A 288358-nucleotide genomic window follows, 5' to 3' on the forward strand; every position below is an offset into this window, starting at 1 on the left:
CCATTTCATTACTGACGTCTTTCAGTGCGAACTTGGACAACAAAGGGAAGAATCAGAAAGTATGTGCATACAGATACTTTCCAAATATTTGGATTCCTGCATAGCTTTTCTTATGCGGAGCTCACCATTGGTCAGACCTTCCAGGATAGCTTGTGAATTAGCTCCTTTTTGATCTTCTGAATGTAGTTTTTGACATGAAAATTATTTCCCCTATTTGGGGATGTGGCTAGATTTCTTGTAGTTAATGAGGATCCAGCGCTGAAATCTGGCACATAGTGCAAATCTCCCGAATGTATGGGTAGGACACAAACTTTAATATTCTAATGCACGGGTGTCAAACACAAGGCCCGGGGGCCAAATCCGGCCCGCCAGACCTCGTCATGTGGCCCGCCGAGCGCCCCAGCCAGCGGGACCCAGCCGACAAAGCGCCGACAAACAGCTGGGGCCTGAGGGGGGGTAGAAAGGCGGCCGGAGCAGCGCTGCGTGGAGCGCCCTGAGCCACAGCAGGAGAAGGAGGAGGCAGCTTGCCAGGTCAGCGCCCAGCAGCGCCGCACGGAGAGTCCCGAGCCTCTGCGACGCAGCAGTGCTCTGTAGCACTTTGAATCCTCCTCCTCCTGCCACGGCTCGGTGCTTGGAAACGGCTGCTGCTGCTGCTGCTGAAGCACAGACAAAGCACCCAGCAGCGCCGCGTGGAGGAGGAGGATTCAAAGTGCTACAGAGCACTGCTGCGTCCCAGAGGCTCAGGACTCTCCGTACGGCGCTGCCGGGCACCGACCCGGCAAGCCGCCTCCTCCTCTTGCCTCACCTCCACCTCCTCCTCCTCTTGCCGCGGCTCAGCCTCATGAATGTGAGCTCAGCAGCGGCTCAGCCTCATGAACGTGCAACTCTGAGGCTTTACGCACGTCTCCTAAAGCGGACACCTGCTGCCTCACGCTGCACGGGAAATGCTTTTTGCCCCTGGGTCCCTTCGCGCTCTTTTCTGGCGCTGAATCAAGGTGGCGACCCCCCCTTCCCTTCCTTCCTTCCTTCCTCTCTCTCGTTCTTATTCTTTCTTTCCCTCTCTACTTCCTTCCTTCTTTCTCCCTTTCCGTCTTCTCTCCCTCTTTCTTTTTCTTTCCTTCTTTATTCCCTTCCTTCTTTCCTACTCTTCTTTCTCTCCCCTCTTTCCTTCCTCTCTCCCTCCTGCTCCCTCTTTTCTTTCTTCCTTCCTTTCTTCCTTCCGTCCTTCCCATCTTTCTTCCTCTCCCTCATTCTTATTCTTTCTTTCCCTCTCTACTTCCTTCCTTCTTTCTCCCTTTCCGTCTTCTCTCCCTCTTTCTTTTTCCTTCCTTCTTTATTCCCTTCCTTCTTTCCTACTCTTCTTTCTCTCCCCTCTTTCTTTCCTTCCTCTCTCCCTCCCACTCCCTCTTTTCATTCTTCCTTCCTTCCTTCCGTCCTTCCCATCTTTCATCCTCTCCCTCATTCTTATTATTTCTTTCCCTCTCTACTTCCTTCCTTCTTTCTCCCTTTCTGTCTTCCTCTTTCTTTTTCTTTCCTTCTTTATTCCCTCCCTTCTTTCCTACTCTTCTTTCTCTCCCCTCTTTTCTTCCTTCCTTCCTCCCCTCCCCTCCCCTCCCTCTCCCTCTCCTCAGAAACATAGGATGCTGCTTTATACTTCTGGCCCTTAAACCCTGGAACCAGGAGAGCAGCTCCAGTGAGTCAACCTCAGCCAGTCCCTTTGGTGAAGGGTGGTGGCTCACTGGCAGAACATCTGTCCTGCATGCAGAAGGACCCCAGCATCTCCAGGTACCAGTAGCTCTGCAAAGGTCCTGCATGAAACCCTAGCGAGCCTCCACCACCCAGTGCAGTTACCAAAAATCATTTTCAATAAATTGTACAATAATTGTACATTTGAATATCTACTTGCCATTATTCTGACTATATTTCTGCTTTCAGAGCTAGTTATTACTTACATTAATACAAAAAAACAGTAATAATTGAATGCAGTGACAATAATTTATGATAATAAAGAGTGGACACATAGTCCTACAGATACAACCGGCCCTTTGAGGGTGACCAAACTGCTGATGCGGCCCCCGATGAATTTGAGTTTGACACCCCTGTTCTAATGCATGCCAGACAATCTAGTTGCAATAAGCCAGCTCCAGTCAGCCAACATTGGAAAAGGAGAACGAGGCTGCATACCAGGGTCGGCCCTATCATGAGGCAGAGTGAAGCAGCTGCCTCGGGTGGCAGATGCTGAGTGGCGTGGAAGGGACAGAGCTGTGTGTGCCATATGGCGTGGCCTGCCTTGTACCCGCTATGCTAGCTTGCTTCCCTCAAGTGTAGTGAAAGATCCATTCCTTTCACTTGTATTGGAGTAAGATTCAACTAGCAGTAGAATTGGCTTTTGGTTGTGTCTTGGGGGAGGGTGCCATCTTGCCCTTCGCTTCAGGCATCAAAATGTCTTGAGCTGGCCCTGCTGTAGACACACTGTACATTTAAAACTCATGGCTTCCCCCAAAGAATCCTGGGAACAATAGTTTGCTCCTCGCAGAGCTGCAGTTCCCAGCACCCTTAACAATGTGCTTTAGATGTACAGTGCAGGTGCCACAAGTGGCATCAAGAACATTGGCCCTCAGAAGTGAATGTAAAATGATCTGTGCATTCTCATGGGCATTCAAAGAACCATAGAAATGTAGAGTTGGAATAGACCCCGAGGGTCATCTAGTTCAACCCCCTGAACTGCAGGAATCCCAGCTAAAGCATCCATAACAGAGGCCATCCAACCTTTGCTTAAAAACGTTCAATGAAGGAGAGAGTCCACAACCTCCTGGGGAAGACAGTTCCACTGTCAAACAGCTCTTACTATTAGATTTTTCTTCTTGATGTTTAGTCAGAATCTCCTTTCTTGTAACTTGAAGCCACTGGTTTGAGTCCTACCCTCCAGAGCAGGAGAAAGCTTTCTCAATCTTCCATGTGACAGCCCTTGAGATACCTGAAGATGGCTATGATATCTCCTCTCAGTCTCCTCTTTTCCAGGCTAAGCATACCCAGACCTTTCAACCATTCCTCATAAGGCTGGATTTCCAGACCCTCGATCATCTTGGTTGCCCTCCTCTGCAAACGTTCCACCCTGTCAACATCCTTCTTAATTTGTGGTGCCCAGAACTGGACACAGTATTCCAGGTGTGGTCTGACCAAGGCAGAATATGAGTGGGACTATTACTTCCCTTGATCTGGACACCATACTTCTTGACACTGTGCTTCAATAAAATAATTAATTATACTGTACAGTACTCGTTATACTTGTGTCCGATTCTCCCGTCTCCAAGCTACACACAGAAGAACAGTGCACAGTGGCAGACTTTGGGATTTCAAATTTCAGCAGCGCACCTTTGCTGTGCCAAAATTCGGCGCTTCCCTCCTCTCGCCTTCCATTGTTCGCCATTGTTGCAGTGCCCCCTGTGGCACCCTCTCAGCTCGGTGCCCGGTCATGCTCCCCCAAATCCACCCCAGGACTCCTCTGACATCATCCCATTTGACCTCTTCAGCAACCACCCAGAAAGGTAAGCTAGGCTGCAAAATGGGGAGAGACTGTGTACACCTCATACGTTTGAAGGGCGTAGCCATCAAGTAAATAAATAAAAATAACTAACTGACACATTGTGTTGCAGATAACTTGGTTCTGCCCCCCAATATAAAGCCTGCTCCCCTAAAATAAATCCCGGCTATGCCCATGGAAGCACCCCCATAAAGAATCTCACAAACTGTAGTTTACTCCTCACAGGGCTACAATTCCCAGCTTCCTTAACAAACTACAGTTCTTAGGTGTTTGAGGAGGGAGTTGTAGCCCAATAAGTTACCCATCCCTACCCCTAATATTAAGAAGCCCAACCCCAGAATAAAAATGTAAAACACGTCACCGGTTGTATTTCTGCCTGTCGAGCGGCACACAAGCAGCAACTCCAGGGCGCCAATGTAAGAACCAGATCGAGGGGAGGAGGAGAGGCAAGAGAAAGCCGGAGGCGGAGAGGAGGAGTCCTGGGTGGGTGAACAGTAGCGCGCAGTCCAGCGTGCCGGGGAGCCAGTCTGGGCTGGGAGGCGACGGAGGCAGGAGCCGCAGTCCGGGCGACGAGGAACCGAGGACTCGTGCTGCGAGCTGGAGGCGCGGCGGGAGCGGCCCACGTGCGCGCCCGCGAAGCGACTGCTCGGCGACCTTATGTTTCTGCTGGGGGGTCTCTGCAGCTTCGGAAGCCCGCGGAGCCCGCCGCGACCCCCGGCCCCGGAGAGCTGATCCTGCCCCTCCGGCACTTGGCTGGGATGAACTTGCCGGCCCTTCTCTTCTCGATCGGTTGGTGGACTTTGGGGCTGGTGAGTAACTCTGGGTTTGTTTGCTTTCCTGTGGAGCCCCCCAACCCCGGCACCTGCTGCTTCCCTCACCCGGGTGCTGATATCATAAACCGGGGTTAGCCTCTGAGCATGTGCAAAGTGCCTTTCCCGCAGTTCACCGCTGGGCAACCACAGGACGCGTGGACTCCCACGGCGCCCCTTTATTTAAAAAGGGCACAGTGAATAATTTCTCTTTTCTCTCCCAACCCTGCGTTCGTATGACCCCCCCTCGCTGGGTGACTGCTCTTTTAAAGCTATAGGTGTCCCTCTGTTCTCAAAACGATCCGCTTGGATTTTTATCATCGCCAGTAACATAGAGCAAACTCCATAAAATTGTGGGAGGAAAGTGTGAGCTTGTTCCCAGTGCTGACTTAGCATGCAGGTGGAAATGGGTCAGAACTGCTCAGCGCACATGCAAAATATTCCTGGATTTAGGAGAGAGCAACACAGATTAGCATTGCTTCCCCACTCATTTAGGCAACAAAGTGTGTGGGGCTCACCCTCTTTAACAGCCCTATCTCTTTAACCGCCCTGTTTGATAGGCTGGTGAATAATTTGTTGTAAGGGATCTTTAGCCCAGTCGTGAAAGCAGGTGAATTTGCTTGGTGAACTTGAGCATTGTGGATTGTGAGGGGGCAATGAATCGTAGCAATAAATGCTTCACTGCAGATATGACAGGCAAAGCATGACTGAAAAGCAGATTCACTTTGGGACGGAGAGAGGAAGCTAGTAAGATCACAATATTTCAGCATTATGGAAAGAAGAGCCAGACATCTTCCACCCACACCCGCAGCAGGACCATAAAGGATGAAGTACAGCATCACCCATAATTCCTCTGAGGTGTTCCCCGCCTCTGTAAACTTCTGGATCTTACCGTAATTCATTGAGAAAGATCAGGACAAAGCAGACAGTATGAATTAGTCCTGTCACTGCTGTAAACAGAAGTACTTCTGATGGCAATGCCTCCAGTGCTGTTCACGCAGTCGAACTAGCCTCCAGGCTAAATATTATGGTCTGCAGCCTCAAGATAATTTTATGCAGATTGGTTTCCCCCTGCGACAAATGTCAAGCCTTTTGTCATCAAAATCAAAATTATTAAGGAATGGCAAATATGTGAAGTTTTCCCCTCCAAATTTTTTCAATAGACATTTCTAGCTGGAGTGGAAATTCTAGCCTGTATTATTAGTAATTTTGAACATGAAACTTGTGTGTAATAATGATAATTCTGGATCAAGTGCTCCAAAGTTCCAAAAATAATAATTAAAAAGGCAGTCTTGAATTTGTCATGCTGTCTGGGAACCATATCTATGCCACCTTGTGTTTTGTGACAGAAGAAAAGCATGGGTATAAGTGTAAGAACATATATAATAAATACTTGTGTTTTGACACTGCACATCAGGAAGCAGCTGGAAAGCAGCTGCAGGTGGGTATCTTAATATTAGTGCAAGGAATGTGAGACTCACCTTGCAAAGCTTCTGGGACATACACATCTCGTATACCAACACCCAGTACTGGACTTCAAACATTGTTGCACCTAAAGCAAAAAGATATAACAATGCCTACTGGTTTTGATTATTTATTTTTTTAATGATGCACAGAAATGGAGGAAGAAAAAATATCCCCCTTTCGAACCTCCTGCTTTGTGGTACTTAATGGTAAAGCCACTTCATTAATGCATGGTCTTTCTAATCTTAGAAATGCTTTTGCACATCCTTTTCAAATCACTAGTCAGGAGGAAAAGCCTTGGGGGCTGCTGCAGACATTATGATTTGCATGCAGAAATTAGTCTTATTACTTGAACTGTGTTGCAAGTGTGTGTTTTCCCCCTTGAGCTTATTGACCAGACATTGGCTAGTAAGGACAAAAAAAAATAGTCATACAATTTTCTCTCTATTCTGTTTAGATTCCCTTCTTTCCCCTACCTCTTTCTTCCAAAGAGCTCAAGGTGGTATTCGCCCCCTCTCGCGTTTATCCTCACAACAACTCTATGAAGGATAGAATTGTAGAGTTGGAATATACTGTATGTGAATGTTGTTGAGAAGGAAAGAAAGTGTTTTTTTAATCAGCTTGCGGTCAGTTTAGTTTTTATTGCATGCACTCACCACTTTAATAGAAACAGCCCTTTAAACTTCACCCATGGAGAACGTAAAAGGCAGACTGCCCCACAGCATTCAGTACTCCTTAGAGGTTCTGAGACAATGTTTTCTTTGCAGACCTCAAAGAAAAATTATTCTACACCCTCCTAGCCATGACTGCAGTGCTTTTCCGATTAGGAATTTTACCTCCTCCGCCCCAACGTTTTGGCATGCATGCCTATGCTTGTGTTTATCAATAGGATTCACGTTTTCACAAATCCACACACTTTTCTTTTCACTGTTCAGTAAAATGAACAGTGTGTCAATAGAAAGCTTTGGATTGATAGGGTTTATTGAGTTTATCAATAGGATTCAAAGGTAAAGTGAATTTTTAAAGTGTATTATAGTATGCCCAAAGGAAGCTAATTTTTTTTAAAATGCATGGTTTCTTGCCTTAAGCTTTATATCTCCCTGTTTGCTCTTTTGGCTTCTTCTTGCCTCCTAGACTTCTGCTTTGCTCTTAACTTTCTTTTCAAATCCTTCCGATATCTCCCTCACACTTTCTCTCCCAGGTGATCATTTGTACTCTGGCAAACATAGGGCAAACCCTGAATGAGGAGCTGTTTTGTAAACAGAAGCATGTGTTTGCAATCACAGGCATCATGCAGAAGAAGGGCAGCCTCAGATCAGCCTCACATCAGCTTTGCATCCAGGTTCAGCTCCCTGACATTTCTAGGTAGCACTGGGAATGACTTCTGTCTCAAACCATGCTGCCACTTAGCATGGGCAATACTGAGCAAGATGGACCAGTGGTCTGACTCAGGAGAAAGCAGCCTCCTGTGTACTTGCCAGAAATGAGGAATTGGCTGAAGCAGTTTGCTGAGTGCTCCTACAGAAGCAACCCCATGTATATAACGTATGAAGTGACCCAAAGCCCTTGTCTTAAGTTATGTGTAAAGTAAAGGTAAAGGGACCCCTGACCATTAGGTCCAGTCGTGACCGACTCTGGGGTTGTGCGCTCATCTCGCATTATTGGCCAAGCGAGCCGGCGTATACCGGTAGCTTCCAGGTCATGTGGCCAGCATGACAAAGCCACTTCTGGCAAACCAGAGCAGCACATGGAAACGCCGTTTACCTTCCCGCTATAGTGGTTCCTATTTATCTACTTGCATTTTGATGTGCTTTCGAACTGCTAGGTTGGCAGGAGCTGGGACCGAGCAACGGGAGCTCACCCCGTCACAGGGATTTGAACCGCTGACCTTCTGATCAGCAAGCCCTAGGCTCAGTGGTTTAGCCCTCGGCTCAGTGGTTTAGCCCACAGCGCCACCTGGGTTATGTGTAGCATGGCTTTTTAACTCCTCTATTTTCACATGTTCGCTTTCCCTTCTGTTTTATAATGAACACGTGGAGCTGCTTTCTAGTGAGGTCATTGGTCCATTTAGCCTAGCATTCCTTATTCTGACTGGATCTCGGAATGCCATATGGGTGAATCATCCCTGTGAGTCCTCATCCCTCCACCAGTCCTCTGCAAAGGTTTGTGCCACACATCACCTGTGTGTGTGTGATGCCCAGTGAAACAAATGCAGGCTTTGTTGTTCCTCTGGCACAGCAGTTTTTCCACATTCCTGATTCCTGACTGTTTTATTGCAACATACTATAGAATCAAGTCTTTCAGGACTTGAAAGTAGTTAAGTGTGATTTATCCAACTGCTGTTTTGCCAGGCTAATCTTCTGTATATCGTTCCAATTTTAGTATATGTGCTGCCGAACTGAGCACTATCGAACTGCTGTTTAATTTGCACATCAGGCGGAAATGCATAAAAGGATCTTGCAACAGCAGGGAACCACCTTTTATTAACCAAGCTTGGTAAATGATGCCAGTTAAAAATGTTGGATTGCTTCCAAATTGCTTCTTTTCCCTTTCCCTGGAAGGTGTTTTTTCCGCCCAATAGTAAACTGTTAACGGCTGCAGTTCATCCTATGCGATGGCTTGTAGAGTGCCAATTTGTATTCCCTACTATCCAAAATGATATTTTTTCATAAATGTGCATAAGAAAAATCACTCCAGACTCCAAGATCACTTGGTGCCTAAAGGCCTTTCATGAAGTGCATATGATTCAAACTGGCTTATTTGTTAGAAAATGAATGCTTTTGCACAACGCAGCATGCTTGGAATACAGCGAGAGGGGGCATTGCACATCTTCTGCAATTTCCACAGCTGATGTATATCTTTCAAACAGCACCCTGGGCTTCATTGCTAAATCACTGTTTAGAGAACATTTAAATCATGTGATTTAAAGATTTTAAAAAAGAATATTTTTAGACATTTGTTTAATCAACAAGTGATAAACACTGAGAATTAAAGTTCACTAGTGGCACACAAAGCTGCATCTATGTTTTGTTTTGTGATTCTCATAAGTAATCTTAATAAGAACCTACAGGATCAGGCCAATAATCCACCTACTCCAGCATCCTGTTCTCACAGTGGCCAATCAGATGCCTGTGGGAAACCTGCAAGCAGGATGTGAGCAGGTCGTATCCAGAAGCGCTACTGCCTCTGACTATGAATTTGTCTAATCCTCTTTTAAAGCCATCCACATTGCTGGATATCGCTGCTTTCCGTGGGAACGAGTTCTATAGTTCATCTGCTGCATGAGAAAGAAATGTCTCTTATCTGCCCTGAATCTTCTAATCTTCATTGGATGCACACAAATTCTAGCCCCATGCAAGAGGGAGAAAAACTATTCCCTGTACACTTTCAGTCCTAATAGAAACTGGGCCACACATTAGAAAATTGTGCTCCAAGAAAGATACTTGGAAAAGGAAACTAGCATTAGAAACCACTATTTTTTTCATGGTTGCCATACTTTTCCCCCGGCACTGCACCTGTGCATAAATATAACAAGGCTTATATATTTAATGTTATGCCTGAAGCCCAGATTGTGGTTAATCTCAGTCTACACTTCTTAACTGTGTTTAGAAGCTGGCTTGTTTCAATACATTATAGTTAAGACTAACCACTGTTTGTTGGGTTCGGATGATGATGATGAATTTCATTTCTATACCACTTTATATTCCCAAGAAAAAATCTCAAACATGTCCACAGTCCTTGTGGCAATGCTGATGGAAGGGCAGGGAGGAAGAATATGTAAGCTCAGGTAGAGGCTAGAATTGTTGTTGTCACAATAAACCATGGTTTGGTTGTGTATTGTGACACCTTAACGCAGGGGTCAGCAACCTAAGGCCAATGGGCCAGAAGCGGCCTGCGGAGGTCATTTGACTGGCTCCTGAGCTCGCGCGCTGCACTAAACCGGTGCAGCGCAGCATGGGGACTTCCTTCTGCTGTGCTGAAAATCGCACCTGCGCAGATGCAGATACTAAAAATCACAGGTGCACGCGTGATCCAGCCCACAGAGGGATCTCCATAGGACCAATCCAGCCCAGGCAAGATAAACCTTGCTGACCTTAACGCAACCAATGAGCCATTCCAGTTCAGAAGAGTAATAAATTCAAAGAGTAAGAGAAATGTTTGCACATTACAGTAGGTTTTCCCCACTGCGCAGCATTTAAGAAATAAGATGTACAAAGAAAGGGGAGAAGAATGAAAAGTCGCCACATTAAAATTTGTGATACTTTGTTCTTATCACACTAGATGGGTTCTCTTCCACCCTACTCCATAGTTAGCCAGGTTCTCTTTTGATAACAAAAATGTACATTTCCTTCATTTATAATAATTTTCAAGTTACTCTGAAAAGCTGTGAGTCACTTCAATCAATATTTTCAAATATCCCTGTGGTGACTAGTGATTGCCAACTGCAGTGGCATTGTTCACTGGGGAATGTTCAAGGCAGCAATCAAGGATGTTTCTTTGTACAGAAGAGTGCGGTTTTTCAAAGTTCCCATTGAGATTGCTCGTGAGCAACCAGGCTGCCTACATTTAAAGCCAGTTTTGGGAACCTTAGGTGCTGACAACGTTAGTAAGCGCAGCAGTTACGAGACTGAATGGTGAACCAGAAAGTCAGTGGTTTGAATTTTGAATTTTGTTTCTGCCATGAGCTCACTAGGTGTCTTTAGCCACAATGCCTTGTCCTCAGCCCCCTGGGAGATACCCTGTGGCCACTACTGGTACCTGGTTGTGGAGGCCAGAGCTCAAACAAAGGCATTAATGAGTCTTAAAGGAAGCTGTTAAACCAGAGAAGGTCCTCTGCTGAGTCAATGCTTGCAGCTGGATCTTCCTAGTATTCCAAAGTAAGGTTGTTCCTCCCAAATAGATCTTTCCTTCCAAGTGACAGAGCCTTCTGGCAGCCAACTAAGCTATGCACTGGGTCTAATGACACCTTTGCTGCTGAGGCCCAGAGGATGATGCAAGGGGGGGATTGAGGACTTGGGATAAGGTTGGAGGGGCCTAGACCTAGGCAAGGCATCCCTGTAATGGGTTATTCATGCTACCTTGGACAGCAGCAGGTCCCTCCATATCTTTCTTTGGAGCTGTGCCCTGTGCCTCTTCCACCTCAGAGATTTCTCTATCTGGACTGGAGACGTTAATGACTCCCTGTGGTCAAGCAGTGTTTTGTTTTACCAACCTTTTCAACCTGCAGCATCAGACAGTTCCCCATTAAAATGAAAAACCACAGCCTTCATAGCTGGTTATCACTACCTTCATGGCATTTCGAGGATCCCTCAGTTTCTGCTATAGAACTAAAATATATGTTTTGATACCAGTGGTTGTTTTCAGGCCAAAATGGCATTGGGTTGTACCCAGTGCTAGTCTTACTCAGAGTAGTCCCATTGGAATGAATGAACATCTTGATGTAAACTGCTCTTTCAGTAGATTTAATATATTTTGGTATGCATCGTGATTTGCAATTAAGTTTTTATTTTTCTTTGCTACACGTACCTGCTGAGGAGTAATGATACATTCTATAATGACACTTGGAAGTGAAGGGTCTGTTGTAGTTTTGTTTCGGTCAGTTAGTTTATTTGTTACAGTGGTTCTCTGCATGTTCGTTTGCCGAGTGATGGTAATAGTGTAATGCAATTGTATCAGCATATTTTATTCAGCCTATAACTTCCAGTGCTAATGTATTTACTTATTCTTGAAAAACCTAATAAAAATGATTAGGTGTGCTTAGTGTTATTAATATATTTCAGTCGTGTCCTTTGTTAACTTTCACAGGTAAATGGGATTCACCCAGAATGCAGATTGCAGCTGGAGCTTCATAAAGAGGAAATAAGGTGCATGGAGCTTTTAAAAGATGCCAAAACCGTGGGTTTTAAAGGTAAGAAGACAACTTATGATGTACATGCCCCCAGGTATCAGGCCTATGTCTCAGGTACATATCTGCAAGGCCTGAGCCACATTTGTCCTTTTGCCTAAAAAGCAGAAAGTTCATATTTTGGGTTGCAATGTATGGTCTAAGGTATAAAATGGATTGACGATATATGTTCTGGGCCAGCATTTTGGGAAACCTATGCTGAGTCACTTTCTTGCATGCTTGCAATAAAGTTTTTTTTTTTTTTACTTTCAAACCAATTCCACGTTTCTGGAAGTTTTCTTCACCTTCGCAGCAGCTTCGCAGTTTAGAATCCCGAGTTCTGTTGTTCGGATACAACACTTAGAGAGTGAAAAGAAAAGAGTGATTCATTTGTGTAGCTTTGCAGATAAGTCTACGAAAGCTACTGGCCTGAAATTTAAAGGAGCCTGTTAAGATGCTTGTAGCCTCCATTTCCATGCTGGCTGCAAATGAAAGGAAGGTCCCTTCTCATGGCTAGCATTGAAATGGGACAGTGTTATCTACCACCCCCTCTGCCAGCCTGCTGTATTTCCATGATTACTTACTGTAATTAGTAAATTACTTTTATTTTATTCCATTATACATAAAATAAATGTACGTACAAAAACAAATGTAAAAATACAAAAATATCAGAAATGACAAAGTGGGGACAAAGAAATGACACATCCATCCTCTTGAATTTGTCAACAAAATCAGAAGATGTGAGGGGACATCTGTTGGTAGAAACATTTAGATGTCCTTATTTCCATAGGTGCCAAGTTCCGGATTGAAAAATCCAGGATCAGCAGCGCTGTGGCACCGGAAGTTACTTCTACGCACTTCTACGATGCTGCTCTGCCCATTTCCAAAATGTCTGCAGCGCCAGAAGTCACTTCTACACATGTCCGGAAGTGCGTAGAAACGAATTCTGGTGCTGCGGACATTTTGGAAATGGGCACAGCGGCATCGGAAGTCACTTATACGCATGTCCGGAAGTGCGTAGAAGTGACTTCCTGTGCCGGCACGGCACCAGAAGAACATGGCTGCCGGCAGGAGCTCCGTAATCCGGGGGAATATGGGGTATTTTGTCATTTGGGACACCTGCGGGAACATACGGGGGTTTCCCGGGGAAAACAGGGTACTTGGCAGCTATGCCTTATTTCCTGCATACGGGGCCACAGTGTCCTGGAAGTTAGTTGTGCTGGTATAAATGATAGAATCTGACTACACAGTATAAAAAATGTTATGGGTCTTCTAAGCCTTTGGAAACCTTTTTTTTCCTGCCCTTGCCAGGTTCCATTCACTTTCATACCACAGAGATATCTGAAGGCCCTACAAGTATTCCACTTTTGTGCTGTAGATATCCTAGCTGCGGCCAGAAGCCACATCACTAATTCTTTAGCTTGCAGTTTTTGAATATGACTATCTCATATATTTAGAAGTGAGCGTTGTGGGGTCATTTGTCTGGTAGTCTTTAAGACATTATATACACATTAGACCAGAACTCTTTCATCAGTGGACACTCCCACCATAAATGAAAAGACATTCCTTACACCCCAATGATGACATTCTACCCCTCCAAGGGCAGGGGCAATGGGGAGCAGCAAATAGCACAGTGTGGTGCTAGTAGGTCCCTTTTGGGAATAGTGGAAGCTGCCTTGTATCAAATCAGACCATTGGGCCATCTAGCTAGGGTTGTCCCTACCAGTAGGCAGAATGAGGCAGGAGCTTTAGGTGGCAGATAGCTGAGGGGCAGGCAACAGTGAGGTGTTGGAGAACGACTGTGTGCTAAGCAATTTGTTCTGTGTCTCTGAGGTAGCTTTGGTGGAAGATGTTGTCCCTGTTGGAATATAGGGATGAGAAGCCCTAGATTCTTTCTTCTGCTGGGCAGTGGACAGAATTGAATATGCTAACAGTCCCATCACCAGTGCTGAAATAAGATTAAAAGTTGGTTTTGGTCCATGGGAGAAGAGGGGTGGTGCCATTTTCATCTCACACAGCAAATTGAGCTCGCCCTGCATATAGTTCAGTACTGTCTACACTATAGTTTTTCAACCTTGAGTCCACCAGATGCTGTTGTACTACAACTCCATCACCCCTGACCTGTCTGAGGATCATGGGAGCTGTCGTCCAGGAACTGTGGTTGAAGAACTTAGTTGTAGGGCCATACTTAGACTCTGCAGGATTTCCTTGCAGTACGTGAATATGTTTGGATTTATTTATTTTTTAATGATAAAATGTCTTATGGGGCAATGATTACATTTTTAAGATGAGGAGAAAGTGCTTGGAAGGAAGGCAGCTGATTCCATTCCTTTCCTGTCTCTGCTTTTAAAACAATTTTTCACTATGGCTTTAAGTGCAATGGAACAGAAGATTATCAAAAAGCAAATATAGAAGTGAAACATTTCCCACAAGTCAGTGCCTCAACCAAGGCCATCTGCTCACAGTGTAAATAAATGATCTTTCATTCTTCTCAGTAGGGAGACAATAAATACAGCGAAGGGTTTGAAACAGAAAAGTAAAAACATATCCGCCTGTAAAAGAAAATGGATCAGTAGCAATGAATTGAATTAGACTGGGTGCTGTGAGTCAGAATTTTAAAAGAGTCTGTTATAGGATTGTTTTTAACTGGCAAGAATATCTTTATTGGACAAGGATTATAAGGTTGCCAGCCAATTGGAAGGGTGGGTTGAGAGCCAATACAAGCCTGCGGGTTCCTTGCAATCACAGAGAAAAATGAGAAAGCCTAATTGCTGTGCTGGTTTACTTTATTTATTTTCAGTTTAATTGTTGTGTTTATATTCAGTAGCCCTGTAAGATAGGTTAGGCCAAGAAATATAGCAACTGGCACAAGGTAACCCAGTAAGCTTCTTGACTAAATGAGGATTTGAATTTGGGTCTCCCTAGTCCTAGGTCGGAGGGACGCGGGTGGCGCTGTGGTCTAAACCACTGAGCCTAGGGCTTGCCCGATTGGAAGGTCGGCGGTTCGAATCCCCGCAACGGGGTGAGCTCTTGTTTTTAGGTCCCAGCTCCTGCCCACCTAGCAGTTCGAAAGCACATCAAAGTGCAAGTATATAAATAGGTACCGCTCCGGCGGGAAGGTAAACGGCATTTCCGTGTGCTGCCCTGGTTCGCCAGAAGCGGCTCTGTCATGCTGGCCACATGACCCGGAAGCTCCCTCGGCCTATAGAGAGAGATGAGCATGCAACCCCAGAGTCATCCGCGACTGGACCTAACAGTCAGGGGTACCTTTACCTTTACCTTTTAGTCCTGGGTCACATTCATACCATATGTTTATTTGCTATGATACCACTTTTAACAGTCATGGCTCCTCCCCCCCCCAAATCCTGGGAGTTGTAGTTTAAGGGTGTTGAGAGAACCCTATTCCTCTCAGAAATTGACAATTCCCAGTTCCCTGGGAACAGGGGTTGACTGTCCGAACCAGCACTTGCCCTGCAAACCAGGATCGTAAGCCAGGATTTGATCCTAGGTTTGTTTGGGCTAGCAGAGTATGGATGAAATGATAAACTATGGTTTGTTTCAAAGCAGGATCAGTGTGCAGTGGGATAAGTATGCGAACTGAGACTCCTCACTGCTTATTCATGTAATGCCAAACCATGGTTTGATAGTCTGTTTAAATGGAATGTCTAAACATCTAACTCATTCAATCATGGCATTTGCTGGCTTGAAAGCATATCTGACTGCAGCAAAGCTAAAGAATTGCTTCAGTGAGCATTTTTAAAAGGATATGGAAGTGCTAGGAAACTAAGGGGGGTTGTGACCTCCTGCCCATAACGTGTCCTATTTATAGAGCACACAATAGCTGCTTTAGTTGGGGCCGTGGGGAACTTTGTTTTAAACGGAGATGCAATCGTGTTGCTTTTATGGTCCAAAAACTGTGTGGATTACCTCGTATAGATTTTCAGGATTAGAGCATGCTTAGCAATCACAAAGCCCACAGCAAGCAAACAACTCCAGAGATGAAGCTGAAGGATTTATCTAAGCACTGACTTCTCTACCTTCTGCCCACAAGAGAACTGTTAAAGGCAAAAGCACTGCTGGAACTCCCTAGAACTTCCAAGTACTTTAGAAGATACCTGCTGGATCTGATCAAAGACCCATCTAGTCCATCTTTGGCCAACCACATGCCTTTGGGAAGCTCACAAGCAGGGCATGAACGCAATAGCTCTCTCCTGCTTATCACCTCCCTCAATTGATATTCAGAGGCATACCCCTTCTCAGACTTGAGGTTACATTTTTCTTTTAACAACAACAACAACAACAATTTATTATTTATACCCCGCCCATCTGGCTGGGCTTCCCCTGCCACTCTGGGCGGCTTCCAACAAACATTAAAATACATCAACTGTCACAGATTAAAAACTTCCCTAAACAGGGCTGCCTTTAGGTATTTTCTAAATGTCAGGTAGTTGTTTATCTCTCTGATCTCTGATGGGAGGGTGTTCCACAGGGCGGGTGCCACTACCGAGAAGACCCTCTGCCTGGTTCCCTGTAGCTTTGCTTCTCGGAGTGAGGGAACTGCCAGAAGGCCCTCGGCGCTGGACCTCAGTGTCCGGGCAGAATGATGGGGGTGGAGACACTCCTTCAGGTATACCGTACTGGACTGAGGCCGTTTAGGGCTTTAAAGGTCAGCACCAACACTTTGAATTGTGCTCGGAAACGTACATTTTATTTTTCACATTTTATTTTTCTATAAAACTCTTAGAATTATAAATGTGCGTGCATGCACATTTGCCTAGATAGTGCAGGTTGTAGCTCAGAGCTCACAATGCAAAGAGCGCTGGTGATAGAGGAGAAAGGATGCCAAAGCCTAACTGTTGTGCTTCCAGACTCACACCTTGGAGCCTTACATTAGCCTCTGATGACTCGCTCACTCTCTAGCACCAGCAGGGGAATGTTCATCAGTAGTGTGTGTGTACACGAAGAAAAGCAACCTTCCTATCAACATCTTTCAGATATTTTCCACAAGCGAGGGAAAGATGGACCTTTTCCCTTCATCTTTGGAACAGACCCAAAGACATCGCACTGGAGCAAAAGAAGTAATTTATTCGTCTGTCCTTTGCCACTGGTATGAATTCCGCATCCAGTCGAGCCAGAAAGTTACTCATTTTTCAGTATGTGCATAATCACCAGCGTTGCCAGACTTTTTTAAAAATATAAATTTAAAAAATAATAATTGATTGTCCTTTTTGGGATTCTTGTGTGTCATGTTTCTAATGCTGCCTTTGGCCTAAAATCAACTGGGGGGGGGGGGAGAGAAAGCCTGGTCTGGAGTCCTGTACGTGGACTGAATCCTCTTTGAGGTGCCAGAATAGGTGCCGTAAGTCAAACAAATAGGGGTTCTGCCAAGATAGCTTTGCTAGCAACACCTAAAATGTGAAGTTACCCCAGATGGTAATGGACTGATTGTCCCTGGTTAGGATCAGAAATGGACCAAAAAAAACCCCTGAACTATCTCCCTCACAAACTTGGAAAATACAGTGGTACCTCAAGTTAAGAACTTAATTCGTTCTGGAGGTCCGTTCTTAACCTGAAACTGTTCTTAACCTTAAGGTAAAGGTAAAGGGACCCCTGACCATTAGGTCCAGTCGTGACCGACTCTGGGGTTGCGCACTCATCTCGCATTATTGGCCGAGGGAGCCGGCGTATAGCTTCCAGGTCATGTGGCCAGCATGACAAAGCCGCTTCTGGCAAACCAGAGCAGCACATGGAAACACCGTTTACCTTCCCGCTGTAGCGGTTCCTATTTATCTACTTGCATTTTGACGTGCTTTCGAACTGCTAGGTTGGCAGGAGCTGGGACCAAGCAACGGGAGCTCACCCCGTCACAGGGATTCGAACCGCCGACCTTCTGATCAGCAAGCCCTAGGCTCAGTGGTTTAACCACAGCGCCACCTGGGTCCAGGTACCACCTAAACTAATGGGGCCTCCAGCTGCTGCCACACGATTTCTGTTCTCATCCTGAAGCAAAGTTCTTAACCCGAGGTACTATTTCTGAGTTAGCGGAGTCTGTAACCTGAAGCGTCTGTAACCTGAACTGTCTGTAACACGAGGTACCACTGTAGCTCAGTTTCTTCTGGCCCAATTGGACCCAGTTAGCAGCGTTCAGTTATGAACTGAAAGTACGACAGAAGTCCCATGGATTCTGGCTGCCGTTTGTGTTCTCCAAGCCTGTACATGGTTGAAGACCAGAGCACATCAAATTACAAACACACCACCGCCCCCTGCTCCACAAAGACCCAAGGTAGAGCTCACAATATACCTGCACATCCCCATTCTACTGTTGTGGTGGCAGGGACATTGGCTTCCCCCAGAGATTGAGGGGGCTGGCACCGCACAATGTGCTCACATCACATGTTCACGCCACATGATATGCCAGCGTGAGATGCCCACGCCACACAGGTTGCACACATTGCACGGCAAGCACAAATGACATGTGCATGTCGCCGTGAGATATTGAGGGGCAAAAAGTCTAGCATTACTTTATACGGTCCCGGAAGTCTGTTTCAAGCATTTCCCCCCCAGGCTGGACATCAGTGAGTGGGCTGGAGTCATGTCAAATAGGTTTATTGACAGTTCGGCTAAGGATAAGCCTCCAAGCAGTTTTGCATAGTCAAAAGTGGCTTACAAGCATGTTTTAATAAAATTGTTTACGATCTGAGCAGGAGCATACAGATTGGGGGAAGGGCCATAGCTGGCTGGTAGAGCCAGAGGCAGAGCTAGGTGCTCCAGCACCCAGAGCAGCGCACATGCTCACCTGGGGGTGGGGCTGGCCACACGTCTCAGGGGGGCTAGCCGTGCGCGGGGGCTAGCCGCCCGCCCGCGACTCTCCCCTGACTCCCGATCTGTCAAAATGAAGGGGGAAGGCCCCTGGCAAAGCGGCGCAGCTCCCCCCATCGGGGGGAAGGGGGGAGCAGGCCTTCCCCCTTCGTTTTGACAGCTAAGGAGTATGGGGAGGCTTGGGAGTCGCTGGTGGGCCGCTCCCACCGCCCCAACCTTTCTCCGCTACTGGTAGAGCACTCTGAGAGCCAGTGTGGTGTAGTGGTTAAGAGTTGTAGACTCATAATCTGGTGAACTGGGCTCGCGTCTCCGCTCCTCCACATGCAGCTGCTGGGTGACCTTGGGCTAGTCACACTTCTCTGAATTCTCTCAGCCTCACTCACCTCACAGAGTGTTTGTTGTGGAAGAGGAAGGGAAAGGAGAATGTTAGCCGCTTTGAGACTCCTTTGGGTAGTGATAAAGCGGGATATCAAATCCAAACTTTTCTCTTCTTCTTTTACTTTTTGTTATGAGAACCAGATAATGTTCACTGCAATGCCAACATTAAAAAGTGATCTTAAAACCAGAAGTCAAATGAAAAGTGCAGCCATAAAAGGGGAAGATCTTGCTGGCTGGCAAGTGATCTAGAGAAGTAGAGATTTACCCTTACCATGGGAATATATTTTTTGAACCATCACCAGCTTATGTCACAGGAAATGTTTCAAAACAGGTTATGCAAGATTACATATGCTCAAAGGATCTCATTGCATCTGTGTGAGGGACTCCTTTGAAAAACCAAACAAACATAAGGATAATAGATTACCACTTAGGAAAATTAGATTAAAAGCAGCTATGGAACACGAACACACACACACACACTATAGCATTTTAAAGTATTCAATCAACCCTGTGATTGGGGAGCAGTTTCACAAAATAACCTAATTAAGGTGATTGCATATCATTAACTTGTATTTAACTCAGGTAGTTATAATTAATAGATTGAAACCCAAAAATAATTAACATAAAGTCAGACTGGTTTCCAATCCATAACTGCTGTTTCATTATAATTGCTGTTTCTTTAAGATGCAATCAGCTCCATCAAAATAACGACTTGCGATACTTGATTCAGCCATACTTCCATTGTAGGCCTTACACATTTATTTATTTATTTGCATAAATCATTAATGCACAAGAGGCTTGTGTAATTTCACATGTCCCAAAGTCCTTATGCATTTAAATAAACACAATAGCAAATCTAGTTGTATGGGCTTGTTTGTCTTTTGTTTTTTTAAAAAATCTGTCATTGTTAGTGGTTCCCACCATCCTCTAGTACTTGGGCATTGTCCTGCATGGCCACTACTTATGGTAGAAATATTGAGTTGTTGCTTTTAAATATGACAACGTTGTCAAGAAAATGGTTCCTCTGCATAGATCTCTGGGTAAAATGCTAGCCTTTTGGAAGAAAACAGTATCCCAGTAATTGAGATGATCTCGTTGAATTGAGGCTTCTGTGTTATCTAGGCTGAGGAACTTGTTTCGGCTGTGTGGGAAAAGCCACCCACACCAAAGCACTAGAACGTTCTAGGCTCTAAGCTGTTGCTTTTTGCTGTTTGCTTTTATATCCCTTTGTCTTTCTTACGTGTTGCTTTGCGACACCTAGGAAACCATATCTTCTGTGCTCTGGACTGCAGCTTTGGGGTCAATGCTGTTTGGTACAGGCACAGGGTTAGGAAAAGTTTGCTTTACTGTTTCAGTCTGGTTTATAATTTAGGAGGCCATACCTTCACCTTCTCCCTTCCTGCTCCCACTCACCTTGCAGATCCAGTAACACTTCTCCATTTTGCCAAGTTGCCCCTCCTTTGATCCCATCCACCATTGCTCCAGACCATCCACGACACTGCTCAGCAACAAAGAAAACAGATTTAACTTGCCTGGCTGAGACCATTCAAGAGCCTCTTAATAATTTAGTATCTTGTCGGATAGTACAGTGTCTACAGACTCCACTTTCTGTTTTTAGGAAATGAACATCCACGTAGCCAAGAACATTTTTCAGTAGTTCTATGAAGTGTAGGGTTAGATTCTTGGAAACGCACTCTACACACAAAAAATCTGAGACACCACACTTCATCAAGATAAAATGTATTTGGACCATGCACAAGGAAGAGCAAAGTGCAGATAGACCATCCCTAAATAAATGTCACCCTCATTTCATCCACAGGGGATGTTCAGATAAGAGGAAGGTTCTTCTGCTAGGCTGGACTCTCTGTAAGCACCATACACATTTCCCAGTTTTACCAGGCAGTCCTGAATCCTTGCATGCAAACTACATAGGATGAATGTAGGCTTGTTCCAGCTGCATCTAGTGGAGGAGCTAGGAGTGTGATCTGAAGTGACAAAGTGGTACCTGGTGTTGATGACATTCCTGCAGCCATCACATGTTGGAGGCTGGGTGTTTGCAGCAGGGAGCCCGCTCTGCTTGTATGTAGGTTTCCTGTGGTTCAACTTCATGCAGGGAGATTACTCGAGGGCAGCAGTCCCCCCAGTGCATTCCAGTATTTGGGAAGGAACAGGACGAACGGGCTCGCCCCCATGGTGGCAATTGTGGTGGGTTGGGATAGCTGAGTAGGGTTACTGGGTTGTATCCTGTACTAGCCATACTCAGAATAGGACCACTGAAATTAATGCTTTTGACTAACAAGTGCATTCATTTCAGTGGGTCTACTCTAAGTAGAGGGGACCCAGGTGGCGCTGTGGGTTAAACCACTGAGCCTAGGGCTTGCTGATCAGAAGGTCAGCGGTTCGAATCCCTGTGACGGGGTGAGCTCCCGTTGCTCGGTCCCAGCTCCTGCCAACCTAGCAGTTCGAAAGCACGTCAAAATGCAAGTAGATAAATAGGAACCGCTACAGCGGGAAGGTAAACGGCGTTTCCGTGTGCTGCTCTGGTTCGCCAGAAGTGGCTTTGTCATGCTGGCCACATGACCTGGAAGCTATACGCCGGCTACCTCAGCCAATAATGCGAGATGAGCATGCAACCCCAGAGTCGGTCACGACTGGACCTAATGGTCAGGGGTCCCTTTACCTTACTCTAAGTAGAACAGAGTTGGATACTTAAAACCCATCTTTTTATTCAGTACCTACATTTACTTCACTGTCTTTCGTCTACCAAGAAATTGATGAGGGGAAAAGCCATATCAGTTTCATGGGTGCCATTTTTCTTCATCTTTTCCCTCCTGTGAAAGGGATAAGGGAAAGGGGAGCAGCCCTATGACTAGAATTCTACTTTGCATAATAAAGTTTGTAAATGTGGTAGATAGCTGGAGATCTCTTTGATGTGCATGATTTATTCCTATGACAGAATTAAGTTTTCTCGTCACAATATTTTTTTGGCTCTCTCACTTGGAATTTTAAACGTTTCTGATTATACCCAAGCCATTAGATCCTAATGCATTTTGATGGCAAAGTAAAAAATAATTCAGTCTTGTTAGTATTGCTGCCTTTTAGTAATCCAATGCTTATTTATTGTGGCACTTGGCAGTAAATAATAATATGCCCAAAGCAAAATCAATCATTGGAATAATATGCCAGAAGCAAACTAAAGCAGTTTTTTTAGAAGTGATGAAGAATAAGTGGTGCTTTGGTTTGCCTTATATGCTTAATATATGTAAGAGTGTTGTCACGCTACAGTTTGCTTGGCCACAGACAGGTGGCGCTGTGATGGGAAGCAGTCTTCTTTGTGTCTTCCCAACAATTGCTGGTATGGTTCAGTGTTCTCTTAATCCTTGTTGCTTCTGTTAAATGAATCAAACTAGCAGGTGAAAATACACACAAGGAACACTCATTCAAGGCTAGAGGAAAGTCTGCTCCATAGCAGTGAAGGGGCAAGAAATGATTGTGAGGAAGTAGTGTCAGAATCTAGGAGAGGGTCAGTTGAGTAGAGCAGGGGCAGATAAGGTGGAGAAAACAGAGCAGGCAGGTGTGACCAGGTAGCTGGAAAAATAGCCAAAGGAATCCTGATCTGGAAGCAGCTGGAATTTCCAGGACCATGGTTGACCTGACCAAGAAATAGGAATGGGACAGAAATTTGATTTTGTTTGCATTTTAATGAGAAGCAAGTCAACTCACACTTTTTGAACCAAAAACACAATTATCCTTTGAATTTTGCAGTTCTCCGAATTTTGAAGTGCAGGTCTCCAGCCAAACAATGCATGCAAAAATGCATAGATTAGGAGGAAGTATGCCTTAAAAAGTTAAGTTCTCGACAAACATGCCATACGATTACTTAGGGAAGTGATGGGCAACCTTTTGAGCTTGGTGTGTCAAAATTCGCCAAAAAACCAAGCATAACTCAGGTGGTGTGTCTCTTCGAGAGAAAAAACCATAATTTCGCGATATTGATAGTTTAAATAACAAAAATTTATACTTGTTTCCCCTTTTTAAAAAAGGAAAAAGGGGAGGGGAAAAAGTATTAAAGTTTTTTTAAAAAAAACTATGACGTGTGTCATAGGTTCGCCATCACTGACTTAGAGAGACACAAATCAGCTCTATTTCTGCATGATTCATTGGTAACATTTTCTCCTTAGAAAGCCCATTTTAATAAGCTTCCAGAAGATTTGTTACTATGATGTATGAGTATGTTGAAATTGTTCATTAAGCCTTGCTGCTTTTATTGTATAATTTTTTAAAAAATCAGGAAACAGATGAAGGCAATTGCATTAATTACATCATAATAACATTGCTCGCACAGTAATCTTTGTAAACAAACACATTCTGCGAGGAAAAGAGATTGTTAACACAGTCTCTGCTTAATTAGTGTACACAGGAGTGGATCAAATCCTGCTTGAGTTTCTGATACAGAAAATCCTATGGCAGATGAGTCAACCAATATTTGTTTCTTATTGAGTCTGGAAATCTGTGTTGGATTGCCAGTACCAATTTCAGGTACCCAAGAGGCCAGGGGTGTTATTTTTTCCATTCGAAATGTAAAATAATTGATAGGCAGTTGTAGGCAGAACTGCGTATATTTTGAGAGGGGAAGGTTGGCACCCTCCTGTTCCACATACAGAAACTAACGGGGCTGGCAGCTAACTCTTAGCTCACCCCTGACAGTGTGGCAATGTCCTCCACAGCAGGCTGGCTTGCCACGTGGTACACTCAGACTCTTGAGACCTTGTCGCCACTTCCCACTCCACAACATCCACCACCTCAATGGGAGGCCTGCCCTGTCCAGACATGACTTACTCCTATTACCGTACCTGCAGAGATCCATCAATGTGCCTCATCCTTTGCAAAGTACAGAAAGACAGTTCCTGATGGCAAAGAGCTAACCATATATAACCTCCTACATTTTCAAAGCACTTGTTGCAGATGTGTTTTTGAATATTTCATAATAACCAGAAACACAGGTGCTTCCTGAGAAGTTAATTGTGGAAGATGGAAGAACACAGTGGGAGGAGGGATTTACTCAAGGGGCTCCATATGAAATGCTTTCTGCTTGTTTTTTTTCCAGGGTGTCTTGGGATCTGGGACAACATTACCTGCTGGCACCCTGCGGAAATTGGGGAAACCGTGACAGTACCGTGTCCAAAAATCTTCAGCATTTTTTTCAGCAAACCAGGTAATATATCTTTTATATAATGGAAACCATATTGAGGTGTGTTTTTAAAGGGTTCTCATGTGCAGGTAACAACAGCCAGAAATCAAGAAATCATTTCTGCTATGAAGAGTTCATTTTTAATTTGGTACCTGTATCTCAAGATGTGTACAAATGTCACTTACGAAGGCTTACTGCAGGTCTATAATCTTGAAAACATGCAAGTGATTATATTCCGGTTTGCATCAAGGCCATAGTGCCGAGCAATTTCTATGAATGCATGCCATGGATATCAGGTCTGCAGGATGAGTGACCCACTAAACCAAAACGCAGTCCACCAGCTATTTATGGTGACCTGTGGGACTCTGGGTTTTGCAATCTGTCCAGAACTGTAAACACAGGGCAGAAGGGTGGAGCTTGATTATGCACCCAGGAGGCCTCGCAACAGATGACTTGTGGGGCCGGTCCTATCATTAGACAGAGTGACACAGCTGCCTCAGGGTACAGTTACTGAGAGGTGGAAAGTGGAAAGAACTGTGTGTGCCACCTGATCTGCACTGCACCCCCTATGCTGCCCTGCAGTGAGATCCGGCTGCCAGTCTAGTTAGCTCTTGTACATGGAATGGGAAAAGGCACCATCTTGTCTTAAGCCACAGGCAGGAAAATATCTGTATTTGGCTTGATTAGTCGCCTGTTATAGGAGCCTGCCTTTATGTGGGTTATGGGCCACATTGGACCATACCTGTCCCTGGATCTATCTCATACACCTGGCAAGAAGCAAAGAATGCCCCTAGGAGCACCCTAGGCCAACACTTGCCCCATCTCTGGCATCACTGGATCCCTACGCATGGGGCATAGCATTTGAACAGGACCTGAGGAACAGAAGTGTGTGAAATCCAACACATGCTGACCTATTTTGCACAATATTTTAGATAAGATCTGAAATATTGTGCAGGGCCTTTTTTAGAAGCATCAGCAGAGGGTGGACCACGTTTGTGTCCTTAGCTTAATGGTATAGCATGTGGTTTGCATGTAGAGGGTCCCATGTCCAGTCCCCAGCATCTCTAGATAGGATTGGTTGTGTTCCCCATCTGAAATCCTGGACAGCCTCTGCTAGTGTAGACAATATTTTGCCATGTAGACCAGTAATATAACTCAGTATAAGGCAGCTATCTATGTTTCCTTGTTCCCACCTTGCTTATGGGGTGGCTTCAAGGGCAGGTATTCCCAATCCAACATGCTGATCTGATTATTTCAGGGTTACGGCTCCAGTCTTATTATGGATATGTTGATTTATTTAAGCATAGCCTACTTGGCAGGTACATGTTTATGAATTAGGGTTCAGAAGAGTTTCCTGCAATGTTCTGGGACAATAGGAAAGCCCTCCAGTTTGCTATTCCTTCTAGAACTTTCTCTCATCTCTGCTCCTCTTCCCATAATTGGGACGAGGCTTTTAGAAACACATTATAAGCAAAATTGGGATTTGCTGTGTGTCAGAAGAACATTCATCTCTCCGGCTAGTTATTCATCACTGCAGGATCTGAAGGCTTTAATAACCCTGCCATAGATCATTCAATATCACCTTAAATAATAATGTGGGGTAATGAGAGGCTTTTTTATGAAGACAATTTTATTCAAATTACATCCCCATCTAACACATTTATAGCCGCAAATTAGCTGGACGCTAATAGAATCTCTGCCAAGTGATTTTTAAATGTTGCATGGAGCCTTCCTGATCTGTTGCTGACAAAGAACACACCCATACTTGGTGGAAGTATTTGGTCATTTTTCTAGTCGTGACAGTATCATGGATGGATATAGGGTTTTATTTTGGGGTGGTGAGACACAACCTAGGTTATCTGAAGTAGACGCTCTGAATTTGGCCAAATATAGACACATGGGTTCTCTTGACTTCAGCGTCAAGACACTCAGGGCAATCCTGATCCCTGGCTGAAAGCAACAGGGCAGAACAGAGAGGCAGGCTCAGCACTGAAGTCCTGTCACCTCCACTGGCTTGGGAAGTGGGAAGTGGCCAGTTTAGGGAGCTTGCTGCTGGTTACCACTGGTGGTAGCTTTCTCCTGCCAGGGTGAAACTAGGGCCTCCATTGTGACTGGGCAACAACAGCAACAGCAACAGCAACAGCAACAGCAACAGCAGCAGCAGCAGCAGCAACAACAACAACAACAACAACAACAACAACAACAACAACAACACTCCTCTCTGCTGGTATACGCTAGTGAGGAGAAATCTATGCACCATCTTAACCCCTCATCCTCCATCAGCAGTGGATGGGGTGGCTGCATCAGATTGCCCTCTTTGTTGAGGAAGATTGCTGGACGTTGTGGAATACATTGTTAGTAGGGATGGAATTCAACAGGGACCCAGGTGGCGCTGTGGGTTAAACCACAGAGTCTAGGGCTTGCTGATCAGAAGGTCGGCGGTTCGAATCCCTGCAACGGGGTGAGCTCCCGTTGCTCGGTCCCAGCTCCTGCCAACCTAGCAGTTCGAAAGCACATCAAAGTGCAAGTAGATAAATAGGGACCGCTCCGGCGGGAAGGTAAACGGCGTTTCCGTGCGCTGCTCTGGTTCGCCAGAAGCAGCTTTTGTCATGCTGGCCACATGACCTGTCTGCGGACAAACGCTGGATCCCTCGGCCTATAGAGCGAGATGAGCGCCGCAACCCCAGACTGGACCTGATGGTCAGGGGCCCCTTTACCTTTAGGGATGGAATTCAGGAATGGAATTTGGAACCTGGCCTACCTGGGTATTTTAGAGGGTGGACCCATTCCTACCCAGGTATTTTGGGGTCTCAGTACTTAAACTTTTACTTGTGTTAACTGAAAGCTGTGGGAATTATTAGCATGGCTCTTCCTCATTATAAACCTCCATAAACGTCCATTTTCTGCAAGGGGTTGGCTGGGGGTGCCTGTGGGAAATACATAGGCTTGAAGTCAGCAGCTATCAGCTGATTGGTGCTAACTTCAAGCTCTCCTTTTCTGCTGGGGTTGGCTGACTACTGAGCTCCCTGTGCCCTTCACCGGATGTCACATATAATGGCAGGTGTGCCACCCACCCCCACTCACACACGGAACAAAGACCACCACAGCCAATCACAAATGAGCAATCCTACCCTAGGCCAACTCCAACATCCCTCACCACCAAAGGAACATAAGCGAACAGCAGAGAACCAGTACAAGCGACACTGACAAAAAACCCCACGTACATTAAATAAAATAGAAACATTGTCACCTGACCCCATCCCCACCCATCTTCCCCCATCTACCTCTTTTCCCCTTTTCTTCCCACTGTCTCAACAAATGAAACTGATCTGTAAAAATGTTACGAGAAACATTGCACATACTTTTGTAAATCAAGAAAATCTTTAATTAAAATAAATAAATAATGGCAGGTGTGGGGCAGATAGATGTCATTTTGGGGAAAATAGCTTCAAAGGCCAAATTGGAATCCATGCCAGGCCTAACAAGGCCCATGATGTGCTGGGCCTTCACAATTTGTTGTTTAATTTGCTTGCCAAATGCATGTGGTAAAGTTGACCTGAATCTTGTGGTTCATTGGTTCACCTTTCTTGATCAATCTGCTCTGCATATGTTTTGATTTAGTTCTCTCGTTAATGAGCCACTAGTGTACTTCATCTGTAAAATGGGTCCATTTATTCTAGGCACGCCCAGTTAGGAAAACTTGCCCATTTTACAAATGCCTAAGCCCATGATGATAAAATGCTATGCTATGTTTGGTGACTTGACATGTAGTCTGTGGATGAGATCATGTGGTTGAGTTATTTGCTCTCTACATAAGCCTGTTGTGTGCTAGTGGCGAACTGTGTTTGTGGCACATTGTATGCACTACTATAGGTTATAGTAGATTGGCAGCAGGAGCCTCAAGTCACCTCTGAGGGACCACCTTTTTAGTGAATTAGAATTCCACTCCTGATTGCTACACTTTCCCCCCTTTTGTTTAGGAAATATCAGCAAAAACTGTACAAGTAACGGTTGGACAGATATATTTCCAGATTTCTTCTTTGCTTGTGGTTATAAAGAAGTTGACGAAGACAGCATGGTAAGTCAAACAATTCTATGACTCGGAATCAAATGTACTGGAGAACTATTGAAATTTGAAGCTGCTAATTTGTGTTAATGAAAGAAAAACAAAATCAGACCAAACGTTAGAGATGGAACACCATCCGGATCAGTTTTAGAAAGCGCATCATAAACACTGCTCCTGGAAGACAGCCTTGGTCCATCTTAATTGTAGTGGCCCCAAACCAATTGGCCTTTATGGGTCAAAACCAGCACCTTACGTTGATTTTAGAAGGCAGCATAGACCCAGCGGAGATGCTGGAACATTGGTCAAATGTTCTAGAAATTCTAATTCTGCATATGTACTGAATCAAATATGCTTTATCATCAAATAAATTTTGTGTTTTCTGTATTTCCTGACTTTTGCTCCTGTGACACTGCTGACTAACCAAAGCTTTTAAAAGATCAGAATCTGACCTTATTTTGTGTGGGGTGTAGAATGGTTCCAAGAAAGCTTTAGAAGCCACATCTAGAAATTTATGATAGATGAAGATGTCATATTATGTGTGTGTCCCTATTACTCTTTGCTTAATACATCTCAACAAAGGCATGTTTCCTCCTGTGGTTTTTTGACAACTATTATTAGCTCACTTCTGGTCTTTCTCATTTTGTTCTGTCAGAGCCATGCATGTAGACACAGGGAACATTTGAACACCGTGCATATGTAGATAGCAGCTGCCTGTAGCTTTCCCCCACTTTTGTTCCTTTTTAATTACAAACAGGAAAAGCCTTCTTAAATATATCTGCACCTATATGGATATACATATTGGAATATTTAGGGGATCTGAGGAGATTAAGCAATATAATTTTTCCAAGGAAGCAGAATGCAAACATTCAGAGTTTTCCAGTAAGGGGGAGGGGTGTGTGATATATATTCCCTTGAGTGATGCGTATTGCATGTGTTAATAAAAGCTGTGGCCTTACCAAGCAAGCACCATCCCAGAGACCATAGGAAACATGGAATTTCCCCCTCCAAGGGCAGAAAGGGATTGCTTCTATCTCAGAGAGGGAGCTCCAGTGCCAGATTTCCCCCTCCCTGCTACTGCAGTAACTTTCATAGTCCTTATCACCTCCTGAGTCCCATCACCTCCTGGCAAATAGAAGGGGAAGAAATGGAGGCAGTGAGAGATTTTACTTTCTTGGGCTCCTTGATCACTGCAGATGGTGACAGGAGTCACGAAATTAAAAGACGCCTGCTTCTTGGGAGAAAAGCAATGGCAAAACTAGACAGCATCTTAAAAAGCAGAGGCATCACCTTGCCGACAAAGGTCCGTATAGTTAAAGCTATGGTTTCCCCAGTAGTGATGTATGGAAGTGAGAGCTGGACCATAAAGAAGGCTGATCGTCGAAGAATTGATGCTTTTGAATTATGGTGCTGGAGGAGACTCTTGAGAGTCCCATGGACTGCAAGAAGATCAAACCTATCCATTCTGAAGGAAATCAGCCCTGAGTGCTCACTGGAAGGACAGATCCTGAAGCTGAGGCTCCAATACTTTGGCCACCTCGTGAGAAGAGAAGACTCCCTGGAAAAGACCCTGATGTTGGGAAAGATGGAGGGCAGAAGGAGAAGGGGATGACAGAGGATGAGATGGTTGGACAGTGTTCTCGAAGCTACGAACATGAGTTTGACCAAACTGCGGGAGGCAGTGGAAGACAGGAGTGCCTGGCGTGCTCTGGTCCATGGGGTCACGAAGAGTCGGACACGACTAAACGACTAAACAACAACAACAACATCTCTCTGATGTTCAGCATAACCTTTGAGTCCTCTGTCTCCTGTGCCTCCCATATTCAGTTCACCACCCAGCCATGGTTTGCCATTCTCTCACCGCGGTCCCTTCATATCCATCCCACACCCTGCTGCCCAAACTATCCACGCTTTGATCACATGACACCTTACTTGAACCCTTGCTCTGGCTTCCCGTTTTCTTCAGGGTTCAGCATAAGCTCCTCATCCTGACTTTCAAAGCCTTCCATGGACTTTTGCCCTCCTCTTATCCTACCCCCCATTCGTATCGGTAACCATCCCAGTCCATGACTTTCACTCCTCCAGCTCTATTACCCTCTGCTTTCTAAAGGTCTCCAGCTCCCTTAGATGACTGTGCTCTCAATCCAAATTCCAGCCCCAAGCTCCTACAAAGGGGGGTGATTTTCAGGCTTAAGAGCTTTGTGTTCCCTCCTCTGCGACTAACAGAAGCTCCGAAGAAGGGACTTACAGTAAGCTGGAAAATCAGTGCAGCAACAACAGGGTTTTTTTTTAAATTCCTCCTTACCCCCTAACCTGGCTTCAAATCAAATAACACTTCTCCACCATGAAGCTATTTGTGTGTGGTGTTTTTTGGGGGGGCGGGGGGCTGCCCCATCATGGCTCAAAGCTTGAAGGATGCTGACAGCAGCAGAGGCGCTTGCTCATAAGCAGGCACCCCCAAACTGCAGCCCTCCAGATGTTTTGGCCTACAACTCCCATGATCCCTAGCTAACAGGACCAGTGGTCAGAAATGATGGGAACTGTAGACCAAAACATCTGGAGGGCCGAAGTTTGGGGATGCCTGCTCATAAGGCAGGTTCATGACAGGAAAGGCAGGTGCAAAGAACAGGACCTTGGACAGAGCACCATGAAAGGGGCCAGCGGGTGCTGGAAAACCGGTGCCTCAGGTGAGTGCAGAGGCCCTCAAAAGGCTGGCTGACCTTGCCCTGCTATTGACCTTCCCTTCCCTGACAATCTGCCTTGGCTCCTCAAGTACCATTGTCCAATCTGCAGTCATTGGCTCTTTTCACAGAGATGGGAAACCTGTGACTCTCCAGATGTTCATGGAGGAGAGGGTTATTGATGGCTACTAGCGGGTGGCGCTGTGGGTTAAACCACAGAGCCTAGGGCTTGCCAATCAGAAGGTCGGCGGTTCGAATTCCCGCGACGGGGTGAGCTCCCGTTGCTCGATCCCTGCTCCTGCCAACCTAGCAGTTCAAAAGCACGTCAAAGTGCAAGTAGATAAATAGGTACTGCTCCAGCGGGAAAGTAAATGGCATTTCCGTGCACTGCTCTGGTTGGCCAGAAGCAGCTTAGTCATGCTGGCCACATAACCCGGAAGCTGTACACTGGCTCCCTTGGCCAGTAAAGCGAGATGAGCATCGCAACCCCAGAGTCGTCCGCGACTAGACCTAATGGTCAGGGGTCCCTTTACCTTTACTAGCCTTTATGGCTAAGCCAAGCCACCACAGTTGGAGGCAGCAATGCCCCTGAATATCAGTCACTGGAAAACATAGCAGGGCAAAGTGCTCTTGCACTCAGGTCCTGCTTGCGAGCTTCCCACAGGTTGGCCAGTGTGAGAATTTGATGGCAGAAGGGTCTGGAAACTAAGCCTTGTGAGGAACACTTGAAGGAGCTGGATATGTTTAGCCTGGGAAAGAGGAGACTGAGAAGAGATATGATAGCCACCTTCATATATCTCAAGGGCTGTCTCATGGAAGGTGGGGCAAACTTGTTTTCTCTTGCTCTGGAGGGTAGGACTCGAACCAATGGCTTCAAGTTACAAGAACCAGAGATTCTGACTAAACACCAGGAAGAACTTTCTGATGGTAAGAGTTGTTCGGCAATGGAACAGACTCCCTCGGGGGGTTGTGGAACTCTCCTTACTTGGAGGTTTTTAAGCAGAGGTTGGATGGCCATCTGTCATGGAAGCTTTAGTTGAGATTCCTGCATTGCAAGGGAGTTGGACTAGATGACTCTCAGGGCCCTTCCAACTCTACAATTCTGATTCTGTGTCTCAGAGGGCCATGTTGTCCTTATGATGTTGGGCTCCAAAACCCAGCCTGCATAGGCCATGATCAGGAATGTTGGGAGTTGTTGTCCAACAATATCTGGAGGGTCCCACCCCAGTGTGGTGTACTCATCAGAGTGCTGGGCTAAGACTTGGGAGACCAGGATTCAAATCCCTATTGAGCAGTGAAGTTTACTGGGTAACCTTGGGCCAGTCACCATCTCTCAGCCTCACCTACCCCAGAAGGTTGTTGGGTTACAAGTGTAACAACAGCAGCAGCAGTAGAGCCAAAGAACCAAATATTAGATGTACATAGCACTCAAAGACTAGCTCATTATAGTGCAGGGCTGCCACCATTCTGCACGCTCATGAACAAGCATGAGTACAAAGGTGGCAGCTGCTCCACTTCCAGGACACCCAAATTGTGGTAGGTCCTGGAGGTGGGTCAACACAGAAAGGCCTTACTGAGGGCAGCCTGCCAAAGGCCCCCCAAATATCTGGAACAGTCCTAAGCTCTACAGTGGTACCTTGTTTCCCGAACGGCTTGGCTCCCGAACAAATCGGCTCCCAGACGCCCGGTTTGTGAATGTTTTTCGGAAGCCGAATGTCCAACTCAGCTTCCGTGGTTCCGATTGAGTGCGGGAAGTTCCTGCAGCCAATCGGAAGCCGTGCCTTGGTTTTCGAACCGTTTTGGGAGTCGAGCGGACTCCCAGAATGGATTAAGTTCGAGAACCAAGGTACAACTGTACTATGCTACACATGCCCTGATTAAATTGCTATGGGCGACTCAGGCAACAATTTTGTGGAATTATGTATTTCTTGCCTGATGCTATACTTTTATTATACTTGATATTCTAATTCACTAGGAGGGGGTGAAGCAGAATATTTGATCACACGCTTTTGCCTTCAAAATTGAAGTGCAGAAAAATGAAAATGCTAATGAAGCATATATGCTTGGAACGAATCTTTGCAAGCTTCTTATCTCTAAAACAAAGTATTGGGGGCGGGGAAACGCCCTTCGCATTGCATAATGCAATCAAATCTTCTAAAGCTGTACAGTGCAGAACGGATTGAAGATATGACATTTTATTATGGTGTTTTCTTACATCAGACAGGGAGTGTCTTAAGCAGCAATAACAGTCTGGTTTAAAGAAAAGCTGTTTCCTGGTGTGACAGTATATTTTAAGTAATTAAAATAAAGCTTCTATGTTTTCCACATTATTTGCAACTGGTAGACTGTGCATGTGACTGCTGTGATTTGCAAAATAATGTCAATTTTTTTTATATAAAAAAAAGCCGCCATGGTGGGGGTTGGCTGCAGGCAGTTGAAATGTTGGGCATTCGCTGGGGCTGCAAGACTAGCAGGTGGGGGCCCCTGAACCAAGAGCACCCACCTTTTCAATATGCACAGAAGGCGCAAGAAGGTCAGAAACTGTGTGTCAGGGGCTGCACTGAGGAGGAATGGTGGGGGGCGCCCCCGCTTCTCCTGAACCTTCCCGAGAACAGGAGGACAGTGTAGATTTAGAACAGTGGTTTGCAGAAGGACAAAGTTCAGAGACTGCAGAGTAGAAAAGCTGGAAAATACTGGGAGAGGAACAGCAGGAAGAAGGAACACTGGGGAATTGACAGCAGACGGACTCAGTGTCTTTGGAGCATTTCTGAGCCCCCCCTCTCCCCAGGACTAGACGGGTAGTGGAACAGAAAGCTCAGAGGCAGAAAGCCCAAATCAGGGATGACTTTAGATAAGAGAGACGGAGGGGGTTGGGCTTTACTTCGAGCAATGCCATTATTTAATAGGGACTACATTCCTTTCTCTCTCTGTGTGAATACTGAATAAATTACGTGATAAGGACTCTTCTTGTTTACTAGCTTTTTTTGACTCCCACCGGGGGAGGGATAGGATTCCCTAAACCTTGAGACTGTGAGAAAAATTTCTGTTTGCCCCTTCCCATCTTCTTCCAGGTTAAAGGGGCCCATGGAGAGCCCTTTGACACGATGCTCATATTCCACCTCCACTGTTGGGGGCAGAAACACCAGTTCCTGAGGAGCACAAGTAGGAAGAGTAGTGTTGCCTTCAGGTGCTGCTTGTGTGCTTTCCATAGCCAACTGGTTGGCCACTATGAGAACAGGATGCTGGACCAAATGGGCATCTGGCCTGATCCAGCACAGCTTTTCCTACGTTGTTATTGCCCTTGAGTCCTGCCTGTGGGCTTCCTGGAGGAGGTGTTTAGTTGGTAAGCAGGAGATGGGGCTAGATGAACTTCAGTTAAAATTTTCAAGCAGAACAGTTAGGACCAGAGGCGGCAGCTTGCGAGAGTAATCGGGGTGGGGGTGGGGTGTCAATGTTGTGTGTGCGCGCATTGCGCCTCCCTCACACAGTCGGACAGAAACTTCCCAGGCTTTGTGTCAGCCATGGAGAGTCCTCCCCTCCCTTCGTTAACTTCACAGACAAGAATTAATGAGCGGTTTGTATTTTATAGTATTTTATATACAGTCATCAGCTTGCAAGCAAAATCCACATCTCTCCGCAAGGAGAGCAGTTGGCTACTCTCAATCCTCCTCCTTCCAACAGCATCCTGCATGCATTCTTTGTTCTCTAATATGAACAGACCTCCTGGTTCTTGGGGAGGGAGGGTCCCCCCCCCTCTCTAATGATGTCTCTGCTGGCTGTTCCCTCCCTTCTGTTTCTCTTTCCATTATATCGTAACTCGGTAACTCCTATCTAAGCTGTTCAGTGTCTGTGTCTCTCACTGCTCCTAAAACCGCTGGAAACAGGAGGGGAGGGCGAATCTTCCCCCTCCTCTTTCTCCTCTTCAAAGAGGAGCTGATCTGCCTGAGAATGCATTCCCCAATCCTCTGATTCAGACCATTCCCTGACAGGATGCTGGGCTTTGGGAAGGTGGTGGAAGGGCTCTTGGACCCTGTTGGAGCATCATGCCTCCCTTGCTAAGCCAGACAGAAGGCTCCCAGGCTTTGTGAAAGAGGCACCAGACTTTAATACGCTATCGTTTACCAGGAACCTTTAGGGGACAAGCCTAGTCCCCCTAGTCCTCTGATGGCACACCACTGATAGACCTTTCTTCTGACCTAACAGGCCTCTTCCTGCATTCTTAAGCTGTGATTTCTTGTGATTTCTTAAGCTGTGATTTCTTGTGAAAGAGGCACCAGACTTTAATACTCTATCGTTTACCAGGAACCTTTAGGGGACAAGCCTAGTCCCCCTAGTCCTCTGATGGCACACCACTGATAGACCTTTCTTCTGACCTAACAGGCCTCTTCCTGCATTCTTAAGCTGTGATTTCTTGTCAAACAGTGTCAAATGTGAAACTGCAGCGCGACTCATTCCAGAGAGATGACTGTCGAATTTTGGTAGATTCTAGAAGTCTCTGTAGACCCTGCAGCAACAAAGTTGACCTTTTGGCTAACAACTCTTTTCGCCTTGCTTAGCAAAAGTGAGAAATATGCTCTGAAGTGGAAAGAACGCTCTGCCAAGCCATGCTCAAGAAAGCTAACTTTAGTATATTATAGCCAGCAAGCATATTAATAGAAAGCTGCATAGATTTTTTCTGCATGGCTAGATAGATAGATAAATACATTTTTACAGTTCTTTGGTTGAAAGAAATGTAATTTGGGCCATGTATGCAATGAACTCCCACATAATTGGGAATGGCTTTCAGATCAGTAGGCACCAATTCTATTGAAGCATCCATAGATTTATATTCACTATACTCACTTGGTTATTAAAAATATTTTATTAAACAGAATTTAAAAATAGCCACCCAATACACGATTTCCAAAAACATTACATCCAGGGAATTAAAAAGTAGTAATTTTCATTTGGTGCAAAAGATACAAAACAACTGCATTATCTCTGTCACTACATCCTTTCCGTATTTCTGATGTCCTTGCACATCATCACTATATGCAAATAAAATTTTTGTGCCTTTCAGGGGTCTAATACAATCTTTGATTCCCCCCCCCAAAGCATGCAACAATTTTATGCCAAGCTCTAGCTCTTCCAAGGAATTTCATCTCTGAATTACTGATTGCCATGCTGCCACCAACAAACAAGATCAATATAATAATAATAATTAATAATAATAATAATTTATTATTTATACCCCACTGGCTGGGTTTCCCCTGCCACTCTGGGCGGCTTCCAACGAAATATTAAAAATACAGTTCCTTACATTCAATATTATGGTTTGATCTCTCAAGTATTGATAAGGAAAATGATTCCAGAGTTAAGGCCATGCAGGCAATGGCCACTTCTTTTAACGAGAGGGTTGCCCATGTGTACTATAAAGGTTAAATGCCTAAGGCCCTGGAGAGGAGAGGTATTGCTGGGTCTACATATGGAAGGTGCAAATGTTATTCTGTGCATAATTCCTTGGCACTACTATAAATCATCCAATTTTGGTGAATGTTTTATTTATGCTCTCTTACGGTGACCGATGCATGCAAATTGTTTCTTTGTAGATTTTCTATGTTTTGGTGAAAGCGATTTACACCCTTGGACACAGTGCATCTCTCATTGCCCTGACTACAGGAAGTATAATTCTTTGCCTTTTTAGGTAAGTATACCTAAAATAGGGATGGGATAGTAAGCCGTTTATGCTTTAAGCTACAATCCTCTCTCCACTTACCTAGAGTAAGCCCCGCTGAATATAATGAGACATGGTTACGGTTGCAGGCCTAGTTTATTATGACTAACGTAGTCTGAATACAACCCATAGCAATGCTTGAATAGCTGTCAAAACAAAGCGGCCAATTGTAGATGCTAATGAAATACAGAACCAGCATAAACAACTGCCCTTAAAAACATTTTAATTAATGTATTCTGTCATTGATTCATTATGAAATGATGTTTGTAGGTTTTTCTTTAAGGCTGGGTATTCGTTTTGCTAAGAGAAAAATGATATTCACTTCCCCTTCCGTTTTTGTATCCTTTCCCCCTGTGTAGGAAACTTCACTGCACTAGGAACTATATACATTTGAATTTGTTCCTGTCCTTCATTCTAAAAGCAATCTCTGTCTTGGTCAAAGATGATATCCTCTATTCTGGTACCAACACAGTTCACTGCTCAGAGGATCAACCATCCTGGGTAAGAAAATAAATTGCTATAACTTGAAGCGTTTTTATCTTTCCTGTGCTGTTTTTTTGGGCGTGTAAGATACCTGGGACCCAGGTGGCGCTGTGGTTAAACCACTGAGCCTAGGGCTTGCTGATCAGAAGGTCGGCGGTTCGAATCCCTGTGACGGGGTGAGCTCCCGTTGCTTGGTCCCAGCTCCTGCCAACCTAGCAGTTCGAAAGCATGTCAAAAATGCAAGTAGATAAATAGGAACCGCTACAGCGGGAAGGTAAACGGCGTTTCCATGTGCTGCTCTGGTTCTCCAGAAGCGGCTTTGTCATGCTGGCCACATGACCTGGAAGCTATATGCCGGCTCCCTCAGCCAATAATGCGAGATGAGCACGCAACCCCAGAGTCGGTCACGACTGGACCTTTAAGATAGCATTATATTGGTAGCAGACAGGTTGCATAAAGACTTGTGTGGTGGGGCACCAACTCTATGGGGCCAAGATACCTTTGGCCCCTGCAATGTCTGTTGGGAGGGGGCTGGGCCCCCTTCATGTTGAGGGGGCAGAAGAAGCCAAAAGCCGAGCCAAGCACAGCACGGCTTCAGTAGTCAACTCCTCCTGAGCGAGCAAGAGAGAGGAGGAACCTCCACACTCAGTCTCCTCCGGACAATTCAACGTTGCACATGACGTCATGGGCACATGACATCACACATATGCAACACGTGCATGATGTCACGTGTGTGTGACACACGATGGGCCCCCTCAGTCTTGGGTGCAAGTCAACACCTCTGCTGATGGGGCTTCGCAATGGTTAGGATCTTTGTCAGGGTGGGGGAAATGTGGCCTACCAGATGTTGTTGGATTGCAACTCCCATCAGCCTCAGCCACCATGGCCAATAGTCAAGCTCAAGAGGGCTGGAAGTTGTTGTCCAACAACATCTGCAAAGCCAGAAGTTCCCTATCCTCGGCCTAAGTGAAGAAATGAACGGGCAATAGTAGGTGAGTTGGTGGAGAAAACTAATCAGAATTAAATATCTGGGTCATATATCCACACCATACGTACAGTGAGGCTGACCAGTGAAGGAACAGGGCAGGATTCCAGCAAGCCAGTCAGAGGTAATGTAATGTGAGACCGAAAGGAAAGAGGCATTGATTGCTTAAAGAAGTGTGCTCAAAAGCAGCATGGTTTGGGTCTAGGGGCACTTCCAAACTGTCATTCTTTTTTGATAGGGTTCAGTCACAAACAAGCAAATTCAAGGCTGCGTAATTAAAGTTGACCTGGTGTTCTTGTGCAACAAAACCATTTCCATCCCCCAAAACACCATACTCAGGCTGTTGCCTTGGGAAAATCATTGTCTGAGCTCTCCATCTGAAAAAAAAACACCCTGATATAATAATGACCTATCTCACAGGGTTTGGAAGGTCAAATAATTGCAAAGCACTTTCTGAATTCAACATTTCTAACAAATACACAGTGACAAATGGTGATAGAATTGGAGAGGGTATTCAGCGGGTGGAAGATGAACTGTGACATTTGCTTCAGTGCTATTCATTTAAAAAGTTATTAATAGGATTACATGTTGATGTAACATAATTAAGAGCTAAATCCTAAATACACTTACCTGGGTGTAAATACAGATGGACTTCCAAGTATCCATGCATAGAATTAGACTACAGGTGAAGATAAGGGGCCACAATACAGTGAAAAGGGCACATATTATGTACACTGAGAGCATCATGGTCAATTTGCAGCCCCGTCCTGCAAAAAAAGGCCCCATGTAACATTATGGAAAAAGATTGGTGGATTGCTGCTGACAATCAGTATAGAAAATTGTGATTTAAATGGACTAACAATCTGACCTCCACTGTGCAAAACCGCAATCGAAGATCTCCTTGCTTGGGGGATTTCACCTTTCCTTACATTAATATTTCCACTTTGTTCAACGTAGCCATGAAAACCAGGAAATTTGTAATGGTGGGAAACATGCGCGAACCTTTGCATATCCCTTGAATGAACCTTCCTGAACCATTTTCTTTTGCCTTAATTAAATGCGATTGGCTGATAAACCTTCCACAGAGCTCCCCATATCGCTGACCAAGATGTCAACATCACTTGTCACTTCAGAGGTTCAGGATCATGAATTTACAAAGGGAGACACAGGTTATGTTTTCATTTCATTTTTTAATTTTTTTTCCTGGCTAATTCAAGAAGGAATTTTAAGGCAGCAAGTTTTGTCGCTGTAGTTAAACTGGTATAAATCAATATGCTGCAGTGTTGTTGTCCAGGTGATGTAATATCTGTAGCAAAGAGTTGCTTCTGCTGACCCCAGTTTAGTTACATAAGAGCTAGGAAGAGCTTTCAGTCGCTCCTCCTAGTTATGCATTCCACAGGGCTATTTTTGCTTTTTGGCACAGCTTCTATAGAATAAACTAGCTTTAAAAAGTGACAGGAGCCTCTTCCCTAAACCAAATTACTTCTGGTTAACTGGCGGTCCTGATTATTACCTCCCTGCCCCACATTAACCTCAACGGTGGTGGCATTTTTATTCCTGGAATATTTTGCCCTGAAATGAAAAAGATAAAAAAGGAGATATTTAGGAGGAAGGACTAACACAAGGTATAAATAGATAGAGCAAGAGAGAGAGACGATGGTTTTTAGGAGACAAGACAAATCCCAAATGTTTCACTAGGGAAGCAAGCTTTGAGAAACACTTGGCATTTGTTTCCATTCACGTCTAAAAGTTATAATTTGACGAGAATCCAAACAATAGAAAGAGGCCCTTTCAGGCGACCAACAGGCAAGTTCATGGAAGGGGAAGTCCCTCATGTCAGAGCTTGTATCTATCAAAGAAAGATTTTTAACAAAGGAAGCCATTTACTGTGTTCAAGCAATTTATTTGCCCAAACGTTTCATCCTTGGTTTGTAACTTTCCAGGTCGGCTGCAAGGCTAGCTTGGTATTTTTCCAGTACTGTGTAATGGCCAACTTTTATTGGCTCTTAGTTGAAGGACTTTACCTCCACATCCTCATGGTCATATTCTCTCCTAACAGACACTTCGCCTTATATCTCCTTATTGGATGGGGTAAGAAGATTGACCCAAGCTTCTTTTCTTCTCTCTTTGCCCCTACTGTGTAAAACTGGGTCTTTGTATCTTAGCTCCTACATATATGCTGTGGCTGCTCAGCTGCTTGACTCCCCCCAATCTCTGTTTCTGTGCTTCCAACAGGCAGCAAAAATGGAGATGCACCCAGCCCCTGTTGGGTGGTGGGAGTCACATGTTGTGCAGGCCTGACCATACAATACTTTTCCGTGTATAAGATGCCTTCATGTATAAGACGCCCCCTATTTTGAGGGATTCGAGTTTAAGAAAATGGGGAGAGATGACACAGAGTTGTTGAGGTTATTTTGTGAACGATTTCCCAGAGTTGTTGTCGAAAATTGCTCGCCCACACTCGTATGTCCCATCGCCGGCAGAAGCTGCCAATTGCTCGCCCAACTGCCGCAGCGTCAGCAAATCAACACCACCCATTGACACAGCAACCAACAACACACACACAATAGCCGCTGACAGCCACGCCAGCAGCCAATCAAACGTCCACCCTATGCACTACCCATGTATAAGACGACCACCACTTTTTGGCATGATTTTTAAAGAAAAAAACATAGTCTCATACACAGAAAAGTACGGTATTCAGATTGTTTGGTTGGTGGACCCAGAACTCTTGAAGATGAGTTTAGTGTAAAGCCTAAAACCCCTGGAGGAGAGGTCCAGCCTTCTTGGGAAGGAGGGAATCCTGAGACAAGCTTATCCATTCATTCACTGAATTTGTATAGCCACCCCATAACATGAATTCAATCAATACAACAACTGAAATGCAATATATAACAGGACTTATCCACATTTCCTCTCATCCCGCTGCTCCCCACCCCTTGTTCTTTAGTGCACAGTTGGAGCAAAAGGCAATTCATGTTTTCTCCGGGTTGACCTTTGCTCTGATTTTAAGGATTTAGGGTTCTCCCTGGGAAAGGAGCAGGGCAAGGGGGGAACTGCTTGGACTTGTGCCTAGACAGCACGGGTCAAGTGGGGAACTGCTCAGACCGATGCGTTCTAGAGCCCACAGTAAAGTGTATAAACTAAAAGCACAATTAGACAGGTTGCAACACTATACACAGTGAATAGCTATTCCGGAGCCAGATAGTGTGGGGAAGCTGTAGCTTCTTGTTGGGCTTCCTGCAGACAAAACATTTATTCCAAGCTTAGTCTCTGGCATTTCCGGTTAAATGGGGTTTACGTAGCAAGGCTGACAAGGGCCTCAGCCTAAGACCTTACTTTTGATTGTTTCAACACCACAAATGTGGCGGCGGCAGCAGTCTCTCCCTCTCTCTGCCACATGTTTAGCTACTTTAAACGTTTAACTAAATTTAAGAAAGGATTTCTAACACTACCTAGCAATTAGTTCTTGCACCATGGGATATGTTTTGCATGTAATGCATTCTAATGTTGATGCACTGCGCAAGTGATCTATTTAATTATTCTCCTTTCCCTCCACTTCTTATTCCACTCTCAGGAATCCCCACAGTGTTCATCATTGCATGGATTGTGTCTAGAGTCTATTTGGAGGACACTGGGTAAGTTTAAAAAGGAAAGCAAACTTGATGCTCCCACGTTTTGACAATAGCGTTCTTTGGCGATTGTACTATGTCCAATATTACCAAATCTTGGGATGTCAGAATTCCGTGAGGTGAGGTGTCTATGAAACATTTCATGAGGCTTATTCCTGCTCCAGGGATGAGGGGGAAGGACAGGTGATGAATTCATAATTTTGAAAATATTTTATATTGGCTGCTCTCTGCTACTGTATAGAGCAGACTTCCCCAACCATCCTGGGGACTGCTGGGGACTCCAGTTCAACCCTCATTTAGAGGGGACCAGATTGGACAAGGCGTAAGTGCTTGACATGTAGTTCTGCACTCAACAACAGAACGCGGGATTTGCATGCAGGTTCAGTCCTGTGTGGTTCAGTCAAATGCCTCTTCATATATTTAATTTGGCTTAGAAGGCTTTAAAGGGGGATTCAACAACTTCATGGGAGGCGAAGTCTTTCAGTGACCAAAAGTAACAGCGGCTGTGGGGAATTTTTGCTCTGTTCTTGAGGAGCAACATCAAGAGAGGGGCTGTCATCTCCGTGCCCTGTTTGTTGGCTTCTCAGAAGCACAAAGATAGCCACTGTGTGAACTAACTCAAAGCGTCTCGGGCTCCCAGAGTGGCGCACATGCACCCAGGGGGGGGAGCTTCCCAGGAGGGCAATCAGCATGGTGATTGGCGCCCATTGGGAGTGATCGGTGTGGCGTCAGCACGTCTATTGGAGCCCATTGGGGGCGATCAGCACCCGGGGGTGCGACGGTTGGCACCCAGAGGGTGGTGTGGTGATCCACCCAGGGGGATTTTGTCACACACCCCTAGGATGACACCCAGGACGGACCGCCCCCACCCCCCCTTCCTATGCCCCTGACTCAAAGCACATGGTAAATTCATCTTTTAATAAAAGTTGCTTGCTTTGCTAATAGAGTGGATCACAGGCACCTGTTTTCTCCAAAAATTGAAGGGGCCCGGTGTGCACATGTGACATCACACGTGAGCCTTGTGACATCACATGTGAGCCATGTGATGTCACATGTGTCTCCCAACACTGCACAAGCCAGTGCATCCTTCCCTTAGATTGTGCTAGATGCTGCCCAGGCAGGTGCGACCTCACTGATCTTGCAGGGGCTAAAGAGGGCAGACACTTGGGAACCCCAAACTGCCAGCAAGGAAACCCCACCCCCACCCCCACCCCCAGGCCCTGTTGACTTCTCTGGCTTTCTATAGCTTCTCCTGTTATTGAGGACTCTACTACTGTGGCTGCCTCACTTCTGCCCACCGCTCCATGACTCCAGAACTGACTTTGCAAGAGAAAATAGTGCCTGTTTTTGCCTCGGGAGTCAATTTTAGGTGGTTTTGTCCTTTTCCCATTTGCTTGGCATTTTCAGTGCAGCTTCTCAATTTATTTACCGTATAAGTGGGATTAATAATTTTTATTAATTTTCCCTCCCTTCTTCCCATTAGTTGCTGGGATACGAATGATCACAGCGTTCCTTGGTGGGTTATAAGATTACCCATCCTAATTTCAATTTTAGTAAGTAAATTCGAATGGCATGTTAACGCTTCGGTTTCGCATTGTGCTTTTCAGCTCCGTAATTCCGTCCGCGTGTGTCGAACTGAGCAAAGTGTGCTATCACCCTTTAACGTATTGACTTTATTTATAGCCTACTTTTCAGCTCAAGGATGATAGGATCCATTAAGGCAGTTAATATAACATGTCCGTCGGAAATAACTCTTGCTAGCACATTGAAATATGTTTTATTTTGTTTTTAATTCCCACAAAGTCCTAAAAACAACAGTGAGAAATGCAACAGCAGCAGCACCGCCAGACATAGTCCTCAAATGCCTTGTGGACCAAAACAGCCCCTGCCTGCTTTATAAAAGTTAAAATAGATGTAGCTAAATCAGCCTCCATTTGCAAGATCACTTTTCATAGGGCTAACTATCCAGAACCAAAGCATTTTCTATGCCAGCTGGTGATGCTTGCAACACTTATCCCATTACATCCTGCTGGAGCCATACCTGTTCAAATCCCCATCAATGAATTTCATGTTTCAAAGGAATTTATTTTTTATTTGAAGGCATCTTCGTGGGTGGGTGGGTGTTTGCACGAGTGTGCATGCACAATGCATTGCATCTTAATATAAAGGTAAAGGTAAAGGGACCCCTGACCATTAGGTCCCGTCGTGACCGACTCTGGTGTTGCGCGCTCATCTCGCATTATTGGCCGAGGGATCCAGCGTATAGCTTCCAGGTCATGTGGCCAGCATGACAAAGCTGCTTCTGGCAAACCAGAGCAGCACATGGAAACGCCGTTTACCTTCCCGCTGTAGCGGTTCCTATTTATCTACTTGCATTTTGACGTGCTTTCGAACTGCTAGGTTGGCAGGAGCTGGGACCGAGCAACGGGAGCCCATCCCGTCACAGGGATTCGAACCGCTGACCTTCAGCGCCACCTAAATGCCCTCTAATGGTATGCTAAGCAATTTACAAAAAATTGTAAATAATTCCCCCCTCAAATACACCCACCCACCCACATATGTGTATATATATATATATATATATATATATATATATATATATATATATATATATTAGAAGCACTGTAATTCAAGGCTGTCCAGAAACCATCTGTGCTGACCCTGTAAACCCTGTATCTTAATCACTGATGGGTTTTTGTTTTGTTTTGTTTATTTGCTAATTAGGTCTTGGTGAACCCCGAGCTCTAATTAGCCGTTTTGATAAGTGACAGGCAAAAGGCACATTAATCATGAATTAATTATGGATTCATTATACTCAATATCAGTCGTGGCAGTTCTCTTCTTGTCCCCAATAGCATAATGAGAAGATAGGTATTATTATTATTATTTATTGAATTTATATACCGGAGGTCTCGGAGGCGTTTCACAGAATAGCAAGGCAGAGTAAAATTGCAGTAGGCAGGACAGGAGTGAACAGACGTCAGGCTTGTCAGATATACTTTGTTTTTTACTGGAACTCCCAAGATCTTCCAGCCCTTGAAATTCCCCACCTGCACCCCCAAAATGTACGCAAAAGTGGTAGGACAGTTGTAGCCTCTGAGACACACACACACACACACACACACACACACACACACACACACACACCTGCTTTCAGCTGAAGTTAGGCCTCCATCCATTTGTGAGACAAAAATATCTCACTTCTGGCTTAACGTCTATAGCAGGGGTGGCCAACTTCCAAGAGGCTGCGATCTACTCACAGAGTTAAAAAAATCTACCCCCTTTTTGAGGAAAGTGACACTGAGCTTTTTTTAGGGAGGAAAGCCCCGTTTTTAGGGGTGCAGGGCAAAGATGTTGAGCTTTTTTTAGGGGAGCCAAAGTTTTTTAGCTTCTTTGGGGGGAGCTGGTGATCTACCGGTGATCTGCCACAGATATCCAGTGATCTACTGGTAGATCACGATCTACCTGTTGGACATCCCTGGTCTATAGGATACAATTAAATTATAATTCAGTCTCCCTGTTACTTTTCATTGGGTGGTGACCGACTTTGGCTGTACCTTGCCCTTTGGTAACACTGCCAAACCGAGCTATTCGTTTCTGCAGCCACTAAGGGCTCTCGCCGTTAGCGTGTTAGAAACATCTCCCGGTAATATTTTGGCCATGGAAGAATCCTTCTTGGCAAGCTTTGGGCATTCCGTGCCGTGTTCCTCTTCTCAATCTTTTAAATTTGAGATGTCCTGTACCAACCACACTGTTCAGTACTTGGCACAGTGAAATTCTAACAAGCCAAAGAATTTGAGGCAAAGACTCAAGCAGGTGAGGATTCCAACTCTGCAATTCTATGAGTCTCCGATTCTCTGTCCTTATGCTGCTCTTCCCCCACCCTGGTGCTCTCCAGAAGTTTTTGACTACAGCTCCCATCAGCCCCTGCCTCCATAGCCAATGGTCAGATATGACGGAAGCTAAACATCTGGCAAGCACCAGATTGCAGAAGGCTGCCTTATACTCTCCTTTGGTGAAGGTGCTGTTTTAGACTAGCGAAAATCTGAACTGAGAACTACTTAGGACTTTTTGCAGTCCTGCGGTTACAAATGACCTGCCTATCAAAGTCCTAGAATCATAGAGTCCTAGATTTGTATAGTTGAAAGGGACCCTGAGGGTCATTTAATCCAAAGTCCTGCAATGCAGGGATATGCAGGTAGCCCGTATGGCAATGGGACTCAACTTTGACATTATCAGCACTATGCTCTGTGTCCTATCCTGCCTTTCAGCTACAGCCCCCTCATGTGGCTTATGCTAATCTTAGTGTTGTGTAGGGCTTAGAGCAGGGGTCAGCAAACTTTTTCAGCAGGGGGCCGGTCCACTGTCCCTCAAACCTTGGGGGGGGGGCGGACTATATTTTGAAGGGAAAAAATGAATGAATTCCTATGCCTCACAAATAACCCAGAGATTCATTTTAAATAAAAAGACACATTCTACTCTTGTAAAACCACGCTGATTCCCGGACAGTCTGCGGGCTGGTTTTAGAAGGCGTTTGGGCCGGATCCGGCCCCCGGGCCTTTGTTTGCCTACCCATGGCTTAGAGTGTCAGACTGGAGAGGTTCATATTCAAATTGTTGCTCAGCTGCAAAGTTTACTGCCCATCGGCCAGAATTTTTAATCAGGTCCAGCCCTGCTATTAGAGTGAAGCAGCTTCCTCATGCACCTTTTAAAGTAGGGTATCATGAAAGGACTATAAATTGTGAATTATTCAGTTTACTCTTATTGAACTTTTACTGCCAGGGAGAGGTGTGTGGATTTACTGGTGTGTGTGCATGCTGTCTTCTAGGTGAATTTTATACTTTTCATCAGCATTATAAGAATTCTACTGCAAAAGCTGAGATCGCCAGATGTTGGAGGCAATGACCAGTCCCAGTATAAGTAAGTGAGACTCGCCAGAAGCCCCTGTTGGGGAAACAGAAATATAGGGGATGTCTGTTAAGCTCTGATTCATGCTTACTTTTTCATGTGTTGGTATCTTTTTTAGGAGACTTGCAAAATCGACATTGCTGCTCATACCACTGTTTGGAGTTCACTACATGCTATTTGCTGTCTTTCCAATTCGTATTTCTAATAACTATCAGATCATTTTCGAGTTATGTCTGGGATCTTTTCAGGTAAGATATATCCCAGTGTTGTTGTTTTTAACTGACATTGTTCATTACTGAAATAGTTTATCATTATGTTTAACTTATTAATATTTCCCATTTACAGGGCCTGGTTGTTGCAGTCCTATATTGCTTTCTGAACAGTGAAGTAAGTTTTTATTTAGTCTCTTGTGGTAATAACTACGGAAGGGCTGTAGCTTACAGGTGTAGCACACAGCATTCTCCTTGGGCTTTAGAGCCTTTGTGAGGGACCCAGGGCTGGTGTTAGCACCCAGCACCACTGAACAGTTCATGGCACCCCAGCAGGACCCCACTTCTCTGCTAATATAGGTCCTCTACCCTCCCTCCCAGATCAGGCAGCTGAACCCCCAAGGTAATGTTTCCTACGATAGGGGAGGTGCCATTTTAAGCCACGTTCACGCCACACATTCAAAACATTACGATACCACTTTAAGCAGCCATGTCTTTCCCAAAGAATCCTGGGAAGTGTAGTTTGTTAAGTTGCAGTTTCTTAAGTGCGCTGAGAGTTGTTAGGCTACGATTACCAGCCCATCTTTACAGGAAACTTCAGGAATTGTGAGCGTAATAGGGGGTCTCCTAACAACCCTCACCACCCTTAACAAATGGAAGCTCCTGTAATTCTTGGATGGGTGGGGGGAGCAATGACTATTTAAAATGTTATCATAGTGCTTTTAAAAGATGGTGCAGCCTTCATTTCCCACAGTGCCCTGGAGCAATGCTGCACCAGGGGCATTTGGGGTAATTAATATGGCAACTCCACTGCCACCCACCATGTCTAACAGGTAAGCTTGCCAGGTGTTGCCCAGATAGAGAAGGGACCCTGGAGAACATTTGGATGGGTAGGGGTGGGTGCAAATTTGGATTCACCTCTGACCAGGGATTCTTGGCAGCTCTGCTGTCTCTGGTTCAGAGGTATCCGCTCTCAGTGTTGTATATCTGAAATATCTTCCCGAAAAGGAATTATTATACAACCTTGCTGCGTGTTAAAGCATCGTGTTGAAAAGAAAGAAAGCATTGTTGACATTTTCGAGCCCCCACCTCCACCCCCAAATTGATGTACGCTTCTTATGAATGTGAACACAGGGCTAATACTCTGCATGCTGATGTGCTCTGTTTACATTTAGGTACAAGGCGAACTGAAAAGAAGATGGCGGAGTTGGTGTTTGAACCAAAGAATGGGCCGAGATTACAGACTTCACAGCTCTTCTATTTCTCGGAACGGCTCAGAAAGCATCTCCCAGTTGCATCGTAATTCAGCGACTCAGTTTTCTCTCCAAACGGAAACCACAGTGATATAAGCCACGTGGGTGCCTGCAAAAGACTAAAGACCATAGGGCATATCGCTGACATTGTACAGCTCAGTCAGCGTGATAACATTTTATAGTGTCTGTAGAGTTTTTACCCTGTTTTTGTCTACATGTCAAAATGTGGGAATGGCCCAGTGCAGGTCCATGGTATCCTTTGAGTTTAGCCTTAGAACTTGTTTTCAGCTGTAGGATTTGTGTCCTTGGACCATAGGAAGTGGTGTGTTTTGATGCATTTTTATTAGTTATCACCCTGACCCCTGCCAATTCCAGGCTGAAAATAATTGGGATTTACTGGATTAAGAAAAAGAAAAGTTGTGCTCCCTCAGACCAATGTCCCTCTAGCTTAGCATTCTTTCCCCCAACAGCGTTCAGCCAGATATCTCCAAAATGACATGAAGGCAAGACATGAAGGCAAGAGTCTGCTACCATGGTTGCCCTCTAAAACTTGAAAATTTTGGAGATGCACTTCCCCTAAACTGGGATGCCATATATAGACATCATGAACTGCAGCCATTGATAGCCTAAAATTTCACAAATGTATCTAATCCTCTTTAAGGTCATTTAAGACGCTGGCCATTGCCACACTTGATAATGAGTTTCATAGATAAATTAGGTGAGGTCTGAAGAACTTCCTTTTGTCTGTGCTGAAGCTCCTGCCAGTTACTTTCAATTCATCACCCTGGCCTCTGAATCATTCTCCCAGATGCCCACTAAACATATTGGTTGCTTGTCCACATTCTTTCAGCAAACACTCCCCCATTTACATGATGCCAAACATCGCCAGACTTAGGACCAGCTCTGTTACATAGATTGTGATACCAACCCACATTGGCAGGCTAGACCTCAGCCTGGGTCCATAGTTTCAGAAGAAAATGTTACTAGGCTTTGGTTCAAGGATGGGGAACCTTTGGCTCATGGACCTAATGGGGCCCCCCAGACCAACTCATTTGGCTCACTAGTCCCTTTTCGCCAAGCCACATCGGGTAAAGACATGGGGGCTTGTAGACACCACCCTAGAACTGATGAGCAGCTGCTGCAAAATATAGCCCAGAAGGTAATCTTCAAAGTCTAATGGCACTTTTAAATCTGGTGAACTCTAAGAAGCCTAAGTGGGTGGAGGCTTGGGTAAGATGTCATACACAGACCTTTGCCATGACTAGCAGAAGAAAAGAATTAAGATTTTTGTAGGACGCACACACACAAACTGCAGAATTCAGCTTGCATTAATTTTGATTAATAGAGCATCCTTGCTTTTATCACACACTGGCATATTTTCCCTCTGTTACCTACAGTTTGGCTGTGCCCTGAGTATTGATTGTTATCTTTTGCACTTTGATTTGCACTTTTAATTTGCAAATGGTTTTGCCATCATTATTGCATATGCTCTCTCAACAAACCAGTGATGTCGGTTACTATTATTACCATTATACAAATGGGAACTGTGGTTGGGAGCCAATGATTTGGCTCAAGGTTGTGCAATGAGTCTTGAGACAGAGATTGGAACTTGACAAAGGGGAAACGGTGAACCACACTGAGACAGAAGAAATACTGTATAGAGGTACGTGATAAACCTTATAAACCATGGGCAAGGAACCTTACTAGTTGAAGGAACACATTCCCCTCTAGGCAACCTAGAGCTAGAAGTGGGTAGAGCCTGTTTCTTCACACGTAGCCTCTGTCCTCAATGTGGCTATTTTTTTTAGCTGGGCTATAAAACTCTTTGCCATCTTGGGAATTAGCTACTCTATTGACTAAGAAGGCTCAAAAGGATGCTGCAATTTACAAAGAGGTATATCCAATTCACTTTCAAAGCAGCCTTTGCCAACCTGGAACCCTCCAACTGTTTTTGGAGTACAACTCCCATCGGCGCAAGCTGGCTGGGGCTGATGGGAGTTGTAGTCCAAAAACATCTGGAGGGTTCCAGGTTGGCAAAGAGTGGTGGATTCAAATGCTTCCCCTCTTCAGACCTCCAATTCCCCCATACAGTGCCCTTAATCATGGGAGGAGCCTCTGACCTCTTGTTGGGAAAGTTATTGGACTTGTTTCTTCATCCTCCTTGGAATGAATGAGTGAATGAATGGATTTGCATTTGGAATGGTAGTACACGGGATGAATGGCTGTCTTTTGAACACAGGGATGGGGAACCTGTGGCCCTCCAGATGTTGCAGCACAGCTGCCATCATCCTGACCACTGCCTTTGCTCTTAGGAGCTGGAGTCCAGCTAGAGCACCATGGTTTCCCCATTCCTGTGACAACGTTTCTCATTAAATTGTCCAAATACTCATTTTGTGACTTGCGTGTTTTCACATATGCCGTTTCTGATACTAATTTATTGTATGCATTTTTATGTTACGCCGTCATATATGTATTATATTTTGCCTGTTGTTAAGGCTTCCCTTTTTGTCAGCTTGCTATTCAAATCTTCAGTTTCAGCAGACAGAAAATGATGGCTTGATGTAGTGCTCTAGAGCAGTGTTTCCCAACCTTGTGCCTCCAGCTGTTTTCGGACTACAATTCCCATCATTCCTGACCACTGGTCTTGCTAGCTAGGGATGATGGGAGTTGTAGTCCCAAAACATCTGGAGGCACAAGGTTGGGAAACACTGCTCTAGAGTGTTCACAGCACTTCACCTGAATTATTTCATTAATCTTTGCAACAACCCTGGGCTCTGGGTCAGTATTGGCATTCCCATACTGCAGATGGGAGACTGGGGCTAAGAGATGCCACTAAGGGTGTCCATTGATTCACAGCTCAGTTTCTTAACAGTGCAATCCTGAACATGTTTACTTGGGTGTAAGCCCCACTGACTCTGCATAAAGAGCAGCCTTAGACACTACGCCAGCTCTGGTTGTGCAGAGTGACTTTGTTTTAATGCTTGCTGTGACCCGAACTCCCAAACAACTTGGAATAAAAAACATGGTTTCCAGATCAAATTAGTGTGGGTAGCACAAGTCTTTTTGTGTAGTCAAAACTCACCGTGCTTTTGTGACTTCTTTCATGCAACAACTCTTTTAGCATACTTTGAATATCATTCTCTCTCTCTCTCTCTCTCTCTCTCTCTCTCTCTCTCTCTCTATATATATATATATAAAATTTTATTTTCCAGTATTTATGATATCTGCCAAGCGTTTTTCCATTCATGCTGAAGTGCATTTGTAAAAAGTAAAAGAAGAGGTTGGGGCAGTGGGGGGGACCACAACTTTTAACTGTTGGTTAGGACAGCCAGGACATAATGATGCGGATTGAAAAATAAAGCTTGAAGCAGAAGGCACCAGGCAAGTTACTTGTCCAGAGTCAGAGAACAGCAGCATTTGGAGCAGGGGAAAGAGAAACAGACCAGGCTTGAATTATTCCTAGCATTAGGACACCTGTTTGCTTAAGGCTCACCACAATAAATAGCAATAACTATAAATGCATACACCAGTTAGTCAAAAGAAGAATTTTAAAATATTTACTTAGAGCATCCAGGTAAATCTTTACTGAATCCCATCAGTTAAACAAAATTAATGTTCTTGACCAGCCACCAGTTTATATATGTCATAGGATCATGCACTAAAACTTCTCCTGGACTGTAGGGTGTAGCATTGATGTTCTGCTTATCCTCACTTACTTTTCGCCCTTCTCTTCCCAGGCACGCTCGATGTCTGAGTTTTGTTTCCCTCCGCTTTTTTGTTGCCCCAAGCTTTCCTCACGAAAACCCACTCTTTAAAGCTGAATAGGAGCAAAGGTCAAATTGGGGTTTCCACAGATGGATGTTTGCTCTGATTGAGCTTTAAAGAATGAGTTTTCACAAGGAAAGCTCTGGAGCAAAAAAAAAAAAATGGCGCTGGAAAACAGAACATTAAATTGTGGACCGTGACTGGAAAGGGCAGCGGAAAGGTACGTGTGGCTACACCCACAGTAAAGTACAAGCATAATTGGATTCTGAAGGCCACATGGCTTAGTTCCATGTTCCTTCCATCGATGTTTCTGTGACTCAGAGCTAAGAAGACGAGTTTGGACTTGATATCCCACCTTTCATTCCCCTTAAGGAGTCTCAAAGCAGCTAACAATCTTCTTTTCCCTTCCTCCCCCACAAGAAACACTGAGGTGAGTGCGGCTGAGAGACTTCAGAGAAGTGTGACTAGCCCAAGGTCACCCAGCAGCTGCATGTGGAGGAGCGGGGAAGCAAACCCGGTTCACCAGATTACGAGTCCACCGCTCTTAACCACTACTACACCACACTGGCTCTTTCTTTCTGCTGTCCTTTCTTGGCCAACTCTTCTATGTCCTGGGTGGCTGTTGCAGATGTTCTTCTGAGTCACAGCTATGCAGGCGCATATCTGCAACCTTTTAAATCATAATGCGACTCACAGCATATATCAGAACATACTAAAACATGGAATGTTAAAAACGTCCCAATACGGGGCTGCCTTCAGATGTCTTCTGAAAGTCAGATAGTTGTTTATTTGCTTGACATCTGAAGGGAGGGTGACACTACCAAGTCACCTGACTCCTGGTATGCCTGAGGTTTACTGGGTGGAAGAAGGGGGGGGAATAGGTCACACCAGCACAATGAGGTGCCTTAATATTTCCCATGCCAAACCTGCCATTCTATCGACCAATCTACAGTGTCTCCTTTCCAGAGGAGACTTTCATTTTGCTCCTTTCTTTTCCCATCTCATCAGCTTGGTGCATTTTATAGCGAGCTGACAAAGGATGCATTGATAGGCCATAACATTTTTGCAATGCATCAAGTACAAATGCCTCTTCCTGCATGATTAATTCAGAGGCGGGGAGTGCGATATGTTTTCCTCAAAATGGGCCATCCCAAGCTCGTGTCAAACATTTGTTTTTTTACTGTAGGTTTCCCACCCAAAAGTCTACTTTAATGTTTCCTAATTGCATGGTTGGAACTTGGTGTTTAGTATATCAAATTATAAATATTGCTGGAACTTAATGGGCTATGTAAATACCCTTACTATAGTACCACTTTATATCTGTGTGCTGCTGCTTACAACTTCAGACCTAGCGCGGCCATTTAGAAAGGAGGAGAAAAAAGAGTTCAAGAGGATCCCTTTATAATTACCATAAAAGGCATAAACTGAAAGGGGCTTTTCGTTTTGTTTTGTTTTGTTTTAACCTCCTGTCCTTATGTAGCTGTTGCAAAGGGAAAGATATGAAGCTGACAGGTTCTTATAAATATAAGCATGCCGTGTCTACACTCCTAAAAGAAAGGAGCATGAGTGTGTTTATTTCTGTTGTCGCCTGTGACCACGTCTTTTCTAAATAATAGATGCAAATGCTGCAGTGCTCTCCGCAGCGACTTTTTAAATAAAAAATTACCTCATACAGTGACTTCTTTTTTTTTACCTCATAAACTGAAGGGTTAGCAAAATTACCACAGGCAGCAATCAGCGTGGAGATTTCTAGAAAACTGATTCACAGGGGAAATAGCAAATGGGCAAAACTACACATGTCCCATGTGCATCTTCACCACATGCAAAGCAAATATGGACCTGTTTGTTTGGGCAAGCCCATCTAGACACATAGATGCTGGCGTGTTTTCCAAATAAAATTACTGTACTGTTAATTACCCTTAAATGTTTCAAACTGTTTTTAATTGCTACTTTTCAAAGGTTCCTGTAAACCACTTAAGAAGTTTTATGACGAGAACTATATAGATACCGTTAAATAAATAAAACTGGTGTGGAACTATGGCAAACTTTTCTCCTGACTGGAATCGGGAGAAGCAGAAACCAAATCTGACAGATCCTTCCACCCCTAGCTAGGGCCAGCTCTGAATCAAACGGCCTCCTTAGGCTGCAATAGTTTTCTGTACCCCAAAAAGTCTTTTCTCGACTTTGAATACCTCGTTTTGCACTGTTCATTTGGGGGCCCATTTCATGGGTTCTCAAATTGCTCACATAGTTTATACCCCTCTCATATAAGATGGTAAATTAATTGATAATAAACACCTCAGTCTTAACACAACCACTCACATGACCACCATGGGCAATGATGTTGTATATGCTTCCATTATTATTTTTAATAATAATAAGTAAAAATAACAACAGAGTGCTGCTCACGAACTCAGTTTTAGCTGGTGAGTGGATAGTTTACCCAGGACAGTCTCCCTACAAACTCCATATCCCAGGCAGCCACTTGGATTGCCAGGTCCTGGATCTGGCCCTGCCTATGGCAACAGATGTGGAGCACTTTGGGGGGGGGAGTATGTGTGTGGAATTGAGGTGCCAACAAACCACTATTTCCAGTCCCCTTCTCAGGGTGACCAAAGCAATTGGGGCTTACATATCCCCTTGCTGCCTTAATGAAATAGTTTATATATATATATATCTCTCCACACACACAAACATCACTCTTTCTTACATCCAGACAAGCAAGAGGCATTATCAGAGTTCAGGGTTGCATTACAGAAAGGCAGAAACACTTCGGGTGTGAAGCATGGCTAGCTATCGGAAGAGGAAATATGTCATAGGGGAGAATTCCAGGAATGAGAGATAGAGAGGCTTGGAGGTTCCTCGCCCCTGGTCTAGGGCAATGACAACATATTTTTTCTAGGTTGTATTTTTCGGACCACGATAATTTTTGACAAACTGTTACAACCAGCCTATTATTACCTAATGCTTAACCCATGTGCCAGTCAGTGGCAGATAAGATCACATTATGCAGCTGAGCCTGTGGGCTCTGTCCTTCAGAATTAGGTATTGTGGTAAATGGCTAAAATGCTCTTTTAAAATAGTAATGAAAACAATTGACGTGGAATGGCTTTACCTCTTGTGTGTTTTGTACCGAATTTAATATTCCCTGCTGGGTTTTAATCAACAGAGCCTCAAGAGAAACTGTCAGGATGTTATGTCTGACACTTCTATCAGTTTTACTTTTCTTTTTTTATCCTGTCTTATACAGTGAAAACCCTGATGTAAATGGATGTGACTTATTTTAATTTCACTTACACCTTGTGTATAGGAAAACAGATGTAAATAGACTGGCTTTACATATTTGTAAAACTGCATTTGTATCTTCTGTTCTTTAAAATATTCTACGAAATATATGACGTTCATTGGCGATTTTTCTGGTCACCTTATGTAAATATATATATATGAAACTGTGGAGCTGGAGAAGGTTCAGAAAGGAGGCAACTAAAATGATAATGGGTCTGGAATACAGTGGTGCCTCGCTTAACAAATGCCCTGCTTAACGAAATTTCCGCTTAACGAAAGGTTTTTTCTAGCAGAGGTTGCCTCGCTAGACGAATGCGTTTTACGAAAAATTCATCTAGCGAATCGCGGTTTCCCATAGGAATGCATTGAAATTCAATTAATGTGTTCCTATGGGCAAAAAAAAATCCAATGCATTCCTATGGGATTCGCTATACAAATTTTTCGTTATAAGAAAATACCTGTGGAACGAATTAAATTCGTCTAGCGAGGCACCACTGTAATTCCCTTGTGAAGAATTTGGGGCATTCTGGTTTAGAAAAAAGGTAAGAGGACACATGATAGAAATGTATAAAATTGTGCGTTTTGTGAGAAAGGTGCATTGGGAAAATTTTCTATGGACACCTCAGAAGCAAATCAGGATGATTGCTCATTGTCGTGTAATCTCCCCACAAACAAAGCAGAATGAATGCTCAATAAAGACCAGAAAAAATGCAATACGCATATACAGCATCCTGTTTCCCAGGCTGCCACCCCTCGGGAAAACAGCAATGGGACAAATCACAGGTCAATCATGTGCTGCCATTATAACATCACATGATAGACAGGTAGGATGTCCCACCCACTTTCCATGGAGTTCCCCACAGGCTGCCCCTGCAAATGGTTGAGAGGAGGAGGAAACAGAGGAACCTGTTCATAAATTCATTCCACATACTGGTGCATGAGGAAGAAACATGCCTTTAGATTGGTATTCTATACCCTGAGGGTGCTTCCAGGTGGGGATTTAATATTTTAAACAGGTCGTTGAGATGTTGCATTGGTTCGTTCATTCATTCGCAATAGGTTTTTATAATTTATCAGATTTTCCCTGGAAAGGGTAAATCCAGATTAAATGTGGGGACGGGGACGGGACATGGGCTGGTAATTTGATGGCAGTGATGTGGGGGGCTCATAAGAAACAGCATGAGAAAAGCTTTGCAGTGGTTGTTTTAATCCCATTCTGGTACAGGCTCCCTACACTCCAGGTTACAGGCAATTCTATGACTTGCAATTTTCCAAACACTGTTTACTAAAGCCATCCCCCTCCCACCAGCCAGAGAGAAACAATATGGATCCCTCTCCCTGCCAAATTAAATTACAGTACCAGAGCATGAAAGAGGCATTTAAATATGAATGCCAACCACCAGCCTGGAACTCAAATGCAGGCAAATTGAATTATTGAGATGAAAAGCTGCATCTGAACAAAGCTCTGCAAGTTCTTCACAAACGAAGTTCAGAACAGAAACTGAAGGGCAAGAAAATCTGTGGTCGTTTCACAGTTTGAGTTAAAAATATTTATTAATAAGAGTTACTCTGAGGAGTTTGTCTTCTGTGAGACATATTCAAAAGGTTGCATTTTGGATCTATCCTAATCCGTAGTGCATTGGTTCCTACATAACTAGGAATCTACGTCAGACTTGGGCGTTAATCCAAATCCAAACATTTCAGATTTATTGGAGGCGGAATGGGATTTGTACAAGGTGGCACAAATTGAAACACCTCAGTGAGCCAGACATTTAAAAAATGTCGCAGGCAGGCATCTGCTGAAAGTGAAAGTAATATCTCTAAGCTTACCATAACGTCATAACACGAGGGTGGCAATATGGGGAAAGAGAAACTAACCGCCAAAATGGGAAGAAGGCAGGGGGAAAGACTCTGTTATAATCAAAGGGAATGATTTTTTACTTAGAAATTCCTTTTAGTTCTTCTCATCCCAAAACCAACTACAAATATGCTCCTGGGTCCATTTTCCGCAATTCGGCAGTTTTCCCACCCAGTGGCACCTCTCTCATGTCTTATCACAGTAAGCAGTGGACCAAATCTTCCACTTTTCCACTCTCACAATTGCAAATGCTTCGCAGTTTGTTTATTTTTGCACTTCACCCCAACAAAATCAAAGAGCGGCTCAAGATTGATGTTCAAGATTGTGTTCAAGATTGATTTTCGTAATGGGATAATAACAACCGCATTTGATGAGTGTCCAAAATATCCTTGGGGAAACTCAAGTCCAGACTTTTCCACCGGCTGGGAGAAACATCTCTGCTGATTGTGGGCCTTGCAGCCCACAACTGTTGCTGGATCTGGCTTCCTTCCCAAGCCCTGCCTGCCATTTTGGTGTCTGAGAGTGAAAAGCAGAACATCTACTCAGAGGAGGTATTCTTTAGAAGTCACTGCTACATAGTAAAGCAAGTTGTAGGAGCCTTGATGATGATCTTGCTACCTGTTGGTTTATATAAGACCTTTTCTTTCCTGCCTCTCTCTATTATCAAGACACCCAAGATGGCCAACATTCATAATTAAAAAAGAGAGAGAGAGATTTTAAACAGTAAAACAAAACTGACAGGAGTCACACGATCCAACTTTGAAAAACTGATCTAGTATGCCTTAAACTTATGCCTGAAAAACTGATAGGATGAAGAGTAACATCACACAGCACAACAGAACAACGACCTATTCCCCAGCTCCTCCAACAGCATATGAAACAATATGGCTTACCTGACCTAACAGCACCCCCTCACACATACAAACAAACCACACTGCAACCAACTGAATACAAACAACCAGGTTTCGGACCCTCTGAGCAATCACAATGCCAATAAAAATAAATAAATTTACAAATGATGGGCCTACCCACGTGATGTTGACACAATACCCTACACAAATGCTATGCAATAGAACAAAAGAACATTACCCTCCCATCTTTCTCTCTCTCTCTCTCTCTCTCTCTCTCTCTCTCTCTCTTCTCCTGCTCCAGAGGTTGTGGAGCCTCCTTCATTGGAGTTTTTTAAGCCAAGGTTGGATGACCACCTGTCATGGATGCTTTAGTTGAGATTCCTGCATTGCAGGGGACTCACTAGATGACCCTGCTGGGATACTAGAGAACTGGCAGCTGGGTGCTGGTGGTGGACTTGACTTTGAACGACACAAACATTTAGGGCTTCCTTCCCTCTCTCTTCCCTCCCCCCTCTCAGCCCAGAGGATATACAATAAATATGTCCCAAGGGGAAAACTTGTGGGAAAATAATTGGAAGTTTACAACTTGTTATACCCTAAGAGAGAATTTCTTTAAAATGCAACATAGATGGGTATCTAACACCTTGAAAAGTGTTCCAGGCGATTGCTGGAGATGTGGAGAAAAATCAGGCACTTTTTACCACATGTGGTGGCAATGTAAGAAAACTGAGGTGTTTTGGAATGGCATCCATTTAGAATTGCAAAATTTTTAAAAAATCTCTTTCAATAAAAAACCAGAAGCTTATCTTCTGGGGATTACAGATCTGGACTTTCATTGGATAATAAAGGATATCTTTTATATGCTACAGTTGCAGCAAGAATGTTAATTGCTGCAAATTGGAAATCTGACAAACTTCCATCTATGTAGGGATGGATTCAAAAACTGATTGAATATGCAGAATTAGATACTTTGTCCCCCAAAAAAGAACAAACCAAAACAGGTATTTGCATCAAAATGGGAAGTCCTCAAAATGTATTTAAAAAATAATTATAGCAGCTTAAATTCTGTTGCAGCATTTGATTAATTTCAGTAGTAGTTTTAGGAATAATGTGAGACCTAAGACTAACTAAGAAGCAGTTTAATCATGATAATAGTTTGTATCAGCAACAAGTTTTGTGCATTTGAACTAAGGAGTAGATGGGAAGTCATTTGTGTTTTTCATTTGGTTTTGTAATAATTTTATTTACTTTCTGTATGGTATGGGTGTAAAGGGTGTCTTTTTCCTTTGTTCGTTCTCTCTATTTCTGTAATAATTCAATAAAAATAAATAAACCTTCATCCAGAAGTCACAGCCAGAACTTTTACTGCTGGTTTTGGTTTTTCAAAAGCAGCCCTGTAAAGAGCACATTGTGTATATCAGGCATAATCTAGTCAATGAAATTAGGGGGGGAGGTTTCTGGATCACCAAATAGAACTAGCATAAGAGCATAGCAGAAAGTTTGGGAGCTACTGAATTTCAGGTCTTATCTGTTGCTTCTAGGGGCACCTAATTCAGTTTTAATTGTAAGTAATGTGTCGGTTAAGGGCGTCTCTGTAAATAAACTAGTTCTCCACAATCCTCTTTTGTGAGATTGTCTTTGGTCTTAGGTACCCTTCATTGCTCTCCTCTCATTATCTACTTGAACAATCATGTATATCTCTTTTATGTAAAACAAGACAATGCTCCTCCAGATATTACATTAGTCAGTCACAGATGAATTCATGAATAGTACAGTTGTGTTAATCTGCATAGGTTCCAAATGTTGTCTAGGATGAATCACACCTTTCATCTGGGACTAACAAAGGGCAGAAGCATTTAGCTCACATCAGCCACCTGACCTAGCCACAATTAAGCACTTGTAAATCCCATTAATGTTAATGATTTTAATGGGATAATGAAACATATATATGCAAAGCCTGGTTAACTTGTGGGCCACTTTTGACCTGGATAGTGCTTGTCAAAGACCATTGCTACATTTATTTGATGTTTTCTGGACATAAGAGCAGCATTTGCACCTGTTCATATTTTCTAGAGAAGAGAGAGAGAACATAAATGAATGAATAGATAAGTATTTGGTGCAAATCATGGCTAGGTACCTATAGACTAGCCTCTTCCAAACTGGTGACTTCCAGATGTTTTGGACTACATTTCCCATCTGTGGTTTTTTTTGGGGGGGGGGTGGATAAATAAAGGAGAATTCCTAAGATGCCAAGATCCAAGTTTGGTGAGAGAATTTCAGCCAAGATTTAAAATCACAAAATATGCAGCAAAGTAAAGTGTGGAAATATAGGCTGTTAGACCTTTTAAATATACCTTTTCAAGTGAGTTCTGAAATGTCCCCTTTAAAAGTTTGTTTCCAAAGTTTCCCACTTCGCCCAGCATAGAAAAAAACCCCATGTTTAGTAAGTTAAAGATGCTTTACTTACAACCTCTCCAAAGGTTAGATCCATGTGCTTTTCCATTCAGCTTTCAGAAAAAGTTGCACAGACAGTAAATCATGGCTTACAAAGTGGTAAAAGTTCCTAGATTATTGGTATAGGAACTTAAGAGAGGCTTGTTAGAGCCACATTGCTGGAGCAAGCAGCTCAAGAGCTCCCCAAACACCAATGTTCACATGTAGACTAGAGGAGAACAAAGACTTGATTAACTACCGGTAGTTCTTCCCAAAGTGAGAGGAAGTGAACATAGCTAAGCCTGGCAGGACAGCTTAGTTTATGGTATTAACCCCTTCATGCATTTATTAGACGTAAGCATGTTGCTTATATGAGACTGCTTACCCCACACCATCAGCCCCAAACAACATGGCCATGCTGACTGGGGCAGATGTGATGATCCAGTATCTATCTACCGTGTTTATCTGAAAATAAGACACCGTCTGATATTTATTTTTCCTCAAAAAAACACATGGTGGCTTATTTTCAGGGGATGTCTTATTTTTAAATTACATGGCCAGCCTAGCCTCTTCCTTGGTGCCCTCCAGAACTGCACCTATGTCTTATTTTCGGGTGTGGCTTATATTGCACAAATGCTTAGAAATTCCGCTACAGCTTATTTTATGGGTGTGTCTTATTTTTGGAGAAACAGGGTGTGTGTGTGTGTATATATATACATATATATATATACACACACACACCCTGTTTCTCTGCTTAAAAAGCAGAGACATCACCTTGCCTACAAAGGTCCGTATAGTTAAAGCTATGGTTTTCCCAGTAGTGATGTATGGAAGTGAGAGCTGGACCATAAAGAAGGCTGATCGCCAAAGAATTGATGCTTTTGAATTATGGTGCTGGAGGAGACTCTTGAGAGTCCCATGGACTGCAAGAAGATCAAACCTATCCATTCTTAAGGAAATCAGCCCTGAGTGCTCACTGGAAGGACAGATCGTGAAGCTGAGGCTCCAATACTTTGGCCACCTCATGAGAAGAGAAGAATCCTTGGAAAAGACCCTGATGTTGGGAAAGATTGAGGGCACAAGGAGAAGGGGACGACAGAAGACGAGATGAGTGTTCTTGAAGCTACCAACATGAGTTTGAGCAAACTGCGGGAGGCAGTGGAAGACAGGAGTGCCTGGCGTGCTCTGGTCCATGGGGTCACGAAGAGTCGGACACGACTAAACGACTAAACAACAACATATATAGAGAGAGGGAGGGAGGGAGGGAGGGAGAGGGAGAGAGAGTCCATCATACCGTAGTCATTTTGACCTAGAGGGCTTGGTTACTTTACCAGGAATCCAACCCTTAATTTGTTCTGCCAAATTTAAATTGTATTGAGGGGAAAAACTGCACCTTGAAATAGAGCTATGGGAAGCTGTATTCTGTGGTCCCATTAATCTAAAGTATCGTATGGCTGGCTCTCTTTAATTCCATCCATCAGATCCAGTGAGCTCTTGTGCTAGAACTACCGGTATGTAAGGGAGGGAAACAATTTTCCAGTGTTTTGCATGGATTCAAATGCTTTCTTCTGACTCAGTGTGTTCCAAGGTTTCTCCAGAACTTTGTGTGGCTGGTTCATTTCCATTGCTTCCCACAACTTGGCCGTGGCTCACCCTTCCTGAATTGGGACCATTGTCTCCATATTGAGAATAGGAACTAGTGTTGTGTGGTGAGTTTCTTAATAGTAGTCATTCAGTCACAACATCTGCATGATAACAGCTCTTTATTTAAGGCAACAAGACAAGACTGACTCTGAGGAGAGGAAAGCTACATTTATAGGGACGGGGAACTAGTTAGAAAGGGATACATTTTGGAGGGAACAATATCAGGCAATCACAGTGCTGCCTTTTGGAGGAAACCAATAAGACAGAGGATCCAAATACAGCAGCTTAAATGAACCAATAGTAGCTGTACCCTCTGGAACCAAAAGGCAGTTACTTTATCCTAATGCAAATACAGACAATAGTAATACAGATATAAAATCCTTTGACTCAATACACAACACCTAGACCAGGGGTGGCCAACTCCGAAGAGAATGCGATCTACTCACAGAGTTAAAAACTGGCAGTGATCTACCCCCTTTTGGGGGGTTCAGGTTAAGCTTTTTTTAGGGAGGAGGAAAGCCCCGTTTTTTAGGGGTTCAGGTCAGAGTTGTGGAGCTTTTCTGAGGCGGGAGGAAAGCCCTGTTTGGGGGGGGGGTGAAGGGCTGAAATGTTGAGCATTTTTAGGGGAGCCAAAGTTGTTGAGCTTCTTTAGGGGGGGCCAGTGATCTACCACAGACGTCCAGAGATCTACCAGTAGATCACGATCTACCTGTTGGACATGCCTGACCTAGACTATTGCCTTCCGTTACACCAGACTGTCCCCGTTCCTAAAAGTAGGTACATATCTGAAATCCAACTAAAAAGGAACAGAGTTGAAAAATCCCTGTAAAGTCCTTTGCAGGGCAATTGACTGATATCCTTAAAAGGTAAACACATACTTACATTCTTTGCAAAAAGCAGCGCTTAATTTTATAAACAGCAGCCTAAAGCAACGACATCAGTTTATCTCCGGCTTCTAATTTTACAGGGGCATTTGTATACGTTTGTCCGAACTCTTGATAAACCTTTCCCCAATAGAATTTACTTCATAGCTTAGCTCTTACATTATGCCATGTGCAGTTCATAATGCAGCTGTGTAAAACGCTGCCAGTTTCTGCTCTTAAGTCTTAATATGTCCCTGGTTTTCATGCATTTGCTCACATATATTTCAGGGAGTCTAGTTTAGAAATGTTTTCAAAATCATTAGGTTGAATCCAATTTAAGTTAAATCAGTGGAACCTAAATACAATTAAGCCTCATATTATATACCTTTACCACACTTTTTTTTTCTTGGGATCCTATTCTGCTGCAATGCAGCTCTATCAAAGTGCACCAGTTGTATCCTCCACTTTTGGAGGAACTTGCCTAAGACTCTTGCCTGATTCCTACCTTTGGGAGAGGAGATAAGGTGTTAGTAAATTCTGTTCTGTTTGTGAGTATTTTCTCAAGTTTAGTCAGTATATTTTACAATGTTTTTATTTTGTTTACCTGTAACCTGTAATTGGGAACTATGTAATTCTGATATGATGTGTGGTTTTCTTTAAATAAACCTGAAAAAGATTATTTCTAGTCTGTGGATTTTTGGGGGAACTTCCATGAGGCAAAGCTAAGTCTAAAGTGCTCCAGACTGCTCGCTCCTACTGTTTTGGAATTTAGTTGTGCTCACGGAAAGTGAACACAGGCTGTGCAGCTGGAAAAGCAGAGGGACTTACCCCTTTTCCCCTCTGTTTGGGCTGGCAGCAGTTATTTGTAAAGGGTGGTGGCAGCATTTTGATCAATTGGCTTGTTTGGGGGAGATAGGGTTGGGGGAGAGCCCTCCCCTGGCTAGTGAAACCGTGCTACATGGTGGAATGCCCTCCCACCAGAGGTCAAAGAGAACAACAATTACCAGACCTTTAGACGGCATCTCAAGGCAGCCCTGTTTAGGGAAGCTTTTAATGTTTGATTTCTGTATTTTAATGTTTTGTTGGAAGCCGCCCAGAGTGGCTGGGGGAACCCGGCCAGATGGGCGGGGTATAAATAAATTATTATTATTATTATTATTATTATTATTATTATTATTATTATTATTATTATGGCATATATCTGTTCTCTCTACAGCTATGGCTATTAGCTCAGTGGCAGAGCATCTGCTTAGGTTGCAGAAGGTCCAAGCTGCAATTCATGGCAGGTAGGGCTGGAAGGTAGGGCTGGAAGGTTTCCACGTCTGAAAGCCCTGGAGAGCCACTGCCACTCAGTGGAGACAAAACTGAGCTAGATGGACCAGAGGTCTGGGTGGTAGCGTTCCATTGGGAGGCAATGGAGAGAGCATTATTCCAGGGCATTCCAGGAACAGCTGTGCACCCACATGATCTTAAGCTCCTTCATTCCCCCCAAACACCTTCAAAATGGACCCAAAATTACACCAGTTAGATATCTGGGGATTTGGCTCACAGTAAGAAATATGCGCAACTTGCGGAGCTAACGTACAGAATAAGAGAACCAGAAGAACATACGTTTAAAGAAGACTGAAAAATGTTTATTGAATATATGGGGGGGGGGTTGTGTACACTTGAAAACGTTGGCCGAATTAAGATTAATTCGACAGGGTAAATAAGTTTTGATGGATGTAATAATGGAATACTGAATGCTTAAGTTTATATGAAATATGCAGGGATTTATGCTACGCAAAATGAACCATGGAAAGTGAAGAAGGGAAGTTTTTGATATTTTAAGGTTGTTTAAATGAATATTGTAAATTGTAAAACAGAAAAATTAATAAAAATTATATTGCAAATAAAATTACACCAGCCCAGTAGTTTCCCTCCCACTGGAGTCAACAGGAGGGGAAATGGAGTGTGTGTGGGGGGGAGCCTGTTCATCCATCTTCTCACCTGGCTGCAGAAAGCTGGATGGGCTTTTGACATGGTGGTTGTTCCAACATGGAAGCTCTCCAATTTCACCCACTCACTACACACAATAGGGCTGATCCGCTCAGCTGCAGCACTACAGACACTTACTTGGGAGTAAGCTCCACTGAACTCAGCTCAGTTTCTGAGCAAGCATGTGTGGGATTTTGCCGCACAATTTATTTAATTAGATTAGAGTCCTAGCAATGATGTCAGTATCATTCCACAGTATTCTGTAGGCCCGTCAAAGTGAAAAATGAGAAAACGTGCTTGAGAACAAGCGAAGGCCCAATATTATTAGAGCAGTTAAGTTCTTGAGCTTTCTCCAAATGAGAATGCAATCCCTGGACCTAAACATCAAAAGTTTTATTGGCCAATGGGATTTTTCTCCCATATACTTGAAATCTCTTCTTGCAGTTATTTGTAAAAGAACAGACATCTTGTTCTTGGCAACAATGTAACAACTCGCAGCTAATTATAGACCTGGCACATGTTTTGAAAAGATGAAGTCACCTACTTAATGCAGTGTTTGTCAGAAACTTCACCTACCCTGAGAGATTCTGGGGAAGTCTTCTCATACAGTAGGAAATCACTGCACATCACTGCAGGTCCATCAACATGTCGCTTACATTGCAGGTACTTTTAGAAGTCAAACCCAGCCAAGTCCACAGTGTATTCCAATGTAACCCCCAGCATATTGGGTTGTAGCCCACTGAATTTTACTCAGAGTAGACCCGTTGAAAGTAATGAAACTAACTTTTCCATTTCAGTTTCGTACTCTTAAAGTATGGCTAATATTGAATACAACCTGTTATGTGTAATCCAGAGGGACCAATGACTATAGCTCTTAAATATAAAGAACCTGAGAATGATTTATTTGGTTCATGATTCGGGAATGCCCTCTTTTTAACTCCTTATGTGATGATCCCTTGGTGTCCTCTTTGTGGCTCTGCGCCCCCTCCAATAAACAACTCGTGACCCAGCTCCTGCTGAGCGATGACTCTCCTGCACTTACTAGAGTTATGGTGCAATTCTTGACTACGTGGGGCTCTACGTGGGCTCTACGTGGGGCTACCCTTGAAGGTGACTCGGAAACTACAACTAATCCAGAATGCGGCAGCTAGACTGGTGACTGGGAGCAGCCGCCAAGACCACATAACACTGGTCTTGAAAGATCTACATTGGCTCCCAGTACGTTTCCAAGCACAATTCAAAGTGTTGGTGCTGACCTTTAAAGCCCTAAATGGCCTCGGTCCAGTATACCTGAAGGAGCGTCTCCACCTCCATCATTCTGCCCGGACACTGAGGTCCAGCACCGAGGGCCTTTTGGCGGTTCCCTCGTTGCGAGAAGCCAAGTTGCAGGGAACCAGGCAGAGGGCCTTCTCGGTGGTGGCGCCTGTCCTGTGGAACGCCCTCCCAACAGATGTCAAAGAGGGAAACAACTACCAGACTTTTAGAAGACATCTGAAGGCAGCCCTGTTCAGGGAGGCTTTTAATGTTTAATAGATTATTGTGTTTTATTTTTCTGTTGGAAGCCGCCCAGAGTGGCTGGGGAAACCCAGGGAGATGGGCGGGGTATAAATAATAAATTATTATTATTATTATTATTACTGACTAGAATTTTTGAAGTGATATCTGGGGCAGTTGGGCCTACACAATAGTGACCGCCGAGGACTCATGATCCCTTCCCCCCCTCTCCGCTCCGCGTTTCAGAATTATATTTTGTATAGATGGTTTATATGATTTTATTGCTATATATATGCCAATAAAGGTGTTGAAATCGAATTGAATTGATTTATTTGGTTCAGTAAGATCACGCAACCTCAGGCCCGTTCACAAGTGGCAGAATAACAAAAAGAGAAATGTCCTCCGCTGGTATAAAAAGCATCAAGACGAAGACCTTCAGTCAAGGAAGGCTTAATGGAAACATTCTTCTGCTGCTTCAGTTTGGTAATAGCATAGCAGGGGGGGGGAGACTTTGATTTGAAAAGTATTATTATGAAAATGGGCCTATATGAGATGCCATGGTCTTCCACGGAATTTTACATTAAAAACTCAACAATACATCTGTAAACTACAAAAAGGAGCAAAGCCTCCTAGCTTTGATTTCAGCCCCATGAATCATGAGGCTGCATGATGTTAAACCAGAAAAATGCAAGCCCTTTCATCATAGCAGGCACTTGCCACCAGACAAAGTAAGTTTTAAATTTGAGTTAAAAATATAACAGAAAAACAGGAGTCAGCTTCTAAGCTTGAATGGACACCAGTGGATCAAACAGTCTGGCTGAATTCGTTTCTCATTACTGTATTCTCTCTCTCCCCCCCCCCCCCCCCGAGAGCCAATATTGAGTAGTGGGGCCTTTGGCCTGATCTATCCGGGCTCTTTTTATGTTTTCATGTGTGGTGTTGCAGTCCTTCAGCTCAATCCCACCACGTTCAATGGGATTTACGAAAAAGAAAATATTCATTGGGTTGTGAATTTCAGCTGACCTCATCCTTTCATTTCAAAATGATTTCATAAAACCTACTGGATAAATAATTGCAAATTTCTTGCATGTTTACCTCTGACTCCATTTCCTTCACCTTGTCTCTGGTGTATCTGCCTAGATTTTAAGCTCCTTGGGGTAGGGACCCCTTTTCTCAGAAAACTAAATGGTTTCTCTCTTCCTGTTATTTTCCGGTTTGCGCCTAGTGGCATATTTGCCAACGTGCTTAAAAATATAATCTTTTTTTCTTTCTGGTTTCCTGTATACTAGTGGTAGTCACGACAATGTAGTTAACAACAATCTTGCCTGTTAAAATTGCATGTGCTACTTATGCTGTTTTTATCTGATTGTTTGCTTAGCTTAAAAACCACCTTGTTGGCAGCAAGAATATTATTGGCAAAGAATTGGAAGAATGAAGAATTACCAACTGTGGATGAATGGCAGAAGAAGTTGATAGAATATATGGAACTGTCTGAGTTGACGGGGAGACTCCGGGACCGGAGTGAAGAAGCAGCGGAAGAAGATTGGAATTTAAAATTTATTTGAAAAACAAGCATGTAATAGATTGATTTAATGGTAGTGAGGGAGATACAAGGAGGTTGTAGACAATATAAGGGTTTGAAAATAAGCATTGTTAGAAGATAAGGATATTTAAATTAAGAAGTAAGATATAGATTGAGTGTTTAAAGGATAAGATATAATAGATATAGTAAAATGGTAATATTGAAGTAAATTTAGAGTTTATATAAGATTTAGAATTTACTAAATATGAAATGTAAAGAAGCGCAGCAGGAGGAGGAAGAGGAAGTCAATAGATTAGAAATAAGGGTTATAAGTAAGAATTTTTGTTTTTGTATTTTTGTGTTTTTGTGTTTTGTATTTTTTGTATTTTTTGTGTTTAGTGTGTTTTGTATTTTCGCATGTTTGAAAATCTTCAATAAATTTTTTTTTTAAAAAAAACACCACCTTGTTGATCTATTAACTTTTAATTGCTGATGCATTAAACTCTGGGCCACATTGAGATTCCACCTGTAGAGCTATTCTGGCTTTCTCTTGTAGATAAATGACAACGGCCCATCAGTCATATTATGAACATTTGAGGGAGAATACCAATACTTAGGAAGTCAACATGGCACTACTCACAGACACAAAAGAGGGTCCTCCCTAACAAGAGGGCACGTGTTGCGGTGCAACCTGGCAACCAGACCCTGTGTTGTGGGTGGGAACGTTTGGATGGCCACAACACCCTATTGGAGGTCCCTCGATCCTGGGTGCAATTTGACCAATGGGATCACAGCTAAACCAATCAAGGGACCTCTACTTAAGCCCATGCATGTGTCCCTGAGCTTCCTCTTTTGGGCTCAGTGCATCGGAAGCACCCGGCCACCTCTCCCTATATTTAGGGCTTGCGCTTGACCTTGCTATGCCGTCGTGTGTCATCTGTCATTGGGACAGGGGCACGGCAGGAATTTCCCCCACTTGGCCGATTGGCTGGTGCCATTTGGGTTTCGCCTGCCGCATAGCAAATCGTCGCAACTTGTGAGGTTGCGGATAGACTCTGGTTCAGGTGATAGGGGTGGCAGAACGCTCTGGCCATCCCTATGCAATTGGTATTCTGCTAAAGGAATCCACGGACTCATGGTTGGTCTTCCCTGTGAGGGGTTGTGCCCAGAGCCTGAGTCCAGGGGACATCTGGGTGGAGGACTAGCAGGGCTCCTGCTTTCCACTGTCCCAGGTGCTCACCCCAGGCTGACATTGTGGCCTAAATTCTGCCAAAAACCAAACCAAAAATTTGAGTCTTGTCTGAATTTATTTCGGGGGGTGGTTAAAAGGTCTACACATGCAAAAGAGGGGAATATTTGCAGGCTTAGGGGAAACCCATTGCAATCCCTCCTTTAAAAAAAAAACCTAAGCCAGTACAGGATATAATAATAATAATAATAATAATAATAATAATAATAATAATAATTGCTCAGAGTGAGAAGATTCTTTGTGATAAGCTGTGTACTTAAATGTATGGTATGTATGCAAACCCAATGTAAAAGGAAGAATGGTCTGTCATTTGGATCACAACAGTGTTGTATGAATGCAGCAGCAGCAGCAGCATCAACAACAACAACTTGTGGGCCTGCTCAGCACCAGTTCCACAATAAACTTTCATCCAGATGCAGAATAGCACTGAGGAAATTGTTCTGAACTAGCTAAACAATTCTCAGTAGCGAACCTCTCAGCTCATTTTCACAGCTGCCTCTCAAGAAGAGGGGGCGAGTGTATATTTCATTTGATTGCTGTTACACAACCCCAGATGGCCAGTCTCTCAGAATAAGGGGGCTTACTTAGAGTAATTACACCTGCCTACTTAATAAGCTACAATTACACAGATATGCAAGCAACCAAGCCTTATGATATAAGGATCACACGTTCATGGCGTAATAGGGAGCAATTTGCTGCGTGGAGATGGAAATATTAAAATGGTCAAGTTAATGGAAGTTGTATTACCTGCGATGCATTGCCATAATGACTGAGAAATAGGTTTTTTCCTTTCTATGAAGCTATCAGATAAAAAGAAGAGAGGCCAACTAAATTGGGTAGAGCAGAGCTAGCAAATGAGCGTTAGCATTTGACATGGGTCTTTCTTTCAACCTCTCCTTTTTTTAGCTTTGGAAATGAACAACACAAAGCATTACATGACTTTTATTATTTATTAAATTTCTATACCACTCTTCATCTGAGGATCACAGGGCAGTTTAAAATTTAAGAACTCAAAAAATACATACCACAGTAACAAACAATACCACCTCCACCCCCCAGTTTTAAAAGCCATAGGTAGTTTAATTAGCTGAGGAGAAGAGAAATGTTTTAGCCTGGCACTTAAAGACATGCAACGAAAGTGCAGGTGAGGCAGGTGAATGAAGGCCTCCTGCAGGTTCCCCTATATCAGGCATGTCCAACAGGTAGATCATGATCTACTGGTAGATCACTGGATGTCTGTGGTAGATCACTGGTAGATCTGTGACTTCCCTCAAAGAAGCTCAACAACTTTGACTCCCCTAAAAAAGCTCAACAACTTTGACCTGAACCCCTAAAAATGGGTTTTCCTCCCTAAAGAAAGCTCAACAATCTGAACCCCCAAAATGGGGTAGATCACTGCCTGTTTTTAACTCTTGGATTCTTATCTCATTATGCATGATCAAGCTTTCTTTAGCGCCTCAGCCCTTGCTCCCCCCCCCCCCGCAGGACCAATTGTAGTCATCAGCAGTCGTTAACAGCCATCTACAGGTTTACCACTCCCATCAGCCCATCACCCATTCCCACCCCCACCCCCCACTGTATATACATAAGGGTCTGACTCTTCTGTTTCAAGTGTATCTGAAGAAGTGTGCATGCACACGAAAGCTCATACCAAAATAAAAACTTAGTTGGTCTTTAATGTGCTACTGAAGGAATTTTTTTTACTTTGCTTCAACTCAAACCAACACGGCTACCTACCTGTTTTTAACTCTGTGAGTAGATCGCTGTCTCTTGGGAGTTGGCCACCCCTGTCCTATATAAATTCCCACATCATTGCAGGATGTGTGTGTCTCCCCCACACAGAGAAGGCTCCCTTCTACAAATGTCCCCTTCCTGCAACACAAATACGTTGTGTTGGAATGAGCTAGTTTGGTTTGACAACCTTCACTGAATTAGTTCAAAAATCCCTGAACAGCACCTGAAAGTAGTTCCCATGATTGCAGAATGAACTGAACATGAATGAAGTTTGTTTTAGGGTAGAACTTTGAATGATTTCTACTTCATCTTCACTTTTTTATTATTCTTTAGACTCTGTGATAGTTGTGTGTTTTGTTTTACGTTTTCTTTATCTTCTTCTAGACATTTAGAACTGAGAATTAAAACCAAGAGTTTTCCCCAACAGTTTTCAAAGGCCTGTCTATGCAGGAAGGTCTTAGTCTGCAGAAGGATAACAAAGAAGGAGCCAGTCTAACCTCTCTTGGAAGAGGATTCCATGCCTTGTGAGGAAACACAGGAAAGGCTCTCTCTCTCTCTCTCTCTCTCTCATGTCGCCACCAAGCCAGCCATGCTTCTGAAGTTGATGGGACCAACAGGTAAAGGTGCTCACATGAGGCAAGGTGGGCATAGGGAGATCATATAGCGCTTAAACCATATAGGCAGACCCTCCAAGTGTCCCTATTTTCCAGGGACGTCCCTGATTTAGTGAAGCTATCCTGGTTTCCGATTTGATGCCGGAATGTCCTGCTTTTTCTTAGTACATCCCTATTTTTATTGGAGAAATGTTGAAGGGTGTAGAGTTATCCAACCCCTGAACCATCTGAAGGCAATCCTGTATAGGGAAGGGGTTTTTTTAATGTTTTATTATGTTTTTATATATGTTATAAGCTGCACAGAGTGGCTGGGGCAACCTAGTAGGATGTGTGGGGTATAAATAGTCAAATTATCATTATGGCATGGGGCATCCCTATTTTCATTGGAGAAATGTTGGAGGGAATGTTTAGGGTGTTATAAACAACACTTTGAATTGTGCCCAGAATCAAACTGGTAGCCAGTGAAATAGTTCTAACCATTCCTGGTACCCTTTGCAAACTACAGTTCCCAGGGTTTTTTTCGGGGGGGGGGGTGCTTCTGTTGTCTGCAAGGCTTGAGTTCTTTTGGGGTGTTCCTCCATTTGTCAATTAGCACCAACCCAGACATTTTCTGCTTTTCTTTGCACCTTTCCATTAAGTGCTGCTATCCTGCCACTCACCTTTTCGTCCTTTTGTCATGTAAATCCATGCATAATCCTTGCTGTTAGGCACAGGACCCTTCAAAAACACATTTCTCCTTCTAATTTGTCACAGAAATGTGGCAGGGGGTTGGCGGGAGAAGGTTTCTCTCCTGCCTCAGATCAAAGGCTTTACTTGTTTTGGCACACGGCTGAAAGGGCAGAAAAGTTCGAGATGAATTTATTCCTTTTCATTTGTGACTCCATACACTGTCTTGGCAAATGAGGCGGCGGATTAAGGTTGTTATGTTTGCGAGGAGAATGTTGGGGTACATGTCATATAAATAGGCAGCTTCTCTGAGAAGCCTTGGGCAGTTTCCACCAGAAGAATTTTTTTATATATAATTTTATTGTTATTTTTCCGTCCTCCGTTTTCTCATCCGAAAAAGCTGAGAGAGAACAGCAGCAAGACAGAAAAGCGGTAATCAAGCTGAGAGGGAAAATCGGTGCCTTGAAGAGTTTTGGGTCTCTGGAGGCTGTGGCAACCGAAGCCAGTCACTTTCAGTGTTAGGAATTCCTCCTCGTTTCTCATGGAACATTTACTTTCTTTCTTTGGGAACAAATATCCTAACAAAGCAGAGAAACTGGGACACTCGCCCTGATCCAGAAACAGTGTGCATGTCCACTAAGATCAAGGAGACTTACTCCCAAGTAAATATGGTCATATCAGCAACACACATTTAAAGTGTATTTATAGCAGTTTAACAATCACGGCTTCCCTCAAAGAATCCTGGGAACTGTAATTGACCATCCACAGATCTGCAGTTCCCAACACGGTTTACTACAGTTCCCAAATTGTCCATCTGGTTGTGAGTTCCAGCTGACCTCTCCCTTTCGTTTCCAAATGATTTGTAAAACCTACTGAATGAATAACTACTTATTTCTCTTATATCTTACGTCTGTCTGCCTCCATTTCCTTTTCTTGTCTCTAGTGTTTCTGTCTAGATTGTTAGTTCCTTGGGGCAGGGAACTAGTGTTCACTAGTTTCTTCCTCACTGTTATTTTTTTCCAGTTTGTGCCTAGTGGCATACATGCAAACATGCTTTAAAACATTATCTTGTTTTATTTCTGGGAACTGATGTACATCAGTGATAGCCATCATCATGTAGTTATTTAACCACCAACCCGCCTAATGGAATTGTATTTGCTGCCTGTTTTTATCTGATTGTTTGCTTAGCTTAAAAGCCACCTTGTTGATCAAATAACTTAATTGCTGATGCATTGATCTCTGGGCCACATGGAGATTCCACCTGGAGAGATAGTATGGGCTTAGTTGTACAGTGGAACCTCGGTTTATGAATTTTCGGTTTACGAACGCCGCAGACCCATCTGGAACGGATTAATTCACTTTCCCTTTCTTTCAATAGGAAAGTTCGCTTCAGTTTATGGACGCTTCAGTTTATGAACAGACTTCCGGAACCAATTACACCCATGCTTCGGGTTAAGTACGCTTCAGGTTGAGTACTCCGTGGACCCATCTGGAACAGATTAATCCACTTTCCATTACTTTCAATGGGAAAGTTCGCTTCAGTTTATGAACGCTTCAGTTTAAGTACCCCGTGGACCGTCTGGAACAGATTAATCCACTTTCCATTACTTACAATGGGAAAGTTCGCTTCAGTTTATGAACGCTTCAGTTTATGAACAGACTTCCAGTACCAATTGTGCTCATAAACCGAGGTACCACTGTATTCAGATAAGTTCCTATTCAGAGTTGGCACATAAACATTAATGGATTTAAGTCAGGCATCTCCATTAATTTCAACAGGACTACTCCTGAGTAGAACCAAAACTGGACAGAACCCCATCATTTAAAGAGATGATTAATGAAGTCAGGGTTAAAAATATTAAAAGCTGAAATGAAAGCCAAAGTTCTGTTTTTAGATATTATTCTTCAAATGCAGTTGGAGAATATTTTTTAAAGGTAGTGCTTCTAGTTTTTTTATTATTATTTTGGGTTTGAAAACTTGTTTTTAAAACATCTCTCTCTTCCCTGCAGAACCACTGTAGATAAATGGGCTACGTGTGACATGATTTTGGGTAACTTTCTATGTCCCATGTAACACAGGGAGGGAAACCTTTGGCCCGAAGTTGTTGGGCTCCACCTCGCATAAGCCCGAGGGATTATGGGAGTTGTAGTCCATCAACATCTCTGAAAAACATGTAGGCTAAGCCTATGGCCAGGTTGATCTAGTCTTCTGTGCTACACTTCCCTAGCTCAGGGCCAGTTTGTTTAAGTACTGTAATCTCTTTCCCTGGAACCAAAGTGCAAGGACATCAAGATTTCATGTCTCTCCTCTTTTCTTGGCTGAGATAATGTGAATAAAGTGGTCTGTACTAATCAGGGGGAGGGAGGGAAGAGGCACCAAACATTTGTGCTTGGATAAAGTCCAAATAAGCCGCCCCAGAAATCGTGACACTTTTGTTAACTTCTGGCATTTTACCTTATTTTCAAATTATTACAGATTTGTGAGTGAGCGGTAGCATTGCATTAAGTTACATATATAGATTCATCACATTTGCATTTGGTCGGGTCTTTTATTTTGAACCCGCAGTTGAACACTTTTAAACTGTAGGTGATAACAAGTTGACAATACTGGAATGGGTGCATAACCTCCCAACATTTCTCCGATGAAAATAGGGGTGTTATAAGAATTTTGAGGTCATATATATATATATATATATATATATATATATATATATATATAATTGTTCATAAAACATGTACATGAATGTACAGAAACATGTCTGAAGCAGCACAGGAAGACAGGCCTGACTGACACCATTTTGACTCTCTCTCTCTGACCAGGTGTTCCTCTGCAAGGAAGAAGGGGGGTGGGGGAACCTTCTCATTGTCTCAGGAATTAAAGTAATAATCCCTGGCATCCTGATACCTGAGTGCCAGACAAAAGGGTGTGATTAACTTGGCTGGGAAACAGGGAAATGTAAATATCTCTCTTTTTTGTTGATTAGGTTTTGGGGGCAGGGGGCAGGGTCCAGGATGCTCAGATTACTGCCACCAGACCTCCCCTTTCATGATGTACCTATGATGAATCTAGGGAGGGGGGTCTTGGGCTACACCCCTTCTGTGACATATGGATGATGCTTCTGGGGGGTGGGCTGAAACCAATTTCAAATTTCTTTTTAAGGGCAAGACACCTTTGTTTGGGGTTCCTTCCTTGTTCTCCTGCGTGAGAGGAAGGACCCTGTTGCAACAGCGAAATAAAGGCTTTGCTTCTCAAACTTCTCTGGTTGGCCTCTGTTATATTCTCCAACCGATGGAGAACCCAATAAGGGAATAAGGGCAGATTTTTGCCTATATCAGGGGCGTCCTAAGGAAAAGCGGGACATTCCAGAAACCGGGATAGCTTCTGGAAATCCGGGACTGTCCCTGGAGGGAGGGTCTGGTTGCATTCCCCTGGAACAACCAGGTCCGTAGTTTGCAGAAATTCCTGGATCCAACATTGTTGCTGGCTAGGAGTGCCTTTTTCCAGCTCTGGCTGGTTTGTCAGCTCGGGTCACTTTAAGGCAGAGCTCAGCTGGCTACAATACTCCATGTTCCAGTTTGGGTTATTGCAATGTTTGGGTTATTACCTAGGGCTGCCCTCAAAAGAGACTTGGAAATTCCAACTGGTGCAAAATGCAGCAGCCAGATTACTGGCTGGCTCTCCATTTAGAATTCATACAACCCCCTTTAAAACAACTACACTGGTTGCTATTTTGTTTGTGGGCCCGAAATAAGATGCTCACACTTGTGTTTTCCTTGTCTGCCAAAGACACACCTTTTCACCCTGGTCTTGGACACTTGAGATGTTTAATTTCACGACCCACTCCAATTGTGATTGAAATTTGTTGTAAACCGCTTATAATATTGCATTTTACACTGCTGCAACTTGTCCTGAGACCTCAGGGTGAAGGGCTAGGAATAAATAATAATTAAAAGAATCTACTCAGAAGTAAGCCATGTTGAATTCCAGTAGGACTTACTCCCAGGTAAAGGTACTCCCAGGTAATATGAGGCTTAATTATATTTAGGTTCCACTGATTTAACTTAAATTGGATTCAACCTAATGATTTTGAAAACATTTCTAAACCTGACTCCCTGAAATATATGCGAGGACCCGAGAAGGAGGGTGGGGGATACTCAGGGAACCAGAGAATGTGCATTACAATGACATTCTATGGGCTAATGCTGCCTTATTTAAATATAACAATAATCTCTTCTTTGTCCCGAATGTATTTTGCATAAATACCCACATTTACTAATAATGGTTTGGTGCCCTCTTGTGGACAAAACTGTTTGAATGCTAAATATTTGTATATAATTCACAGGGAGAGCACGTCATTGTGTTAAGTCTGTTACAGCAAAAACAACGAACTGGCTTACACCATAGCTGACAATGAAATATACAAGTTAAAAAGCTACAATTTACACTTCCTCAGACTGGGTGTTATGTAAGGTAAAGGTAAAGGGACCCCTGACCATTAGGTCCAGTCATGACCGACTCTGGGGTTGTGGCGCTCATCTCGCGTTATTGGCCGAGGGAACCGACTTACAGCTTCCAGGTCATGTGGCCAGCATGACTAAGCCGCTTCTGGCGAACTAGAGCAGCACACAGAAATGCTGTTTACCTTCCCACTGTAATAAATAAAATAATAATAATAATAATAATAATAATAATAATAATAATAATAATAATATTTTTAAAATTATTTATACCCCGCCCTCCCCAGTCAAAGCCGGGCTCAGGGCGGCTGACACAGTAAAATTACAATAAGACATAAAAGAAAAACAATTAATTAAAATACAGGTTAAGATTCAACTTAAGTTTAAAATTTTAAAAATGCAGCCTCATTTAAAAATAGCCCAAATCAAACCATAGGGAGGAAAAATAGGGTTCAGACTGAGGCCAACCCAAAGGCCAGGCGGAACAGCTCCGTCTTGCAGGCCCTGCGGAAAGATGTCAAATCCCGCAGGGCCCTGGTCTCAGTTCCACCAAGTCGGGGCCAGTACTGAAAAGGCCCTGGCCCTAGTTGAGGCCAATCTAACCACCTTATGGCTCGGGATCTCCAGAATGTTGTTATTTGTGGACCTTAAGGTCCTCCGCGGGGCATACCAGGAGAGGCGGTCCCATAGGTACGACATAGCTGCCAAGTTTTCCCTTTTCTCGCGAGGAAGCCTATTCAGCAGAAGGGAAAATCCCTTTAAAAAAGGGATAACTTGGCAGCTATGAGGTACGAGGGTCCTAAGCTGTGTAGGGCTTTAAAGGTCAAAACCAGCACCTTAAATCTGATCTGTAGCGGTACCTATTTATCTACTTGCACTCTGATGTGCTTTCAAACTGCTAGGTTGGCAGGAGCAGGAACCGAGCAACGGGAGCTCACCCCGTCGCAGGGATTCGAACTGCCAACCTGATCGGCAAGCCCTAGGCTCAGTGGTTTAACCACTTTCCTTTAAAAAAACAAAACCTGGGAGAGGGTAATGTGCAGCTGTGACTGCAGGTTGTTTTTGTCATGAGAGGGTAATGGTCTCAGGATTTTATTTATTCTCTGCTGCAGTTTTCTTATGTGGCTACTCCTCTGGAAGTTACTATTCATGTACCTGGATTTTTATTCACCCCTATCCCCCCCAAGGCTTCTGAGCAAAATAAATGTGTTACACAGATAAAAAAATGAGGAATCAACAAACAGACAAAAAAACCACAACCATCCTATTATCAGCATACAGTAGAACCTCGGGGACTTCTATTTCACTGTATCTGAAGAAGTGTGCATGCACACGAAAGCTCATACCAAAATAAAAACTTAGTTGGTCTTTAAGGTGCTGCTGAGGGAATTTTTTTATTTTACTTCGACCCAGACCAACACGGCTACCTACCTGTAAGTAGAACCTCGGTTTATGAACACCTCGGTTTACGAATTTTCGGTTTATGAACGCCGCTGACCCATCTGGAACGGATTAATTCACTTTCCATTACTTTCAATGGGAAAGTTCGCTTCAGTTTATGAACGCTTCAGTTTATGAACAGACTTCCGGAACCAATTGTGTTCATAAACCGAGGTATTAAAATCCCTATAGCCTGAGTTCCATCTAAACCCAGCCCATCTATTTTACCCCTGTCCACTCTAAGCCAGTACAAACAGGGTCTAACAAAGCTGAAGTTTGGATGAATTGTCATTCCCCTCAAGTCTTCTTCATTTTGTTGGATGGCCATTTTGAACCATATTTCCCCCAGAGTGACCACTCAAGTTCTATTCACAACCACCTTTTACCAAGTAATGGACATTTTTGGGAATTCACAAAAGCAGCGTGCAGAAGCTGTGTATTCCATTATGGGTTTATCTCGTATAGTGAGTGATTTGGGGCTTTCACAGACTCTAATAAGGATGTCCAGATACATGCATAAGGAAAAACTGAGTTTGCAAGAGACAAAACTAGAGACAAGCAGGATTGCAAGAAGAGTCTCAATAGCCAGAGTTGTCCCTGATTCTATAATTTCCCACAGCCACACCAGATGCAAGGCACTTAATGCGTAACAGGTGTTTGAGGAAACCAAACACTATATTACCAGTAATTCCATGGGCTCTAACCCAACATTATTATATGTTTTGTATCAAATTAATGCTCTTTATTTCACATGAATAATAAATATAACTTTCTAAAAGCTTTCAATTTAAAAGCAGATACCCAAATCTCATAGAACTGCATGTTCATTGTTTTATTCTAAAATATCTATAAACAATTGCAATGCATAGCATATACGAAGTAAATACATTTTTGGAATTAAATATAAATACAATTTATATCATGAATATTTGTTCTGTTTTATGTTTGACAAAAATATTCTCTATCTCAGGTTCAAATACTGTGTCGATACTTTAAAAATATATAAACATTACTTACAAAGATGAATGAAAAAATATGAAATTATGTATTTTACTCAAGCGATGTCAAGCTAAAACCCAAATATTCACAAATACATCTAAAATCAAATGGTCATCATAGGTGTGTATTCACAGAAAGGCATGTGTTTCTTTTTTTTACAAGGCCTGCTGCAGAAGTAAGTTTAATTTCTCAGATTCCTCTGGCTGAGGTAGTGCCCACTTCTTCTTTACGTACTTTATGTCTATTGTTCCGGATTCTTTGGCCAGGGCAATCCCCAGGAGACCGCTGGGTTTTTCAGGCTCGCCCAGTACAGCCATAGTTATAACCCTGAGGGGAAAACAGTGCTTGTTTAACAAAGGGAGAAAGAGATGGAGAGAAAGGTGAAAAGTAAATCCCTCTCCATTAGCCTGGCTGGGATCAACTGTCATTTGGCTCCTCCTGCTTCCTGTCCAAAATGGCCTCCACAAGCTGCCATTCCATGTGGCTTCATCTTAGGGACACAGCAAGGACTCCCTCCCCACATCTGCATCGGCTTCTCCCCACTCCCACCTCCAAGAGCTGTCTCCACCCCCAACCACCCTGCTACTGCTGCTTCATCAGGAGAGGAGAGACTCAAAGCCACGGCCATTTAACTCCTCCGGCTGCATCAAAATCCCTCTGTTCTTCCTGGAAGCCCCATCAACTACCTTAAGCTTGGAAATTATTCACCAGAGGGAACAGAGAAGATTTCTGGGGTGGGGAGGATTTCCTTCCTGACCCCAAATTACCCGGACCATGATCGTAATCTTCACATGGGTTCAGGAAGCGTAAAGCTCATGAAGATCAGAGTTTATAGCACGTGAACAGCGGTCGCTTGTACCAAGTTTCCATGACTATCACTAAAACACTGTGCTATGTATGGACTTACTTATCGGACCAGATAGGCTGCTTGGCTACGGGAGCCAAGTCGTTTTCCAGCAGGTCCCAAATGTAAACGACAGACATGGCATCCAAAACAAAGAAGACGGCTGGTCTGGTCAGAGCCCACTGCAGGGAAATGATGGGCTGCCCGCTTGTGCTGTTGTTCCACTGCATAAGCGGAAGCTCAGAGGTCATTTGGTGCAATCTTATGCTGCCATCTGAACAGCCCACCTGAAAACATAAAGGCAAAAACCTTAGCGGTTTGCTGGCACAAGTAATCCTCTTACTGATTAAAACATACAACCAACTCTAAAGGGAGCCACACACAGTTTGCCACTCACCTGCAGCATGTAATAACTGCCCACAAATAACTGCACATGAGTGGCAAACTCCAAGCACACCTGGAATGCTCTCCCTCCTGTCTGCCTGCTGCTGCCTTATCGCTTGCATTGCCACAAGCATCCCTGGTAATAAAAGGTAAGGCTGACATTAGAAATTGTTCTATGCGGTGGTTCTTGTGGCAATATATATCACACAGTACCAAGCTGTGTGATTAACACTCCAGCACCCTTGTGCCTTAGTACCAAGGAAAGGGAGACTGAACTTTTTGTGCATGATCTCTGACTGAACGGGTTTCAGGCTAACTGGCCAGGTTGGTGAGTGTCATTCCCTGCACCCAAATCTTGCAGAAGCGATGCTGCGTTGTCCACTGTCAATATTCGCAAAAGTTAACTTGTGGGTGCAGGCCAAAACTTCTTTCCCCCACCAAGTAAGTTTTGGTAATTATGTATACAGGCAGCAACTGATTTACGTATGTCCAAGACACATGACTGGCGGCGACCCGGAAGTGGCTGGAAAAGGGGGCATGACGCACCAGAGTGCTCTTATGCGTGCTCCACCGTTGCGCGGAATGCAACCCCTGCACAAATCGGAGGTTGCCTGTATAGGTCATATACACACTGGCCCTGTTGAAGTTATTGTTCCAGGCTTTGTAAAGCACCCTGAGCTTCTTTTCCCAGTTTGTTAACTGACGTTAAGCCAGATTTCCCCAGTTTGGGACATAATGGGTGGCTCTGGCTTAATCCAAGCCAGGATCGTTTTACTGAAGCCAGCATGTGGTAAGAGGAAGGTGAGCGAGGAGCACTCGACCCCACTGCTCTTTCCCAGATTCAAAACAATACTAGAATGATAGTCTGAATCAGGCCAATATTGCTATAACATATAATCTGAACCCAGAAGCCCGCACAACCTTCTTCTGTGTGCCCAAAGGGGCTTGGGAGTCATAGCAGGCCCAGCCTGGCCCTTGGACCCCATGGACCAGAGCACGCCAGGCACTCCTGTCTTCTACTGCCTCCCGCAGTTTGGTCAGACTCATGTTGGTAGCTTCGAGAACACTGTCCAACCATCTCGTCCTCTGTCGTCCCCTTCTCCTTGTGCCCTCAATCTTTCCCAACATCAGGGTCTTTTCCAGGGAGCCTTCTCTTCTCATGAGGTGGCCAAAGTATTGGAGCCTCAGCTTCACAACCTGTCCTTCCAGTGAGCACTCAGGGCTGATTTCCTTCAGAATGGATAGGTTTGATCTTCTTGCAGTCCATGGGACTCTCAAGAGTCTCCTCCAGCACCATAATTCAAAAGCATCAATTCTTCGGCGATCAGCCTTCTTTATGGTCCAGCTCTCACTTCGATACACCACTACTGGGAAAACCATAGCTTTAACTATATGGACCTTTGTCGGCAAGGTGATGTCTCTGCTTTTTAAGATGCTGTCTAGGTTTGTCATTGCTTTTCTCCCAAGAAGCAGGCGTCTTTTAATTTCGTGACTGCTGTCACCATCTGTCGTGATCATGGAACCCAAGAAAGTAAAATCTCTCACTGCCTCCATTTCTTCCCCTTCTATTTGCCAGGAGGTGATGGGACCAGTGGCCAATATCTTAGTTTTTTTGATGTTGAGCTTCAAACCATATTTTGTGCTCTCCCTCATTAAAAGCTTCTTTAATTCCTCCTCACTTTCTGCCATCAAGATTGCGTCATTAGCATATCTGAGGTTGTTGATATTTCTTCCAGCAGTCTTAATTCCGGCTTGGGATTCATCCAGTCCAGCCTTTCGCATGATGAATTCTGCATATAAGTTAAATAAGCAGGGAGACAATATACAGCCTTGTCGTACTCCTTTCCCAATTTTGAACCAATCAGTTGTTCCATATCCAGTTCTAACTGTAGCTTCTTGTCCCACATAGAGATTTCTCGGGAGACAGATGAGGTGATCAGGCACTCCCATTTCTTTAAAAACTTGCCATTGTTTGCTGTAGTCGACACAGTCAAATGCTTTTGCGTAGTCAATGAAGCAGAAGTAGATGTTTTTCTGGAACTCTCTAGCTTTCTCCATAATCCAGCGCATGTTTGCATTTTGGTCTCTGTTCCTCTGCCCCTTCGGAATCCAGCTTCTGGGAGTTCTCGGTCCACACACTGCTTAAGCCTGCCTTGTAGAATTTTAAGCATAACCTTGCTAGCGTGTGAAATGAGCGCAATTGTGCAGTAGTTGGAGCATTCTTTGGCACTGCCCTTCTTTGGGATTGGGATGGCCCATACTGCACAGTATGGCCTGGCCCATACTGCACAGCAAACCTTTCTGGAAACTAAGGGGAGTCATAAAAGCAGTTTGCAACATGGCATAGGGGGCTTAATTTTCAAAGCGGAACATTTCACTGGGCACGTTCAATCAACACCTTGAGTAGACCTAAGTGCTTAGAGCCTGACCAACTGCAGAAATTCACTCTGTTCAGCTATTACAGTCACGCTGCATGTTCATGGCCCTTTCCACATGGTTAGGGTCTGGCTACAAGTTTATGTAAACAAAAGTAACTGTGTGTGTTCTTACACTTGACGTTCATCTGTTTGTAGTTGTATGAAGAATTACAAGACACTATTATTTTTGCCTCATCTCACAACAGATTGAAATCTGTGTCACACTGCCAGTGTTGCTAGAGCTGGGGGGTGAGCAATTTTGATGCTACTGTACTTGCACAACTCTTTACAGAAAGCAAAGACTGCTTCACTATAGGATACACCCATTTTCCCGTTTAGCTCTGTTAAGCAGCCCGGATAAGCTCCAGCCAAGAAATGAAAATGGGCATTCATACCAAAAAGATGGGCTTTCCAAAAGGAGAGAAGTCGATTGCATTGACTCTGGTTGATCTCGGCGCCCCCTGCTGTGGTTTGAACCACCTGGGAGGTATTCTTAGTTCATGCCTTGTACCATGGCTCACTATAGCCTGTGAATTAAAAAAAAGAGGAGGGGGATCTCTTATTTCTGCTACGTTAAAAGAAACAACCCAGCTAGGCTACTTCTTGCAAAAAACTGGAAAGGAAATTATATACCCACAAAAGAGGATTGGATATATGAATTAGCTGAATTTATAGAATGGGCGAAATTAACTGCAGCAATAAGATATCAAACAAGTCAGAAAGTAAGATCACGATGGATATGGTTTGAAGAATATATGAGTAAACACTGCTCTAAAGATAGCATGCCGATGCAGTATGTTTAGACTAGTTTGTAAAGTTGTTTTAGATAATATAATAGTTTAATAAAACTATTATAGTTTAATAAAAGAAGTAAGATACATGAATTGCAATGTAAACAAGAACAGTAAAGAATTAAAGATGATGAGCACTGGTGGAGGGAAGTCACAAGGGTATATTATCATCCACCTATTTTTTGTAATTTTCCTTTATCCCTATTTTTTGTGTTTTGCTTTGTTTTCTTTCCTTTCTCTTTGTCTGTAAGGTATGTAAATTATTGTTTCGAATGCATATTAAATAAATAAATTTAATACAAAAAAGAAACAACCCATGAAAAACACATTACAGAGAGCTGTTAGTGCTATTTAGAATTTAAAATGTAGCAATTTGTAATAAGAACCTGAAAGTGTATGCATTTGAAGATGTTGCCATTAAAATGTTAACAAATGCAGATGGATAATGGACAACATTCAGGAGAGAAAAGGAGGCAATAGTGAATTAAATACAGAATATTACTCACAATGTCTGTTCCGACAACAAAATGATTGGGATTCGAAGGCAGAAATTTAATATTCAGTGTCTGAGGTACCTTCATGAGCACAGAATCCCTTGAACAAAATCTGGGGAAATGTCAAATGGATAAATTGATATATTGTAGAAATGTTGCAGTGTAGATTGTTCTTATTCACTGTCTCATGTCCCTTTCTAAGACATTTCATTCCATTCTTCTCCCCAATTTCTGTCTCTCCCCCCCACAACAGGCAATCAGTATTGCGTGGATACAGAACATGTTTAGCCCTCAGTGAGCTGTATTTTTTGGAGCTTTTCTCAAAATGTTGTTTGTTCTGCTGTAAATCTTGGGGTTCCCCCAAGCATGCTGATACCTCACCCTCTTGTTTCTTAGTGTCCCCATTTTGGCTATAATCCTTTCGGCGCTTACCAGCTTAGTCCACTGTTAGAGGGAGCTGTATGTGAGGACCCCTCTCCCAAATGATTTTTCACTAACAGCGGCATAATGCTTGGCCTGCCCTCAGAGTGTGTTAGAAATAGCAACCACAGCTGCATTTGTATAAAGGCACATATGAAGCCTAAATGGCTTTTACATTTTGAGAGGACAATGCAAACCTCCAGCAACTGAGTGTTTTCAGAAGTACTGAGTAATTCAGATTGGAAAAACACAGATTATAACAACAGTAATATGCCTGGCTATATAGAACAATAACTTCCAAGAAATGTGCCATATCTTTACCTGCAATTCAGCTGAACTGTAGAACTATGGACCAGTTTTATTTTGCCCCCTGGAATTAAGCCTGTAAGTAAGAAAACTGAACTGTAATAAATAAATTAATAATAATAATAAATTAATAATGGTAGTAGCAGCAGCAGTAGCAGCAGTATAAAGCTCTGATTTGGTGTTTTATGGAGATTGCAGACCAACATGTATTCCAAGGTCCAAGATTTTTCCACAAATGAAAGTTGGTAGACAGAGGATACCATCTCAATGCCTAGATCAGGCATCCCCAAACTGCAGCCCTCCAGATGTTTTGGCCTACAACTCCCATGATCCCTAGCTAACAGGACCAGTGGTCAGGGATGATGGGAATTGTAGTCCAAAACATCTGGTGGGCCAAAGTTTGGGAATGCCTGGCCTAGAGTGACTCTAGGTATACAGATTCATTATTTTAAAGCTTCACGTAAGTATTGCATGCAACTCCGCTGTTGGCTGCTGGGCCAGAACAATCCCAAGCTTTTGTGATGACCAACAATGCTTTTCTCACAGTGTCTGACTTTGTCCTCCTTCCCTTCCATAAACAGCAGCATCACTGAGAAGTTTCACTTACCTAAATCACTTTGTGAGCCTGCCAGATCCCCCTTTTGAAGTTCAACTACTACCTAAAAAGTGGCCAAAAAAAAAGACAAAAGAGGAGGTATCACTGCAAACATTCTGAAACATATTTCAGCTTTCCATATCTTCTCACTAAGATTTTGCCTACCCTGCAGTTTACTAAATTTAAAACTGCACTACCTTAGTTCTTATTCCTTGACTTGCTGCTTATTCAAAACAAAGTTTGCTTTGCAGGTATTCTCCAAACAACAGCTAAGACCAGCTTCTCCTTTCCTAAAATTTGGTTGTGGGCTTGCTTGCCCAAATGGATCATTCTCTTAAAAATATTTTAAATCTCGCATGTAATGTGCAATTAGGCATTCCTACCACACAAAAATTCACAAATCATAGCATACCATATCATCCAAAGCTTAGTAGTGAAAGGTTATTGGCTATTCTTTATACTGCTGTGGAATGTGAATGAAACAGATCTTAAAAATAATACATGAATGCTCCAGAGGTGCAACAGAAGAGTGGTCTTCCTCAGAAATAAAATTTGCAACCACTTTACAAACAGGAGAGCATGACAGTGGTGGTAGCAGGGGAGAGCAATATGGAGTATTCTTGTGTAAACTGCATTGAAAATCTAGATCTAAAAGCAGAGTAATTCTTTTTTAAAAGGTTATTATTAGTTTTAATAGGAACCAAGCAAAAGATGCTCATGTTACTTACAAACAGAATTCACAACAGGATGCCCTAATTAGCAGGAAAGGGAAACTGCATTTTCCAAGCAATAACATCTTTATTTTCAATGTTTGTGTAAAGTCTATCTCAAAAACAGCGAAAGTGGCTGTTATACTGCACGGGGAAAAAACTATATTCCTGGGCAATAAGTGAGTAATAGCTACGGAAAAGTTCCAACTCACCCACAGACTGAGAGTCCCATTTTCATCCATAGAGGCAATCTGAAATGAAAGTCCTAACATTTCTGCAAGGAAAAATGATAACTCAGTAATTAAAGATTTGCAGGGGCTATGGGTGATCTTCCATATTTTGCCCACTTAAATTTGACCCCCATAAAATACTGGTAGGTGTTAACAGAGATATTGACATGCTAGAATTTTGTCCTCAATACAGAGGCAATAATGTTCACTTCTTTGTTTGTTAAATTAATATTGTACGCTGCCTTTCCACCCATCAAGGTTCCTCAAGCCAGCTGATAGATAGAAATAATTTAAAATATCACCATGCCATAAAACAAATACAGAATGAAAGAAACCGTGCAGTGAAACTCAGCAGCAGAATAATGACCAGCCAGGGCTTGTGTCTCTAATCCTTGGCTTGTTTCCTTACTGACCGTGCCTCTTAGTTTGCCAAGCAGCTGGGATGGTCAAATAAACTACAATTAAGCAAGGCTGTTGGGTTCATTCATAATGCCAAAAGGTAGTTAAGATAAGCCATAGTTCAAAAGCCAGCAATAAACTATGGCTTCACATCTGCCATGACCCATGAAATGAGGACCTTGCAATGTGTGGCAGACAACTGTGGAAAGGTTCATGTGGCTTCACTGTGCTTAGAAGTAAGAAAATGCAGTGCCATCTTCAGGGCTCTTCCCATCAGAGGACAACTCTGTTGCCATGCTCTGACTCAGAAGATGACTCTCCTGCAGCACCTCTGGCTCCCCAGCTCTACATAAGCCAAAGACTACAAAATAATGAGAGCCCTTTAGCAAACCAGCTCCTCCAAGTAGGTAGAGTCTATTACACCCCAGTTCTGGGCAGCCTATGTAAAGCTTCAGTTAGCTGTAGCTTTCTACAGAGACAACATCTCAGGTACCTGCCTTAGCAGGACTCCTTTGCATCCTGCATGCTGTTTGATGTAGACTACTGATTGGACACCACCTGCGAGCTTCTTGCTTCCATGGAATTAGTTAACAGTATGGTTTGATCCCAGAAAATAAACCATGGTTATTTGTCTGCTAGACTGAGTTAGGATGTTCAAACAAGCCATACTTTGGCTAAATCAACCATGGCTTGTGAACTACAGAAATGTTTATAGGCAAGGAATTCCAGAACAATGACAACTGCAGGCACATCCTGTATTTCCAAAGAATATCTGTCGATTTCTGGAGAGCAGTCTACGTACCTTCCTGAGATGAGAGGTAGGAAAGACCACAATTCTGCTCCTTGAAGACAGATGTTGAGACAGGTTCGACTGTCAGCACAGAACATGTGTGGTTTACTGAGGCAAATACTCCATCTATAGTTGAGAAATAAGCAAACAGTAAGTCCACCCATCCAAGCCCAGTTGTGTTTAATTCAGGACTGGGGTGACAAATTTCAAATAAGGTCTCTGTTCTCTTTAATACATGTTTATATTACTGCATATGATGTTTAAAACTTCACTAAGTGTTAACCCTATTATACTGAAAGCACCGTGCCCATTGCATTTCAAGCTGGGGTGTGTTTCCTCAGAAGATACAGGGAGCAGAATTAACTCTACATTCTCTAATATTAATCATAAGTTATCATACAAGCCACTTGTGTGGTAAGATGGCAAACATATTAAACTAAGAACAACATTTAGATTTACTATATTATTTATTTATACTCCGCCATTTCCCCTGATAGGATTTAGGGCAGCTTACATATAAAAATGAGAACCGCTGAAAACATAGAAAAAGCATTAATTAAAAAACAATTAAACTTTGTTGGAAGTATTGCTAATAGCCTCTGAAACATGCCAGGCTTGGTATACATTTTAAAAAAAAATATTGATACTTCTTCACTGATCTTTTCGTCAACTTTAATTACATGGGTTCATCCTTTGGCTATCTTTTTACACATCTTTTGCATGGAGTGGGGAAAAAATACCCCAAATGGAATTGGAACAACTTCATATTTGCGAACTGTGCTTGTTCATATATCATGGTGCTGGCCACTCAGGTTGCAACAGATGTGATGATATCATTCAAGGGATGTTGACCAACCGGTAGAAAACGTTGGAGATCGAAATGTCCAATCTGTTTCATTGACCTTCATGCAGTGGTGCAATCTTGAGTCCTCTCTGAGATCCCATACCAGCACTGAACCATCAATTGTTCCAGCAAACACTAAAGTAGCCTTACTAGGACTAAAGCAGCAGCATGTCACCTATATGGCAAGACAAAATATCCCGGAATTACTAATGAGGGAAATAGTTATACTGAATGTGTTTTAAACAGTATGTTGTTGCCGAGTTGAATTAAAACATTTTCTTTCTAATATTTGGTTTAAGGGAATTAATCAGAACTGAGCTAGTCGACCCACATGTGGTCACCCAGTTACAGAACCTTTATTGGCCGTAACTGAATCAAACTGAAACAACTTCAGTTGCAGTTGAATCTGGACTTGGGGGTATGTGGTGGTTTGGCTACCTGGTAGGGACACCAGGGTCAATCTCTCTATCAAGATTTGTCATATAGTGAGGCAGAATGTTCCGAAATGGACAACATACCATGGATATGAAATTCATGCAATTTTTAGATTAGTAGGCCCAAACTGGTTTGCAAATATTCAAATATTATTTGTGTGCACTAGAGGAAAAATCCTGTTCCACTTAATCTACAATACTCTGGAAATCTGGAGAGTGTTTTTCCTTGTTTCGTTCTCTTCCCTTCTCTTCTTTGATGAAAGTGGAAAGCAGGGAAGGTGGCAGTACTAGAAGCGAAAGGTAAGACAGAAGTATTGGGGGCAGTTGTGGCTGATGTGGGTCTGCGGGCATCAATTAGATTAGATCATATACAGAGATGTGCACTGCTTATGTTTTTTTGGAAGCTAGTGCATTAGACAGTGGCATATCGTTAAAGCATACCTGAGATTCACAAAACAATAATTTCTGAGGACTAGAAGGCTGCCAGACATTCCACACACAAATGATGTATTTGCTGTCCAGTGGCAAGTCATTTGACTTCTCAGGAAACCCATGAACAGAGAGCAGAGCTTGCCTCTGACCCTGTGAGATGTGCAAACAGGATACCCTTCGACCTGGGTGGGTGGGGGAGACACACAAAAAATCAGAGTTTACATTTTAAAACTCTATTATGGCTCAACTACACAGGAGACTTGTGATTGGATCTCCCAATGTTTCCCTTTTTAGTTAAAAGCAAGAAGGGTGGTGTCTGCTTTTGGTTTAAATAGAAGCACTTGAGAGGTATTGATTTGATTAAGTAATTAGGGTGTCTAATCATGGTTCTCCCTTATCCTATCTACTTTAGCCCTCAGTCTGCAAGACAAAAGCTGCTGCTATGTAAGACTTGTGCCTTGTGCGTATCTAGGCAAACTAAGAGGCATGCTTCTGTATTCAATTAAGTTGATTTTAACTTTGCAGAGCTTTGCAGAACCTTGCAGAGAGCTGCAGATGGATCAGAAGAATGTAAGGATTGTCTCGCTGTATCAGGCCAAGATCATCTACAATTCCATTCCCAACAACAGCCGGCTAGATAATGCTGGAAATTCACAAGCAGGGAACAAAACAAAGATGCCCTACTCCTGTTGCTTGTTCCCAGGATCTGGCGTACTGCCTCTGAACAAGGAGGTTCTTCTATAAACTGCTCAACATCATGACTTTGACTATGTATCAGTCACAGGCAAAAGATCTAGACACATCTGCAAAAGAAGAGGAGTCTCTGGTGCCCCACCACAAGATGAAGAGCAAAAAAAAAAAAAGCTTCTTACCGTTCAAGAAAGGAAGATTGGTGTTTAACTGGAAGCACCTGTCACTAATAGACAGACTGGATGGTCGTGATCTCAGATTTCGCCTGGGCTGCGTTGCTACTTGATCTTCCTCAAGCAGAACTTCAATTACCTTTTTTTAAAAAAATAGTATTTGTTAGAAATGTGTGTGGGGGGGAATCTATTACTCTTTCCTTCAGTGTTAATAACCTGCTAAGTAGTCTGCTGGCTCAAACTGCTTTTACCTCACTTCAATGACTTAGAAGAAAGTTTTGTGGGGTAGTTTCAAGACAAGCAGAAAAACTGAATTTGCGGAGCTGTTATAGAGGAGTTTGTTCCTCCTTGGGTACCCATTCCTACTTAAGGAAAACCATCCCATATAATGAAAACCAGGTGGGGGGGGGAACACAAATGATAATTCTGTCTCTTGTCTATGTAAGGAATATATTAAGCTCCAGACTATGGTTACTGCTAATTATTATTCTAACCATGAATATAAAAAGTAAAATACATACCTGACAAGCAGATCTCAGAAAACTTGCCAATCTCTGGGAATCAATCTTTGGGGTAAGGGAAGATACATCACTGCTGCTTTTTGGACCTGAAATGAGACCCAAGGAAAAACAATAATACATTAAACTTCCAAACTGCTTTTACATGTTGTGCTGCTAAAGCCAATAGGAAATGACCACTTGATAATAAGAGATACATAGTGAGGTTTCTCTAAGCATGTTCTTGAATTATATTACATTTTAACACCTCTACATATCTAAATAATAATCACCTCCAGACACAAGGGCAGTTTCTCCAGGATGTTGGGTCCATTTTTCTTGAGTCTCTATTTCATCAGTCTGAACATCCCTGTCTAGGTTATCTTCATTCCACTGTACATAGGCCTAAAGTAGAAATATGAAAATATCCCATTTACTCTGAACATCTGCAGCTGTGAGCCACTTGAAATACCCATCTGCTGTATCCCAAAATACTATGCACCTCATGGAAAAAATCAAGGTACAGTGGTACCTCTAATTTGTTCCAGAGGTCTGTTCTTATCCTGAAACTGTACTTTCGCTAATGGGGCCTCTTGCTGCCGCTGGCACACAATTTCCGTTCTCATCCTGGGGCAAAGTTCTCAACTCAGGGTAACTCTTCCAGGTTAGCAGAGTTTGTAACCTGAAGCGTTTGTAACTTGAGGTACCACTGTACTAAACTGCATTATCATCTAGTTCATAATGTAATGAAAATATGTTTCTTTTTTCCTTTGGATGTTTAATATAAAATCTTTGAACATGATTGCCTATATTACTGAGTTTAAAAAGTAGTTGTTTGGAATCAAGAAGAGACGGACACATTAATCTTCCTGAATCCCATGGAAACATGAACTATGCATTTGGTCCCCAAGGAATAAATTAAATGAACTGGAAGGTCTGTTTTGTTGACTTTGCAGTATATTCTCTGGGGGTACTAAATGGAAGCTGCTGACTAGCAAGGAACACTATTATTCTCAGTAATGGATAGCAGCATCCAAATATTCCTGGCCTAGAAGACTCAGTCAAGGCAACCAATGGGAGGGATGTGTCTGTGTGCATCAGACAAGTGAGTTTGGAATAGGTGGAGCTTGGACCTTCCTGGATGGGCCAGCGAAACTCCCTCATCCATGGGTTCATATGGTGGGATTTAAGCCAGCATAAGTCCCCAAAAATGGGTGTGATGGGACAAAGAGAAACTTGCACCTATTGCAAACCTCTTCCACCTCAGTCATGTGACCTGGCAACCCAATGGAACTTACACTGGCAAAAAGAGTGGTGCAAGTCAAACTCTTATTTTAAAGGCTTGTTTTCCATCTGCTAGGTTGGTTCAGCTGGCAGCAGCTTCACTCCTGAATGGAGTTTGGAATAGAGGATAAATTACACTGGCATAATTTATCCTAGTATAAATTATGCTGTCATCCTATACTTAGGATTGCTCTGTTATCCATTAACACCAAGAGCACAGTGAAGACATAAGGTCTCAGTAATGGCCCAGACTCGGCCCTCCAGCTGTTCTGGGACTACAGGCCCCATCATCCCTGACCACTGGTCCTGTTAGCTAGGGATGGTGGGAGTTGTAGTCTGATTTCATCTGGATGAGACCTACTAAGTATCTAACATTTTTTCTAGTTTGCCCTAGTGTGAAAATTCTTATGGCTGTAACTCTTGGCTTTAAACGTACTAGTGGCAAACGTAATAGATTTCTCTTGCATTAGAAACATATACGGTAACCCATTGCCAACTTCATTTTCGGAAAGTAATGAATGTTTTGGGGTATGGTCAGTACTGAAAATGTTGTATTTATTTAATCAAAACATTTATACCCATCCTTTAGCCAGGAAAGTTCCCAGAATGGCTTACAAATAAATAAAAATAGCATGGTTCCTGTCTGTAGGCTAAAAACACACCCGAAAAGGAAGAAGGGATGAGAGGGGACAGGAAATCAAGCCAACGAGAAATGAGAGCAGTCAGAATGAATATGCTGTGCGGTGTACCTGCTTGGTATTTATTTTCCCGAAGTTCCGGATATACATGTCATATTCATTTACTGGAGGCAAATCCAGCAAACAGAAGGTGACTGAAAAGTCCAGGTCAATAAGTCGGAGCAGTTCAACGCTACGTTTCCTTGAAAACACGTCACAAGAAAGCAAAATGGCTAGTAAGAACTAATCATAGTGACATGTACAGGTGGTCTAGAAATATTCTCACTCCTAAAGGGAAGAGCAAAGAGTTCAAAATCAAGGCACATAATTTGAAGGAATGGTTTTACGTCTGCAGTTCCAGTGCACTTTGAGGAGAATGAGATTAACGCAACTGAAGGCCTCCTGGGTAGGAGCTGTTTCATTTCTGTACAGGTACTTTACTGCATGTAGCATGCTGTTGACACTAAGGGCTCTTTCAGACATTACACAGAGAGCAACCTAGGTTTGTCACCAAATGTAAGATCAACAGGGACCTGCAGCAGATCACAGCTGCCTGACATGTATCTGCACAATCCATGTTTTTGCAAGCACATATTTATAGCATTCATATTCTATGCTTTTAGGTTTACACTTAAAATACCTTAGGTTTTAAATGTAACATGTACATTGACTCTAAGTATATGTTAAACAGTAATATTAGGTGACAGAGAATACTCCTGGTTTGGGTTTATTAAATTTATATCTCTTCCCACCAAAAAGGTCTCAAAACGATTTACAACCAAGAGAAACAAAACAAAGTTAAAAACCGATTCAACAATATGATTTTCCTGATTAAAAACTAAGATGAAGCTAGTTATCTATACATTTTTCCCCAGGAAGGAAACTCTGAGCAGACTATTTTGGAATGCGATCACCAGACTGCTAAACTAGAAAACTAATAAGGAGACATTCCCCCCCCCCCCAAAAAATATATCCTGCACTAGCTCAACTTTGAAGCAGAACTGGCCTTAGGTCAAGAGTGGAAATCATCAAGGTTCCTTAACCAAGGGAAACATAGCTTTGTTGCTTACTGGGGATAGACAGAGCAGATTAGGGACAAAATAGTTTTCTGCCCAATATAAATTGGCATTGGCTAAGATTACTACATCACAGAGTCTGAGACCAGTCAAGAGAGACAGCCGGAAAGACCTTTCTGTCTTCTCTGGCACCTCCATAGATAAGCTGCTGTTCTAGAATCATGCAAATATGTACCGATTTCTATCCCTGTAGGACTGTGACACATTCAAACAATTTCGACCTAGTACACATGAATTGCTCACAAAAATACTTTATTGCACTTTGTTAGGCGTACAACGCTTGTAACATTTAAAGAAACAAACTATTGGAAGTTTACATGCAAGCCATCTTGCAAAAGTTACATGCAGTGATGTATTTTAATACCACCTACTTCTGCTCACTGGCAATCTTTCTGATACTTTGTCGCTGTTTGGCAGTTTGGAAATCAATGAACTTTCCAGAAACAGGACTTCGAGCAGGTGACTCTTGCCCTTCTGCAAGATAGTAAGTATATTCATGAAATCTTTAAAATGCAAGCAGATGACTCCAATATACATGGGTGAAGCCTGCAATGGTCAAAAGAACAACAAACTTGCCTACTTTACCTTTAGTTGCAATTAAAACCAGAGGAAATAACCTTACACTGTACAATGAGTACAACAAATATGTGTGCATCCACAATGGGTCACTCTTAGGACTGCAAACCGAAAGTAAGTGCCTAGTCACATACCTATTTTCAGTTCCTTTTCCCTTCCTTTTGGATTCTCTCTTTGTTTTGGGAGGAAGGTCTCAATCTTTTCATTTTCAGCATTAATTGCTTTTTGAATTGCTTCTATTTCTGCGTTCTTGGCTACTGGAATTTTTCTTACTTTTTCTTTTGTTTCTCTTTCTTCCTTTTCTTGATCTTGGCCATCTCCACCTTCATCTTCATCCTCATCATCTATGTCATCAAAATCATCTTCATAATCCTTCAATAAGAACAGTAGCAATTATACTTTTCTTAAAGCACAAATGAAAAGCCCATACCAATGGTATTGCTCAGCAATCTCCACTGCCAATTCTGCAACCCTAAAAGCTCTCAAGCTTCCTCTTGCCATTGCAGATTTTCTTTTAAAATGGTGGTCATTCATTATCCATTACTAAGAATGACATTTAATGAACAGTATAAGCGGAAGTAATTGAGCAATTTGTTTTAACGAAACAAGCTCCCTTGGGTGGAGTTCTGTACAAAAAACATGCAGTCCTCCTTGAGACATGAAGGAAATGAGCCTCTGGGTGTGGGTCATTGCTCAGTAGTAAAGGAAGTCCCAGTTTCTCTACTACTGCACTTGTAAGTTGTTTTTAACTATTTTTTATATTGTGTTTTAATTATTGTAACCCGCCCTGGAACAATAGTATGAAAGGCAGGTGATAAATAACAATAACACTGACTCAGTAAAAGGAAGCTTCCTTCCTTTCTATTTTTCTATGATATTAGCTGACAGTACAGTTGTACCTTGGAAGTCGAATGGAATCCGTTCCGGAAGTCTGTTCAACTTCCAAAACATTGGGAAACCAAAGCACGGCTTCCGATTGGCTGCAGGAAGCTCCTGCAGCCAACCGGAAGCCCCGTTGGATGTACGGCTTCCAAAAATAGTTCCCAAACAGGAACAGTCACTTCTGGGTTTGCGGCATTCGGGAGCCAAAACGTTTGAGAACTAAGCTGTTTGAAAACCAAGGTATGGCTGTAGTCCCCCCACCCCAAACACCTCCCCATTATATATTTAAAGAACTCTTAAGTAGCTGTGAAGTCATTGCAATTAAATCCCTATATTCCTACTGCTTGTGGATCAGCTACATTAATTTGATACCGCTAGCTTCTTCAAAATATACTCCTTTGCACTCACCTCAAAATCATCTTCATAGTTCACAGAATCATTATCATAATCTGCATCTGGATAAGGCATGTCCTTATTTGGTTTCTAGCAAGAAAATGCAAACCACGGAATTAAATCATAACTGTACAAATGAAAACATTAATGGAATTAATTTCACCAGTGAGATTTAACTGGCACTGCTGTGCTCCTTAAAAAAATGAATGTAATAATATGCAGCTCTTACATTGCCACTTTCTTCATTTGATAGCCTTTGCCGATGGGATCCCACCGCTGACAGGTTGTTACTTTTGTGGCGCTAACACATCAATAGATAAAACAACTCATAAGAGAAAAGCATTGGAATGTGGCAGAGAGTTCTAATAATACACCTTAGTTCTTACATCATGCTTTCAACTTCCAAGGCTGCCCTTCTGCACATGTTAATATCTCAGTCTTAGAAAAGCCTCACTGTACTTTGTGTGTATTTTATCTGTAGAACAACTCCCACCCCAAACCCTGACAACACCAAAATATTGATCTGAAAATATTGATGTTAGAACACCAGCTCAGAAGCAAGGCGGGTTTTACTTGCCATGGGAACATGAGAAAAAGGATTATACCTGCCCATTGGAAGTTCCAAAGCTTTGGGAAAAGGTCCTGTTCTGACTTACATGCTAATGTATTTAGGACTGGGGAATAAGGCTTGCTGATCAAAGATGAATACATTTATGAAGGGTATGAAATATTCTGATAAAGTGATTTCTACAGTACTTCACAAAATCTTACACTAGAATACATTTGTTCATAATCAAAGTATGACAAAACTCTTTACAGAGTGCTACCCTTTCATATTTTGGAAACTCTCCCTCCTACTGGGTTAGCCAGAGATAAACCCCCCACAACAGAGCAACTACTTGATATGCAGCTATGCCCTCGGAGATACTGCAAAGGAGATACCCAACTACAGGCATTAAAAATATACATTATCTCTTCTGTCTCCTGTTTTCAAGTGAAGGTTGTCTTATTTAGGACCAGCTGCGAAATTATTTTATTCCAGTTCATATTGGCTAACTGTTCTTGTGGGGTTTTCATCCCTTGTAGTTTGTGATGTTATAACTTGCTTATACCAGACACTAGAAACAGGCATGCTAAATATATTCCTTGATTATATTTATTTAGGACTTCGTTGAAACCAAAGTTTTCTCGCCATGCCCAATGTCAACAACATCAGACAAAGTTGGCAAACTTATGCCACAATCAAACTTTCAAGATGCAACAAGACACCTTTTTTTTGTATTTACTGTAACAAACATAATACAACAACCCTTCTGGAAGTTGCTCTACCAATACGTCTCTCCCATGATGAGCCTCTTGCTTTCTAATAATATGCTGTGGCCTGTATAATGCTGAGTAATCTATATGAAATGTGTGAAAGCCTGTAGTCTTTTTTTTTCTTTTAAACTTTATTTTTTATGTCTTCATTGGGTGTGCACTCTGGAACACTCAGCCCCTGACTAAAAGTCTAAAAAACTGCAGTCAGTCAGATACTACATTATGTTTAGATGTTTTTTTTCTACATCCATAAATAATCGTGAGCATTTTAAAACTCTTCAGGGAGAGAGACAGCATGAGAAGTTTCTAACGATACGTAGTGTATGGTACAATACAGGGTCAGCTTGATCCATGTAAATGTGTCTAAGGCTGCAATCTTATACATAGTTACTGTTGGAGGAAGTCCCACTGAATTTAATGGATCTTACTTCTGAGTTGACTTGCATAGGATCATGCCAAAAGGTTGCAATTTTATGCAAAAGCCCACTGAACTCAGTAGAACTCACTTATATGTAAGCAAGCGGAAGACCAAGCTCTAGAACTGGCTGCAAACTTTCAACAATATAGAACAGAAGTTTAGTATAAGCACAATTCAAATAAAGATAAACTCCTTCCAATCCCATTAGTTGAAAGTGAAGAAAAACAAGTATATACTTAATTCTCCTATCCAAATTGACACGATTTAAAAGGGTGTGGCTTTGCCTTATATTAGGAGTACTCTTGTAACTCTTCACTAAATTTTAGGTTCTTGTTCCTTTGGTTTATTACTAATTCCTACAATATTCTTGCACTAAAGGTAAAGGTAAAGGGACCCCTGACCATTAGGTCCAGTCGTGACCGACTCTGGGGTTGCGCGCTCATCTCACATTATTGGCCGAGGGAGCCGGCGTATAGCTTCCAGGTCATGTGGCCAGCATGACAAAGCTGCTTCTGGCAAACCAGAGCAGCACATGGAAACGCCGTTTACCTTCCCGCTGTAGCGGTTCTATTTATCTACCGGTACTTGCATTTTGACGTGCTTTCGAACTGCTAGGTTGGCAGGAGCTGGGACCAAGCAACGGGAGCTCACCCCATCACAGGGATTCGAACCGCCGACCTTCTGATCAGCAAGCCCTAGGCTCAGTGGTTTAACCACAGCGCCACCTGGGTTCTTGCATTAGAACACTCCAAATAAAAGCACCTTACTTCTCGTTTTGTAGCCTCTTTTTCACTCTTGACATGGCTCTTTACTTTTTCTTTTGTACCACTATAATGAGGGGGGGAAACAACAAACACAGAATTAAAAGGAGTGCCTACCAAGCAAACACTATTTCTGTGGAAAACAAGGTCTCAGAACTGCTTTACACCTGTTCAAATAAGCTATGCATTGGGGGGGGGGTAATGATAAGTGGCTTATGTTGAATCTTTTCCCACTTACACTGTAACATGTGACTTTCTCACATAGTGAGACCTGTGAACCTCTGTAAGAACAGGGCTGAACTACTTTTCATAACAATGCCCTGTTCCTTTGTAATGTCTCTCCAACACAGAAATTATTTACTTTTGATGAGAGGATATACTGAGGAACAATAGACGTGCTGTGGAGTTCACCATGTCCTTTCCAAAGTATCCATATATTTCTGATGGCAGAAATCAAACAAGATCCTTGCTCACAGAGGTTTGGCAGCTTTCTTATTTTGGATCAGCTCTCACTTACAGTAAGCAGAAAATGCAAATGGCATTTCATCAAGTCTTAAAGAATGGATTTCTAAAGCATAAATCTTCCCCACTCCAAATAACTAAGAGATATATCCCAATGCTACTGGCCAGGACCGTCATTTCATTGCAGAATTCGCATAAAGCAGTTTCTCACTATGTTAAACATAAAGACCTATCCAAGCTTAACAAAGAGGTGCCAGCAGCACTTGCACTTATCCCAAGAATAGAGCTAAGCAGTTCAAAAGAAAAGGAGGGGAAGCAGCAGCATGTAACCCTGTGGCGGGCTTTAATTTGTTTGAAACAGGGACCCTGGGGAATCAAAAAGATATCAAAAAGAAGTCAGATAGCTTTTTGTCAGGCTGGAAAACATATCCCACACAATCACAAAATGTCTAAGCACATAAATATATTACCAAGAAGCTGGTGCCTAGGAACTGAAAATATTTTCCTCAAATCTATAAAGCATCATCTAAAAAATATACGATATGATGCTTCCAAAATATGTATTTTAGGAGTTTTACAGTGCAATCCTACCGTATATATGTCAACTTCAAGGTAAGTGTGACTGAATTCACGGAGGCTTACACCCAGAAAAATGCATACAGGATTACTGCCTTAAATATATTTTTTCAGGCCCCTCTTTCCCTGGAAAATTAATCAAAAGGATTAATTTAATCAAATTAATCAAAAGGACACAAGCGGTCAAGACACCCATGTTGTACTAACTTGTGGAAAGAGATGGGTAAGCAGCCTGCCTTTGCACACACTTCGGAGGCAAAGAATGCCAGGCACAAATAAATAAAACCATAGAATCGTAGAGTTGGAAGAGACCCTGAGGGTCATCTCGTCCAACTCCCTGCGAAGCAGGAAACCTATACATACAGTGGACCCTCAGGTTACGTTACCTTCGGGTAATGTAACTTTGAGGTTGCGATCGCGGCAAACCCGGAAGTGTATACTTCTGGCTTTTGTCGTGTGTGCAGTCTATTGTGCCGCATGTGTGCGCAGAAGCGGGGCCTCATTTTGTGGACTTTTCGGGGTACATACGGACCCCCGGAACAAATTAAGTTCGTATCCGGAGGGTCTACTGTATTTATTCAGAAGAAAGCTCCACTGTGCCCAATGGGGATTACTCTTAAGTATTTAAACAGAGCACACCTTTCACGTGGATGGCCTGCTTCAGCTTCATGCCTTGAGCTCTTGCCTTGGCTTTTATGTTCACGGTGCTGAAAAATATATTGTTCGAAATACAATGATTCACAACATTCAACACGACCAAGTATCTCCTTATATGGATTAACAGGTGCACATGCTCTCTTATATCAATGGCTCTTAGTATCTACAGCTTCGTTTTTAAAGAAGACAAAACGAGCAATGATTAAGGCTATTGCTAGCGTTCACCAGATAGGCATCATATATTATGGAAACAATGCCTGTATTAGGGCTGTATTCACAGCATGCCTTAAAAAAGAAATAAAGTATATCATAAAATAACATGCCATGGAGGTATATCATTGACCTGGGTCCCCAAGGCATGGGCTCAAGATCAAAAACGAATTGCTTTGGCTGTCCTATGTTTGGAAAACATGGTCAGCAAACACAGTATACAGGCATGTGCCTATTATATAATATGACGAGCAACTGTTAGTCTACAAGGCTATGCACAATACCATTACTTAGTAAACATGGGAGGACTAGCCTGTAAATTAGTTCAGCTGCTGCTTTCTCTTGTGAGAAAGTATGCCTCAGATGTACAGAACTAGCTAAATTTGAGAAATTCCTGAAAAGCTGACTTATACTCAATATTGCAAATAATGCTTATGTGTACCATGAAAGAGGAGCACATAACATTTTGTGCAATGCGCTACTTTGTGCAATGGAGTTAGATTACTTCAGAAACTAGACCCTCATATCAAATTTATCTCATGTTTTGCAAGCAGCAAACTTCACACTGTTTGAGCATAAAATAGAATAATCCAATGTATGCTGCCATCCTAAACTCTTTGAGAGAAGGATGGCATACAAAAACAGTGAAAGCGTAACAAAACCAATCAATTCTTTTAGAGACTTTTGGCTTCAAACGAATAATTTTCCATTGCAGAAAAGCATAATATAATATTTTCATTTCAAGTCACAGTGTTTCTTGATATTTTCCCAGCATATCTTGTCCATTTCTGAAACAAATTAGATTTCCAAGGCAAATCTGACAATTTCTGATTTTATATTCGCCAGCACTGCTAGGAAGCTAAAGCCAATTTAAAGCAAACCTTGTGGTCTTTCTTCTTCTTTTCGTTTTCTTCTCTGTGTTGTCTTTCACTGTTCTCCCTATGGTGTCTGTCTTCATTGTGAGACTGCTCCTTATGTTTCCTGGAGGTGTGCTCTTCTTCCCCATCCCTGACAGATGTCAAACTTCTTAATTTCAAAAACTTCTCTTTTCCTTCTACAGCTAAGAGCTCATGCTCTTTCTTCTCCCGGTGCCTTCTTCTTTCCTTATCTGGGTCCCGTTCCTTGTGTGACTTGTGCCTGTGTTCACGTTCTTCATCTTTGTGTGTTGAAACCTCACCCAAAGTATCCCTGCTCTCTTCATTCTGAAGAAGAAATAATTTAAAATTTATTTTAATGAACCAAAATGGAAATTTAACAAATTTTGTAGCTCAGAAATATACTGCTACTGCTACTACTACTACTACTACTAACAACAACAACAACAACAACAACAACAACAACAAGGCTGTACTGAGCATTCTTTTGAGAATATTTTTGGCACATTCCTGGAGAAGCAGGAAGAGCAAAAAGGGGGGTGAAAAATTCAAGGAGTTGAAGAAATTAAGGCATTTTTGAGGGAGACAGCATACAATATTTGCAGTTTGAGAGTTGCTGACTTTTATTTCTTTTTCTTTACACTTTCCCTCTTTTTCTTTTCTTTTTTTAAGAACAAGGCTTCTTCTTTACCTTCTCTTACCTTTCTCTCTGTGTGTTTTCTTTCTCTTTCTTCATCTTTTACTTTTGGGTGATCTAAAACATAATCACATCTATAAAATTAAGAAGTTTTATCTTCAGTACATTTCAGTCTCTTACTACGCTACATACAACACAAATACAATATGTGCTACATCACTGCAAGAAGCATTTCAGGGCTGCTACTTCAATTCCAAGCCTGTTTCAAGTAATGTGTGTAGTACAGTATATTTCCAATAGCAAACTAGGGGAATTACTGGAAATGTTAAACACATACACACAAGTATCATTTATCTTTTCCTCACAGACTAGCTCTTTTTCAAGGTTTCCCAATGTATCCTTGAGATACAATCAAATTTCTTTGGGCAAGGACACCCATCACCACTGCATGTGAGGCATGGGAAGAATATACCCTCCCTTATGAAGCAAAAGACAACCATTGCCTAGAGAAGGGTGTGGGTGTGTGGAATGGGGGGATCCTGCAGCCTAGTGTTCCTGAAGCACCACAGGCCTCACTATATGGGTTTATAAGCACAGGAGGGAGCAAAGAAATCTCCTTCACCTCCGAGAGGAATAGACAGAGTGACTCATAGGTGCACTGATTGGTTCCACCCAATTGAATTGGAAGGAAGGCCACTCCCATGGAAGCAAGCATCTCTGAAAAAGAAACTGAGCTTAAAAGAAAAAAGCCCAGATACCTATGCAGAGGAAACTCCCTAGTCTCTTAGGTCTGACATCTTGTTAAGACAGACTATCTTTACAAAGTAGGAGATGAAAAGAAAAAGGCATTGTGTTGAACTGCTTGCAATCCATGTTACTGCCATGCCTCCTGTGCAAGAGTTTTGAGGCCCATTTTCACCTTATTCTAAAGCATTATTTAAAAATACATTCAGTGAACAAACCATCCCACCTGCATGATCCTTGCTGTCTCTTCTTCTATAATGTTCTTTATCTCTTTCCCCAAAAGCCTCCTTAGCATTTTCCACCAGTGTTTGATCGGCGTCATCTTTCTTATGCTTCCTCTCTTTCTCTTTGCTGCTGTGTCTCTCACCACTTTTCCCAGTGTTATGTTTTTCTTCTTGGACATGTTTTAGCTTAACTTTCTCTCTCTCGTGTTCTCTGGGGTGATCTTTTTCTCTTCCTTTCTCTTTCCTTTCATTCTTATGTCTTACGTCACTCGATTTAGTAAGTCTCACTTTTTCTCCTGCTTTTTCTTTCAATTTCACTCTGACCTTCTCTTGATCCTTTGGCAAGTCATCAGCATCATTGCTGTCACCCTCTCGTGATTTCCTCTGCCGATGTTTCCCATCTTCAGACTGACTATTTGATCGAGACACCTCAAGAAGGAAACAAGAAACGCAATAGTAACATTATACACACACGTACAGTGGTACCTCTACTTACGAATTTAATGCGTTCCGAACGCACATCCGTAAGTCGAAAAAAATTGTAAGTCAAATCCCATAGGAATGCATTGGGAGAAAAAAATTGTAAGTCGAAGCAACCCTATCTAAAAATTCCTAAGTAGAAAAAATCCTATCTAAACAGCATCCAAGATGGCGGACGGAGCTCCATTCGTAAGTAGAGGTACCACTGTACACACACACACACCTTTTCAGGGGCAGCCTGTCCCATTTTATCAGCCTCCTGATTCCAACCCCGCAGTTGTGGCCTTCCCATTCCACTTCCACCACAACCAGAATGCTCCCTCTCTCGCCGAAACTCAGTGAGAGGAGGGCACTCCTCAAAGTCTTGGCCGCCCCAGAGGCAGGGAAGACAAGTGGCAACAGTGTGCACTGGAATATACTGTACTCCCTTCTCACCCAACTCAGCAAGCGGGGGTGGGGTGTGTGTTCCTCCAAGCCTTGGTGCTCACCTTCTTCATCCTAGGTGCAACACAGCACACATCCCTCTTACCAAAACTCGGGTATCCCACTGGCAGCACAAGCAGAGAGGCGGGCCTCTTGAGCTTCCACCACTTACTTCCCCTTAACTCTTTCGGGCGCCACCTCTGCTATTGCCACCAGGTACACATAAATCTTACCTTAAGATGCTTCTTTAGTTCATCTGATTTCCAAGTGTCATCTTTGGTTCTTCTCTAGACCAAAAAGAATGGGGGGGGGGAGGCATCTTAAACTGAGAGCTGTATTTAGAGCATAGGGCAGTATACAAATCTAAATAATAATAATAATAATAATAATGATAATAATACCGTAATAATACTATCTGGCCAATGCATTTGAACAAGCACTCAAACTATAATGCTATCAGTTGGAAATGATGGGAGATTATAAAGGGAGTTTGCTTGGACTGAAGAGACCAATAGAGAAATCTTCATAGTCATTTAAACCTATTAAACTAGATAATTTTCAACGAGATAGTAGCAGCTGGTGTGTTGGGTCCACAGAGTTACGGAGCCTCCCTTCCAACACCAGTGTTGTTACAGTTTACCTGGATGGGGCATGGGGCAGCAGCAAAATCAAGGCTGCATGGACACATGCCGGGAGTACTGGGCCAACTCTGCTGGTGCAACCATGCAGTTCCAACTTCATCACCTGCTCTGCCCCTCTGCAGCCCCATCCAGGTAAGCTGTAGCTGTGCCAACATTGGGAGGACGGCTCCATCGCACCACACTGGCTGCTAGTGCAGGAACTAAGCTCTTCTCCCCCTTCCTCACATTCTAGGGGCTCACTTTTTCACCCTCTATAGCAGATTAAATGGGCCGGGGGCCTGTTCCAGCACAAGTCCAGGTTTAAGGGAAGACAAGAGGTTCAGAAAGGTAGAAAAGCAGCTACAGCTCCCAGGTGTTTTGGGAGCCTGGTGGCTGCAGAACTACAGTCAAGGTATTTCACTTGACAGGTCAGTTGCCCAACACTGTTTAACCACCTTGCCGTGCTCAAATTCAGGACTGTGCACCTCTAGTCTGAAATGACAATGACCAGGACGGCATCCTCCAACCATGCGACCTATTAGAAGTCGAGTCCCATGAGCACAGCAAGGCTTACTTTCGAACAAACACCTATTTAGGGTGCACAATCCCTTGTAACCAAGTTCAACCAGCGCTCACTCCCAGGGAAGTATGAGCAAATCAGTACCAGATTTGCCTGGGGCTTCAAAGGCCATCTGGCCCAAGCCTTGCTCATACATATAACTTTAACCCACTGCTTCAAACCCTCTCCCTGTGGAGGATCCCCATCATCTCTGTGACAAGCTATCCAAGTATCTGAAACTCCATTCTGTGCGTGCCTAACTAAGCAGCAAGCCTAGCTGAAGTTCTCCAACGAAACTTGCAGCCCATTCCTAGGCCTGTTTGTGTTAACTCCTGCTGTGTTGCTCCCAGATACATTTGCAGCCTAAGAGTTTTATTTGCCCTTTCAAAGCTGCCCCCCGTTCCCACCTCCACCTCCAGCCTTTCACCGGGCGAGATTTACGCTACACCACCGACCCTCTCCTCCTCCTCCCCTCGAGCCCCCACACAGACGGGCAGCTCACCTTATCGCCCTCCATAACAGCACGCAACCGCCCCGAGATGCAGCATCCCCGGCGGCGCCCGCGGCTTCCCCTCGGGCTCTTGATAAACTTGCAGGCCGCAGCTTAGGTTAGGCTACCTAGGCAACTGCGTCCGAGTTCCGCCTAGCAACAGGGAGGTCGAGCGAGGTTACAGCCGATAGGTTGAAAGTCGACCTCGGTGGGCCAATCGAACGAAAGCTACCCTGGTTTAAAGGCGGGACGAAAGCGCACAGGGGGTTCTGGGAATTGAAGTCAAAGCTCGCTTGCCCGCCCGCCTGCCTTTCCTTCTTGCGTGCACACAGGAGGCGCTGATTGCAATTTCGGGAGGGAGGCGGTTAGGTCCGGAGATGAAAGGATCGCCGCAGCGATCTTCTTTTTCCGGCAGCGATAGAAGACGGAAAAATAAGGCTTTTCATCGTTTTAAGAGAATAAAAAGAAGAAATAGATCTCTCCGGCTTTTTTTAACTTTTAAAAAACTAATGTTGTTCCACCATCTGCAAAGCGAATCATGTGCTTTCACGCTAGTGCATTAAAAATATTAGCATAAAGGCAGAAGAAGAAGAAAACAGACACAGCGCTGGGGTGGAGCCAGCACCCCGATACTCATGCAAATACAACTGCCGCCCCGAGCATCAGATCGATCGTTTGTTGAGCCTAAAGGAGGAAATCTCGGCTGATCTGAGATTTACATCCGCATTGGGGCACCGCCCTTCACAACAACTGTGGCATCTGAAAGAACAGTTGAGGCGTAGCAAAGGGTCGTCTTGTGACACCTTAAAAGCTAAAAAAGTATATTATTGCATGGGTGTTTGCAGGCTATAGTCCAATTCATAAGAAACATTTTGTGGCATGGGCTACAGTCCACGAACTGTGCTGGTTAATATGTGATTTGTGTGTGAGTCAGGAAGTCATTTTAGGTAGGCCAGTTTTCTGTCTCTCTCTCTCTCTCTCTCTCACACACACACACGCACGACTAGTCTCTTTAGTTTATTTAAATTTTTATAAACCACTTTCATAAGAACTATAACAATATACAATGATACAGTAATTACATGGGGGGGGGATTCAGTAACATGCCAGAAACACCTGTTGCTTAAAAAATAATAATCCCCAAGGGTTTGTCTGAAACATGCAGTTTTTAAAAGACATCTAAAATAAAGCAGATATGACTCCTGCAGGACTTCTATTGGCTATGAGTTTTACAGGTCAAGGCCTTCCACACTGAAGGCTCAGACCCTGGTAAAAATCAACCGAACATCAGGGGCACATGGGACCACCAGGAGTACCCCATAAGAAGATACTTGCAGAGGATGTGCAGCATAACCAAACAGGCCTGTAGGGTACCTTGTTTAGGGCTTTGTGAATTAACACAAAAAAAACATAAACCTGACCTAGTTGGAAACTGGCAATCAGTTCAGCTTCCTCAGCAAAAGATTCTTATGCTGCCACTTGCCAGTAACCCATTCCTGTGAGCAGCCTGGCTACTGCATTCTATTACCTGCAGCTTCCAGACCAGGCATGGGGAGTCCATAGCTGCCAAGTTTTCCCTTTTCTCGCGAGGAAGCCTATTCAGCATAAGGGAAAATCCCTGTAAAAAAGGGATAACTTGGCAGCTATGATGGGGAGAATCTTACTGTCTGCTAGTTATAGGAATATTATTTAATTTATGTACTAATTTTAAATAATCCATAAAACAATCATTAAAATATAGCAAGGCAGAGTACAACATGAAATGATAAAATCAACAAAAGATCCATAAAAGCATCATTTTTATGGATGTATTTTATAGATTTATCAATTATGTATTTTGAGCTCTGGGAAAATGTCCAATATAAGCAAAAGTTCTTCAGCAGAATTTAGGCTATTAAGGTCTGTCCTCCACAATGGAACCTGACTCATTGGAGGTTGCAGTAAATGTCTACCCTGGCTCTGAATGTTTTAATTCTAAGTGTTTGTCTTCAAATGGATCTCAAATGGGTTCTACCAAAAAAATAATAATAGATTACACAAGCCTGTGTAAACCGCCTTGTGTATAATAAAATAAAAAGGCAGTATACAAATTAAAAGTGGAATGAAAAAAATAATAATGAAAAGATGTCTACCCACCCCATGCTTACATTCTACGTTGCTCCTCTACCATCTCAGTCTTAATACCTCAGTGGCACTGCAAGTCGTGAAGGAAACAAGAATCTGGCTATAGTCTCAAGCAGCAGTCCTTGAAATAATTTATAGGGCAGCTAGTAGTTTATTTAATTAACCCATTTTTATTACTACTAAGGGTCATCCCAGAAGACTGATGTGTGTTTTTTAACATCCAAGAGAATCATAAATATAAAGGGAGATAAAAATAAACAGGCAGTATAATTCCAGACCTAGGAGAAAACAATTGTCACGGCAGAAGATGGACATCACTTTTGATGGCAGTGGACTTATAATTGACATATTTAACAGTCAGACAAAAAAAGAGTCTTATGGGAATTTGTATCCTAAGAGCAGCTGGACAACAATCCACTGGGGGAAATGCTCTCCTGGAATGGTTTATTTCGAGCAGCTCTGACTAGTGCCTTTCACCTTACAGTATTTTGATTCATCCCAAGACCTGTCAATATATGGGGAGGGCTTGGAGCACATAAACAGTTTGCAGAATTTGAGGTGAAGTCTACAGATAAACAGTAGCTTCCCTACAATACACTCAACTGATTTGTTTGACCTGAGTGTCTCAAAAAGGCCTACAGCACAGCACTCCTCTAGTGTGAATAAATCAGCCACCACTTTCCTGCTCCTCTCAAATATCCCGAGGTCAAAATATGTCCCTGTGTGACACCTGTGCAAATCTCTTAGACAAGTTACTCAAGTGAAGTCCGCTGAAGTGACATCAACTATCCTCTTGCATAAAGAACTAATGGTCTGGTCCTATGCATGCTTTAAAAACCCTACACACAGAGTCCTCTTATACACAGAGGTGCATTTAGGACTTAAGGGTTGCCTCAATTCTTTAGGAACAGTGAAGAACCTACTAAGGAAAAATTGAAGGAAAATATATACAGTTGTTTGATCTCACATTTGGTTGAATGTACATAAATAGACCATAGGAATGATCCACCAGTGTTAGAGCCAAGTGTAAAATAGTGGCTCAGTGGGACAGACTACATAAGGAACAGGCTGCTTCTGACAACACACTCAGCCCAAGAATTTGGCTAATGGCTGTGTACATTAAAAAACATTTAAAGGACATGACTCCCACAAAGAATCTGGGGAACTGTAGTTTACCCATCACAAATCTACAATTCCCAAGACCCTTAGCAAAATACAATTCCCAGGATTATTTTGGGGGAGTCTTTATGTGCTTTAAATGTTTGTATGTCTGTATTTAAATTTCTATACTTTTCTTCATCCGAGGAACACAGCCTCAGAGTTTATAATTATTTTACACACACCCCCACACCTGACTCCTGATTCTCCCTCCTCAAAAAGCGTTCCTAGCATAGGATCCAACACCTAGGGGCCAAGGTCCCTCCGCCCTCCCCCAATAAAATATTTGAGCCCCCCCAAAAAAAGTTAATGAGCATTGCCATTCAAGTTAATGGGTATTGCATATTGTGATTCATTAGGCGGGGTGGGGTTTACCTCCCCCCCCAATATTTTATTGAAGTTGGCACCCCTGGTTCCTAGGTAGTTTCAGCAATGTAATTAAGGGAGTTGGTCTTAATGTCAGCCAGTTGGGAGGGAGTCAGAAACCCTTGCCAATTAATTCCAAATATCCCAGAGATGCTCCAGGAGATCCCAATCTACTTTCTGTCCTCTGGGGAATAGTCAGTGTCAACACTATGGTAGGAGAACCAAGCAGATCTTGGGTGTAAAGCGCCTCATGGATTGGGAAAAAACTAAGCCATGTATCTCGTTTCCAATGTGGCTGTTTAGGGATATTTTCCAAAAAATTGTGGGATTATCCCTGGATTGAGCAAATCTAAATTTACTGCGCGGGGAAAGAAGTGAGATAAGAGCGGGTTTTTGCCGGGAGCTCATGAGGGTGACGCTACTTAAATCAGGATCTCAAACAGCTTCAAATGCACAACAAAGTCAGGTGTGGAAAAGTCCGTAGTCTCCATATTCAGTGTGAAATCTACAAATCCAGCCTGACCATCATATCATCATCACCTCTGATAAATATTACAATCCCCACAGGAGTTTCCACCCCGTCTCTAAAATGGTTTAACAATTTGCACTAATACAAGGCAGCACACAAGAATAGAATGTGTAAGATAAAAAGTCAGGCTCTATAAACAGTATGCACGTAAGACTCATTGCTCTTTTAATGAACATTTTAAACGATCAAATGTAACGTGTACGGTATCTGGGTCCCGTCTCCTTTTATGGAATTGACGTCGGTTTTGATTTTTTGGGCGCGCGCGCCTGCGTGCTGCGCTTCCGCTTCATGGGATGCGGACCAGCAAGCGGGCGGCGCCATGGGGACACCCCTCGCTGAAGTGTCATCCTTAGGGAGGGAGCCGTGAGGGATCTTCTTGGGGTGAGGCTTTGCTCAGATTACGTGACGTGGGCCAATAGGGGGCAGAGAACAGAAGAGGCGGGTTAGACGGAGGAGGAGCCTCTCTCCGCCTCTCCTCCGTGAGCCCCGCCCCTCCTCCGTGAGGCAACCGTTGCTTCTTCTCCTTCCCGCCTACGCCCCCTTTCCCCTCCTGCCTATGGACTATCCCACGGTCTTCGAAGGACCGCCCCAGTTCTCCCCCTCTCTCTTCCCGAGGGAATGGCTCGCTCCGGGCTAGGCGGACCCCTCCTCCTGCTCCACCCCCTCAGAAAACCCGGAAGCGGAGGGAGGCGGGCGATTGTTGTTGTCACTCAGCAACTGTGAGGCGGGAGCGGCGGGGCTGACCGCGCGCGCGCCTGAGAGAGATGCGAGGAGCCGCGGCTGCTGCTGGTGCCTCCCGCGCCCTGCCTCCTCTGTGCCCGCCCTCCGCCGCCACCGCCCAGAGAGCATGAGCGGCGCAGGGGCCCAGCCGCAGCCGCCGAGCCCCTCCGGGCCCGGCGGGGATTCCCAGCCCTCGGACCCCGCGGAGCCTCCGGCTGCTGCCCCTCCGCCGCCGCCGCCGCCGCCGATGCTGAGCGTCGACCTGCCCGCTCTGGTGTCGCAGTTCGCGCGGAGCTTCGCGCTCATCTTCCCCGTCTACGTGCTGGGCTACCTGGGGCTGAGCTTCAGCTGGGTCCTCGTCGCCCTCCTGTGCGTCTTCTGGGTGCGGAGGCACCGGAGCGGGAAGAGCTCCCGCCTGGGCCGGGCGCTCGCCTTCCTGCAGGACGAGGAGCGCGCCGTGAGGCTGACTGTCTCCACGGGAGACCTGCCCGCATGGGTGAGTCTCGAGGTAGAAGGGTGGCGGGGAGCAGCAGCCACACCTTCCTTAGCCAGCCCCCTCCCGCCCGGCCACGGCAGCTGCCCCTGCAGGGTGACCCGGGGTGGGGAGACTCTTGGGCGCTTCCCTTCCCGCCTTCTGGGCCAGCCGAGGCTCAGCTCCTGAAACGAGAGGCGCCAGGGTTCAAGCTCCCTCTCATAGCTGTTGCATGTGCTCCCAGTTCCCACCTGGCAGGAGCATAATCTTGTGGGCGTGTGTAGTGGTCTTCTTCAATGTTGTCTTTGTAGGCTTGGATAGTCTAACCGCCCACCCCCCCCGCCGGCACGCGAAATACCGCCTCCTGTGGGTTTAGCCCCCAAGTCTAGTTAATCCGCAGTCAGCATGTTGCTTCTGGCTTGGCACTGGCGAGCCTGCCACCACTACTAGCCCGCTTCTGCCCTGCCAAGGAAGGGAACTTGTTGGGGTTGTGGTCGTGGTCCTAAACCATACTCCAGAAGTAAACCCAGTGGTTGTGCTTGGGCTGTTTCACACCTTGCGTCCAAAAATGGACCTCTGTGTTTCCTAGTCTGGAATCTCTCTAAAGCAGCATTCAGTTGTCTGGAAACATGCAACCAGCCTGGGAGCCTTGACCAGTAATCGTGGGTCTTCATCCAGGAATGTGTGTCTACTTGCATCGCCCCCCCTCCTTGTTTTTCTAGGAGGGTTGGTACCTTTCCTAACTCACGGAGTAACAAATAACATAACTTTGCTTTCTTGAGGACATACTGGAGGCTATTTTTCTGAGCCCCACAGTTAGCTTCATTGCAAATAAATAAGTATTCTTGCACTGACAGTCACACCCTAAGCAGCATTCCTGCTTGATCCACCTCCTCTCCCTGTGCTGCATAGGATCTGACATTTCTATCTGAATCCTCAAGGCTTGCATTGCCTTTAAGGCCTGTTATGTGCACACATACCTTACAGAGTACCTGTTTAGCTGAAGGTTTGTAGAAAGAGTAAGCAGCATGTATTATTCAGTGCACTGCACATGTTGTTCTTTTTCAGCTGTTAACTTGCACACTTTCAGGCTGATCACATTCTTAAGAATTTAGACAAGTTTGCTTTCCTTATCTCTTTGAAGATAGCAAAGAGCCTTGTGAGAACTTAATGACTAACATGTTTATTATGACATAAACTTTCAATGAACTACAATCCACTTCATCAGATGTATAAAGTGATATCCTGAGTTGCAGGAACATCTTTCCATAGTTGGAGATGGGGAATTGTAAACAGTGAGGTCACCCCCAACCATGTATATATATGTACCTGCAAATAATAATAATAATAATTCCTTCCAGTAGCACCTTAGAGACCAACTAAGTTTGTCATAGGTATGAGCTTCCGTGTGCATGCACACTTCTTCAGATACACTGAAACAGAAGTCACCAGACCCTTATGTATAGTCAGAAGGTGGGGAGCAGGTTAGCACATTGTGCATCTGGGGAAGCAGACTGCAGTTGAGAAAAGCTGATGCCATTAAAAGCTGATGCCATTAAAACTGACATCTATTAAGATACCACAAGGCTTTTTGTTGTTTTTGCCACATGAGACTAACATGGCTAGTCCCTCTGGAAATTTAATTAAATAGTTTCTTGTGTTCCCAATAACAGCCCTGCTTTTAAATGCTTCATCTGCACGAATTATGGCACGGTAATTTGTGGGTGTGTCTTCCATATTATATATTCACTAGGAACTGTGCAAGCCAGCCTTCAAGACTCTTACCATTTTATTAAAAAATAAAATAATCCCTATTTTTATGGATTGGGTATATATTACTAATACACTTTCAGTATGGCATGCACTTGTTTCTGGCCTAACTGCACAAGAAACTTAAATTATACATTGTGGTTTATCAAGGTGAGCTGAGGAGTTGCCAACCTGAGGACTGGTTGGGAGAAACATTTCTGAAGGCAAAGTACAGGACTCTGACAGCTGCTTTATGTTTTAGGGGGGCTTGCTCACTTTGATAATAAGGGATGTGAGAACTTGAACTGAAAATCTTCGTTTGGCAAGCAGAAGGGGAATGGGATCTGTCTATGGTTTGGGGCTGAGTGAGGCAGCAGATGCTGGGGAGGCAGGTAGTGGTTGCAAGGTATTGGGAGAACAGTGTTGTGTGCACCATGTATAGCTTGCCCTGCACCCAGTAAGATAGCCTTTAGATGCGGTGAAAGATGCTGTTTTGTTGCTGGTGTTGAAGAAAAATTCAATTACCACCAGTCCATCTTGTCTTTTGCCTCAGGCAGGCCCTTTTTCAGGGAGCATGTTCATGCCATTACATATACATATACATATACATATACATACATGTATACAATATGTACAAGGAGAAGAGTATTTGTTAGTGCAAATACTTGATTGGGATTTCTGGTGATTACAGTGGATCTCTGTGTTGAGAACTTTTCTTGGGTAACTAGAAAATCCAGGCTAGGTAGTGTGTTCTGCAAGGGAGATTTATTTTCCAAGATGGCAGGGGTCCCAGATCTTGTCCTTAACAGTTGGGCATCTCTCTTCTCCCTCCTGCAAATCTCTTGTTTTCTTCAGCCATTCTCCGTGTTATTTGTAACTTCTAATAAAGCTTGATTTTGTAATACAAAATGGTTCATGGTTGCCCTTGGAGCAGAATTCTGCTCCATTATGAAACTAAATCCTTAACTAGGAACTTGCAGATCCCTTAATCATTTTTGTGGTCTATCTTTCTTCAAGGTACTGAGGGGCTGTAAGTCTGTAGTCTGTAAGATTTCAGTGGTCTGTGAAGCAGGTGCAGAAAAAGAGATTCCCCAAATGCAATAACATAAATTGTATGTAAAATGTTGTGTGTATATGTTTATATGCATTTTTCTGGGGAGAGAGTCCATAGTTTTTATCAGATTCTCAGAGAGGTTCATGACCCTCAAAAGGTTAAGAACCACTGATGTAGAAACTTTAAAAAAAGATTTAGCTCCAGATTGATGAAAGCTTCCCCCCTGTTAGGGTGCAGTCCTAACCCCAGTCATTGCCTGGCTGAGCTTAATTGAGCAGTCGGGCTACCTGCTCTACATGCCGACCAGGGTAGAAAGTGTCTGTAGTGGAGGCAGATTGTTGTACCAGCCTGTAGCAGTCAGGCCTGCTTGGGATCACATGGCTGTGCTCCTTCCTGCCCTGGAATACCCTGTTTTGGAGCTTTCTGCTGGCAGTCATGGGCGGGGGCAGGGGGCAGTTGCCCCCCATAGAAGCAAAAGGCTGACGGGCGCAGCGTGGCGGCCCCAGGCTTACGCTCCCCGCGCGCCTCTGGGGCCGCCTCCTTGGAAGAGCTGAAAGGCGCAGGCCACGTAGCCCCGCCCACATTCCCACTGTGGCCCCTCCCGTGCCTTGGCCCCGCCCCTTGCCCCCTAATTTTGATCCTAGGTACGCCCCTGCTGGCAGTGCTTCCATCTACCCATCAAGTGGAATGGGGAGTTCTGCATCAGCAGAACTGTCATCGCTGTGATCACTCTTCAGATGGAGCCTGGCATGGTTGGGCAGAGGGATTCCTCTGCCCTATCCACCACTATGCCATAGTCTGCCGCAAAGGGGGTGTGCGTTATTCTGTAAATTTCGCTGTGTTGAAGAAGCACAGATTTGTAAAATGTTATAGGTAGGCCTGAGTTGAACTTCAGGCCTTGTTGTTAGGAATGTTTTTGCTCTACTAAATAGGGGTCCATATTTTGGTGGTGCTGAGTTATGGCTCAAAAGGATTCAAATATTTAGGGGGGGGGGAAACCTGGCTAAGAAATCAAGGCTCATAGTCATGCCGCTTGTTTTGCCATGGTGCAATGTGCCAGATTCTTTGCCTGCTTTTGTTAGCAGATCTGTGTTTCCGAGATGACTGAACGAAAGCTTCCTGTTGGCTCACACAGGAATTAAACAACTGCAGTAGAATGTGGTAGATTTGGGAGTGGCAGTGGTTGTCGTGGCAATGGAGATGTTTTTTCTGTTCACAGACACTTCAGGTTTTTCATCAGTATTTCTGTGTAGATGATGCTCAGAATGCATGTATAGTATTTCCAAATCTAGATTGTTGCTTGTTTTTATGAAATGTGTAGAAACTTTAGAAGGGCCATAGAATGTGGCACCTTAGAGAAGTAGATTTACAGTGTAATCCTTTACATGTCTACTTGCAAGTAAGGTACATGAAGTTCAACCCAACTTATTCCCAAGTGTGTATAGGACTGAGCCTTAAATTGAAGGCCCCAGCTAGTTGGTTTAATTTGGATTTGAAGAGTTCATCTCTGTTGGTGGCCTTGAACCTTGGCTTAAACCAGGCATCCCCAAACTTCGGCCCTCCAGATGTTTTGGACTACAATTCCCATCATCCCTGACCACTGGTCCTGTTAGCTAGGGATCATGGGAGTTGTAGGCCAAAACATCTGGAGGGCCACAGTTTGGGGATGCCTGGCTTAAACCAACATGCCTGAAAGCTGCTAAAATATCACTGAGCCCCTTGGAGAAATGGCACTATATAATGCTACAAACGGAGTACAATAATATGCAGAAGATATGCAGGTAGGAGGAAATTTTAAATCTAGGTTGGCAAAGTACAGCTGTTAAATAGATGTTGACCAAGGTGCAGGTTGATCTAAAGAGCACCAGAATTTAAGCCTGTCGTGTACCATATATCTTTGTAAAGGGTTTAAAAGTTATATTAAACTAAATAATAATGGAATTTAGCCAATGCTTTTCAGATACAAAGGTAGCATAGAGTTAAAATTTTGCAGTCCTGCTGTAGTGGAAGTTGGTGTACAGCATTGTTTCATATGAAGATGTGTTGACATGAGAAGGATCCATGTTAGGACGTGGTCACAGTAACCGTGAATGTTGGAATAGGAATTTATTTTAGGATCTGCCAATTTTTATGATAAGTGTAGATGGAAACGAGTACAGTATACAGTATTTGGGTTAGATTGATATTTTGATGCTGAATTACTAGTACCAGTATACTTTGTTACTCTCCAAAACAGCAAGGTAGAATAATCCTTATATATTAGTCCTTCAGAAATGGCCCTTGGATATATTGGATATATTTCTGAGAGACTAAATCATGGATTTTGAAGATTCTCAGTTCTCCTATGCTTTGCTTTAGGCTGCTTAATGAAGCATGGGCTTCACAAACTACAATGAAATAAGAATATGAAGATAAAATTGTCCATTTTAAATATTATGTTTCCTCCCCTTCTTTCTCAGTGGGTACAAAGTTATGGTTTGTGGTTGGCAACATAAATAATCTTAGGTAGCGGAACTAATGAAGAACCCTTTTATATTGATATAGTTTGGTAAACTATATTTACAAATTGTTTGTCAGCCTACATTTTCAGTTTGATTTTTATTCATCCAAGGCTGGCCTCAGTGGATAATCAAGACTTTTTTTTTGCAGTAAAATGTCTGGTCTGCAGCCGTATCAAGGGCGTACCCACCACGGGGCAAGTTAGGGCAGCTGCCCTACTCTAGAAGCAGGGCTGGTGGGCAGAGGCGGAGCACAGCCCGGCGGAGCGCGAGTTCGCCGCGCCGCACCCTCCCTCCAGCTCCCCGGCGCGCCCTCAGGCAAGGCCAAGCGCGGCGGGGAACCAGGGAGCGCGGCGCGGTGGGCGGGAACGTCGAACTCGCGCTCCGCTGGGCTGGGCTCCGCCTCCGCCCACCAGCCCTGCTTCTAGGGAGGGGCACAGCCCGGCGGAGCGCGAGTTCGCCATTCCTGCCCGCCACGCTGCGCCCTCCCTCCAGCTCCCTGTCGCGCCCTATGGCAAGGCCAAGCGCGGCGGGGAACCAGAGAGCGTGGCGCGGCGGGCGGGAACGCTGAACTCGCGCTCCGCTCCGCTCCGCTGGGCTCCGCCTCCGCCCACCAGCCCTGCTTCTAGGGAGGGGCACAGCCCGGCGGAGCGCGAGTTCACCGTTCCCGCCCACTTTGTGGCCCCTCCCCTTCCGTGCCTTGGCCCCTCCCCTTGCCCCCCCCCCTAGTTTTGATCCTGGGTACGCCCATGAGCCGTATCACATTTGCATGGAACCAGTGCCATTGAATGACAGGACATCTCAGTAAATAGGCATAGAATTAAACAGTTAGGGTTTATTATGCTGTTCCTAAACAAGTTGCATCCAGGTCTCATTAATTTTGGTGTGTTGGCAGTGCTGTGATCATATATGTGTTGTTTAGGAGTAAAAACCTTTTTTCAAGGTTGATTGTTAGAGGAATACGGGTCAAAATACAGTAGTAAAGTATTGTCTGTGTAATTTAAACAAATACAAACTTCTCTTGCAGAACTTGTGTGTTTATAAGAACTTCTGGAAGAATCACTTAAGAGTGGCATTCTCTTGTAATGAGTCAGTGCAGTAACTCTCCCCCCCCCCCGACTTCTGGTGCAGCTGTAAAATCTCTACCAGTAAGATAGACTTCCTTTCCTAACCATACTGCTTTAGATGTCAGTTACATTTATTCCAGTGCAACTTATTCGTAACTAAGAGCACGCTTTCTTTAAAAGTGAGTTTTGTTGAAATTTGTGAGACGTCCTAGTAAATATGCTTGGGTTTGAAGCATTAGAGGTGGTGTTCTAACTCGGTTGAATAAGTGTACAATGAATTTGTTACTAAAAATGAGACTGTAGTTTGTCTTTGGCTGAAAATAACTGTCATATGATGAGCATTACATTGTCATTTGGCTGTCCTTATCATATAGCAGCATGGCTTAAGCAATATATTTCCGCTAGTTCAAAGGCGAGCTCCTTTGCATGTCAGAATAATTAGATTATATCCGCTAACATCTGTAGAAAGCATTTTTTAGTTGAATCAGATTCTTAATAATGAAGATATTAACTAGTGCAATGCTTAGCATACCTCTTCCTAATGCTATTTTCATAACCTTCATATTCCATCAGCTAGTTGTCAACATGACTGTCCTTACCCAAGCTTGGCTGTGTTGTGTAATTGTGATACAGCACCAAGTGTTAAATTGAGCCTTGTGCATTTCAACAGTCCTTTTTTCACCCCAAGCGTCTAATAGTGCAGTTCTAAAAATACGTGGACTTATGCATGTTCCAAATAGCTAAATTCTGCCAGAATTAACAAAGCTGTCACCCAATGAAATGGTGTTAGCCTGATGCCGAGAGGAGAGGAATAACACTTGAATATGCTTGAATATGGATGTTCATTTACCAGGTATGCATGCTTGATTTTTCTCAACAAGACTTTGCCAGTGTGAAGTGCCACATGATACTTCCCCTGTAATTAATAATGGAAACTTTGTATGTCCTGCTTTATGCTCACATGACAAAAGTATGAGAGTAGCTGTGCATATCATGTGATTCAAACATCCTTCCAGTCATGCTGCACTGCACAGTAGCCACCTCTTCAAATGTTGTTGTAATGCAAATGTTCTATGGCAGAAGTTAATAACCCAGTGTAGAAATTTAAGGTTCCATAAATCGTGTGTGTGTGTGTGTGTGTGTGTGTGTGTGTGTGTGTGTGTATAAACCTGCTGATAGAGTAGCTAGCATGGCTTCTTTTCTGGTTTGTTGTGATGTTAACTTCCAGTTGAAATTTTATTCATTCAGACTTTAGAAAGAAGCTGCAGCTTGTCTGTCAGTTTGTGTCTTCGCTAAGCCAGCTAATGTAGACATGCTTGTCCAGTTTCTTGCAGAGCATTATTAATGTGGAGCACTTCTAGGCCATGTGTACAGTGCAGGTACTACTTCTATTTGTTGTGGTATTTACAGGCTTCGTTTGGTTAGTAGCTAAGTCATCTGGTCATCTAGTACCTGGTCATCTGTTAATTGCCATTGCTTGTGGTATTGAAATTGATTCTCTGTTCTCAAGTTATTTTAGGGGGAAATAGCTTTCATCTTCTGCCTTTACTGCCTTCCAAGGCTTTCTCTCCCATTTAGAAAAGAACACATCTTTAAAGTGAGCTTAAACTTTTATCACAGGTGCCCCAACTCCCTTTTTTCCCCAACCAGTCAGTCCTAGCTTCTACAGCATCCCCTACTTTTTATCTTTATCTGCTTATATTTTGTCTGTTGACTTAGATCCTTAGGAACATGCGAATGGCACCATTTCCTCAATTGTTCTTGAGACTTGAATTAATGTAGCACTGCACATAAAAATCTTGCCAAATTGCATTCTTGGTTGCTTCTGAATTGTTTGTCCTGCAATTGCCAAGAGTGGTCTGATTTGTCAGTATCTTGAAGTTTAAAATATGCTATTTTATTTTATTTATTTGATAAAATTTATATATTGCTTAATTGACCAAAAAACCCTAAGTGGTTTATAAAAACAGCATAAGATATTCAATAAAAACGCAGCTAAAATTAAACATTAAAACAATTTGCCATAACATTTTTCAGAATATTCCTAAAGTGAGAAGTTTTAAAACAAATATACATTACATGTTAAAAGTGCATATTAAAATTGCATGCCTAAACAAATTTTTTTATTAGGCATTGAAAGCAATACAGTGAATGTGTCTGCCTAAAATTAATGGGTAGATAATTCCAGAAAGTAGGTGTTGCCTCACTGAAAGGTTGCTTCCTTGCAAATGAATGTAGAATGGGCATTATGTTTCACAATTTGATAAAAATTGCTCTCACAATCTAATCTCTGTACTATTGTACATTTTAAGCATTTATTTATACAGTTTCATGAAATTGTGCTTACCTACTGTACAATATTAGCCCTTATTTTCTTGACATCCTGCAGACTTTGTCAGAATTTGGCTGGCACACTTTGAAATAGAGTTCCTGACGTGAAATTCATGCAGCTTTGAATTAATATGCTATCAATCCAGTTGTTTCTAGGGATTGGCAAAACAGCACGGGAGCTGAATGGCAGATTTTTCTTGACAGATTATATGTTTACATTTGTGTTGCTTATATGAATGTTGCCTTAGGAAAGATGACTGTACTGCTCTTGAAACCAAAATAGATCTAGGTGGTATAGTCAAAGCACCTTTTCATCTCTCTTGCTATTTTTACTTTGTTTGTTTGTTCTGGATGTTTTCTCAAAACCTTGGTTCTTCAGCCATGTGTCAAATAGCAGGCATAATCATGGGCCTGCAGAGAGGCCAGGAGATCACATAATTAAACCCAGAGCCCTAAAGGCAGGGTCCTCAAGGTATCCAATGTGATCTGTGCAACAGAACAGTCCCCAAAAGATTAGCCTGACTTATCCTAAGAGTTTGCTGCAGGCATGAGTGCAGAAGTGAACAAGATGCCCCATATTAGACATGCCTGCCTGCAGCCTTCAATCTTTATTAAGTTTAAATAACAGCAGATTCACATGTATGATACTTCACAAAACAACAAAAATAAATCTATTCGTTCCTATGCAGTTCATTAGCAGCCTTCAACTTAGAATCATAGAGTTGGAAGAGACCACAAGGGCCATCCAGTCCAACCCCCTGCCAAGCAGGAAACACCATCAAAGTATTCTTGACATATGGCTGTCAAGCCTTCGCTTAAAGACCTCCAAAGAAGGAGACTCCACCACACTTCTTGGCAGCAAATTCCACTGTCGAGCAGCTCTTACTGTCAGGAAGTTCTTCCTAATGTTTAGGTGGAAGCTTTTTTCTTGTAGTTTGAATCCATTGCTCCGTGTCCGCTTCTCTGGAGCAGCAGAAAACAACATTTCACCCTCCTCTATATGACATCCTTTTATATATTTGAACATGGCTATCATATCACTCCTTAACCTTCTCTTCTCCAGGCTAAACATACCCAGCTCCCTAAGCCGTTCCTCATAAGGCATTGTTTCCAAGCCTTTGGCCATTTTGGTTGCCCTCTTCTGGACACGTTCCAGCTTGTCAGTATCCTTCTTGAACTGTGGTGCCCAGAACTGGACACAGTACTCCAGGTGAGGCCTGACCAGAGCAGAATACAGTGGTACTATTACTTTCCTTGATCTAGACGCTATACTCCTATTGATGCAGCCCAGAATTGCATTGGCTTTTTTAGCTGCTGCATCACACTGTTGACTCATGTCAAGTTTGTGGTCTACCAGGACTCCTAGATCCTTTTCACATGTACTGCTCTCAAGCCAGGTGTCACCCATCCTGTATTTGTGGTTTTCAATTTTTTTGCCCAAGTGTAGTACTTTACATTTCTCCTTGTTAAAATTCATCTTGTTTGCTTTGGCCCAGTTGTCTAATCTGTTAAGGTCATTTTGAAGTGTGATCCTGTCCTCTGGGGTATTAGCCACCCCTCCCAATTTGGTGTCATCTGCAAACTTGCTCAGGATGCCCTCAAGCCCATCATCCTAGTCATTGATAAAGATGTTGAATAAGACTGGGCCCAAGACAGAACCCTGTGGCACCCCACTAGTCACTACTCTCCAGGATGAGGAGGAGCCATTGATGAGCACCCTTTGGGTTCGGTCAGTAAGCCAGTTACAAATCCACTGAATGGTAGCATTGTCAAGCTCGCATTTTACCAGCTTCTTTACAAGAATATCATAGGGCACCTTGTCAAAGGCCTTGCTGAAATCAATATAGGCTATATCCACAGCATTCATTCCCTTCATCTACCAGGCTTGTAATTCTGTTAAAAAATGAGATCAGATTAGTCTGACATGACTTATTTTTCAGAAACCCATGCTGACTTTTAGTGATCACAGCGTTCCTTTTTAGGTGCTCACAAACCGTTTGCTTAATGATCTGCTCTAGAATCTTTCCTGGTATTGATGTCAGGCTGACTGGGTGGTAATTGTTTGGGTCCTCTCTTTTCCCCTTTTTGAAAATAGGGACAGCATTTGCCCTCCTCCAGTCTGCTGGGACTTCGCCTGTTCTCCAGGAATTCTCAAACTTTGATTCTCTCTTGTCAACCCAGGGGCACTGGTAAAATTTCAGAGGTGTACAAGGGTCAAAACTGTTCAGATTTATGCTGTTGAATATCTGGACCAGGGGCCAGCAACCTAAGGGCCATGGGCCACAAGCCCCCCACAGAGGTTGGATTACTGGCCCACAAGCCGCCCCTGAACCGAGGCCTGCTCGGTGAGCCCCCCCCCCCGCACTGCGCTAAACTGGCGCAGCGTGGGGACTCGCTTCTACGGCCCCAGAAATTGTGGGCGCGCACAGTCCAGCTCATGGAGGGATCTCCGCTGGAGTGAACTGGCCTAGGCAAGGTAAACTTTGCTGACCCCTGATCTGGACTGTAAAACACTAAGGGAATAGCTTTTTGTACAGGAACATTATTCTAGCCCAGCTGAGTCTGTAAACTGGATTTGGTAGTAGCATTTTGGACAGGGAAAATGGAAGGGAGCGTGCAGTTTAGTTGGAAAGCACATGGAAAGCAGAAGTCACCCCAGTTCAATTCCTGGCATTTCCATTTAAAAGGACATCAGGCAGTGGCGATGGAAGGGACCGCTACCTCAGTCCTTGCCAGTTCCAGTTGAAAGTGGACAGCACTGGTCTGACTTGGCATGTGGGTAGCTTCATATTTATATATGTTCATATAAATACTGTTATCTCCTCTGACAGCGCTGCGTAGACAAGTCCAAAATACATGTTCATGAATCATTAGGAACACTTGGTAGTGTATACAAACTTGGCCTCTGGACAGAATGTATTTCAATTAAATATTGCTAAGGGTGTGCCTCTTTCTAAGTAGTTTCTCAATGTTACAGTACTTGCTTTACTACTGTTAAACTGTACTTTCACTTCTTTTATCTCTTGGTTCTCTTTTATGTTGTGCAAAGGAATTACCGGTAGGTTTCCTCGAAGTTTTTGGTGATGTCTCTATGCTCCCTTTATTGCTTAAGTGTAGAGATTAATGGTAGTCCCACCCACATTTTTATGACTGTATGATCACAAATAGTTCTGTTTTGAAATTATTGCCTATAGACATGTACTCTGCACATCTGGCATGGGAAATAATGGAATAGCTTACTACGGGCAGCTTGAATCTTGGTTCAGCACCCAGTCTCTGTGTGTCTGTGGCCATGCACTGCAATATATGTTGTGATTGAGGGAGACGGTTTGGTCAACACCCTTCTGTGTCCCAGATCTGACCCGCAGCTGCACATTGCGCAAGAGGCATCGGGGTGTTCTTAAGACTTGCTGAATTGATAATGCAAATTAAACTTAATTTTGGTCTCTATAAAACTGCTTTCAGAAAAGGACTGCCCCTTCCTCCTCCCTCTCTTGCTTTGCTTGCTTTTGTCATTTGTTGTATTAATGCTCTATTTGTATGAATCATGTTAGCACGCAGTCTTGAGTTCAGGGTGGGGGGAACGTCTCATGAGATGTGGCTTAATGACTCAGCCTTTTTCAAAACTAAGCTCTCCCATCTGCCTAGAAATAAAATATGTACTGCCATTTCTCTGTAACAATATGTCTTTGCAGTTGTTTGCCTCTTAACAAAATGGTTTAAATAAATCCCAGTCAAGATGGTTCCTGCATAGCAGTAATGGCATGTGTTTTTTAGCGTATCCAGCTGCATTGTAGGAAACCATATTCCCTGTTGTTGTTGAAGGTAGTAGGTAAGGTAAAGGACCCCTGGATGGTTAAGTCCAGTCAAAGGTGACTATAGGGTGTGGCGCTTATCCCGCTGCAGTGGTACCTTTTTATCTACTTGCACTGGTATGCTTTTGAACTGCTAGGTTGGCAGAAGCTGGGACAGAGGAATGGGATCTCACCCCATCAATATAAATAATAAATTATAGATAGATCTGGATTGAAAACAGCATGTTGATGACAAGCATGAGCAATTCCAGATTGAGGAAAAACTACATTTTTGTGCTACAAATGGGTTAGAGTGTACACAGCTCTAGTTTGCTCTAGTGTTTACCCCAGAGCAGCTTGTTTATCATTGGAGGCAATACCAAATGTGGAAATCTGTACTACAATTGCATAATGTGGATTACATGAGCATAGATGGCAGACTATAACTGAATATATATTTGTAGTATTTCTAGCCCACGTTTCTGTTCAAAAAGTAAGTCCAAGCTGGAAAACAAAACAAAATACTGGAAAACAAAATATTAGTACCTGAAATGCAGTATTAAAAGATATGCTTTTATATCAGTGTATCTAACAAAATTTTTAAAAAGAAGAATTTATTAAAGAAACTTTACTTTTGTTTTACCCAGCACTCTATGAAATAATAATTGTCATTCTGGTGAGGCTCCTTAGAAAGGGAGTTTCAAGAGTTAGGATGATGTAACTCAACCTTAGTCTGTGCTCAAGTAAATGCTGGGGAAGAGTTCATTTGAGAGAAAATGCTGTATAAGTTACACCATGAATTTTACTCAGCAGGTAACAGGCAAGCAGTGCAACAAAATTCAGTGCATTTTGGGCAGCCCACTCAGAATAGTAGGTGTACAGCAAGGCTGTTCTAGAACATGCTTATTTAGAAATTGTAAGGCTTGAATCTGAAGCATTTGCATGCTGTAGTAGGGATTTCACATTTGAACATGCAAATTCCACTTCTGGCAATGCTCAAATGATCGATAAGTTTGGGCAACAAAATTTGAAGTGTATAAGAAGAAACAGTGGGTTACAGAGTGTTGTATCTAAGAGTGCTAGTCTTGCTCACAGTAGATGCACTGAAGTTAATGGACATGGCTAACTTGGGTTCATTCATTTCAGTGGGTCTGCTCCAAGAAGATCTTAGTCGGATTCAGCCTAGGATATTTAATCTCCTGTTTTACGTTTTGATTTACTGTGCTCAATATGCAACAGAAAATTACCTGATTTGGAAGATTTATGGCTGCGATAACTTGCAATCACACATTTCCCATATTGTATTCTTCACATGTTTGTGTACCCCCACCCCTAGAACAAAAGCTTCTGTTCACCCCAGAAGCAGCCATTGCTGCCTCCTTGCTTCTGAGAGCTTAGCTTGTCTTTAGGATTTGGTGCAGCAGGGACAACAAACAAACAAACAAACAAACAATCTCTTTTTACTGCCTGCATCTTTATTTAGGGATTTTGTGGGGCAACAATAGATGTGCCATTTAGGCACTTACTAGTGCTTTGCTTCACAGCAGGTTTTACGATGGAGCCATAAATGTATTTGGAATAGCAAGGAGTCCAAATTTTACAAAGAATAAAAAAGCAACTTCTGCCTGCCTGCGCCGTGTTTTCCTCAATAGTCTGTTCCAGCTCAGATGTGCCTGATGTTGTGCTAAGCTAAGCAGAGCTCTTCCCAAGAGGCTGTCATTCCCCTGACTTACGTTGAGCACTTTTTTGTTGTTAATTCGTTGAGGAAGAGGCATGTTTCTCCCTACCGTGTTTCCCCTTTTTTAAGACACCGTCTTATAACTTTTTTCCCTCAAAAAAACACACGGTGGCTTATTTTCAGGGGGTGTCTTTTTTTCTTTCTTTTTTTTTAAAGTGCCGGTACAACTGGGTCCCACTGGCTCAGGATGCTCAGCGCTCTCTTCCACGCGCATTATCAGCACCACACTCTAGCCAACTGAGCTATCCAGGTTTTACAACATAATACTGTAACATAATGCACAACATGATGTACATAACATCCATTAAATGAAACAAGAAAATAAGGAGATTATTTAAATACAATACATAATACATAGCAAGCAATTGCAGCAATTGAAACTGGGATTTTTTAATGCTACGTGTGTCCTCTACCATTATTGCTGTCAACCAGGCTGGCAGCAGCTCTCCAGGATTTCAAACTTGGGGGTACCTGGGGGTTAAACCTGGGATCCTTATGCATACAGAGCACAGGGTGCTCTGCCACTTTGTTATGGTCCTTTCCGTTTTCTGCCTCTTCTATTCTCTCCCTTTCCCCTCCTACCCATCCTGAGTCAAGGGCTCTCCTTCCTTGGAGGCTTTTAAGCAGAGGCTGGATGGCCACCTGCCATGTATGACCTAGCTGAGATTTTTGCATTGTAGGGGGTTGGACTAGATGACCCCCGAGGGTCCCTTCTAACTCTACAATTCTACCGATTCAACAAAGGGCATCATTATCACCATCACCAAACTGGTCCAAGCAACTAAGGAGAACGTCTTGCGTACACCCCTGTCCTTTTGATTGGCAGCTAAGCTTCGCCTGGCCGGCTTCCGAGTTGCAGCACCCGATTCTGCAAAGCTCGCCGCGCCGATGGGAGGACGCCCGCCTGCCTGCCGCGCAAGAAGTTAGGCAGAGCCGCACAAGCTGCACAAACTCTGCAAAGAGGCGGGGGCGGGGGCAGTCCTGCCAAACGGGTTGAGTAACCCCGCCGGCGGGATACGGAGATGGCGTAAGGGAGCTGCCTGCTTCTGAGGCGGCCTTTCGAGAGCCTCGGGCGGCAGAGAGGCGCTCCAGGGCCGGCGGCTCTCCTCGGGGACGGGAAGAGCCGCATTTCCTGAGGGGAACAGCCTGCGGGCTGGGCTCTGGGGAGGGGTGGGAAGGTGCTTGGCCCCTGCTGCCCCCTCAGCTGTGAGGTAAACCTGCAACGAGCCCACACTTTTCCCTCCGCAAGCAACGAGCCCCTCTCTCTTTCCTCCTGACGCTCGTGCCCTTGGTGCTCCGTGCGGGAAGGAGGGGGAGAGGAGCGGCGTCAGCTCTCGGCAAGGAGGCCAGGGCAGCTGAATGATGAGCCAAAGAGGAACCTGCGCGGCACCTTTTCTCTGTCGGGGAGGGGGGGGGAGAGAGACGCGATCACAAACATACAGAGAGAGACAGACGCGCACACAGGGGGAGAGAGAGAGAAAGTCGCACGGGGAGAGAGAGAGACGCGCACGCACACACAGAGAAAGAGACGGACGCACACACACACACACAGAGTGTGCAGCGCTGCTTCGCACTTTGTCAGCGCTGCAGCCGCCGCCACTTCCGAGCGCCAACCCGACCTGGCAGGCTTCCTCCTCCTGCCATCGCCGGCATTGCAGGAGCTGGGTCCTGCTGGCTTGTGCCCTCGGTGCTCCGTGCGGCACTGCTGCACGCTTTATCGGCGCTGCAGCAGCAGCCACCGCTTCCGGGCACTGACCCGACCCAGCAGGCTTCCTCCTCCTGTTGCAGCCAGCATGCTGGGTCCCGCTAGCTGGTTGGGGCGCTCAGTGGTCTTGCTCCGCACATCGCGGAAGTATGGCTTATTTTCGGGGTATGTCTTACATTTCTCAAATGATTAAAAACCCTGCCATGGCTTACTTTTTGACTACGTATTAAAAAGGGGGAAACACGGTATGTATGCAGTCTTCACTGCCCAGAGTTAGGCTGTATGGATGGCAGATAACTGTAAAGGGTACATGCCGGACAAGAACTGAAGGACTGTAATACACCATCTGTAGCAATTAGTGTGTGGTTAAGTGCTTCTCTTTTTGGTTCCTAGAAGGGCTACAGGGTACCAAAGGAAGAAATGTGTCGAACCTCTCGCAGTGTTTACATACAAATTGAGAACTAGCTGCCTGTGGATGGTTAACGGTGTTGTGATATCTAGGATATGCGTGATTCCTAAAATAGAACAGAGGCTTGCATTTCTCATGGTGTTTGAACATGCTGTAAAACTTGTCATAGCTTAAAATAATGATGCATTAGAATTAGAGGTTTGGGGAGGAACTGGCAACTGAAGCACACAGAAGAGTATTCAGAAGAGAAAAGGGAAGATAGCTGTTTAAGGAACCAGTGGTACCCACAACACAATTGCTAAAGAGGAATGCTCTTGTCCAGACCTCACGTCGGCCTGGAAGAGGATGCTATAAGGCCCTTGTTGCTGCTTAGACCTCCCAGGTAGTGTGGCTTTAGGTTCTGGAGTGTATAGTTGCTGCCACCTCCTGCTCTGCCTTCCCCCCTCAGCTGATGAACGCCCTCCCCAGCCTCCATTGAGGCTCTCTCCTTAGCAGGAAAGGGGAGGAGGAGAGCCAGCATACCTGCTCCCCCTCCTGAAGTGGTGGAAGTCAGGGCAGAAAGGTGAGATGTGCCCTTCTCCAACTCAGGTTCCCCTCTTTCTTCCTTCTCTTCCTACGTTAGAGCCTGCCATTCAGTGTAAACATTGCTCAGCAGGTTCTTGAGCATCAATTTTGTGTGTGGCCATTTCACTATTGAACTGATAAGCCTTCAACTTCCTGAGCTCTCTCTGTTGGAGGGAATAACTTTACAACTATCTTAAAACATGAAGATATGCATCACTTGTTCATAAACTGGTCTCATTACAATTCTGCTTATTGTTGTAATCTTATGCTTTAACCCCTATGTAATCTAGTTCATGACTTGTTGCCAAAAGAGGTTTTTTTATTGTAAATGAAAAGGTACTGTAATAAAAGTCACAAAGCTGAAGGGGTAAAAAAAGGAGATGTGCCTGAAAGGGGCTAAATAAATGACTTGCAAGTGAAGGTTTTAAGGAAAGTAGCTGATTGGTGGTTTAGAGCCTTAGCTTGAATTTCTATAACCTGAAATAGTAAAAAAGGTGCTTTTAAAAAAAAACACCTTTTTCCATTTCAGAGTTAAGACTACACAAAAAAGGTTATGTAAAAACAGCAAAAAAACCTCTGGCAGTACTTTACTAATCATTGTGGACAAAAAGGCTAAACCCTGAAAAAGATCTCAAGCTATTATATAAATGTTTCAGGTTATTCCATTCACTTCTCAGTTGCTTCCCAGGTAGATTGATTCTAGTGTCTTTTAGTTAGGGTTAAATTCTAGTTTTCATTCAGAGCACAAAAGGTACACTTAATTTTCTGAAGCATAAATGAATAGCCTAAAAAAATTCTGCAGAGACATCACCCTTTTAATACTGTCGCTGTCTGCCTGTTTTAGACTTGATTGCCCCATGTGTTTGAACTCTGTATAAATAAAATATTGTGTTCTAGTACTTAGAAGCACCCAGTATACATTATTGATGGTTCTCATGTACTTAAGCTCATTACGTATGACAACTGTTTGGAGCAAATAGCCCTTTTAGTGAAGGTGTTACAGATTTGAGACGAAATAAAAGTATATGAGCAAGCAGATTTATAAATCCTTCATTAAAGAAACAGTGCCTATGACCAAGCAGATTAGAAAATCTTTTATTAAAGTAACAGTGTCTATCAGTCATCTTTTTTTTTACCACAATGAGCCAGCACTAGCAGTAAAAATAAAACCAACTAAGCTTGAAGAGAAACGAGGCCAGCAAATTGACGTGCTTTTTTTATATGTGGACTGTTAGTAGTCTTAAGAAATAGAACAGTGCAGATGTATGCACTTGATCTGGCATAGGCAAACTCCGGCCCTCCAGATGTTTGGGACTACAATTCCCATCATCCCTAGCTAACAGGACCAGTGGTCAGGGATGATGGGAATTGTTGTCCCAAACATTTGGAGGGCCGGTGTTTGCCTATGCCTGCACTTGATCATTTAACTATGGATCAAAGTTGGTTAGCAAGCCATAGTTATGTCTGTGGTTTCTCTACTGTACTTTTTAACTGTAATTAAGGCCACTGTAGGTAGATTGGTGGAAATTTGCATTCAAAAGGAGGGAGAGACAGTGCATATATACAGCTGCCAAGGTTTTAACTGTGGTTATGATGGGGCTTGATAACAAATATATGTCAAACATTTTGAAATACAGATAATCATTTTGTGCGGGGGTTCCATTCCTGGGCCCTGTGTGCATTAGTGGAATGTGCGTAAGCCATCCCTGCTATGCCCCCATTCTGGCCTCTTCTGAGTCCAAAAGGACCTACGCCTTGGCAGTCACCCGTCAGTTGGATACACGCAAAATGGCCACTGCCTGCACAGTAGTTCAGTTGGTCCTTGAAGATAAGATATAACTGGTGTGTGCGCGCACACTTGTTCTCCTTTCAAGCACAACTTCACTTGGTAGTTTAGCAAAGCATAGGTTATATTTGCATCTGAACTGCACACTCTTTTCCAGGCTTGCCCTCCAAACCATGACCAGAAACCACTTCAGATTATGGTGTACTGTAATAGTAATCAGACATTATTACTTAGCAGAGTGAATTAGCCTTGGCAACCAGACCCATGATTTCTCCATGTAAAAAAGATAATGACCAAACTGGATTGTACCCTGTTGTACTTTCAGTGGCAGAGTCACCAGGTGAAGGGTTTGGCCATCAACTGTAGAAAACGTTTCAAGCCTGGTCATGAACTTGTTTGGTGCAGTTCATCAGCCTTGAAGTCCTTGACTCATGTTCACAGTGATTGTGACCTTGTGCATTTGCAATTTTCTTTTGGTTAGGTGCACTTTCCAGACACAGAGAGAGCAGAATGGCTGAACAAGGTAAGTTATTTTTTCCTTGCCTGGAAGTTCTTTTTATTGCTTCTTCGCATTGTCATTTTGTCTTTTGACCAACTCTTTTTACATATATCTTGGTACATAAGCTCAGAGTGCCTTGTAAGGGGCTTGAAGAGAATAGAAAGGGGTTTATCTACTCCTCCTCATGTTGGCAGCCATGCTAATTAGTTCTCACATATTTGCAGGAGAAGTGATGGGGAACCTTGTGGCTTTTGTGGTCCCTTCTCAAATGAAATTCCTGAGCAGAGGGAAAGCTCCCAGGGTGATAAACAGATAATTTATTGGAGAGGCTTATTTTCCATAACTGATTTGTCAATCCTATTATCAGGGGGAAATGTTTTTAATGCAGATGTAAGCCTTTAGTTGATCCTAGTGCCCTAACTTAGGGGGGAACTCCAATTTGCTACCGTTAAGCTGAGTTGAAGGACAATATGGGGCAACTTGTCTGATTACCATAATCCAATGACTGCAGCACAGGTAGAATCTTCCATCCATGACTGGTTGTGTGTGAAAGTGGGAGTGTTGTCCTTTGTGCCCCTTCCTCATAGTCCTCTCCTCCATATTTTCCTCCTTTCATGCTTTCCTCCCCTCATTTTGTGTGTGTGTACTCAAAATTTTATAGCTGTATGAAGTATGTATTTGCAGTGCAGTTTGATGTGAGAGGTTTTCCTGGTGCTGCTGTTTACGTTCTCAGTGCTGTGCTTTGCAGCCTTCTTGCCCCAGCATCTTCATTCTCTAGGCAGGGGAGTGTTTAATGCCACATTTTGTCGTTGCCCCCTCCCCACATTTATAATAAGACTTTTGCACTGCAACATCCCTCGATTACAAGAAGGGAAGATGATGTGATATCAGCTGTCTGTTACATCATCCCTCATACTGCCCTCCTTTCTTTGCCTTCTTGCAGCCGGTGAATTCTTACGGTGTGCCATTGCAGAATATGAAGCATGGCCTTTCAGCTTTTGGTGCAGTTGGACAGAAAAGGGACTCTAGTATGATTTTCTCTTCTATGGCTTAACGTTCCATGGACAGTTACAGCCACAGAGACCTCAAGATGCCCATTCCTTTATGTATATTACTTTCTCACTTTTACAGAGCATCTCTGATAGGAGTGCACATCCAAAAACATTTTAGGTAGTCATATTTACATTAAAACATGAAAAAGTTAAGTGAAAGAGGTACACAGACATGTTAGTTATATGGAGCACAGCAGATGAAATTTCCTGATTGTAGCCTTTATGAGGCTGCTAAGGCAACTGAAGGTGATATAAAATGGGAAATTGTACATAAAACTTTGCAATGAAATACTTCTACTTATGCTACAGCAAGAACCTACAAATACCCTTTTTTCTTTCTCAGACTGTAAAACACATGTGGCCTTTCATTTGCCAGTTCATTGAGAAACTTTTCCGTGAAACAATAGAACCAGCAGTGAGAGGAGCAAATAGCCACCTGAGCACCTTCAGTTTCACAAAAATTGATATAGGGGATCAGGTAAGTTTCTTCTAGACTCTGCATACTCTCTAGACACTTGGAACCTTGTGTGAATAGGGTGCTGGCTATTTTCTTAAGAGCCATTATGGACAAAGAGTGATTACGGACAAGGTGGTAATGTACAAAAACAGCTTTAAGTTCATTTATTCAGTTTGACCAGAGTTTGTGTTTGGCAAGATTTTCCTGGAGATGATTATTTCAAAAGCAATATTTTGCTTTTCTGGAGGAGGGAAGATTGTAGTGTTGTTGTTGGTTGTTATTGATTACCTGTCCTTTACCTTAAGCTCCCAGGGCATTAAAACTCAACATTACAACACAATATTAAAAACTGTTTAAAACAGCTTACAATGCACTTGATGTGTCGCAGGATATTTCTTGTTGAAGAATTTTCTTATTTCACTACTGAGATGATTGTATCAACTCATTGTGTGTTTGAAGAAACAGTACCTATTTTAAACTAAGTATTTATACGAGTCTTGTAGTATTGTCAATTGGCAGCAACATCCTTACATATTGTTGGCCGTATTCCAGTACATTGGTGTTAACTGTCATCTTTGCCTTATGCTAAAGGCAGTAGATTTTTTTTTATTACAATTTTTTAGATGACTTTGCTCTTCCTGTCTTGTTTGTGGTCAATCAGTGCCTTGATTGGTGTTGTGGTGTTGCTGTGGTGATAACAGAAGTGGGAGCATTTCAAAATGTAAACTACTTGTGTTACAAGATTATTTAAACTTTTTTTTATTAAAAAATGCAGTCTAGATGCCTAGATTGGACCAACATTTTCCCATTATTTGGAAAAACTTGCTCACAGCACAGGCATACAAGCACTTCTGTTTAGAGCAGATATCGGTTGATTGCTCAGCTGAGCTGTGTGTTGTTCCTGGTCATGAATCTGCTCTGCGGATTGTAGTTCAAATATTAGTTATTTGGTTAACCATATCTCACAACCCACACTGTGTAAACATTTGGGCAAAAATAGCCTTGATAGATCTTGTAACACCGCTTCTGCTTATTGATTAATGTGGATGGTGTGTTATGACCAAAATGGGGTATGCCATTTGTTTTCCTCTCTTAAACAGAATTGAAGTGCAAATTTGGAGTATATTTACGAGAAATGACAAAATTCATTCTTGCATTCCCATTCTTGGGAATTGCTGTGTTAATTGAACTTCCTGTTTATGTGGAACACCGAAAGTGCCATGCAAAATGCCTATTCAGGCTGAAACATATGTAGGTTTAACACAGTAATAGCATCTTATACATTGATGGTGAAAGTAGAGCCAGTTCTCTTCCACTTTACAAAAGCATCCTTGCCAGGTTGCTTGGGTCCAGTTCTTATTCGCCGCAAGTAATCAGGTGTGCTGCCTTTCAGTGTTTTCTGTACAGTATATGTCATTATAGGACAAAGAAACCCTACATTTTGATGTCATGCTAATGCCTTTTATTACTCATGCGGTTTTCCTACATGGAATTTGTTCATAGTGACACATCCAGAATAAGAGGGGCATATTCTGTTAGGTGGTATTTCTGAATCTGTGTCCACGTCAGACAGCATTTTACACTTGATGGTATGATTTTAACAGAACAATCACTTAAACCGTATTTTTCTCTTTAGCCTCTTAGGATTAATGGTGTTAAAGTGTACACCGAAAATGTGGATAAAAGGCAGATAATCTTAGATCTTCAAATCAGGTAAAACTGTCAAAATATATACACCACAAGTTTAAATTTCTCAAATTTTGTATTTTTAAACAATTCTATTGGGATTTTTTTTTGCAAAATGCTTCTTTCTGCAGGAAAATACATTTTTGTTTACATGACAAAAATTGAGAAATCCACTAAGGCTTTTGCTAGCATGAATATATAACATTGAGCAAGGTGCTGTTGTGCACAGAAATAAAAAAAGAAGTTACGCACATTTTTTGATAGAGCAGAATAAATGATTTCTTGTATCTGTGGATCTGTCACTTCAGTGAAGAAGGGTTTTCTTTCTTCTTGTTCCTGTTCAAGTCTGTCAATGGCCATAGTTTAGCATTACATGGATGAGCCTCCATGAACCCACACAGAACGTCATGCTCATTCCCTCCCCAACCCAACTTCTCCCACTTTCTACCTTGGGGGGGGGGAGGGATTTCTGTCAAGCTTAGTTATTCCTTCAGAAAATATTAGCTTGACACTATGCAGAAGTGAAGGATCCTGGTTTACAACAATGATTAGCTGCAGAACAAGGCAACGTGTCAAAAAGCTCTCCCCCTTCTCTGCATGGTGCAGGGAGGCGTATTGACTGATCTCCTGGAGGCTTGTCCACACAGTGCTAAGCCAGCTTTGTATTTCAGCACTTCCCTGGTAGCTGTAGGAGAGAAGGAATTGTGTGTGGGCAAGTGAGAAGGCTAGTGGAGAAGGAATCAAGTGTTCTAATCCTTCTCTGTGCCCAGCATAGAAACCAAGCAGGCTTGCAGAGGAAGGAATACTCCGCCTCCATTTTTTGCATAGATAAGGCAGTAGGAAGGGGGGACAGAACTCTCAGTATCTCTCTGCCAGGCCAAAGCACACCAGGTTGGCTGTTTTTGTAGCTCCACTAAACCGTATTTTGCATTAGGAGCAAATCAGGGCCCATTGTAACCATTGAAAGTAGAGATGCATAAACTGTCAATACAGTATGTGACTTACGAGGGTTCCTTTCATGTGCAAGATGTGCCTCAGACATGAAGAAGGGGATGTTTATAGCAAAAAATTGGAAAGGGGGGTGGGGTTGGAATGCCATCAATAAAAGAATGGCAAAGTAAGCTTTGTGAATATATAAATTTGGCAAGATTTACAGCATTCTTAAGGGGACAATCGGATCAAAAATTAGCAAAAGAGTGGGATTGTGTTAAAGAATATATGAAAAAACATTGTTCTGGAATAAGTATGTTCTGGAGCAATGAATGAAACTTTGCAGGGTTAATGAAATTGAAAATGAGTTCTAAAGGTGTAAAGATAGAGGTAATTTATATCAGACACAACAATTAAGAAGGAACAAAAATTTGGAGGTCTCAAAATAAAGGAAGGAAGTCAATATGTGTATGTGTGTGTATATATATATGTGTGTGTGTGTGTGTACACACACACACACACACACACACACACACACACACTGTATATATATTATATTGTTTTTAGGTGTGGGTTTGTTTTTTTCTTTTTCTTTCCTTTTTTATTTATTTTATTTATTTTGTTCCTGTATGGTTTGCTTTATTTTTGTTGATATATTTGTTATGTATGTTAGTAATTTTTTTTTGTAATTTGGTATTGCATATTCAGAAAATTAAAAAAAATATTTAAAATTAAAAAAGAAGACGGGGATGTTTGGAAATAAACCCTTCTTGTCCCCCCCTTTCTATTAAGTAGATGACAGGATAAATAATGAGTTGCAGGGTTACCCTACACTGCTTTTCATTAACTAGAAAGCTCACATACAACAAAATTTAACAATGTCATTTTTTTGCCTTGAAGTGGTGCTTAAAAGGTTTTTTGGCTGATTGCATGGTTTAACATATAGAACATGCTTTCTCTTTGTTTCACTGAGGCCTTAGATCAGCCTTTGTCAACATGGTGCCCACCAGATGTTTTGGACTAGATCTCCTGCACTGGCTGGGGTTCATAGCTGCCAAGTTCCGGATTGAAAAATCCGGGACCAGCAGCGGCGCGGCACCGGAAGTCACTTCTACACGACTTCCGGACATGCATAAAAGCAAATTCTGGTGCCACTCTGCCCATTTCCAAAATGGGCGCGGTGCCAGAAGTCGCTTCTACGCATGTCCAGAAGTGCGTAGAAGCGACTTCTGGCGTTGCTTTGCCCATTTCCAAAATGTCTGCAGCGCCAGAAGTCGCTTCTACGCACTTCCGGACATGTGTAGAAGTGACTTCTGGCGCCACGACCATTTTGGAAATGGGCAGAGCGGCACCAGAAACATGGCTGCCAGCAGGAGCTACTTTCCTAGGGATTTACGGGAGATAAATCCATTTGGGAGACCAGTGGGAAACGGTAAGAAAATACGGGGGTTTCCCGGGGAAAACGGGGTACTTGGCAGCTATGCTGGGGTTGATGTAAGTTGTAGTCCAAACCATTTGGAGGGCATCGGTTGGCGAAGGCTGGCTTAAAAATGAAAACATACAAATAAGGGGACTTTGGACTTCTCTTTTGAAACTGAGGGGAGTTTCAAAAGCAGTTTGTAATATGGAACAGAGGAGTCTGTTGTTTCAAGAAGGCAAAATCTTACTAGGCATGACTAAAGTAGATATTTGGATAATGGCCAATAACTTTTAAGGTTTTAATAGGGACAAGCAGCACTAACCATAGTTCTTTGCCTTTATACTCTTGTACACTATAAATCTTTCACTCCTTCCCCCTTAAATTGTGTGAAAAGAAACCACATTAGTCATCTTCAAAGTATTCATGGGGACAAATGGTTAATAAACTTCCTAGTAATGTGTAACATGTCTGTCTGTCTGTCATACTTGGGATCTGCATATTAATGTAGCCTTGCATAGTTCACAGACATTATGCACTCGGTGGATAAAATGTTCTGCTTAACTTGGTGTCCAAATAGCAGATCATGTTTCATACAAGCTGTATTGCAAAGACACAGTCCAAGGAATATGGGTTGAAGGGCAATAGTGTCCTTCATGAATTGTATAGGTGCAGCCCGCTAGCCCTTTTCTGATTTGCCTTGTTTACTTCAGTTAGGTATATTTGGTATTGCAAATTAATACAGTACCAAAGAGTCTAATCAATTTAAAAGTTAAAAAAAACGGATATAAAAAGCATCTTTTGCATGTACACAGAATATACCGAGCACTTCATAAGGTTTGGCGAAACATTTTAAATAATGAGCCTAAATGTGATTTCTGGCACCCCCAGTATCAATGAGAAGACCTGCACTGGGAGTGTGTGTTACATAGTGTTTGACAAATGCTAATCATACTGGGAGCTAGACCCATTGAAATTCATGGACCTAAGTTAGTCATGTCCATTAATTTCATTTGGCCTCTTTTGAGTAGATACTAGTTTGATACAACCCATGGTTTCTGATATGTAGAAAAATGCATTACAGAAAATTGTACAAGGGCTGTGATTCAAGGAGGCCATTAACTCCTGCAGAAATTATTCCACATTTGCATCAAGGTTTATAAAGCAGTTCCACCTTTAGCAATGCTTCCCTGCCAAATCAAAGGCTGCTGTTTATAACTGGAATCTAAGCAGAGGCTTGAGAGTTGGAGGAGGCCCTGAAGAGGAAACTACCAGTTAATCTGATGGCTTGTATTTAGCAAAGCAACACTGGGTCACAGCCTAGACCTACTCTCTTTTGGAAAAAGATTTTTAAAATAAACTTGCCATTGATTTCTAAAAGTGGTCATTTATTAATGGGCTTTAATGTTTAATACAAAATTGCAATGTGTCCTTGTGCTTCCCAGTTTTGTCGGCAATTGTGAAATTGACTTGGAGATCAAGAGGTACTACTGCAGAGCTGGTGTGAAAAGTATACAGGTAAGCTGCGTTTTTCCCCTACCTGACACAAAACTAAATTATTTACAGATACAAATGCCATAAAACTCTGCAGTCCTTTCCCCACCCCAAAAAGGAAGCAAACTTTTTAACAATCGTTTTGTTTTGTTCAGCATAGACCTTAAGCATGCAGGTATATTAACAGACTTCTCCATTAACGATGTAGTTCTCTGTATTATTAATTCATGTTTAGTATTCTGAATCTTTCCCCCCTTTAGATTCATGGCACTATGAGAGTTATATTGGAACCTCTGCTTGGGGATATGCCTTTAATCGGAGCACTGTCTTTATTTTTCCTTAGGAAACCGGTAAGTTAAAAATCTCGATTTCTTCATTCTCTGTCTTACAGATTTTTCCTTTTTCACTTCAGTAAACCGGTGCTTAGAATAATTTTCTAAATCTAGGGATGCTGAACGGGAATTTATGGCTTACCCTAGCAATAGGCCAACCATGGTTCTATTTGAGTAATACTGGCCCTGAAAATAACTTTGAGGAGATCAGGAGAGACTAGGCCTCCCTCCACTTCCCCACGGTGGGTTGGTGACAAGTCCATGACTGTAACCACCATATCTTGGTCAGATTCAGACCATACATTTAAAGTGCATGGCTTCCCCCCAAAGCATTCTGGAAACTAGTTTGTCAAGTGTCCTGGAAATCATAGCTCTGTGATGGGTAAACTATAGTTCCCAATATTCTTTGCGGGAAGCCATGTGTATTAAATTATGGTATGGATGCCTCCAGAGTAGAAATCAGGACCCAGACTGGCCTTGGGAGCCCCCACTGGCTGATTCTTGATCAATAAGGTTTTGCTGCCTTCAGTAAAGTTGAAGGTCAGTTTGCTTTTATGGTAAGAGAACTAAAAACTGTAGTACACTTTTCTATTCTGGCCACCCTTTTCATGCTTGTAGAAAGTATAATTTCAATAATGAAATGAAAGGCCGTGTTGATACAGTCATGTTTAGGCATCAAAGATTAATGGTGGTGTGTGTATCTGTTGTCATCCTTTTAATATACCAAAATATCCACTGCACCTGAAAGTTGGAATAATTTGTTAAGCAAGCTGTAGTTGGAAACTACTCAAATCCAGTTTTAGTTTCATTACATAATTAACTAAAAGGAAATAAAAACCTGGTGCAACATAATTCAGTTGGACTTTAAACAGTTTATATTCTGCAGATCTGGTGTGCAGTCTAGTACCTCATTTATTAGAATCCCCACTTTTATTTCAAAAAGGGAAATATCCAGACCTCATGGTTGCTGAGAAGATGAAAATGAGTTTGAAAATGCAGTTGTCTTTTGAAGGCTCACAAATCAGATAGGCAGGGATTGTCTGCATGATGAAGTTCCCTTATATGACCCATATCTCTTATTTCCTGCCTCTTTCATTCTCTTTCTCTTTTTCCTCCCCAAAAATATTATGAGCTGCAAAATCCTAAATATTATTTTGTTGATTGTTATTTAAGATGTTCCCAATGTTCCCAAACAATGTACAGTAAAGATACCAGAAAACAGAATGTATAATAGAAATAAATATGTAGGGCAGTATCTAACCAAGTGCTTCTGCTAGCAGAAAGATTTCCACATGCACAGCAAAACCCACAACAGATTTAAGGGATACATGGGGAGATGAGAGGGAGAGGAAGTTCCGCTTTGAAAGTCCTTGCATTATTAGAAGGCAAGAATTGTAGGCGCATGTCTAATTTTGGTTGGAAGCTGATTCCAGTGAGCTCTGTAACTGCTGCAGAGTTATGCAAACTGGAGAGCTTGTATAGGTTTGAGCACGGGAAGGTATTGTAAAGTTCTGCCTGCCAATGCAGATGAAGAAGTGTTTGACCTTGTTCTGTCATCTTCTGTGAAAATCATACTTTTCATTTGGCATCTTGCTTTGCTCTGCTGTCACTCTGATTTCAGTGTATCCTATAAACAACTAAAACTGGAGGTTAGTGCTTATCATCATCTAGAGGTAGGGAATGCCACCCCCCATCCCAGTTATATGGAGTATGCAATATTTGCTTAAAATATCCAGGTGTGAGAAGCGGAGTACAGAAAGGAAAGAAATTTTAACCATTTGTGGGATTTGATTGTAGGTTAGTTTCTAAAGCATTTTTATCCTGCTCTTCTGCTGGGAAAAGTCTCCCAGAGCAGCTTACGTAGGATCAATAAAAACAAAACAGTCTGTGTCTGTACAGTAGTCTTAAAGGCATGATACAAGAGGAAAACAGGAAGAGGAGGGAAGAGGAAAACAAGGCATAGCTGTCAACCCTCCCATTTTCTTATTTCAATCTGTTTCCCGCTGTTAGCCCGGATTGTTAGATATCCTGTAAATTTCCCGGATTTCAAAGGAAGCAGCTCCTCTCCCTCCCTGCTGGCAGGGAGGCTACACTCGCCCCCCCCCCCTGCGAGCGAGCAGCCAGCCGCCGCCCGGTAAAATGCCTTGCTCGGTGGCTGGCTGCTCGCTCACTGGCCGAGTGCTGCCGGAAATCGCCTCTGCACAGAACCGATTTCCGGTGCCACTCTGCCCATGTCTGGGCAGATTTCCCAATACCGATTTCCAGTACCGTGCTGCTGGGTGAGGCTGCTGATCCCTTATTTTCCAATACGGAAGTTGACAGCTATGAAACAAGGGACGCTGGGGAGCACCTCTTCAAGATAACATACTACCGGTAGTTCTAATGACCACGAACTGGAATAGGAGCAGTGAAGGGAGTGAAGAATCCGGAGCTTTTTTCTCAGCAGAACCTATGGAGTGGCCTTGCTTCCTATCTTTCATTCTACAGCTCTGTGAGAACAGGATGCTAGTCTTCATGGGCCCTTGGCCTGATCCAGCAGACTCATCTCATGTTCTTATGCTCTTCATCATAAGAAATACTTCATTGCCCTCGTACTTTATACAAGAAAAAGTTTCTAGGTTGCTTTATCTTGGCAGCTACAACTAATTAGAGTTTACACCTTTTATAATTGCTCATCCTCAGGGTGAGGAAAAGGTAAATTGAAGGAGACAAGTTATCCTTCCAAAGACCACACTCTCTGAGCACAGATCTTCAATATTTTTCCGGGTGAAAAGGATATAAATGGCAGAGCTCTTTGCAAAACAAAACAGGGAGGCACTGGGCATAAAAATTCTGGCTCTATAAATTAATGAAACATCAATCAGAACTGAACTGAGCATGTACAAGGGACTTATTTTTAAAGAGGCAAAGTATAAAAAGAGAGATCAGAGCAAGACGAAGTCTTATAAGAAGTGAAAGGCACCACGATTTCTACAGCTGCAGAATACTACTGCTCTGTTCTTTGGCATCTCTCTAATGAAATTTTGTGCTAGAATATAGTAGGAAACAGCTTTATGGCTCCAGGGTTCAATAAGAACAAGGAGCGTATGTGACTAGAGCAGCCTTTTCCAGTCTGTTGTGCTCCAGACTACAATTCTCATCATCCTTGACCATTGGCCATGAGGCTGATGGGAGTTGGAATCCAGCAACAATCTGGAAAGTAATATTTTGCATCCCGAAAATACCGTTAAAACTTGAATTTCTTAGGATGTAGTAAATTTTGATTTTGCCATGCTAATGCAATTATTCCTAAAAGACCCAATTATTCAAACATGAGAATTTATCACATTGAAAGAGGCTGTAAGAAAGAGGCCTTGGTGAAGCAAAAGAGCAAGGATTTAAGCTGCAACTCAGTGGGTTTAATTTGTGGAAGTGAGTACTTGATTTCCCTATCAGTGCTTAATATGCAACATTTCTTTTTTCCTTTGGTTAGTTCTATGCTTATTTTAGTTCTGTTCATAGGACACTGAAATAACCTCCTTGGCTAAACTTTGCAAACTAGCCACCACCTGCAGTTGTTATTTTTAACATTAAAAAAAGAAGAAGACTTGGAGCAAATTCACTGTTTTTTAAATTGGATTAGCTGGTCTGCCCAAGAAGCAGGTGGCTAATAAAGATGTTAAATTATCCTGTCCAGCTTTGCTACTGTGGTTAGTGGAAAGAAGGTTTATTTGGAAAACGGATTACTGTTTCAGCTGGGGTAATACATGTTAAATAAATTTAAAGGGCATTGCCCCAGGGATGAACTGCTGCATAAGGAAGTATTGGATGTGCTAAATAAGTAATAGTTCCATTATTGGGATGTAGTTGCTATCTTGTTTAAGAATAGGGGAACTTCTATTGACTCCCCCCCCCCCCCGTCACCCATATGAGCTTTTATATTCCATTTCTTTTCTCCATATGAAACAAATGAGTAACCTGTTTTGGGGGGAGAAGAATATTGGGTGGGGAGAGAAGGGGGCACTGCTGATTCTGACCCTACCCACTTTTTGGCTTCAGCCTTGCCCATCTCCAGTATACAGCCTCTGATGAATTAGGGAATATAGCTCTTGACATAGAGAGGTGCTTGCTTGCTTGCATTTGTACCCCACACTTTAGGCAAAAAGGCTCCTAGTGGTATACATGCATACATACATACATACATACATACATACATACATACATACATGAAAACATACAGTCCCTGTCTTAGTCCCCTCTCCCTCTCTTTCTCTTCCTAATCCTAACACACCTGGGGAAAGGGTCATGGAGGGAAGCTGGAGGGAAATCAAACTCTGGCAACAATTCTTAAACAGTTTGTTCTTATAATTAACAGCTTACGTAGTTCAGAGGTGGAAGGTGCCTGATGAAGCCAAGCTTTTGGAGCTTCCCACATTCTGACGCAGAGACATTTCTGCCCTTAAGGAGCTGGTCCATAGCTCAGTGGTAGGGCGCCTGCTTTGCATGCAGATTGCAGAAGGTCCCCGGGTCAGTCCCCAGCATCTGCAGGTTGGGCTGGGAAGAACTGACTGAAACGCTAGAGAGTTATTGCTCTGGTTATCTCCTGTTTGGACTACTGCAATGCGTTCTATGTGGGGCTACCTTTGAAAGTGACCCAGAAACTACAACTAATCCAGAATGCAGCAGCTAGACTGGTGACTGGGAGCGGCCGCCGAGACCACTTAACACTGGTCCTGAAAGACCTACATTGGCTCCCAGTAAGTTTTTTGAGCACAAATCAAAGTGTTGGTGCTGACCTTTCAAGCCCTAAATGGCCTCGACCCAGTATAACTGAAGGAGCGTCTCCACCCCCATCGTTCAGCTGAGGCCTTCTGGCAGTTCCCTCACTGCAAGAAGTCAGGTTACAGGGAACCAGGCAGAAGGCCTTCTCGGTAGTGAAGCCCTCCCTCCCATCAGATGTCAAGGAAATAACTATCTGACTTTTAGAAGACATCTGTAGGCAGCCCTATTTAAGGAAGTTTTAAATGTTTGATGTTTTAAATTTCTATGGGGAGCCGCCCAGAGTGGCTAGGGAAACTCAGCCAGATGGGTGAGGTTGTTGTTGTTGTTTAGTCATGTCCGACTCTTCGTGACCCCATGGACCACAGCACGCCAGGCACTCCTCTCTTCCACTGCCTCCCGCAGTTTGGTCAAACTCATGTTCGTAGCTTCAAAAACACTGTCCAACCATCTCGTCCTCTGTCGTCCCCTTCTCCTTGTGCCCGCCATCTTTCCCAACATCAGGGTCTTTTCCAGGGAGTCTTCTCTTCTCATGAGGTGGCCAAAGTATTGGAGCCTCAGCTTCACGATCTGTCCTTCCAGTGAGCACTGAGGGCTGATTTCCTTCAGAACAGATAGGTTTTATCTTCTTGCAGTCCATGGGACTCTCAAGAGTCTCCTCCAGCACCATAATTCAAAAGCATCAATTCTTCATTGATCAGCCTTCTCAGTTCTCACTTCCATACATCACAACTGGGAAAACCATACCTTTAACTATACGGACCTTTGTCAGCAAGGTGATGTCTCTGCTTTTTAAGATGCTGTCTAGGTTTGTCATTGCTTTTCTCCCAAGAAGCAGGCGTCTTTTAATTTCGTGACTGCTGTCACCATCTGCAGTGATCAAGGGGCCCAAGAAAGTAAAATCTCTCACTGCCTCCATTTCTTCCCCTTCCTCCTGGCAAATAGAAGGGGAAGAAATGGGTGAGGTATAAGTAATAAATTATTATTATTATTAACTAGATGTAGTAGTGCTGTCTGCTTGCTTCCAGATCTTTTTTTCATTCTCCTCACCCCGCATGAATGAGAGAAATTGCTGGCCCCTCCCCAAGCCTTCTGCACATGCCAAATATCTCTGTATGTGTGTGTTGGTGAGAGTTTGTAAAAAAGAAGAAATAGAGGCCAGCCTAGTAAGCCCAGCCAGTATTTTGTGAACCCCTAGTTTTATAGTTTGCAATAAATTAGACTACAATGTTTTTAAAATGCAGAACTTAAGGGGGATTAGTTTTATGATGCTGTCTCTCTCTCTCTGTCTCTCTCTCTGTCTCTGTCTGTCTCTCTCTCTCCCCGCCCCCAAAAGAGTATATGACAATTTGAAATAACTTTTTGTGTTGGATCAAAATTTTACTACTGTCATTTTGCCATCATCTAAAAAACTTGAGAGAGGTTGCTGCCAAGAAAAGCTTATCCTTCAGTATTTTCATAAGGAGAAGCACAGAGGAATTATTTGGCAACTTGTCGCGGATTTCTTCTCCTCATATTTTCCAGTCCAAACTAACAACTGGCAGTAATTCAGCATACTCCGCAGACAGTATCTGTTGCCGGCCTTGATGACTATATATGGGAACATAGCCTAAATGAATAAATCTGAACATACTTATCTAATGAGTTTGCTTAAGCCTTCTGAGCCATACAGAGATTTTTGTCAGACAGCCCCCACTTTGTACTGGCTGCCGAAATTAGTCATCATCTTTGAGTAAGAGAAGATGGCATACGTAACCGTTATATGTTTATCAAGAGGATATATGTTCAGCTAATTGTGAAGACTTTTAAATGACAGAACAAGCATGAGAAGAATTTCTAAATTTCCTCTGATAGCCTTTTTCCTTATGATTAAAGATTTGAAAGGGAAAGTCCTGTGGCAGCTTAAGGAAGAAAATAAAAAGCCTGTGTCCATATTAGTAAATAGAGCCTGCTTTCTGCAAACTTCAAATTCTCCTCTTTCCTGTTGGAGGCTGGTTCGAGTGGTTGAATGGGGTTGGCTTGCTGTCTGCTGGAGTGTTTATTCCACTGTTGTGAGGCAGACTGGGCCAACACTTTTCCACCCCACTTTTCATACAGTAAGCCTGCAATTTATGCAGGGGTTACGTCCTACAGGTTGCACCTAAAGCCAAAATCGTGTATAGCCAATACACATTGGGTTTAATGGTGAATGGGATTGCTGATGTCATTTTCCCAGATGCACAGCTCCTTTCGGCCCCCTCTTCTTTTTTTTGCCAAGCCCATAAAGCTGAATACGTGCAAATTAAATGCACCTAAGTTTTTATTATTTTTATTTTTATTAGATTTATATACCTCCCTTCATCATAAGATCTCAGGGCAGTTCACAGATGTTGTGAGCTTACTGTATTTTATGAGTGTTTGAAGTGAATTGGAATGAGTGTAGCTGAAAATGTCAGCCCTTTCTTCAAAGTGAAAACGTCTTAAGCCTGCAGGGGGGAGGGACCTGGGTGCTCCTACTTCAAAAATATAATCTCTGCATAGAAAACTAGAAAGTCAAGGTGAAGGCTATACTAAATTCCTTTACATCTTTCTGTATATGGACAGGGGTGTGTGTGTGTGTGTGTGTAAGAGAGAGAGAGAGAGAGAGAGAGAATTGTCATAAGCTGCACACACCTGGAAAACGTTGCATAACCTGGCAAGGATAAAACCTTTCCTGTGCCCTAGTGATGGCTAAAAGCACCATTCCCGTATATGAAGAGAGAAACCTGGAAACACTTGGGAAGAGTTGGAAACATCTGTATCTTTTGCCTGCCACTTCAAAACCATATATTGGGTGGGGTGGGGGGCATTGAATTTGCTATGCATATAGCATTCAGGGTGTATATTTAGAGAGTATAACCCCTGTTACACCATATGCGTCATTTTCTTCCCAAAAAGTATTCCGTGGTGGTCTCCCCTCACCTCACTGCTTCTCTCAATCCTTGCCCCCCACAAAAAAGAAATGTTACACATACTAATCAAAAGAGGCACAGTAACTGCCTCTTCAATGCCTTCTTTGCCTCAGTCTTCTCCAAGAAAGAAAACAACGCCCGACCTGAAGAATATGGAGCAGATGATTCAGCAGGGGAAACACAGCCCAGAATAAGTAAGGAGGTAGTACAAGAATACTTGGCTAGTTTAGATGTATTCAAGTCTCCAGGGCCAGATGAACTACATCCAAGAGTATTAAAAGAACTGGCAGAGGTGATTTCAGAACCACTGGCAATAATCTTTGAAAATTCCTGGAGAACAGGCGAAGTTCCAGCAGACTGGAGGAGGGCAAATGTTGTCCCTATTTTCAAAAAGGGGAAAAGAGAGGACCCAAACAATTACCGCCCAGTCAGCCTGACATCAATACCAGGAAAGATTCTAGAGCAGATCATTAAGCAAACAGTCTGTGAGCACCTAGAAAGAAACTCTGTGATCACTAAAAGTCAGCATGGGTTCCTGAAAAATAAGTCATGTCAGACTAATCTGATCTCATTTTTTGACAGAATTACAAGCCTGGTAGATGAAGGGAACGCTGTGGATGTAGCCTATCTTGATTTCAGCAAGGCCTTTGACAAGGTGCCCCATGATATTCTTGTAAAGAAGCTGGTAAAATGTGGGCTAGACAATGCTACCATTCAGTGGATTTGTAGCTGGCTTACTGACCGAACCCAAAGGGTGCTCATCAATGGCTCCTCCTCATCCTGGAGAGTAGTGACTAGTGGGGTGCCACAGGGTTCTGTCTTGGGCCCAGTCTTGTTCAACATCTTTATCAATGACTTGGATGATGGGCTTGAGGGAATCCTGAGCAAGTTTGCAGATGACACCAAGTTGGGAGGGGTGGCTAACACCCCAGAGGACAGGATCACACTTCAGAATGACCTTAACAGATTAGACAACTGGGCCAAAGCAAACAAGATGAATTTTAACAAGGAGAAATGTAAAGTACTACACTTGGGCAAAAAAAATGAAAGGCACAGATACAGGATGGGAGACACCTGGCTTGAGAGCAGTACATGTGAAAAGGATCTAGGAGTTTTGGTTGACCACAAACTTGACATGAGTCAGCAGTGTGATGCAGCAGCTAAAAAAGCCAATGCAATTCTGGGCTGCATCAATAGGAGTATAGCATCTAGATCAAGGGAAGTAATAGTACCACTGTATTCTGCTCTGGTCAGACCTCACCTGGAGTATTGTGTCCAGTTCTGGGCACCACAGTTCAAGAAGGATACTGATAAGCTGGAACGTGTCCAGAAGAGGGCAACCAAAATGGTCAAAGGCCTGGAAACGATGCCTTATGAGGAACGGCTTAGGGAGCTGGGTATGTTTAGCCTGGAGAAGAGAAGGTTAAGGGGTGATATGATAACCATGTTCAAATATATAAAAGGATGTCATATAAAGGAGGGAGAAAGGTTGTTTTCTGCTGCTCCAGAGAAGCGGACACGGAGCAACGGATTCAAACTACAAGAAAGAAAATTCCACCTAAACATTAGGAAGAACTTCCTGACAGTAAGAGCTGTTCGGCAGTGGAATTTGCTGCCAAGGAGTGTGGTGGAGTCTCCTTCTTTGGAGGTCTTTAAGCAGAGGCTTGACAGCCATCTGTCAGGAATGCTTTGATGGTGTTTCCTGCTTGGCAGGGGGTTGGACTGGATGGCCCTTGTGGTCTCTTCCAACTCTATGATTCTATGATTCTATGAACTCTGCCTTGTTTTTGCAAATATCTCCTTGAACACGATTTTAAAGGGTCACTGAACTGGTTCTTCTGCCCTATGTGTTTTTGTTTTTTAGAGGGGGGAAAATCCATGATCTCTTCTGTCAGTTTTATCTTTGAAGCTTCGGACATTTTGACCTGAGTAGATTTTTATTTTTATATGAATAGACCTTTGTTTTCCTCTTGAAGCAATATTAATCTAATCTAGAGCACCTGAATGTCTTTTATTGATTATGCGCCCCGGATTTTAGCTGTGCCCAAGTCTGGGTATATTATATTTGAGAAATCTGTTGAAATGTCTGTGTGCATCTTCTGTAAAATATTAAAGAGGCCACGGTCTGCTGTGCAGTGCTGCTGAACAAAAAACAATGGAACAGCAATGCGTCTCTTCAGTACCAGAGCTTGATGCATATTATATTTAAATCCTGCATTTCTTCCGTCAAACTCAAGGCAGCATCCATAGGGCTCCCAGGTGGTCTCTGTGACGAATATAGGACTCCTTTGAGTTGTTTATGACTCAATTAGGAGCCACTAATTACCGCCCGGCACGCTTTCTCTAGCGCCTCTGCTCCGTAGACCCGGGCTGGCAGTAAAACACACAGCAGAGTTCTTCTTCTTCTCACACACAGCGAAAGCTTGTATAGCCGTTGGATAAAAAGCCTCTTAAGAACACACAGAGTCCAAAGTGTTCTAATAACTACTGGAGTTTATTCTACAGAGAAAACAACAAACAACCTGGTGAGAGCGCAGACATCTTGCGACCGTCTCCCAGGCAAAAACGAAACCAACTGATACACACAGAAACACTTCTAGTACATTCTGTAACATGATATTCCTCAGTGGTCAGGTGGTACACAGTACACAGTTAACCCCTTCGGTTACTTGTTACTCCTCACACCCCCTCTCACCTGAACACTGGGGATAGCGGGTATCCAAACTTACCCCAAAACCAACCCTTCACAGAATTCCCCATGCCGTTGGAAACTCAAGGGTTTTGTGAACCCATCTGCTAGGTTCTCCTGGCTTGGACAATACCTCAACTTTACCAAGCCTACCTGTATGCTCTGACATACGTTTCGGAAGCGGATGTCTAAGTGTTTGGTTCTGGCCTTGAACTGTCCAGACTCCACCAGTCTCAAAGATGGTTGATTGTCGCCCCAAACAGTGATGGGCTGGCTACAATCACCCCAGATTTCCTGGACCAAACATCTGTAGTACTCCAACTCAGTGCATGTCGCAGACAACGCACAGAATTCGGCTTCCGTGGAAGACATTGCTATTAGGCTTTGCCTGCGCGACCGCCAACCAATCAGGGCATTTCCAAACTTGACTACCAAACCAGTCACTGACTTCCTGTCCTCCTGATTGGCCCAATCAGCATCTGCAAAACAAGTGAGTTGTGGCTCACCTTGCGCTGACATCTCCAAACAATACTCTTTGGTCTCCTGCAAATACCTAAGCACTCTCTTAATGCCATTCCAAGCATGCACGCTAGGTTTTGATGCTTCTCTACTGAGCAAATTGACTGCAAAAGCAATATCTGGTCTGCTCCATTGTGACAAATACAACAGACTCCCTAGCGCTGACTGAAACACTTCAGGACTCTCAAACGCTACTTTGTCCTTCACTTGTGACTCTTTCACAAAGTTTGTCTCCATGGGTGTTCTGACCCCTTTACAGTCAGACATTCTGAACTTCTCAAGCAAATGTTCAATCTTGCCTTTCTGACTGAGCAAAAAACTTCCATCCTCAGTTCTGTCTATCTGCACACCTAGATAAACACTCACTGCACCTAGATTCTTGAGTTTGAACCTCTTGCCTAGCTCCTTTGCAAACTTCTGCACTTGCATCTGGCTCTTTGCTAAGCAAATCAGGTCATCTACATAGACAAGCAACAGTTCTTGCTGTTCTCCTTCACCTCTGAGATACAGACAACTGTCAGCTAGACTCTTCCTGAAACCTAGGCTCTTCAAAACAGAATCAAGACATGAATTCCAATTTTTAGCGGATTGCTTAAGACCGTAGATCGACTTGTGCAGCTTCCACACCTGACCTGGCACGTCACTCTCAAACCCTGGAGGAGGCAACATGTACAACTCCTCCTGGAGGTCAGAGTTCAAATAAGCGGTGTCCACATCAAAGTGGTTGACCACTAGGCCTCTCTGCGCTGCAGTCGCTAAAAGCATCCTGAAAGATTCCGATCTCGAAGTCGGACTAAAGACATCTGTGTAGTGGATTCCTTTCTTCTGAGTAAAACCTCTAGCCACTAATCTAGCCTTGTACTGAGGCTCTCCAGTCACTGTGGGTTTCAGCCTGTAGACCCACCTACAACTGACTGCTTTCTTGCCTTCTGGCAACTGTGTGAGACTATACACACCAAGAGATTGCATGGAGTTCAACTCTTTCTCCATTGCAACTTTCCACTTACCAGCTTCCTCTACTGACAACTGTTGCACCTCTTCAAAGCTTTCAGGCTCACACACTGCTAGGTTCGCCCATACACTGACAGCTGAAAACCTTTCAGGTGGTTTACCTTTCGTGGTGCGTTTTGAACGCCTTGGTCCCACATCCTCCCCCTCTAAATCCGAACTGCTTGTCTCTGACTGTGGCTCTCTCGGACTAGCAGCACTGTCAAGAGACTTACTACGCTTTGCAGCCCCCTCTGGGCTTGCTTTGGGTGAAGTGGGTGACCTACCACGTTTGCTGTACTTCCCAGGCTTGACCTGGGGTGAAGTCGGTGCGCTTCTGACTACTTGCTTCACTTCCCTAGGAGCTACACCACTTGGACCAGCTGCCTGACCTGGATCTGGTCCTGCAGCACCTGGAACTCCAGCATCAGCCACCTGAGTTTCCTCTTCCTGGTCAAAACCTGAAGATCAGTCAAGAAGAACTTCGGGGTTAGCATGAATGCGTCTCCAGCCCTCTTGTTCACAGAACGTAGCACTCCTGCTAATGTGAACGCGGGTTTGGTCCCCCTCTGCTGGTACAAACCTCCAAGCCTTTGAGTTTGGTTCGTAACCACAGAAGATCATTTTCCTGGATCTTGATCCTCCCTTTCTGCGCTTCTGCTTCGGAATTAGAACCCAAGCCTCACACCCAAAAGTTCTGAAATAGTGCACCTTCGGAACTTTGCCATACAACATGTAGTAGGGTGTGTTTTCCACAACTGAATTAAAAGCGCGGTTTGAACAGTAATTCACAAATTTATAAGCCTCCCCCCAAAACTTCTGGGGTAGTCCTGCATCAAACAACGTTGCCTCTACCAGTTCAGACAGCGTTCTAAATTTTCTTTCAGCTAAACCATTTTCCTGTGGACTAAAAGGGGCGGTTTTCCTGTGCCTAATTCCCTTGCTGCGGAAGAACCCTTGTAGTTCTGCACTCAAAAACTCTCCCGCCCTGTCACTCTGGAAACACTGGACAGTGACGGAGAACTGCAGTTCTACTTCGGCTACCCACTCCTGTATCACTCTGGCAGCCTCCCCCTTCTCTTTCAGTGTTATGACCCAAGAAAAATGGCTGAAATCATCCAGAAGACACAAAACATATTTTGAACCACCTAAACTTGACGTTGACATCGGCCCAGAAATATCCAAGTGCACTAACTGAAATGGTTTTGTGCTCTTCCTTTCAGACCTAGGATAAGAGCATCTCTTCGTCTTCGCTTTCGCACATGCGCGGCACTGCAAGTGTTTATGACATGGCTTGAACCTGCAACCTTTGACAAAATCAGGGGCTTTTTTCACATAAGGAAAAGACATGTGACAATATCTTCTATGCCAAGCATGAATACAATCCTCATGAATAGCGCCCTCTGTGCCCTTTGGGGTATTTGCACTTTTAGCCTGAGCATCACCAGTGTTACTTCCACCTGCTTGCCCCCTCCCATCTAGGACAAACAGACCATCAGACCCAACAGTAACGCTTACCAGCTCAGCCCCATCTCTGGCAATTTTGCAAACACCATTGGCAAAACTTATTTCAAAGCCCTCACGCAATAAGCAAGACACACTTAAGAGACCATTCTCCATGCCTGGTACAACATAAACATCAAGGTTAGTGTCTAAGCATTGCATATAAAAAACACCCTTGCTTTTAATTGTTCCAGAAGAACCATCAGCAAGATGCAGGCTTTTTTCATCTTCAAGTGGCCTGCAGTTCAGGATCTGTCCTGAAGGCGGTACAAGATGATGGGTGCTGCCTGAGTCGATAATAAAAGTGAAACTGTCCTGCCCTTTGTTTCTAACCGTTGCTAAGGCAGCAGAAAGATGTTGGCTGGCAGGCTTATCTGTAGTCTTCCCACGTCCTCTGCCTCGGCGCTGCTGGCTGGTCCCACAACTACGTCCGCTGGGTTGCCTGGCACCTGGCTGAGTGACCTTGGCTGCTTCCGGAGCTGGGCAGAATCTCGCTACGTGCCCAGGCTGCTGGCACCGAAAACAAAGCCTTGTTGCGCACGCACTCACAGTGGATTCCTCAGTGCTTTTTCCTGCACCCCCACTGGCTTCTCTGCGCCCACGGCCCCCCTTCTCAGCCGATTCTTTCTGGCGTCGCAGTTCCTCATCCGCCAAACGACCAGAAACGTAAGCAAGCGTAAGCTCACCTTCAGGCATTGCCTCAAACGTTAAGCACAAATGCTCATAGACGTTTCCCAGACTAGACAGCAAGATCAAGGCATTGACACAGACTTGCTTGGCTTCAACAAAGTTGCTGCATCATTCACCTTCATTCTTGGGACCACATAACACATTTTTAAAGGAGATAACACAAATACACTTATAAAATCCCAAGAACTTTAAAGTAACACTGACAATGTAACACAGAGGCGCCGGATAAAGATCTACCCAAACAGGAAGCCCTGGATGACAAGGGAGGTACAGGGCTTGCTAAAGGCAAGAAATACTGCTTTTAGAAGTGGAAATAGGATGCTGTACAGCTCAGCCAGAGCGGATTTAAAGAGAGGTATCCGGGTGGCCAAAGAGGCATACATACAGCGGCTGGGGGATCACCTACAGAATAATAACACCAGGCAGGTGTGGCAAGGTGTACAGGAATTGACGGGGCAAAAATCCAAATATTCCTTGGTGGACGAGGGAGGGGCATCCCTTGCAGAGGAGTTGAATGTCTTTTCCCGCTTTGAAGCAACATCTGCAGCGACACCTGTGGAGGCTAGGCCACCATCACCACCGTCACCATCATCGGTGCAAAGGAATGTGGTATTCAATGTGGAGGAAGGAGAGATGAGGAAGGTGCTGAAGGGAATCAACTCAAGGAAGGCTACAGGGCCAGATGGAGTAGCTGGAAGGGTCTTGAGAGACTGCGCAGACCAACTAGCAGGAGTCTTCACTGGGATTTTAAATCGATCCCTAGCCCAGGCTACTGTCCCATCTTGCCTGAAGTCTTCTATTATTGTTCCAGTACCAAAAAAATCCAATCCGGAGAATCTGAATGACTTTCGTCCATTAGCACTTACACCCATAATTATGAAGTGCTTTGAAAAGCTGGTACGAAATTATGTCATTGCCTCCTACCAGAGGGACTGAACACATTCCAATTTGCCTACAAAACAAAAAGATCACCAGAGGATGCCATGGCGATTGCCCTCCAAGCTGTTCTTGCACATTTGGAGCAGCGGGGGAGCTATGCCAGACTGCTTTTTGTAGATTTCAGCTCGGCATTCAATACCATTCTACCGCGACGTCTGATAACTAAATTGGGAAATCTGGGGCTCCCGCTATCACTCTGTGGGTGGATACTGGACTTTCTTTCAGATCGCTCCCAGAGGGTCCGGTTGGGCCCTTATATGTCTAACATGCTTAGGACTAACACAGGAACACCACAAGGATGTGTGCTTAGTCCGCTCCTTTATACTCTTTATACGTATGATTGTGTCGCTGCCCACCCTAGAAACAGGGTTGTCAAATTTGCAGATGACACAACCGTGATTGGGCTCATCTCTGATAAGGAGGGTGAAACGGACTATAGAGATGAGGTGGAGCGGCTGACAGAGTGGTGCAGAGTTAATAACTTGCTCATAAATACAAAGAAAACAAAGGAGCTTGTGGTGGACTTTAGGAGACAGAAGAACGAGGTCCAACCACTTTTGATTGACGGAATTTGTGTGGAGAGGGTAACAACGTTTAGATTTCTAGGCATTGAGTTACAGGAGGATCTGTCCTGGAGTGTTAATACAAGGGGGCTTGTGAAGAAGGTGCAGCAGAGACTGTATTTTTTGAGAATTTTAAGGAAAAACCATCTTCCACAAAAGCTGCTGCTTGCCTTCTATCACTGTGCCATACAGAGCGTGCTCACGTACGGTTTATGTGTGTGGTACGGAAGCTGTACTTCCCAGGACAGAGCAGGGCTGTGTAGAATTATTAAAACAGCAGAGAGCATCATTGGCTGCTCACTCTTCACCTTAGAACAAATCTATACCACCAGGTGCCATAGAAAAGCACTAGACATATCAAGAGATCCAACGCACCCTGGTCACCATTTCTTTCAGCTCCTGCCATCGGGATGGAGATATAGAACTATGCAGGCAAGAACGAGCCGTCTCAGGAACAGTTTCTTCCCTAGAGCGATTTTGGCCTTAAATGGAAAGCCTGGACTTTGAAGTCATCTTATTTTACTTGTTATTTGTATTATATTTACTGTTTTTAATTAGGTTTTGTAATTTTGGATTATGCGGAATGCTTTATCTGAGTGGATGTAGCAACCGAGTAATTTCGTTGTTCCCGCAAGGGGACAATGACAATAAAGATATCTTAATCTTAATCTTAATACTTTTTTGAAACTTCTGTGTCTAATCTCTTGGTCTGTGGGTGTTCAAGATCCCCTGTTTCTAATAGATTGATCTGTTGTGGAATTTTCAATATACTAAGTCTCTCTCTGTGTGTGTGTGTGTGTGTGTGTGTGTGTACGCACACACACACACACACACACACACACACACACAGAGAGAGAGATGCCAGAGGTGCTTTGTGGCAAGAGAGTAATGGCATTTAGCAAAAAACACAAAACTGACAGCCTTGCAGAAGCATGATGCAATTCTATAATAGGATATTAAAACAAAGGCACAAGGTTGAGAGATTTCTAAGTAAACTCCCTACCATCTCCACAACTGTGTTTAAAGTTTAATGCAGACTTGTACACTTGGCAAGTTTGAGGCATCCTTTTTACCTGTTAGTGCCACGTTTCGCTAGCAGTCCTTTGGCAGTACTAGTTGACCTTTTGCAGTGAGCTAGTAACAAAGAATTTTATTAGGTGCAGAGTCAAAGGGGGGTGGGGGTGGAACAACACCACAAAAAAAGAGGAGCCGGATTGAGCAATTATTCCCAGTCTTGATTTAAAACCAAACACATGGGGGTGGGGGAAATGGGAATCTATGGCTGAAGGACTGTCAAATCCAAAGCCATGCTGCTCAGGGCAGAAGGGGTGGGGCGGGCAGCTGAAGGGAAGAAAAGTTTGGCAGCTAAAAGGCTGGCGTATTTCCCCTTGTGGAACACACCTCTGTATTCTAACACCTCACTTGCTGCCTCCTCCAACAACAGCTGCAAAGCTGCAGCAGCACTTCCGGCATCTATGCGGCTCGTGCAGCAGTATGCTTGCTGAAGTGTTGTGGCCTGGACTGGCTGCTTCTCCACTTGCTCAGACAGTCAGGAGCCTTTCTAAACAGTGCTGTCTGTGACTTGCCAGGAGAACGGCCAGGCCAGGCCAGCAGCATGCCAACATTGGGCTTAGGAAAACTGAAATGGTTGGGATGTGGGGGCTGCCATTGCCTGCCCCAGCATCTGCTGCCTGAGGCAGCCACTTCACACTTTCAAATGGTAGAGCCAGCCTTGCCTGCAAGGAGGTTGCTAGGCGGGGGGCTCTCATAGGTGTGCCAAAGTTCTAGGTTTTCTCTGATAAATTGTTCTGTATAATCAATACCCGTATTTTTCCGTGTATAAGACTAGGTTCCCCCCCCCCGAGAAATAAGTCAAAAATTAGGGGGCGTCTTATACAGTGGTACCTCAGGTTAAGAACTTGATTTGTTCCGGAGGTCCGTTCTTAAACCGAAACTGTTTGTAACCTGAGATACCACGTTAGCTAATGGGGCCTCCTGCTGCTGCCACAACGCCACCACGTGATTTCTGTTCTCATCCTGAGGTAAAGTTCTTAACCCGAGGTACTATTTCTGGGTGAGCAGAGTCTGTAACCTGAAGCGCCTGTAACCTGAGGTACCACTGTACCATACCTGCCAAGTCTCCCACTGAAAAATGCGGGATCAACGGCGGCACGGTACCGGGGGTTGCGTAGAAGCAACTTCCGGGGCCGCTCTGACCATGTGTGGGCACCAGAAATAGGGCAGAGCGGCACCAGAAGTCGCTTCTACGCATGCCCGGCGGCCATCTTGGTGGTGGCCGCATGGCGGTAGCCACCACCAAGATGGCCGCCGGGCATGCGTAGAAGCGACTTCTGATGCCGCTCTGCCCTATTTCCAGTGCCTACACATGGGCAAAGCAGCACCCAAAATGGAGGCTCCCTGGCAGGTAGGAAATCCGGGGGATTTCCGGGATTTTTCTCTATTCGGGAGAACAGCGGGAAACGGATTAAAATCCGGGGTTTCCCCGCGAAAAACGGGGTACTTGGCAGCTAAGCACTGTACATGGATAGTGCTGAGGGTGGGCTGGTGATTGGTTGTTGCCGCAAAAATAGGGGGCGTCTTAAACAGAAAAATACAGCAATTAAAAGAATGATTTCAGAAGTTCTCAAAGAAGGCTTAGGTTTGGGGTGTGTGTACCGTGTTTCCCCCTTTTTAAGACACCGTCTTATAACTTTTTCCCCTCAAAAAACCACATGGTGTCTTATTTTCAGGGGATGTCTTAGTTTTATTATGTTTTTATGGTACCTATGGTTCCGGGCAGTGGGGCGGCAGGCCTCCTCGGCATGGCCAGGAAGAGGCCAGGCCGCTGGCTCGGCGCTCCGCCCAGTGATGCCTTTGTCGTGGTTTATTTAATCCCACCCCACCCCCAGCCAACCGCTCCGAGGTTCCTGCTGCTTTATTTGGGGGGGGGGGCGTGTTTCGCGAAATAAACGCATGAGGATGAGGAGGGCTGAGGGATCCCGCCCGGCCTTAGGCAGGCCACCCGCGCGCCTTCCACCCACCGCATGAGGCCGGCCTCCGGGGAATGCGGGGCCCGGGCAAGGCAGCACCGAGAGCCCCCACGGCCGCCGGGAGACGTGACGCAGCCGCCGCCCACGCAGCCATCACCCTCGCTGCCGCGTCCCTTTCATGCCTCTTGCTCAAAGCGAGGCACGGCGTTCACTGCACTTGGAAGGAGCCGGGTGCCCATGGATCATGCAGCAAGGGCCCTCCCGACTCCTTCCCAGGCGCCCCTTTCTCCTCCTCCTTGCCGGTTCCGGGCGGTGGGGTGGCAGGCAGGAAGAGGCCAGGCTGCTGCGGCGCTCTGAGCGTTCGGCGCTCTGCAAGGCGCTGCTGGGCGCTCCGAGCGCTCGGCGTGGCAGAGCGCTCCGCTCTGCAGCCGCCGGTACCGGGCGCTGGGGAGGCAGGCCTCCTCACCGGGTGCTCCGGCGGTGCAGAAGGGGCCAGCAGTGCTCCCGCCGCTGCCTGTTGCCCTGGTGGCGCAACACCGCTCTGCCTTGGGCCATGCAGCCCACGACGCTCCGGCGGCGCGGAAGGGGCCAGCAGCGCTCCCGCCGCCGCCCGTCACTCCAGCCGTGCAGAAGCGCCCGCGGGCCTCCCGCCGCCGCTCAGCCTTGGGCCATGCAGCCCCCAGGGGCGAGCAGCGGCCTCGACTCCGCCTGGCCCAGCAGCAGCAGCAACAGCAACAGCAGCGGGAGGACAAGGACAGCGCTGCTGTCCGGTCCCGCTGCCTCAAGGCGAGCGGCGCTGCTGCGTGAAGGTATGGCTTATTTTCAGGGGGTGTTTAATATTGAACAAATGCTTTAAAAGCCTGCTATGGCTTACTTTCTGACTACGGATTAAAAAAGGGGAAACACGGTATGTGTGAGAAGCTTGGCTCTTTGTTGAGTTGACTGTTTTCCTCATGACTTTTAATCTGTTCTGTGCAGCCAATGGCTAGGGACGGTTGCAAACAGGCCACAGTTACAGTTTAAGATACCCTCTTTTATAATGAGAGAAAACTAGAGCCAACATTATGTTACTAATGTGCATTATTTCTTAATATGCAATGTTACGTAATCTTGCAATAAGTTTAGCAACTATTTTTGTAGCCGTTAGCTACAGTCCTTAAGACACTTCACTTTTAAGAGTAGGCGTGCTTGATTTCTAATGGAAATGATTTCCACAGTAAATTTGTCTTAGAATAGCAGCCTAGCACGTTTTATGCAAGTAACTATTCTGAGGGTCATCCTGATCTTGATCTGTAGGTATAAATAGTTTGCCTTGTATCCTTCCTGACGTTGGACAGTACTCATAAAGGGACTAAAACAAATGCTTTCCTTCATTTCAGATTTTGGCTGAAATTTGCATGTGTGTTAGTGTTAAACTGATTGCTTCCTGCCATCTAGCCTCTGGGATAGCTCAGTCGATAGAGCAAGAAACTCTTAATCGCAGGGTTGTGGGTTCAAGCCACACTTTGGGGAGGGGGAGATTTCAGGTCCTTCGTGGTCCTGTCCCAACTTTACAATTCCGCGATTCTATTATCCTTACGGCTATCAGAATGCATGACCCTTTGTTCTGTTTCTTAAGCACTGGGCAACATTTAAAATTGTTTTTTTTCATGTCTTCAGCTTTTGGAAATTAACTGGACAGGACTGACCAATCTTCTGGATATTCCAGGACTAAAGTAAGCCGAAAATTGAATATGAAACTATTTTTTAAAATAAGTGTTTGTGTGTGTGTGTGTGTGTACAAAATTACACAAGATAATTCCAAAGAAATAAATGTTTGTGTTCCATCTGGTCTCTGCTATACTTTTTGGGAAACTGCCAATGTGATAGGTTGAGTTGATAAACACACTACATCTAAACATTGGGATTGGGCAGTGCTTAACCATAGCCCTCAGTGATATCTTGAAAACTTTAGAAGAAGAGGGATTGACAAATGTTCTGGCTTTTAGCTTTTTCAATGTGCATGCACGTAAGTTTTTTAATGATTTTTTTAAAGACAACAGTGGTAGTAGATAAGAATTTGCAAATTGAACGGTACAAAAAGGCTTGCAGTCATGGGTAAGGAAAGTACATATGGGGCGTTGGAAATGCTCCTAAAGACCCAAGCTAGCTGTTTTGCAAGCTGCAAACTGCATCTTGTACAGTTTGTTTTGAGTTCCAAAACCAGCCAAAAGAGTTGCAAAATTATAGGTGGCAAAGGTTAACTTTGCTTTGCTGTGAGCTTTCTGGTGAATAGCATCATTTGTAATTTTCAGCAGTATAACATTTGGAAGAAAACAAGGTGTTTCTATGCAGGAAAAAAACTGCTAGCATTCTAGCTATATTTGGCTCACCCATCCAAAGGAAAGAATGCAGTCAGTCTACTTTTGTTGCAGTCAAGAGAAGTCCCAGACTTGAGGTGGTGCATATTTGAGGCTAACTTGAAAAGCTCCACCCAGTACTGTAAACTCTGAAATCTTATGCTTACTGTTGATTAATTTCTCTCTCCTTCTTGAGCTCTCCATTTGGGACAAGCTTCTTGTGAATCTCTCTGTAAAACTTTCAGGCATAACTGAGTATCTTTGTTTCTTATTGCTGTCTCCAAATGCAGTAAGAAATTCTTAAGGTTGCTTTATTACAGTACTTTTGAGAGGGTGGGGAGAGACTATGCCAGCTTTTTTGTTGTTGATTGCCTCTTGATGAAATTAATTGGGGTGGGGTGGGGGATGCAACATTTAGGTTTCTTTTACAAAAACTTATTGCAGAAGTTCATCGCAGACTCTAATTATAACTTGCAGCCATGTGGCCATTTCCACTGGTTGGGCATGTTGGTGCCCCAGTTTGTCCTGCTGTGCATTTAATGATGTGCACGAAGCACCTGCTAGCACCTGCAAATGTGTTTACATAATTACTCACTGTGTTGTGGCAGTATGGTGCTCTTGAGTCAGCAGATCCTCACACTAAAGCATAGCCGGCTTTTGTGGGAGCCTGCCCACTCCCTGGTTGGATATTGATTCCATCCCTCCAACCTCTGGAAATCTTTATTTCACAGTCACACTGGGATCGTTCATATCAACTTATTTTTAGGAAGTGACTAACTACCTTGAATACCCGCAAATCCAGACTAAATTGACCTATGTGAAAATAAAAATTGTGCTTTCTTTTTTTATATTTTTAAAACGAAAGTGTTGGCTGACTTGTTAAAAGCCTTTAAAAATGTTTTTAAATTGACCGTTGGCTCAAAGCTATAAAATATTGTGCAACTTCCTAGTAGAGAGAGAAAATATAAATAAGCTAATGACTTTATATGATTTCAGTGAATCCAAGTGTTAAGGTGCCGTGTTTCTCCGAAAATAAGACACCGTCTTATATTTATTTTTCCTCAAAAAAACAACAACACCAAAACAACAACAACACTATGGCTTATTTTCAGGGGATGTCTTATATCCCTTGAATGCTTAAAAATCCTGCTATGACTTATTTTATGGCTACATTGTCTTTTCGGAGAAACAGGGTAGTATGCCTGCATTCTACTTCTGTTCCTTTGAGTAAAGTGTATTATTACCGGTATTAATGTTTTCAAAACTTCCAAACGCAGTGCTGCAGACTAGCTTCTCTCCTCATATAAAATTTAAACACTGTGTGTGGTGTTCATTTGATCTGTACTGATATCAATAGGGCTCAAATGTTTTCTTGGATGCCACAGTAAAAAAGTGAAAGTCTAAGTTCTGAAGAGCTCTAGCTACAAGGCTAGATGAAACATTACAAGGATTGCACACCTATCAGTTGTTTTCAGAGAGAGAATATGCTCCTCCAATCTACTTAGCCTCACTCTATTGTTTTCACCATCATTTAATAATGTAATAATGTCACATGAGACTCGCACATTCTCTTTTCTTTCCCTTATCTGGCATTCAGCTTCTCTGTACACTTAATAGTTTTGAAAAATGGCTATATAAACTGGTTGGATGATGAAAGGCATGGCCATTTCCCATTGTTGACTCTTTCCCACTGTTTGCCTGCCTGCTTGTTGCAGTACTGTAGACTGGTTGTAATATTTTATACCGATGTTCTGAAAAATTCTGATTCCTGATCAGAATGGATGGTGTACTACATTAGTACCTAATTTGCCAAGCGTAGACTTCCCATAGCATCTTCCTGCCCTCGCAAAAAATTATTACGAAAGAAGATTGACAAATGTCCACATACAGTCATACCTCGAATTGTGTTTGCTTCACGTTGCGTTTTTTCAGGTTATGAACGCGGCAAACCTGGAAGTGTTTACTTCTGGGTTCGCCCTTTCACACATGCGCAGGAGTGATCTGCATGCTTCGTGCATGCGCACGATCAACCTGTGCACTTTGCGCATGCGCAGGAGCACTCTATCATGTCACATGCATGTGCAGAAGCGGCGCTCTACTTACGGACTTTTCGGGGTGCGAACGGTACCCCGGAACAGATCACGTCCGTAAGTAGAGTTACCACTGTATGTGCTGATACCTTAAGGCTGATGTACTTGTGCAAGCTGCTTTGACTTCCTCCCTGGTGTTGTTTGCACTGACATAGCAAATTGTGTGACCTGGGATAACTCAGTCTCAGAGCACGAGACTCTTAATCTCAGGTTTGTGAGTTTGAGCCCGACATTGGGCAAAAGATTCCTGCATTGCAGGGGGTTGGACTAGATGACCCTCAGTGTACCTTTCAGCTCTACAATGCTGTGATTCTATGAGTTTGGATCAGTTCATTACTGTGTGACTTCCACATGCTCGCAAGCTCCGAGTTCAGTCACCTTAGTGGTGCATGTCATGTGCTGTTTCATTTGAGCAAGCTTCCCCTTAGAAAAGCAAAGTAATTAACTTTTGTTTGTTGATTACTTTAAGCTAAGATCTGTTTCATCAATATATGATGTATGAAACAATAAATTGGAGTAATGGGCCTTATTTTCTATTCAACGGTATTTTATAGCAAACAATTAAGGCAACCGGAAGAAGAATGAATCGTGTTTATACAAAGCCTCTTATTTCTGCCCCTTTATTCTGGGCTACTGTTTCCATCTTGTGGCCATTGAAGGTAACAGTGCTTGAGATCCACGTTGTAAACTGTGGAAACTTCAGTGTTTCCATTTTGGGATCATTGTAGGCTCTCTTAAGTGGTGGATGAATCTTATGTACCGTATTTACTGGAATCTTATGCTCACCTTTTTTGGACAAATTACTGCTAGGTTGCAAAAATTAAGGTGCGCATTAGATTTGACGGCAGATTTACATTCGCCAGCAATATCTTTTTTGGTTTCAAAGATCTGAAAGCCGAGGTGCACATTAGATTCGATGGTGCATTAGACTCGAGTTAATACGGTACATCTAGGGGAAGACTGATGATAATGCAAATGTAGTAAATTCAAATGTATAGCACTCTCTGACCCAAGGAAGCAGGGCTGGTGTCAAGGCAGTTGTTGCGGGAACTAATTCACAGCAGGGATCCCATTGACAAGAGCCCTCGTAGCTCATGTTGAGAGGAGGTAGACCCCTAGAAAGGTGTCTTGGGATGAGGGATGGGATCCCATGTAGGGTGTCTTGGTCAAGGACTGACCAAAATCTTGCTATTTGGGTCAGTCCTATATATACCTCTCTCTCTCTTTTTTTTTTTTACAAAATTGAATGTGGATGAAAGGGAAAATCCATGAATTTTGAGAAGCCCACAGAACTAGCACAGAATTTTAACCAATGCGTAAATGGGGCTGAACAAATACTTTTGCCGGCTGCATATATAGGTAGATTTGCTGTATGCTCTATAAACCTGGTTGTCTCTTTTTAATTAGAAGATGAAGAAATGTTGGAAGAGTAATTGTGTTGACAGTTTGCCTGGAAATTTATTTACACTCCGGAGTTGAAATTCCTTACCCAGCAATGTTAACAGAAGCGTAAATAACTGTGGCTTCAGCAAATGTAATAACTGTTTAAGTAGTGATAGTGTGTCAAAGTGCAGCTAAGGCAAGATGTCTTAAAAGAACTTCTCTTCTGTTTTCTTCCCAATAGCGGTTTATCAGACACTATCATATCAGACATCATATCCAATTACCTGGTGCTCCCAAACAGGATCACTGTTCCTCTCATCAGTGAGGTACAGATTGCTCAGTTGCGATTCCCCATACCAAAGGTAAGAATTTTAGCATAAAATTATAAAAGAATACAGTGTGAACTCAGTATCATTTGAGTAACCTTTGCAGAGCCATTCTGATTCGTGAAAGTTTGATAAACATTATTTGTGAAGACCCTAAAAATCTGGATGCTGAACGTATGACAGTAACTTCAGATGGGTTTAGCCTTCCAACGTGAAGCTAGGAATTTCCTTCCCTGTCATGGACTATATTTGAACTGTTCATTTCCTTAACACAGGTTTTACTATTTGTATAACTTAATGCTTATTTTGGGTAAAATTCTGAAATGATGAAGCAGTACAAAATCTAATGCAGCAATATCAAAAGTTCATATGTGGAAAAAAATAGACCAAACTTACTTCTGGAATGTTCTGGATAACCAGAGAAACTAACAGGAGCAGGCAGTTTTCCACAGGTACTTAAATCTTGAGACTGAGGGCAGACCAGGTGACTGATCAAGTCTGTACCTGCTTAGCTTTAACCAGTGCTTTTTTCCCCAAAATTTTTTTTAGAGGTACTCTCATTTTCCTAATCATGTTGAAATATTGCCCCTCAATGAGGCCAAACTTAGATTCACAAAATGTTTAGGGGTATGTGAACTCCTGCGTCCCTCTTTGGAATCTAGTACTGCTATGGACAAACATGCACTGGGCTCCAAATCAAGATTAAAGAAATATAATCCAAAATAATAATGAATTTGCTTTCTGTTCTGTCATAAATTGGCAGAACATACCATCCAGTCATAGATACATGCCCTTAGAACAGAATCTACTATGTAGACTTACTGTACTATGCAGGTAACCCAGAGCAATCTGTGACCAGAAACCGATGAGGATTGATCCAGTCAAGTTAATGGTCAGTCATCCTGCAGTGGAAAGAATTTGTGTTGATACTTTATTGTTGAGTACTATATGATGGATAACGTATTTCTTGCATCTTGACAGGGTGTACTAAGGATACACTTCATTGAAGCTCAGGATCTTGTGGGGAAAGATACTTACCTAAAGGGAATTGTTAAAGGGAAGTCTGACCCGTACGGAATCATTCGTGTGGGTAATCAAATTTTCCAAAGCAAAGTCATCAAAGAAAATCTCAACCCAAAGTGGAACGAAGTTTATGAGGTACACAGTTTAAAATTGCTGTTCGATATCGGTACCCGTTCTTCAAACGGAATTAAAATAGAGCGTTTGAGGGCTAATTCCGTATACATCTTTCTTATGGAGAGATAATTACCTTGTGTGTCTTTTCTGCTGCTGGTGCATGGACTACTGCAGCTGTCAGCACAACAGATTAGTTCAGGTATAATGCCAAGCTATAGTTTGGTGCTGTGTGAAACGATGATGATGATGATAGTAGTAGTAATAATAATAATAATAATAATAATAATAATAATAATAGACAAGATAGACAATAATAATAATAGACAATAATAATAATAGACAATAATAATAATAGATAATAATAATAATAATAATAATAATAATAATAATAATAATAATAATGGACAAGACTAACTTAGCACCATTAAATTCAGTGGCTCTACTCTGAGAAAAACTTAAGTACAACCCGTTCACCATAGATAATTTCTGGGTGGTGTTGCTAAGCCACTTTGTTTTGAAGTTAAACTGTGTAAAAAAAATCATTCTAAAAAGGTGAGGATGTAAAAGAGTTTTTTGTTGTTGTTCGTTTTTATCTATATAGTAGTAATAAATCCTAATGGTTTATCAGCATCCTTGTAATCAGACCTGTGCGTATCCTGCATTTCTCTACTTATACATAATTCTGTAGTAATAGGCATTTTGTATAATGTAGACACAATAAAAGGCATGTCAGATATTTGTGCTGAATCGGCTCTCTTATTCACGACTTCATTTGCAGGCCTTAGTGTATGAGCACCCAGGACAGGAATTGGAGATTGAGCTCTTTGATGAAGACCCAGACAAGGATGACTTCCTGGGAAGGTAAATGCCAAGCAAGATACATTTATGATATTGGCAAAAAGGAGTTGTTTTTGTACTTTCTTCTGATTTGAATGTTAATAGATAAAATTCCATGCTTCCAGTGTTTTAAATATTTTTAGTCCATGTTTTCTCTTTGTGTGCCACTGCAAAAATCCATTTTTCTATAAATGAAAGGGAAGGGAAAGTTGAACTCAGCAGAACCTGAAGAAAAATAGTTAACATATCCAAATGCGGTATACACAGAACAGTTGCCTTTTCAAAATGCCACGATACTGCATGCATGGCATTTTAAAAATACCTACCGTACATGCTGAAAAGAAATAAATGTAAGTGTTAAAAGTAACAATAAGTTCCTACCTAATTCTTATGCTCTATTGCTTTTACTATTGTAACATATATCTGGCTTTAGCTGCCTGATACGTTGCCTGAGGAATAAACCATAAAAAGCTCATATGTGCCCTCATGGAAGCCACGCTCTGTTGTTTTCCCCAGAACACCATGTTATCGCAATTCAAGGACCTAATTTATGTCTTTCCCACAACAATTGCAATGTGGCAATCTTCTTCAAAGCTCTTAACAAACAGTCACCCTTTGCTTCATATAGACTTACCAAATTCCTTTCTTGCCCCATGAGAACTTAGATGCTGTTCTCATTCTACTCATTCTTTATGGACTGCTTCACCCAATATGAACCAACCCAGACTCTGCAGTCATAATCTGAGGCACTTATTTGTATGCTTTCTCCATCATGAGAGGTCTGGAGGGTGGCAACACAAGAATGGTCCTTTTCTGCAGTGTCCCCCCCCCCCCCCGTCTGTGGAATGATCTCCCTAGGGGGGCTTGCCTGGTGCCTTCATTCTATACTTTAGGTGCCTGGTGAAAATGTTTCTCTATAACCAGATCTTAGCATTCTAAGACCTTTAAAATGTGTTTGTGGGAGTGGGTGTCACTGGTTTGTTTTATTACAAGCTGCAACCATTTTGCGCATGTCCAATTGACACACAACCTTTTGAACCCAGAAAGGGACAGGAAGGGCTTGTGCAGAATGGGCTTATGCATGCTTTGCCAACATGCGTGGGGGCAAGGACCAGAACCTCTGCCTGCATTATGTATTTTGTGTTCTCATTTTGTATTTTTATGTTGTGAACTGCCCTGTGATCTTCAGATGAAAGGCGGTATACAAACTTAATAAACAACAACAACAAATTATCATAAGGATAGCATGAATATGATTAGATTAACCCACCATCCTTTTTTAATATTTCATTGGTCCCTCTAACTACACAACTTACAGAAGAGATAATGATATTATTCTAATGTGTTTTTCTCCTAGTCTAATGATAGACCTAATTGAGGTTGAAAAGGAGCGCCATTTAGATGAGGTAAGTCTCTACCTGCTCTTTGGTGGGAAGGGTGTAGCAGGGGCTCATACTCTGAGGTGGTCAGCCTACGGTGCTTAATCACACTTCAGATTCAAATGTTGAAGGATTTGATGGACCTTCCTTCCAAGATCGCAGCCTCTCTCTCTGCAGCAGATTTCTACATTTTTATAACATTGTTTATGTGGAACCATTGAAACATCATCTCTCCTCTGTGTCAATTTGTTATGATGGCAGGCATTCCAAAGTCGTAGAATTGTGGCGTGAATGGTCACAGCCTATGGAAGTCACTGATAGTCATTGGTTAAAATGTTTTTTGTAAGGAAGTGTTTCTACAATGTCTTAACATGAAGTCATTTTATTGTAGTGTTAGAGCATGGATTGAATGTAAAAGATAAATGGGAATCATGTTGACTTAGCATAATGAAACTAACCGACAAAAACAGCTATGTCAGTGCACCATTTCACAAAGTACCAGTAGTATGTCATGAAACAGGAATCTATAATATCATAGGATGACATTAGTGAATGGCTTTGCTTCTCACAGTCTTTTATTTACTTTGCCTACAGTGGTTTACTTTGGATGAAGTTTCCAAAGGAAGATTGCATTTAAAACTAGAATGGCTCACATTGATGCCTACTGCAGAGAATCTTGATCAGGTATTTTGTTTTATCTTACCTTTTTAATACATGGTCTCGCAGTTTTAAACAGGGCGTTCTCAATATAGATAAGAACGAAGACCTGGGTCTATACGCACACACAAGTCATACTGCTTGATAAACAATGGTTTGTTATTGGATGTGCAGGAGCCACACTGAGCTTCAGGCATCCATGCAGCTAGGAAGAGGACTTCAGAAGCTTTTACTTTCTGTTTTATGTAAACCGTGGCTTCGTGTTTTGTCCAAACTGGGATCGTGGTATACAGAAGCCACCTTCATAAGCCATGGTTTAGAGTTGGCTTGAATTGATTCAGAGTACAGTGGTACCTCGAGTTACAAACACTTCAGGTTACAGACTCCGCTAACCCAGAAATAGTACCTTGGGTTAAGAACTTTGCTTCAGGATGAGAACAGAAATCGTGCTCTGGCGGCACGGCAGCAGCAGGAGCCCCCATTAGCTAAAGTGCTGTCTCAGGTTAAGAACAGTTTCAGGTTAAGAACGGACCTCCGGAACGAATTAAGTTCTTAACCAGAGGTACCACTGTATACAAAGTCCATGGTTCAGGTAAAACAGAAAGCAGAAAGAAAAATTGTTCTGAACCCTCCTACGGCCATGTGGGAGGTGGAGGGAGGAGAGTCGCACAGTTACTTGTGCATGTCTTATCATGGCATTCTAACAGAGCGCTCCCCCCCCCCCCGGGCAATTTTATTAACTTGAATATTTCTTTTAAATTATGCCTCTCTTACTTTAGGTTCTAAAAAGCATTCGAGCTGATAAAGATCAAGCCAATGATGGCCTTTCGTCAGCATTGCTTATTCTCTATTTGGATTCTGCAAGAAATCTGCCAGTAAGTCTCTTTGTGGTAATGGTATTTCTCTTTGAGTGATTCCCATTTTTTATTCTGTCACACGTTGCTTATTACTAAGCCACTTTGCCTCACTAACTCACATTATGCCATATTTTTAATTACATTTTCATCTGCATTCTGCAACATTAACTTCCTTTATAGTAAACACACATTGTGATGGAGTCTGTTTGCGGCGCTGGTCTACCAATTGCATTTTCAGCAGAACTTATAAAATATTTTGTTTAAAGTTGTAGGCTTGAAAGAAAATGCACGAGCAGTCCATGAAAAGAAAAGTGTGCCAAGCCCAATAGAAGTATATTCACTTGGATTCAAGAATTGATACTTTGGGGGCTTATATCTGTGTGTTTCTACGGTTAGGGCTGCAGGCTTAGGTACGCTTAGTAAGACTGATTGGTTTGGGTCCTGACTTTTGTTCCATGAACAGCAGGAGAGTTGTGCTGACAGAAGGCATTTCCGTGAGTGAAACTCTGCTTCTGTGAATGGAAGATCGGGGGGGGGGGGGATCAGAGACCCAAGGTGTAGAATTCAGTCTGAGTCAGCATGTAGGATCATGCTCCATGTTTTATGATGGCATTGTTTGAAGTTGGCCACTGTTTTGTGAACATGGGAGTATGCACATAAAAGCTTTTGTTTACTTCTTCAAAATAGCAGCTCCTATATAGTAGTACAGGCTCTACTTGCTTCATTAAAAAACTCATAATTCTGCAAGTGCAGATCTCCTGCCAAGGCCAACCATTTGATGTGCGTAACATAATACCATTATTCCTTATAAGAGAATTCCCTGATTTCGGCTGTATGTCTTATGAGGTCTTCTCAGGCACAAAAGGAACCCTGAATGAAAAGAGAAATTACAAAGGCAGGGAATTACTTTTTTTAAAAAAATGAACCCAAAGTGCTGCTCTTAAGGAGTGATGATTTTCAGGGAACATTTCCAAAATGCGAAAAGGAAAAGTGAAGGAAACAAGGATGCTTCACTTGGAAACCACAAGCTGCAAAGACCCAAAGATAGGGCAGGGCCATCTTCTGCGGGAGAAGCTGAGCAGAAAGATCCAGTTGCCTTTCGGCTATTTTTCTGTATACTTCTGCTGGGCAGTTGGGAGCTACTACTCTCCCAAGAGTAGACACTCTTTCATTGTAGGTTGTTCCCTTATTCTGTTAATGAGTAATAGACTTGGTCATTTTTTAAGGCTGAGTCAAAGACTGCTCCTTCTTGACTCCATTCATATCTGTCTTTTGAAGAGATGGCAAACTTATTAAGTACCTTGAGTCTGCCTGCTCCTTGTTTTCTGCCATGCAGACCAAATTTCAGAAGTGAATTCTGGAATGGCCCAGATTTGCTAATCTCTGGTGATATTTTAAAGACAAAGTAAGAAATGGATATTGATCTTGGAGTACTTGCTTCTTACACTTGAAACAGTGCTTTGCATCAGTATCTTTAAAAGTTAATTTTCTCAACGGTACATTTTCTGTGCTGTTATTAAGGTTGCTGGGTGCAATCTTTACACTAATATTTTAGTTTTCTGCAATCATTGATTCCCAAAGAAGTAACTTGTTGCAATCTAAAATGCCGGCGGTGGTTTTCCTGGTGTGTTTGGGGGGCCGGGATTGGGAAAGTGTTGTCCGATGTCTTAATTTTTTTTAAATTGTGGTCACGTTTTTCTATTTCCCTTCCATTACAGGTTTAAAAGGTGTTTTTTTTTAACGTGGATAAACTTGAAACTTTTAAATAAACTAATCCATTGGGACATGATGTTCAATGTATATTAATAAGTAACTGGGTGGATAGTGCACATGACTTTCCAGGATCTCAGAGCATAATTGAAGTTTACTTGATGGTGTGCTACTTGTTTAAGTATTAGGGGAAGTGGTATTACCTGCAAATTCACCGTTCAAGGGTCTCGTCTATCAGAAACATGTGTAAGGTACTGGTAATCAGGGTGGGGGGACAGCTCTTGAGCAAAGAGTGTAGCCATAGAGAAAGGATAAGGAACATACCTATCCAGATGTTGCTGGAATCCAGCTGCCATTAGCCCCAGCCCCCTTTGGAAGGATCACAGGTTTCCTATCCCTGTCATAGAGGATTATGGTAATCTTACAAAGGTGTTCAAAGTTTTGTTGGAAGAGATTGAAGCCTCTCTCTTGCCTAGATAGAACTTGGATCTGTCCAATGATGAAGTCACGCCCACACTTTTATTTTTTTAAAACACTTCAAAACAGTGATTTGATGATGATAAATGGTATAGGGATTCTCCCTCTACTGTATTAATTTTATTAATACATGGTTGCTGGATATTGGGCCAGTTTGGGATTATGGAAACACCCTTTATAAATTATAGTGAAACATACAAACACGTTTGCAGAAGGATGCGTAAGTAAAAGGTCCTATGATTTGCTCAAGTGGTACTGTAGATGGAAGCATGCAAACAATTGGGGGGGGAGTTACTTTGCTGTGTTAATGAGGTGAGACCAACAAATGGCAAAAATGATGACACATGTACCTTTGGTAGGTGCCAGTCTGTAATTTCAGACTCCTTTGACTGTTTTCCTTAACTGTGCTAATGGTAAAGCTGCTTGTGCATACATGCTGCCACAACCCTCTGCTTTCTTCTTCCATTTCCATCTTCCTAAAGAGTATCTACGAAGGAAACTTTGGGTGTGGATACTTAAAAGAGAGGAGAGCATCGGGACTAGTCTTTTGTGAAAATACTACCTCACTCTATAGAACACTATTTGTGAGTTCTCGGGTGTTACATGTGTATTATACATTCTCTCTCTTTTTTTTTTTTAACCCGCCAGAGTGGATTGGTGCAACTAAACCCACTTAACCCTAATAGTGGAATGGTGGAAGCATGCAGTTTTTGTTCACACGCATGGCTTTCTTTTTAAAGTGTGCAGTGTTATTATACTTATTGCATTTCCAAACTGTTTTATCAGCTTGGTTTATTAGGTATGTTTTGTTAATTTTAAACTAGCCTTTTCAAAGATTAGCATGTTTATTCGTTAATCTCCGTGGGTACTTTAGAAGAAATGCTGGCATTTGCTTGCAGTGAAATGAAACTGTCATGGATTTTAAGAGCCAACCTCTTTTGTGATGCTTTTGAAAATTAAGTGCAAGTTTTGTGGTGTGTTGTACGTACAGTGAGGGCCTGGGATCTCCTAGATTTGGTTCAAGTTGCTCAATGAAACAGAAAGTTAGTTGTGCGTTCCCCAAGTTACATGGTAAATTTTATGTTCTGTGCTGTGGGACGGAGGGAGCATCTTCCCCAATGGCCTTTTGTCACTAAGAAAAAGTCCCTGCAGTATTGGTGTTTCTACCAGTCGGAAATAATGACTTCTGTTTTGGAGACTATGGTTAGAATGCTAATAATGCATGGACAGTTGATGTCAAAATTAACATGCTTTTCAACTAATGGGCTTTTAAAGCAAAACACCTGTTTTCTGTTTTCCGCACGATGGTAAACACTTACATAACACATATAGATTCTAAACCCCAAAAAGCCTGTAGATGCATTCATAGGCTGCAGTTTGAAATGCTGTGACCATTTCTTAGTCACGTAATCAAAACTAAAAAAAAAAAGCAAGTTTTAAGACTGGCCCAGATGTTTTCATTGTGACACCATGGCCTATTCACACACAAACTCCTATATACTGAGGAATCATTCATCAGTGCTTTGTGTGCTAATTCTAGTCTTATATTTTTAAACACTAACCTGGTTGCTGTGGCGGGTGGCGCTGTGGGTTAAATCACAGAGCCTAGGGCTTGCCGATCAGAAGGTCGGCGGTTCGAGCTCCCATTGCTCGGTCCCAGCTCCTGCCAACCTAGCAGTTTGAAAGCACGTCAAGTGCAAGTAGATAAATAGATACCTCTCTGGTGGGAAAGTAAACTGCGTTTCCGTGTGCTGCTCTGGTTCGCCAGAAGCAGCTTTGTCATGCTGGCCACATGACCTAGAAGCTGTATGCCAGCTCCCTTGGCCAATAACGCGAGATGAGCGCCTAAACCCCAGAGTCGGTCATGACTGGACCTAATGGTCAGGGGTCCCTTTACCTTTACTGGTAGCTGTAGGTGCAGCTGGGAAACCGAGGAGGCAAGCCCACTCCATTCCCAATGTGAAAATTCATCTTTCTGCCCCTCTTCTGTCAGTCCCCTTCAGGTTAGTGCAGAGGGCCTTCTTGGTAGTGGCACCTGCTCTGTAGAATGCCCTCCCATCAGATGTCAAACAGATAAACAACTATATGACTTTTAGAAGACATCGGAAGGCAGCCCTGTCTTTAATGCTTGAAGTTTTATTGTGTTTTTATATTTTGCTGGAAGCCACCCAGAGTGGCTGGGGCAACCAGTCAGGCAGGTGGCATATAAATAATGGCCTTGAGTCCTTTTATTCCTATCTGAATAATCCTAGTGCTCTTGACAATACTTGAATACTAATCATAGATGTTTACATTCATTTTATAAGTCTTTAGCTCATCAGTCTTGCACCTGGTATAACATTTTATAATTTTTTATAAGCAGATGAGTCTTACTTGGAGGGATAGGTATTTATCTCTTCCCTGGCCCTATTCTGGCTTTCAGTGGAACTGAGCTTAGGTGTAAATATCAGATTTTAGGATTGTGTGTACATTCTCCAGCTCCATACTAACTTGATTTGGTGTTGAGTCAGATGTTTGCCAAATTGGGTTTGCTTCTAAGTTTCCTTTGAGAACCCAGCTTTAGTTTGAAAATTACTTTAGAAGCACATTCAATATGTTTCTTTTTTCATCCAGGGTCGTGACAGTCACATGTAATGCCAAAGCTCCTTCACTGCGGTGATGAGGAAATTTCACAAATGGGAGAAAGGTGCTCATAGTCCCACATCCTGCCAATAGCTTTCTCTGCCCCATTTCTAGTGTACCTTCCAGTACCCCCTTAGAGACCAACTAAGTTTGTCATAGGTATGAGCTTTCGTGTGCAGGCAGGCACACTTCTTCAGATACACTGAAACAGAAGTCACCAGACTCTTATGTATAGTGAGAGGGTGGGGAGGGGTATTACTCAGAAGGCTGGTGGGAGTAATACCCCTCCTCACCCTCTCACTATATAAAAGGGACTGGTGACTTCTGTTTCAGTGTATCTGAAGAAGTGTGCATGCCTGCACACGAAAGCTCATACCTATGACAAACTTATTTGGTCTCTAAGGGGGTACTGGAAGGAATTTTTAAATTTCGTTTCTACTACAGCAGACCAACACGGCTACCTACCTGTAACTATTTCTATTGTATGTTAGAGTACTGCCACATTTTGTGTCTCCCAAGTGCTAATTTCCCTTTCATGTTAAGTTTGCCCAGATTGGAATAGCTTGTTACAGCCGACAAAGATTGCTCTAGAAAAAAAATCAACTTTAACAGCAACTTGACCCAAATTAAGCTGGAGTTTGTATTTCCCTTTTTACTTTAGAAGTGGCTGACCCCCCCTTTCCTGTTTTGGATAATTTTAAAAGCTCCTTCCCTTCACAGACATTATAAAGTTTGCATGGCAGTAGCATGCAAACTGCAATCCCCTATACAATCCATTGCTTTAATTCTGATAACTCTGCCTTCTCGGTTAAAGCAGTTACAGTGCCCATTTGAACTTAACACGATTCTTTAAAAAATAAGAGTATGGCAAAATTTCAGCAGGATCACGAACTTTTAACGTACTTGTGACATTCATGAACAACTGCAAATAAAGCAGCAAGAACTATCAGGGACTGAACCTTGCATATCAAGAAGCAGCACATATAGAGAAAAGGATTGAGGACCTACGTGTACATGCAACGTAAAATTATTTGGGTTGTTTCTAAACCTTATAGGCCACTTTTTGCTTTCAGTCTACAGTGGTGCCTCGCTAGACGAATGCCCTGTAAGATGAATTTTTCGCTTAATGAAAGGATTTTTCGAGCGGAGGTTGCCTTGCTAGACGAATTTGTTTTACGAAACATTCGTCTGGCGAATCGCGGTTTCAATGCACTGAAATTCAATTAATGCGTTCCTGTGGGCAAAAAATAAATAAAAATTCAATACATTCCTATGGGATTCGCTAGACGATTTTTTTGTTATAAGAATTGACCCGTGGAACGAATTAAATTCGTCTAGCAAGGCACCACTGTACAGTATATATAATGCACATAGCTATTCTAAGTGGCAAATAGAAACAGGCCAAGTTCCTGCACGTTGTGTTGTCAATTCTTGATTCTTAAGATGCCTTCCCAGGTTGGCAGTAGCCTGAGTGTGGTATGGACACAACTCTTTTAAATGCTTCTGCAAAGAACTCTTGACTCAGATTGACCCATTGCTTCAAGAAGAACTTCATGTTCTTGAGTGTACTTATTGGGTTACTTATGGCCCTGGGAAATAAATTTCTTTCTAAGGAGCTATATTCAGAGATAAGAAACTTTGTCCATTCTCTCTCTTACCCCCCTGAAGAAGGCAGGACCACAAAACATTGCAATCCTGTATACCTCACGTTTCTAGTTCTTTCCAACAGGTTTGTGGGATTGGTTTTTTTGGGTTTTTTAATGCATGACTTCCACATCAAAACTCATGCTGTACCCTGAAACAGAGACAACTGTATGTGTCTAACAACTTCATGCCAGATTATTCCACCCCTGCAGAAAACAGGAAAAAATCCTGTGCAATTGAATTTATAAAGAGTTATTTCTGGAACAGTATAACTTTCTCTTCCTGTTTTGAGTTACAGCATGACTGCAGAGTTGCTTCTATTACTGAACAGCAAATGCCATGAGCTTTCAAAGCAGAACTTTCCTATTAAATAATATGTTCTGCTTCAAAAACCCATGGGTGGGGGAATGGCTCCCTGAACACCTGTTTGCTTTATTTCGAAGCCCCTTCTGCTATTCAGCTGGTAGCATTGCAGTTTTACTTGGTAGCTTAATTCTTAATAGCTTGCCTGAGTCACTTCTGGGGTGATGCAGCTATTACCAACATGAAATGAGAAATTGTTAATGGAAATGGTCAGAGGCCAATCTTGATTAAATCCACTCCTATTTGTACATCTCCAATTCAAGTAAGAAATTTATGTTGCGTCGTACCGCTTTGAAAAGATAATAATAAGGGAGAAGAATATTAGCCCTACTGGAAAATCAGAATACTGGAATTAAAGATAGAATGAGAACAAAAGACCTCGGCGTATTATTTTGAAGTAATCATTTTGTTGTTTCCCCTTCATTCCCAGAATGTGTTTTCCCCTGGTCCCCTGTTGTCCTGTCCTTACTTAACCACCATAGAACTGCTTCATTGCATGCCTTATTAACCCTTTGTATGTTCATTTTCTTCTGATTTAAAAGCATAATCCATTAGAGTATAATCCAGATGCCTTGAAGAAGTCTGCTGTTCAGAAAGCCCTGAAGGTAAAGCTAATACACCTTTCCATTTAAAGTCACACCATTAAATGGAGTCACAGAGTCACCTGTAACAAATTGAAATTCCTATGTATTTTTTGTGCCACGGAACACAATCTTCCTACTTGGTATCAGGCATTAAGACACAGAGCGTTGATCTATTTGTCTGTGAGACAGCACACCGAAAATTGTATCAATGTAGCATTGTAAACATTAAAACCTTATTATAACTAAGCAAAAACAAAGCTGTAAACAAAGACAAAACTACCAGATTCCACTGTGAATCATGCATTTGCTGTATTTAAAGCGTAATCAAATTTATCAGTAATCTGTGATGAAAGCTGAAGTCTTCATAATAAGGCTAGTACAAGGGGCACTTTAAGAATATTACGATTATAGAGTTGGAAACAACCTCAAAAGATCATCTAATCCAACCCCCTTCTGATGCAGGAAATCAAAAATTATTCTGCATTAAAAACCTGTAACAAAGAGGAATCCATAGTAATTCCTTATGTTTAGTCTAAATCATTTCTGTTGTAATTTGAGCCCATTGGTTCATTCCTATCTTCCAACACAACAAAACATCAAAATGAAATTGATTAGAAACTAGCTTTGTAGACTTACTCATAGGAGCATGTTTCTGGATGATCCTTATAGGTACTAGCCAGAATTCACATAGACAGATAACCAGTGGCAACCATACATTGAGTTCTATCAAGTATCAGGAGGGTGCTCCAGTATATTCACCATAGGAGTAATCTTTTCAAAATATGCTTGCAGCACAGAGACACTGAAATACCTAATTAGTGCCATTGGTTGGAAATAAAGGATTATTTACAAACATGTGTATACCTATGCGAATGCTGCCTCTCCTCCCCTGTAAACAATCTTAATTGGAAGCAGGCTCAAAGGGGATGGATATAATTTTATTAAATTTACATATCAGGGGATCACAGGGTGGTTTACAGTAATGGTCTCTGTGGACAGGAAGTTACAGCTTCTTCTCACTGGCTATTATAATAGAATCATTGACTTGGAAGGGTCATCTAGTTCAACCCCCTGTAATGTAGGAATCTCAGCTAAAGCATCCATGGCAGGTGGCCATCCAACCTCTACTTAAAAACCTCCAGTGAAGGAGAGTTCACAAACTCCCAAAAGAGTCTGTTCCATTGTCGAACAGCTCTTAGTTCTTCCTGATGCTGAGTCGGAATCTCCTTTCTTGTAACTTGAATCCATTGTTACGGGTCCTACGTTCCAGAGCAGGAGAAAACAAGCTTTGTGTATCTTCCACGTGGCAGCCCTTAAGGTATTTGAAGATGGCTATCACATCTCCTTTCAGTCTACTCTTTTCCAGGCTAAACCTACCCAGCTCCTTCAACCATTCCTCATAAGGCTTGGTTAGAAACAAGGCCAGCCAAATTAGTGGATCCCATGTGCGAATATTTAAAATTACTGTTTTGCAGCTGTTGTATGCGGGAGCATATTACCTTGTTCAATATTCCTGGAATATTTATGCACTGCTTTACAGCATTGGATTAGCAAAATATATAAAAAAATCCCTCTATTGGGAGAGATTTTATATTCGTAGACAGTTCAGTGCACCGCAAAAATACACACTTTGCTTATCCTTCTTCTGTATGATTTTTAAAAAAAAGATTCTTAACTGCAGCATTCAGGAAGACTAAAAAGAGAGAATAACATAAAGGAAACCTGTGAATAGTGATGAACAAGAGGGGGAAACGGAAAGTCAAGCACCCAGTAAACAAAAAGTTCTATCTTGTAAAGGTTGATGGCTGAGGACTTGATTTAATGCTATATACTTCATTCAGTGATCACTAAACCAGTTTATTGGCAAACAGCCCCATAGTTAATACTTTGCGGGGCGTGTTTGGTAAGGTAGTGGAGAATCAAAGGAACTCTCCTTTTATTCTCCTGAGTACATAGATGATTAATGATATGGCTTATTTCTTTTAAAATTGAGTATTTTGTATGAGAAATGGAATTTGCACTTAAAGATGAATTGCAGTTTAAAAAAACCCTCTGATTTGATAGGAATCAAAACATGCTGTATGATTCTCCTAATCTAAAAGAGTTTTTGCTTCATTCAATGAAAGATAACGATCACTAAAAAGAGAGGCATTAACAATAGCTTATGTATCAATTAAATCTAAATTTTAAAAAAAATTGTTTGAAAATTTCAGGACAATAGCTGATTTAATACACGTTTATGACCCTCTAACCATTGTAACATAGTTTATTAACCTCTGCTTTTAAGCATTTTAATTTTTCCTGTGTCCTTAGTTCAAATAAATCTGTTAACAATCTTGGTAATGACTTTTAACAACATTAATAGCTTCTTCGGATTAACTGTTGTATATACGTCTCTTTTTAATGAAAGCATTTCTGTGAGACATTAATTTGAAGCCTGTTAACAGACATTCACGATCAGGGAATGTTCAGTTTCTGTGAAATGATGATAAGTCACTGTTTACTTTTTTCAGTTTGACCTAATGGTTTGCAACTGGGGAGCAAGGCTCAGACATGACAGATGGTTGGGTAAACCTATAAGATATCATAGCACATCTCCTTCTTTGCTTCTCCCCCCTCCAAAAAAAAAGAGGATATTTAATGAGCCTGAAGTTCAGCTCAATCATAATATTCCATCATACATATAACAAAAATAAGCTTTCTAAGCTTGCGCTTTATCCATATCCCCCATCTGCATGCAGACCGCAGCATTCATTCATTTTTTTTCTGGGATTTGAAATGCTTATTAACGGATTGAGAGGTTGAACTTTATGGAACAGTTTCATTCAAAGTATGGGGTGGGGGCTGGCACGGAAATGTGGGAAGGATTTTGAAATTCAGTTGTGTCGGTAGTATCCCTGTACAGAATATTTCAAGGTGGGTGTGCGTGATTGCTGTTTGCCTCATAACCTATAAACAACTTTGTAAAGAATACAAAATAAATGGGTGGAGGGCTGGGTTCAATTGATGGAAAGCCCGAATGAGATATTAAAAGAATTTCATCCCCCCCCCCTTCGTCTTCAGTCAGGAAAGAAACTAAATAGCAACCCCAACCCCCTTGTCTTGCTGACTGTTGGACACAAGGCACAAGAAAGTAAGGTAAGCTCAAAGACCTAAATCTACCTTGGATAAATATTGAGGTATTCTTGGGAATTCATTGCTCACAGTTGTTTACGTGTTACACGTAATAGGAAAGGTGTTTGCAGTCCTCCTCCTATTGAGAAGCAGGCTGAGAGCAGGTTAATTCGTTAAACCAAAGAAAAATGAGCGACATTTCTGTTGTAACCCATCCTGAAGGACTGGGCCTTTATTACTCTTGTATCCTACTTTTCCTTTAAGGAGCCCAAGGCCTCTTTAGTCATCCTCATAACCTTGTGAACTGTGTTAGGCTGAGAGACAATGAGTGGCTTGCCTGAAGCCACCATCTAGCAGCTGAAACGGGGTTTTAAACTTCAGTTTCCTTCATCCAAACCCACACTCTTGCCATTATGTTACACAGCCTCTTGGATATGTTGGGAAAGTCATTTAAATCTATAAGGGGCATTTGATTCACCATGTAAGCTTCCATGTGATTTTTCTAGTCCATATGAACTTTACCGTACAGTATGTGAAAGTTGCAAGGCAACTGTATAAACTGAGCTTATTTTTAGCCATTAATTGTAATAAACAAACTTCTCCCTACCCCCGAATAGATTCGTTACAAGACCAATGAACCTGTATGGGAGGAAAACTTCACTTTCTTTATTCACAACCCTAGACGGCAAGAGCTAGAAGTTGAGGTAAGATGTCTTTCTCCTTTGAGGTCTTTGCCTCTCCCCTGTTTATACCAGCTCCTGCCCCTAAGTAATCCCTTCCAATATCTATGGGTTACTTTCCTTCTTCCCCCATCTAGTATTTTGATTCCACCGTTTCTAAAAAAGCATGGCAATATCTTCCAGATGGGTAGTCGTGTTTAATGTGTTGTAGGAAAAAGGTATTGTAGCACCTTACACAGCAATACATTCGTCATGGCATGAGCTTTTGGTTTATGGCACGTTTGAGGCTTTGCCCTGGTGCCAGTGAATCTTACCCCCTTGGACATGAAGCTGTGAGGGTGGTTACCTCTTCCTTCCTTGAAAAGTGCATGGAGCAGAAGAAGGAAGTTTGAAGAGTTGACACTCTTTCCTGCTTGACACTCTTTCCCACTTCCTCCTTCAGCTCTATGTCTTTTCCAAGGCTCATATTTATTCTATGGGATCCAGATTTTCCACAGATCCCTTGGGAAAGTGAAGTGTGTGCATACTTTCTTCTTTCTTGTGTCTGTAGTAGGGCAACTGATCTGATGAGAAGGGTAGTGATCAGAGGTGGTGGCATTCATGGTACTCATTCAAAAATCCAAAGGTGCCCATGGGCCTAAAAATGTTAGTGACCTCTGTAAGATTTAAAAAACAACAACAACCAACCTATCTTGAGGCTTCTACTCATTTGGATGACAAGGTCTTGAGTAACCTTGTGCCACTTCTGCAAATGCTGAACAATTTGCATAATCAAATTTGTTTTTACTAGACCAGGCAGTAGCATTTTAAATAGCTTCTGTAATGTTTATATTGGTGGTCACAGTAAACCTGACTTCATCTGGTGCTGGAATTTGGGTGTCTTATCAAATGGAGCTGATGGCCATGAATCTAAAGCCCCCCCCCCAGTGTGAGCAGTCAAACTCAGCTATTATTATTTATATCTGAATCATTTCATTTTTGTTTTGCTTGGTTCCAGACAGCAGTTTTACTTTAATTCGACTTTGGCAGATTATTGCCTTTTCCATAGAAATAGCACTATTGAGTAAAATACCTGCTTTTCTCTCTGTAACCAGTTAGTGAAGAAGCATGAAGTTGTTGTTGTTTCTTGTTTAAAAAATGTGTTTTATTGAAAAGTGGCTATCCTTTTTATGAGTTTGAGTCGGTTTTTATTTAAAATGTTCAGTGAGGTCAGTTTCTTCTCCTTCTCCAATAGGTCAAGGATGAACAACACCAGTGTTCCTTGGGAAACTTCAAGCTTCCTCTAAGTCAGCTTCTTGAAAGTCAAGATCTAACTATGCACCAGAGATTTCATCTTAGCAATTCTGGTCCAAACAGCACTGTAAACATGAAGATTGCACTCAGGGTACATGATCTCAATGAATATATGTTTAAAGAACCGCGGTGGTGGCATGCAAATATATGTTCCTAAGTATGGAAGAAAACAAATTGCATTAAAAAGGGAAATAAATTGCACATAGTTGGATAGGTGGTACTGTCTTGCATGCATTGGGGCCCAAAGCTCAGTGAATAAAGCACCTACCTTGTATGCAGAATGTCCCAGGTTCAAACCCTGCCATTGCCATTTTAAAGTATCTCAGGGTTTTCTAGCATTTGTATCTTAATTCAGCTGCATGTGCAGCTCCTTTCTGTACTGCGCCAAGAAATTAATGCCATGTTCTCTGTTCTGTGGCTTCTAGATTCTTTCTCTTGAAAAGCAAGAGAGGTCTCCAGACCACCAACACTCAGCCCAAGTGAAGAGGCCCTCTGTTTCCAAAGATGGAAGAAAAGGTTCTTTCAAGCCTCAGGTCCCCAGTTCTCCAGCAACTGACTTGAACAAACACCCAGTTTCCACAACAACAGACACTGTTAAAAAGACTGATGTGGTTGAAAAAAGCCATCCCTCTAATCCTAGTCCTCAGTGGCCAACAGATCTCAGCAGAAGCTCATCCAGTCTCCTTGCCTCCAACTTGAGCTATTCTCCCAGCCACCTTTCAGTCAAAGAACCTACTCCAAGTATCGCTTCGGACATATCACTGCCCATTGCCACGCAGGAGCTGCGGCAGCGGCTGAGACAACTTGAAAAGTATGGTCCTGAATTCTTTTTACGTTAAGTTTTAGGCTAGGAAGGAACCAGGAAGGCCATCAAACATAATGGATGTGAGAAGCTAGGGTTCCTTACACAACAGGACATGTAGTCTAGAGAAGCTTTCATCAACCTGGTGTCCTCCATTTGTTTTGGACTGTGCAGCTGTGCTAGCTGGAGCTGATGGGAGTTGTAGTCCAAAACGTCTGACGGGCACCAGATTGATGAAAGCTTGTCTAGATCGCACGGTGCAATGTTGCAGCAAACCTATGAACATTGATGAGATGGTGCCTTCAGTGTCCCTATCTATGACTTGTAATAAAAAATCCTTCCTGGTTTTGATAATAGTGGTCAATTAGACTTTGCTTTATGCCCAGAACCTATCTTGTAAGCCTCTCCAGGGGGAATGATACTTTTTCCAAAAACACTAGTACACAGTCTTATTGACCACTGAGAATTACAAACTGAAACTTGGATTGTGAGGTCTTAAAATAAAGATTATGTAGTTCGATGACAGCTGGCATCCTTAGTCTATAAATAGCAACTATACCTAATTTGCCACTGCACAGCAGATAAATTAACAGTGCAGTATTATCCGATGTAAAAATATTTGTTGCTTCTGCAACTCAGTGGAGTTTTTGGCACCAGGGCATGTATGAGTAAACAGTTCTCATTATTATATGTAGTTGCCTTTGCCTTTGTAGGTATGTCTTTAAATTTACCAACATAAATTGGACCCCATTCTGATTGGTACACTAGTTCACTTTCTGTTGGCTCTTTCAAACCTAAATGTGAGGCACATAGTGAGGATCCTTTTTCAACTAACATGGAGAGCTCATATTGTCTTTTGACTTCTCTGTATTATTCTCATGCATTTAGTAACTTTAGGGGTGTTTCGCCATTCAGATGTATAAGCTTCTGAATGTAACAGAATATGTTATGTTGGCTTTACAGCTTTCTTAAACATGTTTATCATCCTTTGTTTCTTGAAATTACTGTGCATGAAGAACGGTTCATACAGTCTGCTGACATTTGCACACAGCAGCAATTGCCTAACATGCTACATCCGTAATGTAACCTTCACTGCACAGTAGATATGAAGCTTCATTGTTGGAGGCAGTGTGCCTCTGAATACCAGTTATTGAGAATCACAAGTGGGGGGAGAGTTCTTGTGGGAGTCCTATAGATTAGATGAGCTTTCGTTCTGCTCCTCCAGGCTATCTACACTGTATTTATACCAGAAACCTGGGTTAAAACAGCATGTGGCATGGCTTCTGAGTTTGTGAAAGGTCATATCCTTACTATTGAGGGGATAAAAACTTTCAAGAAAAGAGAAATAAACCTGCTTATGTATGTCAGTTGCTTCCCCAACATGGCAACTGAATATTGACAGTATTATGATTCTCACAGTGGCACAACGTTAGGACAGTCTCCGTTGGGACAGATTCAATTAACAATTCGGCACAGCTCACAAAGAAACAAACTTATGGTCGTGGTTCACACATGTAGGTGAGTATAATATTGCTTCTTTCTGTATCTTGCAGCAAAACTACTATTATTCATTCATTTTAGTCTAATTATATACTGCTGCACTCCTGATAATAACAAAGCAGTTCACCTTTAAAATACACAGTAGAACAACAACAACAACAAAGAGCCAACACACAATACACAACAACAACACAATATAACCATAAAAGCCATCTAACCATTCCCACAAACTGTCCTGTGGCTCAGCAGATCTCTCAGCCTAACTGTCCCAGGTGAAGGGTTATGTCTGCAAAAGCCAATGAAACGAATAGTTGAAGACTGATGGACCTCTAGAGGCAAAGAGGTTAACACAACACAACCAGGAAGCCTTTTGAATAGGCCACAGTTCCTTGGGTATCACGGGACCGCGGTATCCTAAGAAGGGCTCCCTCCAGTTGCACAAACTGGGGAAAGCATTCTGTCATGTATCTGTATAGAGCTTTGTAAGTTGACAGCAACACCTTGAATTGGGCTTGGAAGCAAGCAGCCACTGCAGTTCATGGAGGAGTAATACGGCTTTGAATTGGCACATCACTCTCAAGTCACTGAACACTGGCTTTCTGCACTAGCGGCAGCCTCCAAGCAAGCTGTACAGAAGCCCGTAGAGCACATTGTAGTAATCCAGATGAGAGTTTACCAGGGCATGGATCACTGGGGTTGCATTCAAGTGTCCATTTGTTCACTATATAGGAGAGATTCCCTACCTTTAGCTGTTCATTTAATTTATTTTGCTTTTTTTATAAACTTGCTTTTAATTTTTACCATTTAATGTACATTTTATTTTCTTTGAAACATTTTGTTAAATAAACTGAAGTAGAATAATAGCAATGCTCAGAGCAATATGTAACTGTAGCATTGGCTTCTATTATTGCAATGTAGTAGAGGCAAGCTCCCTCCCTTCCACCAGCACCGTCTGTCTACCTTATTCAGAAGTGTCATTGGAGCCCTGCAGCTCATTCTGATAGTCTATTCATTATATATTTTGCATGAGTACGTGTGGATTCCAGGCCACTTCCCTGGAAGGACCACCGTAGCTGTATTGCGAATACATTGCAGAGGGGGCCATATCTTCTGGACAGATGATGTTCCAGATGTGCCCCCAGAACTACCATTTGCAAAGTCTTAGATAACAGGACAGGGAAAAGATATTTCCCTGAGTCTCTGGAGACCTGATACCTGTCAGGGTTGGCAGCGCTAGTGTGGGTGGGCCATTGTTCTAAGTCTAGCATAAGATTGTATTAGCCCAAAGCACAGGATAGTATTATCCCAGATAAGTTTTGAGGCTTATTACTGAGCCACTGAAATGATCGAGACTTAGTTTGTGACAATTGAAACGTTAAGAAACCACGTTTAATAAAAAATGAGATACTGAAAACATTTTAAAGTGCTTTCCCTAGAGAAATTATGGGCTGTTGCACAATTGCCACTAGGATATTACAGTGTTTTGCTAAAATTTTAATTTAATTGGCAGAAGTCAAGTATCTCTAATATTACTGCTATAGGGTAAAATTCTATGCTCATGCATTTGGCTGGGGCTAGGGGAATTTGGGTAAGGAATGGGGAGTTGGTGGTTCATTATCTCTACCATATTCCTATTTTATCCCTGAATAACACTGACCCAAGAAGAAGCTACATTCCTAATAGCACATATGAGAAGGTGGTGATGAGTGGCAAGGAGTTTCATTCCTCAGTCTTTTTCATGTGGCTTGACAGCCCATCACCTCTCCGTTAGTGCTGTTTCCTGAGCTCAATTTCTCTCAGTTGCCTCATATTGAAAGCTACTTGCAACCAGAATCCTCTTTCTGGGAGGGCAGGAGAGTGATCGTGTATACAGTAGGCAATACGTTAGGAGAGAAGATATTAAGAATCAGCACATACAGGAGACAGTCTGAGAGGATGAATACCGAGGCAGTTGGCGTGAATACCGAGACAGTGTACTTAAAAAAAAAATGTCCTCTGTTCTAATGTGGTTATTTTGTGTTTCTTTGACAGAAATCTAATTGCGTTTTCAGAAGAAGGATCTGACCCCTATGTCCGAATGTATTTATTGCCTGACAAGAGGAGATCAGGAAGAAGAAAAACAAGCGTTTCGAAGAAGAATTTAAATCCAGTGTTTGATCAGGCGTATGTTGCAGTTTCTCATTTGTTGGTTTTACAACATGGAGTTGACACAATCTTCTTTTGCTTGCAGTGAAATAGAAGTAATCAGGAGTATACAGCAAACTGTTTAGGAGTAAACAGATTTCAAAAGTTTATTTAACACTTATTTTAAAACAGGCAGGGAACATGGTTCAGTACAATGCATGTTTTAAAAGGTGATTGGTTTTAATAGCCTGGTATGCTTAGAAAGTAGAGATGGACAGAAAGCTCAGAAAGCAAATAGTTTTGCAAAGGGAAGTGCTCACCATGAGGTGAGAGGGAGTTTATGTTCATGAATATTTTTCCATGCAAGTTCAGTTGGAATCAAAGGCTGCTTTCAGAATTTCAGGGATTTCCCTCCTGCAGACCTGTTTTGCAGTTTAGAAATACAATTTAATAAAAATGTAAACAGAGATTCTAAACCTGCTGGGTATCCTGTATCAGATGCCTTTCATAAGGCATCTGATACATTTCATAAGCGCACTTTAATATTGTTTTCTCTTTTCAGCTTTGATTTCAGTGTTTCATTACCTGAAGTACAGAGAAGAACGTTAGATGTAGCAGTGAAGAACAGTGGAGGTTTCTTATCCAAAGACAAAGGGCTTCTTGGTAAGGTAAGTTACAGATATAAAGAAAAAACACCATGGAATGCAGGTGCAGGTAAGTGTGAGTTAAAATGTTCTTCCTTTCTCAAAATACTACAGCCCAGAATCATCAGTGCAGCTGAATGCTGGAAGATGCAGGAGATGCAAAATGAAGTACAGTTGTACCTCGGGTTACGAACCGCTCGGGTTGCGAACAGTTCGGGTTACGAACTCTGCAAACCCGGAAGTGTTTTCGCCCCGCGCGCGCCTTCCACGCATTCGCAGAAGCGGCGTGCGCGCTTTGCGCATGCGCAAAAATGGCACTCGGTTTGCGACCTTTTCGGGTTACGAACTGCGACCCGGAACGGATCGAGTTCGTAACCCGAGGTACGACTGTACAGTACTTGGGTTTGACTGAAGATTCAAGTCAAAGGAATTATATAGCACACAATTAAACTATGGAATTCTCTACCACAATATGCAATGAGGGCTTTAAAAGGGGATGAGACACATTCTTGGAGGACGTGCTTATCTTCTGCTTGTGGGCTTCCCATGGACATCTAGCTGACCACTGCAACTACAGACTGTTGGACTAAATGATTCTTTGGTCTGATCCAGCAGAACTGTTCCTACTTCCTTATGTAATGGTTAGTGGCTTCTCTTGTAGGCAGAATGGTGATTAAACACAGAGGGCGTGGAGAATGAGAGACAGTCTTACGAGGGGCTTTAATCATCACATCATAGGAAGGTAGGAAGCTGCCTTTTAGTGAGTCAGACCACTGGTCCATCTAGCCCAGTATTGTCTGTGCTGACTGGCAACAGTTCTCCAGGATTTCAAACCAGCATCTCTCCTATTCCTACCTGGAGATGCTGGGGATTGACTGTGGGACCTTCTCTATGTAGCATCGTGGGAGCCACAAGTAGTCAACCCACTCCCTGCAATGTTGTGCAGTGATCTGAACCACCCGAGGAAATCCGAAGCAGCTGGACCTTCCAAAAAGTCACCAGCCATTACAGAAATGGTAGGAGGGCAGCCTTATATCTCGGCTCTTGACTCTCACCCCAGAAACTGCACCGCTAAAAATAGACAATGTCACTTTGCATGAGAGGAGAGTTAACATTTGAGTTATTTACCTGCCTCTGTAAGCAATGGCACCAAAGCAAGAGAAATATCCATCCCAATATGCCTTTTGTCTGAGCAGAGTTGCTGCTTGCTGTAGCCTCAGAACCTGAGCTATAGGCCCCAGCCTGGTGAGCTTGCCAATACCCTTGCAAGGCCCCCAATAAATACCCAGGCCTTGTGACAATGCAGCCAGAATGTATCTCCTTGACCTTTGACCATCTTGGTTTATTAAAGCTTGCCAGAGGGGTATCCCCAAGCGGGTTCAGGGTTTGGTTGATGCATCTTTGTGGTCCCAGCTGTCCTGAAAGAGGTGGCGAGTTGATCACTCCTGAAAAAGCCCACCCTGGACACACTCACTGATTGCAACTTCCAACTGGCTTGTGGCGCAACAAATCCAAGTACTGATTCGGATTCAGCACATGGGAATTCTATATCATACTTAACGCCGCAAAATGTGTTGCTGAATGCTGTCACAATGGGACTCAAGTCTTTAAAGTTTGAGAGATGGCACCAGCAAAAGTTCTACTTAAGCAGCTGTAGGGCACTTAATTAAAAAAAAATTTTTTTTAAAAAAATTAAGTGTTAAATCATTGCCACAAGATATTAGCATGCCCAGATTTCTCTGAACTTAATTAGCTGCTTCTTCTCTTGCACAGGTATTGATACCACTGGCTTCTGAAGAACTTTCCAAGAGTTGCACCCAGTGGTAAGTACAATCACACTGGTACTCCTTCCATCTTATTTATTCTTGGTGCCTCCAATAAGACTGCTTTTCTTTTTCTTCACCTTCTAGGTATGACCTGACAGAAGATGGTACAAGGCCGCATATTGCACCTTAGGCAGTTTGGGATGCCAGAAGCTCCTGTTCATATACTTTTGCCATCCTTTATATATTTTATCAACATTGTTCACACAGATGTATTAATATTTTTTATAACTCTTAGTTATTCGGCCCAACCAACACTTCCCAACAGTTTTATAATACTTGGACATTATATGTAGGCTCAAGTCCGTTTGTTAGCCTATTTTCCTTCATTTGTTACAGCTACTTTAATGTGCAATAGGGTTTGTAGAGTAACCATGTTTCAATGGAACCTTTTATGGCATTTGTAACCTTGAGAAAAGTGAGATCATCTGCTTTTCCTATCTTGTATCTCACCAAGGTGTCTGCCATGTAAATAGATGCTATTTTTTAAAAGATAGTTTCCCCCAATGGTTTGAAGTCAAAAGGAAAACATAAACATTTTTCTTTTAAATGCACCCTAAAAGTTTAAGGAAAAATGTTCAGGGAATGGTTTCCGCAGCAAAATCGTCTTAATCCTAATATGACGGATTTCTTTAAAAAGAAAAGAAAAAGTACTGAAGGAATTAATTGAACAGTTAGCCCATATATTTCTGCCCTTGAAGCCTTGCAAAATGGGAGAGTACAAAATATTAACTTTTAATATTTATATAGAAAGGTATTCTTGGAATTGCAGATAATTCATATAATTCTAAAATTCATCCAGATGTTATAAAGAAAAGTATATATAATTACTGTATAAAAAAATACTGTATGAAAATAAGATGATCATGGTGTTGAAATAATAGTATATCCATCTAGTCTCTTAAGATGCAAAAGTTAAGACTTGAGTAGTACAGTGTTTTGTAATGCACTTTTGCAGTCATTGCTTCCTGTTTAGAATTTATTTGCCCCACCTGAAATACCAGAAAATTGCCTATGCAACAGTATGGTTAAGATGTACTACAGATTAAGAATTGATAACCACCCTAATGATTCAGAATATGTGGTGGAATCACATTGATTGTTTTACATATGAAGTCTCTTTAACTGGGTCTCTAGGACGTTTATCAGTGTAAAATGCCTGCAGGTCTCTTAAATTGGCACTCATATTATAGAAAGCTCAATATCTAGATTTCTGGTTGCTCTTTCCACAGTTGCTTCAATGCTTGGAGCAGTTCCTTCTCTTTTGGGTCTGATCTATGTGAAACACTCACATTCCATTCAAAACACCACTGCATTCTGCTGCAAGGACTAGTTCATACACCACCAGTTAAGGAATCTGTCACTGGATATTGAGCAGACAGTGTGCTCCACAAATTCTGCAAAATCAGCCATGAATCTGGAATGTGTGGATCAGAATGATGTTAATGCAGTAAAAAGGAGCCATTTAAAATCAAACGTATGTTCTAATCAGTGCAGCTTTTTCATTTGATTTTCACAGGGCCCAGGAAATGCAGGAGTGGTTTGCAACAAATGGACTTGATAAATGTTTTGTGTGAACATTTTGCTTCATTTTATTCATTGTTGCTTTGAGAACAAGATCAATAGGGCATTGATTATATCTATTGCTTCCTTTTTTTGGAAAGCTTTCTCAGATGGTTTTTAACAAAAATGTATATTTTTGTGGTTTGACCCAAGAAACAGTACACTTCCTCTGCAGACAGTAGCCTCACAATCTTGGGTAAATATGCAATTGCTTTTTAAAAACAAAATAACAATTTCTCTTGGGGTGGCTTCTGACTACAAAATAATGTTTATGGGAAAATAAACTTCTGGAATACTAGCTTTATAATTAAACTTACATAACCTTAATTCTTGCTTAGACATTTGGAATAATCCAGTAGTAACGTCTCCTGCACAAGAATCATTTAGTTGAGCTTGCACAGAAGAGATTCCCATGTGCCCTTCAAGTATACTAAGAATACCGAAGTGCCTGTCATATAGATGTAGCAGACTGTTCACACCAAGTTTTAAAAACAAATTCATTTTCATTTGTCAGCGTGACACATTTGTACACACCCTTTGGCATCCCATATGTAACATCATGTTGTATTGTGTCAGCTTTGCTAGGCAGACCTGTGCAGCATCATTCAGATAATTTGGCACATGTACATAAGCTGAGAGAGAGGCTCACCATAAACATAGCTTAGATCAGGCATCCCCAAACTGCGGCCCTCCAGATGTTTTGGCCTACAACTCCCATGATCCCTAGCTAAGAGGACAAGTGGTCAGGGATGATGGGAATTGTAGTCCAAAACATCTGGAGGGCCGAAGTTTGGGGATGCCTGACTTAGATTAAGGTGGTCCCCTACTTCCTTTTAAGCATCTTCACTATACGACCACCATTAGACAACTCAAACAAGGGAGAACATATAATAGGAAGAAGAAAAGCCATAAGCTGTAGTTATCACGAGCCCTTATGAGAAATATGAAGACAAGGGAAATGTGACTCGAAGTTAAGTCTTATTGAAGAAAACTAATAACCCATATACCCTAGTATTCTCTCCTGGCTAAAACTGATATTAGTAAGTAAGAGCATTGTATAGTGGCATTAGTTATGCTGAAATTCCTAAATGATGAGATTCTTGGGAGAGGATGCCATAATGCCAACATGTGGGCATGTAACATCCTAGAATAAATAGGTTTCTCGTTGTGGTCAAAATTCGGCAGGAGGGTCCTACATAATTCTTTTGAGTATCTGAGTATCAGGTATGGTAACCTCTATTTCAGGTATCTGCAACACCTTGGCATTAAGAGTGGGATATTGGTGGGAATGCATAGAGGTAATGCAGGCCACTAGGGAACAGTGTGAAATACTTCTAATCTATTATTAAAGTAAAAGCCGTCATCTTCTCCCTTCATCCCCTGGTATATATCAGTGTTCTTTCCCTACATCCCGAGGTATCCTGCATGAGGAAATAACAAATAGTGAGAGTTATTCCAAATGTGTGCAAAAAAAGATTTGTTACAATGTGAGAGTCATCAAGGTGGCCCTCAGGTGGAGAGGAGCTCGCTCTCAAAAATCTGGACCAAAATCCTGGCTAAATACAAAGAAATGCTCTTTCTACCTTTGGAAATCAGAAGCTGCATGCATGAATCTATTCTGTCCACAACTTGGTGGTGGTAAGTTGAGGAAGAATGACGTTTCCATTAGCAAATCAAAGACTGAATGTCATCAGACTAGCTTTCCGCGTTCTTTATTTTTTTAAATTCTGTGCCTTAAAGGAAAGCTTAAATACTTTGTTTCAACCCAAGCTTTGTTCTCTGTATCTACCAGTTTCTGTTGCGTGCTATTGAAAGTGTTCAGTGCTCTAGGTTGCTGGAGAGGAAAGCAGCACTTTGCATTTAGAGCTATTATAATCCAAGTACCAAGTCAATATATTATGTGGGTTTTGGATTAAATTATTTGAACCTTCTCTATATCAGGCTTGCAGCAACTGCTGAAGGGAGGAGATAGGGTGGTCAGTTTAGTACAGATTGCCTTTTTCGCTCATTTAATTTTGCAATTGCATGTATTTATTCAATAAATGATTCATATGGGAGTTATTGGTGGATCTTTTTTTCCTTCATTCTGAGAAAGTCTTAAATATTTATTTACCTGACATAACGGACAGTCATTAGTGCATCATTGATTTACTGCATTATCAGAAGACATGTATTCTGTGTATGTATGTTGACTACTGAAATCAATAGAAACTTCCTGCACTACAGGGAAGAGGTTCATTGATAAGCCTAAGCTTATGCCGTTGATGAAACTTGAGAAAAAGCTGCTAGTTACTTCCAAAGACTTCGGTTGGATGGATATCTACACTGATACAGCCTCTGTAATTGGTTTCCTGCAGAAGCAACATTTTTCAGAACTCACATTGTGTTACAATCTTGAAGATAAGAGGGAGGGATGAAGGTATTTCAGAGAAGGTAGATGGAGCAAATGAGGCATATTTTTAAAATGGTTTTCAGTTCAGAAGAGACACGTCTTGCCCAGTGCATGGAAAACTCATAATACTGGGTCAGGTCTGCTTTACTTACATCAACATAGAAATGCCTATGTGCGTTGTCTTACAACAGCTGATTTTGTATTTTCTTGCATTACTTAATTCTGTTTTTTAACCTATAAGCAAAGGCAGCTGTGGTAGCCTACAAGAAATTCAGAAATGCATACTTGGGCAATACTATTATTAGGCCAACCACAAATATAAAATTGAGCAAGGTACTCACTTCTACAAAACCCTGCACCAGGCACAAAGGCTGGGAGGGGAGGCTGATGTCCGCAGCGGCATCTCGGTCTTCCCGACACCTTATGTCACATATGATGGCAGGTGTGAGTGGTTTCTGAAAAGCAGCCTCGTAGACCCAGTAAGCCAAGTTTGGCCCACAGGCTGGGGATTCCCTATGATTTTAAAGGTATGATGTCCATTTAGTCACAGTCTTCAAGGACTGTTGGGATAAAGAGACACGATGATTGATACCCCCATTAAAAAAATCTAAATCCAGCTGTTACCTGGGTTCATCACTATCACTGGGTTCCTTAGTAGGTGGAAAACAGAAATAAACTAAGTTTTAAATTCAGGATGCTGAGATTGACTTTAGTTGCTGTCCTACGTGAAAAAGAAGTCACTGAAAGCTAATCAAGGTAATTTAAGATAAGTGGTACATTTTTAAGCTATAAGGAGGCAAAAAAGTGAGCTCTTGGCAATAGTTCTGATGCAGTCTCAAATAGTGTGCTTTTTCAATCATGCACACAACTCATAAATAAAAAAATTCCTTCAGTAGCACCTTAAAGACCAACTAAGTTTTTATTTTGGTATGAGCTTTCGTGTGCATGCACACTTCTTCAGATACCTTCTTCAGATACCTACGAAAGCTCATACCAAAATAAAAACTTAGTTGGTCTTTAAGGTGCTACTGAAGGAATTTTTTTATTTTACTTCGATCCAGACCAACACGGCTACCTACCTGTAACTCATAAATAGCACTAGATGGTGCTATAGATTCTGATGAATAAGTGTTCTTCCCAGTCAGTTCAGCCTATTCTGGTACAACTACTGTAAAGCTTTTGTCCATGGTTTTTTTCCTGGTATATCGTAATTTGAGGAATGTACTGTATGTACCCTTTACTATGGACATGCTCAGGAAATCTTGTAAACATTGCTGGCTGTTGGTTTTTAAAATCTCTCTTTTTATGGTACCACTCTCTTGATTTATGTCTGGTTTTTGTACCCCACCTTGGGATTAAGTGGGATGATGGGCTGGTTAAAAATATTTGGGGGGGGGGGAAATGGTACACAGACACTAGAAATGCAGTTTTGCTCTGCAGAAAATGTTATTAGCCTAAAGAGCTGTAAGTTAATACACAATGGGGGGGGGGGACAAAAAGCAGAATTATTTAGAATTAGATAAGAAGATGGTGTATATAATGTTTGTTCACTTATCAATGTAAACTATGCTTGTGTATTTAGACCTCTACATTCCTTCAAGGCGTATAAGCCCTACAAATCCACATTGACAGTTCCATAACACCCCCCCCCCCAAAGTAATAGTAAATACAGTAATAGTGTGTTAACTATTGTTTTTTGAGAGACCTTTTAAAAAAGCAGATTATGAGATAGGGCATTTGGATGATGGAAATCAGACTTCAAACCCTAAGGAACAGCTCAGTTTCCTAGAATAATGTAATGTAAGGAGGTTCCCTGTGCTGGGAAATTGCAGTACCCTGCAGCAGAAGTAGAATCACAAGAAATAGAATCTAGTCCTCTGGAAAGTGCCTTGAACTTCTGGCCTGGCCATATTAACATGTGCGGCAGAGTGCATGACAGATGCCCCATTTGCCTAAGTGGGAGGAAACCAAACTACTATAGCTTTTAGGAGAATTTTACGAGTGATCTTCCAATTTTATAAAAATTATTGATGTAAAACAGTAAGTGAAATGATAAATAGAAATGGAAGGAAACATTCAATGTCAATTGCAAAGAAATCCAACAGTAACAAAGTGTATATAAAATAAGCTTTACTGCAATACACGGTAAATAGCTGTTCCAGAATTGTCTCCTCAAAGCTCAAGTGTGCACTATATAAAAGAAAACTGACTCTCATGTCAAAATAACTGTTTTCTGAAGGGGCATAGATGGTATATAGTCAAATAGATTCACCAGCTATCATATGATGTCACATTCTGGTAATATTTTGTTACTACTGATAGCGGTGAATAATACACAAAATTACAATGGTTTGCCTGAGGCATTCTAGACTCCTTGACAGTTAAGAGGGATCTCTTCAAGGGGGGTGGGGGTGGGAGACAAGATTGTCTGATGAAGGGACAGCATGGAAGCAAGCTTGCATTTGCTGTTGCTCAGCAACCTTGTATTGAAGGTCCCCTTTCCCAGATTGCTTTAACAAGATTTGATGGGAGAAGGATAGTTAATTATATGATTAATAAAAAAAAGGTATAGATTATTCTGAACTGATGTGCAGACACGTCAAAATGGAATTGTACAATTTAGGTACTGTTGAAAGATGACACCCTGCAAAAACTTGACAACTGGCTCATTATTACCTGCAAAAAGCAATTCTTACATCCCTTTTTTGTTTTCTGTTGTATCACTTAAGATCTTATCTTTGTTATTATTCAGCCTGCTATGATTTCTGTGTCAAGATCTAGTTGCAGGGACATGTTGAAATAAAGACCTGAATTTAATAAGCTATGTTAAATTGTAGGGAGAGCTGTATTTCAGTGAGTTTACCTGATGGGTACCTTTCAGAGTTGGAAACATTGATAAATTACTGCAATTTGTACCCGGGCACTGCTTGCGAATGGAAGCGCCAGCCAATTAATTAGGCATATATCCCTGCTTTACAATGGCTGCTCTTACTTAAAACTGCCTCCACACTGTTGCTGTAGGGCTGTTAACGCTGAGCTGTAAACAGCAGTCAGAGGGGAGCGGGGAAACCAGGAGTTGTGCCAAGGAATTGGAGTCAAGGAACTGAGCCAGAGAACTGAAGAACATGCCAAAGCCAGAATATATCAGGCAACCACTCAGCCCAAAGTCTGAGAATATGTCAGTGTCCAGACTCCAGACGGTACCACAGTCTGCAGTTGTGGGAGTTGCACATGCACAGTCTGTTGTGGGTTCCTGGTTCTAGTAGCTAGTTTTCTTTGAGTAACTCAGATTATTTAACTTTACCTCACTTTCTATTCCTGCCCCCTGCACAATACACTTTAATAAAAGCTTCTTTCTCATATATTTGTTTTATAAAACTTTTTTTTCCATATAAGTGCGTAGACCCATATAAATGTCTAAAAATTTAATAAACCCTGAAGCCAAACTTTAGTACAATGTATTTTACCCGATTTTTTTTTTGGGGGGGGGTATCTTTGTCAACTTCTGGTTTGTATTCTGCATATACTGTACTCTGGGGCTAGTCTACATCATATTGGCCTCCCCATTTAGATTTAGGTGGCATTATTACAGCTGGAAGCAGAAAGGTTCTGTCAGGTAGTGCTTTTAAATGACAAATTAGGAATCCTAACATTTATATAATAAAAAATGCGCATATAAAATTAGAAAAAGAAATAAAGGTTCTGCTGCTTACTCTGTGAGGTAGTAAGCTACATACCATATAAACAATTTCAATAAATTCAAAATGCTATTCTATTTCTTAACTGCATCTTGGCAGTCAAAAACAAGTCTCTTTTTCAACTGCTCCTCAATCCATAGTTCCACCTGAGGCGGCAGAGCAGCCTGCAAATGTCTGATACTTTTAACTGGCTCTTAATTGTAACATGTAAGGTCTGGGGAACAAATGCAGCTCTCCAGACCCCTTTCAGTCCCATGCCACAACCCCCATTGGCCCTGCCGAAATGGAATATGAACTCTGATAATGCTTCTTACTTGCCGTGATGGAGGTTAGAGCAATGCACAGTAGAAAAAGTACAATTTTCTTTACTTGGCTCACCCACTTTTGCCAGGCTCATCATTGCTGGCCTCAGAAAGCCACCCAGGAGGAAATGCTTGGGCTGGGGAAAAAATCCCACCCCCAGCAGCAGACAATTTATTAAGAAAGTTTGGGCTGCAAGGCTGAATAGTGCCTTGCAGTGCAATCCTCAATATACGTACTCATTATTTAGCACACTTGGTGTATTTATTCATAGAACTAGTGCGCTGTAGCGGTTAAGAGGAGAGACCAGGGTTCAAATCACCTCAGCTATGAAGCTCACTAGGAGACACTGGGCCAGTTGCTGCTTCTCAGCCTAACCTACCTCACAGGGTTGTTGGGTAAGTGAGGAGGCCGAGAACCATGTGCACCACTTCGATTGCCTTTGAGGTCGGATATAAAGGCAATAAATACTCAGGAGGCCCAAGGGTTCAAAATCTGCACCTGTTAATGGGCAGAAAGCCCCGGACTGAATACAGTGGGACTTCTTCCCAAATAAAACCTACATGTTGTTTAGTCATTTAGTCGTGTCCGACTCTTCGTGACCCCATGGACCATAGCACGCCATGAAGCATCCCCTTCATGGATCAATGCCTTGTCGTGGCGAAGGGGCTTGAATAACTCAGAGAAGCTATGAGCTATGCCATGCAGCAGGGGCGTAGCCAGGATCAAAACTAGGGGGGGGGCAAGCCATGGTCGTTCAGGGGAGGGGCCAAGGCACGGAAGGGGAGGGGCACGAAGTGGGCGGGGCTAAAGGGCCAGCGGGCCTGATGACATCGTGGCGGTGGCAGCAGCGGCCACCTTGTGCTTCTGGGGCTGGTAGCGTTGGCGGCTACCCTGCTTGGCTGGAGAGGACGGGAGGGTCGGGCAGGCGAGAGGGGGTGGCAGGGCGAGCGAGGGTGAGGCAAGACACGGCCGCAGCCACGACGGCTCCGAGGCATTGCTGCATATCAGCATAATATTTCAACCATGGTTCAAGCCCCACCTTAGGAAAAAATCCTGCATTGCAGGGGGTTGGACTAGATGACCCTTGTGGTCCCTTCCGACTACAATTCTATGATTCTATTGATATATTACCATAGCATATGCATCATTCTGCTTTCTTGAATTGTCCTACTCCTAGGCATAGCAGCCAACTCCTAGAGGCCTAGGTGCCTCTCCCCACCCCCAATTACTGGTAAATACCGTATTTGAAAGAGTCATCCCCCCATGTTGATGGGCTTTCTATGTGGGGCTTATCTGCCTCCCCCCATATTTTATTAAGGATGGAAGAGGGAGGGAAGGAAGGAAGAAATAGAGAGAGAGATAACTCATATTTGTGGGTGTCTCTGGATGACGCTGTGATGCTGGAACTCTGCAGCAAGAGGACGGGAGGGTCGGGCAGGCGAGAGGGGGTGGCAGGGTGGGCGAGGGCAAGGCAAGGCATGGCCGCAGCCACGACGGCTCCAAGGCGTTGCTGCATATCAGCATAATATTTCAACCATGGTTCAAGCCCCACCTTAGGAAAAAAATCCTGCATTGCAGCGGGTTGGACTAGATGACCCTTGTGGTCCCTTCCGACTACAATTCTATGATTCTATTGATATATTACCATAGCATATGCATCATTCTGCTTTCTTGAATTGTCCTACTCCTAGGCATAGCAGCCAACTCCTAGAGGCCTAGGTGCCTCTCCCCCCCCCCCAATTACTGGTAAATACCGTAGTTGAAAGAGTCATCCCCCCATGTTGATGGGCTTTCTATGTGGGGCTTATCTGCCCCCCCGTATTTTATTAAGGATGGAAGAGGGAGGGAAGGAAGGAAGAAATAGAGAGAGGGATAACTCATATTTGTGGGTGCCTCTGGGTGACGCTGTGATGCTGGAACTCTGCATGTAGAGGAGCCTTGTAAGCAGCTTTCTCTCTGCTTGATTTACAGCAGGCACGTCCAACAGGTAGATTGTGATCTACCAGTAGATCACTGGATGTCTGTGGTAGATCACTGGTAGGTCACTGGCACCCCTAAAAAAACTCACCCAAAATTTTCCTCCTCCCTCAAAAAAGTTGAACTATGACCTGAAGCCCTAAACAAAAATGGGCCTCCCTCCCTCCTAAAAGAAGCTCAACAAGTTTGACCTAAACCCCAAAAAACAGGGCTTCCCTTCCTTTAAAAAAAACTCAACAGCTTTGACCTGAACCCCCAAAAGGGGGTAGATCACCCCCAGTTTTAAACTCTGAGTAGATCAGAGTCTCTTGGGAGGTGGCCACCCCTGATTTACAGTATACAGATGCAGGAGGAGGGGCAGACTGGAACACCAATGCTTTTTATAAACATCACTGTGTCTGTCAAAGCTACAGCCTCCCCCCTTTCTTATTCACTTCTTTTTAGCCTTGCAGAGCCACCTTAGTCAAATTGAATCCTCTGAGTCTGCACCCTCATTAAATCGCCAATAGAACTCTTAATGCTCCTGAATGCTCATTAACAACTCCCACATAAGAACAATAGGGTGAAATGGTCAGCTATCGAATCTTGCCTGGGGATATCTGCTCCATTGTCTTAACTGCTTAACTACTGGTAGCCACTTTGCTTTATTTATTTGATGTGTTTTTGTTACTGCTGTGTGTCCCCCCCCCCCCCAGCAAGCGGAGACTTAGCTGCTCTTGCTAAAGCAAAGCCCTTTCCACTTCAGTTTTTGAAGGGGAAAAGTGCTGGTTATGGTCTGTAAAATACATTAATTTTTTTGCTACTAGGGGGGCAGCTGCCCCCTCCTGCCCCCCCTGCCTACGCCCATGCCATGCAGGGCCACCCAAGATGGACAGGTCATAGTGGAGAGTTTTGACTAAACGTGATCCACCTGGAGAAGGAACTGGCAAGCCACTCCAGTATCCCTGCCAAGAAAACTCCATGGACAAAGACAACAGGCATATAAAAACCTACATAGAACTTAACTATTAATGATGAATGGGAATACTTTGGGGAAATGTTTTAAGAGGTGTAAACAGTCAAATAAAACTTCCAAGTGGGGATTGACTTATGGGCAGCAGTAAACAACGACTTAGGAATTGAAGTAGAATGTTATTGGTTGGACCAAAAGGATGTGCAGCTTAATAAAGGTCAACTAGGAGGGATGGACGGCGAAGCCTTGAGAAATAATTAGAGAAGAACCGTGAGATGTATGTAACAACTTTTGAAAAATGTGTAAAAAAAGAATTGCACTATTCAGCGTGCAGTCCTAGGCATGGCTTACTAGAAAGGAAGCCTCCGGTGTTTAATTGGGGGTGGGGGTATTCCTATTGTGTTTAGGATACCTCACGTGACCTCCAGGATGTCTGGAGAGCCCCCTGCCCCCAAATAAACGCCAGTCGGGAATTTTTCCTCACGTCTTAATGCATATTATTTCTGAAAAACCAGCCAACCACCTCAGCGAACGAACCCTTTAAGCGCGCACAATCCCACACCCTTTGCAATCGCCCTGAAGGCCTTGAAACGCAGCAGCGCCACCACTGAGACAGGCGCTTCGGCCTCCGGGTCCCAACCGAAGGCTGACGGGCGACTGCGCACGCGCGCGGCGGACAGGAAGAAGTCTCGCCGCGCGGATTCTCTCCGCCCCTTTCGACTTCCTCCCTTCCTCACCTCCCCGCCGCTCTCCCCGCCTCGCTTCCGAGCTTCGTCCAATGACTAGCCGCGATCCGGCCTCTGTGGCGCGCATGCGTCGTCTCGACGTTGCCGCTCGCGGGAGAATTTGAATGCAGCTGCGCGGGCGCCAAACGGAGCTGGTTGTGGATTCTCAACGGTGGGTTTTGAGGGGAGAGGGCGAGGCCGTGGCAGGTGAATTATAAACGGAATTATGTTAGAGTAAGCTAGGTCTGTGGTGACCTATTCTTGACAGTGGCCAATGCCCAGCAGCTGCCTGTTAGTTAGGGAGCCGGAAGGGTGGACGTCTTGTGGAGAAAGGTAAACGAACAGGCCTGCTGGATTATGCTAAGGACCCGCCCAGCTCTACTTTCTCTATTCCACATCTTATTCAAACAGCTTATCGTCTCGTCCCGTCCCCTTTCCCTCTTGTGACGTGCCTTTTCGATAGCAAGCCTCAGGGGAAAGGACTGCCTTACTATACTGGCGTTTGTAGGTTGCTCTGGGTGCCATTTCTCGAAAAAGTGAGGTAAAAGTACACCTTTGAAATTGTTTGTTGTTATTTAGTGACTTCTAGGTGCATCTGAAACAGGGAAGTGACAGGAGGAGGGGAAATTATTTTACTTAACCTAGGTCCATTAATTTCAGTGGTCTACTTAGAATAGAATATAATCCCGTACATATGGGAACAGAGGTATGTGATGATGAAAGGAGAGTTGTGTGTTTGCCTTCAGTTCCTAAAATAAGAATAATCAGAAACAATATAAAAATATTCTATCTTCAACTTAAGGAATATGTGTTTGGGGGGAAGGAAGGAGTAGGGTTGGCTTCTGTGGTGGGGGGAGCAAATGGCCACAGTAAACATGCTGTAGCCAAAAAGAACAAGGAGAGAAAACCTATGAATACTTTCGTCTTTGTCATCTCTTTTCTCAAAATTCATATTGTGCAGGACAATAAAGAAGTGTGAATCACCAGTAGCTGGAACTAGTGAGCTATTATTGTGGTAAGGCTGGTTATACTACATGTTCTGTCCAGTTGCCAGAACAGTTGCCAGTTCATTAATTGACTTCAGAAGTATAGAAAACATAGAGAGACAATACCTAAAGCAGTGTACAGAATAACCTAAAACTACTGATATTACAAAAAAATAGCAGTAAAACGGCCATTGCTACCAAATGGGCAATAATTCATGGCCAAATTAAAACAGCACCAGTTAAATTCATTCAGTTATGTGATGAAAAAAATCCTGTAAAGACAGCTGGGCCAGAATACTGGTACATCTTTAGAAAGAGCCAGGCGTAGGAGACAGTTGCTACGTACAAGGAGTCGAAGTGCAGATGCTGCCAGCTTTAAATGAGGCAGCCTAGTGGGGCAGTGGTTAGTGAGGCAATAGATGTTTTCTTGGAAGCAAGCAACCTGAAGGCAAAGTTTTTCTTTTTTTGCGAGGGAGGAGGAAACAAACAAACCATAATCAATAGTTTGCACCTAGTATGAAACCAGTCTCTGGTTTGTTTCCACTCTAGTGTGTCAAGGTAAGGAGTACGTAGTGGAGAAGCAAATCGGAGACATTTGAGCAGTCTGCACCTACATGCTTCTTATCCATATTAAAAATGTAATGTGTGTGAACTAGGTTTGTATGCCAACCAGTTCTGAATTGCTGTTCTGGAATGAAATTGGATTTCCTGTTGCAATGTTTTCCCCTTAGACTTTTATGGATTACAAAGTAATACAACATGGCAAAACGTGAAGCTTTTCTACAGGCTGCTTTTAATGGTGCCAACAAGGAGTTCTTGCATTTTATCCAACTTCACGTAAGTAAATATAAAGAGAAAAAAAGTGCCTGGAGTGGGATGAAACACTTTTGTTCAGTGACAAACTTTTGGTTTGTATCATTTTTACAGAAAGATGCAGCAGATCCATTTGATTTGAATGAGTTGTTGCAAGAATTATCTAGGAAGCAGAAAGAAGCATTGTGGGAGAAGTTAACACAGTGGTTGGCACACGTTTTAGTGGAAGACCCAATAGAAGAATGGCAGAGAGTTGGAGAAGACTGTGATGATAACTTGGAAATTGAGACAGCTGCTAAAAGGGTATTTCTTATTTCAAACAGATTCCATGTTATGTTTTCATGAGCTTATACAATTACTGTACTGTAATTATTTATCCATTTGTTCATTTATGTGGCTGCCACCTTAGACACCAGCAGCCTTTCATATGCACTCCTTTTATGTCAATTTCATTTACATCAGGGGTGAGGATCCTTTTGGCCTGGCCAGCCAGATTTTTAGCTTCTCTACTCTCGTCAGCTGGGTTCCGGCATGTTAGCTTGAGTTCAGGCGCACTCAAAACCTACACAAAGCAGGACTGAACCCCCTGTGCACCTGTGTTTACCTCCCCCACACCTGATTGCATATATATGATTGCAGGCATGAGGCAGATGGCTGTGGTTTCTGAAAAACAGCCCCATAGGCCAAATGGGGAGGCCCAAGTTTGGCCTACAGACTGGAGGTTCCCCACCTCTGATATACATCCTGTAGTTCCCTGTCAGAATGGCTTATGCTGGGCTTCCAGGCCTCTTCACGCATTGACCATTCTAGCTTTTATACAGCAGAGGGGCAAGGGAAAAGCATGCTGGTAATAGTTTGATAATCTCAAATGTAAGTTGCAGGTGCCTTTGTTAACATGAATGAAATGAAGGGTTATTATTTATCAAACTCTCAACTGCTTTCTTCAGGAAAGCAGTGCAGAATTGTGTGAGTTTTCTTTACTATACTGTACTGTACTGAAAATAATGGCTTACAGCTAATTTAGACCCATTAATTTAAGTGGATCTACTCTGAGTAGAGGGGATGTGAATGGTGCTGTGGTCTAAACCACTGAGCCTAGGGCTTGCCGATCAGAAGGTCGGCGGTTCGAATCCCCGCGACGGGGTGAGCTGTTGTTCGGTCCCAGCTCCTGCCAACCTAGCAGTTCGAAAGCACGTCAAAATGCAAGTACGGTAGCTAAATAGATACTGCTCCGGCAGGAAGGTAAATGGCATTTCCGTGCGCTGCTCTGGTTCGCCAGAAGCGGCTTAGTCATGCTGGCCACATGACCCGGACGCTGTACGCCGGCTCCCTCGGCCAGTAAAGCAAGATGAGGGCCGCAATCCCCGAGTCATCCGCAGCTGGACCTAACGGTCAGGGGTCCCTTTACCTTTTTACTCCGAGTAGAGCTTGATTGGACACAACCCAGTCTGTTTAAGGGTTCTTTGAAACCTACTCTCAAAGAAAACACAGTTACCTAGTCCATCCACTTAGGTAAATTGGCTCTCAGCTTTTAATTCAATGAATTTATTTGTTCTTGGTTCAAGTTCTTTTGCTGAAAATTTGTAGATACATGGATAATATTTTTAGCAGCTGAAGGAAGAGTGCTGTGTTACTTCAAAGCTTATATTTTGCACCGTGAATATGTACCGGTATTCACATCAGTTGATTGGATGTTGTTGTAAAACCTGTTTGTAAGTACTGTAGTTGCTACTTAGTAAGTAGTTGCTACTTACAAACTGGTACAAAGTTTTTTTTTGTTTTTTATTTTTCAAAACCTCAAAACTTGAACAGTGGCAGATCCTGAAAAAGACAAGGAAACGAAAATATGCTGCAAGGAGGAGAAAAAGACATGCAAAAATCTGTGCCCTATTAATTTCAGTGAGAGAGCTTAACATTTGTTTAAATATTTTCTGCTGGAAAGTGCTTGACTGGCTAGATCACGTTCATGTTTGGAAAGACACTTACTCTCACAATAGGTTTTAATGGGGGATCACGGCAGTGCTGCTCTACTATAATTCTAAATACTGCCTAGTAGAAAATAAATAAATTAGTACCTGCATTTAATAAAGGGAGGACATATTTAAATACCTTTCAGCAAAGGATTTTATTCCAGCTAATATTAAACCAAATCGTACTGCTTTCAGCTTGTCTTGAATAATTGTGGCCTGATGTTGTAGTTTAACTTCATAGCCTTGTTAAGTAAGTGTACCTCTCTCAACTTTTAGGAAGAAACCACAGCTCTCATCCAAGGTGTCGCCACTGTAATTACTACTTCCATACCCACAGTAGATGAAAATGTAAACTTCAAAGCTCTTTTAGAATGTGCACTGATATTAAATGGTATGTATTTCAGTTGCTCTCAGCATACTGGGATATTTGGTATATTGATAATGTGCTAAACAACCTTTGCGTGAGCAAGCAAATATTTAAAATAATAGGAATGCCACTTCTGGGAGTGGAAGTAATTTAAACCTGCTGGCTTATGGCTTTCTTCATACAATTGCATGTTCCTTGAACATTTAAAATCCATCTTTTCTTTAGCTATTATTGTTCCTTAATGGCTTATTTTGCAAACCATATTACATGTCATATAACCACTTATCTCATAATAGATTCACTGGTTTGCATAGCAACAAAGTAATCTAAAATGTTGGTGTAAATATTGTATCTGTTGATATGTTTATCGCTTAGCAAGTGGGCGTAAGTGCTTTACAAGCTTCAAGTACTCTTGTTGTGGGTTTCAGACTGTAAAACGACTGGAATGAACTTATTGAAACAAAACTATAATCTTGGTCATACCACAAATTCATCCAAAGCTAGTGCTTTAACCTAAGTGTGGTCCATCCCCTGTTTAGTCATACACACCTCATAGGAATCACTGTATTTCTTGCCTGATCTGGAATGAGAGTATGCTGTGGTGGGAGAGCAGAGGGTCTCCCCTTTGCTCCCTCCCCCATAATCCATTCACAATAGAGAGTGCCTACTGGGACCAGTAGAAGCTTTTATGCCATTGCAAATATGAGGCACCTAGCTCCCCTGATACTCAATGGGATCACGGGAGAAATAGTTAAAGCCACCTAGACTATGGACCCAATCCAATTTGGGTCTCCCTGGTTTATCTGTTTATGTTTTACAAAATTATGTATGCCGTGGTTAACTGTGCTCCTAAGGTCACATCAAATTTTCCCAAGAAATTGAAATAACAAGGATATAGTTACTGAGTTTGGCAGTAAAACAATTTTTCTGAAAGACAGCTGTCTTGTGGCTGGCATTTTGGACAGCAACATAAGGAAATCAGCTTTGAGTTACATTTCTTGAAGCATTTTAAGATTGCTAGCAGGCTGTTTTTGACACATAAATTTAATTGTGCTTGCTATGATTTTGTTGCAGGCATTCTTTACACATTACCTGACTCTGAAAAATCTCTGCTGGGAGCCATCCAGTGCCTTTGTGAGCAATGGTGGGAGAAGGGACTTGAAGGAAAAGAACATTTTGGGAAAAGTGCTTTCATCATGCTTCTGAAAAAGAGTCTTGAAAAGAAAATTGTTGTGGTATGATTTATATATTTAATGAGTTAAGTCATGTTTATATACCCTAGGGGCTGGCACCCTTGCTCGCTCCACTTGCCGTCCCCAGCTACTCACCCCACACTTCCCTGCCCCCTTGAAGTGCCTTCAGACCCAAACATGCCCCCTAAGATGCATGCCAATGTTTAATTTAACCTTTCACTATGTCCATGCTAAAGCTTCAGGATAGCTTCCCCACTCTGTATGTCAGGGCTATCCAGAAACAGCTTTACCCCTCTGCCCAATCTTCCAGGCTACTCAAGAGAAGATCATACTTCAATAGGCTGCTTTAATCCAGATCACCTATCTCAGCTGGAAATGGGTAGGACGGATTAGTGTTGGGTGGCCTTTGCAAGCCTCTCCACTCTCCCCCTGTCACCACTGCTATAGGGAGCCAGAGAAGTAATTTTCCACCCATCTCCTGCAGGAACCAGCAGCAGTGATGGGGAGAGCGGGAAGGCTTGAAAAGCCTGTCCCACACTGATCCACCTGCCCACACTTGCTTCCTACTTACCTGAGGCTGCTTGTCTACTGAAACAACTCCCCAGCAACCATCTGCTACTTTGTTCTTCCTTGGCCTCTGACACTGAAACTAAAAGAGTGATGTCTGTGTCAGGTGCATGGCAACAGCAAAGTACGGCAGTTGCTGAGGACCTGTCCTGGCTGTTCTTTTGCAGCTTGTCTGGAGCTCCCACCACCCATGCCATTTTCTCACTTGCTCATCTGCCTGCCTGTTTTTCTTTTGCCACATTGCAGTTTCTGTGGCCACCAATACATGACCATGTGAACTGCAGCATGGCAACATTTTTTTCTTGCAAAAATATTATAGAGTAAGAAACTTGTAATTAATTTGTGCTTGAGCTAATTGATACTGTAAGCTCCAGTACTTTGGTGCATATTGCATGCCTGAAAGATGTCTCTCACCTCATAATCCTCACACACAAATGCAATTGTGCATCTCCTCTAGGGTATGGATATAGTCCGTCTATGGCATCTTCACCGGGCTTTACTGTGTTTTGATTATGACTCAGAGGAGAGTAATGAAGTGAAAGATTTGTTACTCCGGTGCTTTATGAGTATTGGCCATATTAAAAAAGAAGAGGTAAGCATACTTTTTCTAAACATAATCTTCTCACTGTTTTAAAATTATTGGGTGATAAGTTGATGCCTACAAAAATAAAACAAGTCTTAGGGAGGGGGAGCATAGAATTTATATTTCTCACAAGGTATGTATGTTCAGCAACATGATGAATGCAGGATATCTACTTGCCTTCTACCCCATTCTTTGAAGAAAATAGTTAAGACCTACTTGTTTCAATGTTTTTTTGGGGGGGGGGCGAGATTCTTTTGCTTTTTTGGCTACAGATGTACTGGGTTTTGGAAGGGTTTTTCTGGTCAAACATACTGGAGAAGTGGACTTGTAACCCTCCATATGTTATTCGCCTCCAGCTCCCATCAGCTGATGGCTAAAGTCCAAAACCATCTGGAGGGCTGCCGGTTTCCAACCCCAGGATTACTTATGCTGTGTGTGGGTTTTGTTTGCTTTTAAAGAACTTGATTTCAATTGCGTGTTTATGCTGCTGTAATATTTCAAGCCTTTTGTTAGCTGCCTTGAATACAGGTTGTGCAGTGCTCATCAATGTTTACTCAGAAGTTGTCTTCTGTTCAAAGAATCTTGCTGTCAAGAAAGTGAGAATGTAGTATATTATAGCCGTAAACCCTATGAATGTCACATTACTTAGTTGTGAATATTAAAAAGCCCAATTTGGCTATTTGTGAAGTTGCCTTGCCTTACATCTCTTTCAGGGGAGAAGATTCCTGAGTTTTCTTTTCACATGGAATGTGAACTTCATTAAAATGATACATGGGACTGTTAAAAATCAGCTGTTGTGTTTTCCTAGGTATGTTGGACTGAAGGCACTTGCTACCACTTTGGTTTATGCTTGTGGTCATGCCCACACCCCAAAATGTGTATAGGTAGATAATATTAACTATAAAACTATTAGGGAAAATACATTCATATCCTAAAACATCATTATATATAATATAAGTGCCACACACATCATTATATATATATAAGTGCCACACAAAAACTTTATTCTGTAACCAGACCTTTGCCTATCTATGTATGTCTGTTTCCTCTCTGTTTTAATGTATCTTTGTGGGCTTTTTTGTTCATTTAATGTTTGTATGTTGCTCTGGGTTGTGCTGGGCAAGATAAAGATGATGATAATAATAATAATAATAATAATAAGGATTCAGTTTCTTATAGAATATCTGCCTCTGTCCATTACGAGAAGGTTTCAGAACCCCTTGTCTGTTGTAGCGTATTAGAGTGGCCAGATTAGGGCTGAGTGAATTGTGGAGGTAATAAATGCCTCTTGAAGGTATGTTCTCAACAGTTATTTTCTGAGGTCCATTCTAAAGGAACCATAACTTGAATCAACTGATCTTGCTTGTGCAGCCTTGGCTCAGAGTGCATGGTGACACAGTGGCAACTTAACTCAAAATAGTTACTAGCCCTGTTTCCTAATCTTAATTATATCTTCATTTACTAATGCAGGTCTCTGATATCACACATTGCTGAGGTTTATTTCAGAGCCTGGAAGAAGGCTTCAGGGAATGTACTGGAGGTATATTGTTTCAATGTTGCTACTTGACTTTGCTCTTAAATGTGTTGGCACTCTAAATCTTGAAGCCAGTGTAGGTAGAGGCAACCAGATTGTGTACATATCACAACTACAAGCAAGCAAGGTGAAAGGCCGCCTTTACTAGACACTCAACAGAAAGATCAGTTGTAAATAAGAGCACTGTTACTGACATATCCAAGAAGTGTATAGATCTTCTATGCTAAGTAGTTAGTCTTTCTTTGTGGAGGAACAGTTATTTTCAGGAAGACTGGTACAGCATTAATTATCTTTACTAGACAATTCACTGAAGACTCAGTGGCCTAAGCTCTATTTGCATTAGCTCCATTCACAGACAGACGGCTTTTGGATGAAACTACTTCTGCAGGGAGCAAGACACTGGGAAACTAGGCTCTCATCAGTACAGCTCAAGGTGCCAAACCACAATAGCATTAAACAATTATAACAAAAAATAGGCCATCAGAATAAAAATACAGAAAATATAAGCTGCCAATTAAAAAACAGCTTGATCAAACAGCCTCCAGCAATTTGAAACAATTCAGTAAGTAGGAGAGATTAAAAACCACTTTTGATTCCCAAAGCCTTCCTGTAAAGAACGTTTTGGCAACCTGACTGAAAACGGTTCATTTCAAGTGCAGGCAAACCTCCCATAAGAGCCAGTGCCAGAGTGCAGGTGCGGCACAAGAAAGTCACTCTCCTTGGTCCCTACTATATGTACTTCTGGCCCTAGGACACATAGGATGGCCTCTGTTGAAGATCTTGGTAGGCAGTTGGTCCTGTGCAGGAGAAAGCATGTCCTTCAGATATACTGGCCTCAAACTGTAATGGGTTTTGAAGACAACACAGGCATTTAGAATTTGGCTCAGAGACAAGTTAGAAGTCAAGCATAGTTGCTTCAATAACTTAGCCCTAATTTTTTGTATTGATGAGGATGTGTATTTGTTCTTTTTTTAGGTGATTGAACATAGTTGCATTCAGGATTTCATGCATCATGCAATTCACCTCCCCAAGAAGTCTCCATTAAACTCTAAAGTGCGAGAGGTGCGTTGATATTCATGCTAAACCAGTGGCTTTCAGAATTCCTATCTTTTCCCTTTCCACAGAGAAATTCCTGTGAATCTGCCATAGGAAGCGCACACATTGCTCAGTGCCTTGGGTGTCTTTTAGAATGCATACTCAATGTACACAAATGAAGGCCTGGCTGGGCTTCACTTTTGCCTTGCAGGGTGATCCCCCAAAACACATATTGTGCTCTCCTGAAGTTGTTCACAGCAGGAGAACACTGATGGCAATTGGCATGCTGTCTTTTAGAAAAACTTTTACAGCATTGAGGAACCCAGTAATTAACGATAATATTTGTTCAGTGCATTTATATTCTGCCTTTCCTAGAAGGAGCTCAAAGGAGCATGCATAGTTCTACCCTCTCTTACTCACAAATCCATGTAAAGTAGATTAGGCATAGAGAGCTCTTGATTCACAAATGATCATACACTGGTTTATAAGCCATGGGATGATGGTGCAAATCCTGTTGCAACTGGCCCATTACTTGCTGAGCCTCATGGCTGAGTGAGAATTTGAATCTATTCCCCAGTCCTGGTCCAGCCCTCTAACCCAGAGCTTTCCGAACGGTGTGTCGTAACACAATAGTGCAGGCATCCCCAAACTGCGGCCCTCCAGATGTTTTGGCCTACAACTCCCATGATCCCTAGCTAACAGGACCAGTGGTCGGGGAAGATGGGAATTGTAGTCCAAAACATCTGGAGGGCCGAAGTTTGGTGGTGCCTGCGATAGTGTGTCGGCTGCAGTTTGCAGGTGTGTCACGCAAATGCTCCTGGAACTGGAAAGGAGTTAGTTAAACTTCGGTTTGCTAGTAAAACTATATTACTGTGTTGCAAAATGACACGTTTAAAAAGTGTGTCACCACTCTGCTCTAACCATACAATAACAAATTATTTAATTTGAAAAGTATCTGTTCCAGTTGTTATTGTGTGTCACAAAAGTTTGACTCTCAGCATTGTTAGTTTTTTTCTGAATCCTCAGTTTAACCTTAACCAGACTACTCTGGGGGTGGTGAATACGATCCAGCTGGCAGGCCAGATCCTGAACTTGCACACTCTTGGATGGGCCTTTTTTGGTGGGTACGTGGGGCTACCCACCTGTCCATCACCTGCCATCACTATGATGGGAGGCAGGGGTATGGGCACAAGGGCTTTATTAGCTGACTTTACTAGAAGGTAGTATAGTGGGAGTGCAGAGGGTTTTGGAGTCTCAAGTGTGGGTTCGAATCCCATTCTTGTAGATTATAAAGGGAGGGATTATAAATCCCTGTGATTTACTCTATCAAAGTTACCCCTAAGTTCTTGGGCAGACATCCTGGTAGTAGTTATTAATTTAGTGGTGGAAGTCTTGACAGTGAAATTGGAAGTGAAATATACCACAAGTATAGTGCTATTGTGACAGGGAGAAATTGTTTTCATAGTAGGTGTATTAATTAATCATAACGAAATTGTGGGTATGAGGCTCGACTTCATAAGAATCCCATGGTTAGTAAGGTAGTTTTTGCTATTACGTTGATTGTAAAATTAGCATTTAATTCCTATTGAGTACATACAAATAGTTGTGTGGTTCTTTTGCTCAATCAGTCTACACTCTTCATTCTTTACAATATTCATGAATATCATGTGGTCAAATATTTATCTGTAAGCATCTTCATAAGCAAAATACTTTTTAAGCATAGCATATAACAGCAGTAATCAATGGTGCTCTCCAAATATTGTTGGAGTCCTATCAGCTCCAACTAGTATGACCAGTGGTCAAGGATGATGGGAATTGTAGTCCTGCATCTGGAGGGCATCACATTGGCTGTCCCTAGCATATAAGATCATCTATGGTTGTCTGCTTACACAAACCACAGGAATTCTTATTTTGCAAAAGCTAATCACTGGATAAAGGGAGTTGTATTTCTCAAATAGCCCATGAAATGAAGTGACTAACTTCCTGCATAATTTGCATTTCCATTTTGTCAGTTGCTGATCTATTTCCACAAACAAAACAAATGTCGTCAAGGAGTTGAAGAAGTTGTTTATAGACTTTATCAACCAATTCTTTGGAGAGCATTGAAGGTAATTGTTTAAAATGTTACCTATCATCTTTGCGGATATTTTTACATCAAGATTGTTGAAAAGGATTTGAAAAATAATTGGACCTTTTATAAAGATAGCTTCCAATAGTCTTTCACGTTGTAAGTCACCACTGGCCAAGCCTAGTCAAGCATATATCTGACAAAATATATGTTGCATACTCTCTTCTGTGCCAAGTGCCACTACAGAGCTGGTCTCGGTTGAGAAGGGGGTCTTCCTGTAAATAAGGGTTCAACTTGTTTTGCATAGGGTGGCATTACCCTTCATGGAGTGGAGATCCTCCAGAATCTGGCTTTGCTTCTGAGTCAGTGTATCATTTTATTTTTCACCCAGATAACTTTTTTTATGGTGTGGCTGTATCAAAGTAGTAAGAAAGCAAAGGAAGAAAGCAAAACATATATAAAATATAAATTTAATAAATGATAATGATATTATTATTATTATTATTATTATTATTATTATTATTACTACTACTACTACTACTACTACTACTACTACTACCACTATTTTCAGATAATGGCTGTAGTTTGCCTTTGCCCAGGTCCAGTTGGTGCACCTTTTTACCTTTTTACAAGAGTATATGACAGCTTTTATCTTGACGTGAAACCACAGAGAGAGCTCTGCTTCTGAATAACTAGCCCTTTGCACATATTTGTTAAGCATTATTGTGCAGATAAATGCGCCGTCAGGTGCCTGCTAGCTTAGAAGCAGCTAGCTTATTTAGCCATAATAAGTACAGTAGGATCCCTTGCCTGCTGCTGTGTGGAAAGGGAAGAAAAGCCTAGTGTAGTTGCCGTTTACTTAAAGGTCTGAAACGGAATTATATTTTTATAATCTCATTGAGTGGAGAAAATTGAGGTAAAATGGAAGCAAAAGCTTCTGAACAGCTTGTCCTGGCTGTGTTGGAGGCGGATTGGAAAGAGACAGGGCAAATAAGCCAAAGGTTTTTTTAGGTTCATTCTTCTAAGGTTAAACTATTGTTGATAGTTAAATTCAAATGGGACCATTAACACTGCTGCAGGTTCACACCTTAAACTCATTGTGCACCCTTGCTTTTAACACATGACAATGATTTAGGCATTAAGGATTTGCTTTGTCCATGGTTTATATAACTATAATTTACTTGACTACTTTCTTGCTTTGTGACAGGCCAGAAACTCGGAAATCCGATCAAATGCAGCATTGCTATTTATGGATGCATTTCCAATTATTGATCCATCTTTTAATAAAGAAGATATGGAAAATGAAATCCAAAGGCAATTTGATGAGCTCTTTGTAAGTCCACTGCGTGTTTCTCTCCCCTCCCTCCATCTAGCTAGTCTTATTTAAGGTTAGCAAAAAGGAAGGAAATCCATTTTGCTGGAAAATGGAATTGGAGACATCAGTGCTTTTTTTATTTTTACAAGTAGCTGTCTTGCTTTATTTTGAACTTTTCAGCATCTTCATAATTACAAAGCAACCTAAAAGTAAAAACTCTGAAAACATAGATTCTTATTAGGCTAGATGATATGTCACTATCAGAATAGTGAAAGCCGATTGCTTCTCTCTTCCTCTTCCCTTCAATACTAGAGTATAATGTTATTGTATAAATGTACATACACATTTATTTGGATCATTGGCTCCCACAGAAACTTAAATACTGTAAGTTTAAAATATACATTGGTAATGAACATTTTAGAACAAGAAATAACTGTATTGATGAAGACATACTTTAAAGCCCATATAGGTGGAAAATATAGACATGTATTGCCTTTCTGAAAATATCTAAGGTGCCATCCTTTGATAAGGTTTCCTTCACAAATGTGAGCTATTTAGTTGCAAAGAAGACTGGAAATTGTGACTTAGTAGTCTTTATTTTTTCCCTGTTTCTAGACTCTCTTAGAAGATCCTCAACCCCTAGTCCGCTCAACAGGTGTGCTTGGTGTTAGTAAAATAGCATTCAAATATTGGGAAATTATTCCTGCAAATGTGCTTGCTGATCTCTTGAAAACTCTAATTGAAGATCTTGCTTTTGATGCAGCTTCAGCTGATGTTCGATGCTCTGTTTTTAAAGTAAGTGCCTTCACAACAAAATGAAGTGTCTCTTCTTTAGTGATTAGTTTCTCCTTGGCTTGGTTCAAATGTCACTTAGCACAGGTGAGCATGACTATGATTTAAAAGTGAACACAGTTTGTTAGTGCACAACAGGAAATCACTAGACATATCAAGAGATCCATCACATCCTGGTCTCCATTTCTTCGAGCTCCTGCCATCGGGACGGAGATACAGAACAATGAAGGCGAGAACGAGCCATCTCAAGAACAGTTTCTTCTCTAGAGCAATTTCGGCCTTAAATGGAAAGTCTGGACTTTGAAGTCATCTTATTTTTACTTGTCATTTCGTATTGCATTGTTTAATTAATGTTTTGTAGTTATTTTAAATTTATGTGGAGTGCCTTATCTGAGTGGATGGAGCAGCTGAGTAATTTTGTTGTTTCCGCAGGGGGGCAGTGACAGTAAAGATTTATCTTATCTTAAACTCACAGATACTTGGTTTCTCTCCTTGCTGCTCTCAGGAACTAAGGCATGGTTAGCATTAGAGTTGCATCCAAACCCAGGCCTGCAATTTCTTCTCCAAAATCAGAGGAGCAGGTTCTTAGCTTGGGGGTACTGCTTGATTAACATTGTCACTGCAGACAGGTCCATGTTGCCTCAGTGGTAGCCATTTCTGGATCAGGAATGACTTAGCCACAGTAACCCATGTTCTTGTAACCTTACTTTTAGACCATTTAAATGTGCTCTACTTAGAACTACTTGTGAAGACAGTTATTTGGGATAGATGGTGGTGTTTGGGGTCATTTTTGTTTGTTTCGTTGCTGTAATGGATTGATATAATTCTTCCTCAACTGTTACAGCTGCATGATTTTAATGTGCTGTTGAATTTTTGTGGTTTTCATTTGTGTTTATCGTCCAGGGATCTTTCAATGCATGATAGTTTAAAAATTGATTAAGCACACTGTTTTGCTTTCATTTTGCTTGATGAAAAAGTTGGCTTTTCTCAATGCACAACTCAGAAATGCGTTGATTGGTTTTGGAGCGATCTCTTCTTTTGTGGGCAATTTGATGCAAGGCTCAGCCGTTCCCTCTACCCTGCCACTGAGCAGTGTGTAAAAGGGAGATTGTGGGCAGGTTTGAATTTCCTCTCGGAGCTCCCCCACTCCACCTACCCCCACAACACACACTGCTCAGCTATGTGGAGGAAGGCAGCCCGGCAGCCAGGAAAAAGTGGCCTGGGCAAAGGCAGGGCCCAGAGGAGAGGTTGCTGGGCTGAAGAGCATGCTACAAGACAGTAGTTCCCAAGCTCTGCTTTATAGCCAATGCTATTCCCTTTTAAAAATAAGCTTAGAAATAGTTGGCATGCAGAGATCATGCTGCTGATTAGTGATGAGCTTGTTAAAATAGGGTACTTCTGATTGGAATGAGAACGTAATCTTAATAACTAGAACAATGCTGTAATAGTAAAGTTCTCTAGAGCAGAAATGTTTGCTAACCTAATCATACCTTAAATTGGAATAAAAACATCAGTAGATGTACCAAACCTTTTAAATGCTTCTATTCTGCATAAATATATTTGCTGTCTTTGTTCCAGTTCAGCAGCACATCCCTAGAAGGAATATTAATAGGACAATTTTTATATTCACAACATATACCACTTTGCATTTAAATGGCATGTTTTAATAAAACGTGTTTCCTTGCTTTTTGTCATTCTCTAGAGCCAGTTCTCTAAGCTGCATGCAGTTAGCAATTAGAATAGTTTCAGTTCTGTATTCCCTGCTTTCTTGTGATAACCTTTTATTGGTCTTTTTCTTTTCTCTCATGCAGTGCTTGCCTATAATTTTGGACAACGTACTAACCCACCCATTATTGGAACAGCTCCTGCCAGCCCTGAAATACAATCTCCATGACAATTCGGAGAAAGTTAGAGTGGCTTTCGTTGATATGTTGCTGAAAATTAAGTCTGTCAAGGCTGCTAAGGTAGGATAAATTAGGTTTGCTAGGCTGCAGACAGGCTGCATAGAACTAGGCAATTTATTCTGAAAGATGTACATTCATCAGTACTGCAACAATCCTAAAAGAATAGGGGTGGAGGTAACCTATTAACACTTCACTTCAAACTATTTACTATTGTTGTATTTTAAACTAATCAGTGCCTTAAAAATGCCGGTTTCTTTTTTGCAGTTTTTCTGGCAGTTATCTTGATTGTATGTCCAGCAGTTGTATTCTGTTATTTCCTGATTATTTTTAAACATACAATAAGTTACAAATTATTGGTATTTTGTAGTTGCAAAAATAAACTGCCCCTAATTGGAAGAGATGTGAGAACTCAACAGGGCATTAACTGGATACCAAGAGCTGGGATGTTGGTGAATTGTTTAGGAAGAAATAGAACCAGGAGGAACAACTGTATTCCAACAGCTTTTAGGAAATATGAAGAAAAGTACTTTTTTCTATTATGTCTGCACCAGCAGCTCTTTCGTTGATTTTTTTTGGATGTGCATTTGCTGGAATATACATATGAGGAGGAGGACTTGGCTTTTTATAAGGGGGAAAAGGACAATCCTTGCACATGTACTGATAAACTTGCATTGAGATTTGAAAAAAATGAGAGTTTATTTTTCAGGCACCCGTTGCTATGCATACTTATAAGTAATGGTTAAGCAATGTGCCATTTGAGTCCCTTCCCCACTTGCAAGATTCCATAATTACAAATTTATAAGGCAATTTATAATCTTTTAATTATTATTTAAACTGTGTAATATATAATAATATTTAATTTTCAGTTGATTTATTTGACTTTCATTCATTAAATTTCTTTGAACCTCAAATGTTAGTACCTTTTTAAAGCACTGCTGACTTCTAGGCTACTTTGACCATTACTGCTTGCTCTTTATGTGTGGCAAGATCAGGAATGAGCCTTGAGCTCTTCCTTTCTGCTCTTCCCTCTGGTCAGAGAAGTGAATGCAGTTATTTGTAAGCTCTCCAGACCCTGGATATGGAACCTGTTTCCGCTTTAGCATCCATAATCTTGTTTAGATCAATGGAGTCTCTTTGTTGGCACCTCTGCACCTGTGGGAGGAAGAAAAGGTCCATGGACCATTTCTAACTGTGCTGAGCATAGAAGAGAAAAGGGAAGAAATATCCAAATAGCTGTTCAGCTGTGATACAGGTTTCCCAATTTCAACCTGCTTCAAAAAAGCATTTTCATACTCATTTAAGTGTGTTGAGACCAGAGTGTGAACAATAACTGCATGAATAATATATTCTGCTCCCTGTTCTGTTTTTAACACCAGTGGTGTGCTCGGAACTGCCACAATAAAGATGTGGCATTCCATTCCCAGAAGCCTTATCTAAACTCCATAGATTGGATGCAGACAGAGGTAGATAACAAGGTGTGATACAGGACAAGGACCAGTTGGAAGAGGGCTCATTGATTTTAACGTTGTATTTTTACGTTGTTGGAGCCTGCATAGGTTTGTGGGAAGAATCTATAACCTTTACGGTAAAGGACGGGTAAGAAATAATAATAATATTTACTAGCAGAAATTCTGAAAGGTTGAGGCTGTGATGATCCAGGAGGGGATTTGTAAAGGAATGTTTTGGATAGAGATTTTAGAAAAAGCATCATGTAAAGAAAGGCAAAATGGGATTATTAGATAATGTAATTATGATAACTTTTTATTTTTCCTCCTCTTCCTCACCTCCACACTGCCCTGCTCCAAATTCCTCACAAATCAGTTCTGGAAAATCTGTCCTATAGAGCATCTCTTAACTCGCCTTGAGATTGATTCACGGCCTGTGTCCCGGCGCATAGTAAATCTCCTGTTCAGCTCTTTCATGCCCATCGATCAACCGGAAGAAGTGTGGTGTGAGCGCTGTGTCACACTAATCCAAATGAACCCAGCAGCGGCTAGAAAGTTCTACCAGTATGCTTATGCGTACACCACCCCAACCAACATAGGTAAAGTTCTGGAAAGCTAATGGCTTGGTTTATAATAAAGACTCTATGAGCAAAAGTATTGTATAGTAGCTCTTACTGTAAAAGCTCGTAGGCCAGTAGCTGCTTCTGAAGAATTCTGTGCCAAATTATAAATGCCGGGAAGGGAGAGAGGGAGACCTATATGGGGTTTTTATTCTCATTGCTACCTTTTATATGCATGCATTATGTATCTACTTGGCTTATTTATTTTTAAATGGAGATTGTACTTAACTCCCTCCTCAGTGCATAGCCATGAGTGATACAGGGTGTTAACTTCAGCCACATTTAAATAATTTATTTTTATTTTATATTAAAATGTATAGCCATGAAGATGCTCAAGGCCATTTGCAAATCAATTAAAAACACTAGCAAGAAATATATTGAATAAAATATTAAGCTCTAAGCAGCACCGTGTTTTATCATTAAACTGTTTTTATTTTTATCTTTTGTTTACATTGAAGACTTTAAATGTTTAAATTTACTCATTTTTTGAATGTAAGTAATGATTGGGTTGACAGCTTTGCTGCCCACTACTTTAAATTGTTCCTGTTTCACACTATCACAATTCCATACTTTGTTCTTTAATTTTAGCTAAATTGATGCTTACCATTCAGAGCTGTTTGAACGCCTGTATCCGGCAGGGATTAAAAACTTCTGACAGTGACGATGAAGACAGTGAGAAAGAGAACATGAGTGTAAGAATGCAACACAAAGTTTCTAAGATAAAAAATGCTAATTAGGAGAATAAGAAGTGTTCTACGTACTTGGCTCAGTATTGTCTACACTGACTGGCAGTGGCTTTCTATGGTTTCAGAGAGGGGGCATTCCCAGCCAGGGATTGTACTCAGGACCTGAGCCTTTCTTGTACCTTGCTCTTTGGGACAAAATATAGAGGACAACTGTTCACTGTTTTACCTACCAAGAGCATTCCTTGGTGCTTCATGTAGGATGTGATGTTCCCCAGTTGCAGCACAGCTGCTAAACCAAGGTTTGGCTTAGCGTGTTGTCCAGACCTAGAAAACTGGTTAGTAGGAGAGACCACAAGGGAGCAAAGCAGGTGCAAGTTCCTATCTAGGAGCCAGCACACTCTGTTCCAGTAAGCTATGGTTTGCCTTACTGTGGAAGCAGGCCTGTGTGAGGTGTGTTCACTCTGTACCATATTGATTATTACTGGGACTGTCAGCACCTGAACCAGATTTAAACTATAATTTCGTTCTAGCAGCTAAATTGCTAACCCATAAAAGAAGTATTCGGTTGGGAGCTGCCCCGAGTGGCTGGGGAAACCAGATGGGCGGTATAAATAAATAATAATAATAATATTTATTTATTTATTTATAATTATAATTATTTATTATTATGATAGAAGAATTAATATTTAAATTTATGGAAAATTCTTGGTAATAAATTTTAGGCTAAGGGGAGAAATAGAAGATAGAAGGACGGGAAAATAAATTTTGATTTGGATAAATTGATTAATTATTGGTAAAGAATAGATGATGCTTTTAGAATAGAATATTTGAGTGATAATGATCAAATGTGTTAGAATGATTTAAGATATAAAATAGAAATTGCTTAATTGGAATTTTAAAATGGACCCAGTGAGGGGGGAATTGAGGAAGTCAACAATGTTAAGTAAAAAATGCAAGAATTGATATGATTTTTTAATTTATTTATTTTTTGTTTTTTGTTCTTGTTTTTGTGATTTTGTAATATTGGAAAATGAATAAAAATTATTTTTTTGGCGGGGGGGGGAATTCCTGACAACTTCCGTTGTATTAACATACACATGAGTTCAAGAAGGCCCTTTTTAAAAAGCCTATAAGCCTAATTTGAGACGCACTGTGCAAAAGAAATTGCATTATAATCCTCACATGTTTACATTTCAGGTGACACATAATGTGATGTCAGTTGATGACATACCTTCCATGGCAGGCTTACTTGAAATAATTGTAATTCTGTGGAGAAGCATTCAGAAAGCACTTAATCGCAACGAAAGAGCCAAAAACCATATTGTCCGAAAATTTGCTTCTGTACTATCTGAATATTTAAAAGTATTTAAGGTAAGTCTCCTGTGAGGTACACTTAAAACTCCTATAGATCGTTTGGATGCAAAGGTTTCATTCTGTTTGTGAAAAGGGTACAATTAAAAACAGAAGAGCCCCCTTAGAATCCAACTCACTTTAACACTTATCTCACAAGATTTATTCTGTGGCCCCTTGTCCCTCACTAGCTATAGGGGAAAGCATGCAAAGGTATTAAAAACAGAAAGAAGGTATGGAGGAGGCAAGGCTCAGTGATGTTGGAGAGCCTTTGCGCCGCCTTGACCAAGAGGTGGAGGGGAACAGGCAGCCCCTTCTGGTGCCCGAATTGAGGCTTGCCACTAAACGTAAGGTCGGGAGGAGGCGTTTCGGGGTGCCCAAGCTCTTATGCTGGTTACACAACAGGAAATGTCCACTCCCAAATTCTGCGAGTGACTAGGAGGTCATGTTTTCTGCTATCTGCACTGTAAATACTACCGGTATGCACAATAAAACATTTAAAGACAAGCACGGACTTGGGCGTCCTTACTCATGAGTAGCCGCAACACCACCCTTACAATATGGAATGTTTGTCATTCATAGATCTAAATGATCAGGGATTCTTTTTATTCAGCGCTGTTCAAAATTGTAAAAATAAAACTGGGAAGTACAATCTAACAGTAAACATATGCAAGCCAAGTGTACATAACACCTAAGACCATTGCTAGTTTATATTTGTAGCACAGTCTAGGCAGACCAAACTTGTGGCAGTCAAGTATACAAGATGTACCAATTTGAATCAGGCTTAAAAATTGTTGACCTGACTTTTTGAGAATTTTAATGAATTAGGAACTTGCTGTGAAACTGGAGGGGCACCATGTGAAGTACTTGGTTCTCTTTGTAAGTGGCCTTGTTTACCAAAGGTTTAGAAATTCCTTATTAGACTGTTATTTGTTTCAACCTAGGATGAACGTTGTGTGTCACCAATAATTGTCCTTGCATCTTTCATGACTTCTGCTGCTATTCCTACATTCAGGTATTTATGTATTTAGTTATAGTTGCAAATGTGAATAGAAACTTTCCCTGTCAACTGTGTGCCATGCAGATTTGATTCTAGTAAGGATTTTTGATCCATAGGCATGTAGAAAAGTTGTGTAGGCTTTTGAGGTAACCTTATATACTTAAATGGCTAACGTGCCGTGTTTGCATTTGTTTATAGTTGTGGTGTGGTCTCTAAGCTGAAGAATCTGGAAAATGGTGCCACTGAAAACAAATACTCTTCCCTGCTTGACTGTCTGTGTCGTTGGGGTAAAGTGGGACACATTTTTGAATTAATCTATGATTGGATAACTGCTGAGCCAGTCAGAAGAGAGGTGCGTTAAAAGTCTGGCTTTGAAACTTGGCAGAGCAAAGAGTATATTGTTTGTTAATGTAATGTTTGAAATACTGTGTTAAAAAAGAAAATAATAAAAATTATACTTAAAAAAAGGTCTGGCTTTGCCTTATGCACCTTTTGTAGATGGATCATTACTTTAGTTAACATTTTAAAATGACATCTTCCTACTGTTTAAATATAAAGGAGCTCTTTTCTCTTTGTATTTAGAGTAACGGCACTTCTGAACGGCGAGTACGTATCCAGGAGACACATGAGTCGAAACCAGAATTGGCGCTTGATTATATGGAGTATTTGCTGGCTCATTACATGAATCGGGATTGTCTCCTGTCACTCCCCAAAGAGAAGCTGGACCATCTTTTGAAAGCTCTAGAAGCTGCAAAGGTTAGATTTCACTCTTTCACAGTATTGTATGGCAATCTGAATTAATGCCAGCAAGTAACATAGAAGGTTTACTGGATGATTATGGAACAAATTTGCTGTTACCTGCCTTTTGGATATCTTTTTCTGCTCCACAATCATCCAGTAAAACTTTAAAGCAACTTATTCCAACAAAATGTAGCCTTCATATGTTGCCTAAGAGTTCATCTTTTATTGTGGGTCAAATTGATGTAAAAATCTTCATCTCTGTTCAGAATGCACACATAGTCAGTTGTATCAGTTCAGATTAACATTGCTTGATAATATTGGTCAAGGATTCCCAAAAGGTAAATGATATATGATCATTATACTGTACTTCTGTTCTTCTATATTTGCTCCAACCCGGAACCTTTGCATTTGCAAGGAGCAGCAGGATTACATAATACAGGAACTACCATGAGAAATACCTTGACTACAGTGATGCGTCTGTACAGTGGTACCTCTGCTTACGAATTTAATGCGTTCCGAACACACATTTGTAAGTCGAAAAAAATTGTAAGTCGAATCCCATAGGAATGCATTGGGAGAAAAAATTCGTAAGTCGAAGCAACCCTATCTAAAAATTCGTAAGTAGAAAAAATCCTATCTAAACCGCATCCAAGATGGCGGACGGAGCTCCATTTGTAAGTAGAAAAATTCGTAAGTAGAGTTATTTGTAAGTAGAGGTACCACTGTATTTCCTCACAAGCACAAGATTTTTTTGTCTCTTATTGTGCAAGCTCTGTAATAAAATAGAACAGTTTGAACAGGATGATGCAATGCATGCTAGTATATGCCTGCTAGAGCGACACTTAAACTAGGTTTAAGTGGGCAATGTGGCAATAGTGGCCGTTTACTTCAGGTGTATGGATTAACATTTTATTTGAGGGTGAGCATCCAGTGCATCATCAGAATTGGGTAGCTAGGTTGCCTAGTGTAATTTTCTCAATAGAATGAACTATTAGTCTCTTTTGTATTGGATTATGGTTCATGTTGTCAGTTCTGGGGATCGTTCTAGCTTCACACTATTTTGCTTATGTGTGTGATGGCCAGGAACGTAACCTCTGCATAAGATGTGAATTACCTGTACTCGTAAATACCCTCCACTCCTCAAAATCTCTGTGCAGGATGTTCAGATTGTTTTCTTCCTAAGTATAATTTTTACATTTCAGGATGTTCTAGGCTCTTCTAGTAGAGGATCTGATGCAAGACCTCCCTTTTACCCTGCAACTGCACAGAGAGCCTTCAGTCTGTATTGCAGATTAAATATACATCTTCAATATAAGGTACTGTCATGTCAAGAGTTGCTTTGCGTTTGAGAAGCAATAGCTCTCAAAATCTGAATATATTATATCACATATTTGTGTGCTTCTGTTTTCATCTTAACAGTTTGCCTCTGAAGGGCAGGAGTACCTGTCAGCTTTGGAGAAAGCAGGAGTTTGGATAGAAAATAGCATTCTGCCTGCTTTTGAAATAGATGAAGAGGAAGGCAACATAGAGCAGCTCAGTGAAACCTCTCAGCTGGTGGTTCAGGTAAAATGTACAGTATGTGCATGTTGTGGGGGTTTTCTCATGTATTTTGAATTAGTGCAGTACCTCACACTTTCTCAATTGAGACCTCACACAAGAGAAACACAGATGCAATCCATAATTTAGAGCTGCTTGTGCTCACCTATGATTTGTTTCCTTTTACTTTATTATATTTTTATCTTGCTCTTCCAAGATACTCACAGTTGCTTCACTTATTCTTCTCTTCCTTAGCTCTGTGCTTTTGTTTATGTGGCACAACAGCCTTAAGAGGTAGACTAACTGCCATGCCTATGGTTTGTCAATTTGTATAGGAACTTGTTCAAACCATGGCCTTAGACTCTGATTTGCTGACTGGCAATGAGATGTCAGATCAGATGCCATGATAAATGATATCTAAGCTTCCTTAACTGGGGTTTGATGTCTGATATTGATTGCAGGATTATTTTGTCGTTCATTTTTGGTTTTTACAAGGGTGAGCTCCTCAAGAGTTGTGCTAGTAACAGCCAGTGGAACAAAGGATTGTAGATTGTAGATACTAAATCCTTCAAAGCACTCGCCTGCTATTTACTTAGGAAATGCATGATAAAACATGAGTCTGGCTTCTTAAGAAACATGTAATTTTAATATTAGCTAATGGGATGATTAAATAAACTCCCTATGTCTATAAAATAACTGCTCTCCAGTTATTCTGCTTGAAGGGTAGCACTGTAAAGTTTGTTTATTCACCTATAAAAGTTGATCCAATAAGCAAGAGCCTACTAACTCTTCTTTTGGTTTAAAACTGTCAAAAATGAGGTGTCATTAGGGAATACTGTATTTTAAAAAAATGACAAAAATATTTAAACAGAAATTTTAAAAAATAAACTTTGTATTTCCTAGCTTGCTAATAACTTGTCATCCATTTCCTACTCTCAAGTGTGCTTTAATCTCAATAGATGCTTATTAACCGCATCTAAATATTAAGTACTGGCCATGCACAAAAACCTTAATACATTTCAACTTTTCATATGTAGAATTACCTGACAGTTTGCAAAGATGTTATAGCTGTTGGCCTTGGTGATTCAGAATTTCAAGCACACCTCCTGAACTTGACCATTGCCGTCATACACACAGGTATGTTTCTGGCTAATTAATGCTGCCTTTTATTTTGTGTGGTTTTGTTTGGCCCATAAACCTTTAGAACATGACAAGGATGCCACATTTCCAAAATTAAAATTTATGAAACTATGTACTGTACTTTAAACACTGTGTATACACATACATACATGCCCACACCAATATTCAAGGTTAACATACAAAGTAGATCCCAGAGAAGAGAAAATCAGCAACATTGGAAAAAGCATATATTGTGTAATAAAATACATATTTATAAGGGTTGCATCTGATGCCATCTGTGGACAAGTAGAACTTTACCTTCCTCTCCTCTTCCATGCAACCCTCAAAATCTTCTTTGGGGTGCTGCAAGAGGAAGGAGAGAAGTCCAATTCATATAGTAGGGCTTCACATCATGAAGTTTGCTTGTGCAATACTGGATTCTGCCCAAATGGTATAAATTGTAGTAAGCTAACGACAATGTTGATACAAGTAGGTTTCTGTATGCAGTAATAACAAATAAGTTATATAATGACGGTGCAATTCAGTTGCTGATACTAAAATGAGTTTTAGAAATGCTGTTAGTTAGTTCTAGAAAGAACTAGTTCCAGAGGTGGGCCTGAACTGCATATTGTGCAAGCAGTTAGATAGCAGTGGTGTGTCTCTGATGCAGAGAACAAAGCAAATCCAGCACAGAAACTGAAATCACAGTTCAATGATTACCCTACAGGATATACCTAGTAAGATGTTGATCTTTTAACTTGTGTTTGTTGTTTAGTCGTTTAGTTGTGTCCGACTCTTCGTGACCCCATGGACCATAGCATACCAGGCACTCCTGTCTTCCACTGCCTCCCGCAGTTTGGTCAAACTCATGTTCGTAACTTCAAGAACACTGTCCAACCATCTCGTCCTCTGTCGTCCCCTTCTCCTAGTGCCCTCCATCTTTCCCAACATCAGGGTCTTTTCCAGGGAGTATTCTCTTCTCATGAGGTGGCCAAAATATTGGAGCCTCAGCTTCAGGATCTGTCCTTCCAGTGAGCACTCAGGGCTGATTTCCTTAAGAATGGATAGGTTTGATCTTCTTGCAGTCCATGGGACTCTCAAGGGTCTCCTCCAGCACCATAATTCAAACGTATCAATTCTTCTGCGATCAGCCTTCTTTATGGTCCAGCTCTCACTTCCATACATCACTACTGGGGAAACCATAGCTTTAACTATACGGACCTTTGTCGGCAAGGTGATGTCTCTGCTTTTTAAGATGCTGTCTAGGTTTGTCATTGCTTTTCTCCCAAGAAGCAGGCGTCTTTTAATTTCGTGACTGCTGTCACCATCTGCAGTGATCAAGGAGCCCAAGAATGTAAAATCTCTCACTTCCTCCATTTCTTCCCCTTCTATTTGCCAGGAGGTGATGGGACCAGTGGCCATGATCTTGGTTTTTTTGATGTTGAGCTTCAGACCATATTTTACGCTCTCCTCTTTCACCCTCATTAAAAGGTTCTTTAATTCCTCCTTACTTTCTGCCATCAAGGTTGTGTCATCAGCATATCTGAGGTTGTTGATATTCCTTCCGGCAATCTTAATTCAGGTTTGGGATTCATCTAGTCCAGCCTTTTGCATGATGAATTCTGCATATAAGTTAAATAAGCAGGGAGACAATATACAACCTTGTCGTACTCCTTTCCCAATTTTGAACCAATCAGTTGTTCCATATCCAGTTCTAACTGTAGCTTCTTGTCCCACATAGAGATTTCTCAGGAGACAGATGAGGTGATCAGGCACTCCCATTTCTTTAAGAACTTGCCATAGTTTGCTGTGGTCGACACAGTCAAAGGCTTTTGCATAGTCAATGAAGCAGAAGTAGACATTTTTCTGGAACTCTCTAGCTTTCTCCATAATCCAGCGCATGTTTGCAATTTGGTCTCTGGTTCCTCTGCCCCTTCGAAATCCAGCTTGCACTTCTGGGAGTTCTCGGTCCACATACTGCCTAAGCCTGCCTTGTAGAATTTTAAGCATAACCTTGCTAGCGTGTGAAATGAGCGCAATTGTGCGGTAGTTGGAGCATTCTTTGGCACTGCCCTTCTTTGGGATTGGGATGTAGACTGATCTTCTCCAATCCTCTGGCCATTGCTGAGTTTTCCAAACTTGCTGGCATATTGGGTGTAGCACCTTAACAGCATCATCTTTTAAAATTTTAAATAGTTCAGCTGGAATATCATCACTTCCACTGGCCTTGTTATTAGCAGTGCTTTCTAAGGCCCATTTGACTTCACTCTCCAAGATGTCTGGCTCAAGGTCAGCAACCACACTACCTGGGGTGTACGAGACCTCCATATCTTTCTGGTATAATTCCTCTGTGTATTCTTGCCACCTCCTCTTGATGTCTTCTGCTTCTGTTAGGTCCTTACCACTTTTGTCCTTTATTATGGTAATCTTTTTACGAAATGTTCCTTTCATATCTCCAATTTTCTTGAACAGATCTCTGGTTTTCCCCATTATATTGTTTTCCTCCATTTCTTTGCATTGCTCATTTAAGAAGGCCCTCTTCTCTCTCCTTCCTATTTTTTGGAAATCTACAGTTTCCTGTATCTTTCACTATCTCCCTCGCATTTTGCTTGCCTCCTCTCCCCCGCTATTTGTAAGGCCTCGTTGGACAGCCATTTTGCTTTCTTGCATTTCCTTTTCCTTGGGATGGTTTTCGTTGCTGCCTCCTGTATAATGTTACGAGCCTCCATCCATAGTTCTTCAGGCACTCTGTCCACCAAATCTAAATCCTTAAACCTGTTCCTCACTTCCACTGTGTATTCATAAGGGATTTGATTTAGATCGTATCTTACTGGCTCAGTGGTTTTTCCTACTTTCTTCAGTTTAAGCTGGAATTTTGCTATAAGAAGCTGATGATCTGAGCCACAGTCAGCTCCAGGTCTTGTTTTTGCTGACTTTTAACTACTTCACCAAAATACCTCCTTTTCTGAGTGCATTAATTGGATGGCAAAGCCATAGAGCCAAAACAGTTCCTATCCTGTATTAGAAATGAGGGTCCTTTTTCAGTCTGAAAGCCACATTGCCTTCTGGACAACCTTCCATAGACCACGGGTCAGTGGTAGGCAGAGCAACAAATGTCAGTTTTACCTTCGGTACAGTAGGTTACTTTCTACGCCCACTCACATGCCCCTCTCTAAGCGAGAGCTTTTATCCAAGTTCATGGACGCATTTCAGTTGGGCAAAAATGCTTGGCCAGGCGTATGGCCTAGAGCAGGCATGTCAAACCTGCGGCCCTCCAGATGTTTTGGACTACAATTCCCATCTTCCCCAACCACTGGTCCTGCTAGCTAGGGAACATGGGAGTTGTAGGCCAAAACATCTGGAGGGCCGCAGGTTTGACATGCCTGGCCTAGAGAGACAGATTCTGAGTGCCCAGAGGCTTGGAGAGCCACAGCCATTCTCCAACTTTGAGGCTCCTCACTTCTGTCCTTTATTATTATTATTATTATTATTATTATTATTATTATTATTATTATTATTATTATGTCCACAGTGTCTATGCAGCAGCCTCCACCCTGTTGATGCACATAATTGGCAGCTTCACTATATCCTCTTCTGAATATATCATTAAGTTGACACTTGGGCAGCCCTTTGTTTCAGGCTAAGAAAGCCTATTCTTGAGTAGACTTTGGCTGCCTTTGTTTCTGGATGAATAGGCATTCTGTGTGCACACATGTGCAAGAAACCAGGTATGGGTGGAAAGAGACATGATCGGGATATAAGTCAAATCCTGTTTTGCTACCTTGCAGAAAATGAGCTAAACTGGAGAGGAATGCCTGTGACATTGATGTGGTTTAGTGGTTAGAATGTCTGAGTAGGACCTAGGAAGCCAAGGTTCAAATACCCACTCAGCCATAGAATCATAGAATTGTAGAGTTGGAAGATGTCCCTGAGGGCCATCTAGATTCTAGTCCAACCCCTTGCAATGCAGAAATTCTGCCCACAGCTGTCCCTGGATGGGCTCAAACCACCAACCTTCTGGTTAACAACCAGACACACTGACTCATTGTGCCACAGGCTTCCTGGGTACCATGAAGCTTTCTGGGTGACCTTGGGCCAGTCACTGCCTCTCAGCCTAACATAGTATCTCACAGGGTTGTTGTAGGCATTAAATGAGAGACGGGCAGAACCATGTACCCCACCTTGAGTGCCTTGGAGAAAAAGGTGAGATATACATGCAATAAATTAATTAAATCAATAAATATCAAAAGATCATAGTATCAATAACCTCCAGGAGTTATTTAGCCATTAGGCAGGCAGACAGGCAGACAGACAGATGATAGTTATATGGGGTGGCATAGCTTAAAATCTGAATTCTAATAGCTAATTCAGTTTTTCTTTGCTTAGACAGAGGCTATGTCTGCATTCCAATGATACTTGGTATCCTGAGAGAGGTGGTTGAAGCTTCTTTAGCCCATAATACTGATAGCAGTGACTGGAAAGAGCTTCTTGACAATGTTCAGATGATGTTCCAGAAGATTCTAGAATGCATGGCACTGAGACTCAGAAGACAGCGTGAAGAAGGAATCCAGGTATTTGTTGCATAGGAAGTTGGCCAGCTTGTTTCTTGACAAATGAATGACTTATTCTATCTACAATTATTGGGGAGTGAAACCTTTCAGGTGACGTGAGCACTTTTCTGTTTGACATTCACGGCTGTATTGGCCAGGCGTGGCTGAAGCTCACAAAAGAGTCTAGAAACCTTAGCCTCCAAAGAGATATAGGGGTATTGATTTTTCTCTATAGTAAGGAAATGTGTGTCCTTTTGATGCCTACTTTTACTCTTAAACCCACTTTAAAAAAAAGTCAATGGATTCAAACTACAAGAAAGAAGATTCCACCTAAACATTAGGAAGAACTTCCTGACTGTAAGAGCTGTTCGGCAGTGGAATTTGCTACCAAGGAGTGTGGTGGAGTCTCCTTCTTTGGAGGTCTTTAAGCAGAGGCTTGACAGGCATATGTCAAGAATGTTTTGATGGTGTTTCCTGCTTGGCAGGGGGTTGGACTGGATGGCCCTTGTGGTCTCTTCTAACTCTATGATTCTATGTTTCTAAAGGCAAGAGGTCATCACAAATAAAAAGAAATGCAGAAAAACACACCAGTTAAAAGGAAGAAGTAACAGTACTGTATACATTTTATGTATACCAACAATCTGCCCAGACAAGCAAAATTACTGCTTAATGAAGGGACAAAGTGGTCATTAGTTTTCATAGCAGGCTTTTCAATAGCTTTCATAGACGTTGCGCCATGATTTCCCCCCCTGTGTCTCTGCTGAAAGGCTTGCCTGAAATTCAGTGCCAGTACAAGTGTGAAAGGATGGTGGACTAGCTTAAGTAGTGTCATCAAGCTTTGCATGCCACTATTCCAAAGCTGTTTCCTTATAGCAACCTTGCCAGAAATGTGTTACCTCCACTTTCACTGCTACTTGACTCCTATATTTCCATTTCGTAGTGAGGTTGTTTAATCCCTTTGTCAGCATTAATTCTTAGTTTCAGTTTCATAAGGATTCATGACCCTGTTTCTTCTTGAGCCTTTTAACTCTCTTTATATTGGAAAAATAATTCTGCACAAACTATTGGAACTGGGCTGTTGATCATGATTTGGGTTGTTTCTAAGCAGCAAAGAATTGGAGCACGTTAATTAATTTACCATTCTAAGATTTGTGTCATAGTACCAACATGGGAAGGTGCATATACTTCCTTCCATCCTCCACTTTCTGAAACGAGTGATGCTGCACTGCTTGCATGGGCTGGCTGGGACTGGGTGCGAGACTTGTTCCCTCTTCCACATGAAAGGAGGCAGTTCACCTTCAATGCTCTTTGTAGACTGCTGTTACTGGGTACATGTTATTAAGCTGCTGCGACTTTCATGAAGATTTTCTCTGTGCTGAGTTGTGCAGCTATACCCAAACGATTAAACTCCTGAAAACAGAGACTCATAACTCTTGTTCTCTCTGAAAGTGTTATCCTTGAGAAATCTAAATCTGTTTATTCAAAGTGCTGTTATTACTTCTAAAGCCTGACTTCTAAAGCTTAGGCCCAGGACCCCATTCTGCCAGGCAAACCCACCCCCACGTTCTGACACCTTCAGGGGAGGCCCTTCTCTTGATCCCGCCACCCTCACAGGGATGTTTGGTAGTGGCTTCTCTCAGACTCTGGAACTCCCATCCTAGAGAAGCTAAACTGACTCTCTTGTTCTGCTGGCAAGTTCCAACAGTTCCAAGTTCCAAGACTGTTTTATTCCAACAGGCTTTTAAATAATGATGTGCTTTTTTTACTATCTGCATTTTAATTACTTTTTAACTACTGTATTACCTTCTATGTTTTTAGTCTTCTGTATTTTATTTGTATTTTAATTTGTGTACACTGTCTTTTGTGTTCTAGTCTAGGGATTATGCGGATATAAATAAACATAATTATAATATAATTTAAAACTATGTTTTATTTGTTCTAGTTCATTCATTCTGTTCAGGAGCCTCTTCGAGAATTTGTACATGTGGTTCAGAGTTGTGCTTTGACTTGCCCAGCTGTTCACCATGGAATCCTTTCTTCTCTGCTCGCTGCAACAGTAGTCGAGACAGGCTACACCTTGCAAAAAAAGGTACAAGGCTTGGTTTTGCTTTCTTTATGAAAATGCTCTGTAAGCATGAAGGGAAATGGAGGTATCAAGTGATCATGCACAGGTTTATTAGTGAATTGATGCTGAGATATATTTTTTGTACTAACTTCTATAGTCAGTGTATTTTATAAAAAGAATGTCACCATAAATCCAAGTTCTTATTCTTGTGAATATAAATTGCTTGCTGTTGCACTTTTTATTACAGCTATAAAACTGTGGTTCATTTTTATTGTCTAATAACCTTACCATAAATTTATTGTTGTTGGAGAAACTGGTTTGTCTTCAGTTTTTGGAAGAGTTTAAATATAACAACAAAAATCCAGTGCCAGTTAACAAATTACCTTTCATTTATCTTGAATAATGCTACTTTTTTTTACACTCATCTTATATACAGTTGATGGTCTAGAGTGGTGACTAATTTGTGACCCTCCAGATGTTGTAGCTTGCATCAGCCATTAGAGTCAGGAATTATGGGAGCTATAGTCCAAAATAATGTAGTGTGTACCACAGGGTTAGCCACTGCTATGAAGCATGCTAGGAGTATCTGTTTTCCATGGACTCTGCTTCCCAAGAGCCTTTAAAATATGTTCAAGCCCACATGTGTTCATTTCCACTCAGAAAAGCTGGATAGATTGTTCGGGGATGAGGGGGACTTCTAACAAGCACTGATTCTACCTGAACTGAAACTGTGATATCTGAGTGGCTCTGCTCACCTTCACCCAATACCTAAAACAAGAAGTATAAAGGTGGCAGCGGCAGTGATGGGAAGAAAAGGAGAGAGTGGTGTGGAATACAGTACTTTCCAGAGTTGCAGCCGCTGTCTGCTCTAAGTGTGGAACCACCACTGTTCTACATGTCAAAGATTTTGGCTTCAAGGTTATTAGAAATGCTTCATGTCTCACTATCCTTATTATTGGAATTGAAATTCAGCCTGAAGGTTCTCATGGCAGTAATCCGTCACGCAAAATTACAGTGAGCAAAATGTAGAATGTTCTGCAAAACTGAAAGGCTAAAGGAATGCTTGGTTCCTATTATTACTTTGTTGCTGTCAGTGACCTTTTGTAAGGTGAGACATGGGGACCAGTATCTTCCCTCCTGGTTCTTTGCTGATTAAACTGTATCTTCTGATTAGCTTTTGCCGTCAGTTACTCTGTGTCCCCCTCAGAAGAAAGAAATGAGACAGGCTGCACCAGAAATCTTAAAGCTATCAGTTAGCTTCTTGGATGAGGAGCATAGCTGCTGAATTTCTGTCTTTGTTTCTTACTGGTTTTTCTTACTGGTTTTTTTGTTTGCATTCGTTTTTATTATACAGACTTGCGTTTTCTGTGTTGTGTTTTTGTAAACCACTTAGATATTTTTTAGCAGCTCAAAATTATCTGAAATAAATGTCTTGCCAGACGTATACTGCGGGCGGTGGGGGGGGGGGGAGGAATGGTCATCCACCTTGCTCTCTTCATTGCAAGAAATCCTGATAATTACCATTTCCTTTGTTTGGTGTGGACCCCAATCAGGGAGCCCAGCCAGGGTATACCAAGCCTCAGCTGTGCTGTGACATGTTTACTGCTATTAGACCCAGTGTCTCAAGGACCTATGAATAACCAAGGCTTTGGGGAAATATGCCGAGGGGTGTTCAGGCAGTTTTCAAGCATACAAAGGATACTACCTAAGCAAATTCTTGGGACACCAGTAGAGTGAAGGCTGATTATAGAAACATCACATCTAGTCCAGCTGTCTGTTCAGATCTGTGCAATTTGTTTTCATTTCATTTTATAGAAATATTATTATTATTATTAGTAGTAGTAGTGTAGTAGTAGTAGTAGATTTTCATGGATGAGCTCAGAGTGGCTAATGAATTGTATGGCTTCCAAGTTGTCTCCTATCTAGGCAGCTTACAGGTCAGATCTGAGCTTGATACGAGCTGTCATGTGATTTCATACCGTTCTCCAGTCCCTAGCCTAAAGTCCCTAAGAAAAGGCAGCCTTATTGTTAAGTTGCAGATCTGTGAGGACACAAGAGCCAAATAATAATAATAATGTAGCTGCATTGATGATGAGTGCTAGAGAAGCTCTGAAACAATTACACACTCCTATGCATACTTTTTTCCTCACTTAATCATTGTTCATTCAAATGTGGAATTCACTCAACTGAATGGCAAACGCGGGCTTGGAAGAGTCACTCTTTAGTAAGGGCTGTGTCAAGGACACAGAGTTGAAGGACTTGGTAATGGTACTTTGAATGAGATTTTCAAGTGGTAGCTGCCAGTTCAGACCTCAAGCTGGTCAGTGGACACACACCCCTCATTCCTACCCAATGAGAAAGCACTATGCCATCTGTTCCCCATTAGTTATGATCCCTAAATTTACTATTAAGCTGCTGTCAACCTCCACACTGCTCTGAATGCCAGCAGGTGCAACAGACCTTTAAGAGCTGTTACATCTTAGTTTGCATTCCCCTATCAAAGCCACAACAATTGCTAATGTACTGTTTGATATAATGTCATGTAGCAAGTACCGGTACTGCATTTGTCAAGGGGATGGCAGTTTCCAAAGCCATTTCTCATGACCTCTCATTCACTCATGAAATAGATTGGCTTCCTAATCCTTAGAAAAACTGCACTTTTGTTATTAGGTGGTATTCTGCATGCACACGTTCCACTGTATAATTTTTTATTTATTTAAATAAGATCTCCATTACACATTCTAGGACTACTCATGGCAAGGGGCTGAGCAAGAAGGGGCTGGCTCCAGGCTTTGCCTCAATAATGGTATCAAGTAACGAGACAATAGGAACTGAATGCTCCTTCCGCCTGTCAGCTTTCCTTTTTCAAAAGCCTAATTGTAGACATCTAGTAAATCTTTTTTCTGGCGGTTCCGGTTAAATATTACATAAACTTAAAGTATCAAAATTCTTAATGCTTTGCATGCTGTGTATTCACTTCCAGTTTGCCTGAATAGAGTCTCTGGGTTTCTTCCGCTTTAGGCGTCCACTCCAGAAGAGCTGATTCAACCCAAGTCTTTTTCAGACCTCCCCCCACTTTCAAGCATGTTGATGGCAATAGTGAACAAGTCAGCAAATGTGGTCAGGTAAGTTCTTTCTATCCCCACCCCCCAGAGCAGATAGCTCCATTTCTTCTTGCATCACTGCTTGTACTTCTGCCCAGATTGTGGAGGAGCAAGTGTACCTTCCTCCCCTGTACCATGCAGTTGAACCCTTGAGTGCGATGTGGGCTGCTGATGGCAGTGCTTGACATGAGCATGCGAATGAGAGAGCTGACGGGGTAAGTATGAACTGGAGCCAAGCTTTAATTCCTTGTAGATAAAAAGGCAGTTAATATCCACTGGCAGATCTCCATGTCTATCAGCCAACTTTTATGCTAGGCTTTTTGTTTCTTCCTTCCTTTATTTTACAAATTGGTAGGAGCTCCTTCAGACCTACACTTTATAATGGCAGCCCGAATGCATTTAGTTATACTTTCTTTTTTACTGGAACCCTAATTTAGCACTAGTATGTTGAAGACTAGTTTTACCAGTCTTCAAACATAATACAATCACAGCTATTTTAGGCCTGCAATGTTCACCCACCCTACATTTTTTTGGAAAATAATAATCAGGAAAATGGGTTCTACTTTAAATATACATATTTGGTCATCACTACTCGGACCTTACGGTCAGGGATACCTTTACCTTTTTTTTTACTCGGGATGCATGCAGTTGCCCTTATCAAAATGCATTGTAGATTGCCACTATGGGGCCCCCAACCCCAGGCAATTGGGCTGTGTTCCTTGGCTTAGTTTGACAGCTGTATCAGAGAGAGGAGATGGTCTCTGACTTGGCAGTAAGTGACAAGCTATTCTCCAGTCAATGCCTTTATCTTGAAGCAAGCTACTGTTATTCCCACCCCGCCCCACCCCGGGCTTTAAGCTATCTAGTTGAAGCCTATTCTACCATGCATTTCCTAGAACAAAATGGATGAACAAAGACACTTCCAAGTTGCTTCAGTTTCTCAAGTATATGTATTGGAGCAGAATGACGGGCAGTCAGTTTTAAGACCACTCACCAAAGAAATTTGCAAAAAATAAGGTTCTCCCTTTAAAATGACATGCCCTAGTCTGTTATACTTGATTTAACCTGGAAATCTATTTACTAAGAATCTGTTTTACTATTCATGTACAGTGGTACCTCTACTTACGAATGGAGCTCCGTCCGCCATCTTGGATGCGGTTTAGATAGGATTTTTTCTACTTACGAATTTTTAGATAGGGTTGCTTCTACTTACAATTTTTTTCTCCCAATGCATTCCTATGGGATTCGACTTACAATTTTTTTTTACTTACGAATGTGCGTTCGGAACGCATTAAATTCGTAAGTAGAGGAACCACTGTACTTATTTCTATTCATATACAGTGGTACCTCTAGTTACGAACTTAATTCATTCTGGAGGTCCGTTCTTAACCTGAAACTGTTCTTAACTAGAGGCGTGCTTTCACTCATGGGGCCTCTTGCTGCCGCTGCACCCCCGGCACACGATTTCCATTCTCATCCTGGGGCAAAGTTCTCAACTCAAGGTAACTACCAGGTTAGCAGAGTTTGTAACTTGAAGCGTTTGTAACCTGAGGCGTTTGTAACTCGAGGTACCACTGTACTTATTTTTGTATTTGACAAAATTAATCTAAAAAACACAGTTTTAGAGCTCATATTGAACTGTTCAGTTTCCAGGGATCAGGAACTTGTTGCATTTGAAACTACAATTTTTGCCACATATAGTCCTTGAATCTAAAATCTATCTTTCTTGTAACCATTGCTGCTCAAACCATACTTCGTCATCAGTTTAGCTTGATGTTGAAATGCACTTGCTTTCCCATGAGAGCTCTTTCATAGTAAGAAAAGTGTGAGCGTGTATTGGGTGACAGTGGTGGGATACTCCTAGAAGACTGAATATTTTGCCATTTTCACTTTCAAATACAGCATGAGAAGCTGAATATGATTGTACTCAGTTTCCCTCACTCAGATAGGATGAATATATTATTACAACTTTTTAATCTATAATAAAGTAGCTGAACTATGGTTCATAAACAATGTGTGGTTCACAGGCGGTTTTATATATGTTGTTGCATGGTGAGTTGCTTGAGGAAGCAATTCATAAACAAAATTAAGTAATGGTAGTGGGAAAGATATTTAATTAAATATTGCTGGGGCATAGCAGAGGGATAAATGTGTGGACGGACTCTGTGGATGGCAAAATGGTAGACTTTGGCACATGGAAGGATCCATGCTTTGTAGCATTAATTATAAATCACTTTGAGAGGTGAACAATTGAATTTGGTTATTGGTTAATTGTAAGATAACTGAGCTACCATTGTAAAGAGGGTGAATGTAATTCTTTGATACATGAAGCAATGTATTTCTAGCAAAGGTGGTACAGTCGTACCTCAGAAGTCGAACGGAATCCGTTCCGGAAGTCTGTTCGACTTCCAAAACATTCAGAAACCAAGGCACGGCTTCCAATTGGCTGCAGGAAGCTCCTGCAGCCAATTGGAAGTTGCGGAAGCCCCATCGGACGTTCAGGTTCCAAAGAACGTTCGCAAACCAGAACAAGCACTTCCAGGTTTGCGGCGTTTGGGAGCCAAAACGTTCAACTTGCAATGCGTTTGGGATCCAAGGTACGAATGTATTTTGCAAACAGGGCAGAGCATTTACTGTAGTAATTGGTCTATTTAGAAAAAGGCCCTCTGTGAGGACCACATGGTATACCAATATATTGGAATAACCAAAAGAAGATATTTAGCTGAAGGGAGATTGTGGGCACAAAAAGTTTTGGCAGCAAATTGGATGTGATCAAGTTGGGTTAGAGATTGTTGTGGAAGGAAAGGTTGCTATTTGGACAAAATACATGAGTTGCTGAATTATACAAATGATGTCATCTTTACTTCTTATGTTTCTATCACAGTGGGTTACATCTAGAAGGATTCTCACTCTAACTATATATATGACAATTTAGTTCTATTAGATTGGTGACTTTATGTTTCTAAATGCTTGTACATTTTAAGAAAATTGACAGGAATTGTACATTTGGTAGCAGTGGGATAGCTCAGTCGGTAGAGCATGAGACTCTTAATCTCAGAGTTGAGAGTTCAAGATCCACGTTGGGCAAAAGATCCCTGCACTGCAGGGGGTTGGTCTAGTAGACCCTCATGGCCCCTTCCAACTCGAGAATTCTATTATTGTAATGCTAAGAATGGAGATGTGGTGTTTTGTCCTATTTGCCCACCTCCTCACCCAGATACACTGGAATGGAGGGAGTTAACTAGGAAATGGATTAGGGCTATGGTCTGCCTAGAGAGGCTGAAGTGGAAAGTTTGAGGTAGGAGGCGGGGGAAAACTGGGCTGAAGGTAGAGAAAAGAAGTAGCTGTTCCGAGGTTCCTGGGGAGGGTGCTGTGACAGCAATGGATTTGGTAACAGTGCCTTGAAGTTATTAAGAGTTTTGCACAGGATCTTAAACCTAAGAACTCTGATAGCTCTTGTTTTTTTCCTCTTTACTTGTATATTTAATGCATATTCCATTCATTCTTAGATCTTTTCTAAATGAGTTAACAGAGTCCATTGAGTCTGAAGAAATTGAAGGGATTGTCAGCATTGCAGCAACTGTGTACATTGTTGCTTTAATTAAAGGTGAGTAAAAACAAGACTTTGAAATCATTGAAAGTTGCACAAGTTTAATTCTGATTTCTGGACTCCCAAATTGCTTTTGACAACCCCTCATCAAAGACTTTGGAGTAAGCTTGCTAGTTAAAGCTTGATAGTAAAAGCTCAAGAAGCAGGCATTGGAAGTCAACTGGTTCTCCTAAGAGAGGGAGATAAGTATGACTCTCCTAAGGATCTGTATAGGGACCAAGGCCACTTAACTTGTTAAAAATGATTCGGAGTTACGTGAGCAGGGAAGTAACCAAGTTTGCAGATGATGTCAAATTATCCAAGATGTTGAAAACACAAGCAGACTGGAAAATGCTGCAAGGGAATCTCTGCAAGCTGCATGAATAGGTGTTAAAATGGGGAATGAGGTTTAACAACTGTAAATGTTGAGTGATTCATATTGGGGTAAAAATCCTAACTGACTAACCCGAAGAGAGAGTTTGAGGTCATAGATAGCTGAATGAAAGCATGAACTCTGAGTGTGTTGTTTAGTTAAAGGGCAAATTCTATGCTAGAAATTATTGGAGAAGGGGTAAAAAACCAAATTGCTAGCATTTCCCCCGAATAGGTTTCTTCTTGGCGGCAAAGATCTAACACTTTCTGAAAACTTCAGATTCTGTATAAATGCAAATACCTTGTAGTATTTATTTTTCACAAAATGCTATTTGATTTTCAGAACAAATTATTGCCTCTTCAAAAAGGCAATTGAATTCATAGCTAGCTTGAAATGATTCTTTTAGTACAGCCATGATTAGTGAATTTACCGTACTTTTACACCTTAAGGGAATATTTCTGTTCCCTTTTCTATTCTACCTATTTCTGTTTCTCAGTAAGGCTCAGTTTTCATAATCATGTTTTTCAGCAGGTAAGCATAGGCTATCATACATAAAGGATATAGCATCTGCCCTTCAGACGAAGTTAACATCATACAGCGAGATTATCAAGAAAGATGGTAGCAGCATGCAAAGGTACACCTTTGGTGGAATTTTTATGTTCTGCTTTGTAGAAAAGATATATACTAGTGCTGGTGTGTAATGCATTATTTTCTAGTGTCAAATTTTATTTGCAAAAATATTGATATACCGCTATTCATTAAAAGTATCAGAACATTTGCAATAATAGTACATAAAACCATATGAAGCACTCTGGTATTAAGCAGTTTAGATTTTATCTTCTCATTGGCCTTATGTATCATAATAGAATTGCAAATTTGGAAGGGACCACAAGGGTCATCTAGTCCAGCCCTCTGGAATGCATGAATTGTTTTGCACAATGTGGGGCTTGAACTGATGACCCTTGAGTAATCAGTTATTTGAGGCCCACATGGAGCATGTAAAGAAAGAAAGAAATGCCTTTCAGTTTTTTCTTGCAATTCTAAAGGGGGTTTTTTGTTTAGTTTTTGAACAACACATGCAGCTATATGTTAGCAGCAAAGCTTCTGCTTTTCTCCATACTTCATGTATATTGAGCTTATTAGGTCATGCAAGATGAGATCAAATACATAGAATGCATCAGTGGTTTTTTATTCAGTGATCAGTATGTTACTTAATTCTTTAAAAGATTCCAGCTGATGCCATTTGCAGATGGATACTCTTAGCCACGTCTCTCAATGTTAATAAACAAACAATGTTCTTAATACTTGGAGCTAGGTAATAAAGATTTTGAGTACTTTACCCCCAGTATCTTTCTCATTGTGAGAATGCATCAGATTTGTAAAATCTTAGGAATCCATCAAGGGTAACATGGCTTGTTTCCGTTAGCATCTTGTGCACGTTTCTTTCTTGATTATTCCAGTATACACAAGAGTGTGGAATGGGGATATGAGACAGAGTACTTTTGTTTGAAGCTCAGTGCTCTCCCGATAAGCTCTTTGGTACAGGAAACCTTGTACATAGAGTATACTGCTGCATAGGAAGATCACCAGGATGGGGCCTTGACTAGGAGAGATAAATTAATCAGTACAAAACCCAGTTCATAGTACCGTGAAGCAATTAATTTTAATCTAACATCCATACTTTTGCATAAGAGTATCAGAAATGTCATAGTAAGCAGATGTTTTAGTTAATGGAAAACTCTTCATTTGCCAGTCATTTGTGTAACTTACACAGCTGCTCCCTGCTCTTGTTTTCAGAACCCTCTATGAAACGGCTCTGCTTGTTTTGGATGAAATGATAAGTCCTTGACCATGTAACTATTTATATAAACTAAGGAAACAGTGAAGAAGATGAATTACACCCCTTTCAGAGAGCCAAATGACTTAACTGTGCAGTGTTTTGCCTTGAGTGGGAAAACCACACCACTTTGCTTTGTGCTTCCTTGTCACGGGACTGCTTCCATAAGTAATCTTTAAAGACAAAATCAAATTGTACATTCATTTTTGTAAGAATTGTGAAGAAATACTTTTAAATGCTAAAATATTTAAATGCTAAAATATTTTTGTACAATGCTTTAAATATGGCTTAGATCCTTGAGTTATCTTTTGTATATATTTAAAAAAGAGCTCTTTTGAATGGCATCCAGATCTTTACATTAAATCACTATGCAAACATCGGTTGATTCACATGAGGCATGCCTGATCAGCACCAAAACCTTTCACACAATGTAACTGTTAAGTAAGAAATGTCTTAACTTAATTTTTAATATGGTATTTCACATACCGTTATTGAATTCCGAGTAAAAAAGGTTTCTGTAATAGGGTCTCCTCAGCTACTGCATGCACACAGTCACAGGTTTACATCTTCACATGCCAGTGCAAATATTCCATTTGTCTTAGTTGGCAAATGGTACCTCTTCGTCTACAATAGGAGTGGGGAACGTGTGGCTTTCCAGATGATGTTGGACACTTACTCCCATTTAGCCGAACCAGCATGGCCAATGGTCAAAAAGTTGCCATCCAACAACATTTGGAGAGTCATAGTTTTCCTATCCCTGGTCTGTGGCCTTGTAGGCAGAAGCAGATGCCAATCTAGCAAAAGGACACCCACAAAGAAACATCTCCCTTGTAGTCATTCTATTTCTCTTTTGCTGCACATTCCAGCAGGCTTCTTATGAGACCAGATCTAGTCTTCTGGGAACCAATTTTGTCTGCAATGGAATTAATGTTGCTATAGTTTTAAGACTGGGGGAAAGCAGAAGTCCCTCCCCCCCCCCACCAAAGCAGTTTGTTTACCTGTAACTGGTGGCCTTCCATTGGCCATCCGGGGCCTGTGCAGAGTACATTTTGGGAATGTTGGTGGTGTGAAGTAGAGTGAGTACCTTCCTACTGGTACTTCAGCCTGTGTTTACTGCTGCAGGAAAGCATCATTGGGAATTGTCTCTAGGGACTGTCTCCTTAGCAAGTTCTGTCATCATTTCTCATGCATTCTGGGAGCTCTTCAAGTTCTAGCAAATATAGCATGCATTTTATTTCTTTGGTTTCCTTTCCATCCCTGCACCTACATCACAGTTACCGTTTTTCAAAAAGTGCTGTCACTTTTTGAAATTACCTCTCTGTTTTTGTTTTCTGGAGAGAAAGCAGAAAGTTGATTCATGCACTCACTGACAGCCACAAAAGAGCCATAAAAAGAACATGCAAAGAAAACATACCTAACATTTAAAGGTGTAACAAGTTCCTCCAGCCTTTCCTTATACAGTAACTTTGTTTCTTGCCATTCTCTGAATTCTTTTCTTATCCTGCCATATCTCATTGATGAAAGGTGCTACCCCAAATGAACTGGATTGTTCCAAATGATTTCCCATTGGAATGTTCTACTTGTTTTTCCAACTCCTCAATGCAACAGTTACATTAATACAAACCCAAGCTGGGCATTTAGCATCCTGAAGCACATCAATTTGAGACAGACCCTTTATGAACTTCCCAGCTTAGCAAAACCACTAAAACCAATTGGCCTAGTCTTCCAACTATAATCATTTTCAAGTTTATTCTCTTGAGTCTTGTCAAAGGCTGGGGGACTAAGGGGAGTTTGGGGTACAAATGGTGTTCTGCGTCACTTCCTATCTTTCCAAATACAGTGGTACCTCGGTTTAAGTAAACAATTGGTTCTGGAAGTCTGTACTTAACCTGAAGCGTACTTAACCTGAAGTGAACTTTCCCATTGAAAGTAATGGAAAGTGGATTAATCCATTCCAGGCGGTCCACGGAGTACTTAAACTGAAGCGTACTTAACCTGAAGCAAACTTTCCCATTGAAAGTAATGGAAAGTGGATTAATCCGTTCCAGACAGGTCCGCGGAGTACTTAAACCGAAAGTACTCAAACTGAGGCATACTTAAACTGAGGTATGACTGTAGCTTCTATTCCACATTTCCTATATAGAACATATGTGCTATTTACATACAAAGCACCCATAGACTTGACTCAAGATCGTTCCTTTATTATACCCAGTATTGTCTGTTTCTTGCATTTTTTTTCTGGAAAATTATTAATTTTTCATTGTTGTCCTATGAGTTACTGGGATTTGTCTCCTTCAGCCTTTTGCTGATGCAAACAAAATTTCAGAAATCTGCTACCAACAGAACTGTATCACTAATCTAAAACAAAATGGCTTGAAATTCTTGTCTTGCATGCAACATGACTCTCCTTCTTGGTTTTGTTCCTTTGAATGACTAATGGAAGCCATTCTGCTTTAAAATGAGTCTATTGTTCATACTGTCAAGAAGGAGCGTTATCTGCAGATTTGTAGGACTAATCACTGTTTCCATGTTCTGAATAGAACACTGGAAAATTTCTCCAGCACTCTTTACTTGAGCTGATGCTAGCAATGATAGGAGGCTTGTTCTAAACATTTGGTTTTTCTGTGGATTTTTTTAAAAAAACTACAAATGCAAGTATGAATGTTTCCTAAGTGATACAGTACAAATGCAGGAAAATAAGATGAAACACAACTGAACATAGTGCAGAACACATTTTAGAGCTTATTGGGTGGTGGCTATGGCAGAAAATTGATATTACTTCTCTGCCTCCATTGTGCCCATTCAGTGTCATTCAGCTGAACTACTATGACCAGTTTGGGATCTTCTTCAAGATCAGTTTACAGGAGACCTTTGTTGTAAAGCATTTTGTTGTGCTACTCTGCCTCACTGCTGTTTTAAAATATTCCATAGCTAGGTTATTTGACACCAGAAATCTCCATACTGCCTGGAAAGCTAATGCTGAGAAGTGCATGGCAGGAAGGTTATGGTTGGTCTTGGCTGCTACCTCTGTAAATTAATCCACAAAGAGGTACTCTTCCTAAGAATGACTGGTAGTATGGGAACTCAGGAATATTCAAATGCCTTTCTCTTCTTGCTTGACCGTGGTTCATTTGCATTTGATCCAAGTTTTCCTCTACTCACGTAAGAGCGACCCCCAGTTTGCTTCCTTGCCCTAAGCTCTGGCATATACCAGGGATCCAAGCGGGCTCCACAAAGCAGGAGACGGTGCTCAAGGGTGATTGTGTCAACAACCTGAGCCTTTGGATGTTCCAGTTGTTGAACAGGGCTTTGACAGGAGCGCCAGTCATATAAGCCAGAAAATCCACTGGATCCATCAGCCCCTGAGGATGGACCATCCTAAAAGTTCTCCTGCCTCTGCAGAGGGGAAAGTGCTGAAATGCCTAAAAGCATTACCATCGCTGGCAGGAATACTAGCATAACTTAAAAGCCAGGGCCCTCTGCTCACTCTCACTTCTAGAGGTGGGAAGTTTAAATCCTAATGGTATATGTTATACTATAGTCCAGGGAGAAAAAAAATCATTCTTTTATTGATTCAGAACCACTTCAGCGGAGGCCTAAACAGTACAACAGTCACATAAATTTAGTCAACTGCACTGGAATCTGCCTGCCTCTCCCCACAAGTTAATGGAAGAAAAAGCTTAAGATAGGCTAAATTAACAGAAGCTTAACACAAACTCTAGTTATTTTCACTTCACACTCTTCTCCCAGAAAAGAATAAACCATCTCCTGTATCCTGGCCAGTAATATGCCAATAGCTGGATTGATTTATGTATGATCTTTATATCAGGGCCCACTAATTTGTACCACGGTTGAAGAAAAGCAGAAGAATGAGGGTGTTCCAAGCTGATTGTCCACTGTCGGCTGTGGTTCTTGTCTCTAGTGTTATGACCACAGCATTCCGAGGGCCTTAAAAGCCCCATGGCCAGCTTTATCGCCGCATCCAAGTTCACCACTTCTTCATCTGGATCAAGCTGGTCCCACACTGGCTGTAACCAGAGTGGCAGGGAAGGGAAATTCCTGTGCATCAGAATCAAGGGTCCTATCCACAAAACATCCTGTCTCTGGTAGGTGGGCATGATAACTTAAAGGTGGTGTTGGGTTTTTTAAAAAATTTTTCCCTATTTGGTTTTTTTAAAAAAATGTTTACCACTTAGAGATGCTAAGGACGAATCGGTATCTAAATGCCTTTGAGCCAATGAAATAATATAAGTGATCTGTTTGCTCATCATCTAGGGCACATGAGACTGTCAGAATAATCAGAGTTAAGATATGGCACATTCTTGTGATTTGTGGTTCTAGGTGGCCCCTGTTTTGGTGCCAGCTATTTATTGGCAACACCTAAAAACTATGTTTGGTGTTGTATTTATCAGTGCCCCTCCCCTTTTCTACTATTGGCAGGGAGGTTGGTACTCTGAAAAGATTGTTTTGGGAAATTAATTTCAGCTCTTATATCTTTAATTTCTTCAGAGCTGGCTTTCAGTTCCCTTATCTCATTCAGCAGAGGGTTATACTTTTCCATGGTGAAGACGTTCCAGCCAGAACTTGAGCAGGGAGCTGCTGCTGCAGTTTTTTCCTGTCATAACACACATTCTATTTTCCTATTTCTGCTGGGTCTCTATTTCATCACTGACAACTATGTTTCCTTTTTTCAAATACAGTATCAGTTGTCCTTTTATATAAGGCTGTAACATAAGCCAAATATTAACTCTGTAGTCCTTTAAGGATGGAATGGAGCAGAACGTTTTGTCTGGTGGGATCATACATTAGGTTTGAGGTAAACAGGATTTTTTTCCTCGGGTCCAGCTCTCTAATTAAGAAATCTTGGAGACTCTCTTGAGGTTCTTGTACTACTTTTGACAGTTGTTAAGTAGAGCTCAGTTGCATCCTTTTCCCGATGATAGGATCATAAAATGTGTCTTGGTTTTATTACGTTAAAATCCTTTTTTATCTCTAGATAATCCCTCAAGCCGAGTTAAAGATAAATTGCCTAGATTGCAAACTTTATGATATTTGTCTCACTGTTGTCCTTTTTAAAAACTCATTTTGACGAGTCAAGCTCCTGAAACTCGGCCTGTCTGGCTAGTTATATTAACTTCTCTCCTTTAGATTAATTTCACTCCCATAGTTTTCTGTCCACCATTTTCCTATCTCTTTCATCCTTTCCTCTTTCTTTTCTTTCACTTGCTGTGTAATGTAGTCAGAACCTCAATCTCTTAACTCTCTTTGGAGTCACTACCAAAAGGGCCCCATCATCTCTCATACCTATCAATCTATTAGATTGCTGCAGGCCTACAAGCAGGGGTTCTGAGGCTCACCTTAAGGCCTGCACAGATTCATATGGGTAGAGGTGGTACTTCAAATAGCTGGATCCCAGAAAGTTTAGAACTTTAAAGGGCAGTATCAGCACAAATAGGCAACAAATGCTGCTGTTCCAGCAATAATGCTATATACTCCAACCACTGGGCCTCCATCAGTATCTTAATAGCTGCATTTTGTACCAGCTGAAGTTTCCATACTGTCTTTAAAGGCTGCCCTGCATAGAACACATAGCAATAACTTAGTTTGGAAATAACCAGGGCCTGTGTAACTGAGGCACAGACAGCTATCTCTCTAAACCAGAGATGAAGAACAGGGAAGCACTCTAAATGTTGTCTGACTACAGCTCTGATCACCCCTAGCCATTGAACATGCTGGCTGGGGCTGATGGGAGTACTAGGCTAAGGTTACCAGATTTTTTTAAAATGAATCCGGGGATACTTTTAAACTTCAATAGATTTTGTATGGGGACTGGTTTGTAAATCCGGTGATTGTCCCTGGGAAACGGGGATGTCTGGTAACCTTATAATAGGCCAACAAATATCTAGAGGGCCACAGATTCTCCACCCATACCCTTAACTTTCTAGATCATAAATGCAAGTCATGCTAGAACAGATCTCCATGCTTCTGAAGTCTGATTTCTCTAGAGAGGAGGCCATCCAGCAAAAGACATTGTACAGAAATTTCCGTGCATGTTAATTCCTGAAGGCTTTTTGTTAATATTGGCTCATCTCAAAATGTGCTGATGTAAACACTAAACAGATGCTTAGGTCTTCAGTTAACTCTCACTAAGCATTAGCATTTTCACTTAACCACATGCCTTATTTCCAGCTATTCTCCCAGGTAATCGCTACTGGTAACTGCAGTTCAGTCTGAGACTTAAACTCCCTTTCAAAGCTCCTTTCCAACTGCTCTTCTTTGGCAACATGTAAAAGCCATTATCATTTAGCTATGGCCTAGGGGATAAAATAGCACCTCACAAGCTACTCGTCATCACTAAAAATCAATATTGTTCATATCTCACTGAGGCTCAATCTAGAAGAATCTCAATCTCCCATTTTCTCCCCATTGGTAAACTGCAACTATTTGGCAAAATTGCACAGGAATATACTTGAATGCTTAAGGTTGGGGCGGGTGAGTGGGGGGGGGGATAATAAATTTACCTCTGCTGTGGGTTGAGCAGGATATTAACATCTGCTGGCTTCCTCCAAGTATTGTAGAAAATCTTCCAAACCCTGCTGCTGTTATGAAATCATTTCTGCAATCTTTTCCTTTCAGGAAGATGAATGCATTCATCTTAATTTGCAGCACCACTCCTAGAGTTAGAGTTAAAATGTATTTTATGTTCCTCTGTGTTTCATTATGGTGAGAAGTCCCAAGAAGCCTATCCACACTTAGAACTACTGGGCAAGATGCAGAATTTCTAGATAGAGCACCATGGACGTTGTTGGAACAGCAACACAGTTGAGGTGCCTCTACAGAGGAGGATGATCACCCATTGCAGGAGAGAAACCCTTGGAGGAACATGATGCACAGAAGCAGGGCTATCGGGAGCCTTGCTGTGTCACTGGAGCTGCAAAATGGATCCCAGGTCCTCACCTTGGACACCATTTCTGGGCTAGAGGAGCTAGGACAGCAGTTGTCAACCTCAAGACACACCGAGTTGGCTGTGGAAGATACAGTGGGCAGAATTATTCCTGCCACCCCCCACAGGAGGAAGAGATGGGAGGAGATGGACGAATAGTTTTCCATTCTTGACCTAAGCCCTTCAGATCCAAGGCTACTGACAGTGGATGAGTATTTTGATAACCTGCTTGCTACCTACCGAAGAAATGATATCAGAAAAAGGAGAATTGCAGTTTGAAAAATAGCAATTTGAGATGAAGGAGTAAGAAGTTCTCAAGCCATAATACTCCTGCTTTTGTAACCTATCTTAATAATATCCTGCTAAGCTCATTATGTTGGCCTGAATGCAGGGATTGGAAAAAAATATGTCCACATTAGAGGCCCCAAACTCCTACCCTGCCAGCAATCTATTTTCTGATTCTGGACCAGAGGAGCAAGAACAGCAGTTGCACACCTCAGAACACTCTGAGGTGGTTTAGAAGGTATTGTGTACAGAACAATTGCTGCCAGAAGGAAGAGACGTCTGGTGGTGGTAGGTGACTCCCTACTGAGGGGGGACAAGAAGCAGCAGTGGGCAGGGATAACAGAGTGTCCCAGGAGGTGTGCTGTCTTCCAGGTGCAAAGATTCATGATGTGACAGAGAAGTTGCCATGTCTTACGGTATAAAGCCCACTGACTACAAACCCTTCCTTTTGATTCATGTGGGTATAAACTACTGCCAGACACAATCTTTAACATATAGCAAGTGACTATGAGACTCTGGGCAGGATGCTGAAGGGCCTTGGGGCATAATTCCTTCCTGTTGAAGGTTGTGGCCCAGGAAGAGAGAGAGAAATACTGAAAGTAAACCAATGGGTGCCATCGGGAAGTTTTTGGCTTTGAACATGAACTCTGCTTCCTTGAGGAAGGTCTTCTGGCAACTCTACAATTCTATTATTCTATTCTAAGTTTACACACCTCCAAATACATACCTAACATTAGTGCATATCTGTGACTTAGTCAATATTCTTTTCTTTTTTGGGTGATAGCAATATACATTTGCAAAATAATTGCTAATTATGCAAATAAATTTGTAATATACAGTTATTGACCCACACTTGCATGCATGAAAGGGTTTAACAAGCTCAGGTTGCCAGTGGGGGTGGAGCTTAGCAGGCTTCCTGCAGCATTTTGTTTCCTTCCCGGTATCTTCCTCTTCATGCTTCCTGGAAGAAGGATCCACGCAGAACTAATTCTACTTTTGTCTCCATCGTCCTCACTGATGTGTTTTACAAAGGCTGCTGACAGGTGGCCACCATTCCTTGAACTGGCTGTAAATAAGGCAAGCTGATGGGGACAGACTGAGATTTGTGGGGCCACCCCCCATTTTCCCTAACAGAGCCATCTCTACTGCCTAAAGGTGACTGAAAGCATGATTGCATGTCCCATATAGACCTGCCAACCAAAGAACACAGTGGTCTTGCCAGGTAAAGTTGGTGCAAAGTGTTCCTGAGGTCACATGTAGCAATTAATCCTGGATCATCCTGAGGCCATTAGCCTGAATTATGAGGGAAGACTAAATCAGCAAAGGTGGATATGAATTCCACTCTCAATAGTTATCTTCATGCTGGCAAGCACACCATTAGCAAACAAGACAGGTGGGAAACAATCCCAAATAAAGTGTACAGGGCTGACTGAACTCTTGACTCCATTCTTAAAGGTGGTTATCATCAGTGCTGTTCCAAAATCTCATCCAGTTTGTCATATGAAAGAGGCTTCCATTTTTCTGTCTTGTTCTTGGGGCACTTGGGGATTATTATTGTTGTTGCTGCTGTTGTCAATGTGAGGTTTTGATCTTACCTCAACATTGTGAGGCGGCCAAGGGCGGTCTGTGTGTGCCCCCCACCCCGTAGATATTTCTCCAGCACCCCGCAGCCTCCCTGGGTGCCTGCACTTCATAAAACAGCTAATGTGAGAAGTGACCCCATGATATATTCCCCAAGGCTTCAATTGGTGTTTTGGCACTGGGGAAGTTCCAAAGCCTAATTATAGTACAATGTCATGTTACAGATAATATATACAAATGGAAAAATCAGTTTTGGTGTTCAGGTCCTGCTTGCAGTTGGCCACTGTGGGAACAGAACACTGGCTTAGAAAGGTTCTTCCTGTGTTCTTATGTTCAGATCATAACAAGAAGTTTACCAAAGAAAAGTATTGCAAAATAAAGGGAGGTATATTGCTCATCTTCCCCCATCCCAAAAGTTAGCCAAAGTTGGCACATGAGCATAGTTAGTGGATCAAACATGTACTGTTGCTTTCTGCAAGAGATCAGCTGGGTTTACTTTGCCAACAAGTATACTGCGAAATCTGTGGTCAAATAGCCCCACCCAGATTCTGTATAGACATTCTAATATCTTTGTATACACACCCTGTGAACCCTGGATCTTCTCTACGCCCTGTAAACATACACATGCAAATTAAGGAGTGGCGCCCTTTTAGAAGGAAGGAAATTCAAGAAAGATTCCACCTAAACATTAGGAAGAACTTCCTGACAGTAAGAGCTGTTTGGCAGTGGAATTTGCTGCCAAGGAGTGTGGTGGAGTCTCCTTCTTTGGAGGTCTTTAAGCAGAGGCTTGACAGGCATATGTCAAGAATGCTTTGATGGTGTTTCCTGCTTGGCAGGGGGTTGGACTGGATGGCCCTGGTGGTCTCTTCTAACTCTATGACTATGATTCTATGAAATTGAAGCAGAACATAAGTGTGCCGGATGTGATCTCACTAGGAGGCGTTTCTACTGGAAAATAGACACCTGCTCCACCTATTATTATTATATTAATAAATTTGTATACTGCCCTTCATCTATAGACTTCAGGGCAGTTCACAACCTAAAAATACAAGACGAAGAAACATAATAAAAGCAAGAACAAAAACCAATACCGCCCGCAACCCCTCCCATAACACACTTAAAAGGGCATTGGAGGTCAAGCAGCCAAGGGCCTGGTTAAAAAGGAACACTTTCACCTGGCGCCTTAAAGGGTTTATAGGTCAAAACCAGCACTTGGGCCTGGAAATGAATTGGCAGCCAGTGCAAGCAATGCATACGTAAACATAATAAAAGGTACTGTATCTATTTTAAGGTTTCTGTAGCTGTTTTTGCCATAGTCCTATGTTACGATCACTTGCTATTCAATAACACTTTGATTTACTGCTATGATCCCCTCCCACCACCACCTTTGAATGAACTATGTATCTGTGGTTTCTTTTGTTTTGCATTGCCTCTCTTTAAATAAAAATACTTCCACATTCTCTAATTGATTGTATTCAGCGCAAACCAATGCCAATATTGATTTTAGTCTCCTTTTTTTGCTGTCAGTTGCAGAAAAAACAACAATGACTGCTCAGTAGTAAGCTTTGATATCAAAGTTTTGTTCATCTATTCTAGTAGTTCACACTCCATTAAAAATACTTGTAAATCATATCTGACATATGTAAGCTTTAATTTTCTCCCCATGGTAGAAGCTTATGAAGCTGATGCAGAAGATTTCCTGTTGTTCTAAATGTATTCCCTTACTAACCTCGTCTTTAAATAGCTTGCATAAACCAAGACTGTCATCATGCAGTAGAAAACCCCATGCTACCGGTACATGTGTGTTGGCTCAGTTGCATTCCTGGTACAGGCATGGAGACAATGACATGACCTAACTGATGTATATGCTAACATGTAAACACAAAAAGAGTCCTGCTACTAGGTAAGACCAAAGGCCTTTCTGCTCCAGCATTCTGTGTTCCCACACTGGCCAATCAAATGCCTACAGAAAGCCCTGATAGGATATGAGTGCAATAGCCACTTTCCTCTGTTGTTGCCCAGAAATTGTTACTCGGAGCCAATGCCATCTCTGATCCATAGCTGTCAACTCTCCCTTTTTTTTGCGGGAAACTCCCTTATTCCAGCGCCGTTTCCCTCTGCTATTCTGGATTGTTAGATATACCATAGACTGTCCCCGGGACAGGTGAGGCTGCTGCTGATCCCTTATTTTCAAATCCGAAAGTTGACAGCTATGCTCTGATCCTGAAAGCAAAATGTAGCCATCATCACTAATAGCCCTTAATAGTCACTTCCCTCCACATCTTGTTGCAGCAAATTCCATTGTTTTTTAAAAAAATGTTAAAACCTATATTTATTGCCTATTTTTAGATTATTACTGTTTTTCCTTTATTGTTTTATGTATTGCATATTTATGTGTGCTGGTCAAGAACCGTAATCAATCAATCAATCCATTGTTTAACCATGTGTTTGAAGTGGTACTTTTTTCTGTCTTGAATCTCCCATGCTTTAGCTTCATTCGAAAAGGAAGAAAAAGCCTTTATCCACTTTCTCCTAAAGTAAACGGGTTTTATGGCATCTGTCATGTGGAGAACTCACTTGGATAGGCTTTATAAATAAATGTTGCTCCCCTATGCTAGAGTCATTGAGCTACTTTTCAATACTGACTATTCTGAATAGCAGCAGCTTTCTCTAAGGTATCAGATATTTTTCAGCTCTAGGGTTTGTGCTAAGTTTCAAACCTGGAGCCTTCAGAATGGGCCCATCTGCATTCTGCAACACTATGATAGGATGGGTGTGTTGTTTTCAAACACACAAAAAAAGCTGAGGAGTGGGTAGTTTGGGGATTGTGACGCCTTCCTCTTGCTAAGTTTACCATTGTTAGAGTGAAAATGGGAGTTTGGGGTACCAGCTGACTATATAAAAGATTCCCAATCTTTGAGGGGATAGGATAGAGGATTTAAAATTGTTCCTAATGTATTTTGTATCAGTGTTGATAAAAATGTTGCATTTTTATTTACTGTAGTATTGCCTTAACAGTGTAGTTTAGTAACTTGCAAGCAACAGAAACTACACTTAATTTCTAATATATTTTGATAAATGGTAACTAATGATAAATACCTTGTCTTGTCACTTTCTGCCATATGTTATTGTCTTAGTCAGAGTTATGTTTTTCATTCCATACAAATTCAATACGGTCATTTTTCCAGGGTTTCTTTTTTTAAAAAAACTACATACTCTCTTTCCAGCCATATGGCTTGCACAGCCCATGAGAATTTAACAATTTAATTTTCAGCAGCTCCATTTTTCATTGTGTCCTTTCCGTATTGCCTATCTTTGCATTTTTGTTTGTTTCTACTTCAGTTTATCCATCTGAAGTTACATATCTTGCAGTAGCGAACTTTCTTCAAACCATAATTCTTTTAAAGCAAACTCATAGCTTAGAATAAGTGCTTTACATAAACCTTACCATGCCTTGCAAGAAAAATATTCAAAACACTGGTGATGCCCACTACAGGCTGCTCAAATAGTGATATTTGTTTAGTGATCCTCAAATATGCACCTAGATGTTAGAAGCTCTGTGTTGTCCTGCGCCAACCAAGTTCTATTCAGAGTAGGGCCACCAAAATGAATGGACCTTAGTGACATCCAGTTCCAATAGGTTTACTCTAAGTATGACTAATGTTCACTACAATCTTACAGTCAGGCATTTTATGCATGGCTAAAACCAAAAAGTGGGGAGTAGCACAGTTTGCATGTGGCAAGGAAGGAGTGTTCACACATACATAAGTATATGTGAAGGCTCCCTCCCTGCAGGTATCCATGCTACTACTTGGGATGCTATGGGCAGGACTAGTCAACATATGAGTGCACCCCACCCCTGCCCTAGTCTTACCCCTGCAACTAATGCTGGAATAGGACTTTTGTGTTAAAGAATTAAAGAACAAGTACCGGTACTCTAACCTAGAAAGGAAATGAGCCAATATTGAATACTGGGGAGAACAGACCCCCAACAACAAGACCACTACCACAAATTCAGAAGTGCATAATAATTTGTCCAAAGACAAGGACTGATCCTGGGAATGCAGGTTGGCCATAAATGGATTGGTTAGAACAGTTAGGTCAAAATCAACAATGTTGTGTGTTTTCACTGCAATAGGCAGTCCAGAGGGAAAAGTGCAAATATTTTCCTTTAATAAGTCCAGGAGGGGACTGGGCAAAATGATAACTATAGATGAATAACTACCCAGTGGTTAATCAGAGGGAACAGTCACACTTTAACATTTTGATGTTATCAACAACAGGAGCGACATTACCTGTGGCTCTCCAGTTTTTCAGACAGTGTAATTAACTCAAGATGCTAATTGGAGACTGAGCCTAAGATCTTTGGCATGCAACCTCTGCATGTGTTCTATCACTAAGTTACGCCAATCAAACACATTTTGCTGTGTTACATAATAAGTAACAACAACAGATTTCTCTCTACCTTAGTATAAGGTTATCAGATTTTTTTCAATGAATCCAGGGACACTTTTCAATTTCAATGGATTTTGTATGGGGACTGATTTGTAAATCTGAGGACTCTCCCTGGGTAACCTTACCTTAGCTCCAGGAGAAGGTTTTCCAAGTCAGCAGAGCTGACCCTACTCAACAGAGCAGATGGAGGCAGCAAATGCTGTGTGTGCAACACACACTATCCCCGTCCCCTATACCCTCAGTGCTGTTGGTGAAGTTGCATTCAGTTCTGTGTGCGGGTCTGTGCCTGTAGAGATGCCATCTGACCCTTTGCCTCAGGCACCAAAATGCCTTGGGCCAGCCCTGCAAGCCAAAGGTGTGTGGCTTTTAAGAGCAGAAGAAACTCCTTTCTGCAAGAGAGCACAGCTCCATGAGGAACGCCCAGCTGCACAGGCACGCAGCCCTCCTCAGAGATGCACCCTGGAGTGAATTTGGGCAGGTGCAACTTGTCATGCTCCACTTCCTGCTCGGATCCTCCTTTCCCGCTCACAGCTATTAAAAGCACACGAGCCCTCCTCATTGGCAGCAAGGCGGACCCCCGTCCATTGAGCCAGCCTTCCACTGAGGAAAACCCCCCAGGCGAACTACTAGCCTCCTGGGCCCTGCCTGCCAATCTCACCCCAAGCATTTAAAAAAGGAGGAGAGCTCTGCTTTACAAGCACACATACCTAACTCACCCCCCCACCCCCAACCTGGTGGCCAGAGAGCGCCTTTGGAGCAGGAAACAGCGGGGCTTCCATTTTGGACCCTCCCTGACCTCGTCCTCTCCTCCTTAGTCGGATTTGGTCAGCCAGTCCCTCTACCTGTAGGGAAGTTAAGCCCTGGAGAAGCGCGGCCGGGATGGAGGGAGGCAAGAGATGGAAGGGGTGTTGAGGAGGAGGAAGAGGGAGAAGAAGGGCCAGCGGGCGCGCTTGGCCCGCCTTGGCTGAGGGAAGGCTGTGGAGCTTGCAGCGCGAGCCAGTCCTGCGAGAGCAGCAGCAGCGCGTCGAAAGAGCTGCGCGAAGAGAGCAGCAGCAGCAGCGGCAGGCAGTTCATTGCGAGGAGGAGGAGGCGCCTGGCGCTGCCGGTCGAGGAGGAAGCGAGGCAGGGAGGGGCTGCCTAACTGGCTGAGGCTGGCGAGCCGAGGGGACGGCGCTGGTCGCTGTCCTGGGTGTTGAAGGGAGACCGCCGGGGAGCGCCTGCAGCCTGGCCCTGGAGCCGAGGTGGCATGGACTGAGCCGGGCCGGGCAAGCAGGCAGCAGGCAGGCGCTTGCCATGGGCCACGCATGATGGGGTCGCCCGGCACCTCCAGCCTCGCGTTCCGCCTGCTGCAGCAGCTGCTCCTGGTCCTCGTCGTCGCCCGGCACCGGCAGCCCCTCCGAGGCGGAGCCGCCGCCAGCGCCGCTGGAGCAGAGGCCAAATTCGGTGAGTGGAGAGCTGGGCTGCAAGGGAAGGAGGACGCGCAGGGCAGGAGGCGCCGCTGCAGCCGCCGCCGCAGGAGGGAGGAGAGGGCGGGGAAGGGGAGAGGCTGCCCGCCAGGCGAGGGCAGGTGAGCCAGGGCCGCCCGTGGGCGGGAAAAGTGGCGACGCCGATGCCGCCATCCCCTCGAGCCTCTGAGGCGCAACTTGTGAGGAGGGCGAAAGGGCGCGGGGATCCTTCCCTGGCTAGCGCAGGAAACTCTGCCCTCCAGGGGCCTGCCTCTGTCCCCGCGGCCGAAATCCTTCTCCTGAGGAGACCTTCTGTTTCTCTCCACACACCCCTCAGTCGACACGTATTAATTCCTCGTAGACTAAACTGTCCCCTCACGTATTCTTACTGAGGTGCGCAACACCTGCTCTCCGCGCGTGCCTGTGTATTTAATTATCGGTAATAGGCCTATAATTTCACAGCCTTTGTATACCGCTTGATCAGGGACAAAAAACCTCAAAAGCGGTTTTGTATGCATGTGTATACAGATACACCCAAACTTACATGCGTGTATTTCTAGTCCCCTGTTGGCAGAGATTTGGGTCAGCCCTTGCGCACCTGTGTGTTTTTATCTGTCCCTCCTCCCTCAGGTGCTCCCATTGCCACCCAGTTGAGCCTCACTGACTCACCCCTTGCAGGGCTTGAGGGGAGGCCACTACTACTTTGCAGACCCCCACTCCTCCATGTTACACCCCACCCCCAATATTCTGTCCTCATGGACAGCTGCTGCTGCTGTTCCCCTCAGAACCAAGAGATTTCTTTCACAAATCATCCTCTTATAAGTTATATTTTGTGAAGTCCATGGAGGGAAACCACTAGCAAAGCAACTGCATTTCTACTTTTGGCCTCCACATGCGCCATATGCACCTTATTACAGTGCCATCTCCAAGGGCTGCCCCAGTTACTTCAAGAATGTTCATTCATTCATACCCACAGGCTGCTGCAAACATCCTACATCTTACCCTGCTCTTTTAATGTTCCTTGCTAGGTCCACCCAAAGTTAGACAACCAGCTCATTGACTTCCTCAATGCACACCACTGATATCATCACTATTTATTTCCCCCACTTGAAACATCTCACCTACTTCCCAGTAAAGCCTGGTGTTGTTGTTTTTCCAAAATTCTACATTGTTGTGAAGTGCCCTGAGATCTCTGGGTGAAAGGCAGTATACAAATTTAGTAAACAGCAGCAGCAATAATGCGACATTCAACTCACTGAATTCTTGATCAAGAAGTTCCATTAGTCACATGTATTAGAGTTCATAGACAGTTTCTTACTGGAGAGTCACACATTCCCTTGGTGAGGCTCTTACCCTTCAACCTTTTTGCCAACCTAGCTTATTTCCCTTCTTCAACCCCCCCCCCAAAGCAATATTCAGATGGACCATTTCCCTTTCTCACCTAATTAATTCAGGTAAAGTCATTTATAGGTCAGACTCCCTAGGCTAATTGATCTTTACTATATACCCATCAAACTATCATCTCATTGAACATGCTGGCCAAAGATGGAGTTCTTTTTAATTGATATTACCTTTTTGTACTTGTAAGCAATCCTTCTATATCAGATACACTGAATATATATTCCTTGCCAATAAACACTCCAAATGAAGGAAATCTTCAATATAGTTTTGTAGTCATTATTCAAAACCTTCCCCCCCTTTTAAGAGATATCCTCCCAACTCGACTAATGTTACTATTAATCTCTAAAACTTGCACCATATCACTCTTTACCTGTTTGCGCTTCCTGATATCTGAGCTCCGCAAATTAAAAGTATTCCCGTTATAATTGTAGTGTATAGTGGTATTCTGAAACTAAAGTGAATTCTTACTCTATAAGCCCATTTATTTTGCCAATAACAATATAGTGCAGATTTCAGTTGCAAACTCTCCTAAACAATGACATGCTGACAGGACTATCATTACAAACTTCCTGTAATGAAAACAAAAACTTGTCTTTTAGCACCTTAAAGTCCTACAGATTTATAAGCTTTTAATCTTCATCACAATCAGTCTTGTTGTAGCCTTTAAGGTGCCATAATAATAGCTTTTGCCATAAAAGCTAGCTTTTCTATCCCTCTAGAATTTGTTCCCTTATTAGCTGATTCCCTATGAACACATTTTATCATTGAAATTCTACATTCTCACTGGAGCCACACAGATACCTAGAGATACATTAAAGAAAGCCAGACTTTGAAAAGGACATATTAAGTCACATACTGAGAATCTGACTCAGTGCCATTAATCTGTTCACCCCAAGCTTACTTTATATGGGGGGGAAAAAACATTTTTACTTAGAAGCCACCTGAGACCCTGCAGTGTTACAATGACCTATATAGGTCATCCCAGCCTCATCTTTGCTATTATTTTTGTGAGAGAACAGGTTGCCTCAGCTTGTGTCCTTGTAGAGCGTGGCACCTACTGACTGTCTAGAGCAGGTAAAAGAAGAATCAGCCCTACATTAGTCTCTGTTAAAAGCTCTCTATTATCAAGGGCAAATTAACAGAACCTATGTTTCCGTGCTTGCTTCCCAGCTGAAACGGACATGGAATTAAGCTGATAATATTTGCAGGAGTCTGCATACTGAGATTAAATAATAATGTGTTCCATATGTTAAAAGATGTGGACAGGTGTTTAAAGGAAGACTGGATTGGAGTTAGCAGCACTAACAATTATAAATGGCACAGAAAAATCATTTTCATATCTTGTTAAAAGATGCACTTGTCCAGAGTAAAACACTACCTGTTATTTATAAACTGAAATCCACCCTTTCACTGCTCCTTAACACATTTATGTATTTGCCTCATAATGGTTCTAAGCATGCATTGCAAATAATTTGGGAAGCACAGGAAGGATAACACAAAATCAGTACGTGATTTTCCCCAGATGGTTTTTGAAAGGTCAGCCTGCACACACTAGATTGATTTGTGCAAGCACTAAAGTCAATTTAAAGAACAAACCTGCCCTTGAATTAAAAAGCAAACTCAGAACTAGTTAGGCAACCTTAGAGACAATAATAAATGGAGCCCACTCCTTTTTAAAATAGGGAAGTAATTTGAAATCCCAGCAGTGTGTCTGAAAAGGAGAAAGAAACAGGAAAACAAGCACTTTGCTGTGATTTAAAAGTATTTCACTATTTTAAAAAGGAGTGGGCTCCATTTATGACTGTGCCTAAGCTTGCTTAACTAGTTCTGAGTTTGTCATGCTGTGGTGGAAATAGTTTTAAAATATTTTTTAAAAGAGATTATAGAACATTATCACTAGGACATGGACAAATCGGCACCAGGGTCTTTTTCTTTGTTAATAAAGTGTTGATAGTGAGAGAGAAATGTAGTGGTGCCAAGAAATGTGTTTCCACCTTGAAAATAAATATCTTTCTGTAACATCTGACTGAATATAACCAAAGTAAATGCCACTACTATACATTTGAAGAGCAGAAAACAGATGCAGGGCACTGATGCCTCGCCTTCGAACTATCAAGTTTATGTTGTTGCTTTTCCATTTTCTTGTTTCAAAATACTGAATGTTGAATTTTTAATGTGTTCAGACATGCATAAGTAACTACTTATTATACCAGCAAACATATTATTTGTTTTTATAGTGCCATTGATGCATATGATTCTTTATACAGCAACATTTTATTCATTTGGAATATTTGGGACCTGCGTTTTCAATCTGAAAAATGTTCCCAGAATGACTAAGAATTATTATTTTTTAAAAAGCAACACCAAACAGATTTAAACAGCAAAATAAAACCTTAAAGCTAAAACCTGGAATAAATCCACACTAGAATAATAATAATAATAAACAAGACAGGCTACCTAAAAGGCCTGGGTAAGTAAAGGCCTTACTTCAGGTTGATGCCAGGCAAGGTTTTCCTAGGGAGAGTATTCAAAGGATGGGGTGCCACAACTGAAAAGGCCCTCACATGGGTCACCATCTTAATATTTTGGTATGCTTTATCTTATGTAAAAAATAAGTGTCACTGGCTCAAAGAATTGTAGATTGTATGATCTATAATTTAATATTGGAAGAGGAAAGCAACAGAGAAAAGTGTGGAGGGTAGGGGGAGTCAAGTGGGATGAACAGGTACTAATGCAATGACTTGTGTTTTCAGTTGGGGGTGATGACTAAAGGATAATGACGAAAGGAGGACTTGAAGGGAGAAAGAGAGAAGAATGACACTATCAAGAAGTTATGGGAGACAGTTTTCTAGGTATAAGGAAAGAAAGTGAGAAAGGGTGAAACTTCCAGGAACCAAAAGTATTTGGTACTGCTGAAGATGGTAGAAGCAAGGACCACTGTAATGGATTTTGCTGTCCACTTAGATGGCTTTAAAATAGGACGATACAAATTCATGGAGGATTGGACTATCAGTGGTTGATAGTTATCATGATAATACTATTTCCACTGCCACAGGCGATATGCCTCTGAACCACCAGTTACTGGGGAACACAAAAGAGAGAAGGCTATTGTGCTCGTTTCCTGTTTGCCGGCTTCTTGTAGGTGTCTGTGAGAGCATAATGCTGGTTCTACATGGTGCCCTCTTCAAAGGCTGGGAAGCTTCCCTGAGCACAGCCGTCTCCATGGGAATGATATCTTTCACCAAAGATTGAAGAGCTGCCCTGGACAGGAGTGCCAACTTAGCCCCGCAACTGTGGGTGCCTGGGGAATGGGTGCCATGCAGTGTGTATGGCCCTGGCACCGAAATTTGTGGGTGCCTAGCCCCTTCATGGGGAATTTTGTGGGTGCCCAGGCACCCAGGGCCCCAGTGAGTTGGCACCTATGGCCCTGGACATGTCTCATTTAAACCTCATTCCCCATTGATTCAAAGTTCTATCACATTGAAAGGATAGGGAATAAGGATTCAGCCTGTGCTGGAGGGTATGTGTGTGTTACACTCCCCCTGAAAACTCAGGTTCACTGCTTGGGTGTACTCCTGGATTAAACCCTGAGTCTAGATGCTTAGGTTTTGGCCAGGAATGTGTTTGCACATTGAAAACTCGTGTGCCAGCCACACCTGTTCCTGGAGTTGTCTAATCTGGCCACAGCGATAAATGGCAAGAGGAAATAGAAGTTGTAGCTTGCATGAACGGATCTATCCTAATCATGTCATGGCCCAATGCCAGATCCTACAGACAAGGAGGAAAGACTGGACTACAGATAGCTTCAAGTAAGCAACTTGTTCCAACAGAGTATGGCAGCAAACAGAACTTCCTGATGCTCCTGCTCTCAGACTCTCTCAGCCTGTTCCCCCTTATGACTAACTATAGAGTCTTAACGGGCCAAACCTCTGGCCTAAGATGGCCACCCCTCCTCAATTTCCTAGTCTCTGCACTACTGTACTGGTGAGGTCCTGGGGGAAGGTTTTGGCTTCTGAGAGGGAAGGAGATTGCCGTATATCACCTGTATTTCTAGCTTATTTGTTATATTTTGATGTGATATTCTGGTAGCCCAATAGGCTCAATACCCGGATTCATTTATTTTTAATAAACCCATTATATTTGACACTCCCCCCCCCCCGTTGTTGCCGTCTGCTTAAAGTTGCATATATATGGTAATTTTTCAGAGTCTTGAAGATGGCATTGCAGAGATGTCATCTGCTTTTGTCTCTGGGCAAATTGGTTTGGCAAGGGTTTTTTTCTTAGTTTTTTTTTTAAAAATATCACCAAGCTTTTATACTGGCAAAGCTGAAACTAGTCTCCAAAAGTAAGATACGGTAATACGTTTCAGTTGAGAGTTTTGATGGGAAACCTTATGGTAACATATCCCTTCTCCAAATGCCTAGGAACATTTCTGATGTGGGCTCTTCAATGTATTTTTAGTACTTGAAAGAATGCTTATCTACAGAAGCACTCATGTAGCTCTTTAAAAAGAGGCTTTCCATTTATTCACAGCAATGCTCTGCTGCTGCAATAACTTTTTTTTTTTTTAAAAAATTATAAGGTACTTTCACCTCTCTAGCATAGAAGTAAACATCTTACTTTTGATTTTGAGGACCACATAGCCTGACTTCCTCTATGTCAATGTCACCTGCAAACTTGAAAGCCTCAGATAAAGGAAGGTCCATTGATCTGCCTGAGCACCAGGGAAATTATGGTATCACTCCTCCTCCTCTGTGTTCTGGAGGTGTATGTCACCCCCTGCATCCCCCTCAGTTCTTGGAAGCCATATTTGTCCTCTTACCCTTCCTTCTTGGGTTCCATGATCACTATAGATGGTGGCAGCAGTCACAAAATTAAAAGACACCTGCTTCTTGGGAGAAGAGCGATGACAAACCTAGACAGCATATTAAAAAGCAGAGACATCACCTTGTCAACAAAGGTCCGTACAGTCAAAGCTATTGTTTTCCCAGTAGTGATGTATGGAAGTGAGAACTGGACCATAAAGAAGGCTGAGCACCGGAGAATTGATGCTTTTGAATTATGGTGCTGGAGGAGACTCTTGAGAGCCCATGGACTGCAAGAAGATCAAACCTATCCATTCTGAAGGAAATCAGCCCTGAGTGCTCACTGGAAGGACAGATCCTGAAGCTGAGGCTCCAATACTTTGACCACCTCATGAGAAGAGAATACTCCCTGGAAAAGAACCTGATGTTGGGAAAGATGGAGGGCACAAGGAGAAGGGGATGACAAAGGATGAGATGGTTGGACAGTGTTCTCGAAGCTACGAACATGAGTTTGACCAAACTGCGGGAGGCAGTGGAAGACAGGAGTGCCTGGCATGCTCTGGTCCATGGGGTCATGAAGAGTCAGACACGACTAAACAACTAAACAACAACAACCCTTCCTTCTGCAAATGGTCAGTGCTCTCAGAGTTTATAAATAAAATTATAACGCTGCTGCTCATTTGTCCAGCGTGGTCAAGCAGATTCCGCACATGCAGAAACAGCTATACAGTTGCACTTGTTTGTGTTGGGACACACAGTGGTCACAATGCACCGTAATATCAATTAATGTAATGTTTCAGATATTTTGTGTATCATTGAAGTCCAGTGAACGTTGAAGCCTGGTGCTTGAATCTGACAAAGTATTACCTGTGGAAGTTTGTACCACAATAAATGTATAGGTCTTTAAATTGCCACAGGACAGAACTTCATAAGCCTTGCTGCAAATGTTTAACGTGGCTAAACTAAAAAAGTCTGGTTTGGATTTGAAATATGTTATTAGAATCATGCAAGTGATAATCTGAAGGCAGTCCTGTTTAGGGAAGTTTTTAATGCCTGATGTTTTATTGTATTTTAAATATTTTTTTGGAAGCCGCCCAGAGTGGCTGGGGAAACCCAGTCAGATTGGGCAGGGTATAAATATTATTATTATTATTATTATTATTATTATTATTATTATTATTAATTTTGATAATGATAATAATGTTTTAGCATGTGCCTGTTGACACGAGCCAAACCTAAATTAATCTATTTTATAATAAAAGTTTAGATGCATTACATGCACATTCTAACTCATCAAGCAAACAACATTTGCAGGAATTAATCTGCAACAACGTAAAAGAAGACTCAAAAGCTCTGCCTAGGTCTCTGGAATTTGGCATAGGAGAAAGAGAATTTGCCACCAGGAGTTAAAGGAAATGGGTGGGCACCTGAGAATGATTTTCTATGTAAGCAAATTTATGAACGTTAAAGGCGAGGAAAATGAGCTAGTGTTTGGAATAAGTACTCAGCAACATATGACACCATTTTTAAAATAGTGGTTTCCTGGGAAATCATTTGTTTTCTTGTGCTTACATAGTGCTTACAGTGCAGAAGGTAACTGGAGGCGAATATTTATGAAAATCGTTTGTGCTTGAAGGAATGCATATACAGTATAACAAAAGCGGACTTCTCTTCCAATATTTTTAAGGTAAAGAAGGCAAATCCTCCACTGCTGTGATTCTTTTGCCTTCGAATATTAGAAAAATAATTTGACATTAATATCCTGTTTTCAGTCATGCACACAAGTTGCAAGTGGTTAAGACGGAAATCCTATACAGTACACACACATCTCAGAGAAGGTCTTATTGAGGTGATGTCTAAGTAAAAATGTACAGGTTTTCACTGTTAGTCCAATTTAAATCAATGGAACTAGAACATAATTTTGTGGTGGATTGAAGGGACTGCGGCGGCGGGGGCGGGGGCACAAACGATAACTTTTTTTTTAATGGAACACTGAAGTATTCTGGGTGGTCTTTTTGAAAACAAGATTGTAAGACTTGTGTATGTTTTTGCTACCAGAGAATTACAAATACTAGGCCTAACTTCTTCCCCAAGAAAGCCCGTTAGGTATACATGACTCAAAAGGTAAGAACAAGTCCTCAGAAACTTAAAAACAAAACAAAACACATCCCAGCCTTTTATTATTATTAAATTTTTTCTGAACAAAAACCCATTTCTGTGGCCAGCAGGAAAAGTAAATTGCCAGAAGTGTTTAATCCTTTCATGAAAACTCAGAACCTGAGCTGCATGTAAATTAAGTCTGCTCATCCTCCCAACCATAATCTCTGAGCTGAAAATATCTCATTGTAAACACCAGCCTTCTGTTTGCCTAATTTTAAAAAGGTGTTTTTTATTTTTAATAATTGCAAGTTTTTTTATGAACCCTAACTTTGAGAATGCTACGAACATGAGTTTGACCAAACTGTGGGAGGCAGTGGAAGACAGGAGTGCCTGGTGTGCTCTGGTCCATGGGGTCACGAAGAGTCGGACACGACTAAACGACTAAACAACAACAATTTTATCTGTAAGTTGCCTTGAGTCTCGGTCTGGGAGAAAGGTGGGATATAAATATAAAAATAATATTGACAATAATATTCCAAACTTGTTCATCCTGGTGGATTACGGGTTTCTTCCACTCCTTCCTGCATTGTGAGGGAATTTGGACAGTCATATCTTGGCTTAAGCCTTTCAGCCTTGCAAGCATTTATTTCACTCTTCCCTTTACACCAGAGAGCAAACACACCAGGAATTATTTTTATCAACTCTGATTTCTCATCCACTGCTTCAGAACTATGAAGCCAACTTCAAATGATGGATTATTACACTGGTTCGTTCCAAAGCTCTTAACCGTAGTTTCCATTAGGGGTTCTATAAGCTGCTAGCCAGAAAACCATGGTTGACAGCTTAGTTGTCTTTGCTATGCTGATAATGTCCCATTGATCAAATTCTGGGTTAGTTATCCTGTTTCATGCATGCATCCATCCTTTCTTTCTCGTTTCTCTTTTCCCCTTGAATGCAAAGACTTCTGCAGCTTTTTGTCTCCTGCCACATATGTAAAGAACAATCTAAAGCAATATTCCTTCTCCCGAGGCCTCTGATATTTTTTATCTTCTCCTTTTCCTTCTGTGTCTCGTCTGCTTTTCTTAGTATCTTGCCCATCTTAAATTGTAAGCCTCCAGGAGTGTTGCCTCTTAAAAGTATAATTACTGCACAGCACCCACTGTTTGAGCTGCTTCACAAGAACGTAATAAAATACGACAAGGTCCAGTCCTTTCAGTTAGATGTTGCTCAGCTGGCAAAGCAGCAGCTTAAGAGGGTGACACAACGTTGTTGATTGTGCTGTCGTTTCCTTAGCAAATTATGTTTTATTTTGATTACATACTTGGCCCTTGTGCCTTAGTTATGTTCCACAAAGGCCTTTTTGTAGTACAGTCAAGCGGCTTCTGTTTTATGGTAAATTGTTATTTCACGTGACTTTCCTTAACATTACTGTGCAGGCCCAGCACTAGAAATTGCATCATTTGAGCCAGCCTGCAACTCTGCCATTGCTCCCCTTTCATCTCCCCACTGCCGCCACTCCCATTCTTTTCCTTGCAGTGGCAGCAGCACCACCTCCCCTCCCTCTCCCCTCTCCCTGTTACCGCCACTCCCACTAAATTACCAATGGCAATAGCAGAGAGAGTGTCTTCTCTTCCGCCTTCTCCCCCCTGCCTTGCCTCACTGAGGAGATCATTCTTCAGAACCAGGCATTCTGGGTGAGGTGCCTGTTCTGTCTGTCACTCAGGTTTGCCATGGTGGCTAGAGAGGCTTTAAAAACTTAGAATGATATTGTAATAATTAAAAGCAGCAGGGTTGTCCCCACCCCCCCAGCCAGAACTCACTAGAACTCATTTCTGGCACCTCTGAGGTGGTCACCATTGGCATCCTAATAGAACAAGGGAGGTGTTCATGGTGAGTTCTGGCACCTTTAAAAAAAGAAAAATAGCACCGAAAAGCAGTAATAATTTTGGGATTTCCTTAATAGGTTCTCCCCCTTTGTAATACAGCGTTGTGAGTGGCAGATGGATGTGGCTTTAAGACACTCATATATAACTCATCTAGTGGTTAGTTTTTGTGTAGTGACTTAGTATATTGCACAAGGCTCACTGTTTCATCCCAAATAGTATACTGTAGATCTCTTCCACAAGAGTAGAGGGCATAAATTACCCTTCTCACTTTCCTTCAAATAATTGGGTACTGGAATGTTATCATATTGGTGGAATTTATTGGTTGGGTGCTGAATTTATGATTATCCATGCTTTCCCTGGGGGAAAAAGCCACATTTTTAAAAGCATTGGCAGGACTTGAATAGCTTTCTTCCATAATTGCCTTTGTTTTGGTTGCATGGTAATTGTCTTTTGTGTCTGTTCTTGAATAATTATGTAATTGTTCATAATCTCTGTACTGAGAGAAAGATTTTCCTATTATTCATAAAAGGTAATAACTAGAAATTAAATTACAGTGTTACAAACTGGGATTTTCAGTATAATGTAAAGGCCTAAATAGCCACTGGAAACCTGTTTCGAATGCTGTAACCTGAAGGTTTTCTTGAGGATGCCAGTCTGCTAGCAACCAAAATATCTAAATATCTCTTAAGTTCAAAGGCTAAAATAATAGAAATGGAAGGAACTTGAAGACCATCTATAGGTAAAGCACAATCTTTTATATGCATAAGAATGGCATCGTTTCCTTGGATCCAAAGGCCAGCATTCTGTTTTCAGCAATGGCCAAACAGAAGTCTTTGAGGAGTTTATAAGCAAAGAATAAGCAGAAAAACATAATTTATTGTTGTCTGCGCCAATATTTGCTAACCAGAAGTATACTGGTTCTGAAAATGTAAAGATCAGTTTTAAAACTATTTATATCCTGCCCTTTTGCTATAATGCACAAGATGTTCTGCAGAAATTTAAATGCTTAGCAACATTCAATGGTAGCTAAAAAAAAAGTTTTGCAACACTTTTCAAAGGCAGACCCATATAAAGCCTCTGGTTACAGGTAGGTAGCCGTGTTGGTCTGGGTCGAAGTAAAATAAAAAAATTCCTTCAGTAGCACCTTAAAGACCAACTAAGTTTTTATTTTGGTATGAGCTTTCGTGTGCATGCACACTTCTTCAGATACAGTGAAATAGAAGTCCCCAGGCACTTATGTAGAGAAGGGGTGGGGAGGGGTGGGGATGGGGAGGGGAGGGGGGATCACTCAGAAGGGTGGTGGAAGTGGGTGATTGACTGACTGATAGCTGTTGATGACCGAAAACAACTGCAAATGGTTTTGCATGAAAAAGCAAGGGTTGAGATGGCTGAAGATCGCTTATCATGTATAATGAGATAAGAATCCAATATCTCTGTTCAAACCAGGTCCCTCCATGGTTTTGAGCCTGTTTCAAAGTTTCAGTGACAACGTAACTGAGGTATATGTGTCACCATAGCCAGATCTGCCTTCTCAATGAATTGATTATTCTTCTTTAAGGACTCCTTGCCACAGTGAGTTGCTGAACATCCAGCAGGAAAGCTGGGTCAAGAAGCACTTCTAGATGAACACCCGATTCTTCGAAGGAATTGCAACCCCATCTAAAACTGATTGAAGTGCCATTCCCTGATCTGCATTTCCATTGAACAGGAACACTATATTCAGCAGTTACCCACAGAGCCTCCATGAATTTGTCCAATGGCTTTAAAAAACATTTATACTGTCTTCACTGCAGGCAGTGGAGTTATAGAACTCAATTAAGCACACATTGGGGAAAGACGTGCCTCAGTCCTTTGGAAACGTATGGAAGATATATTGCTAGGGTTAGCCGTCATTACCCATGGTTTATGAAATCCTGTTGGAAAACGCGACTAGACAGAGAAATAGAGCCTGCAATAAATCAGTGATGTTCATTAGCTCATAAAACAGAATTAGCTGAAACAAACATTATAGCATATAGTGCAGATAAAGCACTACTATATGCACTATTTTTAAAAAAACAAAAAACCTAGAAATCAGGATTTCAATAAAGGAATAAATATGATTCCAAGTGTAATCCTACCTGCAATTTGTGTTACTTAATTTCTGCTGAATTGGAAGCTCCAATTGGAAGCCACATCCTGGCTTTCCATAGTGGTGGTGCTGAAGTTAGCAGACAGCAGGCCAACACTGCTGTTCTCTTACAAACTACCACAGAACCAGTCACCCTGCACTACTCCCAGAATCCCTTATTTGAGACTATCAGTGCCTTACACATGGTCAGACAATGTTTGGACTTGCCATGGGGCAGTGGACAATGCGTTCCATCCAACTTGCAAGCCAAAATTAAACTTCCCAAAGGTAGATTACAGATAGCAATAACAAGACTAAAAGTGCCAGCAGAGGCTAATATACCCAGTGCCTCAAAATTGTGTTTGAAGTTTAATTACAGGAACTGTCAGGAGATAGGGAAGAGGGTTATGTAGCAGAAGTCTTAGATGGTCTTCATTTACAGAGGGTTTCTGAAGAGCTTTCATGGTTTTCAAATAAAAACGTTTTGAATTAATAAACAAGATTGAAACGCTAAACCAAAGTGGATTGTGACGAACACACATTGGCTTTTAACATAGAAAACCAAGGCTCAGCACATTGAACATGACTGAACTCTGTGCCTTGCCTTAATTCATCTCCTAGCAGGAAATATATTGTAAGGATAAATGAGACGTCGAGCCCATCAACAGATTTCAGTGCATGCTGAAAAATGCTGCACATGCTACCAGTAACATTAACAATATTTTACAATTTTAATAATTGCATAATAGTTATAAAACAACATTTTGTAGTTAAAAGGAGAAAGGAGATATTGCTGCCCAGTCTAGCTCTAGAGGGGCCTTTTGATCCAGAAGGACTCTTCTTGAATATGCATGAATATATGTGTACCAGACAGATGTTCACATTTGGGGTCTTTCTGTCCTTTTGGACAGAAAGATGTCAGGAAAATTATATGTCAGGATGACCCTTAAGAATGTCTCTTGGTTTCGGCCAAGTGGGATTCTACATACTACCACCACTTCTGCTTTGATAATTCTAGTCCAGCATCCTGTTCTCACAGTGGCCAGCCAGATTCCTGTGGGTAACCTGCAAGCAGGATCCAAGCACAAGAGCCCTCTCCCCCTCCTGTGGTTTCCAGCAACTAGTATTCAGAAGCATACCACCTCTGACTGTGAAGGCAGAGCATAACCATCATAGCTAGTAGCCACTGAGAGCCTTAATTCTCCATGAATTTGGTCTAATGCTTTTTTTAAGCCATCCAACTTCGTGGCCATCACTTCCTCCAGTGGGAGTGAGTTCTGTTGTTCAAGCACGCACTGCATAAATAAGTCCTTCTGTTTATCGATCCTGAATCTTCTTATCTATCCTGAAACTTCGAGCATTTGGCTTCATTGGATAACCATGAGTTGTGGTGTTATGAGAGTGGGAGAAAAATGTTTCTCTAGCCACTTTCTCCATGCATGCGTAATTTTGTAAATGTCTGTCATGTCACCTCTTACTTGACTTTTCTCTAAACTTTAACTATTATATCAATAGTTTCCCCAAAAACTGTTTATATAACAGTCTGTTCTTTTATGGCCTGTGAAACCTGATTTACACAGATAACCTTCTCCTCCTGTCGTGATTCTTTTATTTTGCAGTTACTCATACAGATACTGTAGATATAGAAATACATTTTAACATTTAAATGTTTCCTATCTCTCTCTCTCTCTCTCTCTCTCTCTCTCTCTCTCTCTCTCTCTCTCACACACACACACACACACAATGTGCATGTGTATAAACGTTTCCATTGACGTACATTTGTGATGAATAATTTTAATGCTTTGGAAGGAGGTCACAATCTGGTTGACTCACACAGAAAATGCATTCATAAACAGCGGATAATAAAGATAATATTTCTTTCATAAAATAACTAACTGACAGCAAATATTATTGATAAGAATATACTTGCAAGGCTTTCTCACTATGCTTTCAAAGGCTCTCTGTTCAATAGAGAAATATTGCACTTATATTCTCATTCTCTCCATACTTTCAAATTATATTTTACCTCTTCAGATATGAATGTTTTTTTAATATGGGGAATAAAGAGGCGCTTAAGTGAATTAATGCACTAATTCCTTAGAACCTTTGCAGCAGGCACCCCCAAACTGCGGCCCTCCAGATGTTTTGGCCTATAACTCCCATGACCCCTACCTAACAGGAATTGTAGTCTAAAACATCTGGAGGGCCGAAGTTTGGGGATGCCTGCTTTACAGCAACGTAGCAGTTAAGTGCCCCTTCATGGATCAATGCCTTGTCGTGGCGAAGGGGCTTGAATAACTCAGAGAAGCTATGAGCTATGCCATGCAGGGCCACCCAAGATGGACAGGTCATAGTGGAGAGTTTTGACTAAACGTGATCCACCTGGAGAAGGAACTGGCAAGCCACTCCAGTATCCCTGCCAAGAAAACTCCATGGACAAAGACAACAGGCATATAAAAGTTATGACGCTGGAAGATGAGCCCCTCAGGTCGGAAGGCGTCCAACATGCTACTGAGGAAGAGCGGAGGACAAGTACAAGTAGATTCAGAGCTGATGAAGCGGCTGGGCCAAAGCCGAAAGGACGCTCAGTTGTGGATATGCCTGGAAGCGAAAGGAAAGTCCGATGCTGTAAAGAAAAATATTGCATAGGAACCTGGAATGTAAGAACCATGGATAATGGTAAGCTGGATGTGGTCAAAAATGAGATGACAAGAATAAATATCGACATCCTGGGCATCAGTGAACTAAAATGGAAGGGAATGGGTGAATTCAGTTCGGGTGACTATCATATCTACTACTGTGGGCAAGAATCTTGTAGAAGAAATGGAGTGGCCCTCATAGTCAACAAAAGAGTGGCAAAAGCTGTAATGGGATGCAATCTCAAAAATGACAGAATGATCTCGATATGAATCCAAGGCAGACCTTTTAACATCACAGTAATCCAAGTTTATGCACCAACTACCGGTGCTGAAGAAAGTGAAATTGACCAATTCTATGAAGACCTACAACACCTTCTAGAAATGACACCAAAGAAGGATGTTCTTCTCATTACAGGGGATTGGAATGCTAAAGTAGGGAATCAAGAGCTAAAAGGAACAACTGGCAAGTTTGGCCTTGGAGTTCAAAATGAAGCAGGGCAAAGGCTAATAGAGTTCTGTCAAGAGAACAAGCTGGTCATCACAAACACTCTCTTCCAACAACACAAGAGACGACTCTACACATGGATATCACCAAATGGGCAGCATCGAAATCAGATTGATTATATTCTCTGCAGCCAAAGATGGAGAAGCTCTATACAGTCAGCAAAAACAAGACCTGGAGCTGACTGTAACTCAGATCATCAGCTTCTTATAGCAAAATTCCAGCTTAAACTGAAGAAAGTAGGAAAAACCACTGGGCCAGTAAGATACAATCTGAATCAAATCCCTTATGAATACACAGTGGAAGTGAGGAACAGGTTTAAGGATTTAGATTTGGTGGACAGAGTGCCTGAAGAACTATGGATGGAGGCTCGTAACATTATACAGGAGGCAGCAACGAAAACCATCCCAAGGAAAAGGAAATGCAAGAAAGCAAAATGGCTGTCCAACGAGGCCTTACAAATAGCGGAGGAGAGGAGGCAAGCAAAATGCAAGGGAGATAGGGAAAGATACAGGAAACTGAATGCAGATTTCCAAAAAACAGCAAGGAGAGACAAGAGGGTCTTCTTAAATGAGCAATGCAAAGAAATAGAGGAAAACAATAGAATGGGGGAAACCAGAGATCTGTTCAAGAAAATTGGAGATATGAAAGGAACATTTCGTACAAAGATTACCATAATCAAGGACAAAAGTGGTAAGGACCTAACAGAAGCAGAAGACATCAAGAAGAGGTGGCAAGAATACACAGAGGAATTATACCAGAAAGATATGGAGGTCTCGTACACCCCAGGTAGTGTGGTTGCTGACCTTGAGCCAGACATCTTGGAGAGTGAAGTCAAATGGGCCTTAGAAAGCACTGCTAATAACAAGGCCAGTGGAAGTGATGATATTCCAGCTGAACTATTTAAAATTTTAAAAGATGATGCTGTTAAGGTGCTACACCCAATATGCCAGCAAGTTTGGAAAACTCAGCAATGGCCAGAGGATTGGAGAAGATCAGTCTACATCCCAATTCCAAAGAAGGGCAGTGCCAAAGAATGCTCCAACTACTGCACAATTGCGCTCATTTCACACGCTAGCAAGGTTATGCTTAAAATTCTACAAGGCAGGCTTAGGCAGTATGTGGACCGAGAACTCCCAGAAGTGCAAGCTGGATTTCGAAAGGGCAGAGGAACCAGAGACCAAATAGCAAACATGCGCTGGATTATGGAGAAATCTAGAGAGTTCCAGAAAAACGTCTACTTCTGCTTCATTGACTATGCAAAAGCCTTTGACTGTGTCGACCACAGCAAACTTTGGCAAGTTCTTAAAGAAATGGGAGTGCCTGATCACCTCATCTGTCTCCTGAGAAATCTCTATGTGGGACAAGAAGCTACAGTTAGAACTGGATATGGAAAAACTGATTGGTTCAAAATTGGGAAAGGAGTACGACAAGGTTGTATATTGTCTCCCTGTTTATTTAACTTATATGCAGAATTCATCATGCGAAAGGCTGGACTAGATGAATCCCAAGCCGGAATTAAGATTGCCGGAAGAAATATCAACAACCTCAGATATGCAGATGACACAACCTTGATGGCAGAAAGTGAGGAGGAATTAAAGAACCTTTTAATGAGGGTGAAAGAGGAGAGCGCAAAATATGGTCTGAAGCTCAACATCAAAAAAACCAAGATCATGGCCACTGGTCCCATCACCTCCTGGCAGATAGAAGGGGAAGAAATGGAGGCAGTGAGAGATTTTACTTTCTTGGCCTCCTTGATCACTGCAGATGGTGACAGCAGTCACGTAATTAAAAGACGCCTGCTTCTTGGGAGAAAAGCAATGACAAACCTAGACAGCATCTTAAAAAGCAGAGACATCACCTTGCCGACAAAGGTCCGTATAGTTAAAGCTATGGTTTTCCCAGTAGCGATGTATGGAAGTGAGAGCTGGACCATAAAGAAGGCTGAGCACCGAAGAATTGATGCTTTTGAATTATGGTGCTGGAGGAGACTCTTGAGAGTCCCATGGACTGCAAGAAGATCAAACCTATCCATTCTTAAGGAAATCAGCCCTGAGTGCTCCCTGGAAGGACAGATCGTGAAGCTGAGGCTCCAATACTTTGGCCACCTCATGAGAAGAGAAGAATCCTTGGAAAAGACCCTGATGTTGGGAAAGATTGAGGGCACTAGGAGAAGGGGACGACAGAGGACAAGATGGTTGGACAGTGTTCTCGAAGCTACAAACATGAGTTTGACCAAACTGCGGGAGGCAGTGCAAGACAGGAGTGCCTGGCGTGCTATGGTCCATGGGGTCACGAAGAGTCGGACACGACTAAACGACTAAACAACAACAAGCAGTTAAGTGAGATATGAAAGAAACAATGTACTATTTAATAGAAGAAGGGTTGCTAAGGCAGCCATTTTGAGCCTCTGGGCCCATTTGGAATTCTGAAGAGTCCCATGGGCATCACCTTTCTGGCTGTTTTTCACCCTCTTCCTTCGTCACTCCCATCCAGTCAAACAATAGGTTGTGCACAGACATATTTCCATTCACACACTTTGCTTTTCCGTTGGGTCTTGGTAAAAGGTGGATCCAGTAGAATTAAAACAGATCCTTTTGAATTTTCATGATTTTACAAATTCAACTTTGCATAACAACAACAACCACCACCACCACCACCAGATCTGGTGCTTGCTAGTAGCACAAAAACATTAATCTGTGGCACAGATCCTCTCGGCTATTCATTGTTTTTATATAAGATGACAACAAAACAACAAGTCACAGAACACATCTGTGGTCACAGAGAAGACCTATGATTTGGTAATAGTTTTGAGGGGATATTTTGTAAAACATTATGAGGATGCATAGTTTTTGCACCATAGCAGCACTGGAAAGCACAGGATCCATGATTGTGGTTCAGCCAATTGAGACAGATCTGTGATTTGAAGGTGGTGGTGGTGGGGAATGCAAATTTAACAGGATTGTGTGTTTTTTTATGGGTGTGTTTGTATGTGCACACACTCTTTTCTCTCTCTCTCTTGATTCCTGTGTCACTTCAGCCTTCCAGATCACTCCCCTTCCCTTCTCTCTCTCCCCACCCCCCGGCTTTCCATGTCATCTTCTTGGTTGCTCTACTTTCTTTTCAGTTGCTCAGGTGCCACTCTGAGCCTTGGAAAGTACATAGTGCTCCTTCAGCTCTTATTTCAAGGGGAGGAGGGCAGTAGCGCCACTTGCCACATCATGACGAAGGCAGCAATGACCGGGGCCTCAGGGTCTCCGTTGTCACCCTTGTGCAAATAGGCGCTACGCTGCTGACTCCAGAAGTTGGGCTCTCAGCAACATTATAGTGAGCTTATACCTCTCACACCTTGTCTAGTGTCCTCCATGTAGGAAAACAGATGAGAGATTTTTAAACACTTGGAATGACATGCTAAAGGAGAGCATGTTTTTCACTTGCTGCTATCGTAACGTGGGAGATTTATAAATGTGCCATGTATAAGTTACTTTCGGAGGATATCTGTACTTTTAAAACTTATGCAAAAGGACATTTGTGAAACAAAGTGTGAATGATGGGTGGGCGTTTGGAAGTGTGTACACAGAATCACAAGCTTGCTTTTTGAGCAGCTTGGTGGAGCAAAACCTGTTACAAAATAAAATATCGTTGACAGGTTGGAGATATTGCCATCTCTTCTCTATTAGAGGGCTTAAATATGAAATTAGCACTGCACATTTGGATTATCTGCTTATCTTTCACTTTAGTTCTAATATTGTAGAAATGCCAAGTATCTAAAAAGATCTAGAATTTGCAACTTCTCTTTTAAGTTTGATTTTTGGTAAGGGATTCCTGGGTATTCAATATAGCAAAACCTCCTGGGTGGTCATACAGCACTGTCTTTAAAGAAGAACAGTATCTAGGATGGTGTGAGAAATCTTGCTCCTCTGTCACAGCAAAAAAGCAGAAGATTGTTCTTGCTGTTACTGGTAGCAGGCGCAGCATTAAAACGGATTCCAGTTATGTAATTAAGTATGTAAATTTAGTTGACCTTCTTTTGCATAATTATGTAGCTCAGCTGCTTACAATGCATATTGATTTAGAACACTAGGGTAATGTAAACCTACTGGAATAGCATTTTGCAGATCACACAAAATCTCAAAGCAGAGCAAGTGGCTTGTGTTCCTAAAGGCTCAGGTTTTATTTAAAGGCTTTTATTTCTGGAGTCATAGCATGGGACACTTTAATTTCTGAGGATGTATCTGTTTAAATCTTAGACTGACATTTTGGTTCTTTTTCTTTTTTAATGAATGGAATATTTGGGACCCAGGTGGCGCTGTGGGTTAAACCACAGAGCCTAGGGCTTGCTGATCAGAAGGTCGGCGGTTCGAATCCCTGTGATGGGGTGAGCTCCCATTGCTCGGTCCCAGCTCCTGCCAACCTAGCAGTTCGAAAGCACGTCAAAAATGCAAGTAGATAAATAGGAACCGCTACAGCGGCAAGGTAAACGGCGTTTCCGTGTGCTGCTCTGGTTCGCCAGAAGCGGCTTTGGCATGCTGGCCACATGACCTGGAAGCTGTACGCCGGCTCCCTCGGTCAATCATGCGAGTTGAGCGCGCAACCCCAGAGTCGGTCACGAGTGGACCTAAAGGTCAGGGGTCCCTTTACCTTTACCTATTTGAAAACTGTTTAGTGGAGTCACTTCCTACACAATTTAATGGAAAGTTGCTTTCTTTGGTCATTTGCCACTATTCTCTGGGTTGTGATTTTTTAATAGTGTTTTTCTTTCATGTGTTTTGGTACTGTGTACACTTGGGATGACTGGAACTTGAACTCAAGGATGTGCAAATGGAATAGACACACTAGTCAATCTTAGTCCACGCTGTGATGAAGCTGCCTGGGGACCACCACGTGTACCTAGAACCTATGCTGGTAGTCTAGTGTGTGGATAAATGTCATTCCACATTTTAGTCACTAGGTGGCACTAGACCTAGTTGTATCTGGGTGAAGCTTCCTGTTCTGCTCTTGTTCTAGGGAAACAATAACTTTGCTTGTCTAGTTTCTTGACTGGTGCAAGCTTCTCCGTAGGGCAAGACCGTCGCTATGCTAGCATAATTGTTTCTATTATTTCTGCGAGGTTAGGATTTGCTCAGTAAAAGTAAAGTGTCTCAGAATGCTCTGGAATTCATGAGATTGTACAGCATGAGATTTAGGGTGGTGCAGGCATTTTCCCAGCACAGGGTACAAAGCCAAGGGTACAGAAGAGCCATAATTGACAAGATCCATTTTGGGGCACTAGATTTTGATCTACCACAGGGCACCATATTACAAAAGATTACCAAAGTCGATGGCTCGTGAGAAGAAAGAGAATGGTGATTGACACTATGTGTACTGTATTGAAATCTTAGAAGCCACTTGGTTGAGCAGATGTGTTTTGCTGCAGATCAGAATGTTTCTAGCATGTCAGAATTCATAAGTCATTTATTTATTAAGCAGATGCAATGGACATTACCTATATATAGAGAAAGATTATTTTTTGCCTTTTGATATGGGGTGGTAACTGGATATATAATGTCATGTGCAATAGATATCTATTTCTGGCTTAAAATCGCATGTAGTAATAGGGGTACCCAAAATGTTAATGCTTGCTTCAAGACTAAGGCAGAATTATAAAGCATTTATCTTGGAAATAGAATCTACATATCAACATAACCAGCACACATAGGAATTACCGTAGATAAAATATAATTGGACCTGGAGTGTGTAATGTACATAAGTTTCTGCTTTGTTCTATTTTGTATCTTTCATTTTTGGTCTTAGTGCCCAGAACATGTCAGGGAGGTATAAAGAATAGGCAAGATTATGTTTAAAATATATATGAACTGCCATTCCAACTTACAACAACAAATGGCAATGTCACCTAGCTACACAATCATCATCATCATCATCATCATCATCATTTATTGAATTTATATACTGCTCTATATCCAGGGATCTCAGGGCAGTTCACAAAATAAAATCAAGATATAAAACCTTAAAATACATAATAAAAAATAAAAACAACAACCCAATAGCCCCCCCCCCAAAAAAACATTTTAAAAGGGCATAGGAGATAAATCAGGTCAACCAAAGGCCTGGTTTAAAAAGGAACGTTTTTGCCTGGCATATAAAGGTGTATAATGTAGGCCCAGCTAAACTTCCCAGCTAAGCATTCCACAGATGGGGAGCCACTGCAGAGAAGGCCCGTTCTCGTGTTGCCACCCTCCGGACCACTTGAGGAGGAGGCGCATGAAGGAGGGCCTCAGAAGATGATCTCAGGGTCTGGGTAGGTTCATATGGAAAAAGGCAGTCCTTGAGTTATTGAGGTCCTGAGTCATTTAAGGCTTTATAGGTCAAAAACAGCACTTTGAATTGGGCCTGGAAACTTAATTGGTAGCCAGTGCAGTTGGACAAGGATTGGTTTAATATGCTCAAACCATCTTGTTTAAGCTGTAAAAAGGTAAAGGGACCCCTGGCCTTTAGGTCCAGTCGCGTACGACTCGGGGGTTGCAGCGCTCATCTCGCTCTATAGGCCGAGGGAGCTGGCGTTTGTCCAGAGCAGCGCACGGAAACGCCGTTTACCTTCCCGCCAGAGCAGTACCTATTTATCTACTTGCACTTTGACGTGCTTTTGAACTGCTAGGTTGGCAGGATGTTTAACCTTTAGCTCTGTCCATATTGTCACACTGCCTCCATCCCAGTCTCTACAAGTGATCTTCCAGATGCACGTACTGTGTTCCCTTTGGGGATGATGAGGCACAGCAGAGACAGAGGTATCTTTATGATATGTGGCTTATTTATCTATCTATATATATAAATGTTCCCACTGCGTGCGCGGATGACACAGCCTTTCACCGTAACCACTGAACCGAATTGCATCAAATTAGGACAAAGCATACCTTGCCCATCAGGGAGGGATCTGGCATTTAAAAAATTCCAAAAAAGCACACCTTTCATACCTAAAATAATGATTAAACACAAAAAGTGGGTCACAAATTATACATCACCAGCAGAAGTTCTGAAGACTCCAGCAGCATCCACTAGAAAGGCAGAATGCACACTGTCACCAGCAAAAGCTCTGAAGGGCGGCACCAAATAATGATGTCATCAACCAAGCAACTGAAACCACCAAGGCGGCCATTACCAGACAACCCACAGAGTCAGGCTGGGGCAAAGGAATGGAGAGACAGGGCGGAGGCCTCAGGTCACATTTAAATACTAGCCCAAGCCAAGGCCGACAGACTACTTTAAAGCCTACAAACTAGGGCTCTGCTCTGCTTTACAAACTAGGCCTCGGCACTACTTTACAGCCTACAGACTAGGCCTCAGCTCTAATTTACAGCCTACAGACTAGGCCTCGACTCCACTTTACAGACTAGGCCTCAGCTGTACAGCCCTTTAAATACTATCCCGAATGGAGCCCTGGATGGGGCGTGGGGCATAGCTGCCAAGTTATCCCTTTTTTAAAAGGGAAATTCCCTTATGCTGAATAAGCTTCCTCGCGAGAAAAGGGAAAACTTGGCAGCTATGGCGTGGGGGGGGGAGGAGGGGCCCAAATGGGTCATGGGCTGACGTAGGGTAGGGGGAGCCACAGGGAGGGGGGGACGGGATACCTCATGGGTCGCTACAGGATGGGAGTAAACACAGGGATGAGACACAACCAAGGGGGGGGGGACACATAGTCCAGGGGGAAACGGACACATCCTCCCCCTTTCCTGGGAAACATTGACCCTGAGCATAGCTGTCACGTTTTCCCTTTTCTCATGAGGAAGCCTATTCAGCATAAGGGAATTTCCCTTAAAAAAAGGGAGAACTTGACAGCTATGACCCTGAGTCAGGCACAGCAATGCGCCATGGATAGTCACAGGGTGGGGGCAGCCATAGGGATAACCCACAGCAACGTGTGGGAGGGTCAACTACTACATATATAAAACTTGAGCCTACAAGGAGGGCACAGCATTACACCCCAAGAGGATCCTTTGCTTTTCTCATAGGTGCAGCAGGCTAGGAGATCTGCAAACAGAGAAATCAACAAAGCTCTCTGTGTCTCTGTTACAACCTGTCCCAGCCTGCTCACATGATGCTCTGACCCTCCTTCCTCTTGCTTGCCAAACCACACTTTTCCGTGTTTGCCTGCCCTTACATCATCCACCCTGAAATCTTAAACCCCTTGGCTCTCTGTCCAGCAACACAGCTGGAGGAGGGGCTCCCTACTCCTTGTCTGCTACCTCTTTGCCCTATTGATGACTTCCTTGGTGGGTTAATGACTGGCCACCATTAGCCTTTGTTCTCCCAATCACCCATATCCAACTACCTCTGCCAAGCTGGCCTGTCTCATTAACATAAATGAAATCCAGGGGATTTCGTGTTGGGTTCAGTTTAATGAAACCTTAGTTAATTCTAACTTTTGCTAATTCTAGGATTTATGGGTGTTTTGCACCCACAGACTCTGGCCTCCAAAACTCATAACAATATACAAGAAGAAAAAAGTAAAATAAATTGCTTCAAAATCAAATAAATTGCTTCAAAGTAAAAATTGCAAGTGGATGAAATAATTTTAAAATACTTTTTAAAATGTGCTCTAAAAGTCTTCAAAAGTCAAGGGAAACAGAGTATATTCAATCTTATAATCTGATTGTAAAGAAAAGAACAATTAGCTGTGCTCCCTAGCAACAGACCAAAGTAATTATTGGCCCTGGGCCAGTGAAGTGTGCATGTAGCATTTACCCACCAACACTAACTTTTCAGAGATATTCTGTCCCCATAGAATCTCCACATTGTGCCTGAAACTCCCAGATTTGAAAAGCAGTCTGAGTAACTGGGATGAGAATTATTGGGACAGATACCGAGGGGGATGCAAGGCTGTTTACCTTTTTTAAAATAAAAGAAGTTACCTTAAAAAAACACACACCCTGCTTTCTAGTGCACTTGTAAACATTGTACTTTTGAGTTTGTCGTGAATTATAATAAAGTGTTGCACTGTACACCCCGGAATCATATATGTGGTTTTGTACCTGGAGCTTCTCAAAGCTTTTCCCACTTTCTAAAATACAAGCGCATAACCAGTATTCTAACTTTAATTGTACCATGAATGATCTGTAGTTTAAGATTATCCAGATTCATTGCAGATCCTCAGATTGATGATAACACCTGGTAAATAGCACTTTTAGAGCATCAAGGTTCACTGTCTGGAAATTCTTACTGTTAGTTCTGCAAGATAGATTGGTTTTGGAAAAGTGCAGGAAGTTCTTCCCCTAACAGGTACAAAACATAGCCTTTTACAAGTCAGGGGAAAATGAATGTTTATCTACTCCTTGGATGTCAATGAACTGTGCATCTCTTTAATATCTGAATGAAACCTGGAGGAAAGCTCTGCAAACCCCTCCAGTTTCCCACCTCCCTAACAAGGGCTTTTTACTTTACCCCAGGTCTTCTGGGGGTACTACTCTCCTCCTTATTGATTGCATTACACATCCTGATCCCAGCTAAGTCATGCTCACCTGTATAAAGCTGTTGAGCTGAAAGGGTAATCCAACCCTAGCATCTCAGTGCAGATTGGAAATAAGATGCAATCAATCTCCTGCAGGCCTTTCAAGGTACATGAATATTGCATTCCAAATGTGTTCTCTCGCTGGGCACAGCACAAAGGTTTAGTCAGGCTTTGGCATAGGGGTAGGGAATTATCTTATTATCTGTCAAATGAAAATTCCTCCTTATAGTACTTTCTCCTTCCTAAGCCAAGCGAAGCTGGGTTTTCTTGTGCTCGCTATTTGCATACCCAGCCTCTTAGGACATATTACACAATCATGCCTACCCAGGTTCGTTTTAGTGGTTTGCTTATTTATATGGAATACATCCTGCACTGTTCTAAGGGCTTAGTACAATGACTTGTTGTATAATCAAAGGGTATGATTTAAAGATACACGATGTAGGAACCTTGCTGAAGCTAAGCAGGGACCATGATTGGTTGGAGGCTGTCAAGGAACCCTCTGTATTTTGCTCTGAGTTCCGTTTGTGGAAAAGGCAGGACATGTCTTGGAGACACTGAGTACATATTCAGAGTCCAGCAGAGATAAAACGCAGACGGAGCCAGGCTGAGGTTGTATACTAAAAGCTACTTTATTAAGTGTAAGACAGAACGAAAGAAAACATGTCTCCTATCGCTGAGAGAAGTCTGAAGGGCGAAAAAAGCAAACGGAAACAGAATACAGCAAACATCTGCTCCCATGATTCCAACATTCTTTGCTGGAATGTATAACACAGACATGTGACCTGCACAGTGAGAGAAATAGAAACCTAACAATTAAACGTAACAAGTAAGTAAAATATTAAAATAGAATGAAAACGTAAAGTGTATTTTACTGCAACCCATTCACCAAAAGCTAGCCAAAACAACACAGTGTAGATACTGGCAAACATCTTAACATAATGCATAATTGCATGGCAGCTCATAACTCTATCATTGTTGGGTGTCTAGCCAATAGCTTCTGGGAGCTCTACTGGAAAATCCAGAGTCCTAATTTAAAGTGCCATTCAGCAGACTGCTGGCCCATACCAGGGCCAGTCAAAGATATTTCGCTGGCTTTGGCAGAACAGCAGATGATGATTCTCCACCCAACCACCCATGTCAATGAACATAGTAGCCAAGGCCAGTCAAGTTGTTTTGGCACCTGAGGTAGAAAATCCTACAAGTACCTTTTCCCCTTCTTGGAACTAAAATACAATAATAAATTAAATAATTTAGTAGCTTGCTATTCATTCATGAGAGCTCAAACCAGCTGTTTCATTCTGATGAAAAGTAGGGCCATATCTGTACCATGTTTAAATAGTTTGTGAGGCAGTCTGACTTGCCTATTGTAAACCAATCACCCAGGAAGCCCATGAATATTTTTGGGTATACAGTTTTGCTCTTGCATAGGGAACGGAAAATCTCACTACAAATTCCAATCACTTCCCATATTTGTATACTCAGTCGCCTGATGACATATTGACAAGTCTGTTCCTAAGTACCTGGGAGTTTCCTCATTGCTTTCTTTCAACTTCCGATTCAACAATAGATTGTTCAAAGATTGATATAGTAGGACATAACCTGGAGTTATTTTATAATATAAGACACATGTACGTAACCTACATAACAACAAAGCCAGAAACTTTGTAAATATTGACATTTGCCAGTAATCATAAACCATTTATTTGAATGCCATAATGGGAGGGTTAGCGCATTCACTTTTGCCGCTGTAGGTGTGGCAGAAAAAAGGGCTGAGGGAGCTGTCTGGTGCTCTTCATTGGTTTGAACAAGAGTGCCGCCATTTGTACTGTTTTGCAGGTGTAATGTTGCATTGCCATTAGGGACAGAGATAAGCCCTGAGGAAATACAGTGGTACCAGAGCCGTCTCTAGGCTCGGGTCCGGTGGCGTGGGGCACCAGGGCGCCAGGCCACCAGGGGCGCCGCTGTGCCCGCTGCGAAGGCCGCCCTTGGCGCGCCTCTCAGCTGTTCAGGCCGCTCTCCGGAGGCGCGCGGGCCTGGGGCCGCCTCCGCCATGCGTAGGGGCGTCGCAACAGGGGGTGGCCAGGCTGGATGGCGCAGGGCACCGGCCCTCCAGGCGGCAGCTGTGCTGCGCACCACGACTGCCTGCCACACCGGGAAATGGGGCGGGTGGGGCTTAAGACGGCCCCGAGTGGTACCTTGGGTTGCAAACACCTCGGGTTACAGACTCCGTTAACCCGGAAGTAGTATCTTGGGTTAAGAACTTTACCTCAGGATGAGAACGAAAATCATGCGGCGGCGCGGCGGCGGCAGCGGGAGGCCCCATTAGCTAAAGTGGTACCTCAGGTTAAGAACCGTTTCAGGTTAAGAACAGACCTCCAGAACTAAGTAAGTTTGTAACCAGAGGTACCACTGTATAGAAGTTTGTCTAACTTCAGCTCTGCCCCTAGCACACCGCCAACTCTGACTCTCATTCCAGATGTTCACCCTAGGCTGACCTATGTTGGTGCCCTGGGTTAGCGTTACCTGCAAGGGTGCAGGGAGCTAGTCGAACCAGAGCCTATGCAACCACTCACCTGATGTAATCAATAAGTTCTGGCCTAAATTCTGCCAAAAACCAAACCAAAATTTGAGTCTTGTATGAATTTATTTATAGGGGGAGGTTTAAAGATCTAAACCATAGCTGCCAAGTTATCCCTTTTTTACAGGGATTTTCCCTTATGCTGAATAGGCTTCCTCGCGAGAAAAGTGAAAACTTGGCAGCTATGATCTAAACACGCAACTGTCATGATATACAAGAAATGGAATAGTTCATTCCATAGCTCGTACAAGCAGGGTGTTAACTAACAGAGAATATCAATACTTGGAAATAACCAATCAATCCAAATAATGTGTTGCTTAAAACCATAGGATATCATAATACAGATATTATTATTGGCCCACTTTTCCAATGCTTATTCAAAGCAGTTTACAGAGAAATGTAACAGGAATACAATTAAAACAAAAGCAGAACGGGAATAGTCAACATTGCAGCTATAAAACAACAACTTAAAAAGCAGTGGCCATAGAAATTTCTTAGAAACAGTAGAATGATTTAACATCTGCTGAAACAGACATGTTCACACACAACAACCATATATCATATGGCTTTATATGCACAAGCAAATTGCACCCGCATTGATTTTCCCAGCTAAGAACTTGTGCAGTTTGTATGTTGCTACTTAAATGGCCACCTTATTTTTCTCCCACCTTCCCTTTTACCCCACCCATGGCTGTGTGCTATGCTAATGATCATTTCCACTGTTGAGTTTTAGTAGGGAGGGTCATGGCCCCACCAAGCTCTGGTGTACAGCAGAAAATAAGCTGCTGCAGTGCTGTTGCAGCAACTGCAGTTCCTTCCCTATTAGATAAGAATCATGGTAAATAAAAAACCATGTGAGTTAAGGATAGTATTTTAAATGTCAGAGATTTCCCACCCCACCCCCATCCCTGCTACTATTGTTTAACATAGCCAACCTGATTTGCTTTTTGGATGCGTCAATCAAAGTTATGCTTTCCCAGCCTGGTTGCAGGGAGAAATATTTCATATTATAATAATCACTTGTTTAACAGTTGCTGAAGAGAATGTGTCAATAGGGTAAGGTGACTGAGAAGGACTGTAGCCTGTAGAATGTCTTGCTGCTCCACTGAGCAAGTGGCTACTAAGAACCCCCTAAAATCACACTGTTCTGTGTATTGTAATTTATCTCTGATACAAAAATTATGGCCTAAGTAGTTCACTGTAAATTAAATATGAAAACAGCTCTGCATTTTATTAGTTATTTTAAATATATACCGCACCTTCTTTGCAGGCAGGGCGAAGCCTCCAAGGTGGCTAACAATTTAACTAAAACCAATGAAAAGCTCCAAACTAATTTGAATCCAATAAATAACATCCAGCTCCTGCCAACCTAGCAGTTCGAAAGCACGTCAAAATGCAAGTAGATAAATAGGAACCGCTACAGCGGGAAGGTAAACGGTGTTTCCATGTGCTGCTCTGGTTTGCCAGAAGTGGCTTTGTCATGCTGGCCACATGACCTGGAAGCTATACGCCGGCTCCCTCGGCCAATAATGCGAGATGAGCGCGCAACCCCAGAGTCGGTCACGACTGGACCTAATGGTCAGGGGTCCCTTTACCTTCACCTTTTATATGCAAAAGAGCAATGCCATAAACTTCACCTTCGTGACATCTGATCAAACACCAAAGTAAACTTTATTTTACTTGGCACTGAAACAGCAGCTACTTATTTGCCACATGAATTTGTTGAGAGAATATTTCTTAAATGGGGTAAGTGTTTCAACCCAAAGGGTCCTGTTGCTGCTCAACTGAGCGTAACCGGAGAAGGAATATTAAAGCTAGTCTCCTAAAATGCATGTAGGTACTGACAAGAAAAGGCGGACAGCATGATGATGATGAATAGGGCAGTTTACAATATAAAAACACAAAAATACGTAACATAGTAATAAACAAAAGAAATAAACACTGTTTAAATGGCCATAGATTATTTAACTAGCCAAAGGCCTGGGAGAAAAGGAGTGTTTTTGCCTGGCACTGAAAGGTATGTAACAAAGGCACCAGGCGAGACTCCCTGGGGAGAGCATTCCACAAATGGGGAGTCACCATAGAAAAGGCCTTTTCTTATACTGCCACCTTCTGGACCTCTCGTGATCCCAAGTTTTGTAGGACTTCATAGTGTGAAACTGGAACACTGAATTGCATCAAGAAAAACTGGAAGCCAGTGTAATATTGGAATACTATCAATAACTGTTTCATATTCATATGCCTTCATATAGCCACCTTACAGCTATATTCTCTCCCCCAGAGCTAGCCCAACCATGAGGTACTGTATGGGTGAAGCAGCTGCCTCAGGTAGTATATGCACATAGGTGGCACCCCACTGCTTCTGCTGGAGTTTTGGCAAGAGGCGGGTGTTCCAGTATAGGGCGTTGCTGCTCTTCCAGCAAGGCGTTGGGACAACCCCTCTTGTTTGTGCTGGATCTAACATGGATGTTGACCAGGCTATGGATAACTGTACTGAAGTGCAATTTCTCTAGTAACAGAACCTTCTTGGGAACTAGAAATATGCCATTTCAATTCCTTTCCTTTCTGTAGTTTCTGCCCTGAAGAATTTAGCAATCCAAGCTATGTGCATACTTTTGCTGCTAGTAAAAAGCTAGTCACATGTACACTGGGTTCTTACTAATATCCAAGCTCCACAGAGCATGAGCAACACCAAATCAGTTCTAGGAGCAGATGGCATATACTAGTTCCAGCAGCCGGAAATATATGAAGAGGCAAAGCACTGTGTTTCCTTCTGCAAAGGGGAATTAGGAATGAGGGTAGCAGATGGGTCGCAATGTGATGTAAGGGAGGGCTCTTCCATATTTAAAGACCACTGATATTAGAGAAAGGGACTAAAAATAAGTTACAGTACTTTAGGATGGCAATGTTTAGTGGATTAATGAATTGATTAGATTACTAGATTAAAGTAACTTTGTTTGTTTTAACAACTCCGTTTGAAAAATTATGTTGAAGATTTTAGACAGCGTAATGTAGATGCTCACAGAACCAGGACCTTGTAGGTGCCTTCTTGCAAGAAGCATTCCTTTCTCTCCTGCAAAAGCAAATAGCTTGCATGGTGTTGGCTGCAACACATCAGGAGTTGGCAACCTTTTGGGGCCAGTGGGTTCATTTGGGCACCACTCACAAAATGCCTGTTCTGGGATGTATGACATCACACAAAACAGCTGCCACGTCTAAAAGAGAAAAGGCACACAAAATGGTAGGGGCTGCATGCCACCCTACAGCACACAACACACCCCACCAATGCAAGGGCGGAAAAGGCACCTGCAACACACTTGTAGAGAGATGGTCTTTGCACACCTCTTCAGACCGGGAAGATTCAATCCTGATATTGAAAGAAATGTGGGCATGTTTAAAAGGGCATGTTCAATGTAGGATAAGCCGAACCAGCACAAATAGGAACTGAGCAGGATTGAACTGTGGATTTTTGAGGGAAAATTGAACAAGTCCTTCTGTGGGTTGCACGAAACATATTGGTGAGCACATTCTCACCTGTAGCCACCACACTGGTGACCCCTGTATCACATTATCTAAATCAAGTGTAGAATCTGTGGTCCTCCATATGTTGTTGGATTCTAACTCCCCAATTTTGGTCCGAAACAGCATTCTTTTTTCACTCAATTTTTTGCATTTTCCTTGGCAAACTTAAAGCAGATTGCACTAATTAGTCAATTTAAACTGATATGATTGAGTAGCTGAGTGTTTTTCAATAAAATATTGATATATGGGGGGGGGATGTATGGCTTGTTTCTAACACAAGGTAAATCCTGCATGTATTTGCATTTATTTTTAGCAGGAAACTAAGACGGGGGGCGGGGCGGTATTTGCTAGAAAATGGAAGACAGTTGTTTGTAATGCATGACGTGAGTAAAAGGATCTGCAGGATACGATACTGCTTTGCTCTTCAGTAATGATTTATTACTGTCATTAACCATTAGCAGGTAGATGATATTTAAAATGAAATATGTTTTTTCTTAATGCTGTAGCAAATAATAACAAAAAATAAATTTGTGTGTAAATTAGCATTTTGACTGCTGGGTGAAACATGCATAACTTCAGCTTCAGTTAATGTAAAACTCAATTCAAATATCATGCATTTTTCAAGGAGATTTAGAGGTCCTCCTAATCTGCTTTTCCCAGCAAACCAGTACCAGAGTTTGCCACACATGAATTTATTAATTTGCTATTCAAAGACATATATCCTCTGGTTAATTGCATCAGATGCCTCATTCTAATCAGCATGTAATTGTCAAGTTTTGTTGAAACATTGAAGGTGCAGCTTTGTATAGTAAGTTTTTCTTGTGTGTATTGAGTACATATTAGGTGATAATGCAAAAGGGACCGAACAGAATTAAAATCACTTATTTGAATTACACACTTGTTCCAAAGTAATCTCTTTACGTTTGGTGCCTGAACAGCAAAATGGCAGATTCAATATAAGGAAGTCAAAAGTCAGTTGGGGCTGGCTGTCCCCAAAATTCCTACCCATGTTTATGCTGATGGGATCTAAAGTGAGTATTAATTAAACAGTGCATTCAAGGCAGTTTGTATCGACTTATAAAGCAATAGGTAACTGTTAGGGACGACAGAGGACAAGATGGTTGGACAGTGTTCTCGAAGCTACGAACATGAGTTTGACCAAACTGCGGGAGGCAGTGCAAGACAGGAGTGCCTGGCGTGCTCTGGTCCATGGGGTCACGAAGAGTCGGACACGACTAAACGACTAAACAACAACAACAACTGTTAGGTGGATTTGTAGGTGGTTGACTGACCAAACCCAAAGAGTACTCACTAAGATTTCCTCATCATCCTGGAAAAATGTGGCAAGTTGGGTGCCACGGGGTTCTGTCCTGGCCCCATTGTTGTTTAGTGTCTTTATAACAACTTGGATGAAGGAATTGAGGGGATGCTCATTAAATTCGCGGGTGACACCAAGCTGGGAAGGGAAGCTAATGCTTCACAAGACAGAATCAGGATTCAAGTTACAAGAAACGAGATTCCGACTAAACATTAGGAAGAACATTATGACAGTAATAGCTGTTCGACAGTGGAGCAGGCTTCTTCAGTAGGTAGTAGACTCTCCTTCCTTGGAGGTTTTTTAAACAGGATACTTTAGATGGGATTCCTGTATTGCTGGAGTTTGGACTAGATAACCTTCGGGGTCCCTTCCAACTCTACAATTCTATGATTCTGTGATCAGAGACCACATAGAATAGATGTGTTTTGATGAGGGATTTGAAGGAAGGGAGAGAGATGGCACCACATACATGTTCAGGGAAATTTTTACTCATAGGAAGAAACAAGGGAGAATATGTTGAGTTATTCTGGAGACATGTAATCATCTGAGCATGGTGGAGTTGGATAAGTAGAGATCATAGATAGGGATGTACTGTAATGAGGAGCTTGGGCCAAAATTGTAAGCCAATGACAGCATCTGAAGAAGGATGTTTCTTGGTCTGAACAATGGAATAAATTAGTACTTTTGACAGGGTAGCTGCGGATAGAGATGGGAAGTCTGAGATGTGAAAGAGGAAGACCAGATAAAAGATGACCAGAACATGAACCAGTGTTATAGCTGACGTAGCAGAGAAGAATTGCCTTAGAGAGAGAGAGAACGAGGGGGAGAGAGAGTACAAAGAGAAATGGCAGGACTTGACAGCTGATTAATGTGCGTAGGAAAGAAGATAGAAGAATGAAAGATAAAACTATGGCATGAATGACTGATTAAGAGGTTGCATAGTGATTTTGTTGACAGATACAAAGGGGGATTGAGGAGAAGACTTAGAAGGAAAGATAAGTAGTCCAGTCCTGGGCATGTTTAATTTGAGAACACAACATTGAGAATAAAACATTTTGCCTTCAATGCAAATTGTCATGTCGTAGCTAAGTATGCTTTTTAAGGTGTGATTTTGTCATTGCTTTTCGTTCCCATCTACTCAGTTTGTTCTTACTACCTCAGCAAGTGTAAGATATGTCATGTCTCACCATGACAGCTGATATATGATAGGTGTATCACATGCAAATTCTAAACCACAAGGGATAAGGTTCGAATTATTTCACATGCAGCTTGTCTACTAAACTCTATGGAGACTACCACCATAACCACTGTGATGATGAGCATGCTTTCTAAAACTCTTGCTGGTCCAGGTGGATCTAGCTTCCTTTATTATTTATTGATTTAATTTACATGACACTTCCTATAAAGCACCCCAAAGCAATTTAACAATCAAACCATCAACAAGAAAAGCATATATAAACAAGAAAACATTTAAAAACACTTTCAATGCCAATACATAGTTCATAAGTTTATCGTTCTAGCAGAAAGACATGGCAAACTTGTAGCAATAGAAGTAAAAACACAGAGAACATACATCCATAATATAAACCAACATCTATGATGTAAGAGAGAGGATACCAGAGACACCCACAAACTTAACGTCTGAATTCCCAAAACAGCTTACTGTATAGTGCTTTTATCTAACTCATTTCCCCTGATTTTTGTTGTTGTTGCAGCCGGTGCGCAGAGGGCCACTTTCTGTGTTACAAAGCTCTTATTGCCACTCAAAAGAAACAGGACCATTTCTACCATGGTGTACCTGTTTGCTTCTGCAAACAGAGATTTCAGAAAGCGATTTCTTGGTTCTCTTTATGAGTGATGTCTTCCACCTGAGGTTAACCAGAAATACAAAGTCTGTTTGTGTATAGGACCTTGTTATAGTGGGCCCATCCAAGGAAAGTATTCAATAAGTACTAGAAAGATGATAGAAATGTGCCCTGTCTGATATGTAATGGGAAGAAGTTCCAAAGGGTAGGTGTTGTTACACTAAAGGCCCAATTCGTTCATTGTATTGAATGGACCTCTTGATGAGATGGTATCTGCAGGAGGCCCTCTCCTGCAGAGTGCAGTGATCAGTTGGGTATATAAGCAGTGACACCAGCTTTTAGCTATTGACTTAAGATGGTAATAGACACATTCTGGATTTGAGGCCCAGCATAACAGCTGGAAATACTACATGAGAGCTATGCCTCAGGAAACGAACCTTTGGGGACTAGGCGCTCAGTAGCAGGTATTATATTTCTGTATTCTTCCCATTCATTCTTTACATTTACTTTATGCTCTTGGCTTCTTCTGTACTGCTTGGTTTAGAATATCAAACAAAGGTCTGACTCCAGTTTGAGATTTTATAGCTTGAGATGTTGGGACTGTACTGCAACTGCATTGCTTTCACACCGTCCTGATTTTGCGTTTTCATTGCATTCTAGGCTGCCTGTTTGAGGATGACCTTTGCACATCATTTGAAATCTGCATAAATGGTAAGTTTCTGAATAACTGGCACACATTGCTAAGCAGCTTGTTGTATATGCGTACACCGATGCATGTGGAATCTCTCTGTCAGTAAGAATTAAGAGACCCTTCAACTCCCACCCACCCAAGACAGATTTTTGTATAGTCTGAGCAGACTTTTGCGCCCATGACAAAATGTGTAGATCCGACACTGGGTGGTGGTGGTGGTACCTATCTATATACCTTTCTGCACAGGTTACTCCTTTTTTGTTGTGGCAGCTTCTCCCTCCTTCTTTCATTACCTGACTCTGAGACATCATGAAGAAGAGAAGAAGAGTTTGGATTTGATATCCCGCTTTATCACTACCCGAAGGAGTCTCAAAGCGGCTAACAATCTCCTTTCCCCTCCTCCCCCACAACAGACACCCTGTGAGGTGGATGGGGCTGAGAGACTTCAGAGAAGTGTGACTAGCCCAAGGTCACCCAGCAGCTGCATGTGGAGGAGCGGAGACGCGAACCCAGTTCCCTAGATTAGGAGTCTACCACTCTTAACCACTACACCACACTGGCTCCAGAGAGGTCTGGAGTCTGGCAGCTCCTTTTGCACCTACTCTGATGCACATGCAGCAAACCCTTAAGAGCAAGCACCCAGCCTTCTTCCCTGCATGTATTAAAAATCATAGAATCATAGAATCATAGAGTTGGAAGAGACCACAAGGGCCATCCAGTCCAACCCCCTGCCAAGCAGGAAATACCTTAGGATGTGCGACATACTTTATGGACACCCCCAATTATGCAACTATGGATAGATTCTCTTAATTATGACTTAGATTCTTTTAAATGTATATATGTACCGAATGGCCGTATAGTAATTTTGTAAAATTACGATAAGTAGTTTTGTAAGAGAAAGTAAGTAAGTACAATGTTGAAAAGAATTAATTAGCGTGGTGGAAAACAGATGATGGGTGAGCTTCACTCATTGCATCATATATTTCCACTGGGCCACGTCGAGCCTTTTTTGTCTATAACAATAAGTGTTCTACTAAAGTGCTGATATCTTTGCCATAGAGGCTATATTTGTTATAAAGGCTCTGTTATCTTATTTACATTTGCTGAGTGGCTTGTGGTAGCAGTCATGCAGCGTTAATTTTCTTCTGTAAACCATTTTTATTGGCTTGCTGAAATTTGCTGATTCAGAGTTGGTAAGGTAGTGGTGCATTTTTAAAAATGCTTTCCTAATGGCAGGTAAAAGGTAAAGGTAAAGGGACCCCTGACCATTAGGTCCAGTCATGACCGACTCTGGGGTTGCAGCGCTCATCTCACGTTGTTGGCCAAGGGAGCCAGTGTACGGCTTCCAGGTTATGTAGTCAGCATGACAAAGCCGCTTCTGGCGAACCAGAGCAGCACATGGAAACGCCATTTACCTACCTACCTATTTATCTACTTGCACTTTGACGTGCTGTCAAACTGCTAGGTTGGCAGGAGCTGGGACCGAGCAACAGGAGCTCACTCCGTTGCAGGGATTCGAACCGCCGACCTTATGATCGGCAAGCCCTAGGCTCTGTGGTTTAACCCACAGCGCCACCTGCGCCCCCCTAATGACAGGACAATATGTCAAATAAGATCTCTGAGTCTTGCTCTCCAGAGTTTTTCATTTACAGATTTATTTCATATACTTCAGTTTCTGTCACTAGTAGAAAACTGCCTCATATGGTTATGAGCCTGGAAAATTGATATCCTCCTGTAAACATAGATAGATATTTATTTATTTAATCTTTATTCTTTATTGCATTTTAAGAAAGCATGAATTAAGCATTACCTCGATCGCTTTGACTGGCGTCCCTCTGGCCCAATTGCACCCAGGATCGAGGGACCTCCAATAGGGTGTTGTGGCTATCCAAACATTCCCACCCACAACCAGGGGCGTACCCAGCATCAAAACTAGGGGGGCAAGCCATGGTCATTCAGGGGCGGGGCCAAGGCACGGGAGGGGCCACAAAGTGGGAATGTGGGCGGGGCTACAGGGCCAGCAGGCCCGACGACTCGGCGGCTGCTGCTGCAGCCGCTAAATGAACCCCCGGGAAACGGGGCGGGGTGGGGGCGCCAGAGGGATCCGTCACACCATGGTGCCAGGTATGCTTAACACGGCCCTTTTGTGAAAACACCGCTCCCATCCATTTACGGCTAGCCACCGCCCTGAAAAACCCCTTTGGGCCCCGCTTTCCCTCCTCCAGGTCCCCCCGAAGCCTTGCCAGTTCCCACCCTATATATCTGGGATGGGGAAGGAGCTCAGAGGTCTGCTAGTCCTGGGGGGCCATCCCCCTGTGGCCTGGGAGGATACTGGGGACCCCCCACCAAGCTGAGACCCTCAAAGAAGAAGAAGAAGGTGGGGTGGCGCAGCGCAGGCAAGCGAGCCCCCCCCCAGCTGCGACCCTACAGGCGGCGGCTCCCCCATCCTCAACACCCCTCTCTTGGCCGGGGCAGCAAGGGAGAGTGGCTGGGGG

The 288358-nt window shown here is 42.4% G+C and overlaps 5 protein-coding genes across 10 annotated transcripts in view; 4 read left to right on the plus strand and 1 right to left on the minus strand.

Moving 5' to 3' along the window:
* The first annotated feature begins 4080 nt into the window (after nucleotides 1–4080).
* VIPR2 (vasoactive intestinal peptide receptor 2) lies at nucleotides 4081–51151 on the plus strand. Its single transcript, XM_035129544.2, has 13 exons — nucleotides 4081–4353; nucleotides 11623–11725; nucleotides 24006–24113; nucleotides 28070–28167; nucleotides 36422–36516; nucleotides 36906–37047; nucleotides 39958–40105; nucleotides 41592–41652; nucleotides 43130–43199; nucleotides 46475–46566; nucleotides 46673–46802; nucleotides 46900–46941; nucleotides 47939–51151. Exons 1-13 carry the CDS (start codon nucleotides 4303–4305, stop codon nucleotides 48110–48112), a joined length of 1314 nt encoding a protein of 437 aa, XP_034985435.1. The 5' UTR covers nucleotides 4081–4302; the 3' UTR covers nucleotides 48113–51151.
* Nucleotides 51152–79013: 27862 nt separating this feature from the next.
* On the minus strand, nucleotides 79014–105093 carry DYNC2I1 (dynein 2 intermediate chain 1). Its single transcript, XM_035129779.2, has 25 exons — nucleotides 104672–105093; nucleotides 103224–103277; nucleotides 102090–102516; nucleotides 101184–101236; nucleotides 100489–100809; nucleotides 99380–99447; nucleotides 97709–97769; nucleotides 95436–95507; nucleotides 95222–95296; nucleotides 94066–94303; nucleotides 93727–93829; nucleotides 92352–92481; nucleotides 90612–90723; nucleotides 90343–90428; nucleotides 89831–89960; nucleotides 88968–89140; nucleotides 88105–88267; nucleotides 87261–87374; nucleotides 86042–86103; nucleotides 85132–85183; nucleotides 84540–84600; nucleotides 83811–83910; nucleotides 82909–83040; nucleotides 79776–79999; nucleotides 79014–79195 (listed from the first exon to the last, which is right to left on the minus strand). Exons 1-25 carry the CDS (start codon nucleotides 104684–104686, stop codon nucleotides 79024–79026), a joined length of 3198 nt encoding a protein of 1065 aa, XP_034985670.2. The 5' UTR covers nucleotides 104687–105093; the 3' UTR covers nucleotides 79014–79023.
* A 4422-nt stretch (nucleotides 105094–109515) lies between these two features.
* Nucleotides 109516–189163, plus strand: ESYT2 (extended synaptotagmin 2). 3 transcript variants are annotated; one of them, XM_060280900.1, is made up of 23 exons: nucleotides 109516–110052; nucleotides 129205–129246; nucleotides 130618–130752; nucleotides 132368–132444; nucleotides 136210–136282; nucleotides 136519–136608; nucleotides 156818–156873; nucleotides 161212–161332; nucleotides 162278–162454; nucleotides 163212–163294; nucleotides 164628–164676; nucleotides 165244–165333; nucleotides 166086–166181; nucleotides 168833–168934; nucleotides 176627–176701; nucleotides 177295–177381; nucleotides 178592–178741; nucleotides 179076–179461; nucleotides 180872–180970; nucleotides 182984–183115; nucleotides 183639–183744; nucleotides 185494–185543; nucleotides 185631–189163. In XM_060280900.1, the coding sequence occupies exons 1-23, from the start codon at nucleotides 109684–109686 to the stop codon at nucleotides 185674–185676; spliced, it is 2691 nt and encodes an 896-aa protein (XP_060136883.1). In that variant the 5' UTR covers nucleotides 109516–109683; the 3' UTR covers nucleotides 185677–189163. The 3 variants fall into 3 exon arrangements, with proteins under 3 accessions (XP_060136883.1, XP_034984743.2, XP_034984744.2); XM_035128852.2 differs by lacking the exon at nucleotides 168833–168934 and adding an exon at nucleotides 173522–173584 and having other exon boundaries at nucleotides 109517–110052; XM_035128853.2 differs by lacking the exon at nucleotides 168833–168934 and having other exon boundaries at nucleotides 109517–110052.
* An 8101-nt stretch (nucleotides 189164–197264) lies between these two features.
* NCAPG2 (non-SMC condensin II complex subunit G2) lies at nucleotides 197265–237178 on the plus strand. 4 transcript variants are annotated; one of them, XM_060280907.1, is made up of 28 exons: nucleotides 197265–197325; nucleotides 198871–198976; nucleotides 199067–199255; nucleotides 201199–201313; nucleotides 202364–202524; nucleotides 203507–203641; nucleotides 204346–204440; nucleotides 205103–205172; nucleotides 206142–206228; nucleotides 208214–208309; nucleotides 209477–209602; nucleotides 210200–210379; nucleotides 212188–212340; nucleotides 214102–214324; nucleotides 214934–215037; nucleotides 216229–216402; nucleotides 217326–217396; nucleotides 217580–217733; nucleotides 217964–218137; nucleotides 219325–219438; nucleotides 219542–219685; nucleotides 220696–220795; nucleotides 225164–225348; nucleotides 227270–227416; nucleotides 230414–230517; nucleotides 234006–234103; nucleotides 234987–235092; nucleotides 236256–237178. In XM_060280907.1, the coding sequence occupies exons 2-28, from the start codon at nucleotides 198899–198901 to the stop codon at nucleotides 236305–236307; spliced, it is 3435 nt and encodes a 1144-aa protein (XP_060136890.1). In that variant the 5' UTR covers nucleotides 197265–197325; nucleotides 198871–198898; the 3' UTR covers nucleotides 236308–237178. The 4 variants fall into 4 exon arrangements, with proteins under 4 accessions (XP_060136890.1, XP_060136892.1, XP_060136893.1 ...); XM_060280909.1 differs by having other exon boundaries at nucleotides 234990–235092; XM_060280908.1 differs by lacking the exon at nucleotides 197265–197325 and having other exon boundaries at nucleotides 198295–198976.
* Nucleotides 237179–250580: 13402 nt separating this feature from the next.
* PTPRN2 (protein tyrosine phosphatase receptor type N2) overlaps nucleotides 250581–288358 on the plus strand; it is a 592105-nt gene continuing 554327 nt past the window's right edge. The window contains exons 1-2 of the mRNA XM_035129839.2: nucleotides 250581–251002; nucleotides 285833–285883. Of these exons, the coding sequence (XP_034985730.2) occupies nucleotides 250864–251002; nucleotides 285833–285883 (190 nt within the window). The 5' untranslated portion in view covers nucleotides 250581–250863. The remainder of the gene's footprint in view (nucleotides 251003–285832; nucleotides 285884–288358) is intronic.

Source organism: Zootoca vivipara, chromosome 12, assembly GCF_963506605.1.
Source record: "Zootoca vivipara chromosome 12, rZooViv1.1, whole genome shotgun sequence".
In the NCBI taxonomy this organism is placed as follows: domain Eukaryota; kingdom Metazoa; phylum Chordata; class Lepidosauria; order Squamata; family Lacertidae; genus Zootoca; species Zootoca vivipara.

Coding starts and splice junctions, on each gene's coding strand:
- NCAPG2 (XM_060280907.1), top strand. CDS start 198,899: ATGGCAAAACGTGAAGCTTTTCTACAGGCTGCTTTTAATGGTGCCAAC. Junction 205,173..206,141: donor CTTCAGGGAATGTACTGGAG/GTATATTGTTTC, acceptor TTCTTTTTTTAG/GTGATTGAACATAGTTGCAT. Junction 208,310..209,476: donor TTCTTTGGAGAGCATTGAAG/GTAATTGTTTAA, acceptor GCTTTGTGACAG/GCCAGAAACTCGGAAATCCG.
- ESYT2 (XM_060280900.1), top strand. CDS start 109,684: ATGAGCGGCGCAGGGGCCCAGCCGCAGCCGCCGAGCCCCTCCGGGCCC. Junction 136,283..136,518: donor CTGGTGTGAAAAGTATACAG/GTAAGCTGCGTT, acceptor TCCCCCCTTTAG/ATTCATGGCACTATGAGAGT. Junction 162,455..163,211: donor AGTGGAACGAAGTTTATGAG/GTACACAGTTTA, acceptor CTTCATTTGCAG/GCCTTAGTGTATGAGCACCC.
- DYNC2I1 (XM_035129779.2), bottom strand. Junction 93,830..94,065: donor GGAAAAGGAACTGAAAATAG/GTATGTGACTAG, acceptor ACTATCTTGCAG/AAGGGCAAGAGTCACCTGCT. Junction 92,482..93,726: donor AAGATTGCCAGTGAGCAGAA/GTAGGTGGTATT, acceptor CGTGTTTTCAAG/GAAACGTAGCGTTGAACTGC.
- VIPR2 (XM_035129544.2), top strand. CDS start 4,303: ATGAACTTGCCGGCCCTTCTCTTCTCGATCGGTTGGTGGACTTTGGGG. Junction 36,517..36,905: donor ATAATTCTTTGCCTTTTTAG/GTAAGTATACCT, acceptor CCCCCTGTGTAG/GAAACTTCACTGCACTAGGA. Junction 46,567..46,672: donor AATGACCAGTCCCAGTATAA/GTAAGTGAGACT, acceptor TATCTTTTTTAG/GAGACTTGCAAAATCGACAT.